The following is a 288358-nucleotide window of genomic DNA, read 5'->3' as shown; positions in this document are numbered from 1 at the left end:
TCACACAGCCTCCAGAACAGCTTGTGCTCTCGTGCATGCTTCAGTGTTGCTAGCCTCGAAGTGAGCATAAAAGGCATGTAGCTCGTCTGGTAGGCTCGTGTCACTGGGCAGCTCGCGTCTGGGTTTCCCTTTGTAGTCCGTAATTGTTTTCAAGCCCCGTCACATCCGACGAGCGTCAGAGCCGGTGTAGTAGGATTCAATGTTAATCCTCTATTGACGCTTTGCTTGTTTGATGGTTCATCTGAGGGCATAACAGGATTTCTTATAGACGTCTGGAGTAGTGTCCTGCTCCTTGAAAGTGGCAGCTCTAGCCTTTAGCTCGATGCAGATGTTGCCTGTAATCCATGGCTTCTGGTTGGGATATGTACGTACGTTCACTGTGGGGACGAAGTCGTCGATGCTCTTATTGATGAAGCCAATGACTGAGGTGGCATACTACTCAACGCCATTGGATGAATCCCGGAACATATTCCAGTTTGTGCTAGCAAAACAGTCCTGTAGGGTAGCATCTGCGTCATCTGACCATATCCTTATTGAGCGAGTCACTGGTACTTCCTGCTTTAGTTTTTGCTTGTAAGCAGGAATCAGGAGGACAGAATTGTCAGATTTGCCAAATGGAGGGCGGGGGAGAGCTTTGTATGCATCTCTGTGTGTGGAGGAAAGGTGGTCTAGAGTTGTTTTTCCTCTGGTTGCAAATGTGATATGCTGGTAAAAATTTGGTAAAACTGATTTAAGTTTGCCTGCATTAAAGTCCCCAGCCACGAGGAGCGCCGCTTCTGGATGAGCATTTTCTTGTTTGCTTATGGCCTTATACAGCTCATTGAGTGGGGTCTTAGTGTGTGGTGGTAAATAGACGGCTACAAATAATATAGATGTGAACTCTCTTGGTAGATAGTGTAGTTTACAGCTTATCATAAGGTACTCTACCTCAGGCGAGCAATACCTTGAGACTTCTTTAATATTAGACATTGCTCACCAGCTGTTATTGACAAATAGACACACACCCCCACCCCTCGTCTTACCAGACGTAGCTTCTCTGTCCTGCATGGAAAATCCCGCTAGCTCTATATTATCCGTGTCATCGTTCAGCCACGACTTGGTGAACCATAAGATATTACAGTTTTTAATGTCCCGTTGGTAGGATAATCTTAATCGTAGGTCATCAATTTTATTTTCCAATGATTGCACATTAGCCAATAGAACGGATGGCAGTGGGAGTTTACTCGCTCGCCTACGGATTCTCAGAAGGCAGCCCGACCTGCGCCCCCTTTTCCTCCGTCTTTTCTTCACGCAAATGACGGGGATCTGGGCCTGTTCCCGGGAAAGCAGTATATTCTTCTCATCGGAGTTGTTAAAGAAAAAATAATCTTCCAGTTCGAGGTGAGTAATCACTGTTCTGATGTCCAGAAGTTATTTTCGGTCATAAGAGACGGTAGCAGCAACATTATGTACAAAATAAGTCACAAAATAAGTTACAAACAACACAAAAAAAATAACAAAACAGCACAGTTGGTTAGGAGCATGTAAAACGTCAGCCAACCTCTTCGGCGCCATCTTATCCAATACACATAAAGTTCAAATGACTTAGTTGGCAGTTCTAGTATTTAAAAAATGTCACCTCCAGAAAAAGATGGTCACTGAACAGGCCTTTGGAGTTAGTTTCTGAAGTATCCTCAGGGAGACTGCAAAAGGTTAGACAGAGAAGAGAGCGATAATCTCACTGAACTCAGTTCAGTTCAACCTTTGCCAGACAGATCTTTCTAGTCCATACCTTTAGCAGCCAAACCTTTTGGAACAATCCCTGGGGTAACAAGTTATTGTCTGTCAGGACATGAACCTCTGATGCAGTTCTCTTCCAATATTATGTTTGTAGATAAATGTCAAATAAGAGTTTACTTGACATTTATTTCCATATGGCAGTCGAATACATGGGGTATTTCCATAAAATAAAATGCATAACAACAATAGGGACATTGAAACAAGATAACTCAGGGGAATGTCTCTTGAGGCTCATTGCTACAGAAGGACAGAGACCTTGTAGAAGGCTGACAGTTTGAAATGCATAATTACAGGACTTTATGATGGATAGCTTGTCAAAACCACTCTAACGTCAATATAATTCCAAATGCTGTGAGGTAGTAGTTTATACTGTGTGGAGGTTAGAAGCCAGATTCCTAAATTGTAGCTTAGCAGACTAATGTTCTCCACAGCAAGGGAACCAATCCCTGGAGTGTCAATAAGAGACATTATTAACAACTGTAGAGGACACCCATAATTACAGTCCTAAGATAAATATCACAAGCTAGGGTTCACCAACCGCCGAAGAGCTATGTGGATATCAAGTAGGCCCAGACAATAAATAGTGCTTCAATTAACAATTTTTATTGTTATGAGGGCAGATATTTCATCTCTCCCTACTTCAGCTCCAGTATCACAACTACTTTCTCATTAGAAGCTCTCTGCGTGCCATAAACTAATTTATATGGTTCCTGATCATTCTGAGCTAAATGCATCAAGGGCTTCATAAAGCATCAATGTGTCTATTGATTTCAGCATGTCTCAGTTTTTTTCATTCTTCCCGGAGCTCGATTTCAGGTTCTTACATTCAGTTCCCAAACCTGCTGTTCGCCTTCTGGCTAATAAAATGTAACCTGGCTAAAAGGTGACAGCAATTGAACCAGACGCTGAACCTGACATCGAGGCCTCGGTTGGCCCCTGGCCAGTGCCACCACCTGAATTTTCAGTAATTTATTAATTCATAAAAATATTGCCGATGATGTCGACGAACTCATTACAATGCACTATGAAGTTTCAAGAGCGGAACAGTACAGAATGAGGTATCGGTCATTTCCGATTTTACAGGTTGAAGGCAATGTTGAAGGGCCTCACATTAGATTGCAAGGACCACGGTTGTATACTAAATCAATAGTCTCTCACAGACACACAATGTACATTGACAAGTGCACAAGCACGGAAGCAGCCTTGTGCTCCAAATAAAACATTTCCACTCTGTCTCTGTCGTTACGGAAAAATCAATGTGGGTGAAATTGAAATCTTATCAAATCAAATTTTATTTGTCACATGCGCTGAATACAACAGGTGTAGGTTCACCTTACCGTGAAATGCTTACTTACAAGCCCTTAACCAACAATGCCATTCAAGGAATAGAGTTAAGAAAATGTTTACCAAATAAACTAAAGAAAAAATGTATAAAAAGTAACATAGTTACACTCAGTTACACCAGCTCTGTCAGGAAGAATGGGCCAAAATTCACCCAACTTATTGAGGGGGCTTGTGGAAGGCTACCCAAAACATTTGACCCAAGTTAAACAATTGAAAGGCAATGCTACCAAATACTAATTGAGTGTATGCAAACTTATGACCCACTGGGAATGTGATGAAAGAAATAAAAGCTGAAATAAATCATTCTCTCTACTATTATTCTGACATTTCACATTCTTAAAATAAAGTGGTGATCCTGACTGAGCTAAGACAGGGAATTTGTATTAGGATTAAATGTCAGGAATTGTGAAAAATGGAGTTTGAATGTATTTAGCTAAGGTGTATGTAATCTTCCGACTTCAACTGTAGGTCCAGGATGGCAGGAACCTTGGCCCTTGTGATGTACTGGGCCGTACGCACTACCCTCTGTAGCGCCTTACAGTCGGATGATGAGCAGTTGCCATACCAGGCGGTGATGCAACCGGTCAGGATGCTCTCGATGGTGCAGCTGTAGAACTTTTTGAGCATCTTTTCAGTCTCCCGAGGGGGAAAAGGTGTTGTCGTGCTCTTTCACGACTGTCTTGGACCATAATAGTTTTGTTGGTGATGTGGACACCAAAGAACTTGAAATTCTCGACCCGTTCCACTACAGCCCCGTTGATGTGAATAGGGGCGTGTTTGTCCGTCCTTTTCCTGTAGTCCACGATCATCTCATTTCACATTTACATTTTAGTCATTTAGCAGACGCTCTTATCCAGAGCGACTTACAGTAGTGAATGCATACATTTCATACATTTTTTTTCCCCGTACTGGTCCCCCGTGGGCCAGGGGCCATCTCCTTTAGGTGCCGTCTCCTTTGTCTTGCTCACGTTGAGGGAGAGGTTGTTGTCCGGGCACCACACTGCCAGGTCTCTGACCTGCTCCCTATATGCTGTCTCATTATTATCGGTGATCAGGCCTACCAATGTTGTGTCATCAGCAAACTTAATGATGGTGTTGGAGTCATGCTTGACCACGCAGTCGTGGGTGAACAGGGAGTACAGGAGGGGATTAAGCACGCACCCCTGAGGGTCCCCTGTGTTGAGGATCAGCATGGCAGATGTGTTGTTGCCTACCCTTACCACCTGGGGGTGGCCCATCAGGAAGTCCAGGATCCAGTTGCAGAGGGAGGTGTTTAGTCCCAGGGTCCTTAACTTAGTGATGAGCTTTGTGGGCACTATGGTGTTTAACAATGAGCTGTAGTCTATGAACAGAATTCTCACATAGGTGTTCCTTTTGTCCAGGTGGGAAAGGGCAGTGTGGCCTCTTGAAAGCTCTTGTTTCCATGTGCAAAACATTTCTGGAAAAAATGGCTTTTTGATGAATGTTATAATAACAATTCATTTCAATTTTACAGGCTCTAGTGAGCTTATGTCAATCTTAAATGGAATAAATGTTCATTATTTAAAGTGTTCCCTCAATCCAATCCTAATTTATTTTGTTCTTATGTCTAGTATCTCTTATCCTGCCCTCCTGCAGTTGTGTGGATGAAGAAGTGTGAGCTTGCTCCCCTGCTCCCTCGGTGATAGGAGAAAAAGTTGATTTTCTCAATTGCATATTGCCTGACAGTAATTGATTTTCCTCCACTCGAATGAAGTCTGAACTGATGGAATACAGACAATGTGCTGCAACACAATGTAACCAACGGTTATGGATGAAGACCGTCATGAAAATAAAATAACCATATATATTTTTTGATTTTTCATATTTTTGTGTGGAACAAACAGCTGACTGAAAAGGGACGGCGGTGCATTTGTGATGTTGAGTCCGTTTCTGCGGTAAATGTGGTGAAACTTTATTGCTCCTTGCTCAAATGTAAAATGTTCATTCAAATGATGTTAACTGATGTGGCTCATGCAATGGAATGTATTTTTTGTCAAATTAGTTGAGTTGAATCAACAAATCACAGCACATATTGATGGGTACACTTCCTGCTTTTACTTCCTGCATTGCTCCTATGGGTACACTCGCAAAGGCTGCCAGTTCAACCATTATGGATTTTCATTAGCTTCTATAGCCACAAAGTCAGAATCCACAGGTACAAAGTCAAAATTGGCTACAATAATATGCTTTTTGGTCTTAATTTAAAGGCACAGTGCAGTCAAAAATTTGATTTTTCTGTGTTTTATGTACGTGCTGTACCAGTCAAAAGTTTGGACACACCTACTCATTCAAGGGTTTTTCTTTATTTTTACTATTTTCCTCATTGTAGAATAATAGTGAAGACATCAAAACTACGAGATACTACATGATTCAATATGTGTTAAGCTAAAAAGTGTTAAACAAATCAAAATATATTTTAGATTCTTCAAAATAGCCACCTCTTGCCTTCATGACAGCTTTGCACACTCTTGGCATTCTTTCAACCAGCTTCACCTGGAATGCTATTCCAATAGTCTTGAAGGAGTTCCCACATATGCTGAGCATACCATCACTCTCCTTCTTGGTCAAATAGCCCTTACACCGCCTGGAGGTGTGTTTAAGGTCATTGTCCTGTTGAAAAACAAATGATAGTCCCACTAAGCGCAAACCAGATGGGATGGCGTATCACCGCAGAATGCTGTGGTAGCCATGCTGGTTAAGTGTGCCGTGAATTGTAAATAAATCACAGACAGTGTCACCAGCAAAGCACCCCCACACTATCACACCTTCTCCTCCATGCTTCACGGTGGGAACCACACAAAAATAATTCCAGGTTACTACCTCATGAAGCTGGTTGAGAGAATGCCAAGAGTGTGCAAAGCTGTCATCAAGGCAAAGGGTGGCTACTTTGAAGAATCTCAAATCTCACTTTTTTTTGCTTACTACATGATTTCATATGTGTTATTTCATAGTTTTGATGCCTTCACTATTATTCTACAATGTAGAAAATAGTACAAATAAAGAAAAACCCTTGAATGAGTAGGTGTGTCCAAACTTTTGACTGGTAGTGTACTTACACCCCAACACACACACACACACACACACACACACACAAATGATATGGCATCAAATGCATGGAAACCATTTCTTTGATGTATTTGATACCATTTCACTCACTCCGCTCCAGCCATTACCACTATCCCGTCCTCCCCAATTAAGATGCCATCAAGCTCCTGTGATTCATACCTCTTGACTTATTCCACATTTTGTTGTGCTACAGCCTGAATTCAAAATGGATTAAATATATATATTTTCTCAGCCATCTACACACAATAGCCCATAATGACAAAGTGAAAACATGTTTTTAGAAATTGTAGCAAATTTATTGAAAATAGAATAGAGAAATGTCATGTACATAAGTATTCACACCCCTGAGTCAATACTTTGTAAAGTACCTTTAGCAGCGATTACAGCTGTGAGTCTTTCTGGGTAGTCTCTAAGAGTTTTCCACACCTGGAGTGTTCAACATTTGCACATTATTCCTTTAAAAATTCTTCAAGCTCTGTCAAATTGGTTGTTGATCATTGCAAAACAAATTATACATTTTCAGGTATTGCCATAGATTTTCAAGAATTTTAAATGTAAAAACTAACTCACATTCACAGTCTTCTTGGTAAGCAACTCCAGTGTAGATTCGGCTTTTGTTTTAGGTTATTGTCCTGCTGAAAGGTGAATTAATCTCCCAGTGTCTGGTGGAAAGCAGACTGAACCAGATTTCCCTCTACAATTTTGCCTGTGCTTAGCTTCATTCAGTGTTTTATAAACATTTTTTGTATTTTACCCCATTTATTTCTCCCCAATTTCAATCTTGTCTCATCGCTGCAACTCCCCAACGGGCTCGGGAAGCGAAGGTCGAGTCATGCGTCCTCTGAAACATGACCCGCCAAACAAAGCTTCTTAACACCCGCCCGCTTAACCCAGAACTGACGGCCGGTGTCAGCCTGCCGAATGGGACTCCCAATAAAAAGTGACTGCAAAATATAGGCAAAAGAGAGAACCAAGGCTTGTTTGGGACAATCTTAGTAAAGGTCATTTGTATAGCCTGACACATCCTCCATTTAATCCTTCCTCTGTGTAATGTCTGTGCTTGTCTTAGCTTAATGGAATTTATAATGAATAAGAGTAACAGTCTTTTCAGAAACCTCTCAAAGTGAGAGAAGATAATGAAATAATGTCCCCTGTCTGAGGAAACGTGCCTAGCACTATCTTGGGGTGACGTATGTACAGTGCCTCTAGAAAGTATTCACACCCTTCGACTTTTTCCATATTTTGCTGTGTTACAGCCTGAATTTAAAATGGATTAAAATGTAGATTTTGTGTCACTGATCTACACACAATAACCCATAATGCAGCAGTGTGTGAAGAAGCAGTGACGCTTGCCAGGGTAGTGTTTCGGAGGACGCATGGCTCTCGACCTTCCGTAGGGAAGATGCAGCAATGAGACAAGACTAACTACCAATTGGATACCACAAAATTGAGGAGAAAAAGGGGTAAAAGTAAAAAATCTAAATATGTTTACAAATGAATAACAAATGAAAAGCTAAAATGTCTTGAGTCAATAAATATTCAAACCTTTTGTTATGGCATGCCTAAATAAGTTCAGGAGTAACCAATTCAACCACACAGACTAGGGAAGTTAAACAATGGTTCGCAAAGAAGGGCACCTATTGGTAAAATACGACACTGAATATCCCTTTGAGCATGGTGCAGTTATTAATTGCACTTTGGATTGTGTATCAATACATCCAGGCCCTAAAAAATACAGTTGCCAGAGTGGAAGGAAACCGCTCAGGGATTTCACTATGAGGCCAATGGTGATTTTAAAACAGTTACAGTAATGGCTGTGATAGGAGACAATTTAGGGAGGATCAACAACATTGTAGTAAATCCACTAAACAAAAATAAATGAGACTTATTTATAAAACCCTCTTAGGCTTCACTCCCCCCTATCTGAGATATCTACTGTCACATTCTGTTAAAGGTCCCCAAAGCACACACATCCCTGTGTCGCATGTCTTTTCAGTTTGCTGCAGCTAGCGACTGGAACGAGCTGCAACAAACACTCAAACTTGGTAGTTTTATCTCAATCACTTCATTCAAAGACTCAATCATGGACACTCTTACTGACACTTGTGGTTGCTTTGCGTAATGTGTTGTCTCTACCTTCTTGCCCTTTGTGCTGTTGTCTGTGCACAATAATGTTTGTACCATGTTTTGTGCTGCTACCATGTTTTACAGCTGCCATGTTGTGTTGCAACTATGCTGTGTTGTCATGTGTTGCTGCCTTGCTATGTTGTTGTCTTAGGTCTCTCTTTATGTAGTGTTGTGTTGTCTCTCTTGTCGTGATGTGTGTTTTGTCCTATTTAAAAAAAAAAATATTATCCCAGCCCCCGTCCCCACAGGAGGCCTTTTGCCTTTTGGTAGGCCGTCATTGTAAATAAGAATTTGTTCTTAACTGACTTGCCTAGTTAAATAAAGGTTAAATAAAAATGAGTGAAAAGAATAAAACAGAGTGAAAAGAAAAAAGCCTGTACAGAGTTAAAAAATATTACACAACATGCATATCATTTGCAATAAGGCAGTAAAGTAATACTACAAAACATGTGGCAAAGAAATTCCCTTTTTGTCCTGAATACAAAGTGTTATGTTTGGGGCAAATCCAACAACACACCACTGAGTACCACTCTTCATATTTTTAAGGTGCCTGTATCACGTTATGAGTATGCTTGTCATCGGCAAGGACTAGGGAGTTTTTTTTTGTGTAAAAATAAACGCAATAGATCTAAAAAAACAGTCTGCTCTGAAACAGACACTGGTAGACAATTTCACATTTCAGCAAAGAAATTACCTTAATGGCAAGGCCAGATATACACTGGAGTTGCTTACCAAGACAACATTGTATGTTCCTGAGTGGCCTAGTTATAGACTTAAGATCATCTTGAAAATCTATAGAAAGACTTGAAAATGGCTATCAATGATAAACAATGTCTATCAATGATAAACAACCAACTTCACAGAGCTTGATTAATTTGTTTAAGTATAACGGGCAAATATTGTACAATCAAAGTGTGCAAAGCTCTTAGAGACTCACAGCAGAAAGACAGCTGTAATCGCTGCCAACGGAGATTCTGTCACGTATTGATTCAGGGAGTTGAATACTTATCGAATCAAGATAAGTGTTTTATTCTCCATATAAAATAATTTAACAACAAAATGTAGAAAAAGTCCAAGGGGTATGCATACTCTGAAGGCACTGTATCAATAGTTTCAAAGTTCTTGATCAACACAGACTACTGAATAGGTCTACTGAGACTTCTGCCTCAGTCCAAAGCTACATACAATATGATATATCTATTTGAGGAGAAATATCTCAGCCCCTTTCTCCACTACCAGAGAAGCCAAGATATACAGTGCCTTTGGAAAGTATTTAGACCCCTTCGCTTTTTCACATCTTATTCTAAAATTGATTAAATAAATAAAAATCCTCAGTAATCTACACACAATAACCCATAATGACAAAGCGAAAACAGGTTTAGACATTTTTGCTAATTTATTAAAAATAAAAAAACAGAAATCCCTTATTTACATAAGATTTCAGACCCTTTGCTATGAGACTCGAAATTGAGCTCAGGTGCATCCTGTTTCCGTTGATCATCCTTGAGATGTTTCTACAACTTGATTGGAGTCGACCTGTGGTAAATTCAATTGATCGAACATGATTTGGAAAGGCACATACCGGTCTGTCTAAGCCATGAGGTCGAAGGAATTGTCCGTAGAGCTCCAAGACAGGATTGTGTCGAGACACAGATCTGGGGAAGGGTACCAAAAAATGTCTGCAGCATTGAAGGTCCCCAAGAACACAGTGGCCTGCATCATTCTTAAATGGAAGACGTTTGGAACCACAAAGACTCTTCTTAGAGCTGGCCGCCCAGCCAAACTGAGCAATCGGGGGAGAAGGGCCTTGGTCAGGGAGGTGACCAAGAAGCCAATGGTCACTCTGACAGAGCTCTAGAATTCCTCTGTGGAGATGGGAGAACCTTCCAGAAGGACAACCAACTCTGCAGCACTCCACCAATCAGGCCTTTATGGTAGAGTTCCTATTGGGAAAAACATAATCCGAAACAAAACAAACTGCAAACGCATCCAACAAGTTTGTAGAGTCCCAGGGTTGATGTAGTCATTGCGTGCTCGGAATATGGGACCAAATACTACTAATATTTTAGCTTCACTGTTTAAATAAATACAGAGAGAGTGTAGATAGTAAGTAGTTGGACTTGACTGCTGGGGTAATTTGACATCCTTTATGGCGGTATTTGCATTAAGTCTGAACATTAAAAGCGTTAATATTAAAAAGTGGGACAAGATGGTCACAGGAATGCTCTCTCTTTCTACTCTTATGACTACCATGCCTTTGAAAATGTCATTCTTGCCCCTCCATTAATAATAGAAGTTGGACAACATCCAATCCTCTGTATGACCATCGGATTGGATTGAAGTGCTCCTATTTCAGGGCACAACGTCAGGTTTTGAATCACACAATGACTTCCTCGGTGTCATCTACAGATTAAAAGTTATAGCGTTTTAAAGGAGGCCTGGATATCCCTACTTTAATCATTTATTTAAAAAGTATATTTTTTTTTAACTAGCCTATATCGCCAAACATATGTGATAATTATCATCAATCAATTTCACACAGAATAACCCATTTGTAGCCTATCTTTTAAATAATGAATCAAGTAGGAATCGATGATGATGAGGTCACTCTCCTTTCACTCAAAATAGTCCAGTAAGAAACATCTTTGAGACTTCTTTATTTGTCCAGCTCTTGACGCCAATTCATCCCATGCCAATTCATTTCTGGGAAATTCCCAAAATATGTAAGTCAGGAGAGTGCCAATGAGCTGATGACCACGTCTGATAAGATATAAAGCCGGAGATGGATGAGGATGACAGTGTAGAAACCAGACATTAATGAAAAAGAGAGAGAGAGCAACAAGTTGATTAAAGGGTGGGGAAGTGACTGAGATGACACCGGACCTCCAAACAAACACCTGCAAGTGTGCAAGCGCACACACACGCACCACACTCTGAGTGTTAAAAACATTAGGAACACCTGCTTTTTCCATGACATGAAGACATTGACTGACCAGGTGAATCCAGATGAAAGCTATGATCCCTTATTGATGTCACTTGTTAAATCCACTTCAAATCAGTGTAGATGAAGGGTAGGAGACACGTTAAAGAAAGATTTTTAATCTTGAGATATTTGAGACGTGGATTGTGTATGTGTGTCATTCAGAGGGTGAATGGGCAAGACAAAAGATTTAAGTGCCTTTGAACGGGGTACGGTAGTAGGTGCCAGGCACACTGGTTTGAGTGTGTCAAGAACTGCAATGCTGTGGGTTTTTTCACGCTCAACAGTTTCCCGTATGTATCATGAATGGTCCACCAGCCAAAGGACATCCAGCCAACTTGACACAACTGTGGGAAGCATTGGAGTCAACATGGGCCAGCATCCCTGTGAAACACTTTTGACACCTTGTAGAGTTCATGCCCTGACGAATTGAGGCTATTCTGAGGGCTAAAGGGGGTGTAAGTCAATATAAGAAAACGTGTTCCTAATGTTCTGTACACTCTGTATGCATGTCCAGTACTGTATGTGCACACGCATGCAGACACACACACACACACACACACCCACACCTGAGCTTGTAGACAGACAGCTCAGCACACCCACCACCTACAACTAGCTTATGCCACCAGTCGACCACGCCCCACCGTACCAAACATAAAATAAAAGGGCATAAAATACCAACCTGTCGATGTCCAACATATTCACATGCTAAAGTCTGTTTTAGCAAATAAACTGTATGGAGACCAATCGATGACATCAGAGTACAAAAAATAAGACACAAACAATGATTGAATGTTGATTTCAGTTGCAGGTGAGCATCAGCCGTTTAGGAGGCAACATCAAAGCTCTGTCTTACACACCAAGGCAAGTAGGTTGCATCTTTGAGACGCTGTGTGTGTGTGTGTGTGTGTGTGTGTGTGTGTGTGTGTGTGTGTGTGTGTGTGTGCGTGCGTGCGTGCGTGCGTGCGTGCGTGTGCGTGAGTACGTGTCAAAGTGAGTGGAGCATAGTGATGCTCTATACAACAGTGTGACATTGGAGAAACAAGGATGAGGGAGGAGGAGAATGTTCAACAGGAAGCACTAGATCAGAGACATATTTTCAGATGGCTCTGGTCTCGACTAGATAGTCAACATACATTTCAAACATGGAGAAATATGCAATATGATGATACCAGCATAAACCATGATAGACGAGCAAGTTAACCTTTATTTATTGTAATTTAAATGAGATAATTGATTAGCTACATTACATAAGATACAGTGCCTTGCAAAAGTATTCAGACCACTTGGATTTCTTCACACTTTATTATGTTACAAATTGAGATTAAAATGGATTTGTCATTTTTTGTCAATAATCATACACAAAATACTCTGTAATGTCAAAGTGGAAGAAAAACTACACCTCTTTTTTTTAATACACTACATGACCAAAAGTATGTAGACACCTGCTCATAGAACACCTCATTCCAAAATCATGGGCAAAATCAATGTCCCCCCTTTGCTGCTGTAACAGCTTCCACTCTTCTGGGAAGGCTTTCCACTAGATGTTGGAACATTGCTGCAGGGATTTGCTTCCATTCACCCACAAGAGCATTAGGTCGGGCACTGATTTTGGGCGATTAAGCCTGGCTCGCAGTCAGTGTTCCAATTCACCCCAAAGGTGTTCAATTGGGTTTGAGGTCATGGCTCTGTGCAGGCCAGTCATATTCTTCCACACTGATCTCGACAAAACGTTTCTGTATGGACCTCGCTTTGTGCACGGGGGCATTGTCATGCTGAAACAGGAACCTACAAAGCATTACATGGGCTTGCTCCTACCTATCTTTCCGATTTGGTCCTGCCGTACATACCTACACGTACGCTACGGTCACAAGACGCAGGCCTCCTAATTGTCCCTAGAATTTCTAAGCAAACGGCTGGAGGTAGGGCTTTCTCCTATAGAGCTCCATTTTTATGGAATGGTCTGCCTACCCATGTGAGAGACGCAGACTCAGTCTCAACATTTAAGTCTTTACTGAAGACTTATCTCTTCAGTAGGTCCTATGATTAAGTATAGTCTGGCCCAGGAGTGTGAAGGTGAACGGAAAGGCTGGAGCAACGAACCGCCCTTGCTGTCTCTGCCTTGCCGGTTCCCCTCTTTCCACTGGGATTCTCTGCCTCTAACCCTATTACAGGGGCTGAGTCACTGGCTTACTGGTGTTCTTCCATGCCGTCCATGGGAGGGGTGCGTCACTTGAGTGGGTTGAGTCACTGACGTGGTCTTCCTGTCTGGGTTGGCGCCCCCCCCCCCCCCCCTTGGGTTGTGCCATGGCGGAGATCTTTGTGGGCTATACTCGGCCTTGTCATAGGACGGTAAGTTGGTGGTTGTAGACATCCCTCTAGTGATGTGGGGGCTGTGCTTTGGCAAAGTGGGTGGGGTTATATCCTGCCTGTTTGGCCCTGTCCGGGGGTATCATCAGATGGGGCCACAGTGTCTTCTGATCCCTCCTGTCTCAGCCTCCAGTATTTATGCTGCAGTAGTTTATGTGTCGGGGGGCTAGGGTCAGTCTGTTACATCTGGAGTATTTCTCTTGTCTTATCCAGTGTCCTGTGTGGATTTAAATATGCTCTCTAATTCTCTCTTTCTCTCTTTCTTTCTTTATCTCGGAGGACCTGAGCCCTAGGACCATGCCTCAGGACTACCTGGCATGATGACTCCTTGCTGTCCCCAGTCCACCTGGCCATGCTGCTGCTCCAGTTTCAACTGTTCTGCCTGCGGCTATGGAACCCTGACCTGTTCACCGGACGTGCTTGTTGCACCCTCGACAACTACTATGATTATTATTATTTGACCATGCTGGTCATTTATGAACATTTTAACATCTTGACCATGTTCTGTTATAATATCCACCCGGCACAGCCAGAAGAGGACTGGCCACCCCTCATAGCCTGGTTCCTCTCTAGGTTTCTTCCTAGGTTTTTGGCCTTTCTAGGGAGTTTTTCCTAGGGAGTTTTTCCTAGCCACCGGGCTTCTTTCACATGCATTGCTTGCTGTTTGGGGTTTTAGGCTGGGTTTCTGTACAGCACTTTGAGATTTCAGCTGATGTACGAAGGGCTATATAAATACATTTGATTTGATTTTGATTTGATTTGTGCTGTTTGGAACTTGGTAGTGAGTGTTGCAACCGAGAACAGACGATTTTTACGCGTTACACACTTCAGCAACTCAGCGGTCCCATTGTGTGAGCTTGTGTGGCCTACAACTTGTTGCTCCTAGATGTTTCCACTTCACAATAACAGCACTTACAGTTGATTGGGGCAGCTCTTGCAGTGCAGAAATTTGATGAACTGACTTGTTGAAAAGATGGCATCCTATGACGGTGCTATGTTGAAAGTTACTGAGCTCTTCAGTAAGGCCATTCTACTGACAATGTTTGTCTATTGAAATTGCATGACTGTGCCCGATGTTTTACACTTGTCAGCAACGAATGTGGCTGAAATAGCCAAATCCAATCATTTTAAGGGATGTACAAATACTTTTATATATCTAGTGTATATTGTTGCATAAGTATTCAGCCCCTTTGTTTAGACAAGCCTAAATTAGTTCAGGAGTAAAATGTTGCTTAACAAATCACATAAGAAGTTACATGGACTCACTCTGTGTGAAATAATAGGGGTTAACATCATTTTTGAATGACTAACCCTTCCTCTGTCCCCCATACATACATTATCTGTAAGGTCCCTCAGTCAAGTATTGAATTTGAAGCACAGATTCAACTACAAAGACCAGGGAGCTTTTATATAGTCTCATAATTAAGGGCAGTGATTGGTAGATGGAAAACAATAACAAATCAGACATTAAATATATATTTAAGCATGGTCAAGTTAATAATTATGCTGTGGATTATGCATTAAATCACCCAGACAAATCAAAGACACAGTGGTCCTTCTGAACTGAACTGCAGGACATGAATGATACTCCTCATGGATATTATCATGAGGCCATTGGTGATTAGTGGTTAGAGTGTTGGACTAGTAACCGAAAGGTTGCAAGATCGAATCCCCGAGCCGACAAGGTAAAAATCTGTCGTTCTGCCCCTGAACAAGGTAGTTAAGCCACTGTTCCTAGGCCGTCATTGTAAATAAGAATTTGTTCTTAACTGACTTGCCTAGTTAAATAAAGGTAATATATATATATATATATATATACACATACATATATATATACACACATACATACATACATACATATACATATATATACACACATATACATATATATATATATACACACATATACATATATATATATACATATATATACACATATATATACATATACATATATATATACAAAATATATATATATATACACACACAGTGGGGGGAAAAAGTATTTGATCCCCTGCTGATTTTGTATGTTTGCCCACTGACAAAGAAAGGATCAGTCTATAATTTTCCAAGCTGTTTAAAGGCACAGTCAACTTAGTGTATGTAAACTTCTGACCCACTGGAATTGTGATACAGTGAATTATAAGTTAAATAATCTGTCTGTAAACAATTGTTGGAAAAATTACTTGTGTCATGCACAAAATAGACGTCCTAACCGACTTGCCAAAACTATAGTTTGTTAACAAGAAATTTGTGGAGTGGTTGAAAAAAATAGTTTTAATGACTCCAACCTAAGTGTATGTAAACTTCCGACTTCAACTGTACAAGCTCCTATGAACTTTACATGTTGGTCCTCATGGGTCCTTTTACATGGAAATTACCTAATGGTTGATTTCAATGAATGATAATCATTTAAAAATAAGAAAATCAATATATTTAAAAAATAATATAGATGGGTTATCTAACCATCTATTGAGTTAAAGTCAACCCAGCTGTGGATTAATTAGATAACCCAATGGTTTGGGTAAAAAAAAGAAAAAAGAATCAACCCAATGCAAGGTAGTTACTACAATGACTCATGGTTGGGTTACTGGTTGGGTTTTTAGTGAGATATAATCAATGGTATTATGGCTATAACAATAAAAGCCTCATAAGAGAACCATGCTATCCCTTTCTCATAGTTCCCCATCTTGACTGCCACCCACTCTAAGCTGATTTCTATTTGTGCCGTTTGTGCTCTTTCACAACGTCCTTGCCTCGCTCGCATTTTTCTCGATCTCTGTTGAAAGGCAACAATGCTTGCCTTTTGAAAGACAGGAAAGACTTCTGAGGAAGAAGAAACGACGGTAAAGTGCATCACGTCTGAAAGAATAGAAAGCTTGCTGACCTTGGGAGAGATCCCAGTGTGCTAAAGTAAAAGGCTTGTCGAGCCATATCCTCAACGTTTTCTTTGCTATATCCTCCCCCTGGGACTAAAAGCCACAGAAATGACAAGGTGCAACCTCTGACTTACTACAGGGCTAGTCTGGCACAGCTGTAGATCACGCTAATGCTATGTGACTGCTGGCAGAGTTGGATAAGGAGCCGATACCTCCAGCTTTGGCTAGCTGGAGAGTCCCAACAGTCCTTGGCTGTTTCCACATACCTGCCCATCACCATCACAACTGGGTGGTGTTCAGTAGGGAGAAAACGTTTTGAAACTAAGTGAAACGGGGAGGTGCTACCTGAACCTTTCTAATATTAAACAAAAATGTTGGTATTCGTTGCAAACCTTTTCTACAGTTTGCCTACTGAACATGACCCAGGTTTGGTGCAGGCTGGCATGTCGTAAGGGCTGACTGTGTCAACGCAAGGGAGTTAAAATTATAGGATAGTAGGATAGTATACAGAGACACGTGAAAGAATGCCATTGTTAGTTTTCCTCACGACCTTGCCCTATTGATCAGACGATCTAGTTAATTAGACTAGTTTGGTTCAACACTACATAGGAGAGTCTAGACGCCAGTCGAACAAAATACTTGGATAGTGGATAAGGCTGAGACCAAGACTCTGATGCTGAGCAAGTTGGTATCCTGCAGATTAATCGGAATCTACACATCTGAGAGGATAGTCTGTGAGAGCAGAAATCCATGTTGGGAGATTCACACATTATATCATATGTAAACCATTCTCACCACCAGAGAGGAAGTATTAAAGCACTATGACTTATAGACTTATAGCAGTATGACTGCTCGAATTGATCAAAGTCAATAAATGCTTTCATCAACTTGCTTTGCCTTCCACCCCAAAAGCAGACGGTATGTGGGAAGAAAAAAAGGATATAAAATACATTACAGCCAACCAGGTGGGCACAGCATTGCAAAGACATTATAGACAAATATGCCTTCAAATACCCATTCTTCGTATCCTTAATCTGTTTTTGCATTTACATTGTTTTTATTTTTCATTTACCAAACACAGGCGCCAATGAAGTGTGAAGGAGTTAGGATATCATACTGTTATGTTCCCCTCAAAGTAATCAACAAAGTCATTCCACTAAACATGTTTATCCATTAGAATTTTTTTAACTGAGTAAAATAAATACAGAGGGTGCTATTCAATCAAGTCTGATAAGCAGGGTTGAAGAACCAGTTGAAACAACATTGTTCTTACACTGCAATAACGTACGGTTTTAGTTATGTTCAGTATGCTACTTAACATAATAATATGTACTCTGTAAAACAAAACAGACTAACTGCATATACAGTGCATTTGGAAAGTATTCAGACCCCTTCACATTTTGTTACGTTACAGCCTTATTCTAAAATTGATTACATTTTTAAAAAAATCCTCATCAATCTACACACATCAATACCCCATAATGACGAAGTGAACACAGGTTTTTAGAAAATGTTTGCAGATGTATAAAAAACAAACAGAAATACCTTATTTACATTAGTATTCAGACCCTTTGCTATGAGACTTGAAATTGAGATCAGGTACATCCTGTTTCCATTGATCATCCTTGAGATATTTCTACAACTTGGAATCCACCTGTGGTAAATTCAATTGATTGGACATGATTTGGAAAGGCACACACCTGTCTATATAAGGTCCCCCAGTTGAGAGTGCATGTCAGAGCAAAATCCATGCCATGAGGTCGAAGGAATTGTCCGTAGAGCTCCGAGACAGGATTGTGTCGAAGCACAGATCTGGGGAAGGGTACCAAAACAATTCTGCAGCATTGAAGGTCCCCAAGAACACAGTGGCCTCCATCATTATTAAATGAAAACAAGTTTCAAACTGAGCAATCAGGGGAAAAGGGCCCTGATCAGGGAGGTGACCAAGAACCCGATGGTTACTGTCATGTCCTGACCCTTGTAAGATGTCATTTTCTATAGTAGAGTATGTCAGGGTGTGACAAGGGGTGTTTTTTGTTTTTCTATGTTTTCTATTTCTATGTTTGGTTCTAGTTTTTCTATTTCTATGTTGGGGTTGTTTGGGGTTGATCTCCAATTGGAGGCAGCTGGTCCTCGTTGCCTCTGATTGGAGAGCATATTTAAGTAGGGGTTTTTCTTCCTGGGTTTTTGTGGGTAGTTGTTTTCCGTTTTGTCAAGTGTACCTGACGGAACTGTTGGCTGTCGTTTTGTTGTTTTTTGGTTAAGTGTTTCATTAAAGATAAGTATGAGCACTCTACACGCTGCGCCTTGGTCCCCTTTAGACGACCCGCGTTACAGTTACTCTGACAGAGCTCCAGAGTTCCTTTGTGGAGATGGGAGAACCTTCCAGAAGGACAACCATCTCTGCAGCACTCCACCAAGCCTTTATGGTAGAGTGGCCAGATGGCCACTCCTCAGTAAAAGGCTCATGACCGCCCGCTTAGAGTTTGCCAAAAGGCCCCTGAAGACTCTCAGACCATGAGAAACAAGATTATCTGGTCTGATGAAACCAAGATTGAACTCTTTGGCCTGAATGCCAAGCGTCACGTCTGGAGGAAACCAGGCACCGCTCATTACCTGGCCAATACCATCCCTACGGTGAAGCATGGTGTAGGCAGCATCATGCGGTGGGGATGTTTTTCAGTGGCAGGGACTGGGAGACTTGTCAAGATCAAGGGAAAGATGAACGGAGCAAAGTACAGAGAGATCCTTGATGGAAACCTGCTCCAGAGCACTCAGGACCTCGGACTGGGGGGCGAAGGTTCACCTTCCAATAGGACAACAACCCTAAGCCCACAGCCAAGACAATGGCGGAGTGGCTTTGGGACAAGTCTCTGAATGTCCTCGAGTGGCCCAACCAGAGTCCGGACATGAAACCGATCTAACAATCTCTGAGAGACCTTAAAAAAACTGTGCAGCGACACTTCCCATTGAGGTACGTTTTCCGAGACATATCTTGTGCCAGCTCTGCAGTGTCTTAATCTACACAGGAAGTCTGTCCGACCCTAGTGCAGCTGTAAGCAAGCGGGTCGGGTCTACCGGCTACCCAATAAGTTGCCTCTCAGGGGTAAATCACCTCACCTTAGCGCTTCTATTTTGAGAAATGAGAAGTAATATATTTTAGTTAGTTTCTCTATAATAGCATTACTTACTGTGCAAAAATACTACCGCAGGTTATACCACAGAACTTAAAATGATTCAGAACATATTAACAATAATTAACCACCTGAACTCTGTAGTGTAATTATGGAAGTACTGTAATTTAATGTAACATACACGGCATACAATTTTGTCACCAGCCTGACAGATGTATACAGTTTTTACTTGGCATTCATGTCATTTGCCATTTGATTGGCATTAACAGGAGTAGATTGGGGAACACTTACATGGAGCATACTGAATGAGAAAGAGGTGAAGAACTCCTTAAAATGAATAATTTAAAATAATTGTTGCACTCGCTTTGTCTAGGCCTGGTTACATGGTCTGTAACCAGAAAGAATGTGTGCATTTATGTGAGAAATCAGCGTTTGAGGATTGTGTTGAATGTACTGCAACCTTACCTTGGTCCAGGGCCAGCTCTGTCTCTCTTGACCCCTTGGTCGGCCAGTCTAAGCAGATTATGGCGAAACATAAATATGTACAAAAAGGAAAAAAATACCAAAGGCATGCCCAATACCTAAAGACTCAAAATCAAACAAAAGGCCTCATGATCATTAAAACAAAAGCCCTATCCTCACGGCTTGCAAGCTCAGACAATGACTGACGATCACCACAGACTTGGCTCAGCAACTAGACCTGGTTGCTGCCACCTGGGGGATTGAGTGTGGAAGTGCATCCTAGATAGTGTGTTTGTCTATGTCCTGACACTAACCTTCCCACCATATCATAACAACACACATTCAACACAAAAATTAGCAACACCTGTTTTAGGAAATATAAAGAAGCAGTGCTAGCTTCAGTCAATGAAAATCTACCCTCGGTCCTCCCACCCATTCAGCTGACTTGAGAATTTCAATAGCATGTGAAATATTTTGTGTGAACAGTTATCTTGGCAGGGATAAGGTGAGAACTGTGTTGGCACAGTGATTTCTGCTGAAAGACTGGGTAACATCTTGTTTGTGTACGGTTAAGCCTGTTCCCATTAGATTGGTCCGAACAGACCTGCTTCAAAGCACATCCACTAACACTGCTTTCTGGCTATCCTGTAGGATAGTAAAACGTGTTTTTTTTAAATGATGATTTATTGTCAAATAGGTGCAATGAAATGTTTTATAGGGTCAGCCATAGTAGTACGGCACCCCAGGAGAAAATAATGCTTAAGTACCTTGTTCAAGGGCACATCAACAGTTTTTTCACCTTGTTGGCTCAGGTATTTGAACCAGCAACCTTTCAGGTTCTGGCCCAATGCTCTAATATGTAAACACACACACACGGCAAGTTGACCACAACAGGTGGTTAAAAAGATTGCTAAAATATGCGACTTTGTAGAGCAACTTTTTTTACTGACAAATAAATACTAGAAATAATCCCTTGTGTTTTGGGGTAGGCCACAATGACAGATAAACATAGTTGTGGGGTGGAGAACATAAAAAGCATGGTAGCTCTGTGAATTGAAATGGAAAACCACTAATACGCCACTGTGTGGTCTGAACTGATCTTCGTAGGTCTGTGTTTCTGAGGTGATAAAAACACTTGCATACCTGCCTCAGTCCTGAACATGTTTTTATATTCTACAGCCTTTGCAGTGAAAAGTGGTGAAATATTACACAAATGTTTATGGTGAAACAAAAGAAGCTGCCAAATAATTTTCACACCAAGAGTAAAACTAAAGAAAAAATTTACTGGGGAAAAAAGTGCTTAATGAAAACGAAAACAATGAAAATACGACAGAAACAACCAATGAAGAGCAAAACTACCAATAACAGACAATAAGCAACACCTCCATACAATGACAGAGCTGCTATATGACTAACAGCATGAGGTCACTCACCAAATTGTATACCAACTTCCTCATACTAACTGCACTACTACTGTACATCTATGTGGTTACTGCGGAAACACTTGTGTACCTGTGTGTTTCTCTCACCCGAGCTCCTGCATCAATGATCCAGTAACGAGCCATCTGTCACTGTCATTGTAATTAATCTGCTGGTATTTAGTGGATAATGAGATGCTGTTGTGTCGTTTTTTTGTGTGGCTAGCTACATTTTTCAACAATTTTCTAATTTCCCCGTGTCTGAAGTGAATTGAAGGTGCCTGGGGATAAGTCAGAAGAAGCCTCAAGCCATGCCTGACCAGATGGGCTTCTTAGCCTAGTTACTTGACAGTTTTCCCCTGTTTGTCATTCTCATGTTGCTCTCTCTTACCAGCCTTTTTTACAATAGCTGAGCATATTGGAAATCTAGACGCTAGCGTCATGCCAAAAACGGGAGGACATGTCAGACGTTGTCTCAGCTTAAATGACAAAAGCCTTTGTCTTTCTGCATCTGTCGAGCTATAGTGTGATCATATGAACTGTTCTATATTTACCAGATTGCTGGGAAGAGGTGCCAATTTCACTAAGCTAATCTGACAGCAATGGCCCTGCCTGCTGCACACAGAGAAATATTTTTCAATCATGAGTGAAAATTAAATGCTGGACTGGATGGGCGCTCTTGATTCTGAAATGGAAATTGCACTGCCACATGTAATATCTCACAATGTGCTATTGCCTTTCACATTTAGATCATTTGTCCTCCTTCACTCATAAAGGACCCCCCCAGAGGAAGTTGCTGCCACTATTTAGATGTAATTTCCTGTCCTAGAGAGGAAATGCACATTTAAGTTCCTCCTCCGAAGAATGACGAAGGCTACTTATCAGTGGAGGCTCTTCAGAGGAGAAACGGGAGGACCATCCTCCTCAGTGAATTTTTTTTTTTTTTTAAGTGAAACATTAAAAAAGTTAACCTTTTTAGATAAAACTATCCTAAAAATATTCACCTCACCTAAATAATTTATTAAAACACACTGTTTTGCAATGGTCTAGAGTAGCCTCAAATGCACTCTATGGGGAAGCACCGTGGTGTAGTCGGGGTACATTGACTTCAATACATAACCTAGGAGGATCATGGTTCTCACCCCCTTTTATAGACTTACACAGTAATTATGACAACTTCTCAAACCTGTCAGAGCTCTTGCAGCATGAACTGACATGTTGTCCACCCAATCAAAGGATCAGAGAATGAATCTACAGTAGTACTGAAAGCATAAGCTACAGCTAGCTAGTATTGCAATGCATAAAATGGTGAGTAGTTGACTCAGAGACAATAGTTGAATGAATTTTTTTTGAAAAAAAAGTTTTGCATTTAAAAAAAAAAAAATGTATGACAGAGAAGCATGAGAGAGCGCGAGTGAGAAAGAGCTATATTTTTTTCTCTCACTTTCACTTACTCTGCTAGCGAATGCAGCTAGCTAGTTTAGCTTACTCAAACACCCGGCACAAACAGAGCGAGATGCTATGTTAGCTAGCTGGCTATGGCTATCCAACACTGGAACTCTTCCAAGTCAAGGTAAGGTTTTATTAATTTATGGCCACTGGGGTACGCCTGTGTAACTGCTAAACTGCTTGCTGTACTGCATGATTGTAGCTGGTTTACTAACAAGTTAGTTCTAGTAGCTATTTTGACTATGACGTTAGCTAATATGGTGACAACAATGTAGTCTGTGTGTAGCGGTTAGCGGTTATGGTATGAAGGTTTGGCTTGGAAAGTTTTTTTTGCCTGGTCACAGAAAGCTGTTGTGTTGTGCAATGAAGTCCACAAAGGAAGGGAAAAGGTGGTAGGAGGAGAGCGCTTAGATGTGGGAAGGAATTATACAACGAGCAAAGTGATCATGCTGTGTGGCTGCTATGAAAATTAAATGTGTTTGTGGGTGATTAGGGGTGTATTTGATTCGGTTGGGAAAACGTTTCTTAAATGGAAGCAAACTGAACAAAACATACCTGAATTTGTCCAATAGAAACTCTTGTTTGCAAATGATGGACTAATGATTACACCCTAGATCAGCAAGAATGTGTCACTGTCTGTCACCTTGATTTTTAACCTTTTTTTCTCAACCTGTGCACCTATGTTGTGAACTTTCATTCATAGGCTAGGTTGTAGCAACCTCATGATGGGTATATGGAAAATTTGAGTATGATGTAGAAGCCAAAACCTATCGATGTTACATTGAGCTGGGTGAAGGGAATATAAAGTCATCCAATACACTGTAATAGAAACAAAACCATGCTCATGAAAAAAATGTGTCCACCCTCATCTTAAACGGCACTGACGGCCACTGCTACTTACACATATTTCTGAATTGGGTGTGGGAATTTCCACGTGGAGTTGATAAAGAAGGCACTGACAGCTGTCAGTGTTGCTAATTAGCATGCTACCTTTATCAAGCTAGCTACCTATCTTGCTAACCTTATCTAGCTAGCTAATGTTATCTGTTGTTGTGTTTTTTTTTTTACTACAACCTATTCAAAAGATTAGCCAGCAGGCGCTATGGCTAGTTCTGTTGCTGGATTTGTCAAGCATTGATTTAGGGATAAAAAAAACTACTTTGCCACAGATGGAAACCACTGGCCTATCTTTGACTTCGCCATGTATTATACAGGTAACGAGTTCAAACAGGTGCAGTTAATACAGGTAATGAGTGGAGAACAGGAGGGCTTCTTAAAGAAAAACTAACAGGTCTGTGAGAGCCGGAATTCTTACTGGTTGGTAGGTGATCAAATATTTATGTCATGCAATAAAATGCAAATTAATTACTTAAAAAGCATACAATGTGATTTTCTGGATTTTTGTTTTAGATTACGTCTCTCACAGTTGAAGTGTACCTATGATAAAAATGACAGACCTCTACATGCTTTGTAAGTAGGAAAACCTGCAAAATCGGCAGTGTATCAAATACTTGTTCTCCCCACTGTGTGTGTGTGTGTGTGTGTGTGTGTACACATACATACATACATACATACATACATACATACATACATACATACATACATACATACATACATACATACATACATACTAGCTAAAAAATAAATGAAAACTGACAAATTATCCAATGGATTATGAACATTTTGGGGTAAAAAAAGTGGAGGTGTAAAAACAAGTTTGCACCCCCTATTTTAATTTGCTCCATGGCTCAGGCAGCCAAGTGGACACAAGGCTGTTTTGCTCATCTTAGCAGCGAAGAAGAATAACTTTCTGATTTATAAACAATGTTATGCAGGTGGGTGGTAACATTTAAATAAAACCCAGCTCTGAAACGGAACAGGCTGAAAATATTTTGTATGTTATATCATAGGAAAATACACCGAATTCATCCGGATTTGCACAAATTGGCAGTTCGGATTAGTCACTTCAAGCCCAAATATATCATACTTTGACTAAAACGATGACTTATTGACTTAAATTGTGGTGCAACATCATCGGTAAGCTCTGGCCGTCGTCTTTCTGCTTGAAAAAGTGGATTTCTACTGGTGTGGGCGTTTAAAATGTATTAAAATATGTTTTACCTCTGTGGAGGATAACTACGTTTTACAAACCGTGGGGAACAGAATGTCAGAGTACGGAATATGTCAGGTACAGGGTAAATAGGTGACCTACCTCCTCTCCTTTTAATAGGAAAGAAGGGATCACAGAGTGATCTACCGCACGTTTGTTTGCCTCTTTCAACTCCCATGCAGACCACCGCCTGCATCTTAATGGCCTATATCTGGCTGTCCGTCTCAGGCCAAACGCAGGATTCAATTTGTACGGAAATTGGCTGATTACATGGCTAACCAGAATCTCAGTAGGCCAGGGATAAATTATGTTTGTTAGGCTGTTTACTTCCGTTCATTATCCTCCTTATTTGCCGTCAAGGGCTTTCATTATCAGCAGTTTGATGCTAAGCCCATTCCAGTTGATGTATTCCCCTCAGCTTATCAATAGAGAGGTGAGCAAACTGGCAAATCACAACTCTCTTGAGTCAACAAGCAGTATGCAACGAGGTTATGGGGGGAAAGGGAAATGGGAAAATAATTTGACAAAAGGCTAATACTTTATAATGAGTTAAGCAGTACTTGCTGGTGCGTTCATGAGGGCTATCTATCCGTGGATGGGTCTCATTTGAGAGATGGATATTTAGTGGTGAGTGCTGTGGGTGGCGCAGTCAAGCATAATATGGCTGACCATGCTTCCTAGGTACACCGTTAATGACAGTTCGAGTGCAGTGTGAATTGGTGTGAGGTGCTCAATGAGGCTACACCACTAAAACACATTTGCATAGCCGTGTTAGCCAGCCAGCCAGTCAGACATCAACCAACGGCAACGGTGGGAAGTCTTCATCTAAACCATTCAATTCAATGTGTCACAGTGATGCATTCAACAGATCAGCATTACCGAGAGACGAAGCTCAGACAGATATCAAGCCTGTTCACTTCAGATTTCACGGTGCACCTTGTTTATGTAATAGACTCAAAGCATCACCTCATACCATCCATGCTAGCTTGCTTGTGCTTCTGCACATTAATTTGACTGTCAGTTCGGCTGGCGAGGATGAGTAATGTATGAGAGACACTGGGACATGAAATTACTTGTTCCTATCACCCTGCCAATCACCCTGCCAGCTGGGGGTGTGTAGAGTATCCCAACATATCAGGAGAGGGACACATGCCTGAACGCATGCATGCACATACGCAAACACACAAATCAAATCAAAGCTTATTGGTCGCAGATGTTACATATGGTGCAGCTAAATGCTTGTATTTATAACTCCTACAGTGCAGCAATACAATATGCAAATAAGTCCAAAACAAGAAAGAAATGCATCACCCAGTAAATATGTATCCAAAATGAACACATACATGCACAGGCACAAACACGCCCTCACAAACAGTTCAGAGAAAGTCCCTAATAAGTTCAAAGAATCCAGCCACCCAAGTCATAGACTTCTCTCTGCTACCGCATGGCAAGTGGTACCGGAGTGCCAAGTCTGGGACCAAAAAGCTCATGAACTCTACCCCCAAGCCATAAGACTGCTGAACAGTTAAGCAAATGGCTACCCGGACTATTTGCATTGACCCACTTTTTGTTTTGCGCTGACTCTCTTGCTCTGTCTCTATGCACACTCACTGGACTCTACCCACACATATTACACGGACACTCATTATTTTTCCCTCAAACTACACACAGTACCCCATAATGACAAAGCAAAAACTGATTTTTAGAAATGTTTGCTTTTTTATTAAAAATAAAAACGGAAATATAACAATTACATAAGTATTCAGACCCTTTACTCAGTACTTTGTTGAAGCACCTTAGGCAGCGATTACAGCCTCAAGTCTTCTTTGGGTATGACACTACAAGCTTGGCACACCTGTATTTGGGGAGTTTCTCCCATTCTTCTCTGCAGATCCTCTCAAGCTCTGTCAGGTTGGATGGGGAGCGTTGCTGGACAGCTATTTTCAGGTCTCTCCAGAGATATTCAATTGGGTTCAAGTCCAGGCTCTGGCTGGGCCACTCAAGGACATTCAGAGAATTGTCTCGAAGCCACTCCTGCGTTGTCTTGTCTGTGTGCTTAAGGTCTCCTCCCTCCTGAATCCTTCTCCCCCTCCCCCCCCCTCCTCCCTCTCTGCGGATGAGTTCGTCAACCATTTTGAAAAGAAGGTCGACGACATCCGATCCTCGTTTGCTAAGTCAAACGACACCGCTGGTCCTGCTCACACTGCCCTACCCTGTGCTTTGACCTCTTTCTCCCCTCTCTCTCCAGATGAAATCTCGCGTCTTGTGACGGCCGGCCGCCCAACAACCTGCCCGCTTGACCCTATCCCCTCCTCTCTTCTCCAGACCATTTCCGGAGACCTTCTCCCTTACCTCACCTCGCTCCTCAACTCATCCTTGACCGCTGGCTACGTCCCTTCCGTCTTCAAGAGAGCGAGAGTTGCACCCCTTCTGAAAAAACCTACACTCGATCCCTCCGATATCAACAACTACAGACCAGTATCCTTTCTTTCTTTTCTCTCCAAAACTCTTGAACGTGCCGTCCTTGGCCAGCTCTCCTGCTATCTCTCTCAGAATGACCTTCTTGATCCAAATCAGTCAGGTTTCAAGACTGGTCATTCAACTGAGACTGCTCTTCTCTGTGTCACGGAGGCTCTCCGCACTGCTAAAGCTAACTCTCTCTCCTCTGCTCTCATCCTTCTAGACCTATCTGCTGCCTTTGATACTGTGAACCATCAGATCCTCCTCTCCACCCTCTCCGAGTTGGGCATCTCCGGCGCGGCCCACGCTTGGATTGCGTCCTACCTGACAGGTCGCTCCTACCAGGTGGCGTGGCGAGAATCTGTCTCCGCACCACGTGCTCTCACCACTGGTGTCCCCCAGGGCTCTGTTCTAGGCCCTCTCCTATTCTCGCTATACACCAAGTCACTTGGCTCTGTCATATCCTCACATGGTCTCTCCTATCATTGCTATGCAGACGACACACAATTAATCTTCTCCTTTCCCCCTTCTGATAACCAGGTGGCTAATCGCATCTCTGCATGTCTGGCAGACATATCAGTGTGGATGACGGATCACCACCTCAAGCTGAACCTCGGCAAGACGGATCTGCTCTTCCTCCCGGGGAAGGACTGCCCGTTCCATGATCTCGCCATCACGGTTGACAACTCCATTGTGTCCTCCTCCCAGAGTGCTAAGAACCTTGGCGTGACCCTGGACAACACCCTGTCGTTCTCCACTAACATCAAGGCGGTGACCCGATCCTGTAGGTTCATGCTCTACACCATTCGCAGAGTACGACCCTGCCTCACACAGGAAGCGGCGCAGGTCCTAATCCAGGCACTTGTCATCTCCCGTCTGGTTTACTGCAACTCGCTGTTGGCTGGGCTCCCTGCCTGTGCCATTAAACCCCTACAACTCATCCAGAACGCTGCAGCCCGTCTGATGTTCAACCTTCCCAAGTTCTCTCACGTCACCCCGCTCCTCCGCACACTCCAGTGGCTTCCAGTTGAAGCTTGTATCCGCTACAAGACCATGGTGCTTGCCTACGGAGCTGTGAGGGGAACGGCACCTCCGTACCTTCAGGCTCTGATCAGGCCCTACACCCAAACAAGGGCACTGCGTTCATCCACCTCTGGCCTGCTGGCCTCCCTACCTCTGCGGAAGCACAGTTCCCGCTCAGCCCAGTCAAAACTGTTCGCTGCTCTGGCACCCCAATGGTGGAACAAGCTCCCTCACGACGCCAGGACAGCGGAGTCAATCACCACCTTCCGGAGACACCTGAAACCCCACCTCTTTAAGGAATACCTAGGATAGGATAAAGTAATCCTTTTAACCCCCCCCTTAAAAGATTTATATGCACTATTGTAAAGTGGTTGTTCCACTGGATATCATAAGGTGAATGCACCAATTTGTAAGTCGCTCTGGATAAGAGCGTCTGCTAAATGACTTAAATGTAAATGTAAATGTCGTTGTCTTGTTGAAGGTGAACCCCCGCCCCGGTCTCTCTGTACTTTGCTCCGTTTATCTTTGCCTTGATCCTGACTAGTCTCCCAGTGCCTGCCGCTGAAAAACATCCCCACATGCTGACACCACCGTGCTTCACCGTAGGGATGGTGCCAGGTTTCTTCCATATGTCAAGCTTGGCATTCAGGCCAAAGAGTTCAATCTTGGTGCCTTTTACTGAGGAGTGGCTTCCATCTGGGCCTGATTGGTGTGCAGAGTGCTGCAGAGATGGTTGTCCTTCTGGAAGTCAACTGTGGGACCTTATATAGACAGGTGTGTGCCTTTCCAACTCATGTCCAATCAATTGAATTTACCAATCAAGTTGTAGAAACGTCTCAAGGATAATCAATGGAAACAGGATGCACCTGACCTCAATTTAGAGTCTCATAGCAAAAGGCCTGAATACCTATCTAAATAAGGTATGCTTTTTGCTTTTTATAAATTAGCAAACATTTCTAGACACCTGATTTTCTTTGTCATTATGGGGTATTGTGTGTAGATTGCTGAGGATTTGTATTTATTTAATCCATTTTAGAATAAGGCTGTAATGTAACAAAATGTCAAAAGTCAAGGGATCAGAATACTTTCCGAAGGCACTGTATATACTGAACAAAAATATAAACGCTATATGCAACAATTTCAAAGATTTTACTGAGTTACAGTTCATAGAAGGAAAGAGAGAGAAGAAGTGGACCAAAAATGCAGCAGAGTTAGTGTTCAGCATCATTTAATTCCAAAAAAAGATCCCTGGAACACTACAAAAACAAGAAAATACCGACAGCTAAACAGTACTGACAGCATATCACACTGAACAGAAACAATTACCCACAACCCCAAAGAAAAACACACACTCCTATATAGGACTCCCAATCAAAGGCAACTCAACACACCTGCCTTCAATTGGGAGTCCTAATCACCAACACAACCATTCACACACACAAAAACCCTGCCACATCCTGACCAAAACTAATCCAATTGCTCCCTCTGCTGGTCAGGATGTGACATTAGGCCCTAATCTATGGATTTCACATACAGATATGCATCTGTTGATCACAGATACCTTAAAAAAAAGTAGGGGTGTGGATCAGAAAACCTGTCAGTATCTGGTGTGACTTCCATTTTCCTCTTGCAGAGCCACATCTCTTTCACATAGAGTTGATCAGGCTGTTGATTGTGGCCTATGGAATGTTGTCCCACTCCTCTTCAACGGCTGTGTGAAGTTGCAGGATATTGTCAGGAACTGGAACACGCTATCGTACATGTTGATCCAGAGCATCCCAAACATGCTCAATAGGTGACATGTCTGATGAGTATTTAGGCCATTGAAGAACCGGGACATTTTCAGCTTCCAGGAATTGTGTACAGATCCTTGCGACATGGGGCCATGCATTATCATGCTGAAACATGAGGTGATGGTGGCAGACGAATGGCACAACAATGGGCCTCAGGACCTTGTCACGGTATCGCTGTGCATTCAAATTGCCATTGATAAAAGGGCGGCGCACAATTTAATAATTCTATTCGTATTTACCGATGGCTTGCTGACTGCAGGAATGTCCACCAGAGCTGTTGCTAAAGAATTGAATGTTAATTTAGCTACCATAAGCCAATGTCATTTTAGAGACTTTGTCAGTACGTCCAACCAGCCTCACAACCGCAGACCAAGCAGTTTGCTGTTGTCAACATTGTGCTCCATGGTGGCACTGAGGTTACGCAGGCATAAGCTACGGACAACAGACACAATTGTGTTTTATCAAAGGCAATTTGAATGCACAGCGATGGCCAATCATGGCCAGTTGTGATACAGCCTGGATTCGATCCAGGGTGTCTGTATTGACGCCTCTAGCACAGATGTAGTGCCTTAGACCGCTGCGCCACTCGGGAGCCCGAAAGTATTGCTAATGCTCTCCACTTTCTGGAGGACAGAGTTTTGAAATCAGTCGAATGCCCCGTGGAAGCAGAGTATCATAGCTAAGAAGATGGAGAAAAACCTGGCTTTGTTTGCAAATATGCAGAGTCAAAAAGAGAACCCCTCCAGATTACATCTTCAAACTAAGGGCAACAATGGCATCCATGACAGAGAGGGAGAAGCGTTCATCCATGTATACGGGTAAGAGAGTCTAGCTAGCTACATTTTTAGATATTACATTTCAAATTTTGTCAGAAAGTCATTTTCATTGCAAGTTAAAGTGTACCGTTAGCTAGCTAATGTTAGCTGGCAGGCTCGCTAGCTAACGTTATGTTACGTGTATTATCTGTGTAGTAATATTATTCATATCTCAAAGCCATTTGCATTGCTAGTTATAGCCTAATGTTGGCCAGCTAGCTAACGTTGAACCTAAGTTAGTTGTTTAGCTTTAGTCAGCTGCAGATTCATGCAGGGTAGTAACATTATGAGTTGGGATTATGGTTAAACTTTTAAATAGATAGCTAGCTACAAGTAAAAAAAAAAAAAAAGACTCCACTATGAATGTAACCATTTCACTGCTCCGTTTACATATTCTGTATCCTGTGCATGTGAAATAGTGTGTGTTTACCAGAGATGGTAATGTGAAGAACAACATGACCTGCACCAAAATCAAATTAGGATATAACGTTAGGTCAACGAGACAGTGTCCAAGTTCTAAAATTCTCTGGTAGAATGCCCTGCTTTTATTTTGTCACACTCACAACCATAAACTATTTTCTGTAATTAGATCGCCATTAACTTGTAAATAATGGTCTTGTTGTGAGTTTTTATTTCCCTGTAATAATGAGTACAAATTAGCTAAAATTAAGACGTTGTCAGCTATATGATATGGTCATTATTTGAACTGGCTAGCCAGCTAACTTAACGTTAGTTTCTAGCTTGTTACCTAGCTACTGTAGCAAACTAAAACATTGTTTAGAAAGGTGCTTTTAGTTGCCTGGTTTGCGAGATTGACATATACTAAATTCATTTTTAAACAGATGGGTTTATTATTATATTGAACCATTTTCCATCCTAAAAATGTTGAATACGCAAAGGCTTTGATTTCTGGTCAAACAGATGGAAAAGGGGTCTTAGAAAACATCAACCCCCCAAAATTCTTTAAAATGTATTAGAAATACATCAAAACACAATCATGTTGAATTAAAGACCCCTGTCAACTAATAGAAACACTTATAACTGTGGTGTACTTTGATGTCCAAACTTGTGAAACATAGATGTCTATGATTGGTTCAGATTTGGTTCGGTCCGGACAAACCAAATTTGGTCTTGTTTGGGGGCAGAGCTACTTAAAATAATATCCAGTGTGTAGAATAATACCCAAATATGCAAAGGAGGACATTGTATATTTATACCTTTCTGTACAGATTTTTTTTCTTGCAATTCTGCACATTCTGCCATCGAGCTGAGAGAAAATGTTGCAGTTTTAAAGCTAATTTCCTGAGATTCTACATATTCTGCCATGGAGCTGAGAGAAAATGTTATGCATTTTACAGTGGCTAATGCTGTGTGCTTCTGCTCAAATATAACAAAATCCATACTTTTAAATTAATTGTATTTGGAACTTTCAATTATCCTTGACTGTAGCTTTTATTTTGGTGATTGTTAGTTCTCAAAAGATTATATTACAAAAAATATATATAAACTCAGCAAATAAAGCAACATCCCTGTTACAGGACCCTTGTCACGTCCTGACCAGCAGAGGGAGTAGTTGTTTAGTATTTTGGTCAGGACGTGGCAGAGGGATGTTTGTTTTTTTGTGTGCGTTAGAGAAGGGTGTTTGATTTATGTGTTCCTGGGTTTTGGGTGTATGTTCTAGGTTAGTTGTTCTAGGTTGTATTTCTGCATGTTGTCTAGTTTAGGTTTTCTATGTTTAGGTTTGGGTGCTGGACTCTCAATTGGAGGCAGGTGTTTCGGCCTTCCCTGTAGCTCAGTTGGTAGAGCATGGTGTTTGCAACACCAGGGTTGTGGGTTCGATTCCCACGGGGGGCCAGCACAGAAAAATAATGTATGAAATGAAATGTATGCATTCACTACTGTAAGTCGCTCTGGATAAGGGCGTCTGCTAAATGACTAAAAATGTAAAAAATGTAAAAAATGTTTCTCGTTGCCTCTGATTGAGAGTCCTATATATGGGTAATTGTTTGGTTTAGTGTTTGTGGGAGATTGTTTCTTGTTTTGCCTGTGTGAGCCTTACAAGACTGTTTTGTTGATCGTTCGTTCTTCGTTTGTTATTTTGGTGTTTTCTTGATTTCAAATAAATATCAAGATGAGCATCCACATTCCTGCTGCGTTTTGGTCCTCCTTTCCCGACGACAACCGTGACAACCCTGTCTTTCAAAGATAATTCGTAAAAATCCAAATTACTTTACAGATCTTCCTTGTAAAGGGTTTAAACACTGTTTCCCATGCTTGTTCAATGAACCATAAACAATTAATGAACATGCACCTTAGGACACTAAAGAGGCCTTTCTAGTGACTCTGAATAACACTAAAAGAAAGATGCCAAGGGTCCCTGCTCATCTGCGTGAACATGCCTTAGGCAGCAGGTAGGCTAGTGGTTAGAGCGTTGGACTAGTGACCGAAAGGTTGCTAGATCAAATCCCTGAGCTGACAAGGTACAAATCTGTCTTTCTGCCCCTGAACAAGGCAGTTAACCCACTGTTCCTAGGCTGTCATTGAAAATAAGAATTTGTTCTTAACTGACTTGCCTAGTTAAATAAAGGTAAAAAAATAAAATATGAGGACTGCAGATGTATCTGTACAGTGAGATGCCTAAGAAAGCGCAAACATGGGAGACAAGACGGACAGCTGATCATCCTTGCAGTGGCAGACCACGTGTAACAACACCTGCACAGGATCGGTACATCTGAACATCACACCTGTGGGACAGGTACAGGATGGCAACAACTGCCCAAGATACACCAGGAGCGCACAATCCCTCCATCAGTGCTCAGAATGTCCTCAATAGGCTGAGAGAGGCTGGACTGAGGGCTTGTAGGCCTGTTGTAAGGCAGGTCCTCACCAGACATCACCGGCAACAACGTTGCCTATGGGCACAAACCCACCGTTGCTGGACCAGACAGGACTGTCAAAAAGTGCTCTTCACTGACTAGTCGCGTTTATCGTCGAAGGAATGAGCGTTACACCGAGGCCTGTACTCTGGATCGGGATCAATTTGGAGGTGGAGGGTCCGTCATGGTCTGGTGCGGTGTGTCACAGCATCATCGGACTGAGCTTGTTGTCATTGCAGGCAATCTCAACGCTGTGCATTACAGGGAAGACATTCTCCTCCCACATGTAGTACCCTTCCTGCAGGCTCATCCTGACATGACCTTCCAGCATGACAATGTCACCAGCCATACTGCTCGTTCTGTGCGTGATTTCCTGCAAGACAGGAATGTCAGTGTTCTGCCATGGCCAGCGAAGAGCCCAGATCTCAATCCCATTGAGCACTTCTGGGACCTGTTGGATCGGAGGGTGAGGGCTAGGGCCATTCCCCCCAGAAATGTCCAGGAACTTGCAGGTGCCTTGGTGGAAGAGTGGGGTAACAATCTCACAGCAAGAACTGGCAAATCTGGTGCAGTCCTTGAGGAGAGGATGCACTGCAGTACTTAGTATCTGGTGTGGACACCAGCTGCATTGACTGTTACTTTTGATTTTGATCCCCCTTTGTTCAGGGACACATTATTCCATTTCTGTTAGTCACATGTCTGTGGAACTTGTTCAGTTTATGTCTCAGTTGTTGAATCTTGTTACATTCATACAAATATTTACACATGTTAAGTTTGCTGAATATAAACGCAGTTGACAGTGAGAGGATCCTCCTTTTTTGCTGAGTTTGTCTATTATCTTTTCTACATACTTTGTCTGGTTTTAGTCATTTAAGTTTATACTGAAAGTGTTTTACCATCCCAAAATTGTATAAAATAAAATATTTTACACTGTTTGGGCTTAGGCATACCGAAAAAACGCTTTGGCGGCCTGCCGAAGGATTTAAATGGTAGACAAATCCCTGGTTTACTTATTTAGGATACAGCAACAAAAGAGAATGACATCGATAATTATGCATTTCTGTTCAATAACCAAAATAGATTTTTTCAAAGTCAATAGGTCATGTCATTGTTGACACCCCATTATTTCTGCAGACATCATTGAATCTTCATTTGGAGTAGCTTTTGGAAAACGGACACATAAACTGAGGGAGATTTTACTGAAATTCTTTTACCAAACTTTGCCTCTGCACAGTTCTTTATTGTGTTTTTGTCAAATGTTCAGTGTAAATTGTCAAAGCAGTCCTTATGCGTAGAGTTGTATGGTTTGTTAAACGTATACATTTTTGTTTGCCGCAATTCCCGTGACCGTGGAATTGCCCAAGAGACAAGCCGTCAGTTATTAGAATAATATGTGAACCTTCTGTTTAGTGCCACAAGTGTATCAGGTTCCCAGGTTAAACAGCTAAGACCCAGGAGATTCAACACAGGGTGGTGTACTGTATTAAGCAACTGACCCTCTACATCTCCACAGGGCATAGTCACGTATTGATTTTGGCAAAATAAAATATGGACCACGATGAAATGGAGTGTGGGCAGTGTGAGCCGTTCCCTTGGCTCATAAATGTGTTTGCGATTGCTCCTGTGGTTAACACTCAGCCCGGATCTAAACCGGGGCCTATGAGTCATAGGCTGCTCTAGCAAGATGATGCTCTATTCTTCCGAAGGCCTAGGGTAAATAAACATGGCCTGGTCTGTCTGATCGCTCTCCAAACACTAGAATGACCCTCGTCCAGATACTGAAGGCCTAGCCACCATCTGTGTCAGCCAGACAGGACAACACTGGCCTTCTGTAGTACTGTAGTCACTGCTCTGTGCTGCCCCATTCTCAAGATTATAAATAGAGGAGAGGGAAGGAGCGGAGGAAAAGAGGTTGGAGAGGGAGAAGAAAAGTATAGGAAAGGAGAGAAGAGGAAGATAAAAGAGGATAGGGGAGGAAAATATAGGAGAGGAAAAGGAGGGGAGGCCTGCTTCTATCCCCTGTCTTGCATCCCAACAGAAAAAGGAGGAGGGCAGGAGGGCAGGAGAAGAGTGATGCGTCTTGTTTGAGATGCTGTTAACGATGGGGCTAAATTACACTTAATCGATCCATGTGAACTTCACCGCTGTCTAGGTCTCACTGACATTGTAATTACATGGTAGCGACAATTAGGGCATTAACACTAGCTAGCTGACGAGGCTAATACGCCAGCATTCACGCAAAGCACATCTCCCTTTCACACAATGTCATCCCATTTCCTGACACCACCATGTCAAATGGACAACTGTTCTCTATCCCCTCTTAATCTGTTTACTTGAATTGGTGTATATCTTTAATCCGCCCCTTTTTTTCCAATTTTCGGCTAAAATGACATACTCAAATCTAACTGCCTGTAGCTTAGGACCTGAAGCAAGGATATGCATATTCTTGATACCATTTGAAAGGAACCACTTTGAAGTTTGTGGAAATGTTAAATTCACGTAGGACAATATTACACATTAGATTTGGTAAAAGATAAAGAAAAAAACATGTTTTTTTGTAATTTTTTTGTACCATCATCTTTGAAATGCAAGAGAAAGGCCATAATGTATTATTACAGCCCAGGCCCAATTTAGATCTTGGCCACTAGATGGAAGCAGTGTATGTGTAAAGTTTTAGACTGATCCAATGAACCATTGTATTTCTGTTCACAATGCTGTATCAAGACTGCCAAAATGTGCCTAATTGGTTTATTAATACATTTTCAAGTTCATAATTGTGCACTCTTCTCAAACAATAGCATGGTATTATTTCACTGTAATAGCTACTGTAAATTGGACAGTGCAGTTAGATTAACAAGAATGTAAGCTTTCTGCCAATATCAGATATGTCTATGTCCTGGGAAATGCTGTTACTTACAACCACATGCTAATCACATAAGTCTACGTTAGCTCAACTGTCCCGCGGGAGACCCACCGATCCTGTAGAGGTTTAATTAAATAGATTACATCTCACTGTATTGTGTTTTCTGTCTGCATGATAAGGATATGTACATAAAGCAGCATGAAATAAAAACTTTTAATGACATTTCCAACGCAGTATTTACAAAACTGTATAGAGGATGCAATGTATGTTAAATGTTCTCCAATGAGCCATTGTGCATGTAACCAGAAGTGTCAAAAGAGTAGTCTGACACATTCTAATTTACAAGATCCTAAATCTGCCTTCAGAAAGTATTCATACCCCTTAACTTATTCCACATTTTGTGTTACAGCCTGAATTCAAAATTTATTAAATATATACTTTTTTCCCACCCACCTACATACAGTACCCCATAATGACAAAGTGAAAACATGTTTAAAATTTTGTTTACATATTTATTGAAAAGGAAATACAGAAATACGCATTTCCATAAGTATTCACACCCCTGAGTCAATGCATATTAAAATCACCTTTGGCAGTGATTGCAGCTGTGAGTCTTTATGGGAAAGTCTAAGAGCTTTGCACACCTGGATTGTACAATATTTGTACATTATTCTTTTTTAAATTCTTCAAGCTCTGTCAAGTTGGTTGTTGATCATTGCTAGACAGCCATTTCAAGTCTTGCCACAGACTTTCAAACCGATTTAAGTCCAAACTGTAACTAGGCCACTCAGGAACATTCAATGTTGTCTTGGTAAGCAACTACAGTGTATATTTGGCCTTGTGTTTTAGGTTATTGTCCTGCTGAAATGTGAATTTGTCTCCCAGTGTCTGTTGGAAAGCAGACTGAACCAGGTTTTCCTCTAGGATTTTGCCTGTGATTATATCTATTCCGTTTCTTTGTATCCCCCCCAAAAAACCTAGTCCTTGCCGTGTGGCTCAGTTGGTAGAGCATGTTCCTTGCAAAGCCAGGGTTGTGGGTTTGATTCCCACAGGGAACCAGTATGAAAATGTATGCACTCACTACTGTAAGTTGCTCTGGTCACGAGCATCTGCTAAATTCATAAATTGTAAATGTATTAATACCCATAACATGATACAGCCACCACTATGCTTGAAAATATGAAGAGTGGTACTCAGTGATGTGTGTTGGATTTGCCCCAAACATAATGCTTTCAGGACATAAAGTTAATTTCCTTGCCACATTTTATGCAATTTTACTTTAGTGCTTTATTGCAAACAGGATGCATGTTCTGGAGCATTTTTATTCAGTACAGGCTTCTTTCTTTTCTCTCTGTCATTTCGGTTAGTATTGTGGAGTAACTACAATGTTGTTGATCCGTCCTCAGTTTTCTCCTACCATACACCATCCAAAGTGTATTTAATAACTTCACCATGCTCAAAGGGATATTTAACGTCTGCTTTTTTCTTTTTACCCATCTAGCAATCGATATCGTTCTTTGCAAGGCACTGGAAAACCTCCCTGGTCTCTGGTTGAATCTGTGTTTGAAATTCACTGCTCGACTGAGGGACTTAACAGAGGTGAGGTAGTCATTCAAAAATCATGTTAAACACTCTTATTGCACACAGTGAGTCCATGCAACTGATTATGTGACTTAAGCAAACTTATTTTGGCTAGCCATAGCAAAGGGTTTGAATACTTAATGACTCAAAACATTTCAGTTGTACATTTTTAATGAACTTGTAAACACTTTGAAAAACATAATTCCACTTTGACATTATGCGGTATTGTGTGTAGGCCAGTGACACAACATCTCCATTTAAACCATTTTAAATTCAGGCTGTAACACAACAAAACGTGGAAAAAGTCAAGTCGTGTGAATACTTTCTGAAGGCACTGTCCCAAGCATCTTAATCTACAGATCCTGTCTAATGTATACAGGATGAATGTACTTCACCCAGTGTACACCCTTGAGCACAATACTATTGATCTGATTAAATCATCCTCATTTGGCTGATCACTCACATTGGAAGGCAACATATCAATAAGAGACACACACATCTATATTCCTCTTATTACGGTGATTACCACTGTGAACCCACTAGTGAACAATGCCTACCCCTCACAAATAATTTGGTAGGTACTGACAGCGTGCCATTATGTCGCCGAAGACATAGGCAATAGTCTTTGTAATTGTGCATCTCATTACCAAAGATGACTGACCCACAATTTCCATACCAAGGGTACCCTTTTGACGTCTGATAATTAGACCTATGGACTACTGTTTGTTTCATTGAGTTCATGCACGTTCCATGAAAGATTGATTCCCAAACGTACAATATTTTGATTATACTCTCTTTCCGTGTGCTTATTTATGCTGAGCTTTTCTACAAAATAGGATCATAATCAAATGTACACAGACTTAAGGGTTTAGGGTCTTCTTGTTTTAATCTTGTTTATCTTTTGCTTTAGCCACACAGCGAGATTTCAACTAGCCAGATTTCAACTAAAAAATAAATACAAACCTTGTCTTCCCTCTCTACCTGGTGTTTCATTGAAAAATGTGTCTTTCTGAACACAACCGGATAGCCAGTTTTGATCTCTGCTCTCTCTAACTGTAGTTTAAACTTTCATTGAAAACATTGTCATTAATCTACCACTTGACCATGAGTCTTTCTAAACACAACCTGCTCGTCAGCTTTGATGCTCCAGTACTAGCATTCCTCAGCCTTGCTCCTCTCCACAGCATATCAACTACTCCAAAGCCTCTCTGTCGGAAGCAGTCTGGCTGATGCACACAGTATGGTATCTGTACATCAACTTTATTACCCATTTCCCCTTGTTCTCTTCATTTTGAGTGAATGCATCTGACTTAGCTACATCTCCTTTGGGACTGTGTGTATGTGAAGGATTAATAAACTGTTGAGACTTTACACTCAAATTAAATCTCAACTAATTAAATAGTGACTTGTGGTTACCATGGAGATGGTAGAAGCAACCATAAACAAATCCCCTTTACCAAGGCAACGCTGTCTGTATCGTACATTAACCTGAGTGAACTCCAGCTGTTTTTTTTCTCTCACAAAGTAGTCATTAGCCGTTGGGAAATAATTACCGTGCTGGATAGCACTTTCAACGGGTGACAAAGGAGGACAAATAATTTACCCCTCTATCTGACGAAATGTCTCCATCCGTGAAATCTCTCCATGCAGGAGTCGCCAACGACCTGTGAAGAATCAGATGCAGTTTAGCTTTGAACCGCTACAGCAGTCTGTAGGTGTGTGATGTCATAGTCTTCACCTCTGCAGTCGGAGGTGGTCTAGCGTCCCTGTGCATTACCACCACTCAGGGACTAGCCACAGCTCCTCGTCGATACTCTTTTCATTGTATTTAACATTAGGTAAAAAAATATTAGGTTAAAAAAAAACACACTGACATTTCTGTCAATGTGGATCCTCGTCAGACAGATTAAGTTTTGTTCTGTCTGGCAGATCCATTTGAAATCTGTACTATGGGCGAGGGAAGGGGGGGGGGTTTAGTTTTATACCGGTCATGACCAGTAGAACTAATTTTGATTCTTGAAGAATTCAAGTTTACAGGCTGGTGTTAGCTGTTCCATGACTACAGCATGTTCATGTCAAACCTTTCATTCCAATCCCTATGCTTGTAAAGGCCAGTACTGTTTCCTAGAGATAGGCTATACTACACAAACAAACAAGAATTTCCTATAAGCCGAGCTAATAAAGATAAGCCTACTATTGACTGGGATTTAGGAGCAAATGTCAGCTCGGCTCATTGAGATGAGAAGAAGCAAAGTTAACGGCTAGAGAAAAAAGAAAACAATTCTCTTTATCCCCAGCTGATAGATGAGGCCATCTTTGTTCATGGCCTTCCCTAATAATCTGAAACAAGGAGCTAGTATCCTTCTTCCTTCATGGTCTGAGTAATCAGAGGAGAAAATACCGCCATCTCAGCTCTTTAGACAACATCATTAATAATTGTTGTGTAATTAAATTTAGTGTCCTCTCCTTTTTAGCGGTGGGAGTGATTAGTCCCCCAAATGACTGGCCCTGATGGCCAGCTCCCCGCGTAGATGTCTTCAGATGCCCACCGAGCTGCTGCTGATGGAAAGATGGGAGAAATCATCAATAAGGTCGGTGGTGGGAGAAGACACACCGACCCTTACTCCCTGTGGGAGGAGGTACAGTAGGAGGAGGAACAAAGAGACAAGAAGTAACCATTCACTCGAAGGTACTGAAACCGCCACAGCAAAGAGATAAATAACGATGACCCACTAGCGGACAACCCCACCCGCCCTCTCAAAAGAAGAAACCGTTCCGATAAATCACTTTCTAACGTGAAACAGCGATAGTCCAGTCTCTCTCACAGGTGAAAATTCCAAAATCATATCTCTTCCCCCTCTTTCCTTTAGCTCACCCCCCCTACACCCCATCTCCCCCTCCAACTTCCTCCCCCCACCCATGCGAGGTTTACGATGCCCGCTGCCCCGACCTCACCCCACGCCCTGGCTACAAAAGCATCTGACACGTGTTAGACTGGCCTCCAATGGGGTGTGTCTGTCCGGGATCTAGGCCTGGCTGCAGTCTAGGCGCCTGATGAATTGAATTGTCGCGGTGAAGGAGCTGGCCTGTCAGGTGTGTGACCCCGCCTGTCGCTCAGATAGCCACCACAGATGCTTGCCGCTAGCCATCAGAGAAAGAGAGAGGGAGAAAAAGAGAAAGGAGAGAACGGCCAAAATATGCTGCTCTCCCTCATGCAAGGCTGACTGGCTTGCCCATCCTCCCTGCTGCCCCTCACCTTCCCCTAACAAACCACTGCTTTTTTCCTTCTAGGCACTGTATCTATATGAAGTAGTTCTGGAGTCACTGAATGCATCCCTCCCCTGCAAGCCATTCAAAGTCCTCTCACTGCTCTTGTCCTCCCTCTGTGTTGACAACACTTAAGTGCCATGGCCGTATTATTCGACACAGCCAAGGGAAAACTGTAATTCTTTCCATTCTTTCCAAGCGCAGGCTTGATCCAAAATTCACCTTCAATATGATGGCAAGTCAAACTTACTATCAATATAGGATGCTATAGTTTCCATTCTGATGATAATGTAGACTGCCATAATGACAAAGTCTGTGTTCCTTCCTCTCATTGCCAAAACAGACATTATCTACTGTTGGCCAACGACTAACGAGATGTAACAACTCCGTCATAAAGTGTGACAGATTGGCTCGGACCAAATCATCCTTGGGTTTTTTCCAAAAGCGTACTCCATTGTCAGGTAACAATTAGAAATGAACAGAGCAGAGGCTTCAGGCTCTGATCAGGCCCTACACCCAAACAAGGGCACTGCGTTCATCCACCTCTGGCCTGCTGGCCTCCCTACCTCTGAGGAAGCACGGTTCCCGCTCAGCCCAGTCCAAACTGTTCGCTGCTCTGGCACCCCAATGGTGGAACAAGCTCCCTCACGACGCCAGGACAGCGGAGTCAATCACCACCTTCCGGAGACACCTGAAACCCCACCTCTTTAAGGAATACCTGGGATAGGATAAAGTAATCCTTCTAACCCCCCCCCCCTTAAAAGATTTAGATGCACTATTGTAAAGTGGTTGTTCCACTGGATATCATAAGGTGAATGCACCAATTTGTAAGTCGCTCTGGATAAGAGCGTCTGCTAAATGACTTAAATGTAAATGTAAATGCAGAGGGCCCCCTCTTCAATCTACCTCTGTTCACAAACAATTAGGCTGCTTTTACACAGGCAGCCCAATTCTGATCTTTTGCCCAATTATTGGCAAAACATCTGATCTGATTGGTCAAAAGACTAATTAGTGGCAAAAGATCAGAATTGGGTTGCTTGTGTAAACGCAGCCTTGCATACATTCATGAAGTATATAATCTGCAGGAGATCATTCACTGGCCAGCAGGTTATAGCTACATGCCCTCTGTTTCTTTAGTTAATCCTTTAACTGTAGCAATGGCTTGACTGATCTCTTTCTGTAGCCAAAGCACCATTGAAGAAAGACCAATTCAATATTCAGACGCCACTAAGTGCATCCCTATTAATGCCGTTTTACCTTCCTTCCTGTCCCTTCTCTCAGCAAGGGCTTACTCGCTGTGACAATGGTACAACACCATTCCAAGTATACACTTTGGGGTTTAGGGTGAGGGGTTGGAATTAACGGGTTTAGGCTCTGTTTTTAATTGATCCTAACCAAACACCTATATGTATTTCAACCACTCACAAACAGACGCTGTTCGCAATGAAAGTTCTGTCATGTTTCTAGGACTGTAGTGGTGCCTGACAGCTCCTGTGAAACCAAACACCCTCTATATAAAAGACTCCCCCTTTAATCCTGTGGAGTGACATCTCTAGCAGGAGCCGAGTTGCACAGAGTGGCACTGTTCTGGCTCTCTGATTTTTGGGATATCGGCAAAGCCTGCAGATTCATCTGACTGTGTAGCGCTGACTAGCAGTGCATTTCCACATAACACGATGGTGTCACACCCTGATCAGTTTCACCAGTCCTCGTTATTGTCTCCACCCCCTCCAGGTGTCGCTTGTTTTCCCCAGTGTATTTATCCCTGTGTTTTCTGTCTCTCTGTGCCAGTTCGTCTTGTATGTCAACCAGCATTTTTCCCCATTCTCCTGCTTTTTGCATTTTCCTTTTTCTAGTCCTCCCGGTTTTGATCCTTGCCTGTTTCTGGACTTTGTACCCGCCTGCCTGACATTCTGCCTGCCTTGACCACGAGCCTGTCTGTCACTCTGTACCTCCTGGACTCTGGTCTGGTTTTGACCTTTTTGCCTGTCCCTTTGGATTAATAAACATTGTAAGACTCCAACCATCTGCCTCCTGTGTCTACATTTGGGTTTCGCCTTGTGCCTTGATAGATGGGGGCAATGAAACAACGGAGCTCCATTCATTTTCAATGGAGGGAATTAAAGTGAGCAGGGGGACCGTTGGGCAATGCGAGTAAACCCCCACCTGGTACGACCGAATCAACAGTTGCATTATGGGTATTTCTGTTCCCGGACTTCCTGATCCAATTTCTGGTTACTTAAGGATTCTGTGAGGAGATGAGGAACACTCGCTCAATTAGCAATTGTTATGTAGAATGAATCATATAAGCAGGGCTACTTTTGAAATGATTCACTGACTATTACACCAAGGACCCATCCCTAACCTCACGTTCATGTTTACACAAAACCAGACATGTTAACGATGATGATACATAATGTAATGAATGTTCCTTCAGGATGCCATGTCATGGGCATTTGTCATGATTCATTTCATTTTGCATGACTTTCAATCCATGTGCAGTTTCTGGGATTTAAAGGATGGATGTAAGGTGCCAAACGACAGTCCCCACAGACTGCTCACCCCAGGGCGCCATCTTGGTTTAGTCAATGAGAGGGCTGACTAACATCGAACACATCAAATACATCTTCTGCTAACTGCATAATACATTTCAGCTGTAACTTCTTCAGTGGATAAATATGGGAATGAATAACATTGTTTGCAGAAAAATCCATCCAATTTGAGAGCAAGACACCCTGTGGTCAGACATCGCAGCAGGAGTCACATACAGTTGCTAAGCATTGCCTCTGGCAATGTTCACTGTAATATTTTCACAGACCTCAATACATGTGCACGCACACACACACACACTCAGATTCAGTCCACATCCTGTCATGGGGCAAAGAGATGGCTGATAATAACAGGCCACCTCTGCCTCCACTAAAACAAAGTATCACAGGTAGCAGGATATTTAAGTCTGCTGCCTTCGCCTCAGGATTCATTATCAACCCTGCCCACTCGCTCCCGGAGTGCTCTGTAATTTCAAAATAAATAAATCCTTACTGACTTTAGCAGGGGGATTAATCAAGTTGTGAACAGCTCCCCTCCAAGTGGTCTGTCACTCCTACTAAATTCACATCAAGCATCATCAAGCATTGGCTTGCGATTGGCAGACATGACGGAGGGAATTAAAAGTGGCAAAACTAGACCCTACATCCCAGACCGGCTGCTGATCGTTTAATCTCTTACTCCCTCTGTCTCCCTCTCTTGATCTACCCTTTCTCTCTACCTCTATCACTTTTTCCAATTTCTCTACCTCCCTCCCTCTTTCTCTCGCTCCCTCCCTCCCCCATATCTCTCAGCTAAATCAATACAGTGCTATCAGGGGCAACCATGTTTGTGTACAGTATATTCATATGTGAAGTTTATCTATAATGAAAAATCAGGCTTTGTAGATCTAACTTTGGAGATGAGATGATAGCTGTATGAGGCCCTGTGTAATTTAGTCACAGAGTGGGGAGTTAGAGGGTAGGCAGGGTGGGAGAGAGGGGAGGGGTGAGTAAGTGCTCTGCTGGATCGAATAAAAAGAGAAGAGGAGCTCATCTCGTCGCTCACCAAGCAGCAGCCACAGGAAAATCAAATGGCTTGCTTGTTTTTCCTCAACAAAAATCTGATGCTTTTTTTATGTGACATGGATTTATTGCACCGGCTACTCAGGAGGAATGGAAAAAAAATTCCAATTTTGTTTGTTTGTCTTTGTTATTGAATGCCCCCCCCCCTCCCTCCCTGGCCAATTGAGATATTGCGTGTGACTAACACGTTTCACCAAACAGTGTAGTTTTGTATATGCTGGATCTTTCACGTCTGACCAGTAAAGGGGTTATTTGTTATTGTAGTTTGGTCAGGACGTGGCAGGGGGTGTTGGTTTTGTGTGGTTCGGGGTTTGTTGGGATATGTACTTATGTAAGAGGAGTGTTTGTTTTATGTGTTCCGGGTTTTTTTGGTCTATGTTCTTGTTAGTTTATTTCTATGTTAGTTCTATGTTAGTTCTAGTCTTTCTATTTCTATGTTAGTTAATGGGGTTGACCTTCAATTGGAAGCAGCTGCTCCTCCTTGCTTCTAATTGAAGGTCTTATTTAAGAGGGGTGTTTTTGTAATGGGATTTGTGGGTAGTTGTCTCCTGTTTTGTGTCTGTACACCTGACAGGACTGTTTAGTGGCGTTTATTGTTTTTGTATACGTGATTTGTTTGTTTTCCTTCTTCAACATTAAAAAGATGATGAGTATACACGTTCCCGCTGCACCTTGGTCCAATCATTACGACACCCGTTACAGGATCTCTATGGCAAGACACATTCACACACATTTGTCAAAATCAGGCCCATGCTATCTGTTTGACGAACGGATGGAGACAGATCCACAGTCCCCTCCCCGATTTCATCGTGGGGGACAATTAGTCAAATAACGACATATGACTATCCTAACTATTGTATTACGAAAGGATCATGACTAATTTCCACACAGAAGCAGCTGTACAGCAGGAGCTAAAGAACAGAGCATTGTGCTTCACAATGAATAATAGTGAATCACATTCATCATCAATCCCTTACCTGTCCAGCACAACAACAACAGCAGCAGCTCGTGGGTGGTGTGGGTTAAAATGAAGGGTATACTGTTACTGGGCCACTGTGAATCCCTCTGAGGCTGCGTCCCAAACGGCAACCTATTCCCTATTTAGTGCACTACATTTTACCAGAGCCCATAGGGACTCTGAAATGCAGATCCATGTCCAGGTCATATCTCTGAACAGCAGAGTCATGATGCAACACTCCTTCTATAGTTCCTTCCCAGGACAAACCCACATCGAGTTCATTCATGCAGCTTGGAATTAATTCTGTCTGCTTATACTCCATACCGTTTTTAAATTGCCTACGCAGCCAAGCTCGCCAAACTTTAATTGAGAACTCAAAATTAGATTACTATTTATTTTATTTACTATTTTTTCTTTTGCTCTCTCTCAAACAAATCGCCGTGATTATATGACTGTGTTTTTAATCCAGAGAGATACTAAACTGTCTTTCCGCCAAATACTATACCAAAGCCGCCGTAAATGACTCTCGTTAGTCCTTTGGCATCATGCACAATGACACTTTAATAAACAGGCAAACAAACTGCAACCCAAACTGGCATGTGTGAGGAGAATCAATCCGCTGATATTGGCAGAGGCCTCCTCTTCTCCCTCAGTCAGACTAGACTGAGTGCTTTGATTTCAGCTTCCCGTTTACATCCATTAAGACAGGCTTGTAAATGAAGGCAGAAATCAGAGACGCTGAATGAAACGGTTCGCTTTAGCCTCAGTCTGTGGTGAATAGGCTGATTATTACTGAGGTTGATGTGAACTGAAAACGGAATGTGCTACCATTATGAGGGACATTTTGTTTGGTGACAGAAAGAAAGGGACTATAGTGAAAAAAATGATTGAGTTTAGAATGTATCTCAGACACATCATCTGAGTGTATCAGGGGCTGGCGAGGCGGAGAGAGCAGCACAGTGTAGGCAGGCCAGGCCGGTGCTACAGACAGGCTACGGGCCGGTACAGCCCAGATGGACGGACAGACAGACAGCCTGGTTCCACACCATCAGCCATCTAGCTGGCCGTGAATGACTGACAGCTAGGCAGGTGAGATCTCCCCTTGAGTCCACCTCTTAAACAACTCCCCCTCCCTACGTCATAAACATTTGTGCACTGTACACACAAACACGTGTATACTCACGTACACAGGCAGGCTTTCGTATATGTTACGGGAGAGTTTTTACATACATGTACTGCTGTTTGAATAAACCGAGGTGGTTCAGAACCACCTTCGCATCACAAGTAACCATTACGAGTAACCTGAGACCGGGAGATTTAGGTTGGCTCCCTGAACTAATGCCTAAAGGGCTTTAGCTCAACAGGCCAACACAGACTCATGGCACCCAGGGAACCTGGTTTCGAAACTCAGTCGGTCCATATGCTTACCCTTCCGAGCCCATCCTAGTATCCCAGTCACCTTGCTCTCATGCCACACACTTTACCTCATTCGCACCGCTTTCATCTCACACGCACTAACATCTGTGCGTCATTCATGATTATTCTAATGCCTCCCCTTTGATATGAACATAAAGGCAGAAGCTTTCCAGGAACATTAATCCCTTTTTGTATCCTCGCTTGGATGAAGAAAAAAGAGGCATGATAAATAGGAGAAATCAAAGGAGCTCTTCCTTCTGTTACTGTGCTTACATTAGCAGCAGGAGCTCAAAATAGGATTTACAAAAGATTAATAAGGAACTGAAAGAGGTTAATAAGGCTAAAATAGGAGAAACAACATTTTGATGGGATCTCATGCGTTTCATGGAGATGTGTTTCATCACAACATTTGTAAAGTAGCCTATACAACATTTACTGAATAAACTGAGAAGATACTGTCTGTGACCAATATATTACTAAGACTAAAATTGGTCAAATAAAGCAGCATACACAAGTGATCCAGCAACGAGAAAAATACCATAGTATTGTGGATCATTGCTTTGTCATTACGAAGGGTTTAACAGTAGCTTTTCTCTCTACCCCTACAGTACACAAACATTGAGAAGGAGCTACATGACTGAGAAGAAATTAATACAAAAATCCCTGAACAATTGCCATAGCAGTGACTACAGTATGATTATAATCACAATGTTGATAACTCCGTGCTGCACACATACAGTATTAGAACTTAAATTCGCTACGTCGAAATTATTAATTGCCCAGCACAGTCAAAAATGTGATTTTCCTGTGTTTTATATATATTTCCACAATATGAGGTTGGAATAATACTGTGAAATTGTGAACATTTATTTTGGCCTGCCTGGTGATATCACCATGCAGTAAATTAGTTAGACCAATAAGAAAGAAAGAAAAAAAGAGTCCCAAACCTCTCTGCTAATAACAGCTAGTTTTCAGTTTTCCCCTCCCCACGCTCAGACAGTCCTAGCTAAATTCTTGCTTGAGAAATTGCTCTTTGCTAAGAAGCAATTGTTTCTTTTTGACCATTTGAATTGAAAACAATCACAGTAAGGTACTTAATTGTTACACAGAAATGATTTGATATTCGCTGAAGCTGGAGACTTACAGTTCCTAACTTTAAACATCAGCTATCTGAGCAGCTAACCGATTGCTGCAGCTGTACATAGTCCATCTGTAAATAGCCCACCCAATCTACCTACCTCATCCCCATATTGTTTTTTACTTTTCTGATCTTTTGCACACCAGTAACACTACTTGCACATCGTCATCTGCTCATCTATCACTCCAGTGTTAATCTGCTAAATTGTAATTACTTCGCAACTACGTCCTATTTATTGCCTTACCTCCTCACGCCATTTGCACACACTGTATATAGACTTTTTCTATTGTGTTATTGATTTTACGCTTGTTTATTCCATGTGTAACTCTGTTGTTGTGTCGCACTGCTTTGCTTTATCTTGGCCAGGTCGCTGTTGTAAATGAGAACTTCTCAACTAGCTTACCTGGTTAAATAAAGGTGAAATATTTTTTTTTTTAAATGTTAATTAAAATGGCTGCATTGGACCTTTAATTAAATGTATCCATTATCAATACAGAAAAGGCTGTATAACTCCAGTGTTCTCAATGCCTGGAGTAATGAATAGTTATTTGTTTGCCAAACCATAATCAAGCACTTGAGGATTAGAATCTCCTTGGTGTTGCCTGAAGTTAGAGGGGAATTGTTTATAAGAAAAAAGAGGTCTGAAGAGGCCATGACAAAGGCAGTCATTTGATTGAATTATTGCACTATGTCACACGCCAGTGTGTGTGTGCGTGCGTGCATGTGGGTTTGTGTGTGAAAGGGCGTACAAGATTGTATGACAGTGTGTGTTAAAGAATGACCGATAATCGTCACCTTTATAACACGAGTGCACCATGCTTCATGTCAAACTGCTGTGGTAGCTACAGCCGGCGTCACTAGCTCATTGTTGCTAGCTAGGTTATCCTGAGGGACCTCTGAGCGGCAGCATCTTTTTACTAGCTACCAACTCATGCTGCACACAATTTGACTAACAAACTTGAATAATGGGACACAGCATGTAGAAGTCGAAACTGTTAGCTAATTTACTGTTCTGCAAAACAATGTCCACACAGTCTACAACATATTACAAAACAAGATACCGGTAACTTGGTAGCTAACTAGTTAGCTAGTCAGTTAGCTAATAAACAACATTCAGAACATTTACAGAAATCTAACTTTGTTAGCTATCTTACAGCTGAAGCTAACGTCAGTTCACTAGCCTATTTGTGATAATATGCCAACCATAACACAAAATATGCAGATTTTAAAACTGACTGTCACGCAAAGAGTGTGAGTTAAATGATGTCATAACCTGCAAACTGTAGTGAACACTTCAATCTTTTTGAACAACTAATTTTACAGACTAGAGAGTCATGATTTGTTTTTCGGTTGTTGTTTGACCTGCTGGTCCCAAAGCAGGATTGATACACACTCCTCCGGCTCAGCGGCTCCAGAGACGAGCTCCGACCAACAACTGGCTGTCATATACAGTTCAATTCGGAAGTTTACATACACCTTAGCCAAATACATTCAAACTCAGTTTCTCACAATTCCTGACATTTAATCCTAGTAAAAAATCCCTGTCTTAGGTCAGTTAGGATCACCACTTTATTTTAAGAATGTGAAATGGCAGAATAATAGTAGAGAGAATTATTTATTTCAGCTTTTATTTCTTTCATCACATTCCCAGTGGGTCAGAAGTTTACATACACTCAATTAGTACTTGGTAGCATTGCCTTTAAATTGTTTAACTTGCATCAAACATGTCAGATAGCCTTCCACAAGCTTCCCACAATAAGTTGGGTGAACTTTGGCCCATTCCTCCTGACAGAGCTGGTGTAACTGAGTCAGGTTTGTAGGCCTCCTTGCTCGCACACGCTTTTTCAGTTCTGCCTACAGATTTGATATAGGATTGAGGTCAGGGCTTTGTGATGGCCACTCCAATACCTTGACGTTGTTGTCCTTAAGCCATTTTGCCACAACTTTGGAAGTATGCTTGGGGCCATTGTCCATTTGGAAGACCCATTTGTGACCAAGCTTTAACTTTCTGACTGATGTCTTGAGATGTTGCTTCAAAATATCCACATCATTTTCCTGCCTCATGATGCCATCTATTTTGTGAAGTGCACCAGTCCCTCCTGCAGCAAAGCACCCCCACAACATGATGCTGCCACCCCCGTGCTTCACAGTTGGGATGGTGTTCTTCGGCTTGCAAGCCTCCCCCTTTTTCCTCCAAACATAACGATGGTCATTATGGCCAAACAGTTCTATTTTTGACTCATCAGACCAGAGGACATTTCTCCAAAAAGTACAATCTTTGTCCCTATGTGCAGTTTCAAACCGTAGTCTGGCTTTTTAATGGTGGTTTTGGAGCAGTGGCTTCTTCCTTGCTGTGCAGCCTTTCAGGTTATGTCGATATAGAACTCGTTTTACTGTGAATATAGATACTTTCATACCCGTTTCCTCCAGCATCTTCACAAGGTCTTTTGCTGTTGTTCTGGGATTGATGTGCACTTTCACACCAAAGTACGTTCATCTCTAGGAGAGAACCCATCTCCTTCCTGAGCGGTATGACGGCTGCGTGGTCCCATGGTATGTATACTTGCATACTATTGTTTGAACAGATGAACATGGTACCTTCAGGCGTTTGGAAATTGCTCCCAAGGATGAACCAGACTTGTGGAGGTCTACAATCTTTTTTCTGAGGTCTTGGCTGATTTCTTTTGATTTTCCCATGATGTCAAGCAAAGAGGCACTGAGTTTGAAGGTAGGCCTTGAAATACATCCACAGGTTCGCCTCCAATTGACTCAAATGATGTCAATTAGCCTATCAGAAGCTTCTAAAACCATGACATCATTTTCTGGAATTTTCCAAGCTGTTTAAAGGCACAGTCAACTCAGTGTATGTAAACTTCTGACCCACTGGAATTGTGACACAGTGAATTATAAGTGAAATAATCTGTCTGTAAACAATTGTTGTAAAAATTACTTGTGTCATGCACAAAGTAGGTCCTCACCGACTTGCCAAAACTATAGTTTGTTAACAAGAAATTTGTGGAGTGTTTGAACCACGAGTTTTAATGACTCCGACCTAGGTGTATGTAAACTTACGACTTTAACTGTATATGTACAGGAAAATAGATCATGCTGCAGGCAGCATAGAGAAGAAAAAGACATGTTTACAACTGATAATTGATCACATGGTGCAAGAATGAATTCATTATTGAATGTTATGATGGACACAACTTTATGTCTCTAACTCTGAATGATTTGCTATGAAAAGCCAACTGACATTTACTCCTGAGGTGGTGACCTGTTGCACCCTCTACAACCACTGTGATTATTATTATCTGACCCTGCTGGTCATCTATGAATGTTTGAACATCTTGGCCATGTTCTGTTATAATCTCCACCCGGCACAGCCAGAAGAGGACTGGCCACCCCTCAGAGCCTGGTTCCTCTCTAGGTTTCTTCCTAGGTTCTGGCCTTTCTAGGGAGTTTTTCCTATCCACCGTGCTTCTACATCTGCATTGCTTGCTGTTTGGGGCTTTAGGCTGGGTTTCCTTACAGCACGTTGTGACATCGGCCGATGTAAAAAGGGCTTTATAAATACATTTGATTGATTGATATAGAACCAAAACATACACAGCCTCTGCTCAACAAACTCAAACAAATATTTTGGCGGGCTGTAGTTCGTAAACACTATTGTGCTTATCACCCTCACGGCAGCCAAGCAATGCATTCCGCCAATATCATTCATAATCTAGTCCGGGTTGTGGCCACAACTAGACCTTATTTCAAATGTATCAATATAGAATCTTATTTGTATGCCTAGAAATCAAAGAATTTATAAATATACACTTTTAAAAGTCTTAGTCACAAATGACAGCTCCAATAAGCCCCCTATGGCGAACGACATTTGAACCCATAAGCTTTTAGAATCATGACTCTTTTGAGTTTTCAGTCATGCATGCTCTGGGAATTACTGACTCAAATGAACAAAATTAGCATAAATAGTTGTTATTTTGACTGAACAAGTCAAAAAGATCTGAGTTCGAAAAAAAGAGCCAAATTCCCATCAGTAGCAAACTGAGCAGTGCAATACCTCAGTAGTGACTGATTCAGTTCATCTTAAAGAGACAGCGCACACTTTTATAAAATATATAAATATTGTTTGTCATCTGTAGCCCCATAGAATACACTGAAATCAGCAGAACAAGCTCTGTAACCCAATGCATGCACAAACTCATATTGAATCATTAATATTATGTATAAGGATGGGCATGCATAATTGAGTGCTTGAAAGGACGTCAAAGCTCGATCTTTAACTAAAGATTTAAAAAATAAAAAATAAAAAAAAAATGTAAAAACTACTTGGTGGAATGTGCTTTATGGCTGCCCAAACAGGCAAGTGAAATTTTGTATTGACGAAAACGTTAATTTGCTTTGACTCTAGTGTTACATTTTGTATATGTGCATTTCTGGGGCATAACAAAAAAGAAACCAAGCCAAGCATCACACAGTTCTCCTCCTTAAATTCACTCATTTGCATTCTGACTGCTCCCTACACATCTGTGTGCCGAGTGCACACACAAGCTCCCGTTAGGCCTACAGAAATAAATGCCTATAAAACCTTATCTAACTGATGGGATACACAAGCTACATTCCTTGCCAAATGACGACAGTTTAATCACAAATGCAATGTGCTCCAACAATGAGCTGCAGTTTTGGAATAATGTTCCACTTAGGCTACTTTGTGAAGTGTTAGTGCCATTTAGAAACCCCTTAAACATAAACAGATTCCACACTGAAAATACACAAAAACATTAGTTTGATAAAGTCAAAGAGCATATTTTCATCAGAATCATGAAGCATAGGCCTACTCACCAAACAGATGTCATGGCTGTAATGCATCACCCATGCAGTGTTCAATGTGGAATTGTTAATCCATTCAGAAAATTCCAAACAGTCAGAATAAAGACAGATTTTGGTTTGTAACCCTGAAAAAATTATTTCAAATTATCAATCATTGAGAATAACTGTTCCAGACAAGGCGGCCTTATTTCCCGAGCCCTTATCACAGTCAAGACAGCTATTTAATAGTAAAATAAAATGTGATGTAATTTAACAGAATAAAATAGAACAGAATATTTTTTCCAGAATGAAAAAAAGTTACCAGTGTAAAGTGATGCAACTTTTGCTACTTTTTTCATTCTGGAAAAAACATTGTTCTATTTAATTCTGTTAAATCACATTTTATTTTACTATTAAGTAGCTGTCTTGACTGTGATAAGGGCTCAGGAAATAAGACCACCTACATCAAATCTCCTCACAGTGCAGATTTTAGACAGTTGTACAAGTGAATGCATTCAACTGAAATGTGTCTTCTGCATTTAACCCAACCTCTGCATCAGAGAGGTGCAGCTGCCATAATCAACATCCATGTCTTCAGCGCCCCGGGAACAGTGTGTCTACTGCCTTGCTCAGTGGCAGAACAACAGATTTTTATCTTGTCAGCTCAGGGATTCGATCCAGCAACCTTTCGGTTACTGGCCCAACACTCTAACCACTAGGCTACCTGCCGTGACATGTGTGACACCATTCCCCCTCATGCCCAATATTTTATTTAAATAATTAAAATAAGACAACTTGACCCCCCCCCTCCGGTGTATCTTGGGCAGTTGTTGCCATCCTGTACCTGTCCCGCAGGTGTGACGTTCGGATGTACCGATCCTGTGCAGGTGTTGTTACACATGGTCTGCCACTGCGAGGACGATCAGCTGTCCGTCCTGTCTCCCTGTAGCGTCATCTTAGGCGTCTCACAGTACGGACATTGCAATTTATTGCCCTGGCCACATCTGCAGTCCTCATGCCTCTTTGCAGCATGCCTAAAGCACATTCACGCAGATGAGCAGGGACCCTGGGCATCTTTCTTTCGGTGTTTTTCAGAGTCAGTAGAAAGGCCTCTTTAGTGTCCTAAGTTTTCATAACTGATGACTTTAATTGTCTGCAAGCTGTTAGTGCCTTAACGACTGTTCCACAGGTGCATGTTCATTAATTGTTTATGGTTCATTGAACAAGCATGGGAAACAGTGTTTAAACCCTTTACAATGAAGATCTGTGAAGTTATTTTGGTTTCTACGAATTATCTTTGAAAGACAGGGTCCCTTTAAAAAGGGACGTTTCTTTTTCTGCTGAGTTTATTAGGGAGTATGCTGTACATATTAGGAAATAAGAGACTACGGTGTACATATTCGGACATTCACGCTATGGTGTACATGCTACATCAGACATCCATTGAAAAATATATGTTTTATAGCAATAGACCAGCACTGAGAGCCTCAATCAAGGTACCAGAATGTCAAATGACAGAGAAGGAGATAGAGATAACCAAAAGCCTCTATTTAAAGGGAAGAGCAACCATGAAAAAACATCTAATTACTGTTATGGATTAATGCGAGGGACCAACTCTGAACTCTTAACGTAGCCTGAAATTCAAGTCTCAGCTAAGAGGCTGCGAGATAAGGGTACAGAGGGATGGATGGATGAAGGAGCGGTGTAGTCAGGGAACGACGGAAGACGGATAAAGAGAAGAGGGGAGGGGTAAACACCAAGGGGTAGAGACAGAGGAGGAACAGGAGAGGAGAAGAAAGAGAGGGCACTGGCTTAAAGAACAGAGAGTAGTGTCTACAATCTACATTTACCACAGGCTAACATCACACTAAGTACCCCTTCCATGGGCTAAGAACAAAAGCAGTTCTCATTCACCTTAATAGAATCACAACCCACCCAGTCCTTTTGAGCCTTTGATGTAGTATCAAGCATTCCAATCAAAGCCACTCTGAAATGTCACTCAAACAGGGAACGGTGACAGCATCTGAAACACGTAGGCCTATGTTCTCTTTACTCTGGTATACACAAATCTATTCTCACTGAGGTCTATACAGTACAGTGACTAGGAGGGTGCACAAGCACTCAGCCCCCACTGGAATTGTCTGGTTATGCTGTCAATCAATATGACCACAAAGCCGAGCACATGACATAGAGGGGTAACAAGAGAGAGTTGGATGGGTGGTGTGATGGGAGAGAAGATAACACAGCTTTCAGTGAGACTGACAGAGCCAGCAAGATTGTACTGCAGTTTAGGTACAATAATAAATGTCAGTGTGGAGGAAGATTGCAGTGTAAAGCTACCGAAACAGAAACTTTACTGAGGCGAATCCCGAGCGTGATATTATATATATATATATATATAGATATATATTTATTTTATTAAGCAAATTTAACAAGTTGCACTTCATTTAACAGCCAGAAAGATTGCCTCAAAATGTGTGAAATTGTGTGTGGCAACCGCAAAAGGTCATCGTGGGACCCAGCCAGATAATGATGTAAATATCACAATTGGAACGTCGTACAGGATCAACGAAAAACATCCATGCAATTAACTAAATCACAAATATGCCTAATCGCTTGTAATTGACTTTTGGCCAAACTTGAAGAAGCCGTCTGGCACGACAACGTGTAAACAGCAGGAAAGGTTCGATACAAACAGCTAATCACGTCAAGATTGAACTATTTCTGGATCATGAGAATCTTTAATTGCCATATGTTCTGAGTGCTGTTATTTCCTTGGCCCTTCTTTGTGAGGTCTTCGTCACATCTATTAACATGATGCATTTGTTGTATTTATTAGGGATCTCAATTAGCTGCTGCAAACTCTTCCTGGGGTACAAACACATAAAGGCACTTACGTTACACTTAAAACAAAAGCTAAAACATACGACATTATTACACCACTACATATCTACAATACAAAATGTATAATAACACCATACAACGTTATTTCAATGCACGTGTGTGTAGAGTGCTAGAGTTTGTGTGTGTGTGTGTGTCTCTTCACAGTCCCCGCTGTTCCATATGGTGTATTGTTGTCTTTGTATATCTGATTCTACTGTTGTTACCTGATGTGGAATAGAGGTCTATGTCATGGCTCTATGTATGCATGTGAGTTCATGCGTGCATATGTGCGTGAGGATGGGGGGAGAAAAAGTCTCTGGCCTTGCTACTCGTCCAAATCGCACCGATGACTCAGACTTGAGTCATTACCAGTTATCATTCCGTAAAATCTCTTTCCCTGCTACTCTATTGATATTCTCATGGCTGTATAGACTGGGTCTGGAATTCTTCCACTGAAAAACATTGGCAGGATTAAGCAAGACTGAGCCTGCATCTTGGACCGCCTACAATGGATCGCCTACACAGTAATGGCATGATTCACTTCTTCTCACATACTGGTGTTTATGAGGGATATAGGCAGGCTCGCCGGCTCTGATTCGCCCGCGGTGAGCTGCTGAAGGACACATCTTGTCACAGCGAGCTAATTCGTTGAAATCCTGCAAGGATCAAACACATTGGCATAACACACGTTAAGTATGTTCTGTCGTTTGATTGATGGTATGCTGTTTGTTGTTTATGGAATGAAATGTCTGCATATGCTGTCGCAAAGGTATGCATCTGTCATTAACCTGCAACTTTAAACCTCAGTAGACAGAAATAAGGTACAGCCTCTCTGCTGTTTTTTTTTATAATGTGTCATGACTGTATGATGTGTGTCGTGTCGTACAAACACATTTTATGGAATTATCCCCTCAGAACAAATTGAGGCATTCAAGTACTTCTGTCTCAAAAGGTTATACACGACAGGGCCATTTTTGGTTTTAAAAATCAACCATTAAAGGGGTTATTTTGCCTCTCAATGATACAATGCAGACTGAAATATAGCCGCGGGACATGCTATTCCCTTTAATGAATTTGAACAGGAATCAGGTACACAGGGTTGAGCGGTGAGCTGCGGCTAAGGGTTCTGATCCGTCCTGAGGCTAGCCAGCAGGAGAAGGTCAGACATGGGCCTGTGCAGTGGAAATGTCACTGTGTCTAGGAGACAGGAGACAGGTTAACAGGGGGACAGTCTCACAGTGGAGGTGGAGCGCTAGCTACCGACTCTCAGGGCTGATTGAGGCAGGCTGTTCTAGTGGACATTCTTTCCTGCCAGCCTATCTCTTCTCCTCAGCCATGATTATAACAAGTGGTAGGAGTATTTCTCTCTACCCAGCAGTGCTTTGTATCAGGGTTAGCTGCTTATCAAAGTATTTATGCATTCAACTAGCCTGTAACGTAAAACTGATAGGCCCTATGGACTTTTCTTCACAAAATGAGGCTGATCAGTTATCAGTGGCTGCTAGGTATTACATGGGCGGAGGGATACGCAGGCAGATGGTGGAGATAGACCCACCAGGCTATAAAAACATCCACCCACCAGGCTATAAAAACATCCACCCACCAGGCTATAAAAACATCCACCAATAGCATATAAGGCCTGGGGCATTGTACTGCCAACAGAGTGGGATCTACACGTGCATGCTGGAAACGTGAGAGAGATAGCCAGTGTTCCCATGACACGGCGAGTGTCCATGTGACTAGTAAATCAAATGAAAGTTTATTGGTCACACACACAGTTTAGCAAATGTTGCAGCGAAATGCTTTTGTTACTAGCTCAACAGCGCAGAGAAATGTCCAGCTTAAGCTTAGTAGTCCCTCCATTACATATGTGAAGGGACGAAATTGAGAAAAATGATACCCAGTCAGGCGGACAGGACCTTCTCCCCAAGCAGTTGATCTACAGTGCAGGTCACCTTGCGCGCCCACATACAGTACGTACTGTGTAAAAACCACAACACAAATCACGTTTGTAGCGGATGATGAATTTAGAGGTCACTCTGATCCGACGATCCTCTCCCCGTTTATCCCCAACATGATCTGTATGATATTTTACCTTAAGTTAAGCAATATTAGTCCAAAGTGCCCGCCTGCAACAACAAACGGAGCCAACCACTAGAGAACAGCCACCATTCATTCACCCCTGGGTGGTACAAATGTATTACTCCCAATTATCTTTGTACGCAGACATTCACTTTTAATTAAAGGCACACCAGTTTTCTTTGGAGGGTAAAAGCGTAGCTTTAAGAAATACCGCTGGGAAAGAGACAGTAAAAGAGCACACAAAGACATAAAGCACTGATCTATTCATAGGGCCAGGGCATTTATCTTCAGCTAAATGTAGTAACATCCACAGCACTGTCTGGAGCAGTAAAACACAGCCCCACTACTTTTATTACACCAATTTGAGCTAGTTCAATGAAACATGGAACCTTAATCTGGCTAGGCTAAGGAGCATGAAATAGGATGGATGGAACTCGACTGGCCTGCTAGTTTGGTCAGGCTGAACTGCCATAGCGTGCCTGGAAAGAAGGGGGCTTACATGGTTTGTTATCCAAATGGCCTGGAACGAACTCATCTTATTTACAAGGGATCTGGGGCTCGACATCAGGAAAGGTGATAACATAGCATGGTTGGGTGCTCTGTTGTTCAGTAACTTTACTTTGATTAGGTTAGATTGTGATTTACCATCAGAACATCTAGATGAAGGTTGGGGCTTAGCGAGGTCAAATCTTTTGCCAATAACAGTCCTGAACTTATGCAAGATGGTCTTACCCCCTCCTTGTCTGTTGAATTGCTGTTGTTTCATCCCTTCAGTGCTTAGGATCTTTCTCAGCTGAGATATTGCTGTAGGAGCAGATTGTTGGAAGCTCTTGAGGAATTCCATAGAGTACTTGAGAACTGGGGCATTTCTGGTAGGGTCTATAAAATTCTCACAAAAGAGCAGAAAACTCATCAAAACGTCAGTCAAAAAACTGCCAAAAAAGGTCATGAACACAACAATCCAAAGGTAGCATGCAGATGGCAACTTTACAAACATACACTGAACTAAAATATAAGATGCAACATGCAACAATTTCAAAGATTTCACTGAATTACAGTTCATATAAAGAAATTAGTCAATTGAAATAAATTCTTTAGGTCCTAATCTATGGATTTCACATGACTGGGAATACAGATATGCATCTCTTGGTCACAGATACCTTAAAAAAAAAGTAGGGTCGTGGATCAGAAAACCAGTCAGTATCTGGTGTGACCACCATTTGCCTCATGCAGTGCGACACATTGCCTTCGCATAGAGTTGATCAGGCTGTTGATTGTGGCCTATGAAATGTTGTCCCACTCTTCTTCAATGGTTTTACGAAGTTGCTGGATATTGGCGGGAACTGGAACACGCTGTCGTACATGTCGATCCAGAGCATTCTAAACATGCTCAATGGGTGACATGTCTGGTGAGTATGCAAGCCATGGAAGAGCTGGGACATTTTCAGCTTCCAGGAATTGTGTAGAGGTCCTTGTGACATGGGGCTGTGCATTATCATGCTGTAACATGAGGTGATGTCGGCGAATGAAAGGTACGACAATGGGCCTCATGATCACATCACGGTATCTCTGTGCATTCAAATTGCCATTGATAAAATTCAATTGTGTTTGTTGTCCGTAGCTTATGCCTGCCTGCCCATACCATAACCCCACCACCACCATGGGGCAGTCTGTTCACAACGTTGTCATCAGCAAACCGCTCGCCCACATGACGCCATACACTGTCTGCCATCTGCTCGGTACAGTTGAAGCCGAGATTAATCCGTGAAGACCAAACGTCTTGAGCGTGCCAGTGGCCATCGAAGGTGAGCATTTGCCCACTGAAGTTGGTTACGATGCCGTACTGCAGTCAGGTCAAGACCCTGGTGAGATTCTCTGAGGCGGTTTCTGACAGTTTGAAATTCTTCAGTTGTGCAAACCCACAGTTTTATCAGCTGTCCGGGTGGCTGGGGCTCAGACGATCCCACAAGTGAAGAAGCCGGATGTGGAGGTCCTGGGCTGACATGGTTACACGTGATCTGTGGTTGTGAGGCCGGTTGGACGTACTGCCAAATTCTCTAAATTAACATTGGAGGTGGCTTATGGTAGAGAAATTAACATTAAATGATCTGGCAACAGCTCTGGTGGGCATTCCTGCAATCAGCATGCCAATTACATGCTCCCTCAAAACTTCAGATATCTGTGGCAATGTGTTGCGTGACAATACTCCACATTTTAGAGTGGCCTTTTATTGTCCCCAGCACAAGATGCACCTGTGTAAAGATCATGCTGTTTAATCAGCTCATTGATATGCCACACTTGTCAAGTGGTTGGATTATCTTGGCAAAGGAGAAATGCTCACTAATAGGGATGTAAACAAATTTATGCACAAAATTTGAGATAAATAATATATTTGTGTGTATGGAAAATTGCTAGGATCTTCTATTTCAGCTCATGAAACATGGGACCAACTATTTACATGTTGCATTTATATTTTTGTTCACTGTATATTTACTGGATTCTACATCCAACATTCAATGCACAAAGACATGAGGAGGACATCATGTTAGAGGCCACGCCCATTAATAACACCTGACCTGCCCCATGGTGTGCAATTTAAAGTCTGTAGTATGTAGGATTACGGTTAGGGCAAAGACTCTGTTATGCCACAAAGTGCACTGCCAGGGTTTGATCCAGGCTACAATCTCTACCACAGAGAGTAGACCAGGTGAATCATAAATGCACAGCAACACTCAGCCTGAATAAAATATGTCCATGATGTTGATGCTCATAAAACATCCTACCTATGACACGCTGTCTGTCTTTAAGCCACTTAGTTAAAATCCCCTGTGATTACTCCCTATATTAAGCACAGTCCATTAATTCTCACTTTATGAATTGGAATGAAAGTACCTTGGTCATTTCCAGGGAGAGGAATTAAAAAGTCCAACACTATTGAGTCAATTGCAGATAAGGAAAAGCAAATTGAGAACATTTAAAATTAACTACTAAATTGCATTTCAGAAAAGCCATTAGAGAGAAGAGAGTAGCCAGAATACACATTTTCACTCAGTAATAAAAAAAAATCTAAATGAGAACCTAACGTATTTTGGATCATATCTGCATATATTGAATACTGAAGAACTAGACCATAATTACTATTATTACTGTCACGTGTGCTCCCTCTCCGACCTCTAGGTCACCAGGCTGCTCGTTATGGAGCACACCTGTCACCATCATTACGCTCATCAGCGTCATCACTCACCTGGACTCCATCACCTCCCTGATTACCTTCCCTATATATGTCACTCCCTTTAGTTCCTTCCCCAGGCGTTATTGTTTCTGTTCCTAGGTCATGTCTGTGCGTTGTTTGTGGTACGTGTTGGTTTAATTTATTAAAACACTCACTCCCTGAATTTGCTTCCCGACTCTCAGGACACATTGTTACAATTACATAAATTGTCTTAACGTTTGAAATGTAATGACTTGAGCACTTGACTTTTGGTCTTTTCATTGTATATTTAGAGCTTCCACTTCCACTTCAGTATGTGACACAAAGTAAATCAGTGTTGTGTTTCAATGTCAAAATAAAGAGACGCTGATTGTAGATCAAGGTGGTTTAAAAGCTTAGGCCTCCTATAACTACTATTTCCATACCCTTTCATTGTGCCTAAGAATCCAACTTGAGTGGAGATTTTATCTCTCGTAACAAGGCATAACATGCACCATTGGACTAATCCGTCAAACACTGGACCTCTTAATAATCCCATATCAAACACCATAGTGATTGGAAGGCTTGGGGAAGAAAAACTATATTTCTTCACTGTGAAACATCCTATCATCCAATTGGGGCTTTAATGATTGAGTCATTGTGCTTTAAGAGCTGACACTGCTCAAATGAGATGTCAGCCTGTGGTGGTTTTGTTAGGTTATTAGGTTTCCTTAGATCCCACAACACTCTCAGACTGCACTGTACCCAGATAATGACCAGGATTCTTACTGCAGACTGACACCTCATCCTCCTCCCTAATTGGTCAGACCAGGCGTAACAGATTAATTTGGCATTGAACCGTGGGTCAACAAAGTGACATGGTTGGTTCGAGGTCACGTACAAAGTAGTACAAAGACTCCGTTGGTTCTTCTTTTGGGGACGGGGGGGGGGTTAATCACTTTTTCCAATAGAGGAAACAACACAGACACTTCCATAGCATGTGTACTGTATGTGTGTATGGCTGATTGCATATGCAGATAATCTCTGTAGCATGTCTCTATCTATCACCCTGTGTGTGTGTGTGTGTGTGTGTGTGTGTGTGTGTGTGTGTGTGTGTGTGTGTGTGTGTGTGGGGTCTATCTGAGGCAGAGAGGGAGGATCGCTCCCTCCCCAGCATGTACTCTGTCTTCATTAGCCCCAGCTCTGTGTTTAAACGCATGACACCTTAGCAGCCTTTCAACCTAAGCTATTGCATCTCAGAGGAGAGTTAAAGGGAAATCAAACCAAAATTTGATTAATCAAATAACATTTTATTGGTCACATACACATGGTTAGCAGATGAGAGTGTAGCGAAAAACGTATGCTTCTAGATTCGACGGTGCAGCAGTATCTAACAGGTAATATCTAACAATTCCACAACAAAACCTAATACACACAATTTAGTAAAGGAATGGGTTGAGAATGTATAAGTATAAAATATATGGATGAGCTGTGACAGAGAGGTTCATATGCAATAGATAGTAAAAATAGATAGGGAAGGATACAGTATATACATGTGAGATGAGTAATGCGAGATATGTAAACTTTCTTAAAGTGGCATTATTAAAGTGACTAGTGTTCCATTTATTAAAGTGGCCAATGACATCAAGTCTGTGGGTTGAAAGCTGCCTCTCTGTGCTAGTGGTGGCAACCTCTTAAGGATCCGCCACTTTTTTTACATTTTCGTCTAAAATGACATACCAAAATCTAATTGCCTGTAGCTCAGGCCCTGAAGCAAGGATATGCATATTCTTTGAACCATTTGAAAGGACACACTTTGAAGTTTGTGGAAATGTGAAAGGAATGTATGAGAATATAACACAATAGGTCTGGTAAAAGATAATACAAGAAAAAAAACGTTATTTTGTATTGTTTTTGTACCATCATCTTTGAAATGCAAGAGAAATGCCATAATGTATTATTCCAGCTCACTAGATGGCAGCAATGTATGTACAAAGTTTTAGACTGATCCAATGAACCATTGCATTTCTGTTCAAAATGTTATCAAGACTGCCCAAATGTGCCTAATTTGTTTATTAATAACTTTCATGTTCAAAATTGTGCACTCTCCTCAAACAAAAACATGGTATTCTTTCACTGTAATAGCTACTGTAAATTGGACAGTGTACAGTCGTGTCCAAAAGTTTTGAGAATGACACAAATATTAATTTTCACAAAGTCTGCTGCCTCAGTTTGTATGATGGCAATTTGCATATAGTCCATCATGTTATGAAGAGTGATAAGATGAATTGCAATTAATTGCAAAGTCCCTCTTTGCCATGCAAATGAACTGAATCCCCCAAAAATATTTCCACTGCATTTCAGCCCTGCCACAAAAGGAACAGCTGACAGCATGTCAGTGATTCTCTCGTTAACCTCTCTAGGGTATGTGGGACGAAATCGTCCCACCTACTCAACAGCCAGTGGAATCCTGTGGCGCGTTATTCAAATACCTTAGAAATGCTATTACTTCAATTTCTCAAACATATGACTATTTTACACCATTTTAAAGACAAGACTCTCGTTAATCTAACCACACTGTCCGATTTCAAAAAGGCTTTACAATGAAAGCAAAACATTAGATTATGTCAGCAGAGTACCCAGCCAGAAATAGACACCAATTTTTCAAGCTAGCATATAATGTCACATAAACCAAAACCACAGCTAAATGCAGCACTAACCTTTGATGATCTTCATCAGATGACACTCCTAGGACATTATGTTATACAATACATGCATGTTTTGTTCAATCAAGTTCATATTTATATCAAAAACCAGCTTTTTACATTAGCATGTGACGTTCAGAACTAGCATATCCACCGCAAACTTCCGGTGAATTTACTAAATTACTCACGATAAACGTTCACAAAAAACATAACAATTATTTTAAGAATTATAGATACAGAACTCCTTTATGCAATCGCTATGTCCGATTTTAAAATAGCTTTTCGGCAAAAGCACATTTTGCAATATTCTGAGTAGATAGCTCGCCATCACGGGCTAGCTATTTTGAACCTCACCAAACTCAGATTTGCTATAAAAAAAAATTGGATTACCTTTGCTGTTCTTCGTCAGAATGCACTCCCAGGACTTCTAATTCAATAGCAAACGTTGGTTTGGTTCAAAATAATCCATAGTTATGTTCAAATATCCTCTGTTTTGTTCGTGTGTTCAAGACACTATCCGAAGGGTGACGCGCCCGACGCGTTTCATGACAAAAAAATTCTAAATATTCCATTACCGTACTTCGAAGCATGTCAACCGCTGTTTAAAATCAATTTTTATGCGATTTTTCTCGTAAAAAAGCGATAATATTCCGACCGGGAAACCCTGATTTCGTTCAAAGACGAAAAAATAAAAACATGGTGTCGCTACGTGCACGCGCCCCCAGTCTCATTGTTCTCTGATCGACCACTATCCAAATGCGCTACTGTTTTCAGCCAGGGCCTGCAAAGACATCATTCACCGTTTTGCCGCCTTCTGAGAGCCTATGGGAGCCATAGGAAGTGTCACGTTACAGCAGAGATCCTCAGTTTTCAATAAAGAGAGTGTAGAAGCCCAAGAAATGGTCAGAGAGGGCACTTCCTGTAAGGAATCTTCTCAGGTTTTTGCCTGCCATATGAGTTCTGTTATACTCACAGACACCATTCAAACAGTTTTAGAAACTTTAGGGTGTTTTCTATCCAAAGCCAATAATTATATGCATATTCTAGTTTCTGGGCAGTAGTAATAACCAGATTAAATCGGGTACGTTTTTTATCCGGCCGTGCAAATACTGCCCCCTACCCTAGAGAGGTTAACACAGGTGTGAGTGTTGACGAGGACAAGGCTGGAGATCACTCTGTCATGCTGATTGAGTTCGAATAACAGACTGGAAGCTTCAAAAGGAGGGTGGTGCTTGGAATCATTGTTCTTCCTCATTCAACCATGGTTACCTGCAAGTAAACATGTGCCGGCATCATTGCTTTGCACAAAAAGGGCTTCACAGGCAAGGATATTGCTGCCAGTAAGATTGCACCTAAATCAACCATTTATCGGGTCATCAAGAACTTCAAGGAGAGTGGTTCAATTGTTGTGAAGAAGGCTTCAGGGCGCCCAAGAAAGTCCAGCAAGCGCCAGGACCGTCTCCTAATGTCGATTCAGCTGCGGGATCAGGGCACCACCAGTACAGAGCTTGCTCAGGAATGGTAGCAGGCAGGTGAGGCGAAGACTTTTGGAAGATAGCCTGGTGTCAAGAAGGGCAGCAAAGAAGCCACTTCTCTCCAGGAAAAACATCAGGGACAGACTGATATTCTGAAAAAAGTACAGGGATTGGACTGCTGAGGACTCAGGTAAAGTCATTTTCTCTGATGAATCCCCTTTCCGATTGTTTGGGACATCTGGATAAAAGCTTGTCCGGAGAAGACAAGGTGAGCGCTACCATCAGTCCTGTGTCATGCCAACAGTAAAGCATCCTAAGACCATTTATGTGTCGGGTTGCTTCTCAGCCAATGGAGTTGGCTCACTCACAATTTTGCCTAAGAACACAGCCATGAATAAAGAATGGTACCAACACATCCTCTGAGAGCAACTTCTCCCAACCATCCAGGAACAGTTTGGTGACGAACAATGCCTTTTCCAGCATGATGGAGCAACTTGCCATAAGGCAAAAGTGATAACTAAGTGGCTCAGGGAACAAAATATCAATATTTTGGGCCATGGCCAAGGAAACTCCACAGACCTTAATCCCATTGAGAACTTGTGGTCAATCCTCAAGAGGCGGGTGGACAAACAAAAACCCACAAATTCTGACAAACTCCAAGCATTGATTATGCAAGAATGGGCTGCCATCAGTCAGGATGTGGTCCAGAAGTTAATTGACAGCATGCCAGGGCAGATTTCAGAGGTCTTAAAAAGAAGGTTCAACACTGCAAATATTGACTCTTTGCATCAACTTCATGTAATTGTCAATAAAAGCCTTTGACACTTATGAAATGCTTATAATTATACTTCAGTATTCCATAGTAACATCTGACAAAAATATCTGAAGACACTGAAGCAGCAAACTTTGTGGAAATTAATATTTGTGTCATTCTCAAAACTTTTGGCCACGACTGTAGTTAGATTAACAAGAATTTAAGCTTTCTGCCAATATCAGATATGTCTATGTCCTGGGAAATGTTCTTATTACTTACAACCTCATGCTAATCACATTAGCCTACATTAGCTCTACTGTCTTGTGGATGGGACACCGATCCCGAAGAAGATAATCGGATGGCCTTGAGATAGAAGCTGTTTTTCAATTATCTCTCTGTCCCAGCTTTGATGCACCTGTACTGACCTTGCCTTCTGGATGGAAGCAGGGTGAACAGGTAGTGTCTCGGGTGGTTATTGTCCTTGATTATCTTTTTTGCCTTACCGTGACATCGGGTGTTGTAGGTGTCCTGGAGGGCAGGTAGTTTGCCCCCGGTGATGCGTTGTGCAGACCGCACCACCCTCTGGAGAGCCCTGCGGTTGTGGGCGGTGCAGTTACTGTACCAGGCGGTGATACAGCCCGACAGGATGCTCAACTGTGCATCTGTAAAAGTTAGTGAGGGTTTTCGGTGACAAGCCACATTTTTTCAGCCTCCTGAGGTTGAAGAGGTGCTGTTGCGCCTTCTTCACCACACTGTCTGTGTGGGTGGACCATTTCAGTTTGTCAGGGATATGTACACCGAGGAACTTAACTTTCCACCTTCTCCACTGCTGTCCCGTCGATGTGGATAGGAGGGTGCTCCGTTTGCTGTTTCCTGAAGCCCACGATCATCTCTTTTCTTTTGCTGACATTGAGTGTGAGGTTATTCTCCTGACAGCACACTCCGAGGGCCCTCACCTCCTCCTTGTAGGCTGTCTTGTCGTTGTTGGTAATCAAGCCTACAATTGATTTGTCCTTTGCAAACTTGATGATTGAGTTGGAGGTGTGCATGGCCACACATTCGTGGTTGAACAGGGAGTACAGGAGAGGGATGAGAACACAGTCTTGTGGGGCTCCAGTGTTGAGGAACAGTGGAGTGGAGATGTTGTTTCCTACCTTTACCACCTGGGGGCGGCCCGTCAGGAAGTCCAGGACCCAGTTGCACAGGGCGGGGTCGAAACCCAGGGTCTCAAGCTTAATGATGAGTTTGGAGAGTAATATGGTGTTGAATGCTGAGCTGCAGTCAATGAACAGCATTCTTACATAGGTCTTCCTCTTGTCCAGATGGGATAGCAGTGGGATAGCAGTGGCGATTGCATTGTCTGTGGACCTATTGAGGCGGTAAGCAAATTGGAGTGAGTCTAGTGTGACAGGTAGGGTGGAGGTGAAATTATCCTTGACTAGTCTATCAAAGCACTTCATGATGACAGAAGTGAGTGCTACGGTGCGATAGTCTGTCACGTAAAGTAGGCCAGAAGGCTAAACTGAAACATCTAACCTCTATCAAATAAAAAGATGGCGGAGCTGCAAAAGTACTTCTGTGCAAAGGTGTTTATTTGCATAGTGAATCCGGAAGAAAAACAACAGTTCTGCCCCCCCCCCATCATCAACAGCTCAATCCAAAATGGTCCCCCCCTTTGAACTGAAAGAGAGGCTCCTTTCTAGGGGAAGCCCCTCCTATCAGAACATACCAAAAACGAATTAGTCAAGCAATTACCATCATCAAAGCCTACATTTTCCACTCAGCTAAACATAATGAATTATATACATTGCAACATGTTTCTCATGATACAATATACCAATATAACATTTACAAAATCCCATCCCTACAGACATGGAGTTTTCTAATATGCCCATTCACACGAACGAGCCATTCAGGACAGGCACTACAAAGCCAGCCCGATTACCGTAGCTCTGGTCCTTATCCCAGCATACCTGGAAGCTACAGAGACGGAGAGAGAGGAACAGATCTAAACAAATGACGCTCTCATCCATAACATTGATAAGTACAATAAACGTTGCTTAAATTAAACATGAACGCTTGTCTGTATATTCTTTATACCATAAACTGATACTGACGGGAGGTAAGAATAAAGTGTGTAATGTATGTACTAAGATAGGGAAGTTGTTAACAGAGCAGGGAGGTGCTATGAATGTGTGTGTGTGTGTGTGTGTGTGTGTGTGTGTGTGTGTGTGTGTGTGTGTGTGTGTGTGTGTGTGTGTGTGTGTGTGTGTGTGTGTGTGTGTTAGTGTTAGTGTACCAAACGCTGCCAGCGACCAGTGACGGACTTCACCATCACATAGTCATTTAGTTCAGTTACCGTAGCTTTCTCTGGAACAGGCACAATGGTGGCTATCTTGAAACATGTGGGGACAGCAGACTGGGATAGGGATTGATTGAGTATGCCCATAAACACACCAGTCAGCTGGTCTGAGCATGCTCTGAGGATGCGGCTAGGGATGCCGTCTGGGCCGGCAGCCTTGCGAGGGTTAACCTCACTAGGGTAGGGGGCACTATTTTGACCTCCGGATGAAAAGCGTACTCAAAGTAAACTGCCTGCTACTCAGGCCCAGAAGCTAGGATATGCATATAATTAGTAGAATAATTCGATTCATGAGATAATAAAGTTTCTAAAACTGTTAAAATAATGTCTGTGAGTATAACAGAACTGAAATGGCAAGCGAAAACCTGAGGAAAATCCATCCAAGAAGTGCCATTATTTTGAAATGGCTGTTTTACCAATGAAAGCCTATCCACCATTTAAAGGGATAGGACCCAGATTCCATTCCCTATGGCTTCCACTAGTTGTGAACAGTCTTTAGACATTGTTTCAGGCTTTTATTCTGAAAAATGAGGGAGAATGACAACTTTGAGTGAGTGGATAGTGAAATGTCCCCAGAGCTGTTTACTGCGCACGACCAAGAGCGCGCCTTTCTTGTTTTTCTTTTATATTGACGACGCTATTGTCCGGTTGAAATATTATCGATTATTTAGGCTAAAAACAACCTGAGGTTTGATTATAAACATCGTTTGACATGTTTCTACGAACTTTACGGATACTATTTGGAATTTTCGTCTGCCTGTTGTGACCGCATTTGAGCCATTGGATTACTGAACAAAACGCGCCAGCAAAATTGAGGTTTTTGGATATAAAGAGGGACTTTATCAAACAAAACGAACATTTATTGTGTAACTGGGAGTCTTGTGAGTGCAACCATACAAAGATCAAAGGTAAGTGATTAATTGTATTGCTATTTCTGACTTTCGTGACTAATCTACTTGGCTGGTAACTGTATGTAACGTTTTGTGTACTGAGCGCTGTCCTCAGATAATCGAATGTTTGTTTTCGCCGTAAAGCCTTTTTGAAATCTGAAACAGCGGCTGGATTAACAACAAGTTAAGCTTAATTTTGATGTATTAAACTTGTGATTTCATGAAAGTTAAATATTTAGAGTAATTTGAATTTGGCGCTCTGCAATTTCACCGGATGTTGGCCAGGTGGGACGCTATCGTCCCACACCCCCTAGAGAGGTTAACACGTTTAAATGTTTTACTCACGTCGGCCACGGAGAAGGAGAGCCCACAGTCTTTGGTAGACTCACATCTGCTCCTGCAACACCCTCTACTGCTCATCCTGTGTCTCCTTGACCTGCCGCCACTCCCCCAGTACTCTCTCTCCCTCCCTCTGTGTGTGTGTGTGATTGTGTGGGCGGAGACAGGTGTGCTGGAGTCAGAGCAGATCCCCACCAGCTGCAACCTGTTCCATAATCAAGACCTCTACAAATAGTCAGCCCTGCCATTTCCACGCTGCCAGATCGTAATCTCTGCTCAGTCAGTCTACGGTTCTAGCCGTTTGTTACTATTCAGATCCTATTATCCAGTTGTGCCTGTTTTCCTTGCCTGACTGACGTTGTTTTCCTCTCCACTACAGTTCTGCCCGCTCTGACTCTGGCCCCTGTCTCCAGTCCCACGTCTCGCCATAATGCTACTCTGTCCTGGATTTCCCACTCTACTACTCCCTTGGATTCCCCTCCGGACCTGCTTACCCTGTCTCAACCCCTCTTGCTCCAGCCTCAGCCTCTGCACCTGGTTTCCAGCAACCCGCCCGAGCTTCCCCTGACCTGCACTCCATCTCCCCCTGTTTCAATAAATACCTTGCTTACTTCATCCCAGTCTCCTTGTCAGAGTCGGCTCTTGGGTTCCCCTGTTCCACTCCGCATAACAGTATTGTCCTCAAAGCATGCAGTTGTTTAATTTGTCTGGGAGCAAGATGTCGATGTCCGCGACAGGGCTGGTTTTCTTTTTGTAATCCATGATTGTCTGTAGACCCTGCCACACACGTCTCGTGTTTGAGCCGTTGAATTGCGACTCCACTTTGTCTCTATACTGATGCTTTGCTTGTTTGATTGCTTTACGGATGGAATAACTACACTGTTTGTATTCGGCCATGTTTCCAGTCACCTTGCCATTATTAAATGCAGTAGTATGTGCTTTTAGTTTTGCTTGAATGCTGCCATCAATCCACGGTTTCTGGTTAGGGAAGGTTTTAATAGTCACAGTGGGTACAAAATCTCCTATATACTTCCTTATAAACTCGCTCACCGAGTCAGCGTATATGTCAATGTTATTGTCTGAGGCTACCCGGAACATATCCCAGTCCACGTGATTGAAGCAATCTTGAAGCGTGGAGTCTGATTGGTCAGACCAGTGTTGGATAGACCTAAGCACGGGCGCTTCCTGTTTTAGTTTCTGCCTGTACAAAGCAAAAAGATGGAGCCATGGTCAGATTTGCCAAAAGGAGGACAGGGGAGGGCCTTGTATGCATCACGGAAGTTAGAGTAGCAGTGGTTGAGTGTGTTACTCGCTCGTGTACTGCAATTGATATGCTGATAGAATTTAGGTATTATGGAATTACAAAAAAATCCCTGTACTGTGATGAGAAAGCAGTAATGAAAAATAGAAAAGGCTTCTTCCTCCAAGGACCCGGTAAGCACACTTTTTAGTTAAGAGTTTTTTTCTCCATTCCTCTGCAACAGATGCCAGAAAGTCTTGTTGAATCACAGAGAACCATGAGGCACGTCAAGCTCTAAAACCACCCTGGATCAAACAAGCTATTGTCTTGGTGATGCTGAGTTCAGTATGTCTGCTCTGCTGTAACAGATATCTTTCTCACCAGACAGCACCAATGAATTGAGAAATATTCAGCGTTAATCAATATTACTGTATTGATCCTGGTTGTGAATCCCTGTGTTTTTTAGAGCACCAACTATAAACTGATCTCAGCTTAAGGTAAACGACTTCCTTGGCCAGAGAGAGACATGATTTGGGAGAAGAGCACAACAGATGCTTGCATTAGGTATTTTCAGTGTTCCATCATAGCATACTAAAGGGTGGGCAATCCCTCAACAATTAGACATTATTGCCTGCAGGAGCTTGCAGATGCTGCTTCTGTTCATCTGAAGTACATAATGGCAATGAGATTGTATTTAGATTGCATATCATTTCATTTTATAATACAAGTGCTAATGATTAATTCAACAGAGTGAAGAAAAATGACAAGCACACTAATAAAAGGTGGTCTGAGAAGAAACTGTTGGTAATTGAAAAATAAGTAATACCAACTCCTTGATAATACTGAATATGGAGTAAATAAAAACCCAACACGCTTGCAGTATGTATTTTGTAGGTAAGTAATTGCATAGTACCTATTACTTTTTTCCTCTCTTCTGAGTATAGAAATGTCATGTCAGTTGTGTATTTTTAGGGAGTCTGGGTTGTCTTGTGGCCAGAGCAGGTCAGGGAGAGGAGCAAGAAAAGCTCAGACTTAAGCAGCGCGGCTGAGTAATCGCCCACTGCAGTTTCCCTCCTTCTCTGATCAATAGGAGACACAAGATCACACAGCCAGGAGGCACACAGATCCCTATCTCTGCCCTTTCGCAGATTTAGCCGTTGCAGAGGTAAGGCGAGGAATTGCTAGTGCCCCCAAACTTGTTTCTCACTCAACTCATTAGGCTAAATAAGATTCTAATGAGAAGCTCGGAAGAGCTAAGGAGACATCTCAGTCCTACTGTACTCTATGTCCTCTGTCTGTTTCTTCTCCTTTCTCCTTTATCCTTCCCTCTCCTCCAGGCCCAGGATCATACACCATAGGGCCCTCCACCAGACAGTGGTTGTGTCACAATGCACTCGCACACTCCCCATCATGGTTTTAAAAGCATTAGATTGGTGTAAGCACTGGCTAGAGAGACTTTCCACCATTGTTTAATCCATGAGAGGAAGAGTGCTGGAGAAATGGATACTTTGGGCAGAAGGGTAGAGAACTGGAACGCTTCCATGGCTCATTAATACTTCCGGCCCCGACAGAGATGGCCGCCTCGCTTCGCGTTCCTAGGAAACTATGCAGTATTTTGTTTTTTTATGTGTTACTTCTTACATTGTTACCCCAGGTAATCTTAGGTTTTATTACATACAGTCGGGAGGAACTATTGGATATAAGAGCAATGTCAACTCACCAACATTACGACCAGAAATACGACTTTCCCGAAGCGGATCCTCTGTTTGGCCTACCACCCAGGACAATGGATCGGATCCCAGTCGGCGACCCAAAACATCGACGCCGTAGAAGGGGCAGACGGAGCGGTCTTCTGGTCAGGCTCCGTAGACGGGCACATCGTGCACCGCTCTCGAGCATACTACTCGCCAATGTCCAGTCTCTTGACAACAAGGTAGACGAAATTCGAGCAAGAGTTGCCTTCCAGAGAGACATCAGAGATTGTAACATTCTCTGTTTCACGGAAACATGGCTCACTTGAGACACGCTATCTGAGTCGGTACAGCCACCTGGTTTCTTCACGCATCGCGCCGACAGAAACAAGCATCTCTCTGGTAAGAAGAAGGGCGGGGGTGTATGCCTTATGATTAACAAGACGTGGTGTGATCATAACAATATACAGGAACTCAAGTCCTTTTGTTCACCTGATTTAGAATTCCTCACTATCAAATGCTGACCGCATTATCTACCAAGAGAATTCTCTTCGATCATAATCACAGTCGTGTACATCCCCCCACCCCAAGCAGACACATCGACGGCCCTGAAAGAACTTCATTGGACTCTATGTAAACTGGAAACCACATATCCTGAGGCTGCATTTATTGTAGCCGGGGATTTTAACAAGGTTAATCTGAAAACAAGGCTCCCTAAATTTTTCAGCATATCGATTGTGCTACCAGGGCTAGCAAAACTGAACGCGCAAAACTGAACGCGCGAACCACTGCTTTTAATCAGGGCAAGATGACCGGAAACATGACCGAATACAAACAGTGTAGCTATTCCCTCCGCATGGCAATCAAACAAGCTAAGCGTCAGTATAGAGACAAAGTGGAGTCACAATTCAACAGCTCAGACACGAGAGTTATGTGGCAGGGTCTACAGTCAATCACGGACTACAAAAGAAAAACCAGCCCCGTCGCGGTTCACGATGCCTTGCTCCCAGACAGACTAAACAACTTTTTTGCTCGCTTTGAGGACAATACAATGCCACTGACACGGCCCGCTACCAAAACCTGCGGGCTCTCCTTCACTGTAGCCAACGTGAGTAAAACATTTAAACATGTTAATCCTCGCAAGGCTGCAGGCCCAGACGGCATCCCCGGCCGCATCCTCAGAGCATGCTCAGACCAGCTGGCTGGTGTGTTTACAAACATATTCAATCAATCCTTATCCCAGTCTGCTGTCCCCACATGCTTCAAGAGGGCCACCATTGTTCCTGTTCCCAAGAAAGCTAAGGTAACTGAGCTAAATGACTACCGCCCTGTAGCACTCACTTCCGTCATCATGAAGTGCTTTGAGAGACTAGTCAAGGACCATATCACCTCCACCCTACCTGACACCCTAGACCCACTCCAATTTGCTTACCGCCACAATAGGTCCACAAACGACGCAATCGCCATCACACTACACACTGCCCTAACCCATCTGGACAAGAGGAATACCTATGGAAGAATGCTGTTCATCGATTACAGCTCAGCATTTAACACCATAGTACCAACCAAACTCATCATTAAGCAAGAGACCCTGGGTCTCGACCGCGCCCTGTGCAACTGGGTCCTGGACTTCCTGATGGGCCGCCCCCAGGTGGTGAGGGTAGGTAACAACATCTCCACCCCACTGATCCTCAACACTAGGTCCCCACAAGGGTGCGTTCTCAGCCCTCTACTGTACACATCCACCTCTGGCCTGCTGGCCCCCCTACCTCTGAGGAAGCACGGTTCCCGCTCAGCCCAGTCCAAACTGTTCGCTGCTCTGGCACCCCAATGGTGGAACAAGCTCCCTCACGACGCCAGGACAGCGGAGTCAATCACCACCTTCCGGAGACACCTGAAACCCCACCTCTTTAAGGAATACCTGGGATAGGATAAAGTAATCCTTCTAACCCCCCCCCCCCCCTTAAAAGATTTAGATGCACTATTGTAAAGTGGTTATTCCACTGGATATCATAAGGTGAATGCACCAATTTGTAAGTCGCTCTAGATAAGAGCATCTGCTAAATGACTTAAATGTAATGTAAATGTAATGTAAATGTACTCCCTGTTCACCCATGACTGTGTGGCCATGCACGCCTCCAACTCAATCATCAAGTTTGCAGACGACACTACAGTGGTAGGCTTGATTACCAACAACGACGAGACGGCCTACAGGGAGGAGGTGAGGGCCCTCGGAGTGTGGTGTCAGGAAAATAACCTCATACTCAATGTCAACAAAACAAAGGAGATGATCGTGGAATTCAGGAAACAGCAGAGGGAGCAGCCCCCTATCTACATTGACGGGGCAGTAGTGGAGAGGGTGGAGAGTTTTAAGTTCCTCGGCGTAGACATCACGGACAAACTGAAATGGTCCACCCACACAGACAGCGTGGTGAAGAAGGTGCAGCAGCGCCTCTTCAACCTCAGGAGGCTGAAGAAATTCAGCTTGTCACCAAAAACACTCAAACTTTTACAGATGCACAATCGAGAGCATCCTGTCGGGCTGTATCACCGCCTGGTACGGCAGCTGCTCCGCCCATAACCGTAAGGCTCTCCAGAGGGTAGTGAGGTCTGCACAATGCATCACCGGGGGCAAACTACCTGCCCTCCAGGACACCTACACCACCCGATGTCACAGGAAGGCCAAAAAGATCATCAAGGGCAACAACCACCCGAGCCACAGCCTGTTCACCCCGCTATCATCCAGAAGGCGAGGTCAGTACAGGTGCATCAAAGCGGGGCCCGAGAGACTGAAAAACAGCTTCTATCTCAAGGCCATCAGACTGTTAAACAGCCATCACTAACATTGAGTGGCTGCTGCCAACATACTGACTCAACTCCACCCACTTTAATAATGGAAAAATTGATGTAATCAATTTATCACTAGCCACTTTATATTATATACTGCTCAAAAAAATAAAGGGAACACTTAAACAACACATCCTAGATCTGAATGAAAGAAATAATCTTATTAAATACTTTTTTCTTCACATAGTTGAACGTGCTGACAACAAAATCACACAAAAATAATCAATGGAAATCCAATTTATCAACCCATGGAGGTCTGGATTTGGAGTCAGACTCAAAATTAAAGTGGAAAACCACACTACAGGCTGATCCAACTTTGATGTAATGTCCTTAAAACAAGTCAAAATGAGGCTCAGTAGTGTGTGTTGCCTCCACATGCCTGTATGACCTCCCTACAATGCCTGGGCATGCTCCTGATGAGGTGGCGGATGGTCTCCTGAGGGATCTCCTCCCAGACCTGGACTAAAGCATCCGCCAACTCCTGGACAGTCTGTGGTGCAACGTGGCGTTGGTGGATGGAGCGAGACATGATGTCCCAGATGTGCTCAATTGGATTCAGGTCTGGGGAATGGGCGGGCTAGTCCATAGCATCAATGCCTTCCTCTTGCAGGAACTGCTGACACACTCCAGCCACATGAGGTCTAGCATTGTCTTGCATTAGGAGGAACCCAGGGCCAACCGCACCAGCATATGGTCTCACAAGGGGTCTGAGGATCTCATCTCGGTACCTAATGGCAGTCAGGCTACCTCTGGCGAGCACATGGAGGGCTGTGCGGCCCCCCAAAGAAATGCCACCCCACACCATGACTGACCCACTGCCAAACCGGTCATGCTGGAGGATGTTGCAGGCAGCAGAACGTTCTCCACGGCGTCTCCAGACTCTGTCACATCTGTCAAGTGCTCAGTGTGAACCTGCTTTCATCAAAGAGCATGGAGGCGCTACCAGGAGACAGGCCAGTACATCAGGAGACGTGGAGGAGGCCGTAGGAGGGCAACAACCCAGCAGCAGGACCGCTACCTCCGCCTAGAGTGAAAGGACCGCTACCTCCGCCTAGAGTGAAAGCATTCAAAAGTGACCAAAACATCAGCCAGGAAGCATAGGAACTGAGAAGTGGTCTGTGGTCCCCACCTGCAGAACCACTCCTTTATTGGGGGTGTCTTGCTAATTGCCTATAATTTCCACCTGTTGTCTATTCCATTTGCACAACAGCATGTGAAATGTATTGTCAATCAGTGTTGCTTCCTAAGTGGACAGTTTGATTTCACAGAAGTGTGATTGACTTGGAGTTACATTGTGTTGTTTAAGTGTTCCCTTTATTTTTTTGAGCAGTGTATTATGTTTACTTACCCTACATTACTCATCTCCTATGTATATAATGTACACTATACCATCTACTGCATCTTGCCATCTGATGTAATTAAATGTACCACTAGCCACTTTAAACAATGCCACTTTATATAATGTTCTCATACCCTACATTACTCATCTCATATGTATATACTCTACGCTATACCATCTACTGCATCTTTCCATCTTGATGTAATGTATCACCAGCCACTTTAAACAATGTCACTTCATATGTTTTCATACCCTGCATTGCTCATCTCATATGTATATACTGTACTCTATACCATCTACTGCATCTTGCCTATGCCGTTCGGCCATCACTCATTTATATATTTTTATGTACATATTCGTATTCATTCCTTTACACTTGTGTATATAAGGTAGTTGTTGGGTTATATTTCTTGTTAGATATTACTGCATGGTCGGAACTAGAAGCACAAGCATTTCGCTACACTTGCATTAACACCTGCCAACCATGTGTATGTGACAAATACATTTGATTTGATTTGATTTGTGGGCCTGGAGAAGCTTACCGACAGTGGTGGTGGTGTCCATGGTCGGACACCACCACCACTGTCCATGGTTTGTTAGGATGGAGTGGGCGGGTGCAGGATGATGCCACCTGTCAGAAGACAATGGGCTGACAGTAAAGCCACCCATTAAGCCACCCACATCACCATCAGCATCACTTGGCCGGCCGGCAGGCAGCAAGTCTATTTCTGACTCACTCCACCCAGGGAAAACGGAGACAGTAAATCTGACATCATGAGAATAATAACTAAGTGGGTTCGGCCAAGGATGACAAAAAACTGTCAATCTTCATAGGCTCGCTTGGTGCCCCCATCAAAATTAATGAATACATCTTGATTTAGCACGGTGCCCTTCTCGAATCTCGTTCTCAAAGGGCTTCAGATAGTAAAATGTCCTAGTGTGTAAGACAATAGATAGTAAAATATGCAGGTAGGCATGTTGCTGGGGCTCGAGGACAATTCTAGCGTCAGTGCGTGACACGAAGTCTGGGTAAAATGGACTCAGTGAGGCATGAAACCGAGTGAGAAGAAGGTCTGCTGCAGTTCCTTGACTCCGGTGAGAGTCCTGAGTACAAAACAGAACAGATGCCTGCTTATCTCGGTAGTGTGTCCTCCTGCCATTCCTCCTCACACACACTGCCTCGATGACTCCTCTCTCAGCCCAAACTCAAACCGTAAATAACCAACTTTGCACACAGATAGGGACGTCATGGCAAACAACAGAACATTGGGTCTGGGATGGGATAGGCTACTGGGGCCTTGTCTCAGGGAAAACAAACGATCTCTCATCCATGCACAGGAGCTAAATCAGCCAATTGCGCCCCCGGTGTCTGGCTGGCAGCACTCCGTTTTAAGGAGCTGATGTGATGGACAGGTATGGACGGAGGAGAGAAAACAAAAGGCGGAGGAGGGAGTCTTGGGAATGTGAGTTTCTTTGTGATGCTTTCCTTAACTCTGTTTGAGTTGTTCTGGTTGTTTGTTTGTTCCCAAGTGATTTTCTTTGATCAGATATTTCATTTCACTGGGGAAAACTTGTTGTTCGGCTTGTGAACAAATGCCAGTGAGGGTGTGGCTCAGATACTTCATTGCATAACAGGAAAACAAGTTAGGCGTGATTATGGATCATGTACACAACAACACACAAATACATTTGACTCAAATTAAAAAGATTATTCCTAATTGAAGTTGGCAGAGCAAATCAATCCGATTCATCAAGGTAAGGCACACCTCTAGAATACATAAAACAAAAGCTTTGACATTTCAAAGTGTACTTCAGCTGTGCTTCAGGACCGCATAAGCACTTTCTCCTGATTTACGCTTGCTGACATTTTGTTCTCTGGAAATTTCAGATGTCAATTTAGAAGGATTGTAAAAGGCAAAACATTTAATCTTATCACCTTCCTCCGGGGTTTTCCTGTTAGAGAAACGAGACTTCAAATGTATAATTCACAAAACGAATCCAGTGTCTCACCACTGTTTTACAGTGTGTGATGTACTACATAATGTATGTCCCAGGCATAGCACTGACTGCCAATGTGAGACACCATTAGCTGCTTAGCTAACAAGTATGTAAAGTATTGCCTTTCATGCATCACTATTCCTAATGAAATACTGTAAGATATGAAGAAAAATCATCCATGACTCACTAGAAAAGGTCAAAAAAGAAAGGAATCTAACGAATGGTCCTCATTGTAGTCTTTCGTGTGTAAAGCTTGTGGAGCCGTGGCAAAAACTACAGACTAAAGAGTCGTACACTGTATCACACACACTGCGATTACCATGAGCACATCTGTAATTATAGACAGTCAATCCACTGACATGTTTTCTACCTCAACCTGTGTTTGCCTTTATGGAGCTGATGTCTATGGAGCATATCAATTCAGACCAGGGAGGGTGAGAATGTAGAAACACGCCTACAGTACATGTCAGAATGGAAAAGCGGACTGAAAGATGAGACACTTCTCCTCGCCACTTTAGTGGCAAACGTCATTAGAGGTGGTGTGAATAGGAACTCAAATCAGGAATATATCTTACTAGTCCTTGTCCTTCTTGAAGGGAACGGGAAGGGCCAACTGTCGAGCAGTAATCTAGGGCTCATGGTCTGTCATGCTGAGTTGATAATCATAGCATCTCTCAGTGCGGCACATTGCCAGCCAAAGCCTGAGGAGATGGGATCCCTGTCACAATGTTTATTCAAGTAGGTTGAGGATGGGTCACCCTCGGACATTACCCAAAGAGGACTTGACTGCTCGGCACCACCCCATACGGCTAGGGATACTAGATCCCACTGCTGCCACCAAATGTGACAAAGTAAAGAAGGATACATTAGTACAAAGGAATTTCAAGTATTCCCAGCCAGTGCAATAGATGGTGCTACTACTACTAGGATGCTGCTAAAAACAATAACGAAATTTCCACACATCAGAGGGACCTTGTTCACATTATACTTAGTTAAAAAGCAGTTAAATGAATACCATGACATGGTAAGTTCCTGGCTCCCAACACTCTCCACTCCCTGACCCTCCTGCTGCTGTGGAATGAATACTGATGTAGTCCTTCCCTCTGACAGAGAGGAACAGTAATCCCATGGCCCGGTGCAAGGACGTACTCCTTAAACCATAATCGCAGAACATCTCTTATCGGCACTGCTCTACGACATGATTAAAAAGTGGCACCAGACACTCCAGCTTCTCCACCCGAGATCTCCTCTTGCTCCCTGTCAATCAAACCTGAGCTCTGGCGTGTCACGACCGGACTGTCCAATTAGAACGGCTGGACAATCGCTCACTACCACTACACTACACATTAAGGGGTCTCTCCAGAGATCCCTAGGTTTGACATGTTAAGCCCTGAGTATGGAAATGAGGGGGCATGGGAAAAGCTAAGCAGGCAGATTGGAAGATAACACTGACGTGAAGGAGGAGACGAGGAGCAGGGGAGAGTGGTCGCTGGTGTTATAGCAGAGGTCTCCAATCTTGGTCCTTGGTGAGGAGCAATTGAAACTGTGAAAGCCCACAGCACTAAAAGGCTCATACTCTCATTTCACACAGAGTCAGCTCAAGTCAACCAGGATAGGAGCAACAGGGATGAGTCCAGTAGCAGCCACACATTCATGCATGGATGCAATTAACATTAGGTAATGAATGAAGCAGTGAACTCAAACAGAGAGCTGCAGACTCAGAAATTGTGTTGAACAATGGGTTGGTTGAATGGAGACCACTGTCACTGCAGTGATGGAGAAGGAGCATGTTAGGTGTGGTTTGCCATGCTTGGAAGCAGCAACAGGATCTCATGGAACGGCGGGGACTGTGAGGGCACACACACACGAACACACCCACACACCCATTGTCACAAAACAAATCACACTAGTTGCTAAAAGCTACATGAGAAAGGGTGTCCAATTTGTTTGCCATGGATTTCTCACTGGAGGTCAGGGTAAACTAACCTCATCCCCAGGTCGTGTGGGAGACTGGTGCATACAGATTCCATCCACATGTATAGTGTACTTACTGCAGATGCACTCCAACACATGGGCAGACTTCTTATGATACACCAACTGGGTCTCTGTCTTATGCTTCGAACACACTGATAAGCGTCTTTGCGCAAAATAGTACGCAGCATCATCTGGATATGTATGGAACAGAAGTTCAACATTCACCTTCTGCTACCATTTCTGTCAAGCCGTCTCTGCATACAGTTTGACGCATAAATCCAACGTATGCACCACACTGAAAGCACTGCAACTGCCTCTGCAACGCAATGCTGCAAGGCAAACGCAGCGTTTCATTGGAAATGAATGTAATCCTGGTGTACCAAAATGCAACGACGCGGTCGGTGGGTTAGAAACGTTAGTCATTAACAATGGGGTACATTCAATACACTGAGTACAGGCAGCGCTGAATGAAATAAGAGTCCAGAATTCCTTGCAGGACTATAATTCAGAGGGAGAAAGAGAGTATTTTTTACGCAAATCAAAGTGATGTGAGAGGCGCTGAGGGCTTGTTCAGAAAAAAATACTTCAAGTGGAGTACCAAGAATCGATCCTTACAATGTTCATTTTCAGGACCGTCCAATAGGAGAAATTAGTATCGCAGGAATAAACAAATATCACATTCTTCCATTCAGAAGATCAGATGGAGTGTTGCCGTCTATTGGTATGATCAATATTCATAACGGATAAATCTAACAACTCTTCACTGTGTCCTGATGGAATAGTATGTATTATTCTATCATATGAGCAAGATTGCTCCTCCATCCACCATTCACAGCCCGAATCATCACATGACGATGAACAGTAAAGAAATTGTGCTGGGGAGGCAAATTATAGCAAGATAAATCACTGGCATGTCGCATGAGACAACTGATAATGATAGCAGTCCTCCCTTTCCATTTCATGATCAATTAAAGATTCTTGGCTTTGAAGTTCACTGTACATTGACACAGGGCTTTGGGATGTAGCTTTAGAAACATGAACATTCAAGTTTATAGTGTTTATAGTGTGTGTGTGTGTGTGTGTGTGTGTGTGTGTGTGTGTGTGTGTGTGTGTGTGTGTGTGTGTCTTTTGTCTGTGCCTGATCGTGCTGAGTAGGGTGGACAGCGGCGCTTACTGTATTTTCTTGATATGATATGAATATTCGGGATGTCTGACTTCACACTCTGTGACCATACAGAGCTAGAATTGTGTTAACTTGTTTTTTCATTATTCTTTTTTTTTCAATTGCTTGAACGCTCTGCTGTCTGCACGAGGTCCGTATCTCCGTAACACCGTTGAGCCACTGGCTCCAAATATCAAAGACAGTCTTGGCAGTGGCAGCCGGAATGCTGATTCATTCAATGGATGTGTACAGTGCAGTGCGTCACCTAGTTCTCCCAAGAAGTAAACAGAGGCACTAAAAGCTGTATTCAAGTGCTGCTGAAACTGATTCCCAGAGTTAACCAGAAGCCTGTATAGGTCATTCTAAAAGTATTGCTATGTCTTTCTAGAGCTCTGCTATCCGTCCCGAGCCTGACGTGCCACGATGCTATGCATTGGATTAGGGCTGGGTAGGGCCTATTTAATTTTTTTTTTTTTTATCAATAACTGGGGTACGGGTAGGGCTCAGGTATCACTACATTGATCACTAACATTGTGAAGCTGAGCCATTTGCTCGTGCTCTGCTGCGCAGTATAGTGATATCTGACTAAGATCATGACATGGTGTTAGAAGTACTTAAACCTCGTCAAATCTAAGACAGGAGAGATTTTATTTTTTATTATAATGTTACTGTTTTGTCTGAGTTTAGTTACCAAAAGTAGCTAATAGCTAACTGCTCTCTCATGTGTCTTCGTCTGTTGAGCAGAGCCGGAGATAAATGAATGCCCATTGTGTACATTGCCCATGCTACGTGGCATTCTAGGCGATTCTGGGACAAGGAGAGCTCTCCTTTCAAGGAGTGAATGGGAGTCAATTGGGGACTAGCTCAAAAACCCAACATTAGCATGACTTTTGTCAACAAGAACTTCAACATTACAAATCTTTTCCAAGATGTGAGATAATCTGTAATATTGTATAGCTTTGGAATATCCTGACTTTGCGAAGGGATTGCGTGATGATTAGCTTAGCAATCACGTGACCAAGCATGACAACGTGAACGCGTTTGGTTGACAGTCTGCTGGGTGGGGTGTTATACGTTCCTCCATTTACTGCCCAATGGGTTTCCTATCTCCTCCTTTCTCTAATATATCTGGCAGAGCAGCCCAAGCACCACATTCGAGTGACAGAGTGGAGCAGTTAATGGATTTACTAACGGAGGAAGTTCTTTCAGATTTCGGACGGTGGGCAGGGCCAGGCCTTAAATTTGGCAGAAGTAATCGGGCGTGGGTAGGGTTCGGGCTTAAAATTCATAGCCATGCAGGGCTCTGTTTCTTTCCTCTTTCATACTTCTATCTACAGGGCAAACGAACATATATCCCCAACATTGTCTTTTGTCAAGGGCCCGACACAAGGTGCCAGGTAAGGGCTTGCTGTCATGGCAACTAGTATTGTGCACAGGAAAGAAATTATGAATTTCTAGCTGAATCAGAGCCAAATATAGATCTCTATTCATGAATTATTGACTCAAATAAAACTGACCTTTTTGAGTGGATGGTAGATGTCACCTTTAAACTACCCCATTAGTTCACGGCAAGAAGTTACAAATCAGGGATTTTTCTGCCATTGAAATCCTTGGGCGGGCTGCCTAAGCATTTTTTCAGGCCACCTAAGTCCAAACAGTATAAAAAAAAAAACATAAATAAAGAAATAACAAGTATAACCAGATATAAAATATGTAGAAAAGATAATGGACCTATATACTGTATGGTTTTAAAATATAAATCATTGAGAACTAACAATCACCAAAATAAAAGCTAGAAAATCAGGAAGAATTGAAAATGGCAAAACAATTAATTTAAGAGTATTGATTTTACCTGATTTTGTCAGAGCAAAAAAATACAGCATTAGCAATAGCTAAATGCATTTAATTGCAGGAAATTGGCTTGAAAATTACAAAATTGTATCTCAGCTTAATGGAGAAATGTGTAGAATTGCAAGAAATTGGCTTAAATTCTAAACATGTCTCTATACCCCCAAGTTGGGGGGCTCTATAATTCAGCCACGCTGACGTCCTGACCACGCCCCTTTGCAGGGTTTTTTTCTGCATCAAAAAGGGGCTTAGGTGGTGGCCGTGGCAGGGGGCCATGCCACACCCACCACCTAAGTCCCATTTTGATCCACTGCAATCTTCTATATATATATATATATATATATATATATATATATATATATATATATATATATATATATATATATATATATATATTCACAAGGAAACCTATCAGAGACACCTGCCTTGGACATACTAGGACCAGGAGTTTTTCTAGAGCATGAAGAAAAAAAGTTAAAGGCTATAACATGGGCCCAGAGATTTTCCTGCTCAGGTCACATGATCAGAGAAAACTCCTGTCCATGCAAAGCATGTATTATGTATGTATTACTATGTATTACGTACATATGTATGACTGACCTCAGACCACTGCCATAATCGACTACAGTATTTCAGTCAAAAACGAAATCCATACAAATTGAACACCTCTGAAATAAAAGGTTAATTATAGATTATTATACCTGTGTATGCCAGGTAATATGATTCCTTATTAGTTTGCAACTTTTAATATGTTATTGATTGGTTGCAGAGGAAAATAGTAAACATTGCTGAATGGTAATGAAGGTGAGGCTATGGCAAACGCAGGCAATTTATCTATGTCAATGTACAACAGGGAAATGAAGCATCCCCATGACTCGTGCGAAAGCCCAAGATTCAGGAGAGTCCACTTCAGAGACAATTTGCATCCGAAGCCTTTGAAATGTGATGCACTGCTCAGTAGGGCTTGGAAAGGTTCAATTCTACAGGCCACAGAATCAAAATGTCTTGCGTCTTAACATGGTAGATCCCACATGTGAACGGTTTCAGATGTTAATTTCATTGATCATAGCTTTTAAGTGCAAACATTGTAAGACGTGTACGTTAGATTGTATACGAGCACAATGTGCATAAGATTGTTGGAAATATGAACACAGAAACAACAAGATGAGATTCAGCCATAGTAACATATTTGTTATTATAAACTGTCTGGTCTGAGCCCTGAATGCTGATTGGCTGAAAGCCGTAGTACAACAAAAAAGTACTTTGTACTGGTCTAATTACGTTGGTAACCAGTTCATAATAGTAATAAGACACCTCGGGGGGTTGTGGTATATGGCCAATATACCACAGCTAATGGCTGTATCCAGGCACACCACGTTGCGTCATACGTAAGAACAGCCCTTAGCTGTGGTATATTGGCCATATACCACACCTCCTTGGGCCTTATTGCTTAACTATATCCTAACATATGTTATAACTAGGCTATATAACATCAATTTAAGTTAATTGTTCCACAAGCGTGACTGAGACCCAAGTGACCCAGCTGATGGGAGCAGAATAGAGACTATCACTGTCATCAGTGGCTGACATGGACTTTTAAGGATCGCCTTAGAAAGCCAGTCATCCTAGCTGAACAATTTCCTAGAGAACACACAGTTTTCAGATGAATTAATTAATTAATTAATGTTAAATATTTTCAAAGCCTGAAGCGCCCAATCCCAATTGCTAATATTCGAATCAGCTTGGAAACAAAAAAGTAATAATGCAGCAGTCGAAAGATCTATTTCTGCAAACTCAAACTTCCTTTTATGTCCTCCATAATAACATTTCTATCACATAATAAAGGGTCCAGAGTTTTTCCTGACAACGTGACCTGACCAGGTAAACTACAGGGCCCAAAGTTTTTGTTGGTCAGGTCATGTGGTCAGGAAAAACTATTGGCTCTACACATTCGCGGCTCGCCACAAGTTCGCAGAGTTTATCTCACTGACAAGTTTTAAAGCCTATTTCCATTAGCTGAGTCATAAGCTTCTCAAACAGAACTTGTCCCCTGTGTAATGTTTGGATTGTCAAATGCTCTGAAAGTGGCCCTTGAAGTTAAATGTGGTGAATGATTGTCCTTGTCTCAATTCTGTAGAGATCACCCTCCATCAGATGGTGAACGATGGATGCAGCAGGCCTGTCAACCTTCACTACACTAGGGAGTTGTGCCTCGGTGTCCAATCCATCAATTGATCAAGCATTCAATGAGATCATGCATCTTACTTCACTTTTCTGTCAGCCAGTGCAAATTGCAACAACACACAGGTGTTTGCTCAGGCAATCATTCAGCAGACGAAGAGCTGAAAACTTCATTTGGATTTTGGGGGTGTAGCTGTTTACCTATTATCGTTATACTCTGAGGAATATTGGGGAATATTTTGTGAAAAAATGTCCTGATGAAGATAACCCAAGGATGCCTCACTGAACCTCGGAGAGTCTCCGCTAGTGCACAAATGGTGGTCAGAGAGTTGGACCCAGGGCCATTAAAATGCAGTGTCAAACACATGAGGGACATTGTTAGTGTACCCTTGAGAAAATTACTCCACCTGAAATTCAACAGCAAACAAACCGGCAGAATGAATATGCTAAATGTGACCTGTAGGAGCTGCCCTCAATGATTGTGTCGGCTATGCAAATAGATAAATAATCTCAGGATAAAAAAAGGCCATATTTAATGCATACGGGATGCATGAATCGTGTGAGTGTGTGCTTACTTGAGTGCGGTGCGTGCCTGCGTGTGTGTGTGTGTGCGTGCGAGTGCCTGCGTGTGTGTGAGTGTGAGTGCCTGCGTGTGTGTGAGTGTGTGTGTGTGTGAGTTCCTGCGTGTGTGTGAGTGTGAGTTCCTGCGTGTGTGTGAGTGTGTGTGTGTGAGTGTGTGAGTGTGTCTACATGTGGGCGCATGTGCCTGTATGTGAGCACCCATGTGTGTTTTCAGCAGTCTGCCTGAGAGAGGGGAATGCGGATGGCAGGCTAAATATACTCAGACAGATGCTGAGCACGATAGAGCTGGCCCCTGCCCACTCAGAGGAAATGGGACTTTGTTAAGGACTAGTGACTGTCACTCTGTCCCTAACTGTGCAGGGGAGAGTGGGTGATGATAATTAAAAACTTCAACACAATCATCCCGGATTTCCCGTGGAGGAATGTCATGGGCACCCCGTGTGGGCCTCACATCTAGTCCACCACACACACGCCTGCGCACAAACAAATACACACCTATCCTGGCAGTTCTAGGTTATCCATCTCAGCTTAACACTAAGAATATCCCATGTTTTTAGAAGTCTGAGATGTGGTTTTGGTGTGTGATATTTCCTACCTACCAACAAAAGATGGCTATACTTTCCTGGCTAAATGCAGCTATTATGCCATGAAATAGACACCAACGCCCTAATATGTCTAAATGGTAGGCTCTAGTTGATCTACAATTAGGTTGATGAAATGTAGAGCTGTGTTTTGCAAATGGTGGTTGGTGGGTTGCAGCCTCTCTTGGGTCCACAAATGTAGTCCACAAGGGGATGCCAAAACAATAGCCTCCTGAACGACCAACTAACACCCCTGGGCATGCACCCACCGCTACAAACACAAGCTTTCTCTCTCTCTAAACACACACACAAACACCTGTCACAAGTCAATCAAGCAATTCAAACTGAGATTCATTTGATTGGCAATATCCTGCAACATATTTGTCTCCCTTATTCTAAACCTTCAATCATCAGATAAGTGGATGGAATATTGGCCCGATGTCTAGTTTAACCGATGTCAAAGCTGACGTGCATACCTATATAATGTAGGTACATGGCGTAATGACGCCACGTAAAATGTTGCGCTACACGTGCAACACAGCATTCCAAGCTAATAGCAGTGACGCTATTACTGTGTAACTTTGGTAGGGCAACATGTGTACCGGTGCTCAACCAGTCGGCGAAAGCCAACATCACCCACGACAAAGAACGGTTGATTGTCAAGGGCAATGAATTCCATTATCTTGCCGTTAATGGATTTCACCTTTGAGTTGTCTCACTGAAATGTTCTTACTCTTTCAAATGACTGCTCAACTTGTTGACTGCTCATCCACACAGCAGACATTGTGGGCTAGGTTAGGAAATGAACGCCTTTTGGGTCTTGTGTTCTGAATGTGCATGTGCAAGCCAAGCACCACCACTACTATCAGTAGCACTGTCAAAGCTGTACAAAAAAAATCTGCAAACAAGCAAACACCGGCCACGAACGATGTGTTTACAATACCGCGTTGGTAATAAAGCATTATTTGTTTGAAATCAACTTCTGGGGTAGCTTTCTTTAGCTTGGTACCTTGCTAGCACCAATACAACCAGCCTGAAAACAATGACTAGTTGAAACTGCAGTCATTTTCATTATTCTTAGCAATGATTTAGGAATCAAGTATTAACTAGGTAGCCACTTGTTGTTCGCCTATTTAAATTGAACTTGAGTTCATGAAAATAAATAGCTAGCCAGCTACTTAACTCTGTTGCCCAAAGACGTTCGACCGGAACGGGTTATGTGTTGTGAAGCTAGCCACAATAAGGATTAGGCACAATAGTGGAATTTGCGGTTTGCCTTCAAAATGAAAGTATCTCTTTGAAAGTGATGCAGAAGGTTACAATTGGTGGAATCATTCATATTTAGACTAGATAATGTTAAACAAGGTTGGAATGTGAAGCAATGAAATGGGGTATCAGTCTACTCGGTGAAACCCACAGAATACAACTAACGAGAGTTTACGCAAATATTAGCGTTGTCGCTCTTATCTGTGACTGTGTGAAATCACCTCCCCAGTCAGCCTATTGTGTGTATTGACATTCATATTGCACTGTACAGCTTTACCCTAAGGATTGGGGATCAATGAAATGGGGTATCAATCTACTCAATACCCAATAGATTTTTTCCCAACGTCCTCCTCGGAGTTATCAGACCTCAAAATATCCACGCAGTATTGTTTTTCCTCGGGAATAGTGTTCAATACACATAGGTTGACAATAAATGTGGCTCAATTCACAGTTGTTTCAGAGTCCCGCAATAAGAGCTATGACGCTCATGTTCTCTGGGTGTCACTGAGTAGACTGATACCCCATGTCATTGATCCACAATCCATAGGTAACGCTGTACAGTGAAATAAGCATGACCCCAATGCAATTCTAAAGTATAATACATCCAGTGTGATTTCAACAGATTTTTGTCAAATTAACGAATTGTCTTTTGTTGATTTTATATAACAACATTCCAACCTCGTTTAGCATGATCTATTCAATTATGGCATATTTCTACTATTTGTATTCATTTGCATCCCTGTCAATGACATACTTTTATTTTGAAGGCTAACCGCAAAGTCCACTATATTGTGGCTAATTCTTATTGTGGATAGCTTCACATAATTAACAATTAATCAAATAAGAACCGTCTTATAAATTAGGGTTATTTTAGATTATAAAACCTAGCTATATAGTCAGCTAGCTAACTATAGCTACTGAAACAGATGTCGTTTTGCTATGTTTTTGGGGAAGAACATTGTTTGCATCCATGAGCTAGCTAGCCTTTTTTTTTTTACAACCAGCACTGTAGGTGCAGGAGACAACTTTACCAGCATCATAGCATACGTATAGATGAATTGTTGTGACATATGAACTACGAGTGATAGTGTAATCAACATGTAATAACTACATACATTTATGAACACACTAAATTATTATGTGATGTGCAGTCATATTCAGGTTATGATTGGTCAACAAGCTTATTTGACACGTCAAATAGTGTTATTTGACACGCAAAGACCAAAAGGACGTTCCATAGTATGAGAAATCCTGGTTGAGAATGAAACGACTGAACAAATGAACAATGAAACAGCACAACAGCAAGTAAATGAAATAAATAGGTTTTGATTATGTTTTACTGGTAATGGGGACATACGTAAATGCCAACAAAATAACTTTTTGGTCAGTGTAGTGTGTGTGTAACCCTTATTTAACTAGGCAAGTCAGTTAAGAACAAATTCTTATTTACAATGACGGCCTACACCGGCCAAACCCGGACTACGCTGGGCCAATTGTGAGCCGCCTTAGGGGACTCCCAATCATGGCCAAATGTGATACAGCCTGGATTCGAAACAGGGACTGTAGTGACGCCTCTTGCACTGAGATGCAGTGCCTGCGTCCATGTGTGTGTGTTAACTATTTAACTGTACTAGAATGCTTAAAAGGCCTCTAAAATGTTAAATATCAGATATCGGTATCATGTTTTTTGGCAAGGAAAATATTGGAATCAGACAAAAATGTAATATACTGTATGAGGCTCTCAGCAACTGCAAAACACAAAAGTATAAACTAATCAATAAAATGTATCAGTGAATACCAATCAATCACTAACTAATTAATCTCTTATTCTAACTCAGATGGAGTTGACATTCATCAGAACATTTTGAGCATAGAGGCTGTCACAGGTGAAGCTTCCTAATCAGATTTATGCCATCTGTGGTTAAGGCCGGTCGTGGGGGGGGGGACGACGACGACTGACAGTCACTCAATTAGCCCATGTCAGCTAAACATTTTTAGATTGGCAAATTAGTCTCGCCAGCTATCTAAACCTTGTAGTCATCATGGCCAAAGGGGCACTGGCCTCTAGGGGGCCCCCTCTGATTTTGTTAGTCACTCACTCAAATTTCATATTAACATGGCACAAGACATGGCAAAATGTGTAGAATTGCAGGAAATTCGTTTTTAAACTGCAAAAAATGTCTCTCCACTCCATGGCAAAATTGCTGAAAATTTGCTGAAATTGTGTAAATGTTTCTCTCTGCCCCATGGCAGAGTATAATGCATGAAGGTAGTTACACAATTGATACATCTTCTCTACACCCCTTTGCAAAATGTGTAGAATTGCAGGAAATATAATTTAAAACTATAAAAAGTCCCTCCGCTGTCAATTTTCTTTGCGGCTGCAAGGTGGGGCACCCAACCAAATCTCGCTTAAGGGCCCTAAAAGGCTAGGGCAGCCCTGTCCATGGTCTTTGGAAATCGGCCCTGAATGACACTTACATCCCAAAGAAAGACAGTATGTCTTCAAACCAATTTTATGGCTGGAATTTTCCTTAGATTTTTTTTTTCAACTCCATAGTAGATGTATGATATGCCTTCATGCCCCAAATATCAAATAGGCTTAGCCTACCTCAGTTTAAAACCCCAGCTGGGCTACATTACAAAAGCGCAAATGCAACAATTTACTTTTCAGAGAGGATAGGCGTTTGAGGCAATTCCTGTAGAAAGACATTTGATCAACTTAATTCACCATAATTGAGATAGAAAAAAAGATATAGGGAATTAATTAATTAATTAATGGGGGGGGTGGATAAATCAGGTTATTCAGTTGATGCAACGCAGACCTCAATGACATTTGAGGGACCGATAAGGCATCTTGCATAGGCTATTGACATGACATGGTCTTATATTTTCAATCAATCATATTAACCATAAACAATACATAATGGAAGTCAATTGCCTACCATTCCTCAAAATTATTATCTCAGAATAGTGCACAAGCAGTCATTGTAGACTTGTACACTTTCTTACCTGGCTCTTTAACATCAATCGACGTTTTTGCTGTTTTTAGCAGTGCTTCTCCTTATCTCTTTTGGTATAATTTCTCCTTATGGAACAGGTGTAGCCTCGGTTGGCTTTATCGGGAAGGAAAAAACGGCAGCCGTTTGTACAATGCAATCCCGAGTTTTCTATTGCAATGCCTCTTGCACGCTGGTTTAGGGAGAAATAACCTGCTATATGCGCTTATCGACCAGGCTACTCACTCAAGGACCATTTAAAAATCGGTTCCTTTTTACGTATATCCTTGCGGTACCAGTTATATGGGGCATTGATTCGTTCTCTTATATCCGCATCCAAACAGTTATCCTCTACTTTTCTTTGAAGAAAATTATTGGTCCAATTTCTCCAAAACTGAACAATTGTCGTTTCCTTAGAGTACTTTCTTGTCTTGAAATTGACAAGTAGCTTGAATTTCTTTCAGCCTATCTAATTCAGGTTATTGTCAAAAAAAATTGGGGTATTTCTCTCTTTCCCATTGCTCCTGCGGCTGACCGGCCGTAGTTGAAAATGCTTTTGCACAGCTTGAGCTTCAGGGAGGATACGGAACGCAATGCATCCAAACGGTTAATTCATTCTCTCGAAATCTAGATCATGCATTAACCGAATAAGCAATCTGAAATTTCGTTTTTAAGAATGAAATGGACATCAAGTGCCGTCCGGAGCGATTCTGGAGAAAGACGCAGATGGTGTCTCAGTGAAGTCCCCCTCACAGACTAGCTTTTGGTGCCTTACTATACACTACATCCAATGTTAAAGGAACCAGCACTTGTGTTTAAAGGAACCAGCACTTGTTTCTGTGCAGTGAGTTTACAGGTGCATCACTATACAGTCCATGGAGTGTAATCCCAGCTAGCACATTTCGTTCCTTGGAAGTTGTGGAACATAAGTAATTGGTTTCCCATTGGTTCTGAGTACTGACCGGTAAAACTTAATGTTTTTAAACATTCTGGGAACGTAAGTGAACATTTTGCCTGTTCTGGGCACATACGTTTTTAGGTTTCAGGGAGGTTCTGAAAACGTTTTACTATGGTTCCCTGAAAGTTTCCCTGGGAGGTTTTATAAACATTCTGAAAACAGAAATTCTAGGCTATTTGAAGGTACTGAAATAACCTTCTGAAAACGTAAGCTAAATGTGAATGTTTTGAATAAATGCAAAGGTTATTTTCAGGTTTTTTAATAACTTCCTTAAAACTTTCACTGAATGTTTCAACAACAAAAACAAAAATTATAAGGCAGATAAGCTTTAATATTGCAGATAGATTGTGGCTTCTATCAATGTAATTGTCTGGATAATTTCCAATCCGCCATATATATTTTGTTTTGTAAATATATATATTATTTTAAATACATATATTTTAATATATATTTTCCTTTATTATTTTTCCCCTAACCCTACCATCCCTCCTCTGATTGGAGTAAACTAATTCAATATATTTTTCTTCTTTATTATTTTCCCCTAACCGTACCACAGCAGGTAGCCTAGTGGTTAGAGTGTTGGGCCAGTAACCGAAAGGTTGCTAGACCAAATCCCTGAGCTAACAAGGTAAAAAAATATGTTGTCCTGCCCCTGAACAAGGCAGTTAACCCACTGTTCCTAGGTCATCATTGTAAATAAGAATTTGTATTTAACTGACTTGCCTAGTTAAATAAAAAATAAAAAAATCACCCCTCCCCTAATTGGAGTAAACTAATGGACAACAATACATGCTGACCAGACCGCATGCGCGCAAGTTGATTTTGACCACCCACATCAGACGCGATCAGGACACACAGGTTGAAATATCTAAACCAACTTTGAACCAATTATATTAATTTGGGGACAGGTCAAAAAGCATTAAACATTTATGGCAATTTAGCTAGCTAGCTTGCTGTTGCTAGCTAATTTGTCCTGGGATATAAACAATAGGTTGTTATTTTAACTGAAATGCCCAAGGTCCTCTACTTTGACAATTAATCCACAGATAAAACAGTAAACCGAGTTTGTTTCTAGTAATCTCTTCTCCTTCAGGCTTCTTCTTCTTCGGACTTTATATGGCAATTGGCAACCAACTTTAAGATTTGTTACCACAACCGACTGGACTGGAGTGTGGACCTCAGTCCCTCTTTCAATCACCCACGTGGGTATATGCTCCTAAAAACCAATGAGGAGATGGTACATGGGTATATGATCCTAAAATCCAATGAGGAGATGGGAAAGGCAGGACTTGCAACGCATCGAGCGTCACAAATAGAACAAGTTCTATTTTAGCGCCTGGCTACGCACGAGCTGTGTGGATGCAATTGTAACAGTGTAGGTTCCGTCCCTCTCTTCGCCCCAACCCGGGCTCGAACCAGGGACCCTTGCACACATCAACAACTGACACCCCACGAAGCATCGTTACCCATCGCGCCACAAAAGCCGCGGCCCTTGCAACGCAAGGGGAAACCCTACTTCAAGTCTCAGAGCGAGTGACGTCACTGATTGAAATGCTATTAGCGCGCACCACCGCTAACTAACTAGCCATTTCACATCGGTTACACAATGATTGAATAACATGTATGTGTACATTTATTTTGCAGCACTCGCGCATGCGACGCAAGTGGTGTGGTCAGCATGTTAGGCTTCCACTTCCAGCTTATACACACAACATACATTTCACGGACAGTATATTTTACATTAGCCATCTTTTGTTTGTTTTAAGTCCCAGCTTTCAGCTACCCTCAACCCCTCCCATCTATCTCTAGCTGTCATGTATTTTCCCACTGTGTTTCACACAAGTTCTGAACCTTTCTATTCTCATAGTTTCTACCCTCCCCTGAACTTAGTCACTGTCACTAGCTGGCTACCACCCGGTTACTCAACCCTGCACCTTAGAGGCTGCTACTCTATGTACATAGACAGGGAATCACTGGTCACTTTAATAATGTTAATATACTGTTTAATTAATTTCATATGTATACACTGTATTCTACTTTGTTCTAGTCAATGCCACTACGACATTGCTCATCCTAATATTTATAGATTTCTTAATTCCATTGTTTTACTTTGAGATGTGTGTATTGTTGTGATTTGTTAGATACTACTGCACTGTTGGAGCTAAGAACACAAGCATTTCGCTACACTCGCAATAACATCTGCTAAGTATGTGATCAATAACATTTTATTATATTTGGATAAGTATGGGCAGCCCCAAAACAAGTGATCTAATGATTCTGTCTCTATGCAGCAAAAATCTGCAGAGCTGGGATGGGTCACACTGTATAAGGATGAGAGACAGGTGCAGGAATACGTAATAGGGTTTCTATTACTCCACTCAAAATAAAACATGTCATGGGGATGAAGCCCAAAACATACACGTATATAAAATACACAGGGATGTAACCCAAACAAAAGAGTGAGGTTTAAACCTCTAAAGATTACACGGGACGAGACCTGAAATAACAAGTGCACAATACACATAGCGCGAAAGCCGAAACAAAGCACAGGTACTCACAAGACCAACGGACATGGGAACAATAACCGACAAGGACAATGGGGAACAGAGGGCACATATATGACATACTAATCAGGGGGAATAGGAGCCAGGTGTGCGTAATGAGACAAGACATTCCGGGGTTGGTGGTAATGAATCCAGTTCAGTGACGCCTAGAAAGCCGGTGACTAGGCTGGTGATGTAGACCTCCTGGTGATGTAGACCTCCAGAGCTGGTGCATGGAATGAGCAGCAGTACCGGGGGAATCCATGACAGGATGGTTGTATCCCCCATATATATAACATTCTACTGATTGAAAGAATTTTGTATAATAATTTAAATAAAAAAACGTAACGTTTTGAATCCGGTGTCATTTTGTGTATCAGTTCATAAACCATGTGGCATGGAATTGGTACATCGAAAATCTCCTCCCAACTACTTTGCAAGCTATATGGTGCAGCTGTAAATTTTTTGGTCCTTAAATTAAACTGGTATACTTTTTTATCAGCATTATTTTGCCAATGTGTCTTTAATGCAGGGCCAACAGACAGGTTCCTGACCTTCTCCCCTTTCCACTTGCCTCCTCCATTTTTGCAGTAATGCTGGAATCAGTTAGTTGTAATTTTGGATAGAGCAGACATTTCCATCTATTTTTCTTAATTGCATGTGTGACATAACTCCACCAGTCCTATTCATGATATCATTTACAAAGATTATACCGTTTCTAAACTACTGTTTTTTTTAAATCAATTAGTAGACATTTTTCCACAAATAGACAGGTTTTGTGCTTTCCATGGTAGAAAAATCTTATCTAATTTGGCTAAAGTTATATTAAAATGTATTGTAGTGAGATAATTTCTTTCTTTCAAGATGTGAATACTGAGTATGTCCACTTCACCGTCGGATCTTTTTATTGTTAAACTACTAGGCCATCTAAAAGTAGTAGTTTTAGAGATCCATTATGTTATATGGTGCACATATCATAATTTGGTTTTAATCCAGAGAGGTTATAAAAAATTGGGGCTAGGGGGCAGTATTGAGAATTTTGAAAAAAATATGTGCCAATTTTTAACTGCCTCCTACACCAACTCAGAAGCTAGGATATGCATATTATTAACAGATTTGGATAGAACTGAAGTCCCAGGTGATCGAGATCAGATACATCCCCTGTAAATGCGGTTATTGTGAAGTGGAAACATCTAGGAGCAACAACACCTCAGCCGCGAAATGGTAGGCCACACAAGCTCACAGAATGGGTCCGCCGAGTGCTAAAAATAGCCTGTCCTCGGTTGCAACACTCCCTATCCAGTTCCAAACTGCCTCTGGAATCAACGTCAGCAAAGGAACTGTTTGCCAGGAGCTTCATGAAATGGGTTTCCATGGCCGAGCGGACCTCAGTGCCCAACCTCACTAATGCTCTTGTGGCTAATGGAAGCAAGTACCCGCAGAACTGTTCCAACATCTAGTGGAAAGCCTTCCCAGAAGAGTGTTTAGCAGCAATGGTGGGGGGGGGGGACAACTACATATTAATGCCCATGATTTTGGAATGAGATGTTTGACGAGCAGGTGTCCACATACTTCTGGTCATGTAGTATATCTTAAGGCCATTAACTGGCCTCCGCACATTACCCTGCCCTGACCCTCAGACAATGTTACTAGCCAGTTACCGGCAGAAAGCCTAGCGGTTAAGAGTGTTGGGCCAGTAACCAAAAGATTGCTGGTTTGAATCCCTGAGCCGACTAGGTGAAAAAAGTGCCGTTGAGCAAGGCACTTAACCCTAATTGCTCCTGTAAGTCGCTCTGAATAAGAGTGTCTGCTAAATGACAAAACATTTCAAAAAGCTACCACCTGGTACTCTACCCTGCATCATAAAGACTGCTGCCATATGTACATAGAGTCATTGAACACTGGTCACTTAAATAATGTTTGTGTACTGTTTAATCCACTTTATATGTATAGTGCCTTAGGAAAGTATGCACACCCCTTGACTTTTTCCACATTTTGTTGTGTTACAGCCTGAATTTAAAATAGATTTAATGGAGATTTTGTGTCACTGGCCTACACACAATATCCCATAATTTTTTGATTAAAAAACATATTAATAAAAAATGAAAAGCTGAAACATAATGAGTCAATAAGTATTCAACCCTGTTGTTTTGACCAGCCTAAGTACGTTCAGGAGTAAAAATATGCGTAACAAGTCACATAGTAAGTTTCATGGACCCACTCTGTGTTCTACCTAATAGTAGTGCAGTAATAGTGTTTAACATGATTTTTGAATGACTACCTCATCCCTGCACCCCACACATACAATTATCTGTAAGGTCCCTCAGTCGAGCAGTGAATTTCAAACACAGATTCAAGCACAAAGACCAGGGAGGTTTTCCAATGCCTTGCACAAAAGGGCACCTATTGGTAGATGGGTAAAAATAAAAAAGCAGACAATGAATATCCCTTTGAGCATGGTGAAGTTATTAATCTGCCCAACGATGCCTCTCTACCAGACAAGCTCAATGCATTTTATGCACGTTTTGACAACAACAACATCAAGCCGGGTGTGAGGGCCATCGCCGACCCAGAGGATTGGGTGATCTCGCTCTCCAAGGCCAAAGTGAGAAAGGTCTTTAGTCAGGCCGACAGTTTTCCAGGGCACATTCTCAGAACACGCACAGAACAACTGGCAGGCTTATTCACGTTAATTTTCAACCTCTCCTTGTAATCCCTGAAGAACACCCTGTAGATGGCACAGTATTGCCGAAATGTCTACAGGGAGGAGGTCATTTGCATACCGCCCCAACAAATCCATAGATGACGCAATCTCAATTGCTCTCCACTCTGCCCTCACCCACCTAGATAAGAGGAATACCTATGTGAGCATGCTGTTCATTGACTACAGCTCAGCGTAGTCAACATCATTGTCCCCTCCAAGCTCCTCACCAAGCTTAGGACGCTGGGTCTGAACACCTCCTTCTGCAACTGGATCCTGGACTTCCTGACGGGCCGACCCCAGGTGGTGAGGGTAGGCAACATCACCTCCGCCACCCTGACCCTAAACACAATGGCCCCACAGGGGTGTGTGCTCAGTCCCCTCCTGCAGTCCCTGTTCACTCATGACTATGTGGCCAAGCACGACTCCAACACCATTATCAAGTTCGCTCATGACATAACGGTGGTAGGGCTGATCACCGGTGACGATGAGTCAGCCTATAGGGAGGAGGTCAGTGACCTGGCAGTGTGGTGCCGGAGCAACAACCTCTCCCTCAACGTCAGTAAGACCAAGGAGCTGATCGTGGACTACAGGAAATGGGGAGGGGGGGTGAGCATGCCCCCATCGACATCGAAGGGGCGGCAGTGGAGCAGGTAGACAGCTTCAAGTTCTTCTGTGTTCAAATCACTGAAGACTTAAAATGGTAGAAACACACTCGCACATTTGTGAAGAAGTCCCTCTTCCCCCTTAGGAGGTTGAAAAGTTTGGCATAGGCCCTCAAAAGGTTCTACAGCTGTACCATTGAGAGCATATTGACTGGGTGCATCACAGCTTTGTATGGCAATAGCAATGCCCTCGAAGATATGGCACTACAGAGGGTTGTGTGGACAGCCCAGTACATCACTGGAGCTGAGCTCCCTGCCATCCAGGAGCTCTATATCAGGTGGTGTGAAAAGAAAGCCCAGAAAAGTGTCAGACGCCAACCACCCAAGCCGTAGACCATTTTCTCTGCTGCCGCACCACAAGATCTGCCACCAACAGGCTCTTGAACAGCTTCTATCCCTAAACAATACGACTGATGAATAACTAACAAAATAGCTACTCGGACTATCTGAGTTAACCTCTTATTGATATTTTATTTCTCTATGCACACACACAGGGCCCTACACACTCACACACATGGTCACTCCAACACACAAAAACACTCACTACATCATTTGCTCACTCACACATAATATGCACAGACATTTATACTGACTCTACACACCCGCACCCCCACTCACATACAATCTGCTGCTACTCTGTTTATCTTATATCCTGTTTCCTAGTCACCTTACCCCAATACATATATACCTCCATCACTCCAGTATCCCTGCACATGTAAATATAGTATTGGAACTGACTTTTAAAATATGACTTTTAAAAATAGTGTGTTTACTTCATTGCGTATTTCATATTTCCTATTCTTATTTCTTGTTTTTTTCTAGTAATACATTGTTATTGACTATTACATTGTTGGGTTTTGAGTTAGCAAGAAAGGCGTTTCCCTGTACTTGCGCATGTGACATTAAAACTTGAAACTTGAATTAACCTTTGGGTGGTGTATCAATAACCCAGTCACTACAAAGATACAGGCATCCTTCCTAACTCAGTTGCCAGAGAGGGAGGAAACCGCTCAGGGATTTCACCATGAGGCCAATGATGACTTTAAAACAGTTACAGAGTTTAATGACTGTGATAGGATAAAACTGAGGATGGATCATCAACATTGTTATTTAGACTATTATTGTGGAGTAATTACAGAGTGTATACTAAATATATTCTCAAATACTGTATTCTCGACATAGCTCATTGCAATATTTCTACTACTGCACATTGCATTTTACTTACACTGTTTATACACACATTTATATACTGGATTCTTGTTATAGCCCACTCCAATACATCTACTGTAAATATTGAGTAAATTAATCCAGCGTATATATGTATAGATTGCATTTGAATTACTGTTACAGTGTTATTTGGGTTGCTAATTGGATTCATTCTACATTTCTTTATCGTGACTCAGGATATGACACAGATGTAGACACCGGGGTCGGATAGTACAGTTCTCAGATGATTTATTAGAAACACAGGGCAGGCAAAGGGCAGGTCGAGGACAGGCAGAGGTTTGTGATCAGGTCAGAGTCAGGCAGGTACAGGAAGGCAGGCAGGTACAGGATGGCAGGCAGGCAGGCAGAATGGTCAGAATTGGGAAAAACTAGGAAACAGAACTAGAGAAACAGGAAGGCGGGCGAGAACGTTGGTAAGACCTAACAAGACGAACTGGCAACAGACAAACAGAGAACACATAAATACACAGGGGATAATGGGAAGATGTGCGACACCTGAAGGGGGGTGGAGACAATCACAAAGACAGGTGAAACAGATCAGCGTGTGACATTGATTTGTTTAAAATAATATATATTTTACTCCATTGTTGTGAGCTAGTAAAATAAGCATTTTCCTGCACCCGCTATAACATCTGCTAAACTGTGTACGTCACCAATAAACTTTGATTTGATAACAGAACACAAAAATAAAGAAAATATATAACCTACCTCCTCTGTCTCCCGTAGTTTAAATAAACTAATTTGAATTTAATAATATCCAACTCTCACAATCTTTCCAACAATGTCACCAACTCACCAAGCTTCTAAATCACACAAGTGCAGTACTACAGTAGGTTCATTCTCTGATCCTTTGATTGGACAACATGTCAGTTCATACTGCAAATGCTTTGATGACATATTCCCGGAAGTTGTCATCATTACTATGTAGGTCTATGGAAGGGGGAGCAGATGTTTATTAAGCCTTCGCAGAAGGCAGGAATCGTGGTCGCAGGCAATGGTCAAACACAGGTAGGGAGTCAAAAACAAACAATACCTCACAACCATACAAACAGAAAGAACTGAACTAAATAGGGAGCTGATGAGACCAGGTGAGAAACGAACACAGGTGAAATCAATGAACAAAAATGAAAGACAGGGCTACGTTCCAGAACACAAAGAAAAAGAACACAAGGTTGACTAAGAAAAGCAGAACCTTACACATGGTGCTACTCTAGAGGATGCTGTTGAGACTACTGTAGACCTTCGCTGCAAAACATTGTGTTTTAATTAGGTATTTGGTGATATGAATATATTTAGTATAATTTTACCTTAAAATTATAACTTTTTAAATGTTTATTTATTTATTTTCTGAAATTCACCGATGAGCCTCCACTGTCACATGGAATGACGCTGAAGAGGAGAAGCAGGTAAAACATTAAAAAATAACAGACATGGAACGAGACAGGAACAGCGTCAGCAAACAGGTAACACAAACAAAGAACAATCAATGCAGAAGTGGGGAACAGAGCTGGGGAACTGACAAATATAGGGAAGGTAATAACAGGTGATGAGTGAATCCAATATCGCTGATGCGCGTGACGAGGGAAGGCAGGTGTGCGTAATGGATGATAGGAGTGCATGATGCAGGACAGCCTGGCGCCCTCAAGCGCCGGGCTGCATGTACTGCCACTTAATATCGACTAGATTGATACACACACACACCTGACCCTCAAAGAGGTAGACACATTTAATTGATTGGTCCACAAAGAGGTAGAATCATATGAAATATATTGGTATCGGTACACACACTTCAAAGATCTAGAATTATATTGAATAGATCGGTATCTGTACACACACGTGACCCTCAAAGATCTAAAATTATATTGACGAGATTGGTACACACAACTGGCCCTAAAAGAGGTAGAATTATATTGAATAGATTGGTACACACACACCTGTAGAATTAGGCTGATAAATAGATTGGTACACACACCTGACCGTCAAATGGGCAGAATTATATCGAAGAGCATCACATCCACTTTGAATAACGTGAGATGGCATGGCATTATTACTCCACTGAGATTAAGTGGATGGGACATTTGACATACAAGTGAATGGGAGGAAGCTTGTGTGTTTATTTTTGATGGTGGTGCTGTATCTGGGTATTTGTGATGCATTATCTTCTGACCACCTTCATGGGCACCTTCATGGGCTGTATTCGCTCGGTATGCTCCAAGCTTAAAAGTACTGACAAGCTGAAATAATACACAAGAGGCATGTTTATTATATGTGTAAACATGTATTGATGTAATCTATATACACTGGTATTTACTTATGCAATTCACATAAATTATTGACATAATTGATATTCTCCCAGCCAGTTGGGAAATTAGAGGTGGTTTCCTGGACACAGATTGAACCTAGTCCTGGACTAAAAAGCATTCTCAGTGGAGAAACTCCATTGAAATAACTTTTTAGTCCAGGACAAGGCTTAATTTGTGTCTGGGAAACTGGCCCCAAGTGTCTTAGCTTATCATTCATAATTCTGTTCAACTGAGCCTGCTGATGGTGTTACAGTTAATGAGGTATTTGGACCAAGACAATGAAGCAACAGTACTTTTGGCCTGAGGGACAAACAAACACACAATGAGGTTTGCTGAATACATTTAGACATCATTTCCCCCTAATATCTTCCTCAAGACACAGAGAAAGAAGAATCTTTCTCAGGAGATATCAGCAAACTGCAGTTCTTCCATAACACAAACTCTTAATGTCATACAGAATAATTGTGGGTTAGGGAAGTTCCATATACTATGAGCCAGCTAGTGAAATTAAACAATATACAGGCACTACGTTGAATACATTCATTAGAACCTCTTGGGGCTAGGGGGCAGTATTTTCACGGCCGGATGAAAAACGTACCCAATTTAAACAGGTTACTACTCTGGCCCAGAAAATAGAATATGCATATTATTAGTAGATTTGGATAGAAAACACTCTGAAGTTTCAAAAACTGTTTGAATGGTGTCTGTGAGTATAACAAAACTCATATGGCAGGCAAAAACCTGAGAAAAATTGAATCAGGAAGTGGGAGAAATTAGAAATATCGTTTTTCTTTTGAATCCCTTGAAAAACTACAGTGACATAGGATTTACAGTGACATAGGATTTACGTTGCACCTCCTAACTGTTCTTTATTTTTCTTCTGGGATGAATACCTATTGCCCGGTTGTAAAATTATCGCAATTTTACGTAAAAAAATACCCTAAAGGATTGATTGTAAACATCGTTTGACATGTTTCTACAAACGGTAATGGAACTTTTGAACATTTTGTCTATGGATTTGCGTCCACGCCACATGGCATTGTAAAGTGTTCTGGATGGGTCAACAAAACGGACGTATTTGGACATAAATGATGGACTTTGCAGAACAAATGAACATTTCTTGTGGAAGTGCCCTTCCGAATGCATTCCGCCGAAGATCAGCAAAGGTAAGAAAATATTTCGAACATATTTTTTGAGATTTGTTGACGCCGTGGTTGTAGGCTAACTGTATAGCTTAGCATTGAAGGCTAAGTTCTGTACTCAGAATATTGAACAATGTGCTTTTTCCGTAAAGTTATTTTCAAATCTGACAAAGTGGTTGCATAAAGGAGTAGATTATCTCTAATTCTTTAAATAATTGTTATAAATTTTGTCAACGTTTGAGTTCTTCTGTAAATGAATGTGCCTATTCACTGGAAGTTATGGGGAGAAAACATTTTCTGAACATCACGCGCCAATGTAAAAATTGGGTTTTTGGATATAAATATGAACTTGATCGAACAAAAAATGCATGTATTGTCTAACATGATGTCCTAGGAGTGTCATCTGATGAAGATTGTCAAAGGTTAGTGCTTAATTTTAGCTGTATATCTGGTTTTGTGACGCATATCCGTGCTTGGAAAATTGCTTTTTTTTTTGTTGCTAAAGTGCTATCCTAAAATAATCTAATGTTTTGCTTTCACCGTAAAGCCTTTTTGGAATCGGAGAATGTGATTGGATTAACGAGTCGAGTTTTTAAAATGCCGTATAATACTTGAATTTTAATTTAGAGATGATTGTTTTTTGAATTTCGCGCCGTGCTATCTCACTGGTTGTTGTCCAACCAATCCCATTAACGGGATTTTATCTCGAAGGGGTCCTCAAGAGATTTTAAAGGGGCAATCTGGGTTTCAAACAAGTGTTGTAACCCCCCCACTTTTTTGTTAAACAGCTGAGGGATGGGGATGGAGAATGTATGTAACCATTCTTAAATTCATAGATTTCACAGACTAGTCCCACTGTCTGAGTGTCTACCATCTCCTTTAAACATCTGCTACAGTATATCTAACATTTCACAATCTGCTAAAGGAATCTTTTTTAATGTTGAGAAGCAGGTTGAAGCAGGTTGAGAATGTCTCTGTGACCAGTCTCTCTGTCAAAAGAGTGAGATTTGAAATGGTGTGTTATCTATGGGTAAACTGACATATTGCAATTTAATACAGACGGTATAAAATCGAGAGAGAGGCAGGCAGGCAGAGGTGTGTGGGTAGGAATGTGAATAGAAGAGTGCTGACATGAAATTGCAGGACAAGAACATAGACGGGAGGCGCCATCACCTCGGAATGATGTGAACAAGAGAGCATGAACCAACTCATAATAGATGACACATTAATGCTGAAGCCGGTGCGTCCACATTGACGTATTGACTGAAAGTGTTGGCAAAGGAAAGGTGTATTGGGGTAAAATTATTTTCTAGCACATATCAGAACATGTATTGTCAGCAATATGCCTCCTTTGCATTCAGAGCATATTCTATTGACAATTCAACTAACTGAAATGAACAAGCCTCCATGACATCCAGTAACCTTGTTAGCGGCAACACCTCTCTGAACTACACAACACTTGATTACAGAATCTAATACCATTCGATAAAATCAGGGTAGTGTAGTAAGTTTACGAATATCAAAAGTGGGCTTGTTTCTGAATGTTTGTGTTGTGTCTTGACAAGCAAAGGTTTTTCTGTTATCACCCTGTGTCTCTGCTCTGAAGTTCTCATAACAGAACAACCCCGTAATTAACCTAGAATTACATACAGGGTTCCCACACCTTCTTAAACATCAAATTCAAGGACTTTCCAGGCCCAATTCAAGGACCCAACACAGCATAGTTTGAGACACAGATCAAGGTTAATTACCGTTACAACACTGAGGAATTTTTATAATGAGAACTTGCAGGCTTTACAGAAGCTCACAGACAATTAAAAAGAGAGGCTTGAATGTGTGAACACTTCTCAATTGTGCTGTGTTACAGTGATGGCAGACTACGTGGTCTCTGCCTTCGCTAACACAACAAAACAATATATTGTGTAAGTTGAGCGGTAGAGAGAGAGACTTATTAATGAGTTGAAGAGCCAAGTAACTCCTCATTTATTTCATTAGCACCAGCTTAACACCACAAAACATGTCGCAGAGCAAAAACATGACCTTTTTTCATGAACATGACCAAATTAATAGATAAACAAAAAACACATGACCATAAAAATGTTTTACAACAATAAAAGATTAGATGAAAATGAATTAGATCAAAAATAAATGAAACATTTCCCCAACCACTGTTCTGGGGTTGTTGACCTTTTTGGTTCATTTGTTGTTGTTGTTTTTTATCACTTACTCATTGAGTAGTGTTTTGCCCTTTCTCAAACTGTTAAAAGCACAACCCTTGATTTTTGCTGCTATGTCCCTTCATTTGCTTTTCATTGAGTAGTGTTGATATTTCCGCAATTTGTGCTCTTATCTTTAGCACCCTTTCTCAGGTTATTGGACTTGGCAATAAGAGTGAGGTTGCCTGTGCTCTCCGCGTTGAGTGCAAATTTGTCTGCCGAGGTCTCGAGAGCATTTATGTCATCTGTCAGTCTTCTTTTCTTCCCTTTAAGTTAATCTATAAGGTCTTTTCTCTTTCTATTTTTTTGCTCATCCATTCTTCTGTCCTTCTTGATGTGTCACATAACTATGCCTTGCAGATGCCACTGACATCAGAGGCGGTCTGTCAATGCACACATTATATATGCCACCCACTGCTCGTGGTCAACTATACATCTCTGTGCTACGTATGAATCTTCCTTCAAGTTCTCCCCTTCAATCTGACGATTGATGGAGAATCCACGCTCTACTGAGGCTTGCATGTGTGCACACATAGCTGGACTTTGTTGCCCCGCATGCGAAGGTCTTGACTATTGCACTGTCTGGGAACATCGCTGAGAACAGCACACCTAAGAGTAAAAAAAAAGAAGATTGAAATCAAACACTTATTTCTGTTTCTAGCCTGTGTGTGAACATGTGTGTCACAGAGAGAGTGTATGAAAACAAACATAACATGTTCCTAAAAAAGAATTTCCCATTACAGGTGACAGTTTATAAACCATACCACTCACCCGTGCGTTCACTAGAGTGGAAAGATTAGTGAGACTCCATCATATTCAGAAAACACAATGTCTCAGTCCGCAATGTGTCATAACTGGGAAGGACAGTTATGATGGACTGTCTTGAGGTGGTGAATGTGGTAGTAGTTGTAGAAGACTGTCTAGGTGGTGATGTAGATGACAATGACTTTTCCACATAGTTCAATAGAGAGTGGGAGCTGTAAGAAAATAAGTGTACAAGTCTGATGAATGACTAGCTGGCTGGCTAACGACTAGCTAGCATTAGTCATGAAACGTTGTCACTAACAACTCTAGTGAACGTCCTTTAACTAAATGTAAACGTTCAGCTAACGTTAGCAAACTGTCATTTATTTTAAAATGTTCACTGTCCAGCTCTGCTTGCCGCAAGTTGGCTAATGTAACGTTAACAACTTAGCTAACGTTAGCTAGCTCTATAGTGACAGGTGTGATTCTGTGGGATAACTGACTGAGACATCTAGATAACGTTAGCTAACAACAACATAGCAAACGTTAATTTGACAGAATAATTCTTTAACGGAATAATCTAGCTTACTAATTAACATTAGTAACTAACTAAGTATGGTTGTTGTATTCCTTTCTACATCTTACCAGGGGTAGGACCTACCTGCTTTTAACTTGCGGACTGCCGTCCTGTGTGATGCTCCAGAAGCATGGCTCGTCACAGCTGCTTCGCCCATGGCGTGAACTTTTATTGATTTGCTGCAGGCTCTGCATCGGGCCATATGGATCTCCCGCATATTTTTAACAAGCCAGTCTTTGTAAATGTTTTGTGAGCCACGAGTCCTGGAATTTACATTTTTCAGGCATAGCTGAAGATTCGGTTAATCGCTTGCTTGCAGCTGTTTAACCGGCATCATTCGACTCATCAATCACTCATGCACGCACGTGACCGTCGCTCTTTCTTGAGGCAGGTGGCGCATGAAACAAGGACGCACAAACCGCGGGAGACACACATGCAGACAGCGGAACGTAGCCTATTACTGACGTTGAATTAAGTAAAATATCTAAAGAACTTCAATTTCTATTCTAGCACTTTCAATGACCCATGAATATTTATGTATATTTTCAAAAACGTTCAAGGCCTTGATGTTTTTCTCTCAAATTCACAAACTTTCAAGGACCCATGGGAACCCTGTACATAACTCTGCTTATGAAATGTATTGTAGTGACCTGGCTAGATCATGAAGGAACAATTGTCCAGACAGAGGATTGTGTTTACGAATTCACGGTTTATTAACCCAACTCCACACAGGCTACTGTTTGGCCGTAGCCCACGCCAAATAAATGAAAGATACCCTATAAAACAACCATGACATTCTCTTGTGAAGACCAGACATGAGAGAGAACAATGGCAAAACAACACGTGACATTCTATTGTGAAGACCACACATAAGAGAGAGAACAATGGATAAACATGGTCTTAACCCCCCACACCACTCCACCAACCACCAGGATGCCCGGCATCAGAACATTCCAGGCATTCCCATGATTGGCAGATAGCAGGTTGATTGGCATGTCGGACCTCGTGAACACTGGGTACTGGTAAGTACAACACAACCAATAGCATAACACATAACACACAGCTGTCTGTGCGAGTCTCTACAGTATGTTGATGCTGTATGGATTTATTTTTAATTCCTCTAAAGATCAGCATGCACTTTGTAACAAAGCTTTGCGATACCTTGTCATCTAAAAGGCTTTAAAAGAACTGCTGAGAGATAAATATATAAACTTTGTTTATTTTAAATGTGCACTTACAAGGTAAAATGCACATGGCTGGTGGCCATATTTATCTTCATACTGTATCCCTCACAACATCATTTTTGGGATGCACTGATCAATACAATTTTTGTGTACATAAAACATGATTTCAAAGCTGATTCAGACTGAGCATAACTATTACACTCAATTTCACCACCAGGGTATTCTGACTGAGCTGAGCATACAGTACGCATCAGAGCGTAGTCAATGTTTCAGTGCAGGCTCCAGCGCACACACGTAGGCCAATGACCACCATGGCCCATGGAACTGCATGTTAACCGGGCTCTCCATTCAAACACCTGGAGCCTGCTTTATGAGTAACCGAGCAACAAACCAGACACCAGCCCTGTGAACCTCCTTAGCACAAAGTTCCCCCTTGGGTGATGCTCTTGGCCCTCTGCACCAATCAGAGAGCACACTGCCACCACACACGGGAAAAATTAGGCTTGGGGCTTCACCTGACAGCATTCTGTATGTTGGGAGAGTGATTTACAACTCAGTCACCCAGTGGTGCAATACCTCCCTTGCCTTCTGTGTGCTGGAGCCTGGGCCTAGGTAGCAAGGTATAAGGATGGACCGGCTGGTAAATATTCATTAGGCATGAATCAGACTTGACCGCACAGGCACTGTGTTGTCTCCAGAGTCCCAATGCACTGCTGCTGTTTCTGATACTGTGGTGGTATTCCATTTGCATCAACTAACAGTATAGATTCCTGTCCTCCTACAGACAGACAGCTGGCTAATGGCTCTGGCACTCCTCCAGCATCCAGGGGGAGATGGAGAGAGAGCAAGAGAGAGAGAAAGAAGGGGAATGTGTTTTGAAGCAGCAAACTGAGTGCTTTCCCATGTTATTATCGCAGCCCCGCCATCGAGATGCAAATGATATGTGACAATTCTTAAAACAATTACACCATTAGGTGGAGTAAGCCGCCTGGGTTTGAATTACCTTTACTGCATTGGGGATCTGCCTCTGCTGAAATTTGCCAACAAGAGAGGGGACAGGGTGGGAGGGGAAATTAGTGTTATGGTGCAACCATCGAGGCAACTTTCACTGAGGACATTCTGAAAGTGCATTTTTGTCCTCCCCAGTTTTATCATTGGAATGTGATACAAAACGAGGTAACTGTGTGCTTTAGGACCATGCGGACGCCTTCGACCGGTCGGGTAGGCTTTTTGGAGTGTTTATCCGACCGGATAAAAAGAATAATAATACAAAAATAAATATATGCCCCCCTACTTCTAAAACCAAAGTTGCGCCCCTGGGTGCAACCCGTATGTTATTTCAAAGCTCATCTGTGGAAACAAACCTGAGGTGAGTGAGTCAGAAATTCACAGATTGGCTATGGGTTAGGATCTGGTTGTAGCCCGCATAACTACCTATATGCCAATGTGTCTATCCTTCACACAGTATGTAAAACAAGATCAAATGATTGTACCTGTAATCCCTCTTGAACCCTGAACAAAGAGGGGCTGTAGTGAGCTCTATCATTAAAACACCACAGAGGAACTGATTCTGTGACCCTCTGATTACTGACACAAACCTATGAGAGATAAGGGAATTCAACCTCTCTCCCCTCCTCTTGTTTCTTCATTTCCACCATAAGTCCTCTGGAGGAGGTGTCAATCACTTGGCCAGGACTTTATTAGGGGTTAACCGGAGTAAACAGGCACTTTCCCTCTCCCGGGGATTGAATTCACATTGAGAGTATTTGTAATCAGACCACTGTAGCTGGCGGGCAGGCCGGCAGTGGAGGAGCTAAAGCATCAGTGAGTATCTTTTCAAAAGGCAGAGATTTAAACCTCCATTCCAGATCAGCAATTACCTAAATAAGATGTGTCAAAAATAACCGGGATGGATCTCATGCTGGTGCTATGAAAAAAATTTGCAATATTTGTGATAAATTCGACTGATACCGAAATACGCTTGGCAATTGCTCAAAAATGCAGTTCTGGAGAGAGACTTAGAATGGGACTTAGAATGGCACAAAAGGCAATACAGATGGCGTGATAGGCTTCTTCTACCAGTACAGCCAATGGATGGATGTCCATAAGAGAGAGTCCAACAACAAAAATAAGCTAAAAGCAAGCATTTATCAACAAGACCATGCTAAAAGCTTCCCTATTCCCCTTGACCACATCTCAATGTACAACACATGAGAGGAAATAAGATGAATAGGCCTATATAATATGGATATGTGCAAGAATAGAACTCTCTCTGTCAATATTTATTAACCTCTAACAATACAACCAGGGCATGGCATGAGTGAAAATGTCAATGCATCTACATACACTGTAGGCCTTCCACCCTCTCTAACAGGCCTTCCCTTCTCACTCCCGAAAACATGTGAGACGGTTTAGCTTTAGTGTGGGATTATCACAACCCTTGACCGGGATCATTTCCTCCTGAGCCAAAAAGTTGAACTTTAGGTAAGTGGTGGTGGTGGTGCCTGAGAGGCAGCTTTAACCTTCAACGTTAACCTAGAGGATTATTTGCACCGCTGGATTGGCTGCCTTTTCTGGCGCCAGCAGGACATTGTCAGATGTGCTAAACCGGTCAGCAGGAGCTCTTCTGTCTTGAATGTTTCAAATTATTACTTTAATGTCTGGCCTGCAGGCGGGTTGTGGAGAATGTGGACAAACTATCAAAAAATAGTGATTTTTAATTCCGGTCAGGCTTTGGCTTTGTTATTCTCCCGGGCCACTTTTTCTCGGGACGGATTCTCAACCGAGTCGACATTAGCATCGGACCAGTATTGATCACAGCTCGGTGGGAGTGGAGCAGAATAAAACAAGGCGTTCCAGGTAGATTAAATAACCTGACCTGTGCCTGGTCTCCCCCAGTAATTCATGAGATTCTAGACATGCATGCATTACCACTCCTTTATCTACAGCTAAGCTCCGAAACATTTGAAATGGGAGAGAGGGGACAGGCTTGCCCTCTCTATACAGGGACACATTTCTTTCCCTCCTTCAGAGTGTGGCAGCTAAATACCAAGAGTGATAAACAGCCAATCAATCACAGCACCAACTCCAGCGGCACCACAATGGAGTCCTCCTGACCCCTGTCACATGACTAAGGAGCGAGGAGACATCAATTGAATGGGAGAATTTCATTAGCCAGCCAAAGCACTGTTTAGCCGATTAACCAGTTTTTTTTACTGCTGTAATTTTGCAGTGTAACTGCAGTTAGAGTGCAGTATAACTGCAATTACTGAGTCCAAAATACCACAGTCGACTGCAGTTACTGCACTTTTACTGCAGGTCCAAAACTGCAATCTTTTTTTGTAAAGGACTCAACGCAACAGAAATCGCTCAAGGAGGAAGCTGACTCCACCAATATGTCTGGCTGCTTAATTATACTCCCAAACACACACACAGGCATGATCACGCACATTGTTAATTTGTTGTGCCAAGGTGTGACGATAAGAGTATCCAAGGCTGAGCTGGCCTGATGATACAGCCGCCTCCTTATAACCGAATACACACACACACACACACGCATTCAGGCAGGCGCGCACACACACATTTGTTCACCTGCACACACACAAACACACCGGCATGTACGCACCTCAACACCTCCTTGGCCACTGTGATCACCAAAGAGGGGAAGCCTGCCAAATTGATTTCTATACTGCCTCAGTGACGTGAGAAGTCACACCTGAATAGGAGAGGCTCTGAAGGTTAAGTCCTCCCTGACCTCTTTTAGTCTACCTTTCTTTGTTGTTTGTGTAATTTTTTACCCCTTTTATTGTGATTACGATCTTGTCTCATCGCTGCAACTCCCCATCGGGCTCGGGAAAGGCAAAGGTTGAGTCATGGGGCGGCAGGTAGCCTAGTGGTTAGAGCATTGGACTTGTAACCGAAAGGTTGCAAGTTCAAATCCCCGAGCTGAAAAGGTACAAATCTGTTGTTCTGCCCCTGAACAAGGCAGTTAACCCACTGTTCTTAGGCCGTCATTGAAAATAAGAATTTGTTCTTAACTGATTTGCCTAGTTAAATAAAGGTACTTTTTTTTTTTAAAACACACCAAACCGCGCTGCTTAACCCGTAAACCAATTGCACCAATGTGTCGGACGAAACACTGTTCAACTGCTGACTGAGGTCAGCCTGTAGGCGCCTGGCCCACCACAAGGAGTTGCTAGAGCGTGATGAGCCAAGTAAAGCTTCCCTGCGCCTAACCCAGATGACACTGGGCCAATTGTGCTCCGCCCTATGGGACTCCCGGTCACGGCCGGTTGTGACAAAGCCTGGGATTGAACCCCAGGCTGTAGTGATGCCGCAACACTGCGTTGCAGTGCTGAAGACCGCTGCGCCCATCAGGAGACCCTAGTCTTATTTTCAAAGCAGATTGAACCTGGGGGCCTTATGGCATACAGCCTACCCACAGCCCCAGAAGATGTATCTGCTTGGACTGTTCATCATTATTTCGTGTGGTAACAAGACAAGGGCTCAATCTCAATTTGTCTTTCTGCATTTCTTGTCCAATGCGTTTTGAGAAGGAGACGAGGATGTGAGGAAACCCGAATTGAGCTAGAGCTAAGGGCTCATGCAGCGCTCAAAACAACTGGAAACTCGGAACTCAGAAATCTCTGACTTCAGTGCGTTGAAGACAACTGGGAACTCGGGGAACATTTTTTTTTAATGGTCATCCAACTCGGAATTCCAAGTCGGAAAATCTTTCTAAAGCTCCAACTTTCCTACCTGAAGATCACTGACGTCATGATTTGACCTCGAGTTCTCAGTTGTCTTGAAAGCACCATTATCCCTCCCACTCACCAGTCAAGGAGAACATTGATGTCATCACTACCCTACAGGAAATGCATGGGGACTCGCCAGCTGATATCCACTGGGCCACGCCCACTCAGGGGACTGAGGCAAAGCAAGAGCCCTATTTTTGCCCAATATCTGTCTGCATTAAGATCCTTAATTATTATTAAGCAGGTGAGGATTTTCTGTATGGGGGGCAATGAGTGTCGAATTTAGTCAAGATAAACATTAATTGCTACTTTGATACGTGAGGCTTATTTGATCTAATAGAAGTTAAGTAATGCTTAAATTGTTACGAGTGTATTGATATAAGTGTGATGCACGTGACATCCCAGCAACTTTGAGAAAAAACACTTTATTAGTTGTCCCCTGTTGAAATTCGAGATGGTCTAAGCACATTCATGAGGCTAGCATAGCATCTTACTATCTATTATACAGGCGGTTGAGGTCAACACCCCACATCGAATATTTTTAACAGGTATTCTAAATAACGAGATGTATCCACTAATCCGAAGAGAGGAATAGGCGGGAGCTTGACACCCGCCGTTCCACTCTGTGGACAACGAATCCCATTGTTAGGGGAGACATAGGTATCTCGTCATTATATCCAAATCTCTGACTGAGCTGTCACTGACAGGATGTCACAGCAACAATGACATGAGACTGCGTGATTACTCCAGGGTCCAGAGGAAAGATTCATCAATCTTTGGGGCGTATTGATCCTCAGTGTGATCAATTTGACATTGGGGTATGGATTTTTATTTTTTTTGTCATTTAGCAGACGCTCTTATCCAGAGTGACATACACAAGCAATTAGGTTTAGGTGCCTTGCTCAAGGACACATCGACATATTTTCAACTAGCCGGCTCGGGGATTCAAACCAGCAACCTTTCACTCTTAACCGCTGGAATACCTTCCGCTTTGTAATCGTTAAAGGTCAATGGTGTTCAGTGGTGTAAAGTACTTAAAGTTTTTTTACTTAAAGTACTACTTAACCCCAAAAAACAACATCTGTACTTTACTATTTATATTTTTGCCAACTTTTACTTTACTACATTCCTAATGAAAATAATGTACTTTTTACTCCATACATTTTCCCTGACACCCAAAAGTACTCCTTACATCTTGACAGGAAAATGGTCAAAGAACAAAAGAACATTCCTGGTCATCCCTACTGCCTCTGATCTGGCAGACTCACTAAACACAAGTGCTTCGTTTGTAAATTATGCCAGAGTGTTGGAGTGTGCCCCTGGCTGTCCATCAATAAAAATAAAAATAAATTGTCCCGTCTGGTTTGCTTAATATACAGAATTTGAAATGATTTATACTTTTACTTTAACTTTTGATACTTAAGTACATTTAAAACCAAATACTTTAACTCAAGTAGTATTTTACTGGGTGACTTTCACTTTTGAGTCATTTTCTATTAAGGTATTTTTACTTAAGTATTTCAATTGAGTACTTTTTCCACCACTGAATTTAGAACAGGATTATCTATTTTGGATGCAATTTGAATGGAATTGATCGAGAGAGAGAAAGACAGAGTGCTCACGCGTCCACTGATTTAAAGCAACGATATTCAAGTGATAGGCTGTTTTAAAACTCTGCAGCTGCAATTTAAAATAAATAACCTTTACAATTAAAAAATAAGGTGACCCCCGAAAGCCAGACGGAGATGGGAAAATTAGATTTCTATTACTGTAGCATAGACTATGCTGCAGCAAATGTTGGCCTACCTGTCACAAGAAAAATAGTTACTATGATGGTCTACATGCATTGTGAACTGCGCTCCATACTGAGATGGGCTGTCTGTTCCCACCCTGAGCGGTGATGACTCATCATGCAGAGGCCATAGAGAAGCCAGATTTAGACATCACATATCATTTAACAATTCTATTTCACGCCATGCTGTTAATATACGGTGTAAATAATTTATCATAATTTACCGGTTTCTCTCAGTTATTTATCCTGGGAAAATGGGGTGGTTTTGGATGGGAAACCTCGATAACTGGCTTCCCGCCATTCATTCCTAGTACAGATCAAAGCGACATGGGTCCATGCATTATCATGCAGAAACATGAGGTGATGGCTGCTGATGAATGGCAGGTCAATGGGTCTCAGGATCTTATCACGGTATCTCTGTGCATTCAAATTGCAATCGATAAAATGCAATTGTGTTCGTTGTCCATAGCTTATGCCTGCCCATACAATAACCCCACCATGGGGCACTCCGTTCATAAGGTTGACATTAGCAAACCTCTCGCCCACATGACACCATACACATTTTTCAGTTGTGCAAACCCATAGTTTCAACTGTCCGGGTGACTGGTCTCAGACAATCCCGCAGGTGAAGAAGCTAGATGTGGAGGTCCTGGGCTGACGTGGTTACACGTGGTCTGCGGTTGTGAGGCCGGTTGGACATACTGCCAAATTCTCTAAAATTATGTCATGTAGAGAAACGAACATTCAATTATCTGGCAAAAGCTCTGGTGGACATTCCTGCAGTCAGCATGCCAATTGCAATGATCATGCTGTTTAATCAGCTTCTTGATATGTCACACCTGTCAGGTGGATGGATTGTCTTGGCAAAGAAGAAATGCTCACTAACAGGAATGTAAACAAATGTGTGCACAACATTTGAGAGAAATAAGCTTTTGTGCAAGATGGCGTAGCAGTCAGACGTCTTTGTCCTGTTGTGTCCCTTGTATATCTTTTTCTTCGCATATCTTTTAAAAATATTTTCCTAAACCTCAACTTCTAAATACTCATCTGCAACCCACCTCACCCAATGTGGTGTGGATCTGTTTTTTTTATTTACTTCTTTTTTATTTATTTCTATTTACTTCGGATCTGGAATCTCTCAACTGAAGCTAGCCAGCTAACTACCTACCAGCTTCAGTCAGCAAACCATTGCTAACGGTCATCAGCTAACCTTTAGCTCGGAAAGCTCTCGCCAGTTCGAACAACGTGACTAAAACCAGAGCTTAACGGACCTATTATTTTTTAATAATAATAATTATTTTATTTTTTTCTCCATATCCCCGGATTCCTACCGCAAACATTTTCATCTGGATATTCACAACTAGCTAACCACAATCCCGGGTGACTACTCCTGGCTAGCGTTTCCATCCCGGAGAAAGCACCAATTAGCCTGAAGCTAGCCCGTCCAGGGCTCCTGTGCTACCACCGAAGCCCACTCCTGGGCTACAATATCCGGACCCCTTCTACTGCCGGTACGGGGCACGGAACCCTGCCGATCCTCTACGACTGGAATACCGACATAATCTGCCCGAGGATTCCAACAGGCCCCCCAGGCGTGACGTTCGCTGAAGGCCCATTCTGCTAACCGCAGCCTACTAGCTACCTAGAACTACTTGGAACCCTACTAATTCCACGACTGGTCTATGGACGTCACCGCACGAAGAGGCAAAAACAGACTTACCCCCATCGCGACGTCCCCCAAAGGCTAACTTGCTAGCCCCGGTCTGTTAACTGCTAGATTGCTAGCCCCGGTCTGTTAACTGCTAGATTGCTAGCCCCGGTCTGTTAACTGCTAGATTGCTTGCCCCGGTCTGCTAACTGCTAGATTGCTTGCCCCGGTCTGCTAACTGCTAGCTTGCCAGCCCCGGTCTGCTAACTCCTAGCTTGTTTAGCCCCGGCCTACTAACTGTTAGCAGCGGCCTGCTAACTGTCATGTCCCCAGTCAGCCCAACCACTCACTGGACCCATACGCATGCCTCTCTCTAATATCAATATGCCTCGTCCATTACTGTCTTATTTCACTGTAGAGCCTCTAGCCCTGCTCAATATGCCTTAGCCAACCATGTTGTTCCACCTCCTACATATGCGATGACATCACCTGGTTTAAACGTCTCTAGAGCCTATATCTCTCTCAATGCCTAGGTTTACCTGCTCCTTTTACTCTCTGTTCCGAACGTGCTAGACGGCCAGTTCGTATAGCCTTTAGCCGTACCCTTATCCTACTTCTCCTCTGTTCCTCTGGTGATGTGGAGGTTAATCCAGGTCCTGCAGTGCCTAGCTCCACTCCCACTCCCCAGGTGCTCTCATTTGTTGCCTTCTGTAACCATAAAAGCCTTGGTTTCATGCATGTTAACATTAGAAGCCTACTCCCTAAGTTTGTTTTACTCACTGCTTAAGTACACTCTGCCAACCCGGATGTCTTAGCCGTGTCTGAATCCTGGCTTTGGATAACCACCAAAAACCCTGAAATCTCCATCGCTAACTATAACATTTTCCGCCAAGATAGAACTGCCAAAGGGGGCGGTGTTGCAATCTACTGCAAAGATAGCCTGCAGAGTTCTGTATTACTATCCAAGTCTGTACCCAAACAATTCAAGCTTCTACTTCTAAAAATTCACCTTTCCAGAAACAAGTCTCTCACTGTTGCGGCTTGCTATAGACCTCCCTCTGCCCCCAGCTGTGCCCTCGAAAACCATATGTGAATTGATTGCCCCCCCATCTATCTTCTGAGCACGTGCTACTAGGTGACCTAAACTGGGACATGCTTAACACCCCGGCCATCCTACAATCTAAGCTTGATGCCCTCAATCTCACACAGATTATCAATGAACCTACCTGGTACAACCCCAAATCCGTAAACACGGGCACCCTCATAGATGTCATCCTAACTAACTCGCCCTCCAAATACACCTCTGCTGTTTTCAATCAAGATCTCAGCGATCACTGCCTCGTTGCCTGCATCCGTAATGGGTCTGCGACCAAACGACCACCCCTCACCACTGTCAAACGCTCCCTAAAACACTTCTGCGAGCAGGCCTTTCTAATCGACCTGGCCGGGGTATCCTGGAATGACATTGACCTCATCCCGTCAGTAGATGATGCCTGGCTATTCTTTAAGTGCCTTCCTCACCATCTTAAATAAGCATGCCCGACTCAAAAAATGTTGAACTAGGAATAGATATAGTCCTTGGTTCACTCCAGACCTGTCTGCCCTTGACCAGCACAAAAACATCCTCTGGCGTTCTGCATAAGCATCGAATAGCCCCCGTGATATGCCACTTTTCAGGGAAGTTAGGAACAAATATGCACAGGCAGTTGGAAAAGCTAAGGCTAGCTTTTTCAAACAGAAATTTGCATCCTGTAGTACTAACTCAAAAAAGTTATGGCACACTGTAAAGTCCATGGAGAATAAGAGCACCTCCTCCCAGCTGCCCACTGCTCTGAGGCTAGGAAACACTGTTACCACCAATAAATCCACTATAATTGAGAATTTCAATAAGCATTTCTCTACGGCTGGCCATGCTTTCCACCTGGCTAACCCTACCCCGGTCAACTGCCCTGCACCCTCCACAGCAACCCGCAAAAGCCCCCACCATTTCTCCTTCACCCAAATCCAGATAGCTGATGTTCTGAAAGAGCTGCAAAATCTGGACCCATACAAATCAGCCGGGCTAGACAATCTGGACCCTCTCTTTCTAAAATGATCTGCCAAAATTGTTGCAACCCTTATTACTAGCTTGTTCAATCTCTTTCGTATCGTCTGAGATTCCCAAAGATTGGAAAGCTGCCGCGGTCATCCCCCTCTTCAAAGGGGGTGACACTCTAGACCCAAACTGCTACAGACCTATATCTATCCTACCCTGTCTTTCTAATGTCTTCAAAAGCCAGGTTAACAAACAGATTACCGACCATTTCGAATCCCACCGTACCTTCTCCGCTATGCAATCTGGTTTCAGAGCTGATCATGGGTGCACCTCAGCCACGCTCAAGGTCCTAAACGACATCATAACCGCCATCGATAAGAGACATTACTGTGCAGCCGTATTCCTCGACCTGGCCAAGGCTTTCGACTCTGTCAATCACCACATTCTTATTGGCAGACTCAACAGCCTTGGTTTCTCAAATTATTGCCTCACCTGGTTCACCAACTACTTCTCAGACAGAGTTCAGTGTCCAAATCGGAGGGCCTGTTGTCCGGACCTCTGGCAGTCTCTATGGGTGTGCCACAGGGTTCAATTCTCGGGCCGACTCTCTTCTCTGTATACATCAATGATGTTGTTCTCGCTGCTGGTGATTCTCTGATCCATCTCTACGCAGACAACACCATTCTGTATACTTCTGGCCCCTCTTTGGACACTGTGTTAACTAAGCTCCAGACGAGCTTCAATGCCATACAAATCTCCTTCTGTGGCCTCCAACTGCTCTTAAACGCAAGTAAAACTAAATGCATGCTATTCAATCGATCACTGCCCACACCTGCTCGCCCGTCCAGCATCACTACTCTGGACGGCTCTGAATACGTGGACAACTACAAATACTTTGGTGTCTGGTTAGACTGTAAACTCTCCTTACAGATACACATTAAGCATCTCCAATCCAAAATTAAATCTAGAATCGGCTTCCTATATCGCAACAAAGCATCCTTCACTCATGCTGCCAAACATACCCTCGTAAAACTGACCATCCTACCGATCCTCGACTTCGGTGATGTCATCTATAAAATAGCCTCCAACACTCTACTCAATAAACTGGATGCAGTCTATCACAGTGCCATCCGTTTTGTCACCAAAGCCCCATACACTACCCACCATTGTGACCTGTACGCTCTCGTTGGTTGGCCCTCGCTTCATACTCGTCGCCAAACGCACTGGCTACAGGTTATCTACAAGTCTCTGCTAGGTAAAGCTCACTGGTCGCCAAAGCAGCACCCACTCGTAGCACGCGCTCCAGCAGGTATCAGCAGGTATCATCTTTCCTTCCAGTTCTCTACTGCCAATGGCTGGAACGAACTGCAAAAATCTCTGAAGCTGGAGACTCATATCTCCCTCACTAACTTTAAGCACCAGCTGTCAGAGCAGCTCACAGATCACTGCACCTGTACATAGCCCATCTATCTACCTACCTCATCCCCATACTGTATTTATTTATTTATCTTGCTCCTTTGCACCCCAGTATCTCTACTTGCACATTCATCTTCTGCACATCTACCATTCCAGTGTTTAATTACTATATTGTAATTACTTTGCACCATGGCCTCTTTATTGCCTTAACTTACCTAATTTGCACTCACTGTATATAGACTTTTTGTTTTCTTTTGTTCTACTGCATTATTGTTTATTCCATGTGTAACTCTGTGTTGTTGTATGTGTCGAATTGCTATGCTTTATCTTGGTCAGGTCGCAGTTGCAAATGAGAACTTGTTCTCAACTAGCCTACCTGGTTAAATAAAGGTGAAATAAAAATAAATAAATAAATAAATATGGAAAATTGAGATGATATATTTTTTCAGCTTATGGCACTTTGCATGTTGCAGTTATATTATTGTTCAGTATACTTATGCTGGGTCAGGCACCCCCACATCAGTTTTACCAGAGGCAAATTACTTCTAAATAAAACAGTGTGCAATCTGGATAAACTGTCAAACGTAATATTTAATCCTTACAATTACCTATTCACTGTTACATATGTTCACATTTTGGTAACACTTTACTTGCCTGTAGGTATAATTCTTTATAACTTGTTAAAAGCATGTATGAGCCTTTCTAATGTTGTGTAATAAGGTGTATAATGTGCTATGTGTATCAAAATTACTACCATGTATCTCGATCTAACACCACCAGTGGTGGAAAAAGTACTCAATTGTCATACTTAAGTAAAAGTAAAGATGGCTTAATAGAAAATGACTCAAGTAAAAGTGAAATTCACCCAGTAAAATACTACTTGAGTTAAAGTCTAAAAGTATTTGGTTTTAAATGTACTTAAGTATCAAAAGTAAATGGAACTTCTAAAATGTACTTAAGTATCAAAAGTTAAAGTAAAATCATTTCAAATTCTGTATATTAAGCAAACCAGACGGGACAATTTTTGATTTTTTTTAATTGACGGATAGCCAGGGGCACACTCCAACACTCAGACATCATTTACAAACGAAGCATTTGTGTTTAGTGAGTCCGCCAGATCAGAGGCAGTAGGGATGACCAGGGATGTTCATTTGATAAGTGTGTGATTTAGACCATTTTCCTGTCAAAATGTAAAGAGTACTTTTGGGAGTCAGGGAAAATGTATGGAATAAAAAGTACATTATTTTCTTTAGGAATATAGTGAAGTAAAAGTTGGCAAAAATATAAATAGTAAAGTACAAATACCCCCAAAAACTACTTAAGTAAAAATACTTTAAAGTACTACTTAAGTACTTTACACTACTGTGATACATAAACATTTATTTAACCTTTATTTAAGTAGGCATGTCAGTTAAGAACAAATTCTTATTTATAATGACGGCCTACCCTGGCCAATCCCTCCCCTAACCTGGACGACGCTGGGCCAATTGTGCGCCGCCCTATGGGACTCCCGATCACGGCCGGTTGTGATACAGCCGGGATCGAACGCCACTCAGGATTAATGATGGGTTATGCATAATACGCTTCTAACTTATAGCATCTGTCTCTTGCCCAATATGCACCTACCTGTGCTCAGCTGGCCTCTCCTAAAGAAAATCTCCTTAGCTCTTGGAGTCCCATGCAGGAAAATATAGACTAGAATAGCTTGCTGGATATTATTTGTTTGCATTTTTTATAACAATAGACTATTCGAAGAGGGATGCAAGCCCTTGTTTGCTGAATGTTAAGTACAGCAGCCAATAGAACACGTGTAGTTTGAAAGAAGAGCAAACGCACGATGGCGGTAGGTTATAGCAGTTACATATTCAGACCCATAACCATTCAATCTTCATGAAGAGAAGTGAAAGCCTTTTGCATCTAATTCTAGTCCTATATTATTCAAGGATGTCAGAATGATGAAGATAAGGACAACAGAACATATTTAATTTAACTGTTGAAAGCGAGGAAGGAATGAAGCAACAGCAGAGAGGCAGATGAGGTTGGCTAATAACATTAGGGGACATATTATGAAAGGTATATATGCGTCAGCCTACTAATTATCGAAATTGTTACGAGATGTCGCCAAGCCAATAGATGGCGCTGCTGTTATGTGTATCTGAGTGTTATACTCTATAGTGCGAGTGAGCCAAGTTAGGCATTACACCTTTTTCCCATCAGGAGACTTCAAAGATTTGACATGCGTCCCCAGATCCTCAAAAAGTTATACAGCTGCACCATCAAGAGCATCCTGACCGGTTGCATCACCTCCTGGTATGGTAACTGCTCGGCATCTGACCGTAAGGTGCTACAGAGGGTAGTGGGTACGGCCCAGTACATCACTGGGGCCAAGCTTCCTGACATCCAGGACCTCTATACTAGGCGGTGTCAGAGGAAAGCCCAAAAAATTGTCAAAGACTCCAGTCACCCAAGTCATAGACTGTTTTCTTGAACAGCACTGTTGGTTAAAGGCTTGAAAGTAAGCATTTCACGGTAAGGTCTACACATGTTGTATTCGGCGCATGTGACAAATAAAGTTTGATTTGATTTTGACTTACTATGCACTGAATGGAGGTGTAATGCATGCTACACAACGTGGCTGAAGAAGACATTATCAACATTACCTTGCTCTTGTATTGAATAACCAGCATACAAAACATGATATCAGAAGTCAGAACCAAATACATATATCCTTGACGAATCAAAATATCAAAACGACACACGGATAAATGCTCAGTAGGAAGGAACGTGCCAACTAGCTAACCAGTTACGACAAAAAAAATTATAATAAGAAACGTCAACAGTGGCTTACAAGGTACAGTGGGGCAAAAAAGTATTTAGTCAGCCACCAATTGTGCAAGTTCTCCCACTTAAAAAGATGAGAGGCCTGTAATTTTCATCATAGGTACACGTCAACTATGACAGACAAAATGAGAAAAAATATCCAGAAAATCACATTGTAGGATTTTTAATGAATTTATTTGCAAATTATGGTGGAAAATAAGTATTTGGTCACCTACAAACAAGCAAGATTTCTGGCTCTCACAGACCTGTAACTTATTCTTTAAGAGGCTCCTCTGTCCTCCACTCGTTAACTGTATTAATGGCACCTGTTTGAACTTGTTATAAGTATAAAAGACACCTGTCCACAACCTCAAACAGTCACACTCCAAACTCCACTATGGCCAAGGCCAAAGAGCTGTCAAAGGACACCAGAAACAAAATTGTAGACCTGCACCAGGCTGGGAAGACTGAATCTGCAATAGGTAAGCAGCTTGGTTTGAAGAAATCAACTGTGGGAGCAATTATTAGGAAATGGAAGACATACAAGACCACTGATAATCTCCCTCGATCTGGGACTCCACGCAAGATCTCACCCCGTGGGGTCAAAATGATCACAAGAACGGTGAGCAAAAATCCCAGAACCACACGGGGGGACCTAGTGAATGACCTGCAGAGAGCTGGGACCAAAGTAACAAAGCCTACCATCAGTAACACACTATGCCGCCAGGGACTCAAATCCTGCAGTGCCAGACGTGTCCCCCTGCTTAAGCCACTACATGTCCAGGCCCGTCTGAAGTTTGCTAGAGAGCATTTGGATGATCCAGAAGAGGATTGGGAGAATGTCATATGGTCAGATGAAACCAAAATATAACTTTTTGGTAAAAACTCAACTTGTCGTGTTTGGAGGACAAAGAATGCTGAGTTGCATCCAAAGAACACCATACCTACTGTGAAGCATGGGGGTGGAAACATCATGCTTTGGGGCTGTTTTTCTGCAAAGGGACCAGGCCGACTGATCCGTGTAAAGGAAAGAATGAATGGGGCCATGTATCGTGAGATTTTGAGTGAAAACCTCCTTCCATCAGCAAGGGCATTGAAGATGAAACGTGGCTGGGTCTTTCAGCATGACAATGATCCCAAACACACCGCCCGGGCAACGAAGGAGTGGCTTCGTAAGAAGCATTTCAAGGTCCTGGAGTGGCCTAGCCAGTCTCCAGATTTCAACCCCATTGAAAATCTTTGGAGGGAGTTGAAAGTCTGTGTTGCCCAGCAACAGCCCCAAAACATCACTGCTCTAGAGGAGATCTGCATGGAGGAATGGGCCAAAATACCAGCAACAGTGTGTGAAAACCTTGTGAAGACTTACAGAAAACATTTGACCTGTGTCATTGCCAACAAAGGGTGTATAACAAAGTATTGAGAAACTTTTGTTATTGACCAAATACTTATTTTCCCACCATAATTTGCAAATAAATTCATTAAAAATCCTACAATGTGATTTTCTGTAATTTCTTTTCTCATTTTGTCATAGTTGAAGTGTACCTATGATGAAACTTACAGGCCTCTCTCATCTTTTTAAGTGGGAGAACTTGCACAATTGGTGGCTGACTAAATACTTTTTTGCCGCACTGTAATTCCCTTACCAGAGCCTATGGACATGACGGGCGATACATACAACTGGACATTTATTCAACAAAAGAAAATTATAAGATAGCTACCGGTCTGGACAAAAAGGAAGAAAAAGTCTGCAACTTTGCTAACCGTGATAGGAAACGAATGCCTGAAGCAGAGAAAATTGACCCGTTAAAAATGATAGAGGCGCCACAGAAACACTTTGAGCCTTCCAGGAACGTGATCTACAAGAGGTACATGTTTAATGCTTGTCAACAAAGTCAATGTGATACATCAGAGCAGTACAATGCAAATCTGAGGAAGCTAGCAGACGTGTCTGTGACATGCTCAGAGAACCAAACCGAACACTGAACAAAGCCATAGACGTGTCGTTCAAGTGAACAAGCACCAATGCAAATCAGGAAAATTGGTGGAGGTGAACCAGAGACTGTACATTATACCTCCCGTGAGCGACGTTCAGAATCAAAACGCCAAACATATGGCCTTAAACAGACAGAGTTTAAAGGGGATACTAACAAAAATAGAATGCCAAATTACTTAACCTGTCATTACTGTTGTTCAATACATGCCAAAGCCAAATACCCAGCATACGGTGTCACCTGTAAAGCATGTGGCAAACCTTTTTGCCAGAGTTTGTAAACAAGCACAACACAAACTTCAACTCAATCTATTAGAGGAAGATAATGAGTCAGATGACCAAACAACAGATGCAATGTGGTACATCTCACAGGTTAATCATTAACCTTAAGCTAGCTCCACTCAATTGACATACAGTATGACCCCAGCCATACAATTAAATGTCAACTAGACACAGGATCAACAGTGAATGTCATAATCTATGGGGACCTACAGTGAGTCATGCAAGACAGCAATACAGTTGTCCTTCCTAGCAAAGCTACACTCAAGCTATGATGGCACACTGACAAATCCAATAGGAGAATCCAATCTCAAAGCAGATCATGTGTTACATCACGTCGACACCCCAAGCACCACATCCACTGAGGTCATCATAACAACTGAGATCATCTCCAAGTACAAGGACATGTTTGATGGGCTTGGCTTCCTTCGTGGAGAGCTACACCTAGAAGTAGACAATGCAGCCCAGCCTGTGCAGCAGCTACCAAGACGGATACCTGTGAAGGAAAGGATCACAAAGGCCATACACTGTCAATGGACAGTGCAGACATCACGAAAGTCAGAGCCAACAATGTGGATCAGCAACATGGTTGTCATTGAGAACCCTGATAAACTACGAATATGCATGCACCCCAGTGCACACAACAAAGCCTTACTGAGATCACACTTCCAGATGCCCACAATAGAAAATATTCTACCAGAAATATCCAACGCAAAGGTTCTCAGTACTCGATGCCAAAGATGGATATTGGCAAGTCAAACTTGATGAAGTGAGCAGCTATCTAACAACTTGCTGGACACCTGTAGACAGGTATAGATGGCTGAGAATGCCATTTGGAATCACGCCAGCAGCAGAAGAATACCAGTGCAGACAGTGTGAAGCACTACAGGGACTAAAAGGAGGGAGTGTGATTGCAGATTACATTCTACTCAATGCATTTGGCGACACACACGGAGAGGCGATGGCAGATTTTGACAGAAACCTTACAGCTCTCCTGCAGAAAGCAAAAGATGTGAACCTGAAGCTGAACAAAAATAAACTCTGGTTAAAGCTACCTAGTGTGACATACATGGGTCATCTTCTCAACAGAGAGGGCCTTCGCCAGCCATTCAGAACATGGGTACACCGACCATTGTCAAGTCACTACAACGGCTGTTGGGGTTTGTGAACTATCTCGCCAAATTCATGCCTAGCCTATCTGATATGTGCGAGCCGCTCCGAAGACTGACTGACATGGACATTGTATGGACATGGCTACCACAGCATGACACAGCAGTTGAGACTATCAAACAGTTAGTCACACAACACCCAGTGCTCAAATACTACGACCTGAATGTTGAAGTCACACTGCAGTGTGATGCCAGTAAGACAGGTTTGGGTGCAGCCCTTCTACAGAAAGGACAACTTGTTGCATTTGCCTCCAGAACATTGACTCAGAACAAAGATATGCACAGATTGAGAAAGAATCTCTCCATTGTTTTTGCATGCGACAAGTTTGACCAGTATCTGCATGGCAGAGAGTTCATAACAATACACAGCGACCACAAACCGCTCGAGACAATCTTCAAGAAGTCCCTACTCACAGCATCAAAGCGACAGCACCATAGCACTAAGGCTACAAAGATACCAACTCCACGTGCAATACAAATAAGGCAAAGAACTACATGTAGCTGACTTCCTGTCCAGAAAAGCTCAATCAACCACAGAGCACAGACAAATGCAAAACACCAGCCACGGTCTACGCTATGGGTGCGGCCACAACTGACCTGGAACAGGTGGATCACACCAGTGATGTCAACATCTCAACTAAGACAATGGAGTCGATCAATGCACACTCCTCCCAGGACCCACTGTTTCAGGCTCTGGACGCACAAATATACAACGGCTGGCCTGGAACCAAACAGGCTGTGAGTCACACACTGAAAGATTTCTGGACGTACAAAGAGGAGCTCACCACAGAAAATGGATTGATATTCAAAGGAAACAGGGTCTTCATACGCACTGAATTTCTCAACAAAATCCACTCTGGCCACAGGTATAAAGGCTGTTTTCTGGCCAAGGATTTTATCAGCAAATGTGCCGCCTGCTACTCCATCCAGAAGAGACAACAAAAGAAGATACTCATCCCCCAGCAAATCCCTCCCCTCCCATGGTCAGGATGGACCTGCACACAGTCAACAAAAGCAACTACCTCATCATGGTGGATTATTACTATGACTAGTGGGAGCTCGACGAGCTGACTGACACCACATCAGACACCATCATTGAATGCTGCAAAAAGCAGTTCAGCAGACATGGCGTTGCCCACACTGTTGTTTCTGATAATGCCCCCCCCCCCCCGTGCTGATGAGTGGGACTTTAAACATGTGACGTCATCCCCGTATCACAGCCAAAGCAATGGCAAAGCTGAATCAGCTGTGGAAATTGCCAAAAGTCTCCTAAAAAAGGCTGCGATGGATGGTGAATAACCACGAAAAGCAGTGTTGGCATGGCGGAATAATCCAATAGAGGGACTTAACAGTTCCCCTGTACAGCATGTCCACCCACCATGAAAAAACTGCTCAAACCCCATGTGGTACAAAATGTCATAGTAAGAAAACAAGCCAAAGGGCTGACAGAAAACACCACTATGACACACATGCCTGTGACATACCCAACATCATCCAAGGACAAACCGTAAGGGTTCTTCTCCACCCAAACAACTCAGCCAGCACTTGGATGCTGGGCATATGCACTGATCAACTCAGTGACCGGTCATATGAAGTACTAGTGAACGGTAAAAAATACAGCAGAAACAGAAAAGAGATTCATCCAGTGTCTGAACAACTCAGGAACCCCCCCCGATCGCCATCCAAACAAACATGGATGAGGATGACTGGGGACTATGAAACGAAACCGCCAACCAGGCAGGTGGTGAACAGGCTGCTTATATGGAAGCAGCCCCACTGCCTGAAAATCTTACTCTGAGACACACCAGAACCAGAGCCGCCTGTGAGATAATGTTGTTGAATCTAAAAGGTTATATTTTGTATTTTATTTTTTGGAAGAGGGAAGCAAATTAGAGTAGTCTGTTTATGGACTTTAACGTTTATGCTTATTGAAGGTGCTTGCATAAGAACACAGTTATATTTTGGTTACCAGTGTAATGTTTTTACTGGCAAGGGTCTAACCCCAGTTCTCCCGTTTATGAGTCTAGGAGTTAAAATGTTACGAGATGTCGCCAAGCCAATAGATGGCGCTGCTGTTATGTGTATCTGAGTGCGATACTCTATAGTACGAGTGAGCCAAGTTAGGCATTAGTTACAATGCACTGAATGGAGCTGTACGCATTCTACACAATGATGCTGAAGTAGACATTCTTAGCAACATTACCTTGTTCTGAATAATCAGCATACAAAACACAAATAGGCCCCATTATATTCAAAATTAAAATCAAATTCGCTAGCCTATACTTGTAACTTTGTAGGCTGCATGTTCTCTCCCTGCTTGGTCATGGTTTGAACGATGTGCGTAATTCCAGTCCATATAATACCTTACAGTAATACAGTTCCCATTAAAAAAAGGTTAGCCTACTGGAGCTAGTTTCATTTACTTACCCAAGAGAGCATATAGCTAGCTACATCTATGGGCTTCTATGTTTTTCTGTCGTGCATAATGTGCAGTAGCCTGCAGTATATCATATCAAATTTATTTATATAGCCCTTCTTACATCAGCTGATATCTCAAAGTGCTGTACAGAAACCCAGCCTAAAACCCCAAACAGCAAGCAATGCAGGCGTAGAAGCACGTTGGCTAGGAAAAACTCCCTAGAAAGGCCAAAACCTAGGAAGGAACCTATAGGAACCAGGCTATCAAATCAAATTTATTTATATAGCCCTTCGTACATCAGCTGATATCTCAAAGTGCTGTACAGAAACCCAGCCTAAAACCCCAAACAGCAAGCAATGCATGTGAAAGAAGCACGGTGGCTAGGAAAAACTCCCTAGGAAAAACTCCCTAGAAAGGCCAAAAACCTAGGAAGAAACCTAGAGAGGAACCAGGCTTTGAGGGGTGGCCAGTCCTCTTCTGGCTGTGCCGGGTGGATATTATAACAGAACATGGTCAAGATGTTAAAATGTTCATAAATGACCAGCATGGTCAAATAATAATAATCATAGTAGTTGTCGAGGGTGCAACAAGCACGTCCTGTGAACAGGTCAGGGTTCCATAGCCGCAGGCAGAACCGTTGAAACTGGAGCAGCAGCACGGCCAGGTGGACTGGGGACAGCAAGGAGTCATCATGCCAGGTAGTTCTGAGGCATGGTCCTAGGGCTCAGGTCCTCCGAGAGAAAGAAAGAAAGAGAGAATTAGAGAGAGCATATTTAAATTCACACAGGACACCGGATAAGACAAGAGAAATACTCCAGATGTAACAGACTGACCCTAGCCCCCCGACACAAACTACTGCAGCATAAATACTGGAGGCTGAGACAGGAGGGATCAGAAGACACTGTGGCCCCATCCGATGATACCCCCGGACAGGGCCAAACAGGCAGGATATAGATAAACAGGCAGGCTATGAGGGGTGGCCAGTCCTCATCTGGCTGTGCCGGGTGGAGATTATAACAGCACATGGCCTAGATGTTCAAATGTTCATAAATGACCAGCATTGTCAAATAAAAATAATCATAGTAGTTGTCGAGGGTGCAACAAGTCAGTAACACAAGAGTAAGTGTCAGTTGGCTTTTTCATAGACGATCTTTGAGAGTATCTCTACCGCTCCTGCTGTCTCTAGAGAGTTGAAAACAGCAGGTCTGGGACAGGTAGCACATCCGGTGAATAGGTCAGGGTTCCAGCAGGTCTGGGACAGGTAGCACGTCCGGTGAACAGGTCAGGGTTCCATAGCTGCAGGCAGAACAGTTGGAACTGGAGCAGCAGCACGGCCAGGTGAACTGTATTGGATAACAGCACAATTATTTGGTCTTTTTTGGGCTTGGACTCATAAAATTTATTTAATGTATGGCTCATCAGGCTGAGGTAGCATCAGACTTAAATTTTCGATCAAAGCTCTAATCAAATCCGGACATAGGCCTATTTATATGCTTCATAATGCTTTTGAATGACATTTCCAGCTTCGGTGGGCAATACCGGGTTACATGGGACAAAAGTGATTTATTCTCAGGATGGATCATTTGTAAAATACTGGGAAAATATTCAACCCTAATCTGTACACAATTCCTAGAAGCTGAAAATATCCCAGTTCTTCCATGGCCCGCATACTCACCATACGTCACCCATTAAGCATGTTTGCGATGCTCTGAATCGACATGTACAACGGCGCGTTCCAGTTCCCGCCAATATCCAACAACTTCACACAGCCATTGAAGAAGAGTGGGACAACATTCCACAGGCCACAATCAACAGCCTGATCAACTCTAGATGTGTCGCTTTGCAAATGGTGGCCACACCAGATTTTGACTGGTTTTCTGATCCACGCCTCTACTTTTTTTTTTTTAAAGGTCTGTGACCAACAGATGCATATCTGTATTCCCAGTCATGTGAATTTATTTCAATTGAAATATGAATTATATAAATATGAATTATATAATTGTTGCATGAAACTTGATATTTTTGTTCAGTGTATATGTACAAAGAAACAAGACAAACACTTCAAAAAGAGCCACAGCTCATTAAACAAAAGCAGTGTAACATTAACGACCTTCTAAGTGGCTGATTCATTTAAAATCTACATTTCAATTTCTGGCAGCAGTCAATTGTGAGCAGCTTTCTCCATCTTGGATGGGTTACCAAATATTGTCCCTGATGAGCACTGCTCTACCAGAATCAAGTCATTCAAATAATACAAAAAAATGTTATAGTTTATAGGCAAAAAAATATGTGATGAATTCTTTAGAATAAGGTCTTAGTGGCTGACTGCTGCATGTATGCAGTAGTGAAAGTAGTCATCGTAGAGTGACAATGAATAACAACGTCACATCAAAACCAGCCTCAGTGAAAAACACTTGCGTGTGTCTGCGTATTCTGTAGGTATGTACGCATCTATAATATTCAGTTGCCTGAGTGAAAATTGCTTCACACCAGGTGGAAGCACGCACGCACGCACGCACGCACGCACGCACGCACGCACGCGGCTCCTGTGAAGTGAGTCATATCGTCAAACATCCTTATCTTAGAATTAAGTCACACTTAAAGCACCATAATTACGCGCATATCACAAACAAGCAACACTTCTAGGTGAAACTGAGCATCAAGTAACAGAAAATTGCATGAAATCGTGAAGACGTGTTACTCAACGAGACACAAATCTCCTTGTAATACACCTTGCAGGAAAAGGTCACTCTTTTGTAACATAACTGATGCAGCAAAGGTGGTGCATGGAAATGACATTGAAAATATAATTGTATATTATTGGCAAGAAGAAACGGTCACTTGAAGACATCAACACACCTTTACTCAGATCAGAGATCCTATTTCCATCTTATCTTATACATTGGGACAATAACTTAATAATATGCTTTAGAGGCAAAATGAAAAACTATGGCTTGTCGGTAGCTCAAACTGAAGTGACCCTCCTGAGATGTGACAGTGCACTCCTTTGTCTAGCACTTCAAATTAGGTCATTGACATGTGCATGTGGAAAATGTGACAATCAATTACCATCCCTCTCTCTTCTCGGTCTTCATTTCATTGCAGAATGTCTTCAGGAGAGGCAGGAGATGTGTCACTCAACCTCTAATTACTTATTCTCCTTTAACGGAGGCTTCTGTTTCCTCTCCAGCAAGACATGTAAAATAAACTAATGTGTACACACTTTCAAGTAGTCTAGACTTAACTCAAAACCCTTGATAAGTACATAAGTCAAATTCCAAAGCAGATTTAGTTATTCTTCAGACATTGCTTTGCAGTAACAGGATACAATGTCATTTTCTCTCAGGTATATTTAGCTATGAACCTTTGACAGTAGCTGAGCTTTCAGACCGATGCCTGAAGAACATTTTTAATGAGATATGTTGAGCTGAATCAGATAACAGACTAGATACACATTTAGCAGCAAAAGAACTCTTTGTTTAAGACAGAACACTGATGTCATTGCATGTTTCAGGGTAGGTCCTGCTCATGTCTATCTGGTAGATGGTAAAAGCCTGGCCCCTACTGGTGTATGTCAAGTGTATGAATCTTCCTATAGGAGGAAAAGGACAACCTAATTGCCTTGTTCTTGATTAATTAAGTCATGGAATGGATTCAGCAATACCATGTAAAAACATTTGAAATCTGAGAAATACAAAACTACTGTATATGGTCAAAATGAATTTACAGTTACCTAACAAAAGCTTAGCAACATGTTCCTACATAGTTAAACTCATAGGCCACACTATTTTGTTCACTACTTACCTGATTGGTCAGTATTGAGCAAAACTGTAGAGAAAAAGCTGTACATTTACTATGACGGTTACATTTTATGAGTAGGCTAACTCCATGTTCCTCCAATAGGTACCTCACTCTGATGGAAAATGGTGCTGAAAAAAGTCAAAGTAACTCTTTCTGTCCCATCTTGTCTCCTTGTTTATCATATAGTTGTAGTGATTTATCTACAGGATCAGAAGTAAGAGAAGGTGAGAACATTTAAAGCCCATCCCCATTTCTGACCACAAAGCCACATTGGGGGGAAAAAACCTAAGCAAAGAGAACAGGACTAAAGGAATAAACAGTGTTAAGTTTTAGAAATGGCATGGCATTGTTTTATTAAAGTTATGCATAACCTTCCAACTTGATCATTTATAAATGTGTGAACTTTGACATTATCAGCTAGAATTGTCAGATCACTGGCACATCAGCAGTAGCATGGCAGCACAGAGGGGGAAACCAGGCATCATTACCAACGGGAGTGGGGGGGGTGAGTTTTAGCCAGGTGTAGAAATGCACTGAGGACCAGGACAGAGCCCCTGACTTTGGCATGCCACCATCCTATGGGGGCTCCACACAAAGTGCAACTCTATGCCCTATCAGTCCAAGCATATTCTTCCTGTGTTCATTAAGGATAGGATAGCATGTGCACCGACGCAGGTGGAGCAGCCTAAAAGGAGGTCCAAATGGCCAAAAAAAGCATGCAAGCAACATGGGAAAACACAAGAGAAAATAAATACATCTTGGGATAAAAAAAAAAAAAAAAGTAATACATTATCTTAAAATGTTCCTTTTTCTTCTCTTTTTTTGTGTATAATATATATCCTAAACACACAGCTTTGTACATTTTGGTATAGTTCTCTTTCTTGCAGGGATGACTAGGAGTAGAGAGAAAGGAGGGGAGACACTGGGCGACCCACCGCCATTGGAGTGGGGACACGCAGCAGTGGAGGGGGGGGCAGGGCCAGGTTCAGGACAGTCCCTCTTCCCTGATTGCCTTGTGCTGACGGATGGAGCGGGGGGGGAGAGATCCAAAGAAACCACCCTTCCTCCAGCTGTCTCTCGCTCATGCTCAGTCTCTCGGGGAGAACCACGGTGGGAGGAGGAAGAGGGTACTCAGCAGTTGAGTGGACAAGCTAATAGAGGACATCCAGGTCAACGAGACAGCAGGGAGGCAGAAATCAACTCTTCCATCTTCACGTCCTCCCTTACGGCCTGATGCAGGGGCCTGGGAGGGGTGGGATTTCCGTGACTATCTCTTATCTAGGAACAAGATAATAACAGAAAGGGCCAAGGCAGTCAGACCATAAACAATAACTCAGCTGTCACACCTCGCATGCTCTTGGGTTTTCTAATAAATACTGAGACACTGAAAGGGAGAAAAGGAATCTGTAAGACAACAGCCATGTTACCTTTGTTATCGTCCATGTCTGTCGATGACCTGGCCGGCCTTTGGCGTAGTAGACTGTGATACTTGGCCTCTACCTCCTGAGAGAAAACAAACAAGCAGGGATCAGTCTGCAATCAGGATTGATACGCAATAAAGTCACATTTACTAATGAACCCTTAGCCTACAATTTCCGTGGCACCGCGGAAATCGAATGAACATAATACAAAAATCCCCATCAAAATCTGTCTATTTAAGCTAGAGAGATGTTTTTTTTTGTTGTTGCATGGGCTGCGTCTCAATCCACCCTTCTGAATCTGCAGTGAAAGGTGGCAGAGCTAAAGCAATGTTTGTCAGACCATGAGACATCCCGGAAAAAACGGTCTTCTCACAAAAATGCCTGTTGCATCCGAACAGTGTGGCTATTGAAAGATGAGACTCTCACGAACACGTTGGCCCTCTCCGTTTTGGTCTAGGACGCCCACAAGCCTAATCTGAATTCCCTGATACCAGTTAAGAAGAATGGAAGTATATATGGAGATGGTTTATTACCTAAACTATGGGGATAAATACATGTAAAAAAATGTTCTACAATAATTTCCTGATCTTTCTTAAATCTCTCAGATATAGGACAGACACTTCAGAACAAACTTCCTTTTTATTTTTTGGGGGACTATCTATTGTTCCATGTAGTGAATCTGTTATTCAATGCGTTTCTATTGGCTAATAGCAGTAATGCCAAATTCAATGTTTCATCCCCCCGGGTTAGACAGGGCTCAGACTTTAGAGGGTTAATCAACCAACCAACCAGTCAACCAGTCAGTCAACCAACCAGTCAGTCAGTCAGTCAGTCAGTCAGTCAGTCAACCAACCAACCAACCAGTCAGTCAGTCAACCAACCAACCAACCAGTCAGTCAGTCAACCAACCAGTCAGTCAGTCAGTCAGTCAACCAGTCAGTCAGTCAGTCAGTCAGTCAACCAGTCAGTCAGTCAACCAGTCAGTCAGTCAACCAGTCAGTCAGTCAGTCAACCAATGTCAGCAAATCAGTCGGTCAGTCATCCAACCATCCCACCCACGTACCTTGAGGTGGTTGAGGTTGGTCTGCAGGTTGCGGATGTGGGACAGGACCTGTCGGCTGAAGCTGGAGATGCTGCCTGCCTGTGAGGCAGAGGAAAACCTTAGGCTGATCCCAGAGTCTCCTGCCCCGCAGCCCCGCGAGGCGCTCAGCTGCTTCCCCGTGGCCTGGAGGTCGTCGTCCGTGCTGCTCTCCCCCGAGCCCCCGTAGCCCTCCAAGACCAGGTACCCTGCTGGGAGACGCAACAAGGTCCAACTGATTAGGAACTGAATCAGGTGGGTTGGTGCTGAGCTAGAACAAAAAATGTGACTTGTTTCAGGACATTAGGCGTATGTCGCGCGTTACTACTTCACAGTAGAGCCATTTGAACGTAAACGTTTACATTTTTTTTATCAAAATGTATTTCTGGGCAGAAATGCCTTCTGGAACATGTGAACTTTCATGTGCCTTAATAATAAACTAGTATGCCATCTGTAAATACAAATAAAATTGTTAAATTACGAGCCTAGTTGGTATAGCCGCAGAAAAAGTAAGTAACCTTCCCGCTAGCAATGGATTGGCTGAGGTAATGAGTGGGCTGGGCATGCCGAGAGATGAGTTCAGATTGGTCTGCCAAGTAGCGCGCTTATGTCTATTTGAGCTGGTTGGTCTGTGTAGGTAATCCTGTCTAACGCTGCTTTAAAAAATATATATTGTGTAGTAACACTGGATAAGTGTTGCTCTCAACTTTCTGGAGGACCGAGTTTTGAAATCAGTGGAATTAGAGTATGATAGCTAAGGATTGCATCTTCAAACTAAGGGCAACCATGGCATCCGTGAGAGAGTGAGAAGCGTCTGTCCATGTATACGGGAAAGCTAGCTACATTTTCATATATTACACGTTTCTAATTTTGTGAGAAAGCAGTTTTCATTTCAAGTTCAAGTGTACTGTTAGCTAGCCAGCTAGTTAACGTTACGTGTATGATCTGTGTAGTAATATTATTTGTATCTCAGAGCCATTTGCTTTGCTAATTATTGCCTAATGTTAACTAGCTAACATTGAACCTGGTTGGTTAGCTACCTGCAGATTAATGTAGGGTAGTAACATCATGTGTTGGGATTATGGTTAATTGTTTATCTAGCATGTCTTAACAAAAAAGACTCCATTATGCAAGTAATCATTTCAATAGAATGTCAATGATGTCACTGCAAAAACTGTGGATAGAGTAGCCTGCAAGCTAGCCAATGTTAGCCAGTTAGCTTGGGTGCTTGACTGCTGTTAGGACAGAACACTCAGATCAACCCTTAAAGAGATGGGTGGGGCTATAGCTTAAGAGGGTGTGAACGATGCTGAATGGGTGTAGACAAAAAAGAGCTCTCCAGTAGTAGTACCATTTTCTCAAAAGTGAGGTTACAAGTTTATCAACTTTCAAAGCAGAATTTATTTCCCATTGTTCCTCAACTGTATGGTATACCATTTTCTAGCGCTGAGTAAATTTGCTACGTAAGACCGAATCGAGCCGGTCGTTCACAAATTTGCACCCCCATGGGTCCCCAAGAACAGGATAAAAAAACACAGATCTCTCTCTCTCTCTCTCACACACACACACACACACACACACACACACACACACACACAACTGCAAGTTTACCATAATCCTCAGGGGACTCAAAGAAGCCCGTGTCCCCAGACACCAGGTCCTGAGCCGGGTCCTCGGGGTGGCTTGCCTGGGTGCACCTCCCTGAGCCGTTCTGAACCGCCACCCGGGCCCGGCTGTCCACGGGGGTCCTCAGGGACGTGGTCCTGAGAAGACGCCCGCCCCCCGAGGAGGAGCGCCCGGCGCCTTCGCCGTCCTCCTGTGACATGAGCTGGGTCACAAGGACCTGCTTCAGCGCTGACACTAGAGGACACAGATACGGTTAAGACGCCCACATAAAATCTATATATGTTTACAGTGGAGAGCTATCCCTGACCAGGTTCATATAACTAACTAGAGTTTTCCTGGTCAGAAAAGTCTTAACCCACTCCAGACTTGAGACCTAGGCGATTGAGGCAGATGTCCTTTCACTCACATGTCTTTAAAGCATCGTCAGCTCTAGAAGGACTGAAGCACACACCGTCCGAGTCGCTGAGCCCGTCTACGGCCATGCGGAAGGGCAGCCTATCTGCAAGGTCCGGGTCCCCGTAAAGCCCCTCCTCCCGGTTGGGCTCCTCCTCTTCGGGCTTGAGTCCTTCAAATGGGTTGGCATCTGGGAGAGAGGTCTGCATCTCGCCTCCAGAGGCAGCGCAGCCCTCTTTATTTGGGGAGAGAACAAGGAGACCTTGATGTGCATTCAGTCAATCTAGATGGATTCTACTGGAGCATGTTACTAGTGGAGGCTGGTGGAGGGTGGAACGTAATAGCTGGGATGGAATAAATGGAAAGGTATCAAAGACATTGACTCGGTTTCATACATTCCATTCCAGCCATTGAAATAAGCCTTTCCTGTGTTCTAAAGTGACATCAGCTTCCACTGCACATTACACAATGTCCCTAACTGTTGCTGAAGAAGTTTTCAAATATCCCTATAGACGGGGGAACATGGAGAGATGGGGTGCTAGTTTAGATACCTATAGACTGGCTGCTTCCAGAGGAGATGCGGTCCGGGTCCTTACTGAGTTGGGCTATGCCTGCAGTGATGATCTCCACACCGTCTCTCTCTCCACTGACACGGTGGGAGAGAACACAGAGTCAGTATCAGGAGAAGCAAGTTCATGGTCATCATGAAATACATTTGCTGATGAATAAAACCAAAGACACCAAAAAAGTTTTATACTGAGAGGAGGAACGTACTCTGTTTGAGGTAAGGGGATGACGCTGTTCGGCTTCACTTTCATGACGTCCGCTCTCTGGGTGATATGCCGCTGCCACCTGGTGGAGGGAGGATGACAACACACAGACAGATGGACAGACACACCGAGACAGAGGTGAGTAGACTGTGGGTAAAAGGTGTTCCTTACCACAGACCTAGGATCAGATAACCCTACCTCCATAGCTAACCTTCACTATTAAGACGGGTAAGAAAAAGATCTGACCCTATATCAGTGGTTAGGGGAAACTTCTACCTACTCCAGTGAATTAAGCTAAACCGAATGGGGTTTTAAAGTTGTGGCTATAATGACTAAACCACAGTATCAGGAGGACTCACATTCTCTGCTCTGATACGGTCTGGGCCATCAGCTCGTAGATTTGGGCCCCGTTGTCCGACATTGAGAGAACAAAGAATGACTTGTTGTCTGTTGGGAAAGGGAATAGCAGGAAAATAGGGTACTCCTGACTGTCTCACATTACACCCTATCCCCCTATATTGTGCACTACTTTTGACCACCGTCACATAGGGCTATGGTCAAAAGTAGTACACTATATAGGGGGGATAGGGTGTAATGTGAGCTAGGAGTCATTGTGTTAACAAGGTTGGATCTACAGTACCAGTCAACAGTTTGCACACACCTACTCATTCCAGGGGTTCTCTTTATTTTTACTATTTTCTACATTGTATAATAATAGTGAAGACATCAAAACTATGAAACAACACATATGGAATCATGTAGTAAGCAAAAAAAGTGTAGGTGTGTCCAAACTTTTGACTGGTACTGTAACTCAAACAGATTTCAATAGAACGGACATCTGCATTCCAGGTAGCATGACTACAGGGTGGCCATCTTTGTCAGGGAAACGAATGGTATGACTGTATCTCTATGGCAACTCACCTGTGGCCACAGAGCGCACCAGCACCGCGTTGAGCTTGATGATGGGGCTGAAGATGTGCTTGGTGTCGGCGGTGCCAGACAGGTTTTTGCTGTGGCACTTGAGGATGAGCCGCTCGTCCTGCTTCTGCAGCAGCACCAGGATGTCCTCCAGGAGCAGGGTGTACAGCTCTGAGACCAGAACAAGAGATTAAACCACAGAATTACATAGAACACTACACTGGACATAGATGTCACAATTATATCTCATTAGGCAACAATGGTGTTTCTTTTATAATTTCTCCCATTACATCATGTAGTTTGTCTTAGGGGCCAGGAGTTTTTCCTGACCACATGACCTGACATTGAATTAGTCAGGGCTCTGTTTGCAGTTGTAGTCCACAACTAGGGCCAAGAGTTTTCCCTAGTTGGATCACATTGGTCAGGAAAAACCTCCTTGACCCTACTTATCCACATAAACGCCTGATAAAGTCAAAAACATACCAATAGTCTTGTCCTTGTTGACCTTCCATGACAGTGGTCCCTCATGGACCATCTTCTTCTTGGTCAGGTCCAGGTTCTGAGTGTGGAGGGAGGAAAGGTCAAAAGGTCAGATTAGCTGAGCTTACTTGTTTAGTCAGATCCCTATTAGCTTTCACTTTGGAAAAAAGATACTCTCCACCCCAAAGAATGGAGCTGCATGATCTAGTCACATTTCAAGCACTAGCAGCTGACATTTAAACAAATAATTTCCCCTTTTATAACTGCAGTGGCTCCCTTGCAGAAACCAAAACAAACTAAAATTTATTTTTGAGGGCAGGAGCAGAAAACACTTTATAGATCGCCTCACCTTGAGCTCTGAAATCATGGGGTTCTCTGTCTGCTTCAGAGACGAGAGGTCTAGCCGCCTCTGGTAGTCCTCCAGCCTCTGTGGAAAGAAAGAGGGACGGGGAGAAGAAGAGAGCGAGAAAGAGAGGTACACAGAAAAACAGGCGTAAGCTGGATACTCTGCTGCTACAGGCACTATTACACTCTAACCAACAAACACAAACCCGATATTTTCCCTGCAATCCATCACCTGCCATCATCTCTGCTTTCTCTCAGAGGAACAGTGGGAGAAAAGAGGACAGATTTTCGGGTGGCTGAGGCCCTGTAGGCCGAGCAGGGGTGAAATAAGATAAGAGAGATGTGGCTGTGTTGCCGTCCCCTCCGTTCCCAGATGAGGCTAAGTCACACCCACCTGCTTGTTTTCAGATTCCTTCACTGCTTGGTTGACGTGATTGAGGATCTTCCTGCAGCAGTCGCCCGCCTTCTTTACCTTATCTTTCTCCACTGTGTCATCTGAAATGAAATTATGAGAGAGAGCTGAAGATTTTGTGGAGAAAAACAGAAGAAAAAAACTGCCTCTGTGGGGTACTGACCAACAAATGGATATTTTCCTGCCCCAATTAGCAGCTGATCACTCGGAAATGAAGACCAAGTAGAGGGCATTAACATTCCTAATAGCTGCTTTATGTTCAATGCATTTTATGCCAGGAGAACTAAACCACAGCCAAGATTAAAAACGATGGGACCCAAATAATGCGAGAACATCTCACAAAATGTGCATTACCAACTTTGGAAAATGCCAAAATAATAATCTCAGTTTAACCGAGAGCACAGCTGTAATTTGCTAATGGCTGGCGCAATGCCAGCTCTCCCGGGTCACTGAAAATGCCCTAGTTTAGACATGACATACATATATCACAATTATCATTGCATACAGTGATGAGCTGGGCTGGCAGCTCCCAACACACGTACGTACACACACACAGGGCGGTCACTGAAGCACCACAGCGGAAGGACACTTCTATCATTAACGCTGCTGTAAGCGCGCTGCCCTGCATCACTGCGATGGCCTGGTCTGCTTTTTTTTTTTATTTTATTTTATTTATTTCACCTTTATTTAACCAGGTAGGCAAGTTGAGAACAAGTTCTCATTTACAATTGCGACCTGGCCAAGATAAAGCAAAGCAGTTCGACAACATAACAGAGTTACACATGGAGTAAACAAACATATAATACAGTAGAAAAAAAATAAGACTATATACAATGTGAGCAAATGATGTGAGATAAGGGAGGTAAAGGCAAAAAAATGCCATGGTGGCAAAGTAAATAAAGTATAGCAAGAAAAACACTGGAATGGTAGATTTGTAGTTGCTTTGAGCCCAGTGTCATCATTACTCATTGTCAGAGTCTAGTACCCTTTTTACACTATCATGCCAAACAGAACCGTACTGTACTGGCTCATTGTGTTGGCTCACTAGCACGGTTCCAGCAACTACGGTGGGTGTGTAGTCAGCCCAGTACAGTACAGCTTGGCTTAGTAGAGTGAAAGAGGTATAGGAATGTGCGTGTGGCCCACCTGTGTACTTGGCGATGTTCTCCAGTAGGAGAGGGTACTTGGTGAGCCTCTGCATCTCCACAGGAATGATGTCCTTCAGTTGGAGTCTTCGACACAGTCGGTTACTCTCAGCTTCCTGCAAACGCACAGTGAAGTTAGGAAAGAAGGCCGCAGGAATGATGAAAAGGGCAACAAAACAGGCAAGATGCATCCCTTTCGCTCATGTATATACTTCGCCCACCAGTGACTTTAACATTGAAGATGTAGCTCTGTCAAAGCTACTTTCTACAACGTATGTTTTAATGTGTCATTTACGTCAAATTCATTTGAACTTTGAACTTAAAATTAACAAAAAATAAATAAAAAATGCTACCATTGAACTCCTCTTGCTTCCCACAAACATCCCACACCCTGTCACAGACATTGTACTGTAGAGTCTGCAGAAGTGAATTACACAGTCAAATACCTGACCTAAACCTCAAGTAACAGGCAGTGCACAATAGCCCCGTGTGCGCACTCCAGTCCCAGCGCTGCCCTCCGTCCTCCTCTTCTCTCCTCCATTCCTCCACTTACCTGCATGAAGGAGGTGAAGCGCGAGTCCTTCTTCTGCCTGCTCTTGATGAGCTCCAGAGCGAAGGGCTGGTTGCTGCAGAACGTGCCCACTGCCTGCTTGATCTTCTCCTCCTCGCCCCTGCTGAACTGGAAAACACAGGCGAGCCAGGCGAATCAGGGTCAGTCGCCATGGCAACTGCCTGTCGCCAAGCCAACCCACTGGTTGTTGCGTGTGTGGTGGCAGTGTGCCAGATCAAGGGGTCTAAAATCGACCACGTACATGCTTTAGCCAATTCCCCCTGACTACCATTGTTGTCATGATTCTGTCACAGCTACATTTTGGTTATCATGGTTGTCTCCGCGTTCAGGCACGAATGGTTCCCGTGCACCACCCGAGTGGGTGCGTCACATTGCCGGTGGATAAGGCGAGCTTTCCCCTTTCTATGTAAGCACGTTGAGCACCTGGAAAAAGCTCTTTATAAAGCCAATGAATTATTATTATACATGTATAGACAGAGGGGTTTGCTGAAGCACACATATATATCTGGGACCAGGTTAGTTGATGGGTTCCGCCAGTCTATCTGTGGCACACTATCATTTCACAATTTTACTTCCATTCCGCAAAAACACAGCAGCAATCTTTACCCTCCAGTTCAAAGCCAATTAAAAAGATAAGCAATCCCATACAACAACAAAAAGTGGACGTTTATTCTGCAGTGAAAAGGAATTTCAGGCAATGGCACCGCTTTTGTGGATTGTGAGAGAGCGAGAGAGACACTTCTCTCCAACAACACAATTATTACATAAATCATATTCCGTTGGGGAAAAGGCTTCAAAATAAAAAAATAAAAAGAGCTGTACTCACCCAGGACAGCAAGTCGTCTCCTATTTGGTCGATTACGGACGTCTCGTTTCTTTTCCGAATTGTTACCATTTGCTCAGATATCCAAACTGAAATTCAAAATGAAAGGGAATGTAAAGAGGGTCATTCTGTGTGTGTATGTGTGCGTACATGCATATACATGCCTGTGTGCGCTTATGTCCATGCGTGCAAGTACCATGCAGTTGAACAATGTCCTCCAGGTTGGTGAAGATGTTCTTGATGTCGGCAGCAGGCAGTATGCCCTCTCTGGTGAGCTTCTGGTAGAAGATGTTGTCCAGCACTTTGAGCATCCGCAGGTGGGCCCTCTCAGTGTAGAACAGCTCTGTAGACACAGACAGCTCTAATCACTATTGCAGACACATACTGATAAATGACTACATTAGACAACCATAAAAGGCCGATAAAGAGTAATAATGAGAACGGGTATTTCAGCTTGTTTTTGGGGTTTTGGCCAAGGTTCCTACTGGGAAAGATGCATTTGTAAAAGTGATATACGAATAAAGGTTTGTTTGATTGAGTTGTTTGATTGCACTCTTAACACTTTACACTCGTAGACGGGTTCAAATAGCAGATTTGGACACTGATAAGTGCCTAAATTGGGACGCAGTGGCTGAACAGTAACATGTTGTACATGACGTCAGAGCTCAGGGTCTCTGCTTCACAGCACAGTACTGTTTTTTATTGACAGTGGTTCTAAGCAGTTGCCCCCATCCCTCCCGCTAACTGGTCAACTTGTGCATATTTCTTTGTTGTCTTGAGTGAGGGAAATGCTGTATATAAATGATTACATAAAGAGGACTTGATGTATTTTGAAAGATGAGACATTGAGGATTAGAATATATACACCACTTTGATGTCATACAAGCAAGCCAAACCCCTTTCAGTCCAAATGTGCACTTCATATTTACAAACTCATTTAATATACAGTGCCAACATTTATGATCACAACGCTTGATGTAGTTACAAGATGACATGGCGTCATACCCTGGGTTGTGAAGAAATTTGGCGGCGAAAACGCATCTGAATGCACTCGTGACTCTACTCACACCAAAATTACGATCTGCTTCTCGGAATTGCCTTGAGAAAGCCCAACACTGAGATTGTATTTTGTAATTTAGCTAGCCATGTTGGCAATAGAACACGCTTTCAAACGATGCCTACCTGACCAGATTGCGATATATAATGGACCGTTTTAGGCCTGATCACTGACAACGATGAGACAGCCTATAGGGAGGTGGTCAGAGACTTGACCATGTGGTGCCAGGACAACAACCTCTCCCTTAACGTGATCAAGACAAAGGACATGATTGTGGACTACAGGAATAGAGGATTGAGCACGCCCCCATTCTCACTGACGGGGCTGTAGTGGAGCAGGTTGAGAGCTTCAAGTTCCTTGGCGTCCACATCACCAACAAACTAACATGGTCCAAGCACACCAAGACAGTCGTGAAGAGGGCACGACAAAACCTATTCCCCCTCAGGAGAATGAAAAGATTGGTCATGGGTCCTCAGATCCTCAAAAGATTTTACAGCTGCAACATCGAGAGCATCCTGATGGGTTGCATCACTGCCTGGTATGGCAACTGCTCGGCCTCCGACCGCAAGGCACTACAGAGGTTAGTGCATATGGCCCAGTACATTACCGGGGCCAAGCTTCCTGCCATCCAGGACCTCTATACCAGGCGGTGTCAGAGGAAGGCCCTAACAATCGTAAAAGGCTCCATCCACCCTAGTCATAGACTGTTCTCTTGGCTACCGCACGACAAGCGGTACCAGAGCACCACGTCTAGGTCCAAAAGGCTTCTAAACAGCTTCCAAGCCATAAGACTCCTGAACATGTAATCAAATGGCTACCCAGACTATTTGCAAAGAAAATGTCATTTGTTTTCTGAATGCGTTAAACAACAACAGTAATTGTGTAAAGGCGGGGATGCAGGGCTGTGATCCAACGAAAACAACTACAAGTCTGCTTGCTCTCAGACCTCAACAGCCCAGCTAGGAGAGCTCAAAATAGCACCTTATAGTTGAAGACTATTCATTGAGTTGAAATTACATAGGACCTGTTCACACTTTGGAGAGGTGTGTCCCCACTTGGAGACACCAGTTAGACCGCTCACACAAACCCTTGTCATTTTCATTTGTCTTATGTTGAACATACCCCAAGTTTCCCATGAATATTCTTATGTTACTGAATGCATCCAGATTAAATTTATGATTGTGTTATCAACAAATTCCTCGAAGTGTAGAGTAAATGTAAAATACACAAAATCAACAATGTAATGTTTGGATTCAGTCTTGTCAGATTATCTGTTTTGTCCTCACCTTTAATAATAATTTTTCAACAATCTCCAAACTGTTCACTTTTGATTGCTACCATGTTTATGCATATGCTTTCCATATTTCTTCTGTAAGAAACATTTCAATTTAGACTTATACATATAGGCCAATTCCCAGGAGTGTAAGCGGTTAACAGTGATTTTTCCTACTGAACAATAATCTGCCTATCTAAAAGAGTGAATGACTAACAGACATTCAGTATGTACAGGGCCCTGGGTTTTTCCAAATCATGTAAAGCCAATCACTAGGGCCCAGAGTTTTTCCCTGGTCAGGTTACAGGGGCCCCATTTATTTATATTATGGTGACTGGGTTACAATTCGAACAGCAAGTTACCATTAATGACTTCCTGTCTCTTGATCTCGTGGGGCTGGAGTCCGGCCAGGACCTCACGTCCCACCAGCTGCTGCCAGTTGAGGGGGTCGTGCTCAGAGTCAGTGCCTCCTTGGTCGTCTTCACTCTGCACATCTGTAGAACCAAGGCCATCCAACCTGGGAGATAGGCAGCAGCAGTCACGAGACTGGTTACAACCTTAAATACACCATCTGATTAAGATAAATGGAGTCACGAAATATAACAGAAGATGTTAGGAAATATCGAAAAACTCAGTTTCTAACCACAGCACTTCTGATAAAAGTAATCCACATTTTGTCCGAAGAGGTTTAGGGCACTGACTAAAAACTCTAATAAACTATCTGACCATTGCCTTTGTCAGAAGTAGTAGTAGGCCAAGTAGGTCAAAACACAGAACAGAAAATACTCACCTTCTGATAGCCTTGGGTGTTCCTTCAAGAATTCTGAAACAAGAGGAAACAATTAACTACGTGTCCTGCATGACAAAGCTTCACATACTCATACTCTGCCTGCATGAAACAACTACAATGTCAAACCTAAAAATAAAAAAAATAAATATAAAAGTCCACAATAGGGGTAAATAATATACATTTCAGAGGGTAGATAAAATGAAAAGGTCTAAAATGGTACCCTATTCCCTATTTAGTGCACTACTTTTGACTGGTTCCTAGGCCCTACGCTTTCCCCTGCTTGGGGTCCATCTTACCCGCTCTCCCTGTCCTCCTCCTGTAGCTGGTCCAGGCTATAGGGGCTCAGGCTGTAGTCAAAGTGTGTGTTTGGAGTGTACTCTAGACTGTCCAGGTCTCCAAGACCCTCACTCAGTTTGGGGAAGGCAGAGTTAGGGGTCCCAACTGAGAGGAGAGACACAGAGAGAGATAGACAGAGCGGGAGATCAGTTACACTGTACAACTATCAGACCATTACTCCAGCTTAGAGCGGGGACGATAAACCAAAAATTGCCTTCCTCTTACCCAAGCATTTTGCTTCCGTCTGATTTAGCTACACAACGTTTCTGTAGATTGTTCTAAAACCATTATTTGGTCGACAGTAATAGTGCATAGGCTATGTTGATTCCTGATATGAAAGTATTTTGCTGTCGGCTGCTGACTCTCACTCCTTATCCATACTGTGACATGGAGGTGGTAGAGATGCATTCTGAGAAACACAAGCATATGACCGTTGCTCAAAACGCTACTGCAGGGAAAAGACAGTTTTCAAAGCAACTACTGTTGTTCTAGTTACAGAGAGGAGAATCATAACTTTCTGTGAATAGATGATGTATTTCTCACCTCTTAATATTGAGTTCATGGCACCACTTTTTTAAAATCATATGCTACCATCTCAGTTGTCTTATTTGGCACTGGAAAAAAACTGCCACTATTATAAAGTACCTGTCCATAAAAAATTACACAAAATAGTTACATTTATTGTGATATTACTTTTTGTCCATACCCCCCCCAAACATTTTTTATCAGTTTTTCACTATCACAAAAAATTGGTAAATTAATCGCGATTTTGGTACATATCGCCCAGCTCTACTACAGCTACAATGACCCAAAACAAATAGGCAACATTGACAGCTAACAATTAGGACATTAAACCAAATACAAAGTGTCAGAGATGATGTCGGGATTCAGGAATTTAGCTAAAGAGGAAAATACGCTGGCAAACCGTGCTTCTCAAACACTATGGGGAGCGTATTTGGTCTTGCGTTACTTGCGCTTGATTCAGTATGTAGTCTAGAGACTAGTGTACTTGGTTTAGAATTGAGTATGTTGGAAGTGTGCTAGCTAGGGAGTTTAGTAGGTATGCACTAGCTAGAATCAAGTACAGTATGTGGTAGTTCAGGGTCGCACCAAACTCAGAGTCTCTGCTGCCTCCGTCAGAGGCGTTGTTGTTGGTGGTGCTGTTGGTTGGCGAGGTGGCGTTGGTCGAGGAGGAATGTATGAGCTCTGAGCCCTCGCTGGACTGACTGGCCCTCAAGCGACCCGCCTCCAGGTGCTCCAGGGCCCCTAGGCTGGGCTGGGACAGCTGCTTCTGGGGCCGTGGCTTGTTGATGTCCATGGCCTTGCCAACTGCTCACACAGACAGACAGGCAGGCAATCAGTCAGAGAGACAGGCAGGAATCCCACATACAGTTTGGGGCGGCAGCGCAGCCTAGTGGTTACAGCGTTGGACTTGTAACCGAAAGGTTGCAAGTTTGAATCCCTGAGCTGACAAGGTACAAATTTGTCGTTCTGTCCCTGAACAAGGCAGTTAACCCACTGTTCCTAGGCCGTCATTGAAAATAAGAATTTGTTCTTAACTGACTTGCCTAGTTAAATAAAGGTAAAAATAAAAAAAAACAGTCAAGACAGACACAAAGAGAGGTAGCAGGAGTCAATACTATTTACTACCAGTCCTCCCTTTTTTCATAGTAACAAGATGACTTGTTTCGAATGTGGGTGATGATGACCATCTACCAATACAAAGTGACTCTCCAGGGGTTTAGTAAATTGGGAGACCTATAGTATAGTAGTGTTGGTTATCTTAAATGACAAAATGAAGGCCAGTGTGCTTTATAACGCAGACAGACTCACCGGACGTGGGGTCGACGCGGCTGGGCCGGCGAGGAGGCCCGAGGATGCTGGGAAACCTGGTTCGTTTCACCTTCTCCTCCCCTCCCTCCTTCTCGGTCTTGATGCTCTTCTGTTCATCACAGGCATCACATGATCAGTCAGTAAGAGAGATAAAGTAGGAGTGACAGTTAATTAAACGGAGCTAGGTTAGCGGAGGGTTCAGTGTAAGCTCATACCTTGATCTTGGGGAGGAAGTTGATGCGGACCCATTTGGACTCTAGGCCGCGTGGCTCTTTGACTTTCACGCCAAGGTGCTTCATGTACGTGAGGATGACATACTGCATAGTAGTGCTGCAACAACAGACCAATGATAATTCAGGATTTAGAGACCAAAATTAAATTGCCATATTCTCTGTTATAATATATATATATATATATATATATATATATATATATATAAGTGGAACAGATTGGGAGTCATTTGAAGTGAACTACATGTTGACGTGTCTTTAGTGTGGCTTCGACCATATGCCACGAAAACAAGTGACGACGGCGGAAAGATGTCGTGTCCATTCATTAATCATCTGGGATATGCCGGGACCATATGGCATTTGAAATAAGGCTGTTACACAATGTCGGAAATAGTCCCTCATGAATCTAGACGAACTAGTGAAATGTCATTTTTCATTAAAGAGGTTGGCCAAGAACTCATGTAGCTAGATTGCCCCCCCCCTGGCAAAGAGATACTCTACACATACAATGCGACATCTGTTGTAATGTTAACTGCTCAACCTCAAAATCATCTAATGTGATGTTCTTGTCCTCTTTCATGGTAATGAACTGAAACTACAGTGTTGGTCTCCAGTCTGACATGGAGTAGAAATGACACAGATAGTGGTTAGAAAAACCAAGAGTCTGTAACGCCCCTAAGTGTCTCAAACCCCTCAAGGAGTGCAGTGCACTTCACCATATATTGTGTTTAGTGGGACAGGTAGGTTCTACATGAATTTGTCCAATAACAATGCTTTTTTTTTTTCTGGCTGCAAAACGTTTTGCTACGTTGTGCCTTACTGAACACGATCATGGTCTCCAGACTGAACCTGTGACCATAACATATTTTATTGACAATCCCCAAAACATCACACTGACTAAAATCAATGGATAGTGTTAAATGTGTATGGCCCATATCGGTTCTTTTCTATGGATAAACAAAAGAGAATCCTCTCACCATTTCTCCTCCTCTGTGGATTGAGTTGTCAACCTAAAATATGGCAAGACATTCCATTAGAACAAATTCTATTACACAGAAAACTATTTAAACAGAGTACAAATAGAAGATCAAACAATCAGACAAAAGTAGTACATTTCCAATCAATACATTTTCAGCCTCAATTAAAACATAACAGCAAGTGAAACGGAGTGTGGCTACTAACAGAACATCCTCCATCTTGGTGATGATGTTTTCAGCACAAGCGCGTTCTCTCTCCAGTGCTACCCGGTCTCTGACGCGCCCCGTGTCCAGCCGGGCCAGTTCCCCCTCCGCCAGGGTTAGGCCCATACTGCGCTTCTGCCTGCACACCCCACAAACCAGTGTCAGATCCCACTTAAAGTATGCTTATAATAACTAATATCATGCTTACATCAATTTATACCATACTTATAACATGATTATATCTTACAGCAGGCTTATGCCAACTTAGTGTACATTTATAAGCCCAGCATCGTATAAGACCAGCACTGAGTGTTTATAAAGACAAACAGCTATACTATCTACAAGTAAGACACACTTGCATCTATCTTTACATATGACTAACACATGGGCACCAATGGGAAAGGCGGCCATCTTGGAAGAGCGTGAGCAAGGTGACTGACCTGAAGTCCTCCAGGTTCCTCTGGATGTCAGGGAGCTGGGTGTCCTGCACCATCTGGATGTACTGTCTGTTCAGCTCCTCAGGGATTAGCTCCGTCCTCCTCCGGTCTTCAACAGCCACCACACAACACAGTTAGGAAGTGTGGTGGCACCAAATACAGCTTATCAAGGTGAGAATTCAAATGTGCAATTCTCATATAAATCACTTTGTTCGATCTCTTAACACCTGATGTGGGATAGTAGTATTAGGTAGATGGGTTAAACAACCTACCACACACTTAGAGGCACTGAGATAATGCTGCTATTACAGGGTTGAAGTAAGGAAACTTGAGTCGGCTATATTTGGAATTCCATTAGATAACAATAGGCAATCCTCAATATAACCAGAAATAACTTGGCATGGATTTGTCAGCCAGGGAAACTAATGGAAATGAAAGGAAAGCCACAAATACTCACCAAGGTCAGAGGATAGGGACTCGGGAACAGCCACTTTTAAATTCTGTATGAAAATAAGACACATTCAGACGGGAATTAACAAAGCCAGACTTGTTTATATGTGGCTTACCGAAACACCAGAGTAAAAATACTTAACATTCAAAAAATAACATTTAAACACCTGATACGTGCTGAACAATTCCTAAATGTATGCCCTGTGTGTTAGTAGTGTATAAGAAATCAAACTAGACAAGAACATTTCAGGGTCCTTCAAGTAGTCTTATCGGTCTTAGGCAGCATAATATATTGTATTGGGAATCAACAGAAAGGTGGATCAGAGAAATGACGGTTCCAGCTGAGGAGAAATGTTTTACCATAGGGAGAGGGGACTCCTGACAGAAAAAACAATAATCTTATCACACAAAACACACTGCTGTAAAATAACATTAGTGTTGCATATTATTTGGGAGACCAGGACTTCTGCCCATTGGTCGAAAAAGTACCCAATTATCACACTTAAGTAAAGATACCTTAATAGAAAATGACTCAATTAAAACTGGAAGTCACCCATTAAACTACTACTAAGTCTACAAGTATTTGGTTTTAAATATATTCAAGTATTAAAAGTAAAATGTACAAATAATAAAAAATTGCTTATATTAAGCAAACCAGATGGCACACTCCAACAGTCAGACATAATTTACAAATAAAAAGTGAGTGAATTGGACCATTTTCCTGTCCTGCTAAGCATTCAAAATGTAACGAATACTTTTGCGTGTCAGGGAAAATGTATGGAGTAAAAAGTACATTATTTTCTTTAGGAATGTAGTGAAGCAAAAGTTGTCAAAAATACAAATAGTAAAGAAAAGTAAAGATACCCCAAAAAACTACTTAAGTATTTTTACTTAAGTACTTCACACTACTGCTTCTGCCACAGCTCTGTGGGATTTGTGTAATAACAACAGTGCAAGTCTGTGCTGGCTTGGGCCTGCAGTTTGGGTAAAAGCTAGTGTGATCCTGTACTGACTGTGGATCAGACACGCTTCAGACTACAAGGCCTGTATTCACAAATAGTCTCAGAGTAGGAATGCTTATATGATTATATGGATAGGGAGTACCTGATCTTAGACCAGCACACCAACTCAGACTCTTGGTAAATATCGGCCCAAATGTAGGCTAGTTCAACTCTACTCACAGCTCCCCGGTCGATGAAGAAGTTGTGGAAGTCCATGAACACCCGTCTGGTTTCTTTGGAGTTGGTCTGCTTGCACAGGTCAGCGTAGAGGTAGCAGAGCTAAAGAGAAACATTTCTCATGATCAATGACAGATGACAAACACGTTGTACACCATTATGTCTTTGTGTCAGCACTGCACTGATATGCCTTTTATTTTTTATAAACTTCTATTGTTGTCTGTAACTGGTCACAACACAAACATGGCCAGGTGAGTGAGTGTGTGTGGACTCTTACCAGCGGTGCAGGGTCAAACTGGGAGACGACATGATGCAGGAACGCTGCCAGGTGGGCAGGTCTGGACTTGAGCAGCTCCATGCTCTGGAAACAGCTGCACTGGCCATTGACCTGAAATACACACAGAGTGTGTGTGTTATGAGCTAGCTTGACCTTGTTAGAAAATCCTCTGTGAGGCTTGTCAGACTGTCACCCTTTTACGACCAGATTTTTTTGGGACATGCCCTTGCATGCTCCACTGTGTTTGTAAAGAATGTAAAAAAAAAAAAACGTTTTCGATCAATAGCAAATAAATCAAGAGGCCTTCAATTGTAATTTTCAAAACCAAATAAGTTATATGTTTTCCCTTATTTTGGATGTATTTAGGGCCTACCTGTTCCTGATCAGAGCCAAAGTAGTCGTCCTCAGCTCCGATGATCTGGGAGACGAAGCATGAGGAGGGGCTGCTGACAGTGGAGGGGGACAGGGAGTCCTGGAGGGGGGAGGAACACACAACACTTAGATCTCTCACTCATTGAGCATTGACTGCTCCTTTCACTGAAGTGGCCAACAACATCTACCATCAAAGGGGTGTTTAATGAAGGTGGCGCCACATCTGCAGGGCATGGGTCATGTTCATTAGACACCAAATGGAAAGAAATTGACTGAAACAGAGAAGGACTACCTGGCCTTGTCCAATAAGAAATGTCATTTTTGTTTTACCCACGACGAGCCTACCAGACGAGCTAAATCACTTCTATGCTCGCTTCGAGGCAAGCAACACTAAGGCATGCATGAGAGCATCAGCTGTTCCAGGCGACTGTGTGACCACGCTCTCCGTAGCTGACGTGAGTAAGACCTTTAAACAGGTCAACATACACAAGGATGCGGGGCCAGACGGATTACCAGGACGTGTGCTCCGGGCATTTGCTGACTAACTGGCAGGTGTCTTCACTGACATTTTCAACATGTCCCTGATTTAGTCTGTAATACCAACATGTTTCAAGCAGACCACCATAGTCCCTGTGCCCAAGAACACAAAGGCAACCTGCCTAAATGACTACAGACCCGTAGCACTCACGTCTGTAGCCATGAAGTGCTTTGAAAGGTTGGTAATGGCTCACATCAACACCATTATCCCAGAAACCCTAGACCCACTCCAATTTGCATACCGCCCAAACAGATGATGCAATCTCTATTGCACTCCACACTGCCCTTTCCCACCTGGACAAAAAGAACACTTACGTGAGAATGCTATTCATTGACTACAGCTCAGCGCTCAACACCATAGTACCCTCAAAGCTCAACACTAAGCTAAGGATCCTGGGACGAAACACCTCCATCTGCAACTGGATCCTGGACTTCCTGACGGGCCGCCCCCAGGTGGTGAGGGTAGGTAGCAACACATCTGCCACGTTGATCCTCAACACTGGAGCTCCCCAGGGGTTCGTGCTCAGTCCCCTCCTGTACTCACTGTTCACCCACGACTGCATGGCCAGGCACAACTCCAACACCATTATCAAGTTTGCAGATGACACAACAGTGGTAGGCCTGATCACCGACAACGATGAGACAGCCTATAGGGAGGAAGTCAGAAACCTGGCCGGGTGTTACCAGAATAACAACCTATCCCTCAACGTGACCAAGACTAAGGAAATGATTGTGGACTACAGGAAAAGGAGGACCGAGCATGCCCCCATTCTCATCGACGGGGCTGTAGTGGAGCAGGTTGAGAGCTTCAAGTTCCTTGGTGTCCTGATCAACAACAAACTAGAAATGGTCCAAACACACCAAGACAGTCGTGAAGAGGGCACGACAACGCCTATTCCCCCTCAGGAAACTAAAATGATTTGGCATGGGTTGAGATCCTCTAAAGGGTCTACAGCTGCAACATCGAGAGCATCCTGACTGGTTGCATCACTGCCTGGTACGGCAACTGCTCGGCCTCTGACCGCAAGGCAATACAGAGGGTAGTGCGTATGGCCCAGTACATCACCTCTACACCAGGCGGTGTTAGAGGAAGGCCCTAAAAATTGTCAAAGACCCCAGCCACCCCAGTCATAGACTGTTCTCTCTACTACCGCATAGCAAGCAGTACCGTAGTGCCAAGTCTAGGACAAAAAGGATTCTCAACAGTTTTTACCCCCAAGCCATAAGACTCCTGAACATGTAATCAAATGGCTACCTGGACTATTTGCATTGTGTGCTACCGCGCCCCCCAACCCCTCTTTTTACGCTGCTGCTACTCTGTTTATCATATATGCACAGTCACTAACTTCTTTAGTGATCCTGGGTTTGATTTGACAACATCCAGTGAAATAGCAGCGCGCCAAATTCAAAAACAGAAATACTCATAATAATCATTTATAAATCATACAAGTGTTATACACCGGTTTAAAGTTTAAAGATGAACTTCAAGTTAATCCAGCCACAGTGTCAGATTTCAAAAAGGCTTCACGGCGAAAGCAAACCATTCTATTATCTGAGGACAGCACCCCATCAAACATACACATGAAAATCATAATTCATCCCGCCAGGCACAACAAAAGTCAGAAATAACATATAATTCATGCCTTACCTTTGAAGATCTTTTTCTGTTGGCACTCCAATATGTCCATTAAACATCACAAATTGTCCTTTTGTTCGATTAATTCTGTCGTTATATCCCCAAAATGTCAATTTATTTGGCACATTTGATTCTGAAAAATACACCGGTTCCAACTCGCACAACATGACTACAAAGTATCTAATAAGTTACCTGTAAACTTGATTCAGACATTTCAAACAACTTTCTTAATACAACTTTAGGTATTTTGTAACGTAAATAATCAATAAAATTTAAAGACAGGATAAACTGTGTTCAATTCAGGACGAAAACAAAGTGGAGTGTGCTTTCAGGTCACGCGCCTCAAACAAACCGTACACTTCACTCGACCCTCCTCCTGAACTGCCTTACTTCTTCATTTCTCAAAGGAAAAACATCAACCAATTTCTAAAGACTGTTGACATCCAGTGGAAGCGATAGGAACTGCCAGCAAGTGCCTTAGAAATCTAGATTCCCATTGAAAACCCATTGACAAGAGAGTGACCTCATCAACAACAAAAAATCCTGGATGGTTTGTCCTCGGGGTTTCGCCTGCCAAATAAGTTCTGTTATACTCACAGACATCATTCAAACAGTTTTAGAAACTTCAGAGTGTTTTTTTTATCCAAATCTAATAATATGCATATCCTAGCTTCTGGGCCTGAGTAGCAGGCAGTTTACTTTGGGCACACTTTTCTTCCGGACGTGAAAATACCGCCCCCTAGCCCAAAGAAGTTAACTATACATTCATGTACATACTACCTCAATTGGGCCGACCAACCAGTGCTCATTGGCTAACCGGGCTATGTGCATTGTGTCCCACCCACCACCCCCTCTTTTACGCTACTGCTACTCTCTGTTCATCATATATGCATAGTCACTTTAACCATATCTACCTACTACCTCAATCAGCCTGACTAACCGGTGTCTGTATGTAGCCTCGCTACTTTTATAGCCTCGCTACTGTATATAGCCTGTCTTTTTACTGTTGTTTTATTTCTTTACCTACATATTGTTTACCTAATACCTTTTTTGCACTATTGGTTAGAGCCTGTAAGTAAGCATTTCACTGTAAGGTCTACTACACCTGTTGTAATCAGCGCACGTGACAAATAAACTTTGACTTTAAATGTTTCCAGTTGCATGCCCTAATGAACATGAGCCAGGTCTGAGTCTTACCAGGTCTGGAGTGTCTTCTGGGTCAGGGGAGTGGCAGGAGTTGAAGCTGTCTCGGGGCGTGCTCTTTGGGCTGTGGTAGGACAACACGTCTCTTTGGCACAGGCTCTCCGGGGAGGCGGATGCAAAACCGCGGAGAACCTGCAAATGGATAACATTGGGTAAGCTTTCAAAAACTCATCTAGCTAAACCTGGGTCTTGTTCATTAGGCACCAAATGGAAGAAACTGGACTGAAACAGGGAGGGATTACCTGGACCTGTCTAATAAACCCACATTTTTGTTTACCGTTGCATGCCCTGATGAGCACAACCCAGGTTTGGGACATGGAAGTGGGTTGTGGTGTACTCCTCCGTGAGATTAAGATCACAGTTGACTAATTCATTGTCCCTACTAATGTATTTACTCCACAGCTATGCCCACACACACCAGCAGAAGTTGAAAGTGACACTTACAGGGGCCTTCATACTGCTACTCCATGAGAGGTCATTGCTACTGGAGGAAGGTGTGTGGTCCATGTCCACCATGCTTCCATCATCTCCATCACCCAATCGCAGGGCATCCTTAGAATTAAAATCACAAAGTCAGTCACGTGCAGTAAATATAAATATTCCCCAAAATAAAGATTTTTTTTTTTAATGTTATATTTAACCTTAATTTAACCAGGCAAGTCATCTAAGAATAAATTCTTATTTACAATGACAGCCTACCCCGGCCAAACCCTAATGACGCTGGGCCAATTGTGCACCGCCCTATGGGACTCCCAATCCCGGCCGGTTGTGATACAGCCCGGAATCAAACCAGGGTCTGTAGTGACGCCTCTAGCACTGCGATGCAGTGTCTTAGACTGCTGCACCACTCGGAGCATACATCTACACTATATATACAAAAGTATGTGGACAACCCTTCAAATTAGTGGATTAGGCTATTTCAACCACACCTGTTGCTGACAGGTGCATACAGCCATGCAATCTCCATAGACAAACATTGGCAGTAGAATGGCCTTAAGAGCTCAGTGACTTTCAACATGGCACCGTCATAGGATGCTACCTTTCCAACAAGTCAGTTTGTCAAATTTCTGCCCTGCTAGATCTGCCCCGGTCAACTGAAAGTGTTGTTATTGTGAATTGGAAACATCTAGAAGCAACAACGGCTCAGCTGCGAAGTGGTAGGCTACACAAGCTCACAGAACGGGACCACAGAGTGCTGAAACGCCTGTCCTCAGTTGCAACACCCAATACCGAGTTCCAAAATGCCTCTTCGAAGCAACATCAGCACAAGCACCGTTCGTCGGGAGATTCATGAAATAGGTTTCCATGGCTGAGGAGCCACACACAAGCCTAAGATTACCAAGCGCAATGCCAAGTGTTGGCTGGAGTGGTGTAAAGCTTGCTGCCATTGGACTCTGGAGCAGTGGAAACGCATTCTCTAGAGCGATGAATCACGCTTCACCATCTGGCAGTCTGAAGGACAAATCTGGGTTTGGCAGATGCCAGCTACCTGCCCAAATGCATAACGCCAACTGTAAAGTTTGGTGGAGGAGGACTAATGGTCTGGGGCTGTTTTCATGGTTCGAGCTAGGCTCCTTAGTTCCAGTGAAGGGAAATCTTAACGTTACAGCATACAATGACATTCTAGACGATTCTGTATTTACAATTTTGTGGCAACAGATTGGGGAAGACCCTTTCTTGTTTCAGCATGACAATGCTACTCTGCACAAAAGCGAGGTCCATATAGAAATGGTTTGTCGAGATCGATGTGAAAGAACTTGACTGGCCTGCACAGAGCCCTGACCTCAACCCCATCAAACACCTTTGGGATGAGCCAGGCCTAATTACCCGAATTTCAGGGCCCGACCTCACTAATGCTCTTGTGGCTGAATGGAAGCAAGTCCCCGCAGCAATGTTACGACATCTAGTGGAAAGCCTTCCCGAAAGAGTGGAGGGTGTTATAGCAGCAAAAGGGGACCAACTCCATATTAATGCCCATGATTTTGGAATGAGATGTTCGACGAGCAGGTGTCCGCATACTTTTGGTCATGTAGTGTATATTGTCATGTTTTCAACACATACAGTCTACAGAAATAGAGCAGAACATGCAGATCAGCTACCTTGGTGAAAGAAATATCATGGTTTGGCTCAGATTAAAACTTGGGCCCAGAGTTTTCCTGGTAAGGTTACATAGTCAGGGAAAACTCATCGGCCTGATCATGGCACTCACAGAAAACCACAGATTCTCACACTAACTATTAGTTATTAACAATACATATTACAATATTAAAACTTAAAATGTCAGATACAGTATGTTTTTTTTTTATTCAGGGAGGGGGGGTAATGCGAGTTACCTGTGCTCCCCCAGCGGCCTTACTAAGCTGCCCCTGCATCTGTGGAATGTGCTTATTGGCTTCCTGGATGTCCTTCAGTAGTTTGGGCGTCGGATTCCTGCTGTACTCCTCCTTCATTGCCTGTAGGGAGGGAGAGGGGGAGGGCAGCAGAGACACTCAGTCAGACATTATTGGAATCCGAAGTAGCCAAGTCCATAAAATTATTTTGGACTTTGAACAGTATAGACTTGCACTCATTTACAAAAGTCGTGTTGACACACGTAGCAGCAGTGCAGTAGAGTGTGCTTCGTGTGCGTAGTGGAGTGGGAAATGTGGCTCTGTGAAGCACTAGGGATAATTATTGGAGGGGAGGTGGTGGGGTTGACTGGTTCTCTCTGAGTGGCTGCCTGCTATAGAGTGACTGTTCTAGTCCAAAACCACAGGAAAAGTCTTGCTCTTATCAACACAAGCCACACACACTCCAGTGTTGTTCTGAACATCTCAAAACCTATTAGAATACAATTCTAGGACAAAGGCCATGACTTCACATGCTTCAAAATTTGATCTCTTCCAACTACAAAACATTGCTTGTCTTGACAGACAGTCAGTACTTGACCTCATATATCCAGAGTGAGCGGTCTCTGAAAAACACTGTATTTATAAACAGTCTCGAGTACGAGTGCTGATCTAGGGTCAGGTCTCCATAAATTCTTACTTATAATGATCTAAAAAGGCGAAACTAAATCAGCACTCCTACATTAGACTAGATCAGCACTCATACTCGGAGACGCTTCATAAATGCCCCAAATACTAACAGAGATGGTTTCTCCTGCACCAGATAGAATGCTCACCTGCAAATCTTCTTGCTTTTTGGACAACATCTTCTGCAGGATGTGCACCCTTTGGTTGTGTACGCTGTTGTTTTCTTCCTGTACAATGGGAATGAGACATACAGGGCTTGATCAGGACATGGGACCAAACACACAGTGGAAGAAATGAAACATTGAGTAAAGAAGCAGGGGAAGACAGAGTTTTAAGGAACAAACAAACGCAAACAATGTAAAACCACACTGAAAACAGACAGGCAAAGAGGGATGACATGGAGAAAGAAGATAGAGCTCAAAGGAGGAATGCAGCTCAGAAGATGTTAACAAGCAGTCATACCCATATCGGTAGAGGAGAGGTGATGCAGTCATGGGGGCTGTATGGGCGCTCCCCCATTGGCTGTCCAGGGGAGTTTGGAGAGGTGACAGAGGACGACCCTGTCTGGGCCCCCAGGAATACCAGCTTAGCCTCACCCTCCAACAGGGGGATCTGGGGCAACCCAGGGGGTCGCCCCAACACTGTGAGGGCCACATAGGAGCCCGCTGAAGAAATAAGATAGATACGGAGGTATGGTAAAAAAAAAGAAAAAAAAAGTGTATTTGTAATAATAGGCCTAATTCTCACCATCATTGCATGACTTTCCTAGCCTGGTCACAGATGTTTGTGCTGTATAGCTAATTTGTATGGTATTTGGCACAACAACGGCCATATGAGTTAGAAATACAGCACAAATAGGAACCAGGCTATGACTTCCCGATATCAATAACGAGCAATAAAATTAAGTCACTCTACAATGTTTACATTTTATGAGCTTTACTACTTCCACGTGGTTTGAATGTGTTACTAGGGTCCCGTTCACCTGGAAGAAAGGAAAACAGTCATAATGTGAGAATTAATTCAATGCTGCCTGGAAATCAAATGAGTTAATGAGTTCATCCCACTTCTCACACACACAGTTTAGGTTTTTTCTAATCCAACCAGCAGGTGGCATTGTGGAGCTGGTGTTTTGGCTTGAAGCCTCAGATCACAAAACAAAGTTAAAGTGGTATGCATACATGCATGCATGCATGCATACATACATACATACATACATACATACATACATACATACATACATACATACATACATACATACATACATACATACATACATACATACATACATACATACATACATACATACATACATTACATACATACATACATACATACATACATACATACATACATACATACATACATACATACATACATACATACATACATACATACATACATACATACATACATACATACATACATACATACATACATACATACATACATACAGTTGCGGCCAAAACTATTGGCACATTTTTCTTAAATTATTCCCTATTTCTTCTTAAATACGTTGAAATTGGCTACTTAGCTTATTCAACCTGTCTCAAAATACAACACTGCCCACTTAAGACAAAAGAAATAAGCTCTTTACCTGACTCGCTTTTCAAAGATGTCTAGAATTGTTTAAGTTTGGTTCTCTTGTAGGAAGTAATCACTCCCCTAATGCTGACTACAAATTATCATCAACTGGGCTAAAAACCCACTAACTAGCAAAGGATACGAACAGAATGTGCACATGTTGCTACATGCAGCTCTCGCTTTGATCTCAAAACAAGCACATCTACTCATGACCACAGCTGTAAACACAGTCCAGTTCAAAGTAAATGGCACAGATCCATATATGGCAATGGTCTATTTGTATATAGGCCTACTGCAGCACTGATTGGCTATGCCGCACTGGTCTGCGTAGAGTATACCAATGCATTCTGCCTACAACAAAATCTCTTACATAGTTTGTTTTGTTTCGGTGTGTTGCTTTGAAAGTGGCTAATATAGAATGATGTTCAATCTCGTGCTTCTCTCAGTGGGCTGATATTTCTTCTGCCCTCTGTGCTGCAGTCCCAGAGAGTTGCACATGGTCTCGGGCTACTGCGCGCAAGCACGCAGCTTAGAGGGAACATTGGTGGGGACCAAAAGTTTTTTTTCTTTCAATTTGAACTTATTTTGAAATAAATAAAAGTTATTTACGCAAAGTGCAAGGGTGCCCTTTATTTTTCACCGCAACTGTATAGATTAGTGTACCTTGATGATCCGGTCACCTGTCTGTACACCTGCACGCTCTGCAGCGCCATCTAGGAATCAGAGGGGACGAGAGTCAGGAAAACAAAGAACATCCCTTTAGCAGGGAAAAAGGACAGTGTACAAGATGAACAATGTCCAATATACACATTGCAATACCACTGTTTGCACTACAAAAGTAATGTTGAGGTATATCCTATATCATAACATCTCTTACACCATAACTAGGGCCCTGAGTTTTCCCCGACATGACCAGGAGAAACTCCGGGCCCCTAACCATAACAGTGGTTGTGCTGCTGAAGGGGCCCATTAGGCTACTCCTCCCCAGACAGAGCTTTAGGAGCCAGAGAGAGTGTTCATTATGGGATAGCATCCAGAGGAATATTATAGGGTCAGGAGATAACTGAGACATAGGTGGCACCAGAAATGAGTGCCCGTGCCATCACAACATAAACACCAGTGCAGCTTTATACACACCAGTCTGGAGCTTAGGCAACCAGGCAGAAATTCCTACCATGTCACGGTACTTCTTTATATGTGTACTGTAATATCATCCTGTTGCAAAGAGTATACAGGTATTTTATATCCATCTAACTTTGAAAGTGTGGGAAACAAGTCATAACATTTGACAAGAAATTTGACTGAAAGGAGTGATATAGCATAAGCTTGTATCAATAAAGTATATAAATGCATTACTGCGTGTTAGCACCTTTGGGCTGTTTATGGGATACTGAGAAGCAGCCTACACCGCTTGTGTCCACAGCAAATCAAAAATGGGAGAAACATGACCAAGCACATCCATAAGAGTACACACACATTGAGAACCCGAGCGCTTCCCTTTTCTCTCTCTCGACACTGCTCTACATTGAGACCTGTCCCCAATGTGTGCAGCTCACTATGCATCAGCTTTAACTGCTGGCCCAGTGACAACAGACTCTATAAGGGAGAAGAGCTGCCCTGGATTCAGGGCCTGCTAGAATTCCCATCTCTCACACAGATTATATGGTAGTACATCAGAGCCTCAAACTAACATCCTGGATAGTTCCTGACTTTTTTTTACCAGTATTTGGCTGATGGTCTTGTGCTAAAGTTTGGCCCTGAGACCGGGTACATACATAAAAATAACTATTGAGGATGAAAGTAGCGAAGGCAAAGACCACGGCTATTTCCATTGTGGGGGTGAGTTGACCTTACCCTCTTTGACGAGCTGCACAAACACAGGGTTGTCTCCGCTCACCGTCAGCCCAAAGCCATTCTCATCTTTCTGAATGATCACACATCGCTGGACAAGCCCTTTGCAGGACAGAGAGAGAACAATGATGTCACATACAGGGCCTCACATTCAGTTCAACGCAGGCCAGTTTTGTAGGTGAACTCAGACACACAGTAGTTTCCTGTGAAGGGGAGGTAGCAGGCCTGAAGAACAACACTGGGAACCAAGGGTGAAGGATTCAAACTAAGACTACTACTACACTCATTGGTCACTGTAACGGTTATGGTCAAATAAGTGCAAGTTATTGAAGTCTGTAGGCTAATCTACACACATCTGTTAGCAAGTGGAGAGTTAGTGGAAGAGTATGTAGTGTGTTGTGATGTCAAGGCACTGCAATCAAAAACACACAAAATCATTGAAACAAAAAGGGCACACACACACACACACACACCAACACAAACATACTTGCACGCACACTTGACCCCCCCAAGACCTATTGTACTGCAATAAGTTAGTAATCGACTGGGATGGACAGGGTCAGTGAGTGGAAAACTGGTACTGTGTACTCCTTGAGTTTCTCCAAAAGGCAGGCTGTGGAATTGTTGAGTACTGGCTGGGTCTTGTAGGGGAGAGAAATGCCAATGACATTCACACAGCACCACACACAAACTGCTGATTCACTGTCATGACATGATTTCATGAGTGACTTAAGTCTAAATTAGGCCTACACCTCCCACTTCTGCACCACCCGCACAGTCCGCCAAAACAAAAACACTACTAGCTGGCCCTTAAACCTTCCTTTATTATTGTTGTGACAAAGGCATTGCAGCCAATGCAGTGTGCGTACACCCAAGCAGGGGGGGCAGTGCTCTGAGTCGTGTGGGTGGGACATTTGGTCAGGGGTATAGCTGAGACGGACGGGTGGGTGGGAGCAAAACGAAAGAGAGGCTGGGCCAGGCGAGAGAGAGGCAAGATCCAAGCCCTGGGCTGGGGGAAGGGTTGGGGATCGGTAGGAGCAGAGGGGGTCAGAGGGAGAGAGAGTGAGAGAAACAGCACTAACAGTGTCAGCCAGCCAGCCTACAGGCAGGCAGCTAGCTAGCCTAGCAACACCAACCAGGAGCAGCTTACCACAGGACTCGGGCTTTCCCTCCGCTAGAACACAGTCACTCTTCTGCACCAGAACGTCTGGCCCACCAGAACCCAGGCGGGGGAGGCAGAGCAACACAACACCCACCAGAACAACAACCAGTGCAAAAAGAAAAAAAGAGACAAATCAAAACAAATGAAAATTACAGGAGAAAAGATGGTGACAGAGAAATCAAATAAAACATTAGCAAATAAACAATGGGATGGAATGACAGGAGTGTAGCTGTCTGCGAATGAAGTAGCTATCTAAGGCATAATGTTTGACTAAGCCTATATGTTTTAATTACACCAGTTGAAATGTAGGCCTATCACAGTGGTTAGGATTAGTACCAAATTTTAAAACAGCATAGATTTCATAGATTGTTATCAATAAAATGTCACAATACAGTGCAGAGCGTTCCACGAAACCATAGACAAGCCTTTTTGATGGGATCCTTTAATAAATGTTAACTATTTGGTTGTAATACCATGGCCTCTTGAAGAGCATAGTCAGAACTACACATTTCCCATTATTCCTTATTAGCTCTATCAGAGTTATACAGTAAGTAACTGCCTGTTGTTCATGATCAGTAAACATCAATTGATCATGCAATTTCAGATATGTGAGGGTAGCCTATCCATTTGGCATGTAGCTAGCTAAGCAAACAACGTGCAATTTAGCTTGCTTCAGAGATTAGGCTTTTGGAAAGAGCTCGCAAGTTCTTGTCAAGTTGTCAGTTGGACTACTGTCATCACCACTAGAGATGGTAAGCAAATCAAACAATATTTGGATATACACTGCTCAAAAAAATAAAGGGAACACTTAAACAACACAATGTAACTCCAAGTCAATCACACTTCTGTGAAATCAAACTGTCCACTTAGGAAGCAACACTGATTGACAACACATTTCACATGCTGTTGTGCAAATGGAATAGACAACAGGTAGAAATTATAGGCAATTAGCAAGACACCCCCAATAAAGGAGTGGTTCTGCAGGTGGTGACCACAGACCACTTCTCAGTTCCTATGCTTCCTGGCTGATGTTTTGGTCACTTTTGAATGCTGGCGGTGCTTTCACTCTAGTGGTAGCATGAGACGGAGTCTACAACCCACACAAGTGGCTCAGGTAGTGCAGCTCATCCAGGATGGCACATCAATGCGAGATGTGGCAAGAAGGTTTGCTGCGTCTGTCAGCGTAGTGTCCAGAGCATGGAGGCGCTACCAGGAGACAGGCCAGTACATCAGGAGACGTGGAGGAGGCCGTAGGAGGGCAACAACCCAGCAGCAGGACCGCAACCGCCGCCTTTGTGGAAGGAGGAGCAGGAGGAGCACTGCCAGAGCCCTGCAAAATGACCTCCAGCAGGCCACAAATGTGCATGTGTCTGCTCAAACGGTCAGAAACAGACTCCATGAGGGTGGTATGAGGGCCCGACGTCCACAGGTGGGGGTTGTGCTTACAGCAGGACGTTTGGCATTTGCCAGAGAACACCAAGATTGGCAAATTCGCTACTGGCGCCCTGTGCTCTTCACAGATGAAAGCAGGTTCACACTGAGCACATGTGACAGACATGACAGAGTCTGGAGACGCCGTGGAGAACGTTCTGCTGCCTGCAACATCCTCCAGCATGACCGGTTTGGCGGTGGGTCAGTCATGGTGTGGGGTGGCATTTCTTTGGGGGGCTCCACAGCCCTCCATGTAGCCTGACTGCCATTAGGTACCGAGATGAGATCCTCAGACCCCTTGTGAGACCATATGCTGGTGCGGTTGGCCCTGGGTTCCTCCTAATGCAAGACAATGCTAGACCTCATGTGGATGGAGTGTGTCAGCAGTTCCTGCAAGAGGAAGGCATTGATGCTATGGACTGGCCCGCCCATTCCCCAGACGTGAATCCAATTGAGCACATCTGGGACATCATGTCTCGCTCCATCCACCAACGCCACGTTGCACCACAGACTGTCCAGGAGTTGGCGGATGCTTTAGTCCAGGTCTGGGAGGAGATCCCTCAGGAGACCATCCGCCACCTCATCAGGAGCATGCCCAGGCGTTGTAGGGAGGTCATACAGGCATGTGGAGGCCACACACACTACTGAGCCTCATTTTGACTTGTTTTAAGGACATTACATCAAAGTTGGATCAGCCTGTAGTGTGGTTTTCCACTTTAATTTTGAGTGTGACTCCAAATCCAGACCTCCATGGGTTGATAAATTGGATTTCCATTGATTATTTTTGTGTGATTTTGTTGTCAGCACATTCAACTATGTAAAGAAAAAAGTAGTTAAGATTATTTCATTCATTCAGATCTAGGATGTGTTATTTTAGTGTTCCCTTTATTTTTTTGAGCAGTGTAGTTTATCCCTTGAAAGTTAGCTTGTTAAATTTGCCATTTTGACATGATTGTTACTAGCTAGGTAGCCAATTTGACGTGGTCCGTCAATCAACGTAACCTACCATGTCTGTCTGCAGCATTCGTGATTAAAACACTTAAAAACAATGTTGAAAACGGGATGTTAGGTAACATCGCTAGGTAGGCCTACATTGGTTGAATTTTTTTTATACAAAATAATTAAATTAGGTCTACTTAGACAACATTATCAGCTAACAGTGCTTTGGCAAATGCGCTCTTCTGCTGCTTGATAAAGGATGGGAAATTAACCTAAACCACTCATACTTGTCAGGTATAGTTGTTTTATTTCAGTGAAATATCCAATTAAATGGTGGCCAATATTGAGAGATATCGTGATGCTACCCTTTACGTATCTCAAAATTCAAAAAGGCACTCGCACATCTGAGCTATCTTTGTTGCAGGTGCATGGTAACAGTTGAATAAGATGAGAAAAGAAACCTGCACACTGCTCTTTAATAAGCTTTAGGAATCCGCCTCGGGGTCTTCGTCAGAGCCCTCACTTATCTAAAAAAATAATATGATCAACTGATGTTTACTGATCATGAAAAGGATGCAGTTGCTTGCTGTATATCTCTGATGAGAGCTAAAATGTGCGCAATTGTTTTGCATGGATAATCAGAAATGTGTCGTTCCGACTATGCTCTTCAAGAGGTGATGATACTACAACCAAATAGTTAACATTTATTTAACAATCCCTTGAAAACGGCATGCAGTTATAAATGGTTTTAGCAGAGCTGGGAGTCCCCTTGCCCCCCAGCAGGCAAATCGAATAGCTCTGCACCTTATGACGTTTTATTGATGACGACCTATACATAATTGTAAAAGTAATTGCTTTCATATTTCAAGGATGCGTACATCAAATGTAACTAGTATCTGGGAATTTCCATGCAAAAGGACCCATGAGCACCAACAACCTAAGATTATACATTTTTGTGATCTAAGACATCTAACAGAAAGTCTTAAAAGCTATTAGAAATACATCAAAACATAATTTTGAAATAAAGACTCCTTCCAAATAATAGCAACACTCAGATTTAGTTTGAGAAATTATTTGCCTTCTATAAGTTTAAGAAACATTGCCTTGTGCCTTAAAATTTCATCACCAAAATAACACATATCTTTAAGATATTTTCTAATTTCTTTCCCTCATGGGGGGGAAGATAATACAAGTGCACAGAAGTAACAAGGTAGACCTACAAATGAGTGTTTTACAAATATCAAGTTTGTTTATGAATTACTATTAAGTGATTAAAACCGAATTTTGTTACCAAATCGGTCATGGAAATAAAAGAAAAATCTGTAACGGAATTACTGCAAATGAATTGGCTACAATAGGAAATTGTAGTAGTCACAAACCACAGTTGGGTCAGCTGCTACTATCCTCGCTTCCACTGGCATACTGCTACAGTGGGGGGAAAAAGTATTTGATCCCCTGCTGATTTTGTATGTTTGCCCACTGATAAAGAAAGGATCAGTCTATAATTTGAATGGTAGGTTTATTTGAACAGTGAGAGACAGAATAACAAAAATATCCAGAAAAACACGTCAAAAATGTTATGAATTGATTTGCATTTTAATGAGGGAAATAAGTATTTGACCACCTCCCAATCAGAAAGATTTCTGGCTCCCAGGTGTCTTTTATACAGGTAACGAGCTGAGATTAGGTGCACACTCTTAAAGGGAGTGCTCCTAACCGCAGCTTGTTACCTGTATAAAAAAAAGACATGTCCACAGAAGCAATCAATCAATCAGATTCCAAACTCTCCACCATGGCCAAGATCAAAGAGCTCTCCAAGGATGTCAGGGACAAGATTGTAGACCTACACAAGGCTGGAATGGGCTACAAGACCATCGCCAAGCAGCTTGGTGAGAAGGTGACAACAGTTGGTGCGATTATTCGCAAATGGAAGAAACACAAAAGAACTGTCAATATCCCTCGGCCTGTGGCTCCATGCAAGATCTCACCTCGTGGGGTTGCAATAATCATGAGAACGGTGAGGAATCAGCCCAGAACTACACAGGAGGATCTTGTCAATGATCTCAAGGCAGCTGGGACCATTGTCACCAAGAAAACAATTGGTAACACACTACGCTATGAAGGACTGAAATCCTGCAGCGCCCGCAAGGTCCCCTTGCTCAAGAATACATATACATGCCCGTCTGAAGTTTGCCAATGAACATCTGAATGATTCAGAGGACAACTGGTGAAAGTGTTGTGGTCAGATGAGGCCAAAATGGAGCTCTTTGGCATCAACTCAACTCGCCGTGTTTGGAGGAGGAGGAATGCTGCCTATGACCCCAAGTACACCATCTCCACCGTCAAACATGGAGGTGGAAACATTATGCTTTGGGGGTGTTTTTCTGCTAAGGGGACAGGACAACTTCACTGCATCATTTGACGGGGCCATGTACTGTCAAATCTTGGGTGAGAACCTCCTTCCCTCAGCCAGGGCATTGAAAATGGGTCGTGGATGGATATTCCAGCATGACAATGACCCAAAACACACGGCCAAGGCAACAAAGGAGTGGCTCAAGAAAAAGCACATTAAGGTCCTGGAGTGGCCTAGCCAGTCTCCAGACCTTAATCCCATAGAAAATCTGTGGAGGGAGCTGAAGGTTCGAGTTGCCAAACGTCAGCCTCAAAACCTTAAATACTTGGAGAAGATCTGCAAAGAGGAGTGGGACAAAATCCCTCCTGAGATGTGTGCAAACCTGGTGGCCAACTACAAGAAACGCCTGTCCTCTGTGATTGCCAACAAGGGTTTTTCCACCAAGTACTAAGTCATGTTTTGCAGAGGGGTCAAATACTTATTTCCCTCATTAAAATGCAAATCATTTTATAACATTTTTGACATGTGTTTTTCTGGATTTTTGTTGTTATTCATCTCTCACTGTTCATATAAACCTACCATTAAAATTGTAGACTGATCATTTCTTTGTAAGTGGGCAAAAGTACAAAATCAGCATGGGATCAAATACTTTTTTCCCCCCACTGTATGTTCAGCTCATAACTGCTATATTTCCCTTTCGGTCATCTGGTGGTGAAAGCAAGACTGTGAAAACAGTTTGAACAACCCCTCCCCCTCTCTCTGCCGCCCTCTCTCCAGTTAACGTCACCTCTTCCGGCTTTTACTGACACCTACCACTTAGCCTCTTTCCATTGCTTAAGTGCGCAGCGCCCCTCAGCACTTGCTCAATAAACCACATTTTAAAATGTAACATTGATAAATCGGGAAATATTCCAAAAGTATGGAAGGCTGCGTATGTGCTGCCGGTCCTTAAAAGTTGGGGACACCAGTGTTCTTGATAACATTCATCCCATTTATAGTTTCTCTTGCCTAGCTAAGATTCTTGAATCTTTGGTAAATGTACAACTTTGTTCCTTTTTATCTGAGAATTGTATTCTGAATGTACAACCAAGGTTTAGACCAGGGCACAGTACTATTACTGCAACCACTGTTGTAAATAAAATGGTCAATGTTTTAGATGCCAAAATCAATTGTGTTGCCTTGTTTGTGGACTTGTCAAAAGGTTTTGACACAGTTGATCATTCTATACAAGTTGTCCTCAATAGGCCTGGGCACTGTATGTGGTTTGAGAAAAATCTCAGAAATATAGAACCTATTGTGACAGAAGGGGTCAAATCTGAATTCCTTGAAGTGAATAAAAGGGGTACCCCGGGGTTCGATTCTGGGGCCACCATTGTTTAAACTGTATATGAATAACTTTGGAAATACTGCGAAAAAAATATACATTCTTATGCTGATACAGTATTGTACTTTAGATTACGGGGGTATAATATACAGTGACTTCGGGAAAATATTCAGACCCCTTGACTTTTTCCACATTTTGTTACATCCTTATTCTAAAATGGATTAAATAAAATAAAAAGTCCTCATCGATCTATACACAATACCCCATAATGAAAGGAAAAACAGGTTTAGACATTTTTGCAAATGTATTAAAAATAAAACAGAAATACCTTATTTACATAAGTATTCAGACCCTTTGCAATGAGACTCAAAATTAAGCTTAGGTTCAAACTGTTTCCATTGATCATCCTTGAGATGTTTCTACAACTTGGAGGCCACCTGTGGAAAATTCAAATGATTGGACATGATTTGGAAAGAAACACACCCGTCTATATAAGGTCTCACAGTGTATGTTAGAGCAAAAACCAAGCCATGGGGTCGAAGGAATTGTCCGTAGAGCTCCGAGACAGGATAGTGTCGAGTCACAGATCTTGGGAAGGGTAACAAAAGATCTCTGCTGCATTGAAGGTCCCCAAGATCACAGTGGCCTCCTTCATTCTTAAAATAGAAGAAGTTAGGAACCACCAAGACTCTTCCTAGACCTGGCAGCCTGGGAAAACTGAGCAATCGAAGGACAAGGGCCTTGTCAGGGAGGTGACCAAGAACCCGATGGTCATTGTGACAGCGCTTCAGAGTTCCTCAGTGGAGATGGGAGGACCTTCCAGAAGGACAACCATCTCTGCAGCACTCCACCAATCAGGCCTTTATGGTAGAGTGACCAGACGGAAGCCCTTCCTCAGTAAAAGGCACATGACAGCCCGCTTGAAGATTGCCAAGAGGCATCATCAAACCTGGCATCATCCCTACGGTAAAGCATAGTGGTGGCAGCATCCTGCTGTGGGGATGTTTTTCAACGGCAGGGACTGGGAGACTAGTCAGGATCGAGGGAAAGATGAGCGAAGCAAAGTAAAGAGAGATCCTAGATGAAACCTGCTCCAGAGCGCTCAGGACCTCACTGGGGCAAAGGTTCATCTTCCAACAGGGCAACAACCCTAAGCACACAGCCAAGACAACACAGGAATGGCTTCAAGTCTTCGAATGTCCTTGAGTGGCCCAGCCAGAGCCCGAACTTGAACCCGATCGAACATCTCTGGAGAGACCTGAAAATAGCTGTGCAGCGTCGCTCCCCATCCAACCTGACAGAGCTTGAGAGGATCTGCAGAGAATAATGGGAGAAACTCCCCAAATACAGGTGTGCCAAGCTTGTAGCGTCATACCCAAGACTGTAATTGCTGCTTCAACAAAGTAGTGAGTAAAGGGTCTGAATACTTATGTAAATGTATATCAGGATTTTAGAAATAAAAAAACTGATTTTGCTTTGACTTTATGGGGTATTGTTTGTAGATTGATGAGGGGAAAAAAACAATTTAACCAATTCTAGAATAAAGCTGTAACGTAATAATGTAGAAAAAGTCAAGGGGACTGAATACTTTCTGAATGCACCGCACATGCATGCAGCAGCTTCCACATTCCTCTAGATGCTGTTTTCCATTGTGCACTTAGATGAATTACTAGTGATAATTGTAGAACTCACGACTGCGTGTTGTATCAAAAAGTGGATCGGGCCTCTCTGTATGTAAGAGAGCAGCGTTCCCTTTTGTTTATTTACAAAGCGCTCGGACACAAACATCCGATGTATCTGACGACACTCGTCAAGGTCAAACAATAGAATACAAGAACACAATATTAGACTGTGCTCGAGGTTCCAAGGGTGGCTTCTGATTTAGGGAGATCTGCTTTTGCTTTTTATGGTCCACAGATGTGGAATGTGTTGCAAAGGCGGCTCAGACTTGAACGCATGCTGCCCTGAAGGGAATTTAACACATTAGTGGGGAATGCTCTGAAGATTGTGTTTGTGTTTTAGAATTTAGTATTTTATTGTGTTTTGTATTGATGTGTGTTTGTATTGTGCAGGGCTCATTTAAAAAAGAGAACTGGTCTCAATTTGACACCCTGTTAAAATAAAAGGTGTATATTAATACATTTACTGTAATAAGCATCCTCACCCACTGAGCACCGAACGTCATCGGACATCCACGGACATTGAAAAGTAGTTGAAATTTGGCCAGTCCGCATTGGCCAGACCAAATCCTGAACCAATTATAGAAGTCTATGTTCCACATGTTTAGACAGCACAGTAGAGCACAGTAATGAAAAGTAGACTACAGTACTGTACAGTAGAAACACTAGAGCAGAGTACAGTATAATGTACGTTTTCTTACTCTACCGAACATATCTACTTTACGGTACTGAACTCCACTGTGCTGCAGGAGGTCCTCAAAATATAAATAAAACAATTACATACCTACAGTAGAAAATAAAAATGTTCTTTCTAATGGCGTTAACTTTATTTCTCAACTCCTAAAATTGAGCAAATTACACTCACTTGAGTATCTAACATAGGCTTTGAAAAAGCATCCGCTAATATGCTACTAGTGCAGCAAGTGCTGCTGGCTAGCTGACTAAACTCAACTCCATAGGGAGTTTAGTCAGCTTCTGATAGTGACCAGGCTTTACAGAATTCAGCTCGGACTTAATCGATTAGCCTAAGGTCAATACAAAAAAAATCATTATGAAACGCTTACCTTGCATCTATGTTTGTCCTCTGTAGTTAGCTGCTGGTAAGCTTCTTGACATGGCTAACCTTTGTTTAACCAGCTAAACTGCTCTCTGCTCTAGCTTTCTAGGCAATAGGCTGTGTTAGTTTCCACTTCCTCTTCCAATTATAATGTGGGGAGGTCAAAATAATGAAAAATGATCTACCAAATCCATTCAATTTAAAATGTTGATTATTACTTCTTTGCCATTATCATTCACCTTCTAACCTATGATGTGGGTCCCTGGGTCACCGGTTTGCCTGGGAGGGGGTCCCAGGGCAAGAAAATATTGAAGACCCCTGCTGTAGTGTTCTCTAATGTGCTTTGCTGTGATGTCCAAACTTGTGAAACAGAGGTCTATGATTGGATCAGATTTGGTCTGGTCCAACCAAATGTGGCTTTGTTTGGGGGCGGAGCACATTAGAATAGCCAGTGTGTAGAATAATACCCAAATATGCAAAAGGTTATTGCATATTTCTAACTATGTGTACTCATTCAGTATACATCACCATGGAGACAATTATATTCATAATTATGCATTTCTGTATAGTATAGATCAGGGACGCATGATGTAATTGCATAACCGTAATTCTGTAAACAGGTAAATCCCCTTCACCTACTGTAATTCAATAACCATAATGTTTTTTCAAATTCAAGGCTTCATGTCATAGGTGACACCCCTGTCTTTCTGCAGACATCTTTGAATCTTAATTCGGAGAAGATACGTTTTTGGATAACTGAGGGAGTTCTTAATGTAAATCTTTAAACTAACTTTGCATCTGCACTGTTCTTCCAGTAAATGTGTTTTTGTGAAATGTGTAAGTTGTTCAAAGTAATCATTGTGCATAGAGTTGTATGGTTTGTTAAACTTTGAAATCAATGGATTTTGTTCGGCATACATTTTATAGATTCAAAGTGGAATGCTATTAACATGGAATTGCCCATCTAGACTCATTACAATGTGTGATCAGAGACAGTGTCTTGCAAAAGTATTCATACCCTGTTGGATTTCTTCACATTTTATTGTGTTAGAAAGAGCTGAATACTTATGCAATGACTATATTTTAGTTAAGGAGATAGCTTGGCTATGAGCGCCATTTTCGAAGTGCAAAATTTACCATAATAAACCTCAATTTGGCAGAGTGATTTTATTTGAAACCTTTCTTCAACAATGTGTGTTATAAAGAGCCGACTATTTATGCATTGCTCAGTTTACTAAACTCTAGTTAAATAATCACCCCATCAAATGTAATCTTTCTGGGATTACAGTATTTTTTGCTCTACGAAAAAGATATGCCTCTGCTTGTAATGACAGACTGACAATAGAGCGTTAAAATTGTAGTATTCCATCGAAATCCAAGTAAAAACTGAAGTACACTCTGTTATTGTTAACCATTAACATGCCGGTGAAAGAATATGTCTTGAGACAAGCACTGAGACAATTGACTTGAACCCCAAAAAACAGCCACTCCATTTAGGAAACATGATCATGTTAAAGAAAGATGGTGTTGAAAACTATTTTGGGATATGATCGTTAGGAAATAGGAATCATGAAACACAAAAAGGCGAGCCAAAAAGGTGAAATATAGAGAGTAAGAGACGTGGACATGCAACAGGGGTAAAGAAAAGTCTATCAAAGTCAGATCTGAATAAAACCTCATCCAACCTCTCATCTTTTGATAATATTACTCTACTAAAGATCGGAAGACATTGCTTGCTGCTTCTCTATGTAACTGTGCTTTAGGCTGAAGGAATGCGACTAGAGTTTGGGCCTAAACATAAGAAGAAAGTCAACTGAAGTGATACAGACAATCATTCTGAGACCAGTCTTGTGTAACCTCTTGCCGAACACGTCCGTGTTCAATGCGTCATTCTGAGATAAGCTGGAGGACACAAGGATTCTATCTTTAAATCGCCCTGATTGTTTGATGAGTATCAAGAGAGCTGGTGACTAGTCATCATACCCAAACATAATTTGTGCTTTTTCTCTTATATGCCCATATTTCAATAGTGAACAAAAAGGTTGGCTGGTATTTTTTCACTGGGCATTAAGGTCACCAACCAGCTTTGAACATGTTGAATGAATAATGCATTCATTTGTGCACAATAACACTGAACAGAAGAAGTGGATTGTGCACAACAAAGATCTGCTATTAAATCAGATAGAGCGAGACTTCTCGCAAGGCCCTTAAAGATTCAGAAATGCAGGTGCAGATCAGAGAAAGAAACAGTGGCTATATTTTCCACACAGTGAACATAGAGCATAGTGCATAGCATACACCATGGATTCACACCAACCCATCATGCTGATTGAACCATTCATCTGTGCGTTTACCTGTAGGGTCAAACTCATGTGAAGCGGAGACTGCCGGTTTATCACTTTTGGGTTTCTTGTCAGGGGGGTGGTCTTTACTGAGAATGCTACTGCTTCTGAAAAGAGAGAGCTTTGTAAAAACAAGGAAACATCTGAAAAATGTAAACAAAAGTTAACCTTATGAGCATTGGAGGAGCACCACCACTCAGCTATCGAAGAACAATATTTAATTTGTGAGCAGCTACTAGGCCTACAACACTGACTAGAGGTCGACCGATTAATCGGAATGGCCGATTAATTTGGGCCGATTTCAAGTTTTCATAACAAATCGGTGTTTTTGGCCACCGATTTGCCGATTATTATTATTATTTATTTTTTTATAATATTTTTTTAACTAGGCAGGTCAGTTAAGAACACATTCTTATTTTCAATGACGGCCTAGGAACGGTGGGTTAACTGCCTTGTTCAGGGGCAGAACGACAGCTTTTTACCTTGTCAGCTTGGGGATTCAATCTTGCAACCTTATAGTTAACTAGTCCAACGCTCTAACCACCTTCTTTACATTGCACTCCACGAGGAGCCTGCCTGTTACGCGAATGCAGTAAGAAGCCAAGGTAAGTTTAACGCTAGCTAGCAACTTATCTTATAAAAAACAATCAACCAATCATAATCACTAGTTAACTACACATGGTTGATGATATTACTAGTTTATCTAGCCTGTCCTGCGTTGCATATAATCGATGCGGTGCGCATTCGCAAAAAAGGACTGTCGTTGCTCCAACGTGTACCTAAAATCAATATACAAGTATAGATTTTTAAACCTGCATATTTAGTTAACATTGCCTGCTAACATGAATTTGTTTTACCTAGGGAAAATGTGTCACCTCTGCAACAGTCAGGGTATATGCAGCAGTTTGGGCCGCCTGGCTCGTTGCGAACTGTGTGAATACTATTTCTTCCTAACAAAGACAGCCAACTTCGCCAAACGGGGGATGATTTAACAAAAGCGCATTTGCAAAAAAAGCACAATCGTTGCACGACTGTTCCTAACCATAAACATCAATGCCTTTCTTAAAATCAATACACAGAAGTATATATTTTTAAACCTGCATATTTAGCTAAAAGAAATCCAGGTTAGCAGGCAATATTAACCAGGTGAAATTGTGTCACTTCTCTTGCGTTCATTGCCCGCAGAGTCAGGGTATATGCAACTGTTTGGGCCGCCTGGCTCGTTGCGAACTAATTTGCCAGAAATGTACGTAATTATGACATAACATTGAAGGTTGTGCAATGTAACAGGAATATTTAGACTTAGGGATGCCACCCGTTAGATAAAATACGGAACGGTTGACTGAAAAAAATAAAACGTTTGGTTTTCGAGATGATAGTTTCCGGATTCGACCATATTAATGACCTAAGGCTCGTATTTCTGTGTTTATTATATTATAATTAAGTTTATGATTTGATATTTGATAGAGCAGTCTGACTGAGCGGTGGTAGGCACCAGCAGGCTCGTAAGCATTCATTCAAACAGCACTTTAGTGCGTTTTGCCAGCAGCTCTTCGCAATTCTTCAAGCATTGCGCTGTTTATGACTTCAAGCCTATCAACTCCCAAGATTAGGCTGGTGTAACCAATGTGAAATGGCTAGCTAGTTAGCCGGGTGCGCGCTAATAGTGTTTCAAACGTCACTCTCTCAGACTTGGGAGTGGTTGTTCCCCTTGCTCTGCATAGGTAATGCTGCTTCAAGGGTGGCTATTGTCGATGTGCTCCTGGTTTGAGCCCAGGTAGGAGCGAGGAGAGGGACGGAAGCTATACTGTTACACTGGCAATACTAAAGTGCCTATAAGAACATCCAATAGGCAAAAGGTATATGAAATACAAATCGTAGAGAGAGAAATAGTCCTATAATTCCTATAATAACTACAACCTAAAACTTCTTACCTGGGAATATTGAAGACTCATGTTAAAAAGGAACCACCAGCTTTCATATGTTCTCATGTTCTGAGCAAGGAACTTAAACGTTAGCTTTTTTTACATGGCACATATTGCACTTTTACTTTCTTCTCCAACACTTTGTTTTTGCATTATTTAAACCAAATTGAACATGTTTCATTATTTATTTGAGGCTAAATTGCTAGTATTTATGTATTATATTAAGTTAAAATAAAGTGTTCATTCAGTATTGTTGTAATTGTCATTATTACAAATAAATAAAAATCGTCCGATTAATTGGTATCGGCTTTGTTTGGTCCTCCAATAAATCGGTATCGGCGTTGAAAAATCATAATCGGTCGACCTCTAACACCTGTCCTTTTCTATAAGAAACATAACATAATTTCAATGTTGTGGAGTGCCACTAATAACGGCCATGCTGATAGGAATATCCACAAACGCACAACAAAGAAACTCAAATTGTTCACTCAATAGCCACCCCATCACCAATGAGGTGAAGAGGACATCCTATGAATCATGATAACTGTATTTGACAGATGGTCTGGGCTGGAGCGGCTGTGCTGCTGAGTAGGTCTGAGCTGGAGGAGCAAGTGAATGGGCTCTCGTCAGAGGAATGTCGTAAAGCCAGACCCCGGGCCCTGCTCTGCATACATGTGGCTGTAAAAGGCCCGTTTTCTCTCCGGACTAGGCAGAGATGGGTCGTGCTAGAAGAGGCACCTCTTTGTCCCCCTCCCCTGTCTGAGTTTTAAGTGAGGAGGACCACTGTGTGTGTGTGTGTGTGTGTGTGTGTGTAGCAGGCAGGCTTCTCCTAAAGGCCGCTTAATTTCCTTAATCTGGCCTGTGTGTTCTGTTGGTGGTTTGGCCTACAACATTGCTTCTGTGTTGGGTAGAAACATCAGAAACACGGGTACAAAAGCAGCTGCCTGAGTCCCGTGTTGCTTAGTTGGTAGAGCATGGTGCTTGCAAAGCCAGGGTTGTGGGTTAAATTCCCACAGGGGACTCACTACTTACTGTAAGTCACTCTGGATAAGAGGGTTTTTTAAAATTACTAAAATGTAAATGTATGAAATTAGGTTTCTTACCTGTTTGCTTTATTGGGAAACCTGCAGGGTAAAAGAGGGGAGTGTCATAATCATCATAATCCGATTCGAGCAACGACGACATCAGCAGACAATTCAAACAAGTACTTTGCAAGGGGACTTGGGAGCAGGAAAAACAAGATGTCTACTGAAGCGAGACTCCCGAGACTGATGCTCGTAAACATCATAATCCTGATGAAACTACACCAGCTTTCTTCAGCACAGACAGTAGAAGCTCAAAGATTAAAGGCTTTGCCAGGTCAAATGTCCTTCTCCCCTCCTTCTTGGAGCTTAACCAATTGTGTCCTTTACAGTTCAAAAACAGACCACTGTCATAATCATAAAATCTGAGTCATGCTCTGCTCGGTCTGTTGACTGGGATGCAGACTGGCTGGCTGTAGTGCCTTGCAAGGATTAGTGTTCAGTAGTAGGGTATAGATACAGTAAAATATATATAGAAAAACATTGATCGGAAGGGCTGAGACCATTCATCATCACAATGATTGACTTTAGAAAATAGAAGGAAAAAAAGCAGATTATATGCTGTTCATTTCAGCTCCATCAATAAGGAAGCACATTCCAGGAGCTTGAGACTTCTAATGGGTAACCAACTGATGGAGGAAATGTCATTGATCTTTGCTGGCCAATGTGTGGATTAGCATTGGTAACTATGTACCAATGCTAACAATTTTAATGCTAAACTTTTATAACCCAAATGAATGAATAGGCTAGCCCATGAAGGATGAAAAAAAAAAAACAACAGGCCAGAGAACAGATGCATCCATATGATGTCGTTTTCCCCTCTTATTTTCCTTAAACAAGGGTACTGACCCAGACTTGGGGAAAAGCTAACCTCACCAGCCCCGAGGCTGAAAATAGGGACAGATTCCCAGAAACATTGAGCACTGCTGGCAGAGCTCCCGTTTCCTGAGTGATAAACGTACAGGCTGTATCACAACCCGCCATGATTGGGAGTCCCATTGGGCGGCGCACAATTGGCCCAGCGTCGCCCGGGTTGGCCGGTGTAGGCAGCAGTCATTATAAATAAGAATTTGATCTTAACTGACTTGCCAAGTTAAATAAAAAGGTTTAACAAATAAAAAAGGTATTTTTTTGCCTGATTCCCACTTTGTTTTCCCAGGTTTCCCCCAGATTTTTCAGGTTTTCGTTCTCAATAGCACCAATTTTGATCATTTCAGTCCACAACAATGCTTAACAATCCTATCAGTAGATCACTTTTGAGGTCTGGGAAAAAATGAATTTAGCAGTGTTTTCATAGCATATATGTGATGGTAGAGTTCGCAAAACAAATACCCACTGGATTGATGCAAATAATCATGATATCATTCTGCCAGGTCTAAGCATAGGCTACTTTGTAGTTAACATTTAACCCCTTCCAGCCGCCCATTCAAAAATCGGAAACATGTTTCCGATGGTTGTCACGTCAATATCTCTGCGCTACAATCACACATTTTTTCATAAAACCCCTCTTTTGATAGGTTACCATTTCTGCATTAATGAAAATGCATTTGTCATTAGGTATTCGAGCTAAAAACAAACTGGCCAGTGAATAGATTGTCCCCCTTGCTAGCCAGTCAAAAGAGGGGTGCTGTGAAGGAAAATTGAGTGAATAGCTATTACTTCACTAGCTAGTCATATCCCCTCATTAGTTCTGTTTATCTGTGATACAGTGCATTAGGAAAGTATTCTAACCCCTTCCCCTTTTCCACATTTTTTCCCACACTTACACACAATACCACAATGACAAAGCAAAAACAGGTTTCAAAATGTGTGCAAATGTATTACAAATAAATGACAGAAATACCTTATTAAAATAAGTATTCAGACCCTTTGCTATGGGACTTGAAATTGAGCTCAGGTGCATCCTGTTTCCATTGATCATCCTTGAGATGTTTATACAACCTAATTGGAGTCCACCTGTGGAAATTTCATTTGATTAGACATGATTTGGAAAGGAACACACCCATCTATACGAGGTCCCACAGTTGACAGTGCATGTCAGACCAAAAACCAAGCCATGAGGTTGAAGGAATTGTCCGTAGCGCTCAAAGACAGGATTGTGTCGAGGCACAGATCTGGGGAAGGGTACCAAAACATTTCTGCAGCATTGAATGTCCCAAAGAACACAGTGGCCTCCATCATTCTTAAATGGAAGAAGTTTGGAACCACCAAGACTCTAGAGCTGGCCGACTGGCCAAACTGAGAAATCAGGGAGGTCACTGATGGTTACTCTGACAGTGCTTCAGCGTTCCTCTGTGGAGATGGGAGAACCTTCCAGAAGGACAACCATCTCTGCAGCACTCCACCAATCAGGTCTTTATGGTAGAGTGGCCAGACGGAAACCACTCCTCAGTAATACGCACGACAGCCCGCTTCGAGTTTGCCACAAAAGGCACCTAAAGGACTCTCAAACCATGAGAAACAAGATTCTCTGGTCTGATGAAACCAAGATTGAACTCTTTGGCCTGAATACCAAGCGTGACGGAGGAAACCTGGCACCGTCCCTACAGTGAAGCATGGTGGTGGCAGTATCATGCTGTGGGGGATGCTTTTCAGCGGCAGGGACTGGGAGACTAGTCAGGATGGTCAAATGAATTACTTTTCAATACATTTAGTTGATTCCCTAAGTTCAAATTGTATTTATTTAATGCTTATTTTACCAGGTAAGTTGACTGAGAACACATTCTCATTTACAGCAACAACCTGGAGAATAGTTAAGGGGGGAGGGGGATGAATGAGCCAATTGGAAGCTGGGGATGGTTAGGTGGCCATGACGCTATGAGGGCCAGATTGGGAATTTAGCCAGGACACCAGTGTTAACACCCCTACTCTTACGATAAATGCCATGGGATCTTTAGTGACCAAAGAGTCAGGACACCCGTTTAACATCCCATCCGAAAGATGGGTGATATTTTTTCATTTTGAGACCAGAGGAAAGAGTGCCTCCTACTGGCCCTCCAATACCACTTCCAGCAGCATCTCCTCTCCCATCCAGGGACCAACTCCACTTAGCTTCAGTGGCAAGACAGCAGTGGGATGCAGGGTGGTATGTTGTTGAATTCCATTTTAATGTTTGGATTCCGTGATTCCGTCCGTGTTTTCCCTATTGCAGAATTTATAGGGCTCTAGTTAAGATTTAGGGTGTTCCCCCAGTCTGAGGGTACAACTTATTCTGATGAATACGGGTCTCAGAAAGAATACACTGAAATCACGGTTTTCAAACAATGAAGCCTAAAAAAAAAAAACTACTTAGGAATGACTTGGGTAAGCTGAATATAACTCAATATAATAATGAGGCTACCTCCTGACTAAACAAATCTAGGCTGATTAAGTAGGCTAAATCATTGGTACTGTCTCATAAAAGGGGTGATGGGGTACAAACACATAAGGGTAAATACATTTTTAGATAATTGACGTTGAAGGTTAACTGCCAATTTTTATTAAGAAAAGCATGCATTTTCAATTGATTATTAAATAGTTTGACAATCCTGTTTGTAAGCTTTTAAATAATATCAATCTCAACCGTTTATCTTTTCCAGTGATGAACACATGGATGTCTCATGGTATGGTATGCAAACTAGGTGAACTTTAAGCACCTTTATTTCTTGAATGTTTTGTCATTCAAGTCCAAAAAGTCACATTCTGGGCATTTCGACAATGGAAAAATATGTATGGAAGGTCTCGTTCAAATCAAAATGGGGTGCCGTCAAAAAGTGATCCAATTCAAATTGATTTACGCATCAAGCTGACGACTGATGGTGAACTAGTAGGCTGAAGTTCCAAAGTTCCAGTTCCTCTCCATCAATACTAAAGTGAGACCAAATTTAGTATTGTGGTTTGTAAGAGTGAATGTCGACCGTATGGGACATCTGTCTCACCAAAAAGCCATATTAAATCTCTTTTCTAGCGACACTGAATCCCATTCAGCGAGGCAATGACAAGCTGAATGGACCATTTATGAAATGTTCTGACTGTAATAAGTTCCAGAGACGGCTGCCTGCAACTCCCTCAAAATGCCAGAGGAGAAATGGAAAAGTAAGCACAAACAACCTCAATGAGGTTAAACCCAGGGACTTATAATCATAGCTTGACGATGTGTTGTTCTCTCCCTCAGTGAATCATAGGAGAAATGGAAAGAACACTAAGAGCATTCGCACTCAAAATGAAATGATTCATTATGGAAATCTAGTCGCCTATATGGTACCAATATCTGCTAACTTTGAAAACCAACATTCATCATCACTGAGCACAAGTATTTGCTTGAAGACTTCCTGAATGCTATATAAAGATATTGGGCTGTATTTCAAGAAAGCAAGGCTCTACAGTGCGACCATTTTATTCGTATATGCGCCAAAACATTTAGCTGTGTGACCAGGAATTTTATATTTAGGAGCACCAGCACACCCAGAAAAAATAAAACATGTATATATAAAAAAATTAAAATAATCACCCAGATGATAGATTACTTCAGTGTACCGCAGCCTCTGATTGCCATGGAGAATACACTGAGCGCAGATTAATGACAGTCATTACTACCAAGAAAATGTCTTGTGTAAAATATTTGTAATTGTGCTCCTACATTTATTTTATTGTACTCCTACATTTTTCAACTTGGCCGCACATGTGTAAAAAAGTTCAGTGTTAGAGTCCTGGAAAGTATTCCAAAGACAAATGTCTTGTGAACTCATGGGCCTTCTGCCTGAATGTCCCTGGATGTTTTTGCCAGGTTTCTCACTGCAGTGTGAGGCCGGCGGGCAGTCTTCACAAAACACCCAGCTATAGGTGCCCATACTGGGACTGGCATTGGAAGAAGAGGAGGCGAGGGCAAAGTGGGAGGAATTAGAGGGAGCAGCAGAGAACAGGGTGGGGAAATGGGAAAAGCTTTAAAGGCGGGCCAGGCTTGAATACTCAATTGAGGTTTTGTGTTTTCTTGGAAAACTGTGGTGGAATGGGCCAAGAGGGCCTGGATCAGGGACACCCCAAACTGAAGAGGACTTTCGACAAGAGAGGGGACGGAGGAATAGAAAACGGTGAACTGTGAGAGGAACTTGCAATGCTGTTACCCTGGTTCAGAGGAAAAGAAACTCCAGGTTTTCGCTTTTGCCTTGATGTAGCTACTAGTAACTGTCAGAGAGGAAGAGGCAAAACGAGAGGTTTCAATCTGCCCAAAAGCTATACACTAAGTGAGGAATTTTTGTATGGAGGTCAATGACTGTCAATTTTTTTTTTTTTTTTTTAAGTAGTTGATTTACAACGTCAGACTTATTTGATCTAATAGACATTTTGCAATGTTTAGGTTGTTATGAGTGCCATCAGAACCTTTCCTTTCTCCACATTTGGTTAAGTTACAGCCTTAACACAGCCTCCACAAGCATTCGCTACACCTGCAATAACATCTGCTAAATCACATGTATGTGACCAATAAAAATGTATTTATTAAAACATTTATAAATTAAACAAAAAGTTTGGAACCACCAAGACTCTTCCTAGAGCTGGCTGCCGGCCAAACTGAGCAATCGGGGGAGAAGGGCCTTGGTCAGGGAGGTGACCAAGAACCCGATGGTCACTCTGACAGAGCTCAAATAGTTCCTCTATGGAGACCCGAGAACCTTCCGGAAGGACAACCATCTCTGCAACACTCCACTAATCAGGGCTTTATGGTAGAGCAGCCAGACGGGAGCCACTTCTCAATAAAAAAAAAGGAACATGACAGCCTGTTTGGAGTTTGCCAAAAGGCCCCTAAAGAACTCTGAGACCCTGAGAAACAAGATTCTCTGGTCTGATGAAACCAAGATTGAACTCTTTGGCCTGAATGCCAAGTGTCACGTCTGGAGGAAACCTGGCACCATCCCTAGAGAAGACAATTAAATTAAAAAAATGGGTGGCAGCATCATGCTGTGTGGATGTTTTTCAGCGGCAGGGACTGGGAGACTAGTCAGGATTGAGGGAAAGATGAAAGGAGCAAAGTATAAAGAGATTCTTTATTGAAAACCTGCTCCAGATCCTTCAGAACATCAGACTGGGGAGAAGGTTCACCTTCCAACAGGACAACGACACTAAGCTCACAGCCAAGACAACGCACGGTGGCTAAGGGACAGGTCTCTGAATGTCCTTGAGTGGCCCAGCCAGAGCCCGGACTTGAACCCAATCTGAAAATAGCTGTGCAGCGACGCTCCCCATCCAACCTAACAGAGCTTGAGAGGATCTGCAGCGAAGAACGGTAGAAACTCCCCAAATACAGGTATGCCAAGCTTGTAGTGTCATACCCAAGAAGACTCAAGGCTGTAATCGCTGCTAAAGTTGCTTCAACATAGCACTGAGTAAAGGGTCTGAATACTTATGGAAATGTGATATTATTATTTTTAAGAAATTAGCAAATATTTCTAAAAACCTCATTTTTCTTTGTCATTATGGGGCAGTGTGTGTAGATTGATGAGGATTTTGTTTTTTTAATCAAAGGCTGTAATGTAACAAAACATGGAAAAAGTCAAGGGGTAAGAATGTTTTCCGAATACACTAAGTGGACGCACGTGGCATTTCGGCAACTTACCCAAAACCAACTTTATATTTTAGCGCCTGTTGTCATAGAGATCGATAGATGGCTTCGACCATTAAAGGCTTCCACCATTTTAAAGTAGTCATCTCAGTGGGGATTCCTATGAGTTGGGTGCAATCAGCCAATGAGGAAGAAAAATAATACTTTAAAATAAGTGCTTCAATGATGCTGCCCATGCTGTCAGAGACTATAAAATGTTACAGATACAAAGAGGTTCTCTATTCATCTCTATGGACTGTTCACACACGTATCTGCCCACTGATTGGCCAGAATGGTCCCACCTGATCTCGCGTCCTCACGACTGCCTTCCATCTTTGAGGACATGTATTTCCATTGTTAAGAGTGATCACTTGAATATCTTGTTAATATAAATTGAGCATCTTTGCTACAGTCTAACGGTTAGACTGTAGCAAAGATGCTCAATTTAACCAATAAACAACTATCAACTAAATGTAGTAATGGAGTTAAGCTAAAAACACAAAACATCTCCAGTTTTGAACCTTTCAGCGTAACACTAGGGGTGTAATGGTACAAGTAAATGTACCTAACCGTTTGGTACAGGAACCTCGGTTCGGTCAGCACTGTGAATCTGAATGAATACATAAAACTTGTGATGCACCGATATGACATTTTTGGCCGATACCGATATTCAATATTTTCCTTGCCCAAAAAAAACATACCGATAACCGATATAATTTTTTTTTGTGGCCTTTAAAGCATTTTAGTACAGCTAAATAGTTAACACACACACACACACACACACACACACACACACACACAGAGCGGTCTAAGGCACGGCATCTAAGTGCAAGAGGCGTCACTACAGTCCCTGGTTAGAATTCAGGCAGCATCAAATCCGGCCGTGATTGGGAGTCACATAGGGCGGCACACAACTGGCCCAGCGTCGTCCGAGTTTGGCTGGGTAGGCCATCATTGTAAAGAAGAATTTGTTCTTAACTGACTTGCCTAGTTAAATGTCACACACACATCAAAAACCTTTGTTGACATTTACGTATGTCCCCATTACCAGTAAAACTTAATCAAAGCCTATTTCTGTCACTTACCTGCTGTGCTGTTTCGTTGTTGATTTGTTCAATTGTTTCATTCTCAACCAGGATTTCTATGGACCGTTTGGGTCTTTGCTATGGAATGCCGTTTGGGTCTTTGCGTGTCAAAAAAGAAAACAACGACCAGTAGATAACACTATTTGACCTGTCAAATAAGCTTGTTGACCAATCAGGACCCGAATATGACTTCACGTCACATAATAATTTAACGCACTCATAGTTACAGAGTTACCGACAAGATGCAACTGCCAAAGGGGGCGGAGTTGCAATCTACTGCAGAGATAGCCTGCAGAGTTCTGTCTTACTATCCAGGTCTGTTCCCAAACAATTCGAGCTTCTACTTTTAAAAATCCACCTTTCCAGAAACAAGTGTCTCACCGTTGCCACTTGCTATAGACCACCTTCTGCCCCCAGCTGTGCCCTGGACACCATATCTGAATTGATTGCCCCCCATCTATCTTCAGATCTCGTGCTGTTAGGTGACCTAAACTGGGACATGATTAACACCCCGGCCATCCCACAATCTCACCCAAATGATCAATGAACCTACCAGGTACAAAACCAAATCCGTAAACACGGGCACCCTCAGATATCATCCTAACCAACCTGCTCTCCAAATACACCTCTACTGTCTTCAACCAAGATCTCAGCGATCACTGCCTGCGTCCGTAATGGGTCTGTGGTCAAACGACAACCCCTCATCACTGTCAAACGCTCCCTAAATCACTTCAGCGAGCAGGCCTTTCTAAAATCGACCTGGCCCAGGAACCCTGGATGGATATTGACCTCATTCCGTCAGTAGAGGATGCCTGGTTATTCTTTTAAAGTGCTTTCCCCTCACCATCTTAAATAAGCATGCCCCATTCAAAAGAAATGACCCAGGAACAGATATAGCCCATGGTTCACTCCAGACCTGACTGCCTTGACCAGCACAAAAACATTCAGTGGCGTACTGCATTAGCATCGAATAGCCCACACGATGTGCAACTTTCAGGGAAGTTAGGAACCAATATACACAGGCAGTTAGGAAAGCAAAGTCCAGCTTTTTCAAACACAAATTTGCATCCTGTAGCACAAACTCAAAAAAGTCCATGGAGAATAAGAGCATCTCCTCCCAGCTGCCCAATGCACTGAGGCTAGGAAACACTGTCACCACCGATAAATTGAGAATTTCAATAAGCATTTTTCTACAGCTGGCCATGCTTTCCACCTGGCTACCCATACCCCGGTCAACAGCCCTGCAACCCCCCACAGCAACTTGCCCAAGCCTCCCTCATTTCTCCTTCACCCAAATCCAGATAGCTGATGTTCTGAAAGAGCTGCAAAATCTGGACCCCTACAAATCAGCCGGGCTAGACAATCTGGACCCTCTCTTTCTAAAATGATCCGCCGAAATTGTTGCAACCCCTATTACTAGCCTGTTCAACCTCTTTTGTATCGTCTGAGATCCCCAAAGATTGGAAAGCTGCCGTGGTCATCCCCCTCTTCAAAGGGGGAGACACTCTAGACCCAAACTGCTACAGACCTATATCTACCCTTACCCTGCCTTTCTAAGGTCTTCGAAAGCCAATTTAACAAACACCGACCATTTCTAACCCCACCGTACCTTCTCCGCTATGCAATCTGGTTTCCGAGCTGGTCATGGGTGCACCTCAGCCACGCTCAAGGTCCTAAACGATATCATAACCGCCATCGATAGAGAAAATACTGTGCAGCTGTATTCATCGACCTGGCCAAGGCTTTCGACTCTGTCAATCACCACATTCTTATTGGCAGACTCAACAGCCTTGGTTTCTCAAATGACTGCCTCGCCTGGTTCACCAACTACTTCTCAGACAGAGTTCAGTGTGTCAAATCGGAGTGCCTGTTGTCCGGACCTCTGGCAGTCTATGGGGGTGCCACAGGGTTCAATCCTCGGGCCGACTCTTTTCTCTGTATACATCAATGATGTCGCTCTTGCTGCTGGTGAGTCTCTGATCCACCTCTACGCAGACGACACCATTCTGTATACTTCTGGCCCTTCTTTGGAAACTGTTAACTAACCTCCAGACGAGCTTCAATTCCATAGAACTCTCCTTCCGTGGCCTCCAACTGCTCTTAAATGCAAGTAAAACTAAATGCATGCTCTTCAACCGATCACTGCCCACACCTGCCCGCCCATCTAGCATCACTACTCTGGACAGTTCTGACTTAGAATATGTGGACAACTACAAATACCTAGGTGTCTGGTTAGACTGTAAACTCTCCTTCCAGACTCACATTAAGCATCTCCAATCCAAAATTACATCTAGAATCGGCTTCCTATTTTGCAAAAAAGCATCCTTCACTCATGCTGCCAAACATACCCTCGTAAAACTGACTATCCTACCGATCCTTGACTTCGATGGCATTTACAAAATAGCCTCTAACTCTTCTCAGCAAACTGGATGTAGTCTATCATAGTGACATCCGTTTTGTCACCAAAGCCCCATATACTACCCACCACTGTGACCTGTATGCTCTCGTTGGCTGGCCCTCGCTTCATACTCGTCGCCAAACCCACTGGCTCCAGGTCATCTATAAGTCTTTGCTAGGTAAAGCCCCGCCTTAGCTCACTGGTCACCATAGCAGCACCCACCCGTAGCACTTGCTCCAGCAGGTATATTTCACTGGTCACCCCCAAAGCCAACTCCTCCTTTGGCCGCCTTTCCTTCCAGTTCTCTGCTGCCAATGACTGGAATGAACTGCAAAAAAAAAAAAAAAAAAATTCACTGAAGCTGGAGACTCACATCTCCCTCACTAGTAATAAGCACCAGCTGTCAGAGCAGCTCACAGATCACTGCCAATCTATAATTTAGCCCAAACAACTACCTCTTCCCCAACTGTATTTATTTATTTTGCTCCTTTGCACCCCATTATTTCTACTTTGCACTTTCTTCCACTACAAATCTACCATTCCAGTGTTTTACTTGCTATATTGTATTTACTTTGCCACCATGGCCTTTTTTTGCCTTTACCTCCCATCTCACCTCATTTGCTCACATTGTATATAGACTTATTTTTCTACTATATTATGGACTGTATGTTTGTTTATTCCATGTGTAACTCTGTGTTGTTGTTTGTGTTGCACTGCTTTGCTTTATCTTGGCCAGGTCGCAGTTGTAAATGAGAACTTGTTCTCAACTAGCCTACCTGGTTAAATAAATGTGAAATAAAAGTTACTACACATTGATTACACTCACTTGTATTTCATGTCACAATGATACGTATGCTATGATGCTGGTAAAGTTGTCTCACGCACCTACAGTGCTGGTCATAATAAAAAGCTAGCTAGCTCATGGATGCAAACTATGTTCTTCCTCAAAAACATAGCGAAACAACAATCTGTTTCAGTAGCTATAGTTAGCTAGCTAACTACATAGCTAGGTGTCATCTAACCACAATAGTAGACCTTGCGATTAGCCTTGAAAATAAAAGTACTATTTTTATTAATTTGCATCACTGTCAACATACTGAAATTTTGAAGGCAAACCGCAAATTCCACTATTGTGCCGAATCGTTATTGTGGCTAGCTTCACAACACATAACCAACTCCGGTCGAGCCTCAGTAGCTAGATGAAGCTAGCTGGCTGCTTATAACCCTTTTGCCCAAAGCCAATGTTAAGTAGCTGGCTAGCTATTTATTTTCATGAACTAAAGTTCAATTTCAATAGGCGAACAACAACACAAGGAATCCTAAATTATTGCTAAGAATAATGATAATGACTGCAATTTCTACTGGTCATTGTTTTCAGGCTGGTTGTATTGGTGCTAGCTAGATACCAAGCTAAAGATATCTACCCCAGAAGTTGCGGTCGAACAAATTATGCTTTATTACCAAAGCGGTATTGTAAACACATCGTTCGTGGCCAGTGTTTGCAGACTTTTTGTACAGCTTTGACTGTGCTACTGTATCTTTTTTGACACACAAAGACCCAAACGGCATTCCATAGTATGTATGTCTTGAAGCTAATAGCAGTGATGCTATTACTGTGTAACTCCAGTAGGGCAACATCTGGAAAAATAGCGCCTTGGTAGTGTGTACCGGTGCTCGACCAGTCGGCGAAAGCCAACATCCCCCACGACAGAGAACGGTTGATTGTCAAGGTCAATGAATTCCATTATCTTGGCTTTAATGGATTTCGCTGAAATGTTCTTACTCTTTCAAATGTCTGCTCGACTTGTTGACTGCTCGAGCCACACAGCAGACATTTTGGGCTAGGTTAGGAATGCTGTGTTGCACGTGTAGCGCAAAATTTTATGTGCCGTCATTATGGCATGTACCTACGTTATATAGGTATGCACGTCAGCTTTGACATCGGTTTTGCACATCGGCGTTAAACTAGACATCGATTCCGATATGTTCACCAATATATCGTTCACCCCTACATAAAACAAATATTTTCACAAATATAAACACTAGGCATATAGGCAATGCCTACACTGTGTTGTATACCATTGCTTCTTGAGTAAATCTGAGCTGGGGAAAAAAAACAAACATAGGCTATGCACATGTTGTATGCACATGTTGTAATCAAAATTCTCATCTTAACTGGCACATTTCAAACCATACTTTTGTGAGGCGCAGCCGGGAACAAGTTCTGAACAATGGCGAGGTGGATCCTCCATCATTTCAATTTGGGAACATTGTTGCATCACAGTAGATTACAATGGCGATGTACAGAGAGTTTTGGATAAAACATGTTGCCACTGCTCAATGAGAATAGCCTATGCAGAGTCAAATCAAATTGTATTAGTCACGTGTGCCGAATACAACAGTGAAATGCTTACTTACGAGCCCCTAACCAACAATGCAGTTAAAAAAAAATACGGATAAGAATTAGAAATAACAAGTAATTAAAGAGCAGCAGTAAAATAACAATAGCGAGACTATATACAGGGAGGTACCGGTACAGAGTCTATGTGCGGGGGCACTAGTTAGTTGAGGTAATATGTACATGTACAATATGTAATTAAAGTGACGATGCGTACATGATAAAAGAGTAGCAGCGGTGTAAAGGAGGGGCAATGCAAATAGTCAGGGTAGCCATTTGATTAGATGTTCAGGAGTCTTATTGCTTGGGAGTAGAAGCTGTATAGAAGCCTCTTGGACCTAGACTTGGCGCTCCGGTACCGCTTGCCGTGCAGTAGCAGAGAGAACAGTTTATGACTCGCGTGTCTGGATTCTTTGACAATTTTTAGGGCCTTCCCCTGACACCGCCTAGTATAGAAGTCCTGGATGGCAGGAAGCTTGGCCCCAGTGATTAACTGGGGCGTTTGCACTACCCTCTATAGTGCCTTGCGGTCGGAGGCTGTGCAGTTGCCATACCAGGTAGTGATGCAACCAGTCAGGATGCTCTCGATGGTGCAGCTGTAGAACCTTTTGAGGATCTGAGGACCCATGCCAAATCTTTTCAGTCTCCTGAGTGGGAATAGGCTTTGTCGTGCCCTCTTCACGACGGTCTTGGTGTGCTTGGACCATGTTAGTTTGTTGTTGATGTGGACATCAAGGAACTTGAAGCTCTCAACCTGCTCCACTACAGCCCCGTTGATGAGAATGGGGGCGTGCTCGGTCCTCTTTTTCCTGTAGTCCACAATCATCTCCTTTGTCTTGATCACGTTGAGGGAGAGGTTGTTGTCCTGGCACCATGTAGCTTGTTGTTGTTGTCGGCCAATCACAAGTCATCAAAGCAGCGCTACAGACATAGAGCCTCCGTGTGGCAAAGCAAGTTAGGATATTATCTAAACAATGGAAAAGGGGATTAAAATTACGGAATTAAAAGCGCAATATGCAGAACCGATATAGACGTCTTCAGCGCGGGCAAAAAATTGTTTCTGCATACCCCCAGCTATAAAATCCTAGCACCCCCACCCCACTTCCCGCAGCTTTGCACAGGATGCTGCTTCGGACCCGGTCTGGAGCCAACCAGGTCTATACGAAACTGGTCTAGTTGTCTGTTAGGAACATGTCTCTATATTTTAAAAAATATTTATGCATATCTGGTCCAGGTAGAAAAGCCCCAGGTCCATTTCGGAACAGGTCCGTGAAGACCTCTACTTGAGAGACCCAATATAACAATCCCTCTCACAACAGACAATGGCAGGAACATCATAAATGCTGTCACAGAAGCTGGACTTGGGCGGTATACCATATTTTATGATATACCGGTATTTATGCACAGACCTGTTTGGGTTTTCACTTTACCTTCTATATCAGTATTTGAATGTTTGGTTTGTTAAATGTGATACGCAATGTGTAACGTCCATCTTTATAGTTTACTTGGCTACTTGAGTCATCTCTCTCCATGCAGCTTTCCACACAGACCTAGACCCGCCCCGTCACACAAGGAACGCATTTGTTGTTCCTCAACCACTAGACACTTGCGTTCAGTCTGCATGGTCAATACAGCACACGCAACAATGTTGATGACAACGATGCTGTTTTCACCTTGCTTCTTAATATAAATCCACTAGCATTCTCTAATTACACTACTAGTTTGTGTTTCTTAAATCTGCAAACAGCTAATTTGTCTTTTCTTAGTATGTTGGGCCTAAATCTTGTTCACCGCTAATGGTTAGCCGCTAATGCTAAATCGCTAGCTAGCTAACAAATGTACTGAGTCAGAGCAACAGTAATTAGCTATACAGCCTGATAATACCAGTGATGGTGTAGCTCTAAATCAGCATGTTATTTGTGCAATAGTAATTTCTAAATCAAAGAGGAATACAAAAAATAAGAACGTAGTTATATGAAGTAGCTAAGAGAAGACATTCAATGTAGCTAAAGATTATACTGTACCCTAGGAATATTTATCAACACGTTGGTTCCTACCCTGTCACAATAACTCCTCCCTGGTATTTTCATTCGTTGTCTTATCAAACACTGTATTCAAAAGTGCCCACTATTATATTCTAACTATAGAATTAGAACAATCATTCTATTTGCATTATTCCAGCAGTTCACCATGTGTTTTGCTCTAAAATCGTAATTGCAACATTTGGTTAAAAATAAGGCCTAGATTGTTCGCCCATATCACGCCCATAAAATTAGTTTAGGTTTAAGTTGAATTGAACAGTATAAAACAAATCAGAGTGGAGAAAGACCCATTGAAATAAATTGTGTTGCGACGTACTACTCATAAAGCAAATGTAGAACTTAAAAAAAGTCAAATCCCGGCAGATTAAAATAAATAAATAAATAAATAAATAAATATATATATATATATATATATATATATATATATATATATATATATATATATATATATATATATATATATATATGATATTTTGGCCATTTCGCCCAGCCCTAACTTGGGGCACAAATATGGTGCCTTTTAATGTTGTCTTTTGCCAAATGAACTACAGAAACGGTTGGCATTTCGTTTTCCCGCTGTGCCATAACCAAAGAGAGACCCCAAAACAGAAATATGTACCGAACTGTGGGTTTGGTGAACCGTTACTACTGGGTGCCTGACAAACAACTAGGACTTAGCAGCACAAGGGTAGCTGCAATACAGACATAGGCCTACTTTTCCATCCAGGCCAAAGTGTAGGCTAAAACTTCAGCTGTAATTGTAAGGAAGGTTCCAGCAGCAGTGAAAACAGAGTGTAGTAGCGCACAGACAGGTGTTGTAGTGAAAGAGGGCGCTTCCTTCTGTTCTGACAAACTTGCTGATCTGAGAGCTGTGAATGGATTATCTCAGGGCTGCTGGCCCAAGGGGCAGGGAGAGAAGTGACTCATGCTTGGCTCTGCAATGAGGGAGAGAGAGAACACATGATGTTTGTATCTCGTTGCAGACTACACACTACAATCACAGGCCTTCACTGTGGTCACAACTATGACATCACCCTTCTTCCCACTGACTGGGGAGAAGTTCTCCCACAAACACAGCTTATGTTTGAAAAATTATGTTCGATAATGGAATGTCTAATTGATCAGACAGGTGACAAATATATTCTATATGGTTGATATAGGTTACATACGATACATGTTACGTGTCAAACTCATTCCACAGCGGGCTGAGTGTGAGTTTTTGCTTCTCCCTTGTAGTAGATTGATTAAGGTCACTAATTAGTAAACAACTCCCCTCACCTGGTTGTCTAGGTCTTAATTGAAAGAAGCAAAAAAAAAAAAACCTGCAGACACTACACCCTTCATAGAATGAGTTTGACACCCCTAAAATGGCTTATTTTAGGGGTGTCAAACTCATTCTATGAAGGGTGTAGTGTCTGCAGGTTTTTTTTTTAGACAACCAGGTGAGGGGAGTTGTTTACTAATTAGTGACCTAGAATCAATGTGACCTAGGGGCATTTAGGCTAAAGCAATTAGTTGACTTGAGGAGTCAAAGTGCAACTTTCCAAGACATATAGTGCTATATAATAGGCTGCAACTGGTCCTGCAGGGCTAAAAGATATGATGTGCTACAAGATCTTCAGTGAATAGGTCAAGAGGAGTCACGATACAAATGAAAAGTGCCAGTCAAGTGTCTTTGGACGACGTGACCATTGTCTTCTGCCTGTAAGATCCTATGTTGATTACCGATAGAGGTAAGTAAGTAAAGAAAGCCAGTGGATCGACTACTAGGTAGGGGAGGTAGGGTAGCCTAGTGGTTAGAGCGTTGGACTAGCAATCGAAAGGTTGCAAGTTCAAATAGCCGTGCTGACAAGGTACAAAGCTGTCGTTCTGCCCCTGAACAAGGCAGTTAACCCACTGTTCCTAGACCGTCATTGAAAATAAGAATTTGTTCTTAACTGACCTGCCTAGTTAAATAAAAAAGAAATAGGCCACAGGTCAAAGCTGGGTGAAAGCTAAGGCACAACCCCTTTCATGACATCAAAAGGGAGCTCCCACAGCCTGAGGGGGAAGGAACCCTTTCTGCCCCAATAAACCAATCAGGATTTCTGACAGGGCTTGGGGACAGACATTTCTTCACCGTATACTGTCTGGAGCTAACCTTAAATATTTGCATGAAGTGTTTAAAAAAAGAATCCACGCTAGACACTATACAGGGTGAGTTTCCAGTCTACCTACATAATTCTGATTAATGAGAGGTGTTTCAGACATAATTATGCACTATAGCGGTATTTCAGAATTTTCATGCCGGGAGAGTTCAAGCAATGACGTCATTGGTTGATTGAGCCTGCAGTCTGATCTAAAAATTGAGTCATGTTTGGTAGCAATTTTTGGGGCTCCCGAGTGGCGCAGCGGTCTAAGGCACTGCATCTCAGCGCTAGAGCCGTCACTACAGACCCTGGTTAGTTTCCAGGCTGTATCACAACTGGCCGTGATTGGGAGTCCCATAGGGCGGCGCACAATTGGCCCAGCGTCGGTCCGGGTTAGGGTTTGGCCGGTGTAGGCCGTCATTGTAAATAAGAATTTGTTCTTAACTGACTTGCCTAGTTAAATGGTTAAATACAATTTTAAAAATTGTGTTGTTTCGCAGATTGCACAATCACGCTAGCAGCGAGTAAATGTGGCTGTACTTGTTCAATAAAGCCATTGCACTCTCAACAGCCTAACTACCAGGACATCTAGGTGGACAAATGTTTGGCTTTATAAAGAACAGAGCCTTACGGGAGCCCTACTTCTTTGTCCAACTGTGTTCCCACCCTCGAAGGAACCCTGAAATTGCTATGAATTCTGGATATTGTGGTTTACTTACAACCAGGAAATGTAGATGGCCTGTGAGATGCAGAAACGCTAGTATTTGCGTGAGGAAATGTTTGACTTTTATGGCACATTATATATATGTTAATAACATTAACGGCCATATAGAGTGAAAGAGCAGAGGTGAAATGTCCCTTTAAGTGTATTTTGCACATCTAGCCTAATGCACTTTCTCAATTGAAGCACATTTGTCTGATGCAGGTTCATTGCAGTTAGGGGCTCACGACAGCATCTGTGCCGCCAGAGTGCGTGGAAACGTTTTAGGTTTTCTAATGTTCTACTTTTGTGAGTTAATCTTTGATACTACAAGAACTCGAGGCTCCGGTCGGTCATTAAATCACAGTGCAGACCCTGATAGTCTCCGCTCTGCTCCACACTGCCCCGGAGACCGCATTCAATTTTAGCATCCTCACTGAGATGCAGGGAAAGGGAGCCGTACAAAATAAATGTCTAAAATCGGCCTCTGCAGAGAAGCAGCACCCGCTCCCTCACACAAACACCTTCCCATACACCATTGCAGCAGAAGTGTAATAAGACCAAGAGGAAGCCTAGACAGAGGAAAAACTAGGAGGCTGGTTGTGTGTTAAAGGGGAAATCAGCAGTTGAAACAATAAGTGTTCTCCCCGCCCATTTTGGTAAAAAGCTTAGGGATAGGTCTTGAGAAATGTACCCACTCAAATTCATAGACAGAGATACCATGATATCAAAATTATAGTTTATAATGTTTTGAGGCTACATAGTGTTTGTTTACATTTACTTTGTTTATATTAGAGTAAAACAAGCTTATATTTTGGGTTCTGATGGAGTACGACAAGAATCAATGTGTACATGTCACTCATTTATAAATCCCAAAATGAATGTAGCAACTGCAGATTGCCCTTAAAATGATCTAGCCCAAAGCATGAAACACAACGAGAATCTATAAAACACCCCTAGTGGGAGGCCGTTTCTTCACTTGCTAGAAAAAAAAGCTGCGTGCTGACTCGGTAGCGATGAACCTACCGATTCTACTTGTAGAATAAATAGCAATGCTCGTCAGTGGCCAACAATTGGACTTTGAACAAATTAGAGAGCACGAACCCCCAAGTGATGGAGCCAACAAAAGAAATGAGGGAAAAAGATAGCATTTTCTCTGGATGACCCAGTCACACTTCGGAAACCAATGTAGGCTATGGGATGGTAGCTAGCTAAGTGCACAGATGCAGTGCACACAACCCTAAATACCGTCATTGTAAATAAGAATTTGTTCTTAACTGACTTGCCTAGTTAAATAAAAAGGTTACACACACATAAAAAAGTCATTTTGTTGGCATTTACGTACCAGTAAAACATAATCAAAATCTATATATTTATTTCACTTACTTGCTGTGCTGTTTTGTTGTTCGTTTGTTCAGTCATTTCATTCTCAAACAGGTTTTCTATGGAACGCAGTTTGGGTTGTTGCGTGTCAAAAAAGATACACGTCAAATAACACGACATCGGTTTCAGTAGCTATATAGTTAGCTAGCTAACTATATAGCTAGGTGTCACCATCTAAAATAACCCTAATTTACAAGACAGTTCTTATTTCATTAATTGTGGTCGGACCCATCTATGTGAAGCTAGCCACAATGAACATTAGCCACAATCGTGGACTTTGCAGTTAGACTTCAAAATACAAGTATGGCATAATTCTACTATTTGTATCACAGTCAATTACATACTTTATTTTGAAGGCAAAACGCAAATTCCGCTATTGTGCCGAATCCTTATTGTTGCTAGTTTCACCGGTCCGGTCAAGCCTCACTAGCCAGATGAAGCTAGCTGGATGCTTATAACGTTAGCCTTGGGCAACAGGGTTAAGTAGCTAGCTAGTCATTTATTTTCATTAACTGAAGTTGAATTTCAATAGGCGAACAACAAGTGGCAACCTAGCTAATACTTACTCACAAGGGTTCCTAAATCATTGCTAAGAATAATTTACATTTAGATTTTAGTCATTTAGCAGACGCCCTTATCCAGAGCGACTTACAGTAGTGAATGCATACATTTCATACATTATTTTTCTGTGCTGGCCCCCCGTGGGAATCGAACCCATAATCCTGGTGTTGCAAACACCATGCTCTACCAACTGAGCTACAGGGAAGGCTAATGAAAATGACTGCAGTTTCTACTGGTTATTGTTTTCAGGCTGGTTGTATTGGTGCTAGCAAGGTACCAAGCTAAAGATGGCTACCCCAGAAGTTGCGGTCGAACTAATGCTTTATTACCAACGCGGTATTGTAAACACATCGTTCGTGGCCAGTGTTTGCAGACTTTTTTGTACAGCTTTGACAGTGCTACTGTATCTTTTTTGACACGCAAAGACCCAAACGGCGTTCCATAGTATGTATGTCGTTAAGCTAATAGCAGTGACGCTATTACTGTGTAACTCCGGTGGGGCAACATCTGAAAAATAGCGCACTTGGTAGTGTGTACCGGTGCTTGACCAGTCGGCGAAAGCCAACAACCGTTTTCTGTCGTGGGTGATTGTCAAGGGCAATGAATTCCATTATCTTGGCTTTAATGGATTTCACCTTTTGAGTTGTCTCGCTGAAATGTTCTTACTCTTTCAAATGACTGCTCGACTTGTTGACTGCTCGAGCCACACAGCAGACATTGTGGGCTAGGTTAGGAATGCTGTGTTGCAAGTGTAGAGCAAAATTTTACGTGCAGTTAATACGTCATGTACCTACGTCATATAGGTATGCACGGTAGCTTTGACATCGGTTTTTAACATCGGCTTTAAACTAGACATTGGCCGATACTGATATGTTTACCGATATATTGCGCATCCCTAGTAGCTGGTATTGACTTAACTAGCTAATCCATTGCGATTTAATTTCTATGAAACAGCTGCCTGGGTTAGCTGCCTGAGTTTGGTGTTTTTAGCCAGCTAGTTAGCTATGTTGTGGTAGCTAGCGAATATGCTTACTTTAGCTAGCTAAACATTTAACTATGGACTGGCACTGGTGGTATGGGACTATGTGTAGGAATTATATTGTTTCTTTGTCATCTTGCTAGGTAGTCATCTAGCTGTGGCCATCTGGCTAATATCAACAAGGGCTTCTACAAAATAGCAACATTAGCGCAGATAGCTTGGAATCTAGACCATAAGCATTGCCAAACAACGCTACTGCCACCTTCGGGTTTGGAGTATTTTAAGGCTAACGACTTCCAAGGTCTTTGCTGTGAGAATACAAAAGAGTGACTGCAGACACCGTTCAGAGGTGGTAAATACTGTCACCAGGCAAACATTTGACAAGCCTACCAGTGTGTTTGAGCTTTAACTGGCAAGACTGCTTCCTTGGCATTAGTTAGTTTTTGATTTGCTGTATTTTGAGCATCCAAGTCAGGAAACGAGTCTTCCACTGAAGTAAGACATGCAATGTTCTGTCTATGAAGCTTTCATTTAAAATGAAAGTTCCTAAACCCTTCAGGTAAAAACAGAGCTGACAGTCCTAAGTAGCCAAAACAACAATTATATGCCGAGTCCTGAGGGAGTACAATGCTTTGAGTGGGCCTACTTCTTCTTGGTCTCTGAAACCACAGCACAGACATGTGAAGACTTGACACATTGGCAACGCTGCCTTTCCTCCATATCCTTCTCTCCATTGTTGCGATCCTGTCTTTTGTGAAGTGAAAGTAATGTTGGGCCCTGCAGCACTTCTTTGCAAATAAGAGATTGCAATGTGTCCACTACCATCAGCATCAAAGTGAGATGTGTGTTGGTGGTGGACCCCCACCCCTGGGCTCCTACCCTACCCCCTTTCCACCACCAGCCCTGGGGTATTGCCTGGATTTATCTGAATCTCCCAGTCTCTCTCGCTCTGCTGGCCCAACAACTCCCAACTACCCACTGCTGAGAAAATACTAGGCTACATGATTACAGAAAAACACTTGGAGCAGATGGTATACTATTTTCTCCACTCCTTACTTTCATTTGTTCCACTAACTTGATGGATAAAGCGGTTGTTTTTCCAGTACAGTAGGCACTAGGTAGCAGCAGCATTTATTTTTCCTGTAGCCTATGAGCTCCACCAGCCTAACTCTAAGTAAGAAAGTGGTCTAACTGAAGGGATGGGCTGCGATTAAAATATTGGGTTCTGACTTGAAGAGAATGACTCACCGGTGTCTGAGAAAATATAATTCCATTATGCGGCTTTTGAGTTACCAGGTACGTCTTTAGGGACTGTCTAAGAAAAGGCTGGCACTAACACCACCAGCATAATGCACTTAATATTACCCATCAGACTGCCCAGAGAAGCACTAGATTGAACTTCACTTAACTAAAGAGGATAACTCTAGAAAGTTAACACAATCAACATTACACTCTGCTGTGGGAATTGTGATCGAATCCACACAATATTGGCCACTTTCAATGTAACATACCGTAAACAAAACGAAGTACATAATATATTTTCTTGTAGGCAGAGAGCAATGGAGTAGGATTCTATTGCATTGACAGACATGAATCAGGCCCATACTCTACACAAACGAACAACAAAATCAATCAAAGCTGCTATTGTCCTTTATGCAAATAGACATTGCCATATATGGATCTGTGCCATTCACTTTGAACTGGACTGTGGATACAGTATAGCGCTTGCGAGTAGATGCGCTTGTTTAGAGATCAAAGCGAGAGCTGCATGTAGCAACGTGCACATTTGTTCATATAATTTGCTAGTTAGTGAGTTATTGTCCCAGTTATAGCTAATTTCTTGTCAACAATGGTGGAGTGGTTGCTTCCAACAAGAGGACAAAATGTGTGCATTTCTAGACATCTTGCGTCTTAAAAAGGGCAGTGTTGTATTTTGAGACGTCTTGAATAAACTAAGTCACCAATAGGCAGAGCGTAATTTGTCAGATTTTCTGTAATAAATGGTATGGGAATAATAATGCATTTTATTTTGTAAAGTGGTTTCTTGCATCAAACAACATTTTCAATCATCTCCTTGTCTGAAAGACAAGTAGATAAACAGGTTAATGTCAAGCACTACATGTATTTTTTAAGTCCCATGGAAAGTGCTTTCGGAAAGTATTCAGACCCCTTGAGTTTATCCACATTTTGTTACGATACAGAAAATTGATTAACAAAATAAATATCCTCAGTAATCTACACAAAATACCCCATAATGACAAAGCAAACACAGGTTTTTAGAAATTGTTGCAACTGTATTAGACAAACTGAAATACCTTATTTACATAAGTATTGAGACCCTTCGCTATGAGACTCAAAATTGAGCTCAGGTGCATCCTGTTTCCATTGATCATCCTTGAGATGTTTCTACAACTTGATGATTGGAGTCCACCTGTGGTATATCCAATTGATTGGACATGATTTGGAAAAGCACACACACACACACACACCTGTCTATATAAGTTCCCACAGTTGACAGTGCATGACAGAGAAAAAATATTGTCATGTCCGTATAGCTCCGAGACAGGATTGTGTCGAGGCACAGATCTGGGGAAGGGTAAAACATTTCTGAAGCATTGAATGTCCCCGAGAACACAGTGGTCTCAACCATTCTTAAATGGAAGAAGTTTGGAAACACCAAGACTCTTCCTAGAGCTGGCCGCCCAGCCAAACTGAGCAATCGGGGGAGAAGGGTCTTGGTCAGGGAGGTGACCAAGAACCCGATGGTCACTCTGATAGAGCTCCAGAGTTCCTCTGTGGAGATGGGAGAACCTTCCAGAAGGACAACCATCTCGGCAGCACAGCAAAGACGAACGGAACAAAGCACAGAGAGATCCTTGATGAAAACCTGCTCCAGAGCGCTCAGGACCTCAGACTGTGGCAAAGGTTCACCTTCCAACAGGACAACGACCCTAAGCACACAGCCAAGACAACGCAGGAGTGGCTTCGGGACAAGTCTCAATGTCCTTGAGTGGCCCAGCCAGAGCCCGGACTTGAACCCGATCTCTGGAGAGACCTGAAAATAGTTGTGCAGCAACGCTCCCCATCCAACCTGACAAAGCTTGAGGATCTGCAGAGAATAATGGGAGAAACTCCCCAAATACAGGTGTGACAAGCTTGTAGCGAATTACCCAAGAAGACTCATGGCTGTAATAGCTGCCAAATGTGTTTCAACAAAGTACCGAGTGAAGGGTCTGAATACTTATGTAAAATTGATATTTCAGTGTTTTATTTTTTGCTTTGTCATTATGGGGTAATGTTTGTAGATTGAGGGGGAAAAAATATTTTATAAACTTTAGAATAAGGCTGTAACCTAACACAATGTGGAAAAAGTCAAGGGATCTGAATACTTTCCGAAGGCACTGTAGGTCTACACTGAACACCACACATTGGCTGCTACTGTAGGCTGAATAATAGAACAGCTATTCCCATGTTAAAATGTTATGGGATGCATTTTCTCCATTGTTTTTATTATGGTAGGCCACTCTGGTAGGCCTAAATTATGATTTAATAGCCACAGTAGTCTACTTGCCCACTTAAAACTAACTTAAGGCAGGTACAGCCTTAGTGTTCACAGTAAACGCACACCAGAAATTGCACAGATCTTTTGACATCGTTCAAGTTTGCACTCAGCAGACCTGAAATTTGCTCAGTGCTTGAACATTGATTGCATTTATTTCATTCCTCAACATTACAGTAATCTTTTGTCATGTATTTCATCCCTCTAGAGCTGCTGGGGCTGGTGATAGGGACTGGGAGTTTGCAGTGGTAGGAGAACTGGTGTGTGCCTGCCAAAGTGACAGCAAGGTGTGAGGAAAGCCCTCCATTTACACCCCAGTGAGAGACTAAGTTCATCTACAATGACCCTCCAAGGCAATTAAACCCACAGGAAATCAGGTGCCCAACCCAACGTTAGGGAAGGGCAGTGAGAGAGCAGAATGGATAATTATGACTTTAAATTAAAAAAAACTGTCTAGAAAATGATTTTTTATTAAACTCAAGAAACAGTAGATTCATTATGAGGTTTTTAGAAACCCTGAGAACCATGACAGAGGAAGAGGATTAGGAAACAACGGAGTAAAAGAACGATGTAGGAGTTGAGAGTGAACAGGTGGGACCTCTGGGACGGCCATGTTGCGTCACTGGCCATCGACATAACAATCCATCAGGAGAATGAAAGGCCCATGAGGGTGAGACGGCACACGCCAGAAGTGTCTGTCCAGTAATTCCATCGGACTCAGCACCTATTCCAGGGGTAAATAAGGGTATCCAGACACAATATCTAGGCTACCTTGCTAAAGCACTGCATACAGTGCATTCGGAATATATTCAGACTACTGACCACATTTTGTTACGTTACAGCCCAATTCTAAAATTGATTAAATAAAAACTATTCCTCAATCTACACACAATACCCCATAATGACAAAGTATACCAGGTTTTACATTTAAGTCATTTAGCAGACGCTCTTATCCAGAGCGACTTACAAATTGGTGCATTCACCTTATGATATCCAGTGGAACAACCACTTTAAAATAGTGCATCTAAATCTTTTGGGGGGAGGATTACTTTATCCTATCCCAGGTATTCATTAAAGAGGTGGGGTTTCAGGTGTCTCCGGAAGGTGGTGATTGACTCCGCTGTCCTGGCGTCGTGTATATGTTTTTAGACATTTTTTCACATAAAAATACCTTATTTACATAGGTATTCAGACCCTTTGCTATGAGACTCGAAATTGAGCTCAGGTGCATCCTGTTTCCATTGATCATCCTTGAGATGATCAATGGAATCCACCTGTGGTAAATTCAATTGATTGGACATGATCTATACAAGGTCCCACAGTTGACAGTGTGTGTCAGACCAAAAACCAAGCTATTAGGTCGAAGGAATTGTCCGTAGAGCTCCGAGACAAGATTGGGTTGTGGCAAAGATCTGGGGAAGGGTACCAAAACATTTCTTCAGCATTGAAGGTCCCAAAGAACAGTGGCCTCAATCATTCTTAAATGGAAGAAGTTTGGAAACACCAAGACGTTTCCTAGAGCTGGCCCCCCGGCCAAACTGAGCAATCGGGGGAGAAGGACGTTGGTCAGGTAGGTGACCAAGAACCCGATGGTCACTCTGATAGAGCTCCAGAGTTCCTTTGTGGAGATGGGAGAACCTTCCAGAAGGACAACCATCTCTGCAGCACTCCACCAATCAGGCCTTTATTGTAGAGTGGCCAGACAAAAGCCACTCCTCAGTAAAACACACATGACAGCCCACTTGGAGTTTGCCAAAAGGCACCTAAAGGACTATCAGACCATGAGAAACAAGATCCTCTAGTCTGATGAAATCAAGATTGAACTCTTTGGCCTGAATGCAAAGCATCAGGTCTGGAGGAAACCTGGCACCATCCCTACGATGAAGCATGGTGGTGGCAGCATCATGCTGTTGGGATGTTTTTCAGCGGTAGGGACTGAGAGACTAGTCAGGATCGATGAACGGAGCAAAGTACAGAGAGATTCTTGATGAAAACCTGCTCCAGAGCGCTCAGGACCTCACCTTCCAACAGTACAACAACCCTAAGCACACGGCCAAGACAATGCAGGCGTGGCTTCGGGACAAGTCTCTAAATGTCCTTGAGTGGCCCAGCAAGAGCCCAGACTTGAACCCGACCGAACATCTCTGGAGATCTGAAAATAGCTGTGCAGCGACACTCCCCATCTGCAGAGAAGAATGGGATTAACTTCCCAAATACAGGTGTGCTAAGCTTCTAGCGTCATACCCAAGAAGACTCGAGGTTGTAGTCACTGCCAAAGGTGCTTCAACAAAGTACTGAGAAAAAGGGGCTGAATACTTATGTAAAATGTGATGTTTTTTTTTTTAATAAATTTGCAAAAATGTCTAAACCTGTTTTTGCTTTGTCATTATGTGGTAGTGTGTAGGTTGATGAGGGGGGAAAACAATTTAATAATAAGGCTGTAACGTAACAAAATGTCAATGCACTGTAGCTTAAAGCAAACCTTGATTTACCCAAAATCAGTTGCTTAACAAGGTTTTTTGCTTCAGATGTTCTGGCCTGTAATGTGCAAGCGTGTGCTAATAGTAATGATGTGTTGGGTGGGTTTTTTTTTCTCGATAGTTATATATTGTGATATTATTTTGGACGATATATCGATACTTTGACTTTAAGAGACCTTTTTTTGCTAAGTAACGTTACCAAGCTCTAAATCGTCTGTACCTGTGCCAAAACTACGGTATTTTTCAACCTAAAGCTTGTTCTCCGTCTTCTTTTAAAATAGTTAGCCAACATGTTTCCAGCACTTTCATTTCCATGACTGATCAAAACGTATTATGTCTCTATTGTCTCTCTGCAGCAGACATATAGTGAGCAAAATGTTTTGAAAAACAAAATCGCATTATCGAATCGCAATACACATCGTACCGGCATCTAAGAATTGTGATAATATTGTATCGTGAGGTTCTTGTCAATTCCCAGCTCTAGTAGTAGTACCAGTGAAATACTGATTTAATATTGATATTTTCCTCTGCATGAAGCTGGAGTCTTCACTGCACATCACGAGACCTCCCTTTTTACTGTGTCCCCTGCATGCTCAGTTCACACCTGCTAAAAAGAGTTTACTCTGCATGAATATGGACCAATCAGTGGAGAGCACCACAGGCTGCAGAAAAGCCTAATGGCAGGCAACAGCTGCACATTGGCTATTCACAAAACAAACATTTCGGGCCTGAGCACTAGGTCTATGAGCATTAGGCCTAACTAACTCAGAAACCCCTTAATAATCTATCATTTATTCATTGTTTTCAAAGGGAGCAATGTACACATTCATGTTTTGTCGTAATTGTTTAGGCTTACACCGTTCAAAAATAAACCTGACGGAGCGCACATTACTCAGACATCTTCTCACAGGGTCTCATATTGTGTGTCCTAGGCCTTCAATAGCCAGGTAGAACAGACCACCCCAGCCCCCCGTCCACTGCCAGACAAGCAGACCTATTGGAGAGGGCCGGGAGGGAGTGTGGTCCCACCAGTCCCGGCCATGGCCGTTGATGTCCCCTTGTGTGGCTGTAATGCCACCCTTGCGGCCAAAGTGGCCGTTGTGCACTTACGTTGAATATAATAAATTATAATGTCCTTATCCCGGCTGCCAACAGCTGTGTTCCGAAGCACCTCTCACTCACATGGCTCTCTCATAGATATGTGCAGCTACACGTTCTGCCTTATTAGCTAGCAAATAGATCCAAGTTGGCTAAATTGGAAAAGGATTAGTTGGCTAGTCACTAGTACGTGGGCTTGTGCTTGAAAGATTTTTTATGCGACCTGTGTTAATTAAGCAATAAGGCCCGAGGGGGTGTGGTCCCCCCTTTGCTGCTATAAACAGCCTCCACTCTTCTGGGAAGGCTTTCCACTAGATGTTGGTACATTGCTGCAGGGACTTGCTTCCATTCAGCCACAAGAGCATTAGTAAAGTCGGGCACTGATGTTGGGCGATTAGGCCTGGTTCGCAGTCGGCGTTCCAATTCTTCCTAAAGGTGTTCGATGGGGTTGAGGTCAGGGCTCTGTGCAGGCCAGTCAAGTTCTTCCACAACGATCTCGACAAACCATTTCTGTTTGGACCTCGCTCTCGCTTTGTGCACGGGGGCATTGTCATGCTGAAACAGGAAAGGGACAAAACTGTTGCCACAAAGTTGGAAGCACAGAATCTAAAATGTCATTGTATGCAGTAGCTTTAAGATTTCTCGTCACAGGTACTAAGGGGCCTAGCACGAACCATGAAAAACAGCCCCAGACCGTTATTCCTCCTCCACCAAACTTTACAGTTGGCACTACGTATTCTGGCAGGTAGCATTCTCCCGGCATCCGCCAAACCCAGATTAATCCGTCGGACTGTCAGATGGTGACGTGTGATTCATCACGCCAAGCTTTACACCACTCCATCCGACGCTTATCATTACGCATGGTGAAGTTCCAGACGAATAGTTCTCTTGCTGACGTTGCTTCCAGAGGCAGTTTGGAACTCGTAGTGAGTGTTGCAACCGAGGGCAGACAATTTTTACACGCCATGTGCTTCAGCACTCGGTGGTCCCATTCTGTGAGCTTGTGTGGCCTACCACTTCGAGGCTGAGCCGTTGTTGCTCCTAGATGTTTCCACTTCACAATTACGGCACTTGATGGAAAGGTGGCATCTTATGATGGTGCCATGCTGAAAGTCACTGAGCTCTTCAGTAAGACCATTCTACTGCCAGTGTTTGTCTGTGGAGTTTGCATAGTCATGTACTCGATTTCATAAACCTGTCAGCAACGGGTGTGGCTGAAATAGCCAAATCTACTAATTTGAAGGGGTGTCCACATACATAGATACCTTTGTATATATAGTGTGTAGGTTATTAAAAGTCTAACGTTTGGCTAGATTTTCTGGTGCCTCACTAATGTCAGCATCGGTGTGGACATGAGAGGCTATAGACATGTAGGATAATTACTTAAATACATTTTTTTAACAGAATACCTAGTGTCTTTCAAATCAATTTAAAATTGTCAATTTTGGTTAATAGCTTTGGTGCCCTGGCAGATGGCCTTGGTGCCCTGGCAGACTGGGCAGCTCTTGAGGGCCAAATGGCCTTTCCCCTAAAATCACAAAATTCCAGGCCTGGATCCCACTGACAGGCATTGTTTATCAGCGATGTCACCACTTCCCGGGAGGGCCTCAGGGGTGTGGGAAAAAACGTGGAGATCAGCAAAAAACTCTATGACAAAGAGCTAATTGCACACACTGACACAGTCCCAAGCTGTGCAATGCATACAACTAAAGCCAGCGGACACTACACGTTTTAACCTGATCTACAGGCTCCTGATCAGCTCCCGGCGCATTTATCCAAATTATAGGAAATCGGAACAAACCCAGAGTAACATGTAATGCCGTAGCCCATAAAGTGTAAGCACATACCTGGTTTGCGGTTGATTTCTCCAATGGGCTCCCGGGGGCACTTACGTTGTCCCGATAATTTGCAAACATTTTGAATATATTCTGCCTCAAAGTCAGCCATTATCGCCAAGTATGAGCAGTGCTCAAAGCAAATGCAAAGCATATCCCACCATCAGCCAATCAAAACTATAAAAAAAGGTTCTCATCAACTACCTCAAGTTCATCACAACAATGGCACCAAAGGTATGGCATACCCTTACATACCCCCTCAATTTGAGCCCTTCACTGACAGATATTTAAGGAGTGCGTGGTGAATGAAGGAGTTGGCCAACAAAATCTGCTAATAATAGCCTATAATTTTGTCTGTCAAACAAGTAGGCCTACCTAGGGCTGTTGCGGTGACCGTATTACCGCCACACATGCAGTCATGGCCGTAGTAAAATTCCACGTGAGTCACGCTGATCTCCTCTGATGCACTCAGGACATGCGTTGGTAGTAACCAACTCGCTAACAACCATCAGGTCCTAATGGCCTGGTACTCAGGGCTCTATTGTTCCTCTAACCACTGACATCAATGCAAATGCAATCAAAAATCATATTAAAACACTTATCAAAACTGTAGCATGCTTTTAAAACTCACTGTGATTGATCAATTTGAATAAATAGGTTCAACAACAGGTTGAAATTGAGTGGAAAACATAGTCGTTGTGGATGTTGTTTCAAAGCCTAACAACGAAATGGACAACGCTTTCTATGTTGATGATTCATTCAAAACACCCATATGCATATTAGAGCTTATACATAAACCTAAATATGAGCCCAACCCTGAAAAATGAGCCCAATCCTGATTCTGCCTCCTCAACCCTCCTCTCCTCCATTTCTGCATCCTTTGACTCTCTATGTCCCCTATCCTCCCGGCCGGCTCGGTCCTCCCCTCCTGCTCCGTGGCTTGATGACTCATTGCGAGCTCACAGAACAGGGCTCCGGGCAGGCGAGCGGAAATGGAGGAAAACTAGCCTCCCTGCGGACCTGGCATCTTTTCACTCCCTCCTCTCCACATTTTCTTCCTCTGTTTCTGCTGCTAAAGCCACTTTCTACCACTCTAAATTCCAAGCATCTGCCTAACCCTAGGAAGCTCTTTGCCACCTTCTCCTCCCTCCTGAATCCTCCTCCCCCCTCCTCCTCCTCTGCGGACGACTTTGTCAACCATTTTGAAAAGGTTGACGACATCCGATCCTCGTTTGTTAAGTCAAACGACACCGCTGGTCCTGCTCACATTGCCCTACCCTATGCTTTGACCTCTTTCTCCCCTCTCTCTCCAGATGAAATCTTGCGACTTGTGACGGCCGGCCGCCCAACAACCTGTCCGCTTGACCCTATCCCCTCCTCTTCTCCAGACCATTTCCGGAGACCTTCTCCCTCACCTCACCCCGCTCATCAACTCATCCTTGACCGCTGGCTATGTCCCTTCCGTCTTCAAGAGAGCGAGAGTTGCACTCCTTCTCAAAAAACCTACACTCGATCCCTCCGATGTCAACAACTACAGACCAGTATCCCTTCTTTCTTTCTTCTCCAAAACTCTTGAGCGTGCCGTCCTTGGCCAGCTTTCTTGCTCTCTCTCTCAGAATGACCTTCTTGATCCAAATCAGTCATGTTTCAAGACTAGTCATTCAACTGAGACCGCTCTTTTCTGTGTCACAGAGGCTCTCCACACTGCTAAAGCTAACTCTCTCTCCTCTGCTCTCATCCTTCTAGACCTATCTGCTGCTTTAGATACTGTGAACCATCAGATCCTCCTCTCCACCCGCTCCGAGTTGGGCATCTCCGGCGCGGCTCACTCTTGGATTGCGTCCTACCTGACAGGTCGCTCCTACCAGGTGGCATGGCGAGAATCCGTCTCCGCACCACGTGCTCTCACCACTGGTGTCCCCCAGGGCTCAGTTCTAGGCCCTCTCCTATTCTCGCTATACACCAAGTCACTTGGCTCTGTCATATCCTCACATGGTCTCTCCTATCATTGCTACGCAGACACACAATTCATCTTCTCCTTTCCCCCTTCTGATAACCAGGTGGTGAATTGCATCTCTGCATGTCTGGCAGACATATCAGTGTGGATGAAGGATCACCACCTCAAGCTGAACCTCGGCAAGACGGAGCTGCTCTTCCTCCCGGGGAAGGACTGCCCGTTCCATGATCTCGTCATCACGGTTGACAACTCCATTGTGTCCTCCTCCCAGAGTGCTAAGAGCCTTGGCGTGACCCTGGACAACACCCTGTCGTTCTCCGCTAACATCAAGGCGGTGACCCGATCCTGTAAGTTCATGCTCTACAACATTCGCAGAGTACGACCCTGCCTCACACAGGAAGCGGCGCAGGTCCTAATCCAGGCACTTGTCATCTCCCGTCTGGATTACTGCAACTCGCTGTTGGCGGGGCTCCCTGCCTGTGCCATCAAACCCCTACAACTCATCCAGAACGCCGCAGCCCGTCTGGTGTTCAACCTTCCCAAGTTCTCTCACGTCATCCCGCTCCTCCGCACACTCCCCTGGCTTCCAGTTGAAGCTCACATCTGCTACAAGACCATGGTGCTTGCCTACGGAGCTGTGAGGGGAACGGCACCTCCGTACCTTCAGGCTCTGATCAGTCCCTATACCCAAAGAAGGGCACTGCGTTCATCCACCTCTGGCCTGCTCGCCTCCCTACCTCTGCGGAAGCACAATTCCAGCTCAGCCCAGTCAAAACTGTTCGCTGCTCTGGCACCCCAATGGTGGAACAAGCTCCCTCACGACGCCAGGACAGCGGAGTCAATCACCACCTTCCGGAGACACCTGAAACCCCACCTCTTTAAGGAATACCTGGGATAGGATTAAGTAATCCTCCCCCCCCCCAAAAGATAGATGTACTATTGTAAAGTGGTTGTTCCACTGGATATCATAAGGTGAATGTACCAATTTGTAAGTCGCTCTGGATAAGAGTGTCTGCTAAAAGACGTAAATGTAAAAAAAAATAAAAATCTCTATTAAAAATAATCATTGTATATACAATACATAGCCTAACACATATTGCGCACAGCAGAAAAACATTTTCAAAAGTGACTTAAGATGTCTGGTACATAATTAATCTAGCCTACAACTCCAAAATGACACAAATTCTAGTAATCGCCTTTGAGTGTGGACTATTATTATGCAATCAAATGGACTGGTTACATTATGCTACGCTCCAAACTTTCTATCCATGAGTCTGGCAGAGGCGATGCTGTTGGTTTAATGATTGTAAGCAGGCCTGCTTACAGAGTTAACCTACAATTACGGTGAATTTGTATTCAATTTTGAATAGCCTAGTGATTGGGAATTTTTTATATTTTAATAAACAGACTGACAATCTTTAGCTACAGAATCTCTCACCACCATGCGTTTCCATCTCTTCCCGGAATATCACCTGTCGTGCAGTGAGAGGGTGCACGCTCCTCACACAGTGGTTGATGCATGGAGTGAAATAAGCGGAGTGAGTAGCCTACCTGGCATGATTGAAAAAACAAACAGGCCGGAAAGCAGCCTCTGACAAGTATTTTCCCCCCCTGTCCATTTCATAATGGGCCTTTCGAAATTCATAACTAATTTTACATATTAGTAAAGACAAGATTAAATTGAGAATAGTCTGATGGATGAAAATATGATCACATGATGAGAAAACAACGTGTACAGCCTTTTTTTTGTGGCTTTCAACTCATCAATTGCCTATAGTCACATCACGCAGCCCATACACTGTATGTTTTGATTTCTAATACATTCTAAAAAGGTTTGTATCACTTACAACTAAAGTTGCAAAATAACTAAATCTAGCATATAGGACCAGTTTCAAATGATCAATTTTATGCTCAATATAGCCACTCCATGTGTGCACTCCCTCTCATTTTATTGTATATTCTTCTTACTATAAAATCATATAAAATAATGGCAAGGGATTTATAAGCATATCTTGTCTGCTAAATGAACAAGCCTACAGCCTATGGCATGGCACATAGCATACAGTAAGCATACAGTAAGCCAAGTAACTTATATTCTGCTCTTCTGAAATACATTTTCTTCATATCATAATGTTTCTTTAAACCTGACTAAAATAAATAATAGATTTAATGTGATGGTGTATATTAAATTGATTCATTAGACTTTTTTTTCTTATTTTAAATGTAGGTGTTCCAAAGGCACGCATTAGCGGCCTGGAGATGTGATTATGTTAATTAACGGTCAGTTACTGTGAGACTGGCAGTATTTTGCATGACAATAACCAACTGACCCAATGTCATGACCGCCACTGCCCTACCTCCTACTTCTTAAGAAACAGGTTAACACAAAGCCCTCGTTGATAGTAAAGTCAAATTAAAATGAAGCCTACTTTCAGCACCCATGCACTGTCCATCTCCGATTGATTATGCCCCAGCTGCCACTTCAACATAATGGAAGTTATGCAAATTACTCAAAATCTGGCTTATTGTGAGGTCAACAACTCTGCCCATGATTAAGTTATTTATCAATGAAACTGTGTTTATTCAAATCAATTACAGCAGTAGCAAGCTTTCAAACAGAACATCAGTAATCCACGTGCACAGATGTTGCGTTCCTTGTAAGTACATTGAAATGCCTCCTCAGTTGCTATGATGATTTCCTTACTAGGCCTACACATGTGCAAACATAGCCTGATTCTGGCCCAACTGTCCAATCATACAGTCACGGAGGTGCCGCCAGGTCTATACTACACCGATTACTAGGTCACTACCATTTGGCTTGACTGAACAGTTAAATGTGAGAGGTTCTCCAACGGTTAGAGCCAGGAGAGTGTGCAAAAATCGTGTAGTGTATTTTTGCCTTTAGACAAGGCAAAGCATAAACAAAATGCAGCTCACAGAGAGAGAAGAGTGCTGCGCCACAGCGGCACTGCCACTGATCGATAACGCCTGCCATTAAACACCAATGTAGTTGCATTGGTTGTATTATAATTACTAGGCTATAGGCCTAGTTTGACCAAGTAGCATCCTATTCGTTCAAACACCCCATAAGACTACTCATGTTGGAAACGTCATTTCTCTATTTTGGATAAGATGAATGAAACAGATCCAGTACAGGCTAGCCTACTTGCTGGTCTGTTGATTTCCTTCCTTGCAGGAAAGTGGACTTCAGATGCAGAGGACAAAACTGCACCATTTCTTCATTTGGTTGTCCGGCCTCTTTAGCTCTACACACACTATGACATGATTGTGGCTGATGCATTTAAACAGCTCAAATTCCATTTTCACTCTTTGATAGTGCAACAGCAACCTGCTCAAGACCTTTTTGTATATTATGTGATTGTTGGTGTCAAAATCATGGTAAATGGTCAGAGGTCTTGCCAGTACCAAAAAGGGCAATTTCTGTGGTGCGACAAAGTGGAGTTCAGCACAGCACTGGGTTGAGAAAATATATGGGGGTTATTGTGCTATTTAAGAACATACCGCAATGAAAAGTAAAGCCCTGCCTACTGGTTTATCATTTTGAAATGAGTTGTTGGAATACATATTAAGTAACATTCAGTAATAATACACATTACTTACATATAGCTTAGGCTATACCATATGGGAGAAAGTAAAAGCTTTTAGCTGACTCCAGAAACTGTAACAATTAACATGAGAAGAATTGTCACTTGCATGCAGCCGGTGGAAAATTCAGTGGGCATACCAATCCTTGCTGGCTTTAACAAGACTTGAGAACAAACATGTATATTTGCAGTTTTAGGAGGCAAAGCAAATTAAAGTCACACGTGCATATACGTTAAGTTTGGGTTGTCCCGGGAATCGAACCCACTACCCTAGCGTTACAAGAACCATGCTCTCTACCAACTGAGCAACAAAGGACCACATGTCGCCTACACTATCTGATAAATCAAAATGTGCATAAGTACAGGAGCCAAAAGGCATGCTGTCTTCAATGGCATTGTGAAGTGGAGTGTTTACTAAATGCCTGGAAAAGGTCGTACTTACCTATCAGTGATACTGGACTGTGTGTCGCTCATTGGGCTTCCGTTTCTAGATTTGCTTTGATTTATATCCAATTATCATTTTCCAAAGTATGATAAAGAGTCTCTTTGAAGTCCTTCCCTAACATCCGTCTGTGTTGAGATGCTTGAAAAAGGTGATGACATAAAAAATAAACAACATTGAGAGCTGAATCCCCAAATAACAATGTTATGAAAACACCTTAAAATTGTCGGCGAGACTCCCAGTGAAAAATAATGTATGGGTATGTCCTAATAATGAATTCAAAACATCAAATTAATAGTTTTGCAATAATTTGCAGTGAAATGCTACGTATTCAGACAAGCCACTGACAATAATGAAACTTTCGCTGCTGTAATCCTTTCTTGAGATAAATTAGTACCTCTAATCACTCCTCGTCTTACGTCGTGCAGCTCTCCACCTTTTCGCAGAAGACACCGGGGTCAGGGATGTTCCTATTGAAAGATGTTGAAAATCGAGTCAGTCCCATTTGGTGTTGTTCCCAGACTCCAGATTTGCCTTTATCCGCGGACGAGCAGCCCCTCGTGACCATGAGAATTTCTAAAAACTGACGACAAGTCTGAGTTGAAACCCGTGTTGTGAATTAGCTAACTAGTTAGTAATTATTGCATCAACTATATTCTTAGCTTGATTAGCTAGCTATAGCAAATGCATTCGCTTTTTTTCAGCTAGCTATTGCCCTATTTAGCTTGCTAGCCAATGTGCCCCTCTAAATTTGTTCGTTAGCTAGCGTTAGCTAGCGGTTAGTTAACTCCAGGGAGTGGAAATGGGACGCCTTTTCCCCCAGTAGACTCGAAACGTGTCCGATAAGATACGTGTTAAGATTGATAGCTAGCAACGAAACAAAATAAATCAATGAAATTCAGCGGACTGAATGCATTAGCAGCTACAGTAGCTTGCTGCAGAGTCTCGGCTAACAACGGTGGCTAACTACTATACAGCTATATCTAGCAACGAAAACAGAGGAACTCTTTCACTAGCTACAAAACTTTGCTTCGTGTGCTCCGACAATCCTGGATGTCATTCCCAAAAACGAAATCACAAAAACACGCTTCCCAACAAATATAAACTGTGCCCCATCGAATATGAAGTCCATACGAGCTAAGGAATCGTTTCTTGTCAATCTCATTCGGGGTTGCAAACATCCACAAAACTTAACAGAGCGCATTTTTCCATTGACTCCATGTTTCCAGAATTTAGACAATTTGAGTTGTTTCTCTGCAGAATTCCGTTGATGTATACGCTATGCTAACAAGGATATAGCTAGCTAGCAAACGAATTCTCTCATTCACAAAAAAAAACACCGAGTCGGTTATCACTTTAGAGGAATGTGATTATTAGAACGTGTTTCCAGATATGTTATTGAGGAGAAAAGAAATTACTTTCTACAATTTTCCAACATTTCAGGATAACTACGCCCTGACCAACAGCTCCCAATTTGCGTCTGTCTACTTCCGCCGGGAGATAAATGAAAATATAATTGCCAGACTTTAATAAATAATATTAATAATACATTCGTCTTATTCATTGTGGTGTCTGATTGGATGTCCTTGGCAGATGGGATAAATAAAAAAAACCTGGCCAGACTTGTAATAAATAATAACAATAATATATTCCTCTTTTGCCTTGTTCATTATGGTGTCTGATTGGATGTCCTTGGGGTTACAAATATATATTATAAAGTAGGCCAAATGTATTTTGAACTTAAAATGTAGATAGATTTTCTGTAAAACCTAACATTATCATTGTTTTTATTGGCCTAATGATTATCACATTGATAGTCTACAACACCATCTTATATTCCCCTCATTGTGTCTTAATTATTTGTTCCTGTGTTATACCACTTCTAAAACTTGAAAACATCTGACACTCCAAAATCAAAGTTTGTCAGATGTTTTCAGTTCTCAGAAAGTGGTCTAATGTCAAGAGGAGTCTATGTTTCATGTTAACTGTTGTATGCCTCCAACCCAAATGAATCGAAAACAAGGCACAGAATAAAATGAGATCCCTATACTGCTCCCATTCATTTGGGATTCAGGTATACTGTATTATTGGATCTACACAGCAGATGGCTTAGGACGTGCACAAATCAGGACTCACCTTTTGGGGTCAGACAACTTCTGACAAACTTTAATTTGTGGGTGAACTATCCCATTAAAATGACCAGTTAATAAAAGTACAATCATTTCCTGCTATAACAATCATAAATCATAACACTTAACAGTGTTAAATGGTTATGGCATTTGACAGCAAAACGTGTTCAAACGTAACATTTTTGGTTGAGCACTCTAGTACAGTATTTTGGAGGATTTTTGATTTACAAATGCCACCATGTGGACAATTTGAATACTTCAAGCACAGAGCACTCTGTGATGGCTATAGCGCAATAAGTCTACCCTACAGTACGGGACAAGGCTACACACATTTTTTGAAAGCAATGTAGGCTAGTATACCTTTAAAGATGTTGTAATACAATTAACATAACTAATTTAAAGTAAATTCTAACAAGTGGCAAAGTAGTAGTTCCCTGAGTAAAAAAAGAAGAAGTATAATTTCAAATTTTTCTAATAAATATTTTATACTATATAGGCCATATATATGTAATATCTTACAGCACATATTTCTATACCAGCTCTGTATTCAGGGTATTTATTGAACACACAAAAGTAAACATTACATTTGAACACGTATAAAGTCACAAAGGCACACATATTATTCTCCCTTATCACAGACACAATGGTAGTGAATGTTGACATACCATTCCACATACTGTAACTATTTAGGCACCATATTTAAATATTTCATATAAAAGTAGTTCATTTCAAATATGAAAGCATACAATATTGGGAAACGTGACCTTCTAGCATCATACTGGAACATTTTAAGCAATACAGTGCACAAACATTTAGCACAAATCATCGTTTACCCATTGGTATTTTTAACTAAGACACAGGGGTGGTGAATGTTGACATACCATTCCCCATTGTCTAACTATTTAGGCACCAGATTGAAATATTTCATCGAAAAGTAGTGAATTTCAAATATGAATGCATACAATATTGGGAAATGTGACTTGGCATCATACTGGAACATTTTAAGCAATACCATGCACACAACATTTAGCACAAATTGTTGTTTACCAATTGGTATTTTAAACTAATTTACAATGACTAATATACATCCAATCAAGCAATGAAATAGCACAAAAAACATACTATTACAGTATGTACACAATTACTTTGTTCCACGTGTTACTGATCGTTACGGATTTGTTGCTGTGCACTTTAATGAAAAACCCTTATTGTAGCTAAATGGAAAGACAGTTATCACAAGAAACATGTAGCTTTTTACTGAGTTTTATGTTAGATATATATTGATATCTATCTATATCTATCTAAAACACCGCAATCTCAGCGAGCATTAATAAACATCTTCCTAAAAACTAAATGGAACGTTTTTAAATGGCTTATAAATTGTACTACAATTCAAATTAGAAAAATTTGACTGAAAACATTGCAAAATATTTATAAAAAGTAGAATTTCTGCAGAAAAACTACTGCATACAACAAAATACTGCAAAAGGATAGAAACAGTTTCGGTTCAATTTCACTGCCTCAAAAAAGTGTGGCCTAACCTATGAGGATTAGGGAATGTTATGTGTCTATTTCCCAATAGTCAACTTATTGCTGGATACAAGGTTAGAAGAACATACTATTAGGTTACAGTTAATTGTAAATAGGTTGTGAAATACATCTGTTCATCATATTGGCACTAGGTCCTTTGGTTTCAAAAGACAAACTGTCACAATTGTTTTTGCTACAGTTGTACATTTTTGAAGATGCTTTTGCAACATTCACTTGCACTTGTTTAATTATTTTTTTTTTTTACAAGTGTTAGCTAAATACCAACAAATATTCCCATATAACCATATAGGTCTAAAGAATGGGTTGACTTTAACCCCATGCTTACACAACCATTAAATGTATAAAGGTTGTCTATTAGTATAAACATAGGATGTTTTTATTAATCTTCTAATGATAAGGAAGTCTTTCAGTCTGTCTTTCCGACATGTCCGTTAACTGCTGCCAATCTGTGTTGGTCTCTCCAGCGTCTGTATTTGGATTGACTCTTGCGGTAGGTAAAACGACCAATGTCCACCATGAACACCCAGGATAGCACGTACATGGCAACTCCCCCACACTTTATAATTAACCTGGGCCGTGGGGAGATGAGCTCGCAGTACAACATCCTCCCGCCAACCACTATGCGCATGAACACAAATAGCACCACGAACAGAACATCCACCACCTCCCCTGTCAGGCTCTCATAGCGACCCAACTGTCTCAGGAACCAGCGAGCTTGCAGCAAGGGGTTGGTGATCTCGCTAGCAAAGATTACGGCGCAGGACTCGATGCCTGATTCTCCCAAGCTCAGGGTCAACAAGATACCCAGGATGCTCATGGTGTGGTGGACCAGCATCACCGGGCCCTCTGTGCGGAAGTACACACACCAGCCCATATCGAAGATGAAGTAACCCAGGCTAATGACCATAGCACTGATCTGAAGAGGGGTGTTCTTTGTGCCTGGAATCAAGACCACAACATTATTATAAACACTCTTCATGGTTAGTAACATTGTCATACACACATAAAATTACTGTATACTAGGCAAGAAACTCTACATAAAGAACATTGATTTATGGATGTAAACTTAGTTCTCGAGTAGATTAACGGGTCGACAAATGACCTATGGGAACTCCTTCCCCTTCACGCAATGAGGTATAAAATATGTTTACAGTCACGCCATTCCCTTACTGTATCCACGTGACTTGTCACTATAAAAGGTGGTGTGACGTGACACACTGTCAATTACTTGACTTGAATTCCACAGAGGTGGAGGAACGACATGAAAGCTTGGCGATCCGTTACTCTACTCAGAGAACCAGGGCTAAATCCATAACATTCTCTTTCTTTTTCGTAAAGGCGTTGCTGTACCAAACAGGTGGTTCAGCAACAGAGTGGGATACCTCACCATTAAACCTTAGTCCAGATGAGCCCCTAGGAAGTCATTGTATCCACCACAGCAGGGTTTCCCAAAGCTCTCCTCAGGCCCCCCCAGACGATTCACATTTTTGTTTTAACCCTAAACTGCCACACCTGATTCAATTAGTCAAAGGGTTGATTAATTGTAACAGAAAATATTAACCCAACAGTGTGGATTAAAATGTCAACTGTAGTATACAACTGCAAACACAAATAAGCTGAAAGCTTAAAGTTAAACATGACAGGCTTCAATTAGGTGTAACAGCACCAAGAGGTGAAGCCCTTTGTATAGAACATTCATCTCACTGATGGTTGATAAGTATGTACAAGGTTCAAAGTATGCTCACTTATCTGGGTTGAGAGAGCGTGCCGTGTCCAGAATCACAGACCCCACTGCTGGTGTGGACATAAGATTGGGTCTGTAGCACCTCATGAAAGTCATGGGTGTTGATTCCAGGGAGGCCCCTCTGAACTAGGCCCATGAGGTGGCCATACCCCTGGTGGAGTGTGCTACCATGCCATCTGGAGTTGGTGTACCTGCTGCAATGTACGATTTTGACTCTGCATTGGTAATCCAAAGAGCCAGTCTCTGCTTCGAGGCAGACCTTAGGTGTTCTCCCCATAACACACAAAAAGCTGTTATGTTAAATAATAAATCTTGTTGCAGCAAGATAGTCACTCAATGCCCTAACCCTGCAAAGTGTATACAACTCACAACACTCCTGTGAGAAGTGGGGAGGCTGTCATACACACATTCAATGTAGATAGGGACTTCCCTGCAGCAATAAGCTTCTGGAGAAAAGTCAAAATGTCATAAATTGGGCAGGAAAAAGGCGATTCTGCATGGGCAATACACCACTTCCACTTGTAGGAATAGAGTCTTGATGTAAAGGATACCCTTACTGCCTGTATTATATCAATTACCAAGGAGGGTAATCCTGCAGCTACAAGGTGGTCACATTCAGGTGCCACACCCACAACGTCAGTAGGCTGGGTTTGGGGTGTGAAAGCTTACCCTTCACTTGTGACAGGAGGTCCCCTTGAAGATGGAGTTCTCATGGTTGGGAGGTTGTCAGCTGTACAAGGTCTGAAAACCAGTGACCCTGTGGCCAATGTGGAGCCACAAGTAGAACTGACTTGTTCTCAATAATTATCTTCCTCAAGACCTGAGGGAGCGAGGGAATTGGTGGAAACGCATAGAGCAGCCCCCTCGGCCATCAGTGTTATAGGGCATTGACCCTGAGTGGGCCTGCTGGACCCTTTATGGAGAACCACATAGGACAATGTTTGAGTCTCGCAGGGTGAACAGATTGGCCCCGGCAGGTGTATTGCTTTGAGGGATGTAGTAGTGTGTTTGCCCAAAGCAGTAGCTCCCTTGCTACCTGGTGTAGTATCATTGACCTCAGTCCGCCCTGGCAGTTGATGTATGCAACCACTGTCATGTTGTCTGTCCGTATCAGTACATGTTGGGAGGAAGTGCTGGAATGCAAGGTGAACCGTCTTGAGCTCCAGAACATTGATGTGAGCTGTTGTTTATGGTGCCGACTATACACCATGAACCCCTTAATGGTTCAAGACTGCTCCCCATCCCTGTAGGAATATGTCTGTAATCAAAGTCATCTGGTTGTGAACTGCGCTTAGGAGAACTCCACCGGGAGTTTGAAGTGCTACGCACCACCATTGTATTGCTCTCTAGAAACTCTTCGGTAGGACTGAGAACGTACGTTCCTCCACCAATGAGCAGGTGCAGCCTGTCTGAGCCTGTTTTTTTGGCATCCCAGTTGGGGGCCTGGGACAGGAGAAATGGTTTGCTGGCTGACACATATACATGTGCTTCTCTGTCCTCCTTTAGACACTTGGGCCGCTCCTGGCCAGGTGATATGGGTATACCTAAGAGTGGAACTTTCTCTTTGTCGGGGAGCTTGGGCTTCACTAACCATAGGTGGTGCTGTACAGCACACAGTGCGGCCAAAGTTTTCCCAACTATATGAGCCTTGCTCTGAAGGCACTGGATGAGCAGATCTGTCACTGTAGACAGTTCTTTCATGGTCTTAGTATTATAGTCTGCAGCTACTTCTGACTGAAGGCCAGTATTGCTGCTGAATGGCCAAGCCTAGCGGCTGAAGCGGTGCTGTCATGTGTCCTGCGTAGGACGCGATCAAATGCCTTGCATCGTTTGTTAGGCAGCTCTTGGTCTGAACTGTGACGGAGAGAAGCAGGCAGAACAGGTCAAGCAAATGATTTGTCCATACGGGGGAAATGGCCAAAACCATTCTCGTCTGTACCATGAACTGTAGCCAAGTGATTTGCTTGGCATGGAAAGGGTTCTTCGACTTGGCGTGTTCCATGTGCATTGGAGCTCACGCACAAAGTCTTTGAACAGGAGGCATTTCTCAGTCTTTGAAGAACTGAATTCATCAAACTTGAATGTGGACACCATGGCAGAAAGGGGCGTGCTCCATGTTGAGGTTCCCGCTTGGCTTCTCAAAGATTTCAAAGGATAATTTTGGGGTCAAGTGTCACTGCCAGTAGCAACGGTCATCAAAAATTGTTAAAAGGTTTAAAAACATTTCTAATAATTGCAACAGTTGGACAATGGATGAAGATACTCCAAATTGTTAGTCCATCAGGTATTGAGTGAATTATAGCACATTAAACATTTTACTTTTATGGACAAATAATTAATGGAGTTCAGGGATTTTGGTGGGAATTCAGGTATTCAATTTGTCAAATGTTTTTCTTAGAATGCGGTCATACATTTTCTAATGGTATCAGGTTTTTCTTTGATATTTTATGTTAAAATATATATTTATGCACCTCATTTGCATAAATACACTAGGTGTATTTGCATATATGAATACATTAAGATAAAGGGGTGGAACAGGGCTGCAACCATGAAAATGTGAAATGCTAACTTACAAGCCCTTAACCAACAATGCAGTTTTAAGAAAAATAAGTGTTAAGTAAAAAATTGTCTGGGTAGCCATTTGATTAGCTGTTCAGGAGCCTTATGGCTTGGGGGTAGAAGCTGTTAAGAAGCCTTTTGGACTGCTTGCCGTGTGGTAGCAGAGAGAACGGTCTATGACTAGAGTGGCTGGAGTCTTTGACAATTTTTAGGGACTTCCTCTGACACCGCCTGGTATAGAGGTCCTGGATGCCAGGAAGCTTGGCCCAAGTGATGTACTAGGCCGTACGCACTACCCTCTGTAGTGCCTTGCGGTCGGAGGCCGAGCAGTTGCCATACCAGGCAGTGATGCAACCAGTCAGGATGCTCCCAATGGTGCAGCTGTTTAACTTGAGGATCTGAGGACGCATGCCAAATCTTTTCAGTCTCCTGAGGGGGAATAGGTTTTGTCATGCTCTCTTTACGACTGTCTTGGTGTGTTTGGACCATGATAATTTGTTGGTGATGTGGTCACGTTCTGTTGCATAATTCAACAAGTGTGCCAATAGCAGGATACACTCGGATTAAAAATGTACATCTATCTATACATACTTTACATCGTTTGCGAGATCAGACTTAATATCACTCACTATAAGTGTTCATTTTCGGGAATTTGCTTTAATTTAAGTACATCTAATTTGTAGCAAATTATAACTTTTTCAATTACACAAAAAATTAACACCCATCAAAATAAAGTTATCTTTCTTCTATTTCTTGTGATGAAAGTATAAATACCAGATGAAGCTTTAGCATTCTTATAGATGCAACGGAAAGACAATGTATTTCATTGAGCCCATTTCAGCCATCACCGGGGTGTGTTTGACAGGTCATTACAAACATTTCCACGGTCGTAACGTTAACAGGAAAAAAACAACAGGCAGAAGCAAGAGTCGCAGGAGTAAAATGAAAGCAATCAATCCAGCGAGACTTAAGTTACAAGTGGATTTTTCACCCCTCAAACAAAGAAAATAGATGGCTGAAAAAGAGCATTGCTACTGCCAGGCCAACAGGCTGGGACTGGATGATGCTAGAGCCACGGTGCATACCATCATCAGAGTGATCATTGTCTGTGGCACAAGAGTAGGAAGCTCTTGTGGGCAGTACATCAGTGTCATCAGATTCAACAACCACACTCTGTTCAGAGGAGGGGTTGAGTTTGGTACCGACAGAGGAAGTCTGTCCAGGATGTGCTCGAGGGTGGACTCCATGTTTGCCATGCGACTGCCCAGTGACAATCTCCTTGCGCAGCTCAGTGCAATGAGATTTGTGCCCAGGCGAGGATGAGCGATGGCGTTAATTGGGCAGTGGATCACGAGGGGAGTGAGACCTGTTATTTGACCTGGAGCATTTGGAATTATCTGCAGAGGAAGGTCTACGATCAATGATCTGTGTGGCAGATTCATCTGATGACAGTCCGGAGGTCCCGTCCACAAAGCTCTCAAGTCGAGATATCAATGCTCTCGGAGTGAATTTCTGCTACTCTGTGCAGCAGCTTGAGCATGTTCAGCTCCCAAGCAAAGAAGGCAAAGAGTGTGGTCATCCGAGGCTAGGAGCTGTTTCTCACACTGCTGACATGGGTGGAATGACATCCTGAATACATCACTGAATCTGTGTGCAAGGAACGGATTTTCACACAATTGTATACACAAAAGAAGTGCGTTCCAAGAAAATGTCTCAGTGTGCTCAAATTCTGCTTCGATGCTTCGAGCTGGTGCCTCGGTGTCGGCTTTGAGAGAATAGCTAGCAACACTAAGCATCACCTCTGCTCCGTAGAGCGTCGGGGTCAAGACTCCCGCCTTCATAAGCGAACTCATTACATTTTATGCACGCTTCGACAAAAACAACACAGAGCTGTGCATGAGGGCCTCCGCCGTCCCAGAGGAATTGGTGATCTCGCTCTCCTAGGCCTACGTGAATAAGTTTTTAATCTGGTCAACATTCGCAAGGCTGTTCTCAGAGCATGTGCAGACCAGCTTGCAGGCATCGTCACGGTCATTTTCAACCTCTCCTTGTCCTAGTCTGTAATCCCCACGTCTCAAGCTGACTACCATCACTCTTGTCCCCAAGAACTCTAAAGCTACCTGCCACAATGACTACTGCCATGTGCATATAGCACTAAGATCTGTAATCATGAAGTGCTTTGAAAGGCTGGTCATGGCAAATATCAACTCCATCATCCCAGACACCTGAAACCCACTCCAATTTGCATAACGCCCCAACAGATCTACAGACAATGCAATCTCAATTGCACTCCACACGGCCCTCTCCTACCTGGAAAAGAGGAATACCTATTTGAGAATGTTGTTCATCGACTACAGCTCAGAATTCAAACACCATAATGCCCTCCAAGCTCGTCACCAAGCTCGGGACCCTGGGACTGAACACCTCCCTATGCAACTGGATGGACCTCCTGACGGGCTGACTCCAGGTGGTTAGAGTAGGCAACAACACCTCCGCTACGCTGACTCTGAACACGAGGGCCCCCTAGGTGTGTTTGCTTAGCCCCCTCCTGTACTCTGTTTATCCACGACTATGTGGCCACGCACATCTTCAACTCCATCATAAAGTTTGCTGACGACACAACGGTTGTAGGCCTGATCACCAACGGAGATGAGAAAGCCTACAGGAATGAGGTCAGAGAATTGCCAGTGTGTTGCCAGGACAACAAACCTCTCCCCCAATGTTAGCAAGACCAAGGAGCTGATTGTGGATTACAGGAAATAGGCGAGAGTTCAAGAGCTTCAAGTTCCTCTGTGTCCACATCACTGAAGACTTAACATGGTCTTCTCACACCAGAACGTTGTGAAAAAGGCACGGCAACACCTCTTATCCGTTAGGAGGCTGAAACAATTTGGCATACCCCTCAGATTCTCAGAAACTTTTACAGCTGCACCATTGAGAGCCTCCAGACAGGTTGTATTACTCTCTGGTATGGCAACTTCCCCGCCCGCGACCGGAAAGCCATGCAGAGGCAGTTATGGATGGTCAGCCGGTTTCTGAGAAAGAAAAAAAAACTGCCAAAGACTTTAACCATCCGAGACATGGACTGTTCTCCATGTTCCCGTCCAGCAGGCTGTACCGGTGTGTCAAGGCTCAGACCAACAGACTTCTAAACAGATTCTAACCCCTCTACTGCTCTCCCTCTCCCACAGACTATCCACACTGACTCTATCTATGCCCATCTACAGGTCTAACAACAGACACAACCTACGGTCCTGCTATAATTATTATTGATTTGATGTATTACTCCATTACGCTGCTGTCCATTGATTATTGATTGCCATTACTATTAGTATTTGTCCTGTTACCGGTCACTATTACCCCTGTTTACATGTACACACTGTGTCCCATGACATAGACTGACCAGGTGAATCCATTTGAAAACTATAATCTCTTATTGATGTTGCCTGTTAAATCTACTTCAATCAGTGTAAATGAAGGAGAGGAGACAGGTTAAAGAAGGATTTTTAAGCCTTGAAACAACTGAGACATGGATTTTGTATGTGTGCCATTCAGAGGGTGAATGGGAAAGACAAAGGATTTAAGTGCCGTTGAATGGGGTATGGTAGTAGGTGCCTGGCGGTTTGAGTCTGTCAAGAACTGCAACGCTTCCGGGTTTTCACGCGGAACAGTTTCCCATGTGCATTCAGAATGGTCCACCACCCAAAAGACATCCAGCCAACTTGACAACTGTGGGAAGCATTGGAGTCAATGTGGGCCAGCATCCCTGTGGAACGCTTTCGACACCTTGTAGAGTCTATGCCCCAGCGAATTGAGGCTGTTCTGAGGGCAAAAGGAGGTGCAACTCAATATTAGGAAGGTGTTCCTAATGTTTTGTACACTCAGTGTATATTGCAATTAGTGTACAAGCATAAGTCTTTATATAGTCCTGGAACAGTACCATCTAGTGGTCAGAACCTGGTATCAGGATGTAGGATGGGACATAAACCAAACAACTTTAATGACTAATTTCTCTGAACAGAAAAAAAAGCACCAAATTCACTGAGAATTCATTACATAAGATGAAGAAACAATACTCCGTGCCGCAGATCCATACTACTTGTCAGAAATAGAAAACTGATTCTGTATACTTGTTGTTGGGTTGGGATTGGCGTGGAGGTCCGTGGGTGGCTTTTAACAATTTCTTTGTATTCCTTATGTCTTACGCATTGTTAGAAAAAACTTTGGTCCAAATCGGATGTAAGGTACTACATTTATTGAATATTATATGAAGCCAATTTAGATGCAATCAATTAGCTTAATTTCTCAGATCAAATTATATCTAAATATTTATTTTATTTTTTACAAAAATGCTAATCTTACCTGTGTCTAACTACAGAAATGATTTCAGAACAATATGAGATGGTGGTATCATGGCTTGCTATATGAAATGGAATGACCCCTATATACCAATTTAACCACCTTTAGAGAATGGTTGTATAGAAGCAGCACTCTACATGGAAACGATTACACTGTTTCAGTGCAATTAAATAGTGAGCATCTTACCTGGATGTGTGAAGGGCCAAGGTCCTTCCACATAGCCTATGTATGCTGTTATGCAGACCGCCAGGATGCCATGGAGCAGTGTGACCAGCCTACAGTTCCACTCAAAGCCACGGCTTTCATTGTTATTACACAGTAGTTTGTAGAGAGTGATCCAGCCTGTTAGGCAGAGGACCACGCCAATAGGCAGCGATGTCATCCCTCAGCTAAATACACAAAAACAAAACAAATACCACTTAATGACCAACACACACACACACACAAATACACTGTAGAAGTTTCATAAGATTGCATGACCCCTTCATTTTCTACCATCACAAACAATATCAGCTATGCTCAAGATTTGTGCAAGTAAGTCCGATTAGCCTACATTTTATGTTCAGTAAATGTTCTGTAAAATTGCAATATAGAAATACAGTGCCTTCAAAAAGGTATTCACACCCCTTGACCTTTTCCACATTTTGTAGTGTTAAAACGTGGGATTAAAATTGATTTAATTGTATTGTTTTTTTGTCAAATATCTACACAAAATACTCTAATGTCAAAGTGCAAGACAAATTCTAACATTTGTAAAACATTTATGAAAAACAAAACAAATATATCTTGATTAGATAAGTATTCAGTTCATGTTAGGATCACCTTTGGCAGCGATTACAGTCAGTCTTTCTGGGTAAGTCTCTAAGAGCTGTCCACACCTGGATTGTGCAACATTTGTCCATTATTCCTTTCAAATTTCTTCAAGACAACCATTTTTAGGTCTTACCATAGATTTTCAAGCAGATTTATGTCAAAACTGTAACTCAGCCACTCACTGTCTTCTTGGTAAACAGCTTCAGTGTAGATTTAGCCAGTTTAAGGTCATTGTCCTGCTAAAAGGTGAATTCATTGCCCAGTGTCTGGTGGAAAACAGACAACCAGTTTTTCCTCAGGGATTTTGCCTGTGCTTAACTCCATTTATTTTTTTATTGTGAAAAACTCCAAGTTCTTAGCGGTTACAAGCATACCAATAACATGATGCAGCCACCCCCATCCTTTACAATATGAAGAGTGGTACACAGTAAAGTGTTGTATTGAATTTGCCCCAAACCTATTTGCTTTGCCACATTTTTTGCAGTATTACTTTAGTGCCTTGTTGCAAACAGGATGCATGTTTTAAATATTTTAAATTCTGTACAGGCTTCCTTCTTTTCACTCTGTCAATTAGGTTAGTATTGTGGCGTAACTACAATGTTGTTTTCTCCTATCATAGCCATTAAACTCTAACTGTTTAAAGTCATTATTGATCTCATGGTGAAATCCCTGAGCGGTTTCCGTCCTCTCTGGCAACTGAGTTAGGAAGGACGCCTGTATCTTTTTAGTGATTGGGTGTATTGATACAACATCCAAAGTGTATTGAATAACTTCACCATGCTCAAATCGGTGCCCTTTTTTGCGAGGCATTGGAAAACCTCCCTGGTCTTTGTGGTTGAATCCGTGTTTGAAATTCACTGCTCGACTGTCAAAACCTCACAAATATTTTTATGTGTGGGTTACAGAGATGAGGTAGTCATTAAAAAAAATATATGTTAACAACTATTATTGCACACATTTTTACTCCTGAACTTATTCAGGCTTGCCATAACAAAAGTGTTGAATACTTATTGACTCATTACCAGTGGTGTAAAGTACTTAAGTAAAAATACTTTAAAGTACTACTTAAGTCGTTTTTTGGGGTATCTGTACATTACAATTTATATTTCTCACAACTTTTACTTAACTACATTCCTAAAGACAATAATGTACTTTTTACTCCATACATTTTCCCTGACACCCAAAATTACACATTACATTCTGAATGCTTAGCAGAACAGGAAAATTGTCAAATTCACACACTTGACAACAGAACATCCCTGGTCATCCCTACTGCCTCTCATCTGGTGGACACACTAAACACAAATGCTTCATTTGTAAATTATGTCTGAGTGTTGGAGTGTGCCCCTGGCTATCCTTAAATGAAAAAAAAACAAAAAAAATTGTGCAGTCTGGTTTGCTTAATATAAGCAATTTGAAATTATTTATACTTTTACTTTTGATTCTTAAGTATATTTTTTCCAATTACATTTACTTTTGATACTAAACTATATTTAAATCCAAATGCTTTTAGACTTTTACTGAAGTAGTATTTTAATGGGTGACGTTCACTTCTACTTGAGTCATTTTCTATTGAGGTATATTTACTTTTACTCAAGTATGACAATTGGGTAGTTTTTCCACCACTGCTCAAGACATTACAGCTTTTCATTTATAATTAATTAGTAAAAATTTCTAACAATTCCACTTTGACATAACGGGTTATTGTGTGTAGGCCAGTGACCAAAAATCTCAATTGAATCAAGTTTTAAATTCAGGCTGTAAGACAACACACACGCTGCTGCTACTGTCTATCTATCCTGTTGCCTAGCCACTTTACCCCTACCTATATGTACAGTACATAGCTACCTCAATTACCTCGTATCCATGCACATCGACTCGGTACTGGTACTCCCTTCATACAGTCATGTTGTTTTCTACTTGCTAATATAGCCATGTTATTTTTACTCGTTATTCACTGTGTATTTGTTCCTTGTGTTAATATTACATTTTTTATTACATTTTGTATCTTATCATTAACTCTGCATTGTTGGAAATGGATCCGTAAGTCAGCATTTCACTGTTAGTCTACACCTGTTTTCATCGAAGCATGTGAGAAATAGAATTTTACTTGAACAAAATGAGGAAAAAGGTTGTGAATACTTTGAAGGCCCTAAATTACCTTCCAATGAACCTGTTATAATTAAGCAATAAGGCCCGAGGAGGTGTGGTATATGGCATATATACCACGGCTAAGGGCTGTTCTTACGAATGACGCAACACGGAGTGCCTGGACACAGCCCTTAGCCGTGGTATATTGGCCAAATATCACAAACCCCTAAGGTGCCTTATTGCTATTATAAACTGCTTACCAACGTAATTAGAGCAGTAAAAATAAATGGTTTTGTCATACCCGTGGCATACAGTCTGATATACCACGGCTGTCAGCCAATCAGCATTCAGGGCTCGAACCACCCAGTTTATTAACCCAAAGTGACTGATGAACAGTATGTCTAAACTGAGCATCTTGTTTTTTCTGAACGGAGCACAAAAATGTACAAGTGTAAGCTGAATACCAAAGACTATTCCCCAATAATCATACACAACCATTGGTAGTTAATCATTTGTTAAAGGTCTATTAGTATAAACATTGGATGTTTTTATTCATCTTCTAATGATCAGGAAGTCTTTCAGTCTGTCTTTCCGACATGTCCGTTAACTGCTGCCAATCTGTGTTGGTCTCTCCAGCGTCTGTATTTGGATTGACTCTTGCGGTAGGTAAAACGACCAATGTCCACCATGAACACCCAGGATAGCACGTACATGGCAACTCCCCCACACTTTATAATTAACCTGGGCCGTGGGGAGATGAGCTCGCAGTACAACATCCTCCCGCCAACCACTATGCGCATGAACACAAATAGCACCACGAACAGAACATCCACCACCTCCCCTGTCAGGCTCTCATAGCGACCCAACTGTCTCAGGAACCAGCGAGCTTGCAGCAAGGGGTTGGTGATCTCGCTAGCAAAGATTACGGCGCAGGACTCGATGCCTGATTCCCCCAAGCTCAGAGTCAACAAGATACCCAGGATGCTCATGGTGTGGTGGGCCAGCATCACCGGGCCCTCTGTGCGGAAATAAACACACCAGCCCATATCGAAGATGAAGTAGCCCAGGCTAATGACCATAGCACTGATCTGAAGAGGGGTGTTCTTTGTGCCTGGAATCAAGATCACAACGTTATTGTAAACACTATTTATGGTTAGCAACATAAACACACAAAGTATACTGATCCCCCCCCCCAAAAATTGCTCTTATACCAACTTCACCTTTTACAGAAAGGCGGTACAGGAGCAGCACTACGTGGGATTAGATAGTGAGCATCTTACCTGGATGTGTGAAGGGCCAAGGTCCTTCCACATAGCCTATGTATGCTGTTATACAGACTGCCAGGATTCCATGGAGCAGTGTGACCAGCCTACAGTTCCACTCAGAACCATGGCTGCCATTGGTGTTACACAGTAGTGTGTAGAGAGTGATCCAGCCTGTTAGACATAGGACCACGCCGACAGCCAATGATGTCATCCCTCAGCTAAACACAAAAAAACATAAGTGCAATACGGAAATACATTACCTTTCAATGAACCCTTGTTAAAATTCAAAGCAACTGATAAACAATGTTTATCTGAACTGAGCAGCTGTAGTGTTCTGGCCAGTCTCGTGTTTTTATTGGGAAATGAGACCATGATACACCCTCGTTGGTAAGGAGAAATTTCATGATAGTACACTTTAGGGAGTTTCAAAACAAGTCCAAAAGTAATTGTGTCTGGGGCGGTGGGGCTGCATATCCTGGTCTCATACACAAGACATAACATAGTAAATAAAAATCTGGGACACTCAAATTAGTATGATACACTACACGACCAAAAGTATGTGCACATACGAAATCAATTAATATGGAGTAGGACCCCCTTTGCTGCAATAACAGCCTCCACTCTTCTGGGAAGGCTTTAGATGTCGGAATATTGCTGCGGGGACTTGCTTCCATTCAGCCACAAGAGCATTAGTAAAGTCGGGCACTGATGTTGGGCGATTAGGCCTGGTTCGCAGTCGGCGTTCCAATTCTTCCTAAAGGTGTTCGATGGGGTTGAGGTCAGGGCTCTGTGCAGGCCAGTCAAGTTCTTCCACACAGATCTCAACAAACCATTTCTGTATAGACCCCGCTATGTGCACAGGGGCATTGTCATGCAGAAACAGGAAAGAGCCTTCTCCAAACTGTTGCCACAAAGTTGGAAGCACAGAATCGGCTAGAATGTCATAGTATGCTGTAGAGTTAAGATTTCCCTTCACTGGAACTAAGGCGCATAGCCCGAACCATGAAAACAGCCCCATACCATTTTTCCTCTACCACCAAACTTTACAGTTGGCACTATGCGTTTGGGCAGGTAGCGTCCTCCTGGCATCTGCCAAACCCAGATTAGTCTGTCGGACTGCAAGATGGTGAAGCGTGATGCATCACTCCAGAAAATGCGTTTCCACTGCTCCAGAGTCCAATGGCATTGTGCATGGTGATCTTAGGCTTGTGTGCGGCTCCTCGGCCATGGAAAACCCTTTCATAAAATTCCCAAAGAACAGTTAATGTGCTGACGTTGCTTCCAGAGGCAATTTGGAACTCTGCAGTGAGTGTTGCAAATGAGGACAAACGGTTTCTACCGTTGTGTGCTTCAGCACTCAGCGGCCCCGTTCTGTGAGCTTGTGTGGCCTACCACGTCGCGGCTGAGCCGTTGTTGCTCCTAGACGTTTCCACTTCACAATAACAGCACTTACAGTTGACCGGGGCAGCTCTAGCAGTGCAGAAATTTGACTTGTTGGAAAGGTGGCATGCTATGATGGTGCCACATTGAAAGTCAATGAGCTCTTCAGTAAGGCCATTCTACTACAAATGTTTGTCTATGGAGATTGCATGGCTGTGTGCTCGATTTTATACATTTGTCAGCAACAGGTGTGGCTGAAATAGCGGAATCCACTAATATGAAGGGGTGTCCACACACTTTTGTATATATAGTGTATGTTGTGTTTGGTATGGTTACATAAGACAGAAGGTTATTTAAGGCAAAAACAATAGGAGGGTGGTTGGTCGGGATGGATGGATGGATGGGTGGGCGTATAACGCAAACGTCTGGCAACCCAAAGGTTGCGTGTTTGAATCTCATCATGGACAACTTTAGAATTTCAGCAACTTTTCAACTACTTAGCATGTTATCTAAACCTTCCCTTAACCCTAACCCTTTTAGCTAACCCTTCCCCTAACATAAACCCTAACCTCTAGCCTAGCTCTCATGAAGACCGCCACAGGAAACGAAGACCCAGTTACCTCTGCTGCAGAGGATGAGTTCATTAGAGTTACCAGACAGAAATTGCCGCCCGAATAAATGCTTCACAGAGTTCAAGTAACAGACACATGTCAACGTCAACTGTTCAGAAAAGACTATGTGAATCAGGCCTTCATGGTTGAATTACTGCAAAGAAACCACTACTAAAGGACACCAATAAGAAGAAGAGACTTGAAAAACAAACAACAAACATTAGACCGGTGGAAATTTGTCCTTTGGTCTGTAGTCCAAATATGAGATTTTGGGTTCCAACTGCCGTGTCTTTGTGAGACGCGGGGTGGGTGAACGGATGATCTCAGCATGTGTATTTCCCACCGTAAAGCATGGAGGAGGAGGTGTGATGTTGTGGGGGTGCTTTGCTGGTGACACTGTCTGCGATTTATTTAGAATTGAAGGCACACTTAACCAGCGTGGCTACCATAGCATTCTGCAGCGATAAGCCATCCCATCTGGTCCAAGAAGGAGAATGATGGAGTGCTGCATTAGATGACCTGGCCTCCACCACCCCCCTACCTCAACCAAATTGAGACAGTTTGGGATGAGTCGGACCGCAGAGTTAAGAAAAAGCAGCCAACAAGTGCTCAGCATTTGTGGGAACTCCTTCAATACTGTTGGAAAAGCATTCCAGGTGAAGCAGGTTGAGAGAATACCAAGAGTGTGCAAAGCTGTCATCAAGGCAAAAGGTGGCTATTTCAATAATCTCAAATATAAAATATATTTCGATTTGTTTAACACTTTCCTGGTTACTACATGATTACATATGTGTTATTTCATAGTTTTGATGTCTTCATTATTATTCAACATTGTAGAAAATAGTACAAATAAAGAAAAACCCTTGAATGAGTAGGTGTTCTAAAACCTTTGACCGGTAACGTATGTTGAGCAAATTCGTAACATACCATACGAAATGGATGATCGACATTGACAAATTAATACATACCATCATACAGTTGAAGTCGGAAGTTTACATAGACCTTAGCCAAATACATTTAAACGCAGTTTTTCACAATTCCTGACATTTAATCCTAGTAAAAATTCCCTGTCTTAGGTCAGTTAGGATCAGCACTTTATTTTAAGAATGTGAAATGTCAGAATGATTTATTTCAGCTTTTATTTCTTTCATCACATTCCCAGTGGGTCAGAAGTTTACATACACTCAATTAGTATTTGGTAGCATTGCCTTAAAATTGTTTAACTTGGGTCAAAAGGTTTGGGTAGCCTTCCACAATAAGTTGGGTGAATTTTGGCCCATTCCTCCTGACAGAGCTGGTGTAACTGAGTCGGGTTTGTAGTACCCCTTGCTCGCACACGCTTTTTCAGTTCTGCCCACAAATCTTCTATAGGATTGAGGTCAGGGTTTTGTGATTTCCAAAGTTGTGACAAAATGGTTTAAGGACAACAAAGTCAAGGTATTGGAGTGGCAGTGTGCTTGGGGTAATTGTCCATTTGCAAGACCCATTTGCGACCAAGCTTTAACTTCCTGACTGATGTCTTGAGATGTTGCTTCAATATATCCACGTAATTTTCCATCCTCATGATACCATCTATTTTGTGAAGTGCACCAGTCCCTCCTGCAGCAAAGCACTCCCACAACATGAGGCTGCCACCCCCGTGCTTCACGGTTGGGATGATGTTCTTCCGCTTGCAAGCATCCCCCTTTTTCCTCCAAACATAACGATGGTCATTATGGCCAAACAGTCCTATTTTTGTTTCATCAGACCAGAGACATTTCTCCAAAAAGTGTGATTTTTGTCCCCAATGTGCAGTTGCAAACTGTAGTCTGGCATTTTAATGCCGGTTTTGGAGCAGTGGCTTCTTCCTTGCTGAGCGGCCTTTTAGGTTATGTCGATATAGGACTCGTGTACCAGTTTCCTCCAGCATCTTCACAAGGTCCTTTGCTGTTGATCTGGGATTGATTTACACTTTCCGCATCAAAGTACGTTCATCTCCAGGAGAGAGAACGCGTCTCCTTCCTGAGCGGTATGACGGCTGCGTGGTCCCAATGTGTTTATACTTGCGTACTATTGTTTGTACAGATGAACATGGCACCTTCAGACGTTTGGAAATTGGTCTACAATTTTTTTTCTGTGGTCTTGGCTGATTTCTTTTGGTTTTCCCATGATGTCAAGCAAAGAGGCACTGAGTTTGAAGGTAGGCCTTGAAATACATCCACAGGTACATGTCAATTAGCCTATCAGAAGCTTCTAAAGCCATGACATCATTTTCTGGAATTGTCCAAGCTGTTTAAAGGTACAGTCAATTTAGCGTATGTAAACTTCTGACCCACTGGACTTGTGATACATTGAGTTAAGTGAAATAATCTGTCTGTAAACAATTGTTGGAAAAATTACTTGTGTCATGCAAAGTAGATGTCTTAACCGACTTGCCAAATCTATAGTTTGTTAACAAGTAAGTTGTGGAGTAGTTGAAAAACTAGTTTTAATAACTCCAACTTAAGTGTATGTAAACTTCCGACTTCAACTGCATCATGGGCTCCCGAGTGGCGCAGCGGTCTAAGGCACCGCATATCAGTGTTAGAGGCGTCACTACAGACTGGTTCAATTCCAGGCAGTATCACAACCGGCCGTGATTGGGAGTCCCAGAGAGGCACACAATTGGCCCAGTGTCGTCCGGGTTAGGGTTTGGTAGGCCGCCATTGTAAATAATAATTTGTTCTTAACTGACTTGCCAAATTAAATAAGTAAAATAAATAAAAACACAAAATAAATCATACTAAATTGAGTGTCTAAGATTTTAGAAAATTATATGAAATGCTCTGAGATCAGGTTGCACTGCCACTAAACTGTCAAAGCAAGCTAGTGTATCTATTTATTCTTTTTTCATACACCTTTATGTACATTATGTAATAAAAAATAATATCCAAATGTAAATGTTTATTATTAATATGAATTTGGCGTACTATTTAGAAAGCTAGCTATATTTTCCCCTGTTCAGCTGTTTTGACATCAGTGCAGAAGGTGAGAGAGCAGCTGGCTTGCTAGTATAGAGTACCACAGTATGAGTCATGATACCCATAAAACCTAGCGGTCAAACGGGGAAATGGTTCCAATCGTTTTTCCCCACCACAAATTTTTCCCATAGGGGATTTTATAAACACTTACAATAAGGGCTGTATTTCATGTAGGCTTACCCTGACGTGACGTTTTGATAACCATGCAAATCTCTTTAGGACAAGCTGACTTATCAATATATTCACCTGTATTCATCCCCCCAAAATGAAATGCCAAAGCATTACATGGGCTTGCTCCTACCTATCTTTCCGATTTGGTCCTGCCGTACATACCTACACGTACGCTACAGTCACAAGACGCAGGCCTTCTAATTGTCCCTAGAATTTCTAAGCAAACGGCTGGAGGTAGGGCTTTCTCCTATAGAGCTCCATTTTTATGGAATGGTCTGCCTACCCATGTGAGAGACGCAGACTCAGTCTCAACCTTTAAGTCTTTACTGTAGACTCATCTCTTCAGTAGGTCCTATGATTAAGTATAGTCAGGCCCAGGAGTGTGAAGGTGAACGGAAAGGCTGGAGCAACGAACCGCCCTTGCTGTCTCTGCCTTGCCGGTTCCCCTCTTTCCACTGGGATTCTCTGCCTCTAACCCTATTACAGGGGCTGAGTCACTGACTTACTGGTGTTCTTCCATGCCGTCCATGGGAGGGGTGCGTCACTTGAGTGGGTTGAGTCACTGACGTGGTCTTCCTGTCTGGGTTGGCGCCCCCCCTTGGGTTGTGCCATGGCGGAGATCTTTGTGGGCTATACTCGGCCTTGTCTTCGGACGGTAAGTTGGTGGTTGTAGACATCCCTCTAGTGGTGTGGGGCTGTGCTTTGGCAAAGTGGGTGGGGTTATATCCTGCCTGTTTGGCCCTGTCCGGGGGGTATCATCGGATGGGGCCACAGTGTCTTCTGATCCCTCCTGTCTCAGCCTCCAGTATTTATGCTGCAGTAGTTTATGTGTCGGGGGGCTAGGGCCAGTCTGTTACATCTGGAGTATTCTCTTGTCTTATCCGGTGTCCTGTGTGAATTTAAATATGCTCTCTCTAATTCTCTCTTTCCCTCTTTCTTTCTTTCTCTCGGAGGACCTGAGCCCTAGGACCATGCCTCGGGACTACCTGGCATGATGACTCCTTGCTGTCCCCAGTCCACCTGGCCATGCTGCTGCTCCAGTTTCAACTGTTCTGCCTGCGGCTACGGAACCCTGACCTGTTCACCGGACGTGCTTGTTGCACCCTCGACAACTACTATGATTATTATTATTTGACCATGCTGGTCATTTATGAACATTTTAACATCTTGACCATGTTCTGTTATAATATCCACCCGGCACAGCCAGAAGAGGACTGGCCACCCCTCATAGCCTGGTTCCTCTCTAGGTTTCTTCCTAGGTTTTTGGCCTTTCTACGGAGTTTTTCCTAGGGAGTTTTTCCTAGCCACCGTGCTTCTTTCACATGCATTGCTTGCTGTTTGGGGTTTTAGGCTGGGTTTCTGTACAGCACTTTGAGATTTCAGCTGATATACGAAGGGCTATATAAATAAATTTGATTTGATTTAATTATCTGCTCATGTGGCAATCATAAAGAACTACAAATGCCATGATGATCTGGACAAGACTGCCAAATCAAGGCAAAGGTAACAATCTCTGGAATAACTAATGTTTGTTAAATGTAGTAATTAATAAAAATTGGCTACATTTCTTTAAAAATTGACAATTCTGTGAAATGTCTTGTGCAAGTCTTAAATTGACACAATACATGTTCGCAAAGGTGTCAGCTAGAGATGACATGCACGATGTCTACTTTGATGCTAATTAGCATTTTTGAATCAGAGTAAATAGAGCCGAATATTGATAAAAGTCTTATCCGTGAGAGCTTTCAATGCGTCACGCAGGGGTAAGTCCACACAAAACACTGCCCTTAAGTTACTCTAAAATCCCCTACGGAAAAAAATGGTGGAAAAACGATTGGAACCATTTCCCTGTTTGACCGCTAGGCTTTATGGGTACTATGACACCTCCACGCTGGGGTTCTATAGCAAATAGAGAAGATAACACTGACGAGATAGCTTGAAACCGAGTCCTTTATAAAGATGAGAATATTTGAGCTAAAAACACATTAAAGTGAATACATTTGAGTCCTGGTGAGCCGTCTAGACTGTACAAGATCAGTTCGATAAGGCAGGCTTTGGATAGAGAGCAAGACAGACAAGGAAAGCCTTCCTCCTCAAGCTATCAAATATTGGCAAACAGAACAATGCGAAATAACTACTTTGTAACATCACCTTATTTCTGCGCCCGTTCATGTCGGTGACATCTAATCTTCTGTCCCTTTGTGGCCAGCATGCTCCCTCTGGTGACAGTCACTTCATCTTTTGTTCTTTGTGTCCATGCTACTCGGCTCATCAACAACAGAAAAATGTCTCTCGAGCATCTAATCTCAATAGCCTACTCCCCCACCTTGCAGTGTCAGCAACTGGTGCTGCAGATTGCTGCCCAACCCAAAACTAAATTAGTGAGTTAGTTTCCAACACTCAGTAAGTAAACAAAATATAATTACTGCTAGCCTGGTTCCGAATGTAGCAGCAGCTTTATCGTCGTCGGGTGGTGTCTAGTTGTCAACTTGTCATCTAGAATGGGGTTGTGGCGCCATCCGCTGGTAATATTTACGTATTTTCCCATCAGTACATGGCGATGAAAAGGTGAGATGCAGGCATAAACATTTTGTATTAATGTTCTCTGGTACGGCCGAGAAACATGAAAGCTACATGAAAATATACATACTGTACTTGGAGCATGATAGGTGTCAGTGAATTTTCCATCTCTTTCTGAATATTTAGAATCTGCTCAGATTTTTGCTGAATTAAACCCCCCCATAAAGTGCAGTGCAAAATACTTGTCTTTATGGAAGGCAAAATATACTTTTGAATGGTAAATTGCATTATTCTTCTGTGGTGTTTTTTGCGAAGAGCGTACACAACTCTTTCATAGAAAAATATGTTTGAGACTTTATTCTGGTTTTACATAACGCTTAAATTGATTTTTTTTGCTAAGGCACATAGGTTACCATAGAATGGCCAGTTTGAAGGTAAAAAAAAAAAAAGGACATTTGGTTTGTCAGTTGGGAAGAGGTCATACACAAACAAAGTGAACAAAGACATGGAATCAGCATGTGACAGAATAATCAGGAGAATTAAACAAAACAATTAGGTGCCAGTTACTACTGAATATGATTTAACACACATTAGGCTACTCAAGATGTAAAATGACGTGATGAGGTATAGGAATCGGATAGCAGACAAGTGATCATATGTGGAATAAAATGTGACTTTCCTACAGACTGCTGATAATTTTAGTCCTATCTGAACAAAGTGTTCCGTGTGGAATGGAATCAAAGTGAAAATCAAGGCCCGCATGTACATTTATAATAAATTGTGATGTTAATGAAATGACAAATGGTGGTAAGGGTTCCACTGACTATAGTTAAATGTTTTTTTTTTTCAATAATCCATGTGTCGGAGTTTGAAAGGAAAAAATGAGCTATGCATTGCATTAAAAGGGGGTGGAAGTATTGCATGATAAATGAAAGTGGCCAGGCAGTTGAGTAAGCACTAGATCCAACACAGCCTGGCTCTGGACAGAAATCAAATCTGATAGGTTGCAACTTTAGCCCTTCCTTGGAGAATATTTCCTTTGTGAATCTTTACTTTGGTATAGCTACAAACTTGTTAAGAATAATGAAATAAGCAAATCAACTTTTAAACCTTTGTCAAAATGAAACCTATGTAAAAGAAAAATCATGACCATCAGTGATTGAGCTGTAAATTATGTTCAAAGTGAGTGGCATTCTCTCTCAACCCCAGACTATTTACAAATACTCAGGTGATCTTCCATTGTGAATTGGGATTCATGAAAATTTGGTCCCAAGAAAATCACATTGACAAAAGATAAACAACATTGAAGCTACTGTAATAGAATAGATAGAAGTAACTTGCTCTTCAACAACATACATTAAATTAGCATCAATTTCTATACTGTTATCTAAATACAACGGCAACAAATTCACACAATATACACTGAGGGTACAAAACATTCAGAACACCTGCTCTTTCCATGACATTGACCAGGTGAAAGCGATGATCCCTTATTGCTGTCACCTGTTAAATCCACTTCAAATCAGTGTAGATGCAGGGGAGTAGACCGGTTAACAAAGGATTTTTAAGCCTAGAGATATGGATTGTGTATGTGCCATTGAGGATGAATGGGAAAGAACTACAACGCTGCTGGGTTTTTCACACTCAACAGTTTCCTGTGCGTTTCAAGAATGGTCCACCACCCAAAGGACATCCAGCCAATTTGACACAACTGTGGGAAGCATTGGGGTCAACATTGGCCAGCATCGCTGTGGAACGCTTTCGATACCTTGTAGAGTCAATACCCCGACGAATTGAGGCCATTCTGAGGGCAAAAGGGGGTGCAACTCAATATTAGAAAGGTGTTCCTACTGTTTTGTACACTGTGTATATCATGTCTTGCTAACAGATGCAGAATTGGAGGAAATTAAGCTTGTAATTGACAAATCAAAGACAAAATGTGATGAAGATAAAACTTTAAAGATAAGTCATTTTAGACATAAGAATCTTGTATAATTTCACCTTGCAACCAAATAAATAATGCCAGCATCAGAGAAACATTATCGAGTGCAACCCGAGTTGCCACCGACCAGGAAGAGAGCTGGCTAAAGCTGTGTTATTGATGTCATACGTCATTGTCTAACTGACCGTTCTGATCCCACGGTTTCCTGTGACAACATAATGGGAACGTTATTCCTTCACCAGTCATCCCACGGGGCAAGAAATGTAGAAAAGCTGCTGCACTGTCCAGCCGTATGCATAAACGTGTCCTTATTAGAGGAGGTTCTTGTCATTTTTATTAGCTGTGCCATATTGAGATGTTTTCCTAACATTGGCACAAACGTGCAAGAGTAATTTAAGGTCACAGTAGGTACCTGGACACTTCGAAGGCATCCTATCCAAACTATAGGAAATGTCCCCTATAGACATGTGTCAAAAGGAGTTATTGAGAGAAAAAAAGCTCCTGTCGCAAAAAAAGGTTTTGGTCTCAATTTCAATCTTCCCCATGTAAGGCATCAAACTACTATCATCTCACGACAGGATGCAGCCCAATGGCTTTGGGATGAACTGAACTCCAACGTGATATCCAAATTAAATAAGGGAGTAAAAGAAAAACATTGGTTTATTTTTTTTTGGGGGGGGGGGGGGGGGGGGGGGTCTGACCACACGGCCAGTGTGCTGCTAAGTCTCCTCATCCCAGAGACAGAGCTGTTTGTGTGGGACATAGTAGGTGAAGTGGTAGCCTTTGCTGCAGCTTTTGATGCCACACTTGTAGGGGCTGCCTTTGCCTGTGGTGTCGCGGTTGCGGCAGTATTTGAGCAGGCAGGGGTACCACTCCAGACGCAGGCTGAAGCTGCAGGAGCAGGGCTGCCACAGGTCTCTCGTAGAGCGGCACGACAGCAGGACCGGGACCACGTCCACCGACTGGGGCAGGGTCTCAAACACGGAGCCCTCCACTCCTACAGGTGCAACAAGCAACATATTTGTGAGTCAATGCTCTAATAAGGTAGCCTGGTCCCAGTTCTGTTTGTGCGGTGTTGACAACTCCCACTGTGACAATGACCATAGGATTTGGCAAGACAGCACAAACCAATATGGGACCAGGCTAGTAATAAGGAACTTTGTCATGCAAGAGTGCTATTCTCTATTCACTCACAGATGGTTCACCATGCACTGTCCTATGACCTTCAGGCAACATTGTTTACAGTACTGTAGTGTACATTATATTAAGTCCACAGTGTCTAGGCATAGATAAAGGAATAAGTTAGTTCTCAATATTTCTAAAACTAAAAGCATTGTATTTGGGACAAATCATTCACTAAACCGCAACTAAAACTTGTAATAACGTGAAAATTTAGCAAGTTGGCTCAAAGTGGAGGAGAGATGGACTTCATCACTGCTAGTATTTATAAGAGGTATTGACATGTTGAATGCACCGAGCTGTGTGTTTGAACTACTGGCACATAGCTCAGACACCCATGCATACCCCACAAGACATGCCACAAGAGGTCTCTTCACAGTCCATGTCCAGAACAGACTATGGTAGGCGCACAGTGCTAAATAGAGCCATGACTACATGGAACTCTATTCCACATCAAGTAACTCATGCAAGCAGTACAATTTGATTTTAAAAAAAGTCAAAAAATAAAACACCTTATGGAAGAGGGAACTGTGAAGCAACACAAACATTTTGTACTATATATACTCTTCCAAAATCAAGGCAGTTTATAAAATTTTACAATTTTAAAAACATTACAATATATGGTGGAGTAGGGGCCTGAGGGCACACAGTCTGAATATATGGTGGAGTAGGGGCCTGAGGGCACACAGTCTGAATATATGGTGGAGTAGGGGCCTGAGGGCACACAGTCTGAATATATGGTGGAGTAGGGGCCTGAGGGCACACAGTCTGAATATATTGTAATGTTTTTAAAATTGTATAAACTGCCTTGATTTTGGAAGAGTAGCTACTACCTTGGCAGCAGCGAATGGGTATCCATAATAAATAAAAGATAACTAGACCCAGGGCTATTTTTCAGTCAGCAAAACAGCTCTCGCAATACAACTATCACGAAATGTCATTGTTTAAAAGTTGAGCCAAGTATACACTACTATAGAAAAAGAGCTTTAGGAGCAAAGACTTTCAGGGAGAGTGTAATCTTTGTTTGACAATGTAAAGACTAATAGTGTTATTGAAGTAGAACTGGGCTAGTTTGGTAGTGTACATATAGAGCTAAAATGTATTGGATTAATTTACATTAGAGCGAGTATGTGATTAAGGTCTAGACCAAGGGTGGGCAACGCCATTCCTAGAGGCCAGAGTGTGGTGGCTTTTATTCCAGCTAATCATACTTCAGAGAGAGAGGGTGGGGGCTGACCTCTCCAAATGAAAAAGAGAAGCTGGGAGGACAAAAATGAAAGGTGAAATGTATCTTTTATTCCACATCCACACAATGGTGGACAAATGTGTATCATGTCTTGAGAAAGGCCACTAGGACAAAACATTGACTGTGAAAGATACAGATCACCAGTTGTGGAAAAAGTACACAATTGCCATACTTGAGTAAAAGTAAAGATACCTTATAGAAAATTACTCAAGTGAAAGTCACCCAGTAAAATACTACTTGAGTAAAAGTAGTTGGTTTTAAATATACTTAAGTATCAAAAGTAAAAAAGTATAAATAATTTCAAATTGCTTATATTAAAGCATACCAGCCGGCACTATTTTCTGTTATTTTTTATTTTTTTTACGGATAGCCAGGGGCACACTCCAACACTCAGACATCATTTACAAACAAAGCATTTGTGTTTAGTGAGTCCGCCAGATCAGAGGCAGTAGGGATGACCTCTTGATAAGTACATGAATTGGACAATTTTCCTGTCCTGCTAAGCATTCAAAATGTAACGCGTAATTTTGGGTCTTAGGGAAAATGTATGGAGTAAAAAGTACATTATTTTCTTCAGGAATGAAGTACAAGTTGTCAAAAATATAAATTGTAAAGTACAAATACCCCAAAAAACTACTTAAGTAGTACCTTAAAGTATTTTTACTTAAGTACTTTAGACCACTGCAGATCACCTTTCAGTTTTGTTTCCCAGCCTCTCATTTTCCATTTGTATTAATTCCCTTTGGGACGACATTATCTGTGACACGCTGTGCCCACATTCATTCTATTGACCTCTCTCCAGCCAATGTTGGACGTCCCTCTCCCGGGTGTAGATGGCCTCCCGGGCCTCGCTGCACATGTTGTAGATGTGGCTGCTGAGCTGCCACGCCCGGCTCAGGTTCAGCGCCACATTCATGGTCAGCTGGTCGAGGCCCCGCCTCTCCTCCGCCATGCGGATGGCGCGAGGGTTTTTCTGATGGACAGCAGGACAAAGTCAGTCATGTCGCCAAGGTCACTTTATCAAATGGGATAATGCTCATTCACATCCCCCACTCCGAGCAAGGACACTCACTGGCCTTATTTGTTACTTGTTATTCCCTGTATCTTTCCTTTGGAGTTATCACTGATCCGACAGAGCAGGAATAGGTGAAAGCAACATAGTGGAACTACAAAGGAGGCTCTTGCTAGCAAGTATCATGTTGTGTTAGATCAGCGATTACCCGAAGGAGAGGAAGAAAGATAGGATAAATGTAACATTCAAACAAGGCCATTCAGTAAGCGAATTTCCCTGTGCTACTAGTGCATATGTAACGGAGGAGGTTTGGAACCACTCTCGTGTGAATACTTCTGTTAGCTCCCTGAGCTAATGCCTTGGCTTTAACTCAGCGACTAACAGTCTTGAAGCAGCAGAGTTAGAACCCCGGTTGGTGACACATACCTGTCTGAGTCGGGCCATGGACTCGCTGGGGATGAACTCGTTGTGGTTGAGGCGCGAGATGAAGCACAGGGCCTGGTACTGACTCTGGCCCCTCTCCAGCTCCCCAAGGATGAGCGCCCGGAAGATCTTCACATCCTGAAGCGGAGAGAGGGAAGGAGACAGATTGTGAGGCAGCATGACTGCAACTGCATAGGATCTGGGTCGTGTCCATTATGCACCAAATGGAAAAGGTTGAAACAGCAAGGGACTTCCTAGACTTGGCCAATAAGAATTTAAATTTGTCATTTTTAAAATGTTTTGCTAGGGTGTGCCATACTGTTTTGGACCAGTATAGTAGGCTTGAAACAAGTTTGGAATGCACATTAAGCAACTGAATCCTTCATTCTGCATCTACACGGCTCTCTATCCACCGGATGTGTACCAAACTCACTAAAAGTGGCAGTAATAAAGCCTCTCTTGAAAAAGCCAAATCTTGAACCAGATTATTATTATTATTTATTTTTTAAATTAAATAATACATAAAAATCAGCCTATATCGAATCTTCCATTCCTCTCAATTTTTTTATGAAAAAGCTGTTGCGCAGCAACTCACTGCCTTCCTGAAGACAAACAATGTATACGAAACACTTCAGTCTGGTTTTAGACCCCATCATAGCACTGTGCTCCTAGATCTTAGTGCTGCTTTTGATACCATCGATCACCATATTCTTTTGGAGAGATTGGAAACCCAAATTGGTCTACATGCACAAGTTCTGGCCTGGTTTAGATCTTATCTGTCGGAAAGATATCAGTTTGTCTCTGTGAATGGTTTGTCCTCTGACAAAACAACTGTACATTTCGGTGTTCCTCAAGGTTCCATTTTAGGACCACTATTGTTTTCACTATATATTTTACCTCTTGGGGATGTCATTCGAAAACATAATGTTAAATTTCACTGCTATGCGGATGACACACAGCTGTACATTTCAATGAAATATGGTGAAGCCCCAAAATTGCCCTCGCTAGAAGCCTGTGTTTCAGACATAAGGAAGTGGATGGCTTCAAACTTTCTACTTTTAAACTCGGACAAAACAGAGATGCTTGTTCTAGGTCCCAAGAAACAAAGAGATCTTCTGTTGAATCTGACAATTAATCTGGATTGTACAGTCGTCTCAAATAAAACTGTGAAGGACCTCGGCATTACTCTGGACCCTGATCTCTCTTTTGAAGAACATATCAAGACTGTTTCAAGGACAGCTTTTTTCCATCTACGTAACGTTGCAAAAAATCAGAAACTTTCTGTCCAAAAATGATGCAGAAAAATGTATCCATGCTTTTGTTACGTCTAGGTTGGACTACTGCAATGCTCTACTTTCCGGCTACCCGGATAAAGCACTTAATAAACTTCAGTTAGTGCTAAATACGGCTGCTAGAATCCTGACTAGAACCAAAAAAATGATCATATTACTCCAGTGCTAGCCTCCCTACACTGGCTTCCTGTTAAGGCAAGGGCTGATTTCAAGGTTTTACTGCTAACCTACAAAGCATTACATGGGCTTGCTCCTACCTATCTTTCCGATTTGGTCCTGCCGTACATACCTACCCGTACGCTACGGTCACAAGACGCAGGCCTCGTAATTGTCCCTAGAATTTCTAAGCAAACGGCTGGAGGTAGGGCTTTCTCCTATTGAGCTCCATTTTTATGGAATGGTCTGCCTACCCATGTGAGAGACGCAGACTCGGTCTCAACCTTTAAGTCTTTACTGAAGACTCATCTCTTCAGTAGGTCCTATGATTAAGTATAGTCTGGCCCAGGAGTGTGAAGATGAACGGAAAGTCTCTGGAGCAACAAACCGCCCTTGCTGTCTCTGCCTGGCCGGTTCCCCTCTCTCCACTGGGATTCTCTGCCTCTAACCCTATTACAGGGGCTGAGTCACTGGCTTACTGGTGTTCTTCCATGCCGTTCCTGAGAGGGGTGCGTCACTTGAGTGGGTTGAGTCACTGACGTGGTCTTCCTGTCTGGGTTGGCGCCCCCCCCTCCCTTGGGTTATGCCGTGGCAGAGATCTTTGTGGGCTATACTCGGCCTTGTCTCAGGATGGTAAGTTGGTGGTTGGAGATATCCCTCCAGTGGTGTGGGGGCTGTGCTTTGGCAAAGTGGGTGGGGTTATATCCTGCCTGTTTGGCCCTGTTCGGGGGTTTCATCGGATAGGGCCACAGTGTCTTCTGATCCCTCCTGTCTCAGCCTCCAGTATTTATGCTGCAGTAGTTTGTGTCGGGGGGCTAGGGTCAGTCTGTTACATCTGGAGTATTTCTCGTCTTATCCGGTGTCCTGTGTGAATTTAAATATGCTCCCTCTAATTCTCTCTTTCTCTCGGAGGACCTGAGCCCTAGGACCATGCCTCAGGACTACCTGGCATGATGACTCCTTGCTGTCCCCAGTCCACCTGGCCGTGCTGCTGCTCCAGTTCCAACTGTTCTGCCTGCGGCTATGGAACCCTGACCTGTTCACCGGACGTGCTACCTGTCCCAGACCTGCTGTCCCAGACCTGCTGGAATCCTGACCTGTTCACCGGACGTGCTACCTGTCCCAGACCTGCTGTCCCAGACCTGCTGGAATCCTGACCTGTTCACCGGACGTGCTACCTGTCCCAGACCTGCTGTTTTCAACTCTCTAGAGACAGCAGGAGCGGTAGAGATACTCTCAAAGATCGGCTATTAAAAAGCCAACTGACACTCTTGAGTTGCTTACTTGTTGCACCCTCGACAACTACTATGATTATTATTATTTGACCATGCTGGTCATTTATGAACATTTGAACATCTTGGCCATATGCTGTTATAATCTCCACCTGGCACAGCCAGAAGAGGACTGGCCACCCCTCATAGCCTGGTTCCTCTAAGTTTCTTCCTAGGTTTTGGCCTTTCTAGGGAGTTTTTCCTAGCCACCGTGCTTCTACGCCTGCATTGCTTGCTGTTTGGGGTTTTAGGCTGGGTTTCTGTACAGCACTTTGAGATATCAGCTGATGTAAGAAGGGCTATATACATAAATTTGATTTGATTAGAATGAGAGATTTGGAAATAAATTCTAACATTTACAGTCTCCTTTCACTAGAACCGGTGCCCAAAGAGTTAAACTAAATCAACACCCATAACTTCAAAAGAGGAATCATTTAGTTACACTTTTCATGTTGACAAAACAGAAAGATGTTGGAAGGTTTTAGCATGACACTGTTGCCGTTGGCAACCGAACAAGAGATCTGGCTGGGCCCCAAGGCCATAAAGAGCAGCTCTAGCCAGGACAGCAAAGCCACAGACCTGTCTCCCCCATTCATCAGCTCTCCCTTCCCTGACATCCTCTTGGCTCCTTCTCCCTCATACACACACCCCCCACAACACACACTCCTCCTCAGCTTTTCTCACACACACACACACACACACACACACACACACACACACACACACACACACACATCCCAAGCAGGCAGCCGCAGAGGAGAACCAACTTTAAGGCTTTTACTCCCGGGGAATAAGGAGGAACTCTTGGACAACTCATAAACAAGCTAGATCTATAGCCCCCTCCAACCCCCATTTTGTTTGCCCTCAAGCTCTTTCGTCTCACTCTCCTGTTTGGGAAACTGTACTTTAGAGCAACATCTATTTGGTCTCCAGAGATACTTGTAATTCATTCACCGCCTTGTATGGGAAATCTGGTTGTTGGTAGAACATGTTGCATGTAACGCCAGGATCATGGGTTCGAGTCCCGCTGGAGCCACCCATACGAAAGTGTATGTACACACGACTTAGTTGCTTTGCATAAAAGGCTCTGCTATATGGCATATATTATCTAGCTCAACCTGAGACAAACATGCAGCTGATAATGACTCGGACCTTCCTCCAGTTATTATAAGTCAGTGATGTTGTCGTTGCTTAAATTATCTGTGTGTTGGAATAGCAAAGCACATCATTGAAGTATAACCGGAGCCAGACATGAAGGAATCATGGCATAAGGGAACGAGAAGTTAAGAAAAACAGAAGGGGAGGTAGCTATATATTTGATATAAGTAGTGGCAGTACAGGACCTCCCAGTCAGTAGACAAATGGCGCAGCGGCACTGGGTGGGAAGATGAGAGCTGTGTGTGTGTGGCATTCCTGTCAGATAGGGAGAGGGGGTTGGGACTGCTCCAGGCACACTCAGGGTAATTTCAGGAAAGCTCTAATAGCACTGCTCCTTTCCTCTAAAACCACCCCCGACCTCAGCCACCTTCAGAGGGGAGAAGTCCAGGCAGAGAGCAGCAGATGGGGTAGTACAACAGGAGGACATGGTGATGCAGCCAAGGCTTCATGTCGTCATGCCAGGTGTTAAGACTGAGTGACATCTATATATTACATTTAACGTCCTGCTCTAAACTATGTTGGAGACCTATGTGAATTTCAAAAAGGCAAAAACTGAGAAGTGGTTTGTTTTGTATAAAAAAAAATGTAAAAAAAAAATCTGTTTTAAAATAAGAGCTAAAAAAAAGACTTGACGTGTGGGATTTTTGGGGTACTTTCACTAACCCAGTAAATGGGTAGAAATTATTCAAATAAATAAGATGACACCCTCTATTCTATAAATATAACAGCACGAGCAGGATCATGCTTTTTGTTTGTTTGAAGTAGGCCTAACTTCTGGCTGCAACAGAAGCTCTGTGCCAAGTCACACTAGGTTGGCACCCTCCCAGTCCTAAGTACCACAACACCACTGTGTGATCGAGGAAAAGAAAGACATTAGGTTCCAGGATAAAAGTGAGATAAAATGTGCAACCAATGATGGGCCGTGTCAGAAAATGGCACAAAAAAAAGTAGTACACCTGCTCAAATAATGACAGACTGTAAATAAGCCGTGTCAAGAGCAAGGAACCATGCAAGGGAATATTCAAGCCTAAGCAATCGAAAGATAGATCCTACTTAAAAACCTGCCAAGTGGGTTGGTATTGTTAAAAAAAAAAAATCTGCATTATGCAAATGTCTTTATGAGAAAAGCAAATGTCTTTAGCAGCAGATGGTGACAGAGTATTACTGATGTAATAAAACCAGTAACTGGGTTCCTGTGTAAAAAAAAAAAAAAAAAAAAAGGGGCAATCCGTGATTGGTATACTACATGACAAAAAGTATGTGAACAGCTGCTCGTCGAACATCTCATTACAAAATCATGGGCATTAATATGAAGTTGGTCCCCCCTTAGTTGCTATAACAGCCTTCACTCTTCTGGAAAGGCTTTCCACTAGAAGTTGGAAAATTGCTGCGGGGCTTGCTTCCATTCAGCCAGAGCATTAGTGAGGTCAGGCACTGATGTTGGGAGATTCGGCATGGCTCACAGTTTGGATTTCTAATTCATCCCAAAGTAGTTCGATGGGGTTGAGGTCAGGGCTCTGTGCAGGCCAGTCAAGTTCTTCCACACCGATCTCGACAAAACATTTCTGTATGGACCGTGCTTTGTGCACAGGGGCATTGTCATGCTGAAACAGGAAAAGGGCCTTCCCCAAACTGTTGCCACAAAGTTGGAAGCACAGAATCATCTAGAATGTCAATGTATGCTGCAGCGTTATGATTTCCCTTTACTGGAACTAAGGGGCCTAGCCTGAACCATGAAAAACAGCCCCCCCCAGATTATTCCTCCTCCACCAGACGGTGAAGCGTGATTCATCACTCCAGAGAACACGTATCCACCTCTCCAGACTCCAATGGCGGCGGGCTTTACCACTCCAGCCGACACTTGGCATTGTGCATGGTGATCTTAGGCTAGTGTGCGGCTGCTCGGGCATGGAAACCCATTTCATGAAGCTCCCGACGAACAGTTCTTGTGCAGACATTGCTTCCAGAGGCAGTTTAGAACTTGGTAGTGTGTGTTGCAACCGAGGACAGACAATTTTTATGCCCTACATGCTTCAGCACTCAGCGGTCCCATTCTATGAGCTTGTGTGTCCAACCACTTCGTGGATGAGCCGTTGTTGCTCCTAGACGTTTCCACTTCACAATAACAGCACTTACAGTTGACCGGGGCAGCTCTGGCAGGGCATAAATTTGACAAACTGACTTGTTGGAAAGGTGGCATCCTATGGCGGTGCCACATTGAAAGTCACTGAGCTCTTAAGGCCATTCTACTGCCAATGTTTGACTATGGAGATTGCATGGTTGTGTGCTTGATTTTATACACCTGTCAGCAACGTGTGTGGCTTAAATATTTGAAGTGGTGTCCACATACTTTTGTATGTGGACACAGGTAGGTAGCCTAGTGGTTAGAGCGTTGGGCCAGTAACCGAAAGGTTGCTAGATCGAATCCCCGAGCGGACAAGGTAAAAATCTGTCGTTCTGCCCCTGAACAAGGCAGTTAACCTACTGTTCCTAGGCCGTCATTGTAAATAAGAATTTGTTCTTAACTGACTTGCCCAGTTCAATAAAGGTTAAATTTAAAAAATGATAATGATTTATACCCATTGATTGAAATATATAATTTATGCCTTATGAAATTACATGCTCCAAGCGCAAAATTTACAACAACTGTTTGATATAGTTATGATAAAAACCCCATCTGCTAAAAGCAGAATATGACCACATAATTATATCTAGTTTTTCACCCAACATTCAGAAAAATCCTTGGCAAAATGTGTGCGTTGCATTGATATCCAAAATTAAGAGACATGGCTCTCATTTGACATTCATAAAAAAATTGACCACCTCATTTACTAGGAGTCCTACCCCATTTGTTATCAAACGTTTTAAAATGTCTGTGCACTGATAAATAGGCTACACCAGCTAAGTACGCCAAAGAGGGAGGTTTGTATCCAAACTGACTATCTGCATTGGGGCGAAAAGCTAAAAGCTAGTGTACCCATACAACTCCACTTGCAGGCTCAACGTATGATCTACAACATAGGAGAGGGTTAGGGCCCATTTCTTGGGTGGTTACTTTTTGTGGGAAGCTTATTTGAGGTACACAAAAGCCTTTTCACGCACTCAAAAAAGGTCCTATTTACAGTGATCATTCTCTGTAGCTACGCTGTAGCCATGCTACCCCGACACCTTGAGAGAGAATATGCTGTTCATGGCTGTGAAAGAGAGTAGTAACTAACCTTTTTAGTCCCGTAACATTGAACGAACCCATTGAAAATCAGACTGGTCACTATGACTGCTAGCGGGGTTAATGGCAGCCAGTGAACTTTTCGACTCCAGTAAAGTTGTGCCAAAGGCTATCCCCAGAGTTCCTGTCGCTTCCTGTTTTCCAATCCACTCTAAGACCCTGTCTGTTTGATAAGGCTGCTGTTTGGAGAGGCCCAGCAGTCACAGATTGACATTTGGGATCAGTGGTTTACCCAGTGAGTGGTATAGGATGAAATAAGTCTTCAAATAAATCTGTGAGAAAGCCAAATGGTGGGCTTTTTCTTATCGACTACTCAGACTGCCAAAATGCAGGTATACTGTTGATCACAAAAAAATATAGAATTACACCAAAAGATGGCAAAGTGTCACTCGCATTGGGTTAAGATACTACTAATCAAATCCAAAGTTTACTGCGTCAAGCACACGTAGGGCAGTCGTTTTAAGAGAGAACTCAGCCGAGTCATCCAAATGCAGTGCAAACAAACTTATTGAAAAGCAACAAGCCATCTCAGATGCACACGGCTCATTTTTGGAGGGAATAATTAAATATAATATTAAAAAAACAAGTTCCCTTTTAAGCATCATAAGGGATTACCACTTGTTTTTGTGATGGTAAAGATATTTGCATTGGTGTCTCAGGGACCTGGGTGAAAAGGCACAGGTGTACAAGGAGGATTTAAGCCTCCCCTGCTCGGAAGAAAGACAAACACAAACAAAGAGGAGGAAGAAAAGGAGCTTGGCTGAGAAATGCTGGAGTTGAGACTAATTACGGAACACTAAGAGAAGGAATGTGAAGTCTGATTTGGGGGTTGGTTACACCTGGCTGTTTTATCAGGAGAATTAGCAAATGCTGGCTGGAGTGAAGGGACAATGAAAACACAGGGATTACTACTGCTGGAAGGCATCCTAGTGGGTATTTAAACAGACAATAAAAAAGGTACGCTTTAATTAAAATGGCGATGTAGGCGAGAATGAGAACACGCCTAAAAGGCATTGACAAAAACACAAAATGTAAAGATGGTATGTATATTCATAATCTAACCATACATGACCATCAGATAATTCAAATTAAATGGCAATTCACAACAGTATTTTTCAAAATTAAAGTATTTGGAAAGGCCAGTTTCTCCAAACTAGCAGAAAAACATGCCGGTTTATTCACATGCAATTCAGATCAGCATCAGTAGCATGATAAGTGATGACCTTCAGCTATTGCTTCAGTCCCATACAGCTCCAACCTTTGTCGCACAGACGTATTATCCTGCAACAAGCAGCGTACATCAAAGATCCAGAGCAACCTCTTTAGAATCCAAATTGCTCAGGCATTGAGTAAATATTATCCGATAATTTCCATGGGGTCATAGAAATGTATATTTTTCTAGTGTCCTTCTGCTTTTACGTCAAATTTGAAACATTTTTAGTTACTTTAAAATTTGCTGTTGTTTAGTGGATGTTAATGAGCAATAGCGAGTGATTGGAGCGTGAAAGTTTTGTAGCTCAATCACTAGGGGATCATGTTTGGAAGGCCACAACAGTGACAACCCAAGGTAACCTCACAGGACAAGGTGGCTCAACAAGATCTGGAATATAAACAGAAAACTTTAATTTGAGATAGAGTTGGTTATCCCTTGAAAAGGAAGACACATGAAAGTTGAAGAATTACACCATCAAAATAGGTTTATCAACATTTTGTAGGAATGGCCATTTTCCCATTATCTATTACTTGATAAGTTCAGGCCCCTTTTATATTTTTTAATTTACACTGAAAATTGGCCATATTTGAGATTTTACAAGGTGGCTTGTTTTCCTTGTTGAGCTGCAGTCCAAAATATCCACAAAAGGAGTACAGATGGGTCAAACCAAGCAGAAACCATATCCATTGTCTTTTTTCTTTAATAAAATTGTCTTAAAATAAAAAATAAAAAAAAAGTTTGTGCATAATTTGATTGTGAAAAGTTCAAAAAGGTATTCGGTGTTAGTGTGTCTCTCCTGCTCCTCTCCTGCCTGACCTTATTATTAGCCGTGTTTAAAGCCCAACAATCTGCCTGGCGACTCGGAGCAGTATAAAGACATCAGCTAGTGGACGAGAGGCCAGGAGGCAGTCCTCAGTGAGAGCAGCCCAGAGGAGAGGACAATGAGTATGGGGAAAAAGGCTCTTCAAACTAACCTGGTGCTAGCTCTGTGTAGCCAACAATCACTGGAGTGCGTTGGCTACAGCACGAACAGATATGGGAACAGGCTATCTGAAAACAGCAGGCTATCGCCAAAACAGCAAACTTGGCCTAGAGTGAAAAACAAAAAATGCTGCCTAAATGATGTCACACCAAAACAACAAGGCTACCATCCTTAAGCCGCTTGTCTTAAGAGAAAGACAAACTAGACACTATTCTGCTTCTCCACACCTCCGTCTTTAGTGTTCATGCTGACGGTCTGCTAAACTCCAAAAGATATTCTGAGGAAATGCCCTGCAGTTCGTGTGTATTGCTCACGTCCCTGTATTGCGCAACTACCCATTTGTTATCTGTGAAGCAGATCTCCCACACAGGGATCAATACATGGTGGGAGATGGAGTTCACATCCTTCCCACATGACTCAGTGCAGTAGTGGGACCTTACACAACTGCAGCGGGTGCATTCACTGGATGGCCCCCGTGGTCTTAGAGTTCTAACCAGTATGGTATCCATTCCTAAAACCACCTTTTCCAAGAAATGTTGTGACCCTGCTTGCCCATAAAAAAAAAAAAAGCTGACAAGTTTGTGCAAGTGACAATTGGGATGGCCTCAGGTAGGATCCCGAAGGCGAGGCAGTAAAATGAGTCAACTTCAGATGCATTGCAAAACTGGACCCCACTTCATATTTACAAGGAAATGCTGAGAGAAATTTCCCAGAATTCCCACACATGAGCAACTGGAGATAATGTGTAAGCCACCCAGATGATAATAATAAAAAGTCGGAAACAATGGCGCGATGGTAATCGGGCTGCAACGGATTCCAAGTGCTTGTTCAAGTTTCCAACTACTTGCCCAAGGTTACTGGGAAATATGCAATGTCTGTGAAAGGATAAAAAGGAATAGGCAGTTGCCAAACAGGTCAGAGATATAGCCCAATGAGAGTTGGCTCATAAAGGCCAACCGCTGTACTCGCTGCTCTTTACAAACTTGTGGGTGTGTGGGAGAAACAAATCAATTCATTCCACGAGTTGCTTACTGTTTGGGCGTATTCATAAATTCCCTTTATTTGAAGAGAAAAAGTCTAGATATAAGACAGCCTGAGGGCTAAGTGAGTTGTGAAACACAATACATTTATAACACAGATAAAAGGCAGATTTAAGAGAGGGCTAATGTGCTCGTTCACACAACCGTGGCATTGTTGGTAGTGAGGCCCAGTAAATTTAGAGTGATAGTGTGTCAGGTAGATTCCCAACATCTGTTGCTCATCTCAGCCAGTGTGTGTGAGACAAATAAGCTGCAATTATAGTTTTGGTCACACGTAGGGGTGATATCAGGGTAGAGAGCGAGAGAGAGCGTGTAGAACCTACACATCCAATGTCTGAGAAAATGCTGGATATTAAGTCAATATTTACCGGCAAAAAAAGCACTCCACAGTGTATGTATTTAAGTGTGTTTATATGACGTTTCAACCCTTGGTTTAAGAACAGAACATGCACTGAATGTCTGAGTGATGCCAGACACACTGAAAGAGCCCTGCTAGTGCTGCCCAGTTAAACTGTAAGTGCTGTTATTGTGAAGTGGAAATGCCTAAGAGCAACAACGGTTTAGCCGTGACGTCGTAGGCTACACAAGCTCACAGAACGGGACAGCCGAGTGCTGAAGCGCATAAAAATAGTTGGTCCTTGGTTGCAACACTCACTACTGAATTCTAAACAACGTCAGCACAAGAACTGTTCGTTGGGAGCGTCATGAAATGGTTTTCCATGGTGAGCAGCCACACACAAGCTAAGATCACCATGCAGAATGACAAGCGTCTGCTGGTGTGGATTAAAGCATTGGACTCTGGAGTAATGAATCACGCTTCACCATCTGGCAGTCCGACGGACAAATCTGGTTTTGGCGGACACCAGGAGAAAACTACTATAGTGCCAACTATAAAGTTTGGAGGAATAATGGTCTGGAGATGTTTTTCATGGTTCGGGCTAGGCCCCTTAGTTAGAGTGAAGGGAAATCTTAATGCTACAGAATATAATGACATTCTAGACAATTCTGTGCTTCCAACTTTGGGGAAAGCGCTTTCCTGTTTAAGCACGACAATGCCCCCATGCACAAAGCAAAGTCCATACAGAAATGGTTTGTCGAAATCGGTGTGGGAGAACTTGACTGGCCTGCACAGAGCCCTGACCTCAATCCCCTTGAACACCATTGGGATGTATTGGAACGTCGACTGCGAGCCAGGCCTAATCGCCCAACATCAGTGCTGGACCTCACTAACGCTCGTGGCTGAATGGAAGCAAATCCCCGCTGCAATGTGCCAACATCTAGTGGAAAGCCTTCCCACAAATGTGAAGGCTGTTATAGCAGCTAAGGGGGGACCAACTTCATTTTAATGCCCATGATTTTGTAATGAGATGTTCGACGAGCAGCTGTTCACATGCTTTTGGTTATTTGGTGTACATGGTACCCTAATTCCTACATATAGTCCATGAGACAGACCCCCAAATGTGAGTCTGTTGGGCTCACTTGGTACGATGTTGTCGCAGTGATTTGTTGAAGGTCTACAGCATGTCCCTAGAGTTGGACAATGTGTGATGGCAGTGCAGCATTGGTAGTTTTCTATGTGTTACTCTTTCAACCCTCTATTCCATTCATTTTCCCCTAGGGATTTTACCTCATGACAATCAATGTCAGTATACAATAAGTTATTGCTCACTTATACCCTTTAGGAAGTATTCACACCCCTTGACTTATCCACATTTTCTTGCGTTCCAGGCTGAATTTGAAATGGATTACATTTAGATTTTTGGTTACTGGCCTACACACATTCAAAGTGGAATTATGTTTTTAAAAATGAAAAGCTGAAATGTCTTGAGTCAGTAATTATTCAACCCCTTTGTTATGGCATGCCTAAATAAGTTCAGGAGTAAAAATGTGCTTAACAAGTCGCCTAATAAGTTGCATGGACTCACTCTGTGTGCAATAGTGTTTAACATGATTTTTGAATGACTACCTCATCCCTGGACCCCACACATAAAAGTATATGTAAGGTGCCTCAGTCAAGCAGTGCATTTCAAACAGATACAACCACAAAGACCAGAGAGGTTTTCCAATGCCTCACAAAGAAGGGCACCTATTGGTAGATGTGTAAAAATAAAAATAGCAGACATTGAATATCCCTTTGAGCATGGGGAAGTTATTAATTACACTTTGGATGGTGTATCAACCAAAGGGATATTCAATGTCTGCTATTTTTATCCTGTCACTGCGAAGATAAAGGCGTCCTTCCTAACTCCATTATCAGAGAGGGATTTCACCATGAGGCCAATGGTGACTTTAAAAAACAGTTTGAGTTTAATGGCTGTGATAGGAGAAAACTGAGGACAGATTAGTATTGTGGAGTAACAACAATGTTAACCTAATTGACAGAGCGAAAAGGAAGCCTGTACATAAAAAAATATTCCAAAACATGCATCCTGTTAGCAACGAGGCACTAAAATACTACTGCAACAAATGTGGCAAAGCAATTAACTTTTTGTCCTGAATGCAAAATGTTATGTTTGGGCCAAATGTTATGTTTGGGCCAAATCCAATTCACCTTTCAGCAGGACAAATCTACACTGGAGATGCTTACCAAGAAGACAGTGAATGTTCCTGACTGTCCAAGTCAATGTTTTGACTTAAATCTACTTGAAAAGCTATGGCAAGACCTGAAAACGGTTGTCTAGCAATGATCAACAACCAATTTGACAGAGCTCGAAGAATTTTCAAAATAGTAAAGGGGCAAATGTTGTACAATCCAGGTGTGGAAAGCTCTTATAGACTTACCCGGTAAGACTCACAGCTGTAAATCGCTGCCAAAAGGTAGTTCTAAAAAGTATTGACTCAGGGGTGTGAATACTTATATAAGTGAGAAATGTATGCATTTCATGTTCAATAAATTTGCAAAAAATTCTACAAACATGTTTTCACTTTGTCATTGTGTGTGTAGATGGGTGAGGGAACACATGTATTCAAGCCATTTTGAATTCAGGCTATAACACAACATATAGAATAAGTCAAGGGGTATTAATACTTTCTGAAGGCATTGGAAAGCAGATCACAGCTATCCAGCAAACATTTTTGTAATGTTCAGGTCAACAGAACTTTGACCTCTAGAGTACATATCAGACTGACCTGTATAAATGGCTTTAAAAAGGAAAAACTGAAAAAATATTTTTGACAAGTGGTTCAGAAAGTTCATGAAATTACCTTTCAAATTATATAACCTCTGAAAGCACCAGCTACAACTATTGTTTACAAATCACCCATATTGTGCCATTGACATTAGAATGTTGGAAGCTTAGCCATATACAGAAATTCCATGTAATGGGGCATCTATGTTTTTGGATTGTAACTTCGGTGATAGAAGCACCAAATTGCGCACACACAGCTATAGCAGGGTTTTAAAAAGATGTATAGATACAGGGCCATCACAGAATTTACGCATTAACCTCACAGAAGTCTTTTTCCAATATGACCACCCTAAGGCCAGACGACACCAATATTGAGAAACTTATTAGTATCGTGGCAAGTAAACAAAACACGAAGCGGATTTAACGGAAAACAGCCCTAATGTTGGGCATAAACATCGTTATGTTGTCATCCAGAGTCCCATTATTTATTTCCCAAGCTATAGCACACAATCTTTTACATACAGCAGGTTTTCAAAGGACTAAAGAGTTGTCTGCTTCGCGTTCATTTTTGCCATGCAAAACATTGTGATATCGTTCCAGCCCTACAAACAACTCAATGGGGTCTTATTAGACCATACCTGTATGAAATGTAATTGTAGTATGCCCAAAAATATTTCATAGTGACGTAGAAAACACAACCGAATGAGCCAAGTGTGTCAGATAAATATGTTAAATTATTAGGGTTGTCAAACATAATTAAAATCGAGTTAATGGCATTACTTAATCGTGATTACTCACAATTTGGCCCTAAATAAAATATTTTTTCCATTTCAAAAGCAGTGCATTGAGTTACAGGCATACATTGCTTTGATTGTATCTATCCATCTATACTCCTCTGTAAACTGGTATTCTCTGTATACCCGGCGCAAGACCAACTGGTTGATGCTTATTTATAAAACCCTCTTAGGCCTCACTCTTAGGCCTCACTCCATATCTGAGATATCTACTGCAGCCCTCATCCTCCACATACAACACCCGTTCTGCCAGTCACATTCTGTTAAAGGTCCCCAAAGCGCACACCCTGGGTCGCTCCTCTTTTCAGTTCGCCGCAGCTAGTGACTGGAACGAGCTGCAAGCAAACACTCAAACTGGACAGTTTTATCTCAATCTCTTAATTCAAAGACTCAATCATGGACACTCTTACTGACAGTTGTGGCTGCTTTGCGTGATGCATTGTCGTCTCTATCTTCTTGCCCTTTGTGCTGTTGTCTGTGCCCAATGTTTGTACCATGTTTTATGCTGCTACCATATTGTGTTGCTACCACACTGTTGTTGTGTTGCTGCCATGCTGTGTTGTTATCTTAGGTCTCTCTTTATGTAGTGTTGTCTCTTGTTGTGATGTGTTTCGTCCTATATTTATATTGCATTTTTAATCCCAGGCCCCTGTCCCCGCAGGAGGACTTTTGGTAGGACGTCATTGTAAATAAGAATTTGTTCTTAACTGACTTGCCTAGTTAAGTAAATAAATTGTAAGGTACAGAAAAACAAAATGATCTACATCAGAATGTTTTAATAGTATTTTCACCATAAATGACAAAAGTCACTAACATACAGCTAGCCATTAATGCTCTCAATGTTTAAGCAGGCCTTTAAGTATGGTTAAGTACTCCCTCATCGATTTTCTTGAAGTTTAACACTTGTGCACAGCACACACAACCTAAGTACTGTTAAAACTTCAGGCATTCTAAATTAGTGTAAATATAGGAAAAAAAGAATTGTCTCTATGGATACAAACAATGAGCTTTTAAACTTGTCCAACAATGTTATGAAAACACTGTCTGTATCCAAATACCCATAGTGAGTCCTAAATTGTAGGCTATTAAGTTTAATAGTATGTGACATTTAGAATATCAAGTGCATTATAAATGCCCGGATGTCACTCATCTTGGCTTTGACAACAGTTGATCAATTAGATATGGGGATGTGCTACCGAAACCAACAAATGGTGGAAAACAACGCAATCACACGACACATTATCAGTATGCAAAAATAGAACATTTAATAGAATGGGACATTTCAAAAATGTAGTATGGTTTAAATGCCAGAATGTTACACTCATTTCAGCTCTTGATTTAGTAGAATTAGACGCACACTTTTCCACAATGCATTGGAAGAGGTGGCCTGTGAGTGATTGGATATTTGAAGAGAACTAAGGCCTAACAACAAAACTAGGCTACTTAACTGGGAAGATCTCTGAAGCATCTGCGGTGGTCTTCAAATGTAGGTAGTTTTTGCACTCCTTAAAATGATCTTGAGTATTGCATCGTAGGCTACATCTTTGAAAATAAGTATAAATATATATTTTTTACCCAAAGTGGATTTCTGTTCTCGCTAAAAAGTGTTTCTTGTTCTCCTGGTTTTCGTCAGAGCATTTAAACACGAAATACTAAATCATTTCTGCGTTATTGATGTCATGTTAAAATCCGGTCTTTTGATTTGAACATGTGGATTGTTTTAGTTGTAGGCTACGCTACCCATTTCATGGTTTCATTTATGGATCAAACCTTAGCAATCATTCTGATCTCGTTCCCAATGAACAGTGCTTTAGTTTATTATGTTGATGTCCAGCGGTTCTGAATTTCGAATCAAATTTGTCACATACATGTGGTTAACAGTGCAGTAATATCTAACAATACACAATCTAAATGGGAAAAATCAAAAGAAAAATCAGCCAAGACCTCAGAAAGCATAAACACCATGGGACCATGCAGCGGTCATAAAGCTCAGGAAGGAGACGCGTTCTGTCACCTAGAGATGAACGTACTTTGGTGCGAAAAGTGCAAATCAATCCCAGAACAGCAGCAAAGGACCTTGTAAAGATGCTGGAGGAAACCGGTATAAAAATATCTATATCCACAGTAAAATGAGTCCTATATCGACATAACCTAAAAGGCCACTCAGCAAGGAAGAAGCCACTGCTCCAAAACCGCCATTAAAATGCCAGATTACAGTTTGCAACTGCACATGGGGACAAAGATCACTTTTTGGAGAAATGTCCTCTGGTCTGATGAAATAAAAATAGAACTGTTTGGACATAATGATCATTGTTATGTTTGGAGGAAAAAGGGGGATGCTTGCAAGGCAAGAACACCATCCCAACCGTGAAGCATGGGAGTGGCAGCATCACATTTTGGGTGTGCTTTGCTGCAGGAGAGACTGGTGCACTTCACAAAAAAGATGTCATCATGAGGATGGAAAATTTGCTGGATATATTGAAGCAACATCTCAAGACATCAGTCAGGAAGTTAAAGCTTGGTCGCAAATGGGTCTTCCAAATGGACTATGATCCCAAGCAAACTTCCAAAGTTGTGGCAAAATGGTTTAAGGACAAATCAAGGTATTGGAGTGGCCATCACAAAGGCCTAACCTCATTCCTATAGAAAACTTGTGGGCAGAACTGAAAAAGCGTGTGTGAGCAAGGAGCCCTACAAACCTGACTCAGTTACACCAGCTCTGTCAGGAGGAACGGGCCAAAATTCACCCAACTTATTCTGGGCTACCCGAAACGTTTGACCCAAGTTAAACAATTTAAAGGCAATGCTACCAAATACTAATTGAGTGTATGTAAACTTCTGACCCACTGGGAATGTGATGAAAGCAATAAAAGCTGAAATAAATCACTACTATTATTCTGACATTTCACATTCTTAAAATAAAGTGCTGATCCTAACTGACCTAAGACAGGGAATTTTTACTAGGATTAAATGTCAGGAATTGTGAAAAAACACAGGTGTGAGTGTTGACGAGGACAAGGCTGGAGATCACTCTGCCATGCTGATTGAGTTCGAATAACAGACTGGAAGCTTCAAAAGGAGGGTGGTGATTGGAATCATTGTTCATCCTCTGTCAACCATTGGTTACCTGCAAGGAAACACATGCCATCATCATTGCTTTGCACAAAAAGGGCTTCACAGACAAGGATATTGCAGCCAGTAAGATTGCACCTAAATCAACCATTTATCGGATCATCAAGAACTTCAAGGAGAGCGGTTCAATTGTTGTGAAGAAGGCTTCAGCGCGCCCAAGAAAGTCCAGCAAGCGCCAGGACCGTCTCCTAAAGTCGATTCAGCTGCGGGATCGGGGCACCATCTCCACCAGTACAGAGCTTGCTCAGGAATGGCAGCAGGCAGGTGAGTGCATCTGCACGCACAGTGAGGCAAAGACTTTGAGGATGGCCTGGTGTCAAGAAGGGCAGCAAAGAAGCCACTTCTCTCCAGGAAAAACATCAGGGACAGACTGATATTCTGCAAAAGGTACAGGGATTGGACTGCTGAGGACTGGGGTAAAGTCATTTTCTCTGATGAATCCCCTTTCCGAATGTTTGGGGCATCCGGAAAAAAAGCTTGTCCGGAGAAGACAAGATGAGCGCTACCATCAGTCCTGCGTCATGCCAACAGTAAAGCATCCTGAGACCATTCATTGGTGGGGTTGCTTCTCAGCCAAGGGAGTGTGCTCACTCACAATTTTACCTAAGAAAACAGCCATGAATAAAGAATGGTACCAACACATCCTCCGAGAGCAACTTCTCCCAACCAGCCAGGAACAGTTTGTTGATGAACAATGCATTTTCCAGCATGATGGAGCACCTTGCCATAAGGCAAAAGTGATAACTAAGTGGCTCGGGGAACAAAACATAGATATTTTGGGTCCATGGCCAGGAAACTCCCCAGACCTTAATCCCATTGAGAACTTGTGGTCAATCCTCAAGAGGCGGGTGGACAAACAAAATCCCACAAATTCTGACAAACTCCAAGCATTGATTATGCAAGAATGGGCTGCCATCAGTCAGGATGTGGCCCAGAAGTTAATTGACAGCATGCCAGGGCAGATTGCAGAGGTCTTGAAAAAGAAGGGTCAACACTGCAAATATTGACTCTTTGCATCAACTTCATGTAATTGTCAATAAAAGCCTTTGACACCTTTGAAATGCTTGCAATTATACTTCAGTATTCCATAGTAACATCTGACAAAAATATCTAAAGACACTGAAGCAGCAAACTTTGTGGAAATTAATATTTGTGTCATTCTCAAAACTTTTGGCCTCGACTGAATGTAAACTTCTGACTTCAACTGTATACAGGGCAGCAGCCTCTAATGTGCTAGTGATGGCTATTTAACAGTCTGATGGCCTTGAGATAAACAGCTTCTTTCAGTCTCCCGGTCCCAGCTTTGATGCACCTGTACTGACCTCGCCTTCTGGATGATGGCGGGGTCAGCAGGCAGTGGCTCAGGTGGTTGTTGTCTCATCTTTTTGGCCTTCCTGTGACATCAGGTGCTGTAGGTGTCCTGGAAGGCAGGTAGCTTGCTCCCGGTGATGCGTTGGGTAGACCGCACCACCCTCTGGAGAGCCAAGCGGTGCGGGCAGGGGGTTGCTGTACCAGGTGGTGATACAGCCCGACAGGATGCTCTCAATTGTGCATCTGTAAAAGTTTGTCAGGGTTTTAGGTGCCAGGCCAAATCTCTTCAGCCTCCTGAGGTTTGAGATGCACCCAACTGTCCACATTTGTCTGTGCAATAGCCGTTTGATTTGAGAAGTTTTGGTGTATGTACTAGGCCAATTTATCTAATTTACATACAGTACCAGTCAAGTTTGGACACACCTACTCATTCTTTTCTTTATTTTTACTATTTTCCACATTGTAGAATGATACTGAAGACATCAAAACTACGAAATAACAAACATGGAACCATGTAGTAACCAAAAAAAACTATTCAAATCAAAATATATTTTAGATTCTTCAAAATAGCCACCCTTTGCTTTGATGACAGCTTTGCACACTCTTGGCTTTCTCGCAACCTGCTTCACCTGGAATGCTTTTCCAATAGTCTTGAAGGAGTTCCCACATTTTCTGAGCGCTTGTGTTCTGCGTTTCCTTCACTTTGTGGTCCAACTAATCCCAAATCAACTCGATTGGGTTGAGGTCGGGTGATTGTGGAGGCCAGGTCATCTGATGCGGCACTCCATCACTCTGCTTCTTGGCCAAACAGCCCTTACACTGCCTGGAGGTGTGTTTGGTCATTGTCCTGTTGAAAATGCAATGCTGGTTAAGTGTGCCTTCAATTCTAAATAAATCACTAACTGTCACCAGCAAAGCACCCCCACACCTCCTCCATGCTTCACGGTGGGAACTACACATGTGGAGATCATCCATTCACCTACTCTGTGTCTCACAAAGACATGGCAGTTGGAAACAAATCTCACATTTGGACTCAGACCAAAAAGGACAGATTTTCACCGGCCTAATGCTCATTGCTCGTATTTTCTTGGACCAAGCAAGTATCTTCTTATTATTGGTGTCCTTTAGTAGTGGTTTCTTTGCAGCAATTCGACCATGAAAGCCTGATTCACGCAGTCTCCTCTGAACAGTTGATGCTGAGATGTGTCCATTACTTGAATCTGAGGTGCAGTTAACTCTGATGAACTTATCCTCTGCAGCAGAAGTAACTCTGGGTCTTCCCTTACAGTGGCGGTCTTCATGAGAGCCAGTTTCCATCATAGTTTTTGCCACTCCACTTGAAGAAACGTACATATCCTAATGTTCCGCATTGACTGACCTTCATGTCTTAAAGTAATGATGGGACTGTCATTTCTCTTTGCTTATTTGAGCTGTTCTTGCCATAATATGGACTTGGTCTTTTACCAAATAGGGCTATCTTCTGTGTACCACCCCTACCTTGTCACAACACAATCGATTGGCTCAAATGCATTAAGGAGGAAAGAAATTCCAGAAATGAACAAGGCAAACCTGTTAATTGAAATGCATTCCAGGTAACTACCTCATGAAGCTGGTTGAGAAAATGCTACATTGGTTACTACATGATTCAATATGTGTTATTTCATAGTTCATGTCTTCACTATTATTCTACAATGTAGAAAACAGTAAAAATAAATAAAAACCCTGGAATGATTAGGTGTGTCCAAAATTTGACTGGCATTGTATGCTCCAGCACTTTGGTTTCACTAATAAATATGTTGAAATGGAACCAAATTAAATCGATTTCTTTCTTCAGTCCTTAAATAAGATTGATGGGCTATTTGGTCTACTACGGTATTCGTCAAATGGGACAGTCTGCCTATAACCCGCCTGAATAGGCCTATAACTCCATTCCTATTCTTTTCAGAGTTTAGAGAAATTAATCAAATTGGAAATGAGCCATTATAAGATTGGTTAATGAGACGCACGTCTGTTGAAAATGAAAAATCCACCCAGACTCAGTCCCACCCCACATACTCAGCTAATCGCGAGCTGAAACTGCGTTGCGGCCGTGGAATACTTTTTACTAAACGGTACATGCTAAATAGTGCGCAACGATTAGTAAATAGTATGCAGTTTAAAGCTGCAGTATGTTACCTTTTGGGGCGACCCAACCAAATTTGCATAGAAATGTGTGTAATAGATCTGTCACTCATTGAAAGCAAGTCTAAGAAGTGTTCTCTGTGTCCCGTTCTTAAGTTTATTTTTGGTGTCTTTCGGTTTACAATATTTTTGGTTATTGAAAATATATTTCATGGCAGTTTAGATGGTACAATGATTCTCTACACTATACTTGATTGTGACAAAACTTAAATTAAGTGAACTATTAGAATTTTAGCAACCAGGAAATGGCAGAGTGATTTGTGCATAGTGCATCTTTAAGTACAGTATGTAGCATGGGTATTTGGACAGCCAGTGTAACCATCTCTACTGTTCAGATAACTTTACACTCTCCCTCCCACACCCTCTCTCACTTACTCATGCTCTCACACATACACCCACTCTTGCATATCTAGCCAACATTTGTAGTTGCCTTGGGCCGTTATGCTTCTCTATTTTTACAAATGATTTGCCACTTGTCTTACAAGAAGCTAAAATGATTGTGTATGCTGATGATTACACTCTACCCATCAGCACCTACAGCTAGTGAGATCGCCGAGACGCTTAGCAAGGAGTCAGAATGGATAATTAACAAACTGGTCTTAAATACATCTAAAACCAAAAGCATTGTATTGGGTTCAAAGCATGCTCTTAGACCTAAACGTCAACATGCATGATAGTCATTGAGGAGAAATTAACAACTTCATCTTTAAAGAAACATTTGAGTGTTATCCACTTGTATAATCTATTTGCATACACTTCAAACATACATGACACGCCACAATGGCTTTCTTCACAGTACTCATACCAAAAACAGATTTAATGTGTCGCTCAGTTATGCATACAGTGCCTTTGGAAAGTATTCAGATCCCTTGACTTTTTCCACATTTTGTTACGTTACAGACTTATCCACAAAATTGATTAAATAAACACACTTCCTCTGCAATTTACACATACCCCATAATAACAAGTGAAAAAAGGCTTAGAATTTTTTGTAAATGTATTAAAATGTTTGTTTTTTTAAACAGAAATACCTTGTTTACATAAGTATTCAGACCATTTGCTATGAGACTCGAAATTGAGCTCAGGTGCATCCTGTTTCCATTGATCATCCATGAGATGTTCCTACAACTTGATTGGAGTCCATCTGTGGTAAATTCAATTGATTGGATATGATTTGGAAAAGGCACACAACTTTCTATATAACGTCTCACAGTTGACAGTGCATGTCAGAGAAAGAAAAAAAACAAGCCATAAGGTTGAAGGAATTGTCCATAGAGCTCCAAGACAGAATTGTGTCGAGGCACAGATCTGGGGAAGGGTACCAAAACATTTCTGCAGCATTGAAGGTCCTCAAGAACACAGTGGCCTCCATCATTCTTAAAATGGAAGAAGTTTGGAACCACCAAGACTCTTCCAAGAGCTGACCGTGCAGCCAAATTGAGCAATCAAGGGAGAAGGGCCTTGGTCAGGGAGGTGACCACGAACCTGATGGTCACTGACAGAGTTCTAGAGTTCTGTGGAGATTGGAGACCCTTCCAGAAGGACAACCATCAGGCTTTTATTGTAGAGTGGCCAGACCGGAGCCACTCCTCAGTAAAAGGCATGACAGCCCGCTCGGAGTTTGCCAAAAGGCACCTAAAGACTCAGACCATGAGAAACAAGATTCTCGGGTCTGATGAAACCAAGATTAAACTCTTTGGCCAGAATGCCAAGCTTCAGGTCTGGAAGAAACCTGTCACCATTCCTACGGTAAAACACAGTGGTGGCAGCATCATGCTGTGGGGATGTTCATCTTCCAACAGTACAACAACCCTAAGCACACAGACAAGACAATGCAGAAGTGGCTTCGGGACAAGTCTCCGAATGTCCTTGAGTGGCCCAGCCTGGGCCTGGACTTGAACCCGATCAAACATCTCTGGAGAGACCTGAAAATAGCTGTGCAGCAATGCTCCCCATCCAACCTGACAGAGCTTGAGAGGATCTGCAGAGACGAATGGGAGAAAATCCCAAAATACAGGTGTGCCAAGCTTGAAGTGTTATACCCAAGAAGACTTGAGGCTGTAATCGCTGTTTCAACAAAGTACTGAGTAAAGGGTCTGAATACTTATGTAAATGTACAATTTCAGTTTTTTTATTTAACACATTTGCAAATATGTATAATAACCTGTTTTTGCTTTGTCATTATGGGGTAGTGTGTGTAGATTGATGAGGGAAAACTATTTAATGAATTTTAGAATAATGCTGTAACGTAACATTTGGAAAAAGTCAAGGGGTCCGAATACACTGTAGAGCCATGTTATCGTGGAATTCTGTCAGCAGAGGTAACTCAGGCAAAAAGCAAAGTTTAGCTTTAGAAAACAATGTATCACAGCACCGCTCCTATTTCTAAATATCTCTTATTTAACCGTACTGTAAGAACATGACTATGTATTATAGTGTGTATATAGTATGTTGTCGTCTCTTGGTTTCTTTCCAAGTATACAAAACATTAAGAACACGTGCTCTTTCCTTGACAGACTGACCAGGTGAAGCTATGATCCCTTATTGATGTCACTTGTTAAATCCACTTTAAATCAGTGTAGATGAAGGGGAGGCGACAGGTCAAAGAAGGATTTCTAAGCCTTGTGACATGGATTGTGTATTTGTGCCATTCAGAGGGTGAACGGGCAAGACAAAAGATTTAAGTGCATTTGAACGGGGTACGGTAGTAGGTGTCATGCGTACCGTTTGTGTCAGGAACTGCAACACTGCTGGGTTTTTCACGCTCAACAGTTTCTTTGTGTACAGAATGGTCCACCACCCAAAGGACATCCAGCCAACTTGACACAACTGTGGGAAGCATTGGAGTCAATTTGGACCATCATCCCTGTGGAACGCTTTTGACACCTTGTAGAGTTCATGCCCCGATGAATTAAATCGGTTCTGAGGGAAGGGGTGGGGGGAGGGATGTGCAACTCAATTATAGGAAGGACCTATCCTAATGTTTGTTATACTCAGTGTATGAGGAATAAGTTGCCATTTGAGACACAAGCAAGCTAGTTTGGGGGTTCACATTCCAGCTGTTGTGACAGACCACAAACATTCTCTCCCTGATGAGAGTGTGCAAGCCCAGCCTGCATCATCGTGACCGATCCCAGACATTTTCCCCCAAAAAATGTGAGACATTCCCAGTTGATCGTCTTCCAAAGGAAGGACTGATACTCTATTATATTCCACCAGCGCCATGGGGTGGGAGAGTGAGGTTGTTCCCTGAAGTGAAACTCTAGGGAGGTTTCCCTTTTCATTCAAGGTAACGTTACACTTGTTTTCACATTAGGTAGTCTTAGTCTAGAGACTTAAAAATACAAGAATTAGAATATGATGCCCTACTTGTTTTAATGTAATCATGACCTTATCAGTTTGGTCAAAGCTCTCATTAAAGCACTGTTATGATGGCTCTAGTTCTGTTATCTTATCTGCTATGTCTGGGTAATTCTGAATGAATAACTGATCGTCTTGTGCCAGAACAGGGGAGTTTAATGTAAGACAGTGGTCTTTTGAGATTCTTCTATAAACTTTGGAAATTGCATCCACCTTTTTTGTGAAATGGCATTTTTGTGAATCAACGGATACATTTCGGGGTCAAGTGCTTGCTTGAAGAATGGCTCCGGAGGGGATGGCTGCTGATTTACAGGCTCCTAACCAATTGTGCTGTGTGTTTTTCACATTGTTTGTAACTTATTTTGTACATAATGTTGCTGCAACTGTCTCTTATGACCAAAAATAACTTCTGGATATCAAAACAGAGATTACTCACCTCGAGTCTGACCTGAAGGATATAATGTTGCTCCCGGACAAGGCCCAAATTCCTGTCATTCGCATGAAGAAAATACAGGGGGTGCAGATCTGGGTGCCTTGAGAGAATTAGTTGGCGAGTGGGTTACCGGCCTCTACCATCCGTTATATTGGCCAACGTGCAATCACTGGACGAGCTCCGTTTGAGACTATCCTACCAACGGGACATTAAAAACAGTAATAACTTATGTTTCACAGAGTCGTGGCTGAACGATGACAAGGATAATATACAGTTGGCTGGGATTTCCGTGTATCGGCAGGACAGAACAGGGGGTTGTGTGTGTCTATTTGTCAATAACAGCTGGTGCTAGATTGCCTAATATTAAAGGTAGTCTTGAGGTATTGCTCACCTGACGTAGAGTACTACATAAGCTGTAAACCACACTATTTATATTTTTCGTAGCTGTCCATTTACCACCACAAACCGACACTGGCACTAAGACCGCACGCAACGAGTTCTAATTTCTAACAGCATGTCACATGTGCAACGTACAAAGCTCTCCCTCGCCCTCCATTCGGCAAATCTGACCATAATTCTATCCTCATGTTTCCTGCTTACAAGCAAAAACTAAAGCAGGAAGTACCAGTGACTCACTCAATACGGGAGTGGCCAGATGACATGGACGCTACGCTACAGGACTGTTTTGCTTGCACGGATTGGAATATGTTCTGGGATTCATCCAATGGCATTGAGGACTATACTACCTCAGTCACCGGCTTCATCAATAAGGGCATCGACGATGACGTCCCCACAGTGACCGTATGTACATATCCCAACCAGAAGCCATGGATTACAGGCAACAGCCACACTGAGTTAAAGGCTAGAGCTGCCGCTTTCAGGGAGCAAGACACTACTCTGGAAGCTTATAAGAAATCTTGCTATGCCCTCAGACGAACCACCAAAAAGGCAAAGCGTCAATACAGGACTAAGATTGAATCCTCCTACACCGGCTCTGACGCTCGTCGGATGTAGCAGGGTTTGCAAACTATTATGGACTACAAAGGAAGACCCGGTCGCAAGCTGCCCAGTGACGCGAGCATTCCAGACAGGCTAAATGCCTTTTATACTCGCATCGAGGCAAGTAACACTGAAGCATGCATGAGAACAGTGGCTGTTCCGTACAACTGTGTGATCACGCTCTCCATAGCTGACCTTTAAAACAGGTCAACATTCACAAGGCCGCAGGCCAGACAGATTACCAGGACGTGTACTCAGAGCATGCGCGGACCAACTGGCAAGTGTCTTCACTGACATTTTCAATCTCTCCCTGACCGAGTCTGTAATACCTACATGTTTCAAGCAGACCACTATTGTCCCTGTGCCCAAGAAAGTGAAGGTAACCTGCCTAAATGACTACCGACCCGTAGCACTCATGTCGGTAGCTATGAAGTGCTTTGAAAGGCTGGTCGTGGCTCACAACACCATCATCCAGGAATCCCTAGACCCACTCCAATTCGCATACCGCCCCAACAGATCACGTAATCTCAATCCCACTCCACACAGACTGCCCTTTCCCACCTGGACAAAAGGGACACCTATGTGAGAATGCTGTTCATTGACTACAGTGCAGCATTCAACACCATAGTGCCCACAAAGCTCATCACTAAGCTAAGGACCCTGGGACTAATCACCCTCTGCAACTGGATCCTGGACTTCCTGACAGGCCACCCCCAGATGGTAAGGGTAGGCAACAACACATCTGCCATGCTGATCCTCAACACAGGGGCCCCTCAGGAATGTGTGCTTAGTCCCCTCCTGTACTCCCTGTTCACCCATGACTGCGTGGCTAAGCATAACTCCAAAACCATCATTAAGTTAGCTAACGGCAACGGTGGTAGGCCTGATCAACGACAACAATGAGACAGCCTATAGGGAAGTCAACAACCTCTCCCTCAACGTAAGCAAGACAAAGGAGATGATCGTGACCTACAGGAAAAAGAGGACCCAACACGCACCCATTCACGTCGACAGGGCTATAGTGGAGCGGGTCGAGTGTTTCAAGTTCCTTGGTGTCCACATCACCAATAAACTATCATGGTCCAAACACACCAAGATAGTTGTGAAGAGGGCACGACAACACCGTTCCCTCTCAGGGGACTGAAAATATTTGGCATGGGTCCCCAGATCCTCAAAACGTTCTACAGCTGCACCATCGAGAGCATCCTGACCAGTTGCATCACCACCGGGTATGGCAACTGCTCGGCATCCGACCATAAGGTGCTACAGAGGGTAGTGCGTATGGCCCAGTACATCACTGGGGCCAAGCTTCCTGCCATCCTGAACCTATATACACTGACACTGCCTAGAGGAAGAACCAGACTCCAGTCACCCAAGTCATAGATTGTTCTCTCTGCTACCGCACGGCAAGCAGTACCGGAGTGCCAAGTCTAGGTCCAAAAGGCTCCTTAACAGCTTCCACCCCCAAGCCATAAGACTGCTGAACAATTAAATCTAATGGCCACCCGGACTATTTGCATTGACACCCTCCCCCTTTGTTTTTACACTGCTGCTACTGTGTTTATCTATGCAGTCACTTTACCCCTACCTACATTTACAAATTACCTTGACTAACCTGTACCCCCACACATTGACTCGGTAGTGGTACACCCTGTATATAGCTGCATTATTGTTATTTTGTGTTATTTTTTCATTTTAGTTTTTATTTTAGTTTATATTTAGTAAATATTTTCTAAACTATTTGCTTAAAAATGCATTGTTGGTTAAGGGCTTGTAAGTAAGCATTTCACAGTAAGGTCTGCACCTGTTGTATTCAATTTGATCATAGGTAAATTCATCCCCAGTATACACATTCCCGCTGTTTATATGCAAATGGAGAATAAGAATAATCCATTCCCGCAGAATGAGGTGTGGTTTGTTAGATAGCCATATCATTTCACCACAGGTACATGTTAGTGTAAATGTTCAGTTCATCCCCCCTCTTCTTATCATGGAATGACTCATTCCGATTCTCATAGTTGTACTGATCCCATAGATTACAGTACTCCTGTTCCCACAACCCATGCCAACTCATGTGAATTTTGGCACAAGGCTATGACTGATAATAACAGCAGCTGCACACCTAGCTGGCTGGTCCCGTGAACACATTCTATACAGCAACAGAGCCATTCATATATCTACTCTGTCCGTTTACTGCTACCCATTGTTTGATATCCCCTGTTTAAGCGTTTTCCTTTCCTCATGCGGCTCTGAGCAGTAAATTCTGCATGGCAGCTTGAAGTCAGTTGATCCAACTTTCCATAAATGTTTGAGATAGAGTGTTAGATGAGAACCACATGTAAACGGAATGGAGAGACAGGCCTCCGAGTGGAGCTGATCAAAAAGAACCCTGTGCCTGTAGCTAATTTAGCTATACTGTGTGTACTGTCAACCAGGCTTCACCACTATGGTGTGATGTGCTCAGAGATGTGTCATCACCGATTTGGCAACGTGCCGGCCTCTCTTTTCATCAACATGAGCTATTTGGTTTGTGACCCATACCCCGATCAAAAAGGTCAGACATGCCCACTTAATCCTAGAAAATCTCCCCCTTCACTTCTTGCCAGGCTGTCAGTTTCTGTGGGACTGCAACAATCACAGACGCATGCCTTTGGTCTGTGTCTGAGAGTATAGCGCACAGGACCAGAGGCACTCGGGGAACAGGCTGCATGTCATTTGCTGGTTCACTTTACACACAGAACCAGTGGTTCTCTACCTCTGGCCCATGTACCAGCACCGGTCCCTTATAGTTAGCCAACACTGGTTTAGCCATAGTCAGTTATTTTGTTTAATGTAGCCACTTCATTTAATGTAACTGGTCCTGCAAGAAAGGAGGACCATAGCTTTCCAGTCCCTGGTACAACAAAAGGTTGTGACCCACTGGAGTAGATAGATGCCCTTGCTCTCAGATTAGGCCCATCTATGTTGATAGGACTGAGCAGGCTCAGCGTAAAGGCATGAGTTGTATTGCAGAAGAGTAGGAATAGCATTCCTAAACCAATCATTACAGGTGAGTGCCTAATTCAATAATCCGTTTTTGTCACCTAACATTATCCACTCATGCATGCTGAGGAATTTACCAGCATGAGGAGAGGGCCCATGGCCATGGAGTCAACTCATCAGCACTGAAATGACACAGGCTAGACTAACACTGTTAGTCTATGCTAAGGTATACTGTTTTCTAAATTGGTTGCATGGAGATGCAAGTCTGCATTCTGCATTGCCCCTGATCAGCCTGGCAACATATTTGGCCATTGGGCAATAACCCAACCCTACACAAAACAGTAAAGGCATAGGGGAAAACACATTTGAATTCACTCACCTGTTTGAAGTCAGCGACAAATGTTATGAGAGTTCCATCTCCCTGTTTGAACTCAAGTGTGATGGAGTCTTTTTCACTGTCTGCTTCTAGAACTTCCTCTGTGATTTGTCCATCAGCTAAACGAACTCGAACCTTCAGCTCTGAACAAAGTCCAAACGTTGTTAAAAATATTAGTGCCCAGAGAAATGAATTTATCCGAGCTGAAACCGGTAGAACACAACTCCCAAACATTCCAGAAGACGCAGAACTGAACTTGACAGAGGAAAAATACTAAAGTCCAGGTGAAATCCAACGGTCTCTATTCAATATTACTAGCTAATTATTTAGTTGCATTTCCGTTTCAGATAGCCGTTTTGCTATTTATTCTTTGTAAAAAAATAAATAATTAAATCCAAGCAATTGTTCGTCTTCCATACCTTTAAACTCGAATTCATGACGTGAGTGATGTATTTTGTACGAACATTAACGCGACTCCAACGCATAGGTAAACCCACCTCGATTAAAACCTCAATCTCGGTTTTTCATTTCACAGCTACTTTGTAACCATTACAAAACTTTACCCAGCGCGACTTCCATGCATATCAGAATCATACGCGATGTAGTACCACACACTCTCTCTTGATCGTAACACAGCACGTTACTTCGTATTCTGCTTTCTGTTTTTATCCTCGTATTTTTTTTCTTGTCTTTTTCTCATTCAGTCCCGTCACTCCCTTCGGTATCCAAACTACTGCAGAGTAGGCTACTTGCATGGCCTCGAAACTTTCAGCGACGGCGCTGTAAATTCAATGAGCGTTGTAAACTCTTAAAGGCACACCACCCTCGAAATGTAGCACAAGGGCATGTAATGATTTGGTTGTGATCCAACAAGAAAATCCAAGCTTGCACAATAGATTTAGGCCACAAGATAAGGTAAACTGAATATTTCTAATATCATATTTTGTTATTGTGAAGCATTGTTGCCACTACTGCACAAGAAGATAGGCCTACTGCAGTTGTTATAATAGTTTGTGTGAAAATTATTGTGTGAATATGATTATGGATTCTAATTCACCTAATCAAAATAGTCCCTCTTCTTTTCTGAATTGAGATATGGAGTTGTATAAAAGCTGTGGCTAAAAACATCTTATGATTTAAAACAATTTAAAACAACAGAGGCATTGTTTTTATTTGCGCTTATGAGCTCTGTAACCCAATGTCATACATTATTTATGAGACCATTGAATCATAGCTTGTGAGCTTCAGATAATTACTAGTTGTGCCAAGCCACATGTGGTTTTCACTGATTTCCTTGTTGGAAAAAGTCACTCCTCTTACCTACTCACTCTTGATATTATACTTTTATGATGTCCTTAAGGGGGAACTTTGACAATACATAGGTGTGTGAAGGAAGTGCCACACACAGAGAGCAACATCTGGAGATTTGTGGCTCGATCAAAGTGTCACATTAAATGGTAGATTACCTCTGAAGGCAGTGATGTTCCACAGCCAGACCTCATCATCAGATCTCATATTTCCAGGTGACGGCACTATCTGCTGGGTGGCCCCCAGGTTGGTGACCCCTGTGGAGAAGCACTTACTCACTGCTGCAACCAAGTGGTCGTGCACTCCATTGAAGGGGAAAACAAATAGCCAGGGCTCTAAACCTGAACAAACAGTGTCAGCTGGGTAGGCACATTGGGCCGCACTCATGATGAATTGGAGGAGCCAAGGAGGTCATGCAAACAGATCTTTTGTGGTGTGTGCAATCCTCAAACATGTATGGGTTTAGTGCAGAGCCTTGTTGAACATGCTGATTTGTCATAAAATCGAATTGCCTTGAATCTAATATCTATATGTGTTTAGCATGGGATAATCACATTTGGCGACTATGGTTAAAGGTGCACTATGCAGAAATCGCTCTGCCATTTCCTGGTTGCAAAAGTTCTAATAGTTTGCCTAATTTCAGTTTATGTGACAAAACAAGCATAGAGAATGTAGAGAATCATTTTACCATCTAAACCTCTGTGAAATATATTTTCAATAACCAAAAATATAGTATTTTCAGCTGTTTGAAGCTGGTGTATAAAACTGAAAGTAAAAGATGCAAAAACAAAACTTAAGAACCGGAAGCATAGAAATAGCGCACATAGAACACATTAGACTTGCTTTTAGTGATAATACAGATCTATAATTTATATGTTTATGTGCATTTGGTCAGGTCTCCAAAAAGTTACATATTGCAGCTTTAATGTTCTTACTTGCTTAAGAGTGTAACACCTGTGACTCTGCAGATACAGCAAAATGACACTCATTCCAAGTCACATCAGACAAAAGTTTTGATAAAGTGTTGATAATACCAATATAGCCCATTATGAATCAATGATACAAATCTATAGGCCAACAACTGTTTAAATCAAAGAGTTAACAAAGGTCATGCCAGAATTATAACCCTTCACTTTCCCTGAAAGAAGCTTGTGAGATACAACTTTATACTGTATTTTCAGCATCAGACTTTGTTTGTTTGCTTGTTCCCATTTACTTAACAATTTCCGTATTGTATATCCAAACATTTCAGTCCAAAGAGCACAGCTCATGTAGGACTGTTTGACTTGCCAGTGCACAGTACACAGGTTAGTCACGACCGTGTACAAAAGGTGTTCATAATTAACTAAGCATTTAGTGATCCGGCTATCAAAAGAGCACAAAGGCCTGTCTGTCTATGAATGAACATTCACCTTGCCTTTTGTATAATTTCCTCTCTACGTCAAAGGATCTCTTTCACCAATAAAAACACATACAGACCCATAAAAGTGTTGAATTATTAGTCTGTGGTCAGACAAAGAGTGGGCGTCATGGACCCACTGTGACGGGAACACACTCGGGTCATTCAACCTCCCTCCTCTGCATAACTGGGGAGAACCAAAACAACAGCTTTTCAAATATTGGGTTGCAAAATCACTAGCTATTATGTCTCAGTTGATCTCAGCATCCTACGTTGAAATAAAGCTGTTATCATCATGTTTAATCTGCATGTTGTTCTTACAACTAAGAGCTACAGTTTGTTTATAATTAATCCGACAAATGGAAGCAAATCCGCCAAGCTGTGTCTCTTGTGGCACATTGCACAGTTTCACGTAAGCAGATGTCTCATTCCTCCAATGCTTCTGACATTGTCGAGGTCGAGGTTTGTGTAGAATTGGTTGGCCAAGAGACAAAGACGGAGGAAAGGTGTATGCATTCCTGAGGCAGGACCTGTAAAATTGACACTATGGTTGTCTACCTGGCCTGAGAACTCATCAATGTTTTGCATTTTGTTATTGTCACAACACAGCTACAGAGGTTTCCAATCCTAGACATCACACTTTAACCACACCAGTTCAGAGAAGGAATTATCACACCCAACTCTCTCTACTCTACTCTACTCTGCTCTACTCTTCTCTCTACTCTACTCTAAATGTACATGCATATTGTATCTCTCAGTCTAAACAGGGCAGAGGTCTACAGGTGTTGTGTAGTATCTGGGAGTTCAAGATTATAAGCACATGACAGTGGGCAGAACAAGCAGTAACTAGCGCCAAGACTGTTTGTGTACTATTATTGGCTCTATCTTTACTGCCTCAGGGGGAGTGTTTGTACCCTACATTCTCTGCCCTACATACACACACATGCATGAACATACACACACATGCACTCCATGCACGCAAGCGTACACACCCTGACATACACGTATACAGTGCATTCGAAGGTATTCAGACGCCTTGGCTTTTTCCACATTTTGTTACGTTACAGCCTTCTAAAATTGATTAAATCGTTTTTTTTCCTCATCAATCTACACACAATACCCAATAATGACAAAGCGAAAACAGGTTTTTCAGAAAAAAAAACAGAAATACCTATTTTTAATAAATGTGATTCCCAAAAAAATAAAAACCTGTTTTTGCTTTGTCATTATGGGGTATTGTGTGTAGATTGACGAGGGAAAAAATTATTTAAAACATTTTAAAATAAGGCTGTAACGCAACAAAATGTGGAAAGAGTCAAGGGGTCTGAATACTTACCGAATGGAATGCACGCACACACACCGACACACACACACACACACACACACACACACACACACACACACACACACATACACACACACACACACACACACACACACTTAAGGATCTCATCTTTATGTAATGAGGGCTTGTAGACACTAAGCTCTTTATCAAGGTGCCACGTTAACATGACTCAAGGTTTAGATTTTTATTTGAAAAGAGATCTTCTATTGAATCTGACAATTAATATTGATGGTTGTACAGTCGTCTCAAATAAAACTGTGAAGGACCTCGGCGTTACTCTGGACCCTGATCTCTCTTTTGAAGAACATATCAAGACTGTTTCAAGGACAGCTTTTTTCCATCGACGTAACATTGCAAAAATCAGAAACTTTCTGCACAAAAATTATGCAGAAAAATTAATCAATGCTTTTGTTACTTCTGGGTTGGACTACTGCAATGCTCTACTTTCAGGCTACCCGGATAAAGCACTAAATAAACTTCAGTTAGTGCTAAATACGGCTGCTAGAATCCTGACTAGAACCAAAAAATGTGATCATATTACTCCAGTGCTAGCCTCCCTACACTGGCTTCCTGTTAAGGCAAGGGCTGATTTCAAGGTTTTACTGCTAACCTACAAAGCATTACATGGGCTTGCTCCTACCTATCTTTCCGATTTGGTCCTGCCGTACATACCTACCCGTACGCTACGGTCACAAGACGCAGGCCTCGTAATTGTCCCTAGAATTTCTAAGCAAACGGCTGGAGGTAGGGCTTTCTCCTATTGAGCTCCATTTTTATGGAATGGTCTGCCTACCCATGTGAGAGACGCAGACTCGGTCTCAACCTTTAAGTCTTTACTGAAGACTCATCTCTTCAGTAGGTCCTATGATTGAGTGTAGTCTGGCCCAGGAGTGTGAAGATGAACGGAAAGGCTCTGGAGCAACAAACCGCCCTTGCTGTCTCTGCCTGGCCGGTTCCCCTCTCTCCACTGGGATTCTCTGCCTCTAACCCTATTACAGGGGCTGAGTCACTGGCTTACTGGTGTTCTTCCATGCCGTTCCTAGGAGGGGTGCGTCACTTGAGTTGGTTGAGTCACTGACGTGGTCTTCCCCCCCTTGGGTTGTGTTAAATGTAAAATGTAAATGTGCCGTGGCGGAGATCTTTGTGGGCTTTGTGGTTGAAGTTATCCCTCTAGTGGTGTGGGGGCTGTGCTTTTGCAAAGTGGGTGGGGTTATATCCTGCCTGTTTGGCCCTGTTTGGCCCTGGGGTATCATCGGATGGGGCCACAGTGTCTCCTGACCCCTCCTGTCTCAGCCTCCAGTATTTATGCTGCAGTAGTTTATGTGTCAGGGGGCTAGGGTTAGTCTGTTATATCTGGAGTATTTCTCCTGTCTTATCCGGTGTCCTCTGTGAATTTAAGTATGCTCTCTCTAATTCTCTCTTTCTCACTTTCTTTCTTTTTTTTCTTTCTCTCTTTCTTTCTTTCTTTCTTTCTTTCTTTCTCTCTCTCGGAGGACCTGAACCCTAGGACCATGCCTCAGGACTACCTGGCTTGATGACTCCTTGCTGTCCCCAGTCCACCTGGCCGTGCTGCTGCTCCAGTTTCAACTGTTCTGCCTGCGGCTATGTAACCCTGACCTGTTCACCGGACATGCTACCTGTCCCAGGCTTGCTGTTTTCAACTCTCTAGAGACAGCAGGAGCATTAGAGATACTCTCAATGATCGGCTATGAAAAGCCAACTGACATTTACTCTTGAGGTGCTGACTTGTTGCACCCTCGACAACACCTACTGTGATTATTATTTCACCATGCTGGTCATTTATGAACATTTGAACATCTTGGCCATGTTCTGTTATAATCTCCACCCGGCACAGCCAGAAGAGGACTGGCCACCCCTCATAGCCTGGTTCCTCTCTAGGTTTCTTCCTAGGTTTTGGCCTTTCTAGGGAGTTTTTCCTAGCCACCGTGCTTCTACACCTGCATTACTTGCTGTTTGGGGTTTTAGGCTGGGTTTCTGTACAGCACTTTGAGATATCAGCTGATGTAAGAAGGGCTATATAAATGCATTTGATTTGATTTGATTTGAGTTGGTCACTGCCATTCCACTGCAGATGGATGAATGTGTAGCTGTGTCTTCTACAAGAGAATTTCACACCATATGTACACACCATATGTACAATTGTGATATATGCAACTCCTACTAATTTTTCAACTAATAATAATACCTCTCTTTAAACTACTTTTTAATAATTTTATTACTCAAAGGTACATGTAAACCATGTTAGAATTTTTTTTTGTAGCATTTCTTCTTGTTTAATTAAGGACAATTGTGCCTACTTGTCAGGTGTTTGTGTTTAGCTGAGGTTTGACCTATAGTTCTACTCTGTTGAATACCAACCATTTTTAACACTGATAACTATCAAAGGTAGACACAGTTGGGTTTAAAAGCAGGATATCATATAACAATTTAGTAAATTAGTTATTACAACATAGTTTTCAAGTAGTTATTAAGCATATAATAAACAATCTCTGAAATTCAAACAGTGGACAATGATCGTAATTCAGGCACTCAGTATATTTCAACCTCTTTTTAAGTATTGGCATTTTTGCAGAGGAGTACAGCATATGTGGAGCAGGCTGACATGACAAGAGTCATTGAGCAAGTATTTACATTAGGGATTGAAAATGTCACTTGGGGCCCAGATTGTTCACCAAGCCCCCTTTAACCTATTCCTCTGTTAAAAGCTAATGATAGTCTTGAAATAAAAAGTGTGCATATACATTTTTGCAGTTGTAGTTATAATATATAGCCAACATTCTCCCACTCTCTAGAAAACATTGGGAGAACATGACCACGTAACACATGATGCAACCTTCCTACAGCATGAACGCTTTAACTTTTATGTTATTTTCCAAAATGTCTCCCAAAACAATAAATTGGCCAGGAACTGTTTACCTCTGGCCCCATGAGTCAGTCAGCCATCTTCCGCTCCAGCCTGTGGTGGGTGAGAGAGCTATGTACTCTAGCTTGATATCTATCCCAGACAGATGTGAGAGGAGTGGGGGGCTGAGGCTGACTGACTGTCTAATTTATATAAGGACTGTAGGGGCTCAGATTAAGTTGTTTTCCAGTCTCCCAGGTCCCTGGCTCGGGCTACTTGGAATCTGCCGTGGCACTGCGGGCTGTGGGGGGATATCCTCTTACACATGTGGCTCTGATGGTAGAGCTGTACTCTTAGCTAGCTCACCTCCAGGAGCACATGCTCGCATGGTGGAGAAGGGAACAGCAACAAGGCAAAAGAAGCATTCAAAATATATGGAAAAGAGTGGAGAAGTGCGTGTAGTCAAACTGTGATAATTAGAATACAGTTTGACTTGTATATCAAGGAGAAAACCAATGTCTAGATCATCATCTCAGATCTGATGATGAAATGACCTTTCTGACCTCATTAAGATGTGTTCAGGGCAATGAAGGCCATTGGTAGAATGGTAAATGAAAGCTAAATGGCAATGTTGTAAAAGTCCTTAGTTTACTTTATTTAGCAAGAACACAGTGCTCCTTCAACATAACTTTAGCATTAAACTCTAAAAGTCCCCTTGGAAATGAAACTACTAGAAGAGGAATAGACTTTGACTTATTATCTGCCTCTACATGGCACAGTGATGACAGAAGATAATGACACAGACAAGGCCATTCATTAGCTATTATGAAGGTAATAAGGTCATCAGAAACCATAATAGCCTTGATGTATGCCCTGCGCCGTTAACTTTGCCAAACGTTGACTATGGAAATGCATGGAAATTCCATTGTCTAGAGATTGTTCACAGAGAAATCCAATGGTTCAACTCTTGGGATGCTCAACTGCCACATTTTTCCTCCCCTGCCTGTCTGTTGTTTACCCAATAGCCCAGACAAGTGGCGTCCAGATGGGATCCTTCCAGCGGCAGCACGTCCAGGGGGAACAGCTCAAAGTAAAGACAGAATGAAGAAGAGGAAAGAGCGAGAGAGGATCTAACTCCTCTCGTTCCAAGGGATACGCACTCAGCTCTAAGCACAATTCCATGGACATTCAAGGAGTCGAAGGGAGAGAAGAGAGACAAAAAAGTATTTTGAATTATAAAAATAAACAAACATGTTTGGACTCATTGGGGGAGAATTAAACCCCAGGGAAGACCTTTCCTGCCAGATCCCAGTGCATGATGAAAGACTATCCCACTTTAAACACAGCCGATGAAGGTATAATTTATCTTTCCCCATTATGTCAGGTCAAAGCTGTTATAATGTAATACCTGCTAGGACTCCTCTTATCTTTAGACTGCTGCCGTACGCAAGAAGACTTTGTCTTTAGTTTCTCCCATCTACAACTTCCTAATTACAGAACAGGTGAGAGCCTGTCATATCCTTGGGTGTACAGATCAGATGGGCCTTGATCCGTCAATCCTCAGAATTATTATATTTACTGACACCCAAAGTTCTAAATAAGAGCTCACCGTTAGGGTTGAACGAACAGCCAACAAGAGGGTTGCACGTGAGCTTGGCTGCACGGAACCCGGTCATTTTCTAACCAGAGGAAAATATCTGCAATACAGCGGTGCAGAGCTGTATGAAGGACTGGTCTGCCAAGAATCTCCTGCAAACTATCAGGTGCTGTTGATTAAATTAGGGTGCTGTGGTACTGAAGCATATGATCCCGGCCCATCTGCTGTGGATGTTAGGATAAGCTGTGTTTAATCAAACTTATGGAACGGTTACCACAAATGGCATTAAGACTCAAAAGGTCAAAAGAACAATTACGTACTGGGAGAGGTTGATCTGGAAGATGTTACGGTTGTGTTGGGGTCATTCTGAGCGAACCTTTTGACACACTTTTCTTTGCTCAGCCGTTCCTTCTTACTGAAGATAGTTGTATACGTTTAGTTTTTCTGATGGTTTATCCTAATTTCGTCAGAGACACTAGTTATATAAAAAGATATGCAATGAATAAAAGGATAATAAACTTCTCCAACTGTTATCCTATAGTCTTCTCCACCGCACTGTAAATCCCCAAATTGCTTTGGCGAGTGAAAGTCCACATAAGTATGAGAGAGGTCATGAGTGGCTGGTGACAGGAATGACAGAGTGCAAGGCGAGGGGTCTGCAATAAGTGTGCATTCATGACCTGAGAGAGAGAGAGCCCAGAGAGAGTGCATGGTTGCCTGCCGTCAGGCCCGGGCTGACAACAGGCCTGCTATTCATTCAGATAAGAGCACAGTGTAATTGCCGTGTAGGCCAGCGGTCGCTGTGCCGCTGCTGATGTTTTGCCAACACACAATCAAGATGCCTGCGCGAGATTATTGCGGCGTAAACAATTCCGTTTGGTCATTTTCATTTAACAACCAGATTTTTGCTCTGAGCAAGATTAAGCTGAATCTTTTAGTCTAATTTGGATTAAATAACCACTAATTTAACAGTCTGCAGCAGCAAACGTTGTAAAATGTCTGTTTTTAGACTGTTGTAAAAAAAAAAGCGCTGACGTTTGCTTTTGAATGTAGATACTGTAAGTCTTGGAATTGTTAGTTGTAGGCCTAATTGAGTTTAATAGCAGGCTGCACATAATATGTGGAGAAATAAAGATAAAAATAAAGATGCTATTTGACAACTGCAAGGGAGTAACTCTTCATGGTCATCTACAATGCATAGAGTACACCACTAATAAACTGTTGTGTGTTGTGAACTGGCAATTTCCCTCACGTTTTTCAGTGGTAGTGCAAATGAAGATATGATGGGGTATTTAAGAACCATCCACTACGTGACATATATGTCAGCTCTCGAAAAATAAACCTTTTCCATGTTGTTTTAACAATGCCCTAGGTGTCTGTTTCAAATCAATCAACTGGTTCCAATATATCTTCCTAAAATGAATGAGTACAGTATGAACGTTCCTGCAACGTTTTAAAGTGAAGTTAAGTAAGACCCTTCACAGTCTAAAAACAGAGGTTAGGGAAGAGGAACATTCAATTACAGTATTACTGTAACTAACATTTAGTTACAGCTCTTCTCCTACTAACTGAAGAAAGAAGTTTGATAAGAGGAACAGAAAAACAGAAGCCCGTCCAAGAGAAGACCATTCTCTGAAAACATCTATTGCCGAAAATCAGGGTGTTTGACCTGGATGTGGGATGTTATGCTATCACATTTTGTGGATAGAGCACTGGTAAATGCTGGTATGCAGGACATGTATACTTTAAGATGGGTTAGCCTCCATAGCCATCAAAGCTCTTTAGGAAACAAATATTTTCGTAAAAGAATGTTTCCTTTGAAAGATTGCCTTATTGATGAAAAACAGAGATTATATAGTCAAGGGATAACTCACATGCTGAATAAACTGCTCTCATATGTCATAAGAAGTTGTGAAAAATTAAATGTTGAATGAGAATAGGAGAATGGACCTGGCTTAATAAAAACATTATGCGCTCTCTGTTTTGAGGAATCTTACGCTGCGTCCTGACATCCTGTAAAGTTAACGACCTGGAGCTGACACAGGTGTCCTCGTGAAGTACTCTGCCTCCAATGTGTGAGGTCTTCCAGTCTTGTCAAACATGTAGAAAGTGTAACAGTTCAATGAGTTGCGATACTCCCATAAATAGTCCAGAGAATGGCATGAGAAAAGAGTGGCGTACGACCTTTATCTGTATTTGTCTTGTCTTCTCCTCTCTAGCCCCTACCCAGAGATCTGTTGGAATCTGACATTCTCGTGCATGTGGGAGTCAAGAACGGAACATCCTTGAGTTTAACAGCAGTTCTCATAAAAAAAAACATGCCTTTGTCTCTCATCTGAGCACTTGAAACGGTCTGTGTCTGGACTGGTCAGCACTGAGTCGTCCTCTCTGTCTGCATGGTCAGCAATGAAAAGAACGAGAGTGACTCACAATACCGTATAGCCGTTATGCCTGGTCTGAAAAAGACAAACAACCACTTTTTTAGCTTAAATGCGGAGAATCTTAAATGCGATCTTCACTGACCGTTCTTCGAGAAAGTAGTTGGTATGTACAAGGCATGTAAGGTTGCTATGTTGCTGCTCTGTGAAGAATGCTGGTATGAAGGCTATAGGTTCATGGGTCATGATAGAGCCTGCAGCTGCAGCAGAAATTCCCCTCGAAAAAGGCCTGCTGATGGAGGGGGTTAAAGCAACAGCACTGCCATCTAGCCCACACACTGACCTTTGACCCTAGTCATTTACAGAAAAACAGCCAGGGAAGAGACTCTGAGCCTAGGGGGCGCTCTGTGCAGAGAGCGAGAGAAAGAGAGAGAGAGAGAGAGAGAGAGACAGAGAGAGAGATCGAGAGAGCATGGTGAGGGGAGATGCATGTACTGGGCAGTCCAAAATGGCTCTGCAACTTCAAATAATTTTCTGTGTTCCTATAAGCTAATCATATTGCCAGCTGCTACACATTGCCAGCTTCTACATATCATGTTTGTCAATAAATGCACATGGAGGAAGGAATGTACATAGTTCTCTTTTCCACAAGATACACAAAATATTTTTTTACATGAAAAAAGGACTCCAGGCTACACTTGAACTTCTTAAACATGATAAAAAAGTATGCCGAAATCATAATCAAGCTATAATGAAATAATTGCCCTTTTTTCAGGCTGCAAACTGATTTTGAAGAACAAATAGATAAGAAAAATCTGTGTGGCCCTCCGTTGAATTTAGAAATCTGAATGTGGCCCATCTTAACCTATCCTTGATGGGTGAGTCAAAGTAACCCAAAAAACTAAAACCCGTAGACATAACTATCTGTGTCACGTCCTGACCATAGAAAGCTGTTATTTTCTATGGTAGAGTAGGTCAGGGCGTGACAGTTTTTTTCCCATGTTTTCTATTTCTATGTTGTCAGGTTCTAGTTTTGTATTTCTATGTTGGGGTTTTGTTTGGGATGATCTCCAATTAGAGGCAGCTGGTCCTCGTTGTCTCTAATTGGAGATCATACTTAAGTAGGGTTTTTTTCCCACCTGGATTGGTGGGAGATTCTGTCACGGTTGTCGTAAGGAGAAGGAGACCAAAGTGCAGCGTGTGTGTCATTCCACATTTTATTTACACTGTGAAACTATGCAATACATATAAATAAACTGAATGACAAAAACAACAAACCGTGACGCAGAGGTGAAACATACACTGACTCAAAGATAATCTCCCACAAACCCAGGTGGAAAAAAACCCTACTTAAGTATGATCTCCAATTAGAGACAACGAGGACCAGCTGCCTCTAATTGGAGATCATCCCAAACAAAACCCCAACATAGAAATACAAAACTAGAACCTGACAACATAGAAATAGAAAACATAGAAAAAATCCTGTCACGCCCTGACCTACTCTACCATAGAAAATAACAGCTTTCTATGGTCAGGACGTGACAATCTGGCAGTCTCGCTTAATGTGTTTCGCTCCTCTAAGAGTTTCAAACATTGTGGTGAGTGCAGATTTAATCACTTATGATTAACATTCCAGCGAACTTATCTCCAACACACTTTCACTGACAAATTCAGTTTAAAGAACAACATTTACTTGATAAGCCATGATAAGGGCCTGTACAGAGCTTTTAGTGTGGTCAGATTACCACATCCCGGAGTCACCTCTTCACTGTTGACGTTGAGACTGGTGTTTTGGGGGTACTATTTAATGACGCTGCCCGTTGAGGACTTGTGAGGCATCTGTTTCTCAAACTAGACCCTCTAATGTACTTGTCCTCTTGCTCAGTTGTGCACCGGGGCCTCCCACTCCTCTTTCTATTCTGGTTAGACCCAGTTTGCGCTGTTCTGTGAAGGGTGTAGTACATGGCGTGGTACGAGATCTTCAGTTTCTTGGCAATTTCTCAAATGGAATAGCCTTCATTTCTCAGAACTGACGAGTTTCAGAAGAAAGGTCTTTGTTCCTGGCCATTTTGATCTTGTAATCGAACACACAAATGTTGACGCTCCAGATACTCAACTAGTCTAAAGAAGGCCAGTTTTATTGCTTCTTTAAACAGGACAACAGTTTTCAGCTGTGCTAACATAATTGCAAAATCATTTTCTAATGATCAATTAGCCTTTTAAAATGATGAACTTGGATTAGCTAACACAACGTGCCAATGGAACACAGGAGTGATGGTTGCTGATAATGGGCCTCTGTACGCCTATGTAGATATTCCATAAAAAATCTGCTGTTTCCAGCTACAATAGTCATTTATAACATTAACAATGTCTACACTGTATTTCTGATCAATTTGATGTTATTTTAATGGACAAAAAATGGGCTTTTCTTTCAAAAACAAGGACATGTCTAAGTGACCCCAAACTTTTGAACGGTAGTGTATATTAAAGGATATCAATATGTCCCTTCAGCTCTGCTTGGCAAAGCAACAGCATCTCCTTCGTGATAAGAGTATGTCATGGCTAATTAAAGCATTCCTTCTGGTTAATGTAAATAGTGTGGGTCTTGATGTCTTGCACGCAAGTGAGAACTGCGCAAAGGAGGGAGGGAGAGAGGGAAGGAGAGAGGGAGAGGGGGCGGGAGGGTAATTACTTTCGTTCAAAGACTTCAGACGTGTCTCTCAGTGTCAACTGAGAGTTGCCCTTTCTTTGAACAAACTTGAGTGATGTAAAAAGGTTATAATTGTCTCGGGAGTTATCTCAGTCTCTTGCTGCCGCATCATCAACAGAGTAGGACATGTCTGAGGTGCGTTTATGAGTAATTGAAATGAAAGAAAACAGCTCAATTATACTGCAGTGAGAATCAAACAAAGACCTAAAACAAATAGTTTACAAGCAAAGCATAATTTATCAGAAAGATAACATTTTTTTTTTTGGGGGGGGGGGTGCGATAGCAAGGCCTAGTGATTACTTTCATGCAACACTAGGAATAAAGATACTTCCATCTAAACACAAGGACTAGGCTATACTCAGGACCTAAGTTCAGCCCCAAGAACCCATCAAACAGATTGAGAAAAGAGGTGGAAAGGTCTTAGACATGAAGCCAACTAGCAAAGAAAACAAACAGAGGAAAGTTCTTTCCATCCCTGTTTTGTCATCAGTATTTAGCAGCAGACCTGCAGCAAACATTAAAGTAAGTATTGACATCCTATCTCTTTGGATTCTTCGGATTCTTCTTCGTACTTTATCATCAGAATCATGTAGGTCATAAAAAGTGTAATCATATGTAAGTATCGTCTTACAGATGGACAATAATCACTCTTAGAAATGTGAAACAGGTTGCAATAAACAAAGGTTATAAAACAGGCACTAGTAAATCTACTGTACCTGTTGAATACCACCCACTTATCTTTGTGGAGGGACACTAAAGAGAAATGTGGTAGCTTGGGGTGGTACAACAAAACTGGCGAAGAGGTCCTGTTTCAACACATACCCAGTCAAAGCATTAAGCTATAGGCTACTACGCTCTTAAAATGGTTTTCCTAAATGACAATGAGTAGGAAATCCAAGCATAAGTGTGGGCCATCCGTATTGTGCACGAAGCATAAACAATAGAATACAGATATCAAGTAAAGTACATACGTTTTCAAAGACTCCCGAGCTTGACCTCCCATTGGTTCATTCATCCCTGCACCAATCAGAGAAGAGTCAATGGCATGACTCATGAACCTTCGATGAGAATTACATTCTGAGATGGAAATCAGACACTACTGTGCATGTTAATCTCTTCTTAATAACCTGTACCTTTTCAAAATACTGGTGGAGTTTATTACTAGGTGACAAATGTAATATGAAAAGGATGTTATATGTTTTACAACTGTACTGTATTTTACACAGTTTATGTAGGATGTGCTATGCAAAAATAAATAGAATGTAAGAATAACATTTTAGATTGTAATTAAATACTTTTGTAATAACTTTCAACATGTATCTCAGAATGAATATATTGCACGACAATGGATGTGCTATTACACAAACCTCAAAATATGAATTTATGTAAATTAATTCAGTGCACACATTGGGGAATAATTTGTTGAATTTGTTGGAATAATGTTTAACCCTCAGAATTATGTTAAAATATGCTGTGTACTTGACATGTTTAAATCAAGAGTCAATTTATTCAAACGGTTTCAGAAACAGTTTTGTATTTGAATAGGAGGACTGAAAAGGAAAATAGAGTGTTCTAGCATACAACTTAGTTGCTATTTGTAATAGGCAACACCAACAAGTGTGACTAAAAACAGAAAGCAGAAAATATGGCATGTTGATACCTATAATGACCAATTGTCACTCAGAAATTATGATAGGCTGCGTATACACAGAAAGACCAATTTTCCACATTTTTGGTCTTTTGATCAATCAGATCAGATCTTTTGCCAATTATTGGGCAAAAAGATCAGAAATAGGCTGCCTGTGTGAACACAGTAATTGATACCTACAATGACCAATTAGCTTTCAGAAATTACAGTAAAAATGAATAAAAAATACAGACTACACCAAGAACACACATTGGCTATATTCCAATGTCCCTGATACATGAATTCCTCCTAAGTAGTATGCTAGTGTGGACATTGAAACAGAGCCATTGTCCTTCTGTAATGTCCATAACAAAACAGTGGAGTTCAATCAGGGGGTTTCATGTAGTCTGAGGTTGGCTCAGTGTGTAGAAGAGAACTCTTTTCACCCTCCATCTTGTCTTCAAAGACGCAGATCAGGGCGACCCACGACCTTTTTGAATTTTTGGATCATAAAACGAGAGCCAGAGCCCTAAAATGAAACAAGCACCTCAGAATATCAGACTGCATTCTCCAGAGACAGGATTATGATTAAGTGGCACACACACACGCACACGCACACACACAATGTGCTTTAAGAGGACAAAGCATTCTTGATTGTGATTTGGCTCCATCCATCACAATGCTCTTCGCTGTGGAAAATCTTGCACACAATGAACTTGCAATACCACACACAGCAATGGGAGAGAAAAACTGTAAAATCGTAGACGGGGAAGATACTATTCGGTCGTCAAAACGTTATCAATGAGTTTGTGAAGAATCCCACTACACACATTGATAACGTTTAGACAGCACAACGTTTTCACCACTTTGCTTTTGCCACTGGGCTGCAGGTCTATGTAAATGACCCGCTTCGTTTTTGGTGTTGAGGTGAGTGCCCTCCCTCCCAAGGGCCAGGACTGATTGGTGCAAATTGGAGGGGAAAACTATAGAACTGAATATTTTAACTATAAACCTCATCTTCAATAGAAGAGCCTAATCTTGCTAGTGGTTCCAAGTACTCAAGAGTCTGTTGTTATTTTTGTGAAAACAAAAATTTTGAATGCAGTAGAGTTGAGCTGATTCTTTTTGTTTATTCAGTTCTTTTTTCGAAAGCAAATTCAGAGTGATGAAAATATTGTGCGGTCGTAGTAGAAAAAAACTTTGTGCTCCTACTATAGCTAGCTCACTAGCTTGCAGCAGTGTTGTTGTTGGCAGACTGGAGAGAGGCAGAAGAGAGAGGGGGCACTCAGGACTAACACTACAGGCCAATCAGAGTCAGTTACTTACACAGTACCACTGTGCTCGCAGCAGCAGCAAAGCTTACTTCTTCTTCCCTCCTAATGACATATTTTCCGTTTTTTTCTTCTGTGCCTCATTGAACAAAAGACACACCTTTATGTTAGAAAGTGGTTGGACACCCCCCCCCCCCCCGGATACAAATACCCTGGCTGAGTAATAAGAAATTCCAATTCTGTCCAATGTTTTTCAACAAGGAAAATCGAGAATTGGAATTTGACTGGAGTTGAAATGGAATTGACCCCAACCTTGAAGGACATTGTAATTATTAAGTGTGACCTGTTTTCATACCTCTGTCATGGCGTCATCGATCTGCTTCAGCTCCTCATAGTGGTCTCTAGAGTCTCTCAGAGGCTGCACCATGATCTCCTCAATCTGGGGGAAGAGCTGCAACACACACAGGGGAGGATGGTTGGTAGGTATTCAGGACAGCAGCCTTTTCTAGTCAATATGCAATTATCCACTGGCATTGTTTTCGAGAGGTCATGAAATATAAGAGACGTGT

The 288358-nt window shown here is 42.4% G+C and overlaps 5 protein-coding genes across 13 annotated transcripts in view; all 5 read right to left on the bottom strand.

The window, feature by feature from the left end:
* Positions 1 to 132848: 132848 nt before the first annotated feature.
* On the bottom strand, positions 132849 to 213764 carry LOC115205890 (Rho guanine nucleotide exchange factor (GEF) 12a). 6 transcript variants are annotated; one of them, XM_029772305.1, is made up of 43 exons: positions 213682 to 213764; positions 212661 to 212733; positions 212264 to 212404; positions 177060 to 177080; positions 174044 to 174138; positions 162895 to 162951; positions 161748 to 161846; positions 160557 to 160606; positions 159237 to 159294; positions 158775 to 158977; positions 158462 to 158539; positions 157632 to 157751; positions 155743 to 155850; positions 155293 to 155430; positions 151924 to 152022; positions 151551 to 151661; positions 151277 to 151375; positions 150103 to 150145; positions 149649 to 149754; positions 149210 to 149347; positions 149005 to 149037; positions 148013 to 148127; positions 147798 to 147906; positions 147075 to 147293; positions 145925 to 146069; positions 145629 to 145661; positions 145201 to 145355; positions 142705 to 142851; positions 142512 to 142597; positions 141668 to 141793; positions 141116 to 141230; positions 139952 to 140052; positions 139562 to 139639; positions 139216 to 139291; positions 138736 to 138903; positions 138174 to 138261; positions 137819 to 137896; positions 137596 to 137690; positions 137058 to 137279; positions 136637 to 136885; positions 135011 to 135237; positions 133954 to 134029; positions 132849 to 133804 (listed from the first exon to the last, which is right to left on the bottom strand). In XM_029772305.1, exons 3-43 carry the CDS (start codon positions 212293 to 212295, stop codon positions 133794 to 133796), a joined length of 4407 nt encoding a protein of 1468 aa, XP_029628165.1. In that variant the 5' UTR covers positions 212296 to 212404; positions 212661 to 212733; positions 213682 to 213764; the 3' UTR covers positions 132849 to 133793. The 6 variants fall into 6 exon arrangements, with proteins under 6 accessions (XP_029628165.1, XP_029628164.1, XP_029628166.1 ...); XM_029772304.1 differs by having other exon boundaries at positions 212661 to 212846; positions 213682 to 213725; XM_029772306.1 differs by having other exon boundaries at positions 174044 to 174135; positions 212661 to 213754.
* A 636-nt stretch (positions 213765 to 214400) lies between these two features.
* LOC115205892 (transmembrane protein 136) lies at positions 214401 to 238109 on the bottom strand. Of its 2 annotated transcripts, XM_029772313.1 has the most exons (3): positions 236362 to 238109; positions 224792 to 224994; positions 214401 to 216882 (listed from the first exon to the last, which is right to left on the bottom strand). In XM_029772313.1, the coding sequence occupies exons 2-3, from the start codon at positions 224985 to 224987 to the stop codon at positions 216350 to 216352; spliced, it is 729 nt and encodes a 242-aa protein (XP_029628173.1). In that variant the 5' UTR covers positions 224988 to 224994; positions 236362 to 238109; the 3' UTR covers positions 214401 to 216349. The 2 variants fall into 2 exon arrangements, with proteins under 2 accessions (XP_029628173.1, XP_029628172.1); XM_029772312.1 differs by lacking the exon at positions 236362 to 238109 and having other exon boundaries at positions 224792 to 225291.
* LOC115205891 (transmembrane protein 136) lies at positions 227864 to 236420 on the bottom strand. The gene is made up of 3 exons (XM_029772311.1): positions 236087 to 236420; positions 228790 to 228992; positions 227864 to 228620 (listed from the first exon to the last, which is right to left on the bottom strand). Exons 2-3 carry the CDS (start codon positions 228983 to 228985, stop codon positions 228088 to 228090), a joined length of 729 nt encoding a protein of 242 aa, XP_029628171.1. The 5' UTR covers positions 228986 to 228992; positions 236087 to 236420; the 3' UTR covers positions 227864 to 228087.
* A 284-nt stretch (positions 238110 to 238393) lies between the features above and the next one.
* LOC115205889 (out at first protein homolog) lies at positions 238394 to 272331 on the bottom strand. Its single transcript, XM_029772303.1, has 4 exons — positions 271295 to 272331; positions 242261 to 242395; positions 241615 to 241795; positions 238394 to 239394 (listed from the first exon to the last, which is right to left on the bottom strand). The coding sequence occupies exons 1-4, from the start codon at positions 271523 to 271525 to the stop codon at positions 239117 to 239119; spliced, it is 825 nt and encodes a 274-aa protein (XP_029628163.1). The 5' UTR covers positions 271526 to 272331; the 3' UTR covers positions 238394 to 239116.
* Positions 272332 to 286378: 14047 nt separating this feature from the next.
* The window catches only part of LOC115205888 (high affinity cGMP-specific 3',5'-cyclic phosphodiesterase 9A), a 14595-nt gene continuing 12615 nt past the window's right edge, over positions 286379 to 288358 (bottom strand). The window contains exons 18-20 of one of the 3 annotated variants that reach the window (XM_029772300.1): positions 288145 to 288240; positions 287845 to 287928; positions 286972 to 287047 (exon numbers count right to left, since the gene is read on the bottom strand). In XM_029772300.1, coding sequence (XP_029628160.1) covers positions 287878 to 287928; positions 288145 to 288240 — 147 coding nt within the window. In that variant the 3' untranslated portion in view covers positions 286972 to 287047; positions 287845 to 287877. Of the gene's footprint in view, positions 287048 to 287844; positions 287929 to 288144; positions 288241 to 288358 lie in introns of all 3 variants that reach the window. The other 2 variants (XM_029772302.1, XM_029772299.1) reach the window with 2 other exon arrangements.

The sequence above is a fragment of the Salmo trutta genome, chromosome 13 (assembly GCF_901001165.1).
Source record: "Salmo trutta chromosome 13, fSalTru1.1, whole genome shotgun sequence".
Taxonomy (NCBI): domain Eukaryota; kingdom Metazoa; phylum Chordata; class Actinopteri; order Salmoniformes; family Salmonidae; genus Salmo; species Salmo trutta.
The sequence above is the reverse complement of the archived record's forward strand: the minus strand, read 5'-3'. Positions and strand labels throughout refer to the sequence as shown.

What these genes read in the sequence shown, in the direction of transcription:
- LOC115205890 (XM_029772305.1), bottom strand. Translation starts at nt 212,295, where the DNA reads ATGAGCGACACACAGTCCAGTATCACTGATAG. An exon ending in TTGGCTCTGATCAGGAACAG is followed by an intron (nt 151,662 to 151,923) that starts GTAGGCCCTAAA and finishes TGTGTATTTCAG; the next exon opens with GTCAATGGCCAGTGCAGCTG. An exon ending in GGACATTGTTCAACTGCATG is followed by an intron (nt 142,598 to 142,704) that starts GTACTTGCACGC and finishes TTTGAATTTCAG; the next exon opens with TTTGGATATCTGAGCAAATG.
- LOC115205892 (XM_029772313.1), bottom strand. Translation starts at nt 224,987, where the DNA reads ATGACATCGCTGCCTATTGGCGTGGTCCTCTGCCTAACAGGCTGGATC. An exon ending in TTGGCCCTTCACACATCCAG is followed by an intron (nt 216,883 to 224,791) that starts GTAAGATGCTCA and finishes TCTTGATTCCAG; the next exon opens with GCACAAAGAACACCCCTCTT.
- LOC115205891 (XM_029772311.1), bottom strand. Translation starts at nt 228,985, where the DNA reads ATGACATCATTGGCTGTCGGCGTGGTCCTATGTCTAACAGGCTGGATC. An exon ending in TTGGCCCTTCACACATCCAG is followed by an intron (nt 228,621 to 228,789) that starts GTAAGATGCTCA and finishes TCTTGATTCCAG; the next exon opens with GCACAAAGAACACCCCTCTT.
- LOC115205889 (XM_029772303.1), bottom strand. Translation starts at nt 271,525, where the DNA reads ATGTTTGGGAGTTGTGTTCTACCGGTTTCAGCTCGGATAAATTCATTT. An exon ending in TTGTCGCTGACTTCAAACAG is followed by an intron (nt 242,396 to 271,294) that starts GTGAGTGAATTC and finishes TCTCCGCTTCAG; the next exon opens with GATGTGAAGATCTTCCGGGC. An exon ending in CCATGGCCCGACTCAGACAG is followed by an intron (nt 241,796 to 242,260) that starts GTATGTGTCACC and finishes GCTGTCCATCAG; the next exon opens with AAAAACCCTCGCGCCATCCG.